Consider the following 259,805-nt stretch of genomic DNA (forward strand, 5'->3'; position numbering starts at 1 on the left):
GTCCATTCACTTTGTTCGTGGACGAAAAGCAGGGATTTATGAATGCAGTACTGACGCAACAACACGGAGATAAACAAAGACCGGTGGCTTATTTTTCTAAAAAACTGGATCCAGTGGCCGCAGCACTTCCTCCGTGTCTTCGTGCTGTGGCTGCAACAACAGAAGCTGTATTAGCAAGCACGGATGTAGTTCTCATGAGCCCCCTAACAGTTAAAGTGCCTCACGCTGTACATTCTATCCTAGTACAAGCCAAAACTTCACATCTCACTACTGCTAGGGCAATACACTATCAGAATGTACTCTGTACTTTGTCAAATGTTACAATTGAAAGATGCTCCACTTTAAATCCAGCCACTCTTCTCCCAATTAACAACGAAGGAGAACCACATAATTGCCATGATGAAATAGCAAAGGTTGTAAAACCTAGAGTAGATCTACAGGAAACACCTATAGAAACTGGAGAAATGATTTTTGTGGATGGATGTTCCTTGCGATTGAAAAATGGAGCACCCTCAACCAGTTACGCAGTGGTCCAAGGGGACCGCCTGCTGGAAGCAAATCGAATTTCATCAAGCTTGAGTGCACAAGCAGCTGAACTCGTAGCACTCACTCGAGCATGTCAGCTGTCTGAAGGGAAGATTGTAACAATTTATACGGATTCCAGGTATGCTTTTGGAGTCTGCCATGATCATGGGGCACTGTGGAAACTAAGGGGATTTAAGACCAGTACTGGCAAACCCATCCAACATCAGAAATTGATCGAATCCCTTTTAGAAGCCATAACCAAACCATCGAAGCTAGCGATTGTTAAATGTCAAGCTCACACAGGAAAACAGGATCCTGTTAGCAAAGGAAATTAATTAGCTGACCACTTTGCTAAAGAGGCTGCATATAATAACACACCAATTTCTTTATTCCAACAGAGAAATGACCAGGACCCTGATAATCAAATTATTTCTTTACAGAGTGCAGCCACGGATATCGAAAGGAGAAAATGGTCCAAAGAAGGGTCCCTCTCTGATGGAGTCTGGACTCATAAACACACTAACAAACCTTTTCTCCCAAAAGCCTCTTTCCCAGGAATGGCAAAAATCGCCCATGGCCTCGATCACGCAGGTAGAGATGCCATGGTTCGAGATGTTGAAAAACATTGGGAAGCTGTAGGTTTCTCTACATATGCAGAGCAATTTTGCAGATGCTGTGCAATATGTCAAAAGTTTCATGTGGGAAAAGGTACCCAGGTAAGTCCCGCCGTTACCCCTAATCCAATGGGTCCGTTTGAACACCTCCAAATGGATTTCATTGAACTAACCCCGTCTAAAGGGTACCGATATTGTCTTGTGATTGTCGATGTGTTCTCCCGATGGGTAGAGGCTTTCCCTTCAAAACACAACGATGCCAAAACAGTAGCTAAAGCACTAATTAAAGAGATTATTCCAAGATGGGGTATCCCTCAAAAGTTACAAACAGATAATGGCACTCATTTTGTGAACTCCGTTATAAATGAATTAACCACCTGGCTCCAAATTAATGTGCACCATTATTGTAAATACCATCCCCAAAGCGGAGGCATCGTAGAACGATGCAATGGCACTTTAAAAGCTAAACTCGCAAAAATTTGTGAACAAACTAATTTATCATGGCCGGATGCACTACCCTTAGCTTTAATGGGACTAAGGGGACGGACACACCGACAACTGGGACTATCGCCGTTTGAGATTCTGACCGGACGTCCCATGCCCATTGGCATGGTTGTAGGAAATGTGAATTTGCATACTGTGGACAATGATCTTCTCTCTAGTCTTGCAGGTCTCCGAACCTCGTTGAAGGAAGTCCACCAGCAGGTTAATCAAGCCTGGAGGACCAGCCCACCTTCTAAGGACTTACCAATTCCCTTGGGCACCTGGATCCTGGTTCGAGATACTCGGAGAAAACACTGGCATCAGCCTAGGTGGAGAGGACCATTCCAAATTCTTCTATCCACACCACATACCGTGAAAGTTGAAGGACTGCCTGCCTGGATCCACGCATCGCATTGCAAGAAATGGCTATCTTAAAAATACTTTTTCTGTTGACTGTTACCCGCACCCTCTCAGGCTACCCAAGGATGGGTGGTGATCTCTATCTAAGTACTTTACCGCCTCTATGGAAAGGGCATATATGCTACATGAGGAGCACATGTCTCGTATAGCTTCTTCCATTTTCTCCTCCCCATCCCCTTTTCCCCCTCCTTCCCCTTCATCAACCATTTCAATTTAATTCTACTGCCCACATCATTTTGTTCAAAAAGGGAGGAGTGTCAAAACATAAAATGATGTAACTGAACAAAATGTATGTGTGTAAGTACAGAAAATAGGACAGAATGATCAAACTTGTTTGTGTTTTGCGTACGTGACAAAAAGCATATATACTTTCTGGAAGTTTTCTTTCAATGATGTGTGTGACAAGAAAATATACCTTTAGGGTAAAGACTTTACCAATTGGAATAATACAAAATGAGTCAGGACGCTATTTTTATTGCTTACGTGGTCAACGATCAGGAGACTAGAAAGGTATAAAAGAGCAAGGATATCTGCGCTCGAGGCAGATGAAGTGCGGTGTCCTAGGACTGTATTTCTCTGTCATTTTACCCTTGTCTGGTATGTATCAATAAAAGGTTTTTACTAATTTTAATTTTCTTCTCTGTCTTCAGTCACAAAAAGTGTCCACAGGCCCTTGAGCAAGGCCTTTAACCTGCTATTGCTGAGCGCTTTGAGTAGTGAGAAAAGTGCTATTTAAATGCAAAGAATTATACATTTTATTTATATAGCATCTTTCCCGTGCTCAAGGTGCTTATGATTATTTTTAATTTAACCATTGACTTTATTTACTCACTCACAGTTGACAGACACGTAATCAATAGATAGTCTGCTTATTTATTTCCAGCTATAGTTTGCATGCACTTCTAGTCTATGATCTTAGTATAGTTACAATGTAGCTATGGTCAAAATGGTGATTTTTATTTTCGGTAGCCATGAGTGGTGTCTGTTGTTATTAATTTTGTGACCTTTTAATTAATATGGCTTCTACTAAGAAAAAATGCAAATCCTCCGACAGCATAAAATCTAAGTATCCTTGATGTGTTGATTGATGGATGCAACAAGAACAAAGCCAAGTGTAGAGTCAGCCATAGTTACTTGTCCGTTGCCAATAAGGGCCCTACTGACTTTGTATGTTATTGGTAACAAGGATTTGCTGTTGAGAGTTGGCTCCCGGAAAAATACAGTGTGTGATTAAGGGTATGCTTAAGTGAATATTTATAAAGCCTTATTTAGTTTTGTAAGCAGTTTTTGAATGTAACTTTGTTTCTTGGTTACTCCCTAGTTGCAGGAGACCCCTTGCAATGCATCCTCCTTTGTTCCCCTCTGCTGCTTTTGGTGGCCTCCTTTGACTACTCAGGTATCAGGAAACCCTAACCAGTATCATAGATGCATTCCAGATGTTTGGGTAATATTTTTGGCTTTTTTAGTTTTCATTAAGAATGTTTTTTACATACTTTATTACTTTTCACACCTCAATAATTTTTTAATGAGTGCTTAGGCATGGGCACCACCATGTTGTTTAAAGTGATACGTGTTGCCAGTCGTGTGAATGTGACATGTGGTGTCATTTAAAGCAACGATCCACCCAAAAATAGTATCTTTTTACGTGTTATATACCCCATGCACTTCGTAGTGGTGGCGGAGAAAAAATTTTCATTTTATGTTTACATGCAAAATATTGATAAAAAGTTTGTGACATAAAAGAAGGCAATAGTGACCAGTGCCATACAACAGCAAACATTGTGCAAAATGTCCATGGATAAAATAAAAAAAACATCTCACGTTACTCATCCATATTACTAACCGAGAATAAACCGGATATGGACGCAGGTACACGGCGATGGGACCATAAAACATACTGCGCAGGCGCCTACAGTGCGCGTCTCATAAACCAGAAGCGAAGTCTTATCCACCGCGAACAAAGGAGTCACGGCCCAAAAACGAAAGAGCTCAACTAACGTGAATGAGAAATGAAGCAACAACGCGCCCATAGCTAACGACTAACGATACAGCCACACAAAAAAGAGGATTCTGCGCTGCACCCCAGAGTCAAACGGAAGAGGCTACAGAGGCCCCACAGGTCCATAAAGATAGTACGGAAGGCGCGGGAAAGTACGAAAGGCGCAGGCGCAGACAATAATCTCTTTCAAATCTATTTCGGGTTACCCAAGACCAGGGGTTGGCGAGCAGGGGGCGGAGCCCCCTAGTTTTGCATAATCCACTTGTCCACTTACCAATTGCATGCTCAAAAACAAAATATTGTTAAATAGTTACTTCTAGAAAAATCAGCCCACACCTAAACAGGAAACTAAAGCCTCATTAGATTGACTTTTTGAATTGAAGATCTGCTTCTCCTCCTCATTCATTGGTCAAGAGTCCTTTGCATGAGTGGATAAAGCAGCTGGGAGCATGTGCTGTCACTGGAGACCTGGCATGGTGGAAGCATCCACTGAACAAGCCAACAGACCTTTCTGGGGTCACTTACCACCAGTCTGGCATAAAGCATCTGATTCCATTCCTCCATCTCTTGCACCCCCGTGTCGATACATTGATGGCAGCTGTTCGGAGAAGAACTGACTAATGATCCTGAGGCTAAGGACTGATTTAACACTAACATTGGTGGACCCCTTGACCATGCTCAAGCAGGCTGCTTTCAGGCTGGGTAGACTAGATTGCCTTGCACCCCTTAAATGTCCCAGTGGATGGAGTTTGTGTCACTCTCACAGAGACCCCTTTAGATGACTTTTTGTAAACTCTAAACGAATCTTCCTTATACTATTTTCCTGACAGTAGGCTACCATCTGGCCACTCTGTCATAAAGCTCAGATTAACAGAGTGTTACAGTGATGGTTGACCCTCTGGACGTTTCTCCACACAGTTTCTCTGGAGTTCAGCCAGGAAGACCATTACATTCATGGTCACCCCTGTTACTAAAGCCCTTTTACCCCCGATTCATCAGAAGAGTTGTGGTTGTTCTAAACTCCTTCTATTTAAGAATTATGGGGGCCACTGCTCTCTTAGGAGCCTTCCTGAAGACATTTTTTGTAGCCTTTCCTAGATCTGATCATCGACACTGCCCTGTCTCTCAGCTCTGTTAGCAGTTCCTTTGACCTCTTGGCTTGGCTTTTGCTCAACTGGCAGACCTGCTGTAGACAGGTGTGTGCCTTTTCCAAATTTGTCCAGTCAATTGAGTTGGCCACAAACATCTCAATGATGATCAATAGAATGCCCGATTCCAAGTCTCAGAGCAAAGGGTCTGAATTCTTATTTCAGTGAGATATTGCAGTCTTTAATAAATTTCCCAAAATTTTTAGAATTATGTTTTCACTTTGTCATTCTGGGATACTGAGTGTTGCTTGATGGGGGAAAAGTGAATTTAAATGATTGCACAAGGCTGCAATAGAACAAAATCTGAACAAAATAAAATACTTAATAATAACAAAAGATAGATAGATAGATAGATAGATAGATAGATGTGAAAGGCACTATATAATAGATAGATAGATATGAAAGGCACTATATGATAGATAGATAGATGTGAAAGGCACTATATAATAGATAGATAGATGTGAAAGGCACTATATAATAGATAGATAGATATGAAAGGCACTATATGATAGATAGATAGATAGATAGATAGATAGATAGATAGATAGATAGATAGATAGATAGATAGATGTTAGGGCCTTTTTGTAACTACTAAGTGGCCCATTTGTAACCTACAGGGAACATTTGCAACTCTAGTCGGGACATTTTGTAACTTTAAGGCACATTTGTACCACAACACAGGGAACATTTGTGACTTGTAGGGCCTTTTTGTAACACAAGTCAGGCTTTTAAGTAACATGCCAAAAAAGGGTAATTTTGTAACACAACTGGCACTTTTGTCACACAAAAAGGTGATTGTTTTTAAAATATTTTTCTGTTTATATTTGTTTTGACCATTAATCTTAACCTTAGTAGGTTCCTGGTTTTAGCACATTGTTTGTTGAAAGGCTATAGTACCATAATACTTCATGCTGGATACACTACAGTTTTAATACACAGACAGATGTGAATTTTTTAAACTATACAGACATATTTAAATTTTATACTGAATCATTAATGTCACTCCTGCATCCTCTCCTTCTTTCCTTTTCTCTTCACTGCCAAGATAAGATGAGGTGGACTGTTAGGCCGAGTTCTAATCCTGATGGATTGTTGTTCAGGTCTTGATGTCTGATACATGAGCTGAGATCTGAGGCTTTCTAATTTTAAAAGTCAGTGTGTTTTGCTGGTAAATTCCATGTTGTATTTGTGTATTTTTGTGATCGAAGGGCACACCTGCAAACATCCTGAAGTCTCACAAAGACAGGGCTGATTTGACAGAATTGGTGTATTTCTGCTTTTTAAAAATGTTGTTGCTTAAATAATTTCAATTTGTTCTAAAGGTAAATTTTGCTTCACCTCTGAGGCTTGCAGGACGATGCAATTTCAAGAAAGAGAAATTTGTCAGGAGGATTAGGTCACTACAAAAAACATTAATAATGATTAACAATATTGTAGTTTTATGTGAAAAGTAGGAAATCATAGGCCTAGTAACTTAATGTGAGTTTTATAAAAAGTAAAAATTAATATAAGGAATCCTAGCAATAACAATTGATTGCTAACAAGGTATGAAGGTTTTCTTATTAACGAACAGTAAAGTGTCAGTGGCCTAACACAATTCTGATTTGTGTCTCGAGTTGTTTCTGCTCCTCTCTAAGGCCCCACCACACGACCAGTGTGACTGCTTTATGTATGTAGCACTCCACTGGGACTAAGACTAAATAGTTTTAAATGCAAAAAAGTGAGTAAGAGAGAAAAAATACAAAAACACAATTCAGGAAAAAATATTTTTATTGAACAGAATATTACAACAACAAATGTCAGTGTAGTTTTTTATTAAACAAAACAATATTTCATTCAAAATGCAATAATGAAATCAGTGAAATAAACATTTTCAAAATAACAGTAACAAACTCTGACCAAATGCCTCTCCTCGAACCGCCACCTTATCGTGGTGGAGGGGTTTGCGTGTCCCAATGATCCTAGGAGCTCTGTTGTCCGGGGCTTTATGCCCCTGGTAGGGCCACCCAAGGCAAACTTGTCCTAGGTGAGGGATGAGACAAAGTGTGGTTCAACAAAACCTCCATGATGAATACAAAATTTGGACAGCGTTTTCCATTGCCCGGACGCGGGTCACCGGGGCTCCCCTCTGGAGCCAGGCCTGGAGGTGGGGCTCGATGGCGAGCGCCTGGTGGCCGGGCTTGCACCCATGGGGCTCGTCCGGGCACAGCCCGAAGAGGCAACGTGGGTCCCCCTTCCCATGGGCTCACCACCTATGGGAGGGGCCAAGGAGGTCGGGTGCAGTGTGAGTTGGGTGTGGCCGAAGGCGGGGACCTTGGCGGTCCGATCCTCGGCTACAGAAGCTGGCTCTTGGGACGTGGAATGTCATCTCTCTGAAGGGGAAGGAGCCTGAGCTTGTGTGCGAGGTTGAGAGGTTCCGGCTAGATATAGTCGGACTCACCTCGACGCACAGCTTGGACTCTGGAACCAATCTCCTTGAGAGGGGCTGGACTCTGTACCACTCTGGAGTTGCCCCCGGTGAGAGGCGCCGAGCGGGTGTTGGCATACTTATTGCCCCCCGACTTGGAGCCTGTACATTGGGGTTTACCCCGGTGGACGAGAGGGTAGCCTCCCTCGGCCTTCGGGTGGGGGGACGGGTCCTAACTGTTGTTTGTGCGTATGCACTGTACAGCAGTTCAGAGTACCCACCCTTTTTGGAGTCCCTGGAGGGGGTGCTGGAGGGCACACCTTCTGGGGACTCCCTCGTACTGCTGGGAGACTTCAATGCTCACGTGGGTAATGACAGTGAGACCTGGAAGGGCGTGATTGGAAGGAATGGCCCCCCCCGATCTGAACCCGAGCGGTGTTTTGTTATTGGACTTCTGTGCCCGTCACTAATTGTCCATAACGAACACCATGTTCAAGCATAGGGGTGTTCATATGTGCACTTTGCACCAGGACACCCTAGGCCTCAGTTCGATGATCGACTTTGTGGTCGTGTCGTCGGACTTGCGGCCACATGTCTTGGACACTCGGGTGAAGAGAGGGGCGGAGCTGTCAACTGATCGCCACCTGGTGGTGAGTTGGCTTCGATGGTGGGGGAGGATGCCGGTCAGGCCTGGTAGGCCCAAACGTGTTGTGAGGGTCTGCTGGGAACGTCTGGCAGAGCCCCCTGTCAGAAGTAGCTTCAACTCCCACCTCCGGCAGAACTTCGACCATGTCCCGAGGGAGGTGGAGGACATTGAGTCCGAATGGGCCATGTTCTGTGCCTCTATTGTTGAGGCGGCTGACCGGAGCTGTGGCCGTAAGGTGGTCGGTGCCTGTCGTGGCGGCAATCCCCGAACCCGTTGGTGGACACTGGCGGTGAGGGATGCTGTCAAGCTGAAGAAGGAGTCCTACCGGTCCCTTTTGTCCTGTGGGACTCTGGAGGCAGCTAATAGGTACCGGCTGGCCAAGCGGAATGCGGCTTCGGTGGTTGCTGAGGCAAAAACTCGGGCATGGGAGGAGTTTGGGGAGGCCATGGAGAACGACTTTCGGACGGCTTCGAGGAGATTCTGGTCCACCGTCCGGCGTCTCAGGAAGGGGAAGCAGTGCAGTGTCAACACTGTATATGGTGGGGATGGTGTGCTGCTGACCTCGACTCGGGACGTTGTGGGTCGGTGGGGGGAGTACTTCGAAGACCTCCTCAATCCCACTAACATGCCTTCCAATGAGGAAGCAGAGCCTGGGGACTCGGAGGTGGGCTCCCCCATCTCTGGGACAGAGGTCACCGAGGTGGTCAAAAAACTCCTTGGTGGCAGGGCCCCGGGGGTGGATGAGATACGCCCGGAGTTCCTCAAGGCTCTGGATGTTGTAGGTCTGTCTTGGTTGACACATCTCTGCAACATCGCATGGACATCAGGGACAGTACCTCTGGATTGGCAGACTGGGGTGGTGGTCCCCCTCTTTAAGAAGGGGGACCGGAGGGTGTGTTCCAACTACAGAGGGATCACACTCCTCAGCCTCCCTGGAAAAGTCTATTCGGGGGTTCTGGAGAGGAGGGTCCGTCGGATAGTCGAGCCTCGGATTCAGGAGGAACAGTGTGGTTTTCGTCCTGGTTGCTGAACAGTGGACCAGCTCTACACCCTTAGCAGAGTCCTGGAGGGTGCATGGGAGTTCGCCCAACCAGTCTACATGTGTTTTGTGGACTTGGAAAAGGCGTTCGACCGTGTCCCTCGGGGAATCCTGTGAGGGGTGCTCCGAGAGTATGGGGTACCGGACCCCGTAATAAGAGCTGTTCGGTCCCTGTACAACCAGTGTCAGAGCTTGGTCCGCATTGCTGGCAGTAAGTCGAACCCGTTTCCAGTGAGAGTTGGACTCTGCCAGGGCTGCCCTTTGTCACCGATTCTGTTCATAACTTTTATGGACAGAATTTCTAGGCGCAGCCAGAGTGTTGAGGGGGTCCGGCTTGGTGGACTCAGGATTGGGTCACTGCTTTTTGCAGATGATGTTGTCCTGTTTGCTTCATCAGGCCGTGATCTTCAGCTCTCTCTGGATCGGTTCGCAGCCGAGTGTGAAGCGGCTGGGATGAGAATCAGCACCTCCAAATCCGAGACCATGGTCCTCAGCCGGAAAAGGGTGGAGTGCCCTCTCAGGGTTGGGAGCAAGATCCTGCCTCAAGTGGAGGAGTTCAAGTATCTCGGGGTCTTGTTCACGAGTGAGGGAAGAATGGAGCGTGAGATCGACAGGCGGATCGGTGTGGCATCCGCAGTAATGCGGGCGCTGCATCGGTCTGTCGTGGTGAAAAAGGAGCTGAGCCGCAAGGCGAAGCTCTCAATTTACCAGTCGATCTATGTTCCTACCCTCACCTATGGTCATGAGCTATGGGTAGTGACGGAAAGAACGAGATCGCGAATACAAGCGGCTGAAATGAGTTTCCTCTGCAGAGTGTTTGAGCTTTCCCTTAAAGATAGGGTGAGAAGCTCAGTCATCCAGGAGGGGCTCAGAGTAGAGCCGCTGCTCCTCCGCATCGAGAGGAGTCAGATGAGGTGGCTTGGGCATCTGATCAGGATGCCTCCTGGACGCCTCCCTGGTGAGGTGTTCCGGGCACGTCCAACCGGGAGGAGGCCCCAGTGTGTGTGTGTGTGCATGGGTGTGTGTGAGAAAGAGAGTGTTCGTGTGTGTGTTCACCCTCTGAAGGACTGGCATAGGCTTCAGCTGTCCCCTGTCCTATATAAGTCGGTTAGGAAGGTGGCTGAAAGGAAAAATTGATTAGTATTGGATTTTGTTATAGCTTTACCTTATGCTTCAAATGCACATATTTCTGCATTTTTAAACAGTGCACTGTTATTAATGAGACCATAGGAAGCAGGTTAAGTAAAAGAATGAAAGGACAAATTTGATTAATTAGTTCACATCACAATACATCTTAATTATATAATACATTACATGCACAAGTTAAATATGTACAAAAAAAAACACTTAAGCAATGTACAGAAAGCACAAAATGTGAATAATCTTACCTTATATATGATGTCAAAGATCAGTGAAGCAGTTTTCGCAGGTCTTCATCCAGTGTGCTTGAAAACTCGCAGCAGCGGTCATTTCATTCACTTCCGGATAGCAAGAGTAACACACCCAGCTTTATTTTATAAGATGCTAACGGAAAAAATCACGTTTGTTTTATATATATATATATATATATATATATATATATATGTATATTATTTATAGGTGAAAAAGCTCCATTTCTCAATGTCCAAGCAAGGCTCTTCATACCTGAAATCCATTTATCTGCATATGAAAACTATCAGTTTATATTTCATATAGCGACTTATATTTTTTATTAAAATAAAATTTAAAAAAATATTCATGCACAGCCATTACGTAAAAACATATTGCTTCTGTAAAACAAAGCAGTAAAAATAAGACATTTAAAATCAATAGGCAAAAATATCCACTCATTACACATATCACGCAATATTCTGAAAAGGATTAAATATTAAAATCATGTACAGTATAGTAGATAGATAGATAGATAGATAGATAGATAGATAGATAGATAGATAGATAGATAGATAGATAGATACTTTATTAATCCCAATGGGAAATTCACAATAGTACAACGGTAACGGAAAAAAATAGAACCATCTAGCGGGTGCTACACCGGGCGCTGAGCGCTTATAAAGACGTCCCAACATGTATTGTCTCTTGCGAGTTTTTGATCAAGTGCCGCTAGAAAAAAAAAATAGAACCATCTAGGGGGCGCTCCACCGGGAAATGAGCGCTCATAAAGCCGTCTCAACATGCATTATCTCTTGCGAGATTTTGCTGAAGTGCCGCTACTTGAATGGATTGTTTTCTGCTCACCACGGACCATCAAAACGATCAGGACGTTCAGAGACATTTATGTACTAATACATAAATGACACCCAGCTGTTAAAAACTGATCAGTTATTCCTAAATATGCTTAATTAAGAATAAAAGACACAAATGCTCCCGAAAGTATTCTTTTGCTTTCTGAGCAGAAAAAAGAAGATAATTATGATTTAAAAAGGAAAGATGGTACATCAAAACGCTCTTTTTCAATTACTAAAGGTTATTAAGTGTCACTATTAATTCAATCGCGATTTATTATAGATTTAAATGTGGAACATTAGTAACTGGGGCAGTTAAAATTAAAAAAAATATTAATAACTTTAAAAATATAAAACCAAATTACACAATACTTTGCACATGTCTTGATACAAGTATTTAACACATTTTTTGAAACAATCAGCGCGATCGGTCATGTGGATCAAGAGTAAAATCAAATCTAAATTCAAACACCTTTTCCACTTCAAGCTGGGTGACAGGTCGACCTGATGGCTTATACTATTCAGGGCATTTTTTGGACGATCATGATCGGCAATTTGGGAGGTTGTTACAGACTTAGATAATGATACAACAACAACAACATTTATTTATATAGCACATTTTCATACAAAAAGTAGCTCAAAGTGCTTTACATAATGAAGAGAAGAAAAATAAAAGACAAAATAAGAAATTAAAATAAGACAACATTAATTAACATAGAAAGGAGTAAGGTCCGATGGCCAGGGTGGACAGAAAAAACAAAAAAAAACTCCAGAAGGCTGGAGAAAAAAATAAAATCTGTAGGGGTTCCAGGCCACGAGACCGCCCAGTCCCCTCTGGGCATTCTACCTAACATAAATGAAATAGTCCTCTTTGTAGTTCGGGCTTTTCACGGAGTCACTTGATGCTGATGGTCATACAGACTTCTGGCTTTTAATCCATCCATCATTGTTGGAACATCATGGTGCTTTGGGTAGATGGTGGTGGGGCACGCCACCACCAACAGGACACCGGAAAAGGAAACAGAAGAGAGAGTAGGGGTTAGTACAGATTTTGAATGAATAGTTATTATAATGAATTAGATATACAGAGTATCAGGATTAAATTAAAGTGAAGTTATGAGAAGGCCATGTTACAGTAATGTGTTTTCAGCAGTTTTTTAAAGTGCTCCACTGTATTAGCCTGGCGAATTCCTACTGGCAGGCTATTCCAGATTTTAGGTGCATAACAGCAGAAGGCCGCCCGCCTCACCACTTCTTTTAAGTTTTGCTCTTGGAATTCTAAGGAGACACTCAGTTGAGGATCTGAGGTTACGATTTGTAATATAAGGTGTCAGACATTCCGATATATAAGCCGGGGCGAGATTATTTAAAGCTTTATAAACCATAAGCAGAATTTTAAAGTCAATTCTGAATGACACAGGTAACCAGTGTAGTGACATCAAAACTGGAGAAATGTGTTCGGATTTTCTTTTCCTGGTAAGGATTCTAGCAGCTGCATTCTGCACTAGTTGCAAACGATTGATGTCTTTTTTGGGTAGTCCTGAGAGGAGTGCGTTACAGTAATCTAGCCGACTGAAAACAAACACATGAACTAATTTCTCTGCATCTCTCGATGATATAAGAGGTCTAACTTTTGCTATGTTTCTTAGGTGAAAAAATGCTGTCCTAGTGATCTGATTAATATGCGATTTAAAATTCAGATTACAATCAACGGTTACCCCTAAGCTTTTTACCTCCGATTTGACTTTTAATCCTAATGCATCCAGTTTATTTCTAATAGCCTCATTGTATCCATTATTGCCAATCACTAAGATTTCGGTTTTCTCTTTATTTAATTTGAGAAAGTTACTATTCATCCATTCTGAGATACAAGTCAGACATTGTGTTAGCGAATCAAGAGATTTGGGGTCATCAGGTGCTATTGATAAATACAGCTGTGTGTCATCAGCATAGCTGTGGTAGCTCACGTTGTGCCCTGAGATAATCTGACCTCATGGAAGCATGTAGATTGAGAAGAGCAGCGGACCCAGGATAGAGCCTTGTGGAACACCATATAGAATATCATGTGTCTTTGAGTTATAATTACCACAACTAGCAAAGAATTTTCTCCCTGCCAGGTAGGATTCAAACCAATTTAAGACACTGCCAGAGAGGCCCACCCATTGACTAAGGCGATTCTTAAGAATATTATGATCAATGGTGTCAAATGCGGCACTTAGATCTAAGAGGATGAGAACAGATAAATGGCCTCTGTCTGCATTTACCCGCAAGTCATTTACTACTTTAACGAGTGCAGTTTCTGTGCTGTGATTTGTTCTAAAACCTGACTGAAATTTATCAAGAATAGCATGTTTATTGAGGTGCTCATTTAACTGTATAATGACTGCCTTCTCTAGAATTTTACTTAAGAAAGGCAGGTTAGAGATGGGTCTATAATTTTCAAGAGCAGAGGGATCGAGATTATTTTTCTTAAGTAGGGGTTTAACTACCGCAGTCTTAAGACAGTCTGGGAAGACCCCCGTATCTAATGATGAATTTACTATGTCAAGAACATTATCACTAAGCACGCCCGATACTTCTTTGAAAAAATTTGTTGGTATTGGGTCAAGGGCACAGGTGGATGGTTTCATTTGAGAAATTATTTTATGTAAATCAGGTAAATCTATCCTAGTGAAAGACTTTAATTTGTTTATTATGGGGTACTGGGGTTTAGGAGGATCCTTAGTGTTGGGGAGATATACTATGTTATTTCTAATATCATTAATTTTTTGATTGAAAAATACAGCGATAGCCTCACAGGTTTTACTGGAAGTACTTAGGAGGCATTCCTTTGAGTTACCTGGGTTTAACAGATGATCAATTGTTGAGAATAAGACTCTGGGATTACTAGCATTGTTATTTATAATCTTAGAGAAATAGCAGCGCCTCTCAAGACGGACTGTGTTATTGTATTCTGTTATTTTAACTTTTAATATTTCATAGTCAATAGTTAGTTTAGTTTTCCTCTATTTACGCTCAGCTCTACGGCATGTTCTCTTTAAATCAGACACTCTTTGGGTCTTCCATGGTATAACAATGCTAGAAGATTTTTTAACTGTCTTTTCAGGTGCAACTAAGTCAACAGCAGCCCTCACTTTAGTATTAAATCTTTCCACCTTACTATTTACATTCTCCTCGCTATTATAGTTGGCACTATAAACGGACTGATTGGTTAGAATGTTTGAAAGTTTTAAAGCTGCTGATGAGTCAAAGAAGCATTTTTTAACAATATGCTTCTCATGAGTGTTTTCTATCATTATTTCTATATTAAAGAGTAGAAGAAAATGGTCTGATAGACCAATGACCTGTTTTATATCAACTTTTAGTCCTTTAGTAATTACTAAGTCTAACGTATGACCTGCTTTATGTGTAGGCTGATTAACGAGCTGTCTCAAATCAAAAGAGTCCAGGAGGTTCATAAATTCTTTTACTTTCTGGTCACATTGATTATCTATATGAAAATTAAAGTCGCCGACTATTAAGAGTGTGTCATAGTTCGTAATTAAGATTGACATCAAGTCAGAGAATTCCTCAAAGAAAGACGCGTTGAATTTTGGAGGTCTATACACGGATAATACTAGAACGTGAGAATGTCCCTGAATAATAATGGCGAGATACTCAAAAGACTTGAATTTACCAAAACTGATATTTTTACATTTTAACCTGCTTGAGTAAATGTTTGCTAGCCCTCCACCTCTCTTTCCTTGGCGATCAGCACGTGTAAAACTGTAATCCGGAGGCGCAGATTCGATTAAAACAGCTGCGCCATCTGAGCTAAACCACGTTTCACTTAGTGCAATAAAATCTATTTTTTTATCACTAATAAGATCGTTGATAAAAAACGTCTTGTTAGTTAAAGCTCTAATATTTAATAGTGCCATATTCAATGTTTCGGAGGAGCAGAGATGAATACTATGTGCGTTATTGATATAGGGAACAGGAATTAAGTTATTTTTATTAGCGCCGCTCTGCGTGTATTTTTTGTTTAATCTATGATATGTTTTTATAGTTTTAATACATTGTTCATCTAAAGTAGTAACTTTAATCAAATTATTGGTGTTTATGCCGTATTGCCTAGATTTTCTATGTGCATTAATGATGTGTCATTAATAAAACGTGTGTCTTCCACGAGATAACTGAAACATTTTTACTTTTATCTTTTTTTCTGACAGAATCAACGGGTAGGGCTACTTTGTACCAGGAGCGAGAAAAACATGCAGTTTAAAAAAAAATAAACAAACTGTTCAAGAAAAAATATGGGAAGATTGACAAGCAGAGATGAATTAATACAAATGGCACAAAATCCATCATAAAACATCATTTTTGTTTTTTTAGGAGCCCAAAAGAGAGATCGGTACAAATGTTTCTGATGAAGCATCTAAAGATAGATAGATATATAGATAGATACTTTATTAATCCCAAGGGGAAATTCCCATACTCTAGCAGCAGCATACTGATAATAACAATATTAAAGAGTGATAAAAATGCAGGTATAACAGACAATGCAGTGGTAGTGCTGCTGCTTTGCAGTAAGGAGACTGTGGAAGATTGTGGGTTCGCTTCCCGGTTCCTCCCTGTGTGGATAGCGCTTTGAGTACTGAGAAAAGAGCTATATGAATGTAATGAATGTAATGAATTATTATTATTTTATTATTACAATAACTTTGTATAGTGTTAACTGTTAACGTTTAAACCCCGGGTGGAATTGAAGAGTCACACAGTGTGGTGGAGGAACGATCTCCTCAGTCTGTCAGTGGAGCAGGACGGTGACAGCAGTCTGTAGCTGAAGCTGCTCCTCTGTCTGGAGATGATCCTGTTTAGTGGATGCAGTGGATTCTCCATGATTGACAGGAGTCTGCTCAGCGCCCGTCGCTCTGCCACAGATGTCAAACTGTCCAGCTCTGTGCCTACAATAGAGCCTGCCTTCCTCACCAGTTTGTCCAGTCGTGAGGCGTCCCTCTTCTTTTTGCTGCCTCCCCAGAACACCACCCCGTAGAAGAGGGCGCTCGCCACAACCATCTGATAGAACATCTGCAGCATCTTATTGCAGATGTTGAAGGATGCCAGTCTTCATAATTCATGTCACAACGTCATCACAAATACTTTAGGCAAGGTTTTTAGATTAATAATCGTAAATGCTAAATGAAGATCTGGTTAACATAGTCTAATGTTAATATAATGTTCTTACCTATAATACAGCTGAACTTTCACATAAAATGCCAGCAGGCAACAGCAAAAAGGCTAAGCTAGAAAGTTCATTGATTTGTTTTTCCTTTCTTGATTACATTCGTTCGGGAGAAGGAGTCCTCGGATAAAGGATGTGTTTGCACGACCAAAGTAGGAGGTAAAAGGAGTTTTCTATGAGACAATCCTTGATGACAGACGAGTGGCACTGATGTCTCCTGTCATGAAGACCTTTGAGAGGCTGGTCCTGGACTATGTGAGTCATCTTGTGGTAGACCAACTGGACCCACCAGAGTTTGCCTTTTGGAGAAATATAGGAGTGGTGGATGCATTCACCTACTGTATCTTCTCCACAAAGCAGGCAGCACTGGGAGGATAATGTTTTTTGATTTCTCCAGCGCCTTTAACACCAACCAGCCATCCCTGTTAAGCGGTAAGCTCAGAGATATGCCGATGGATGAGCCTGCGGTGTCCTGGGTAATCTGTCAGGGAGATTAAGTTAACTGATATGAAATTTGGAGCATTTCACATTTCTTATTTACTTCATCTAAAAGTCAGGGATCACATTTTTGTTTATTAAACTAGGGAGCTTTGCCCTCTGCTCGCTTCAGCCTGCGCTACGCTCTAGCCTCTTTGTGGTTCGGCTGCTCACGTATGGGGATGTACAATTTAAACAGATTTTTATTTTCATAGGAATTGTTACATATGCATCAACGCAACATATAACTGCCTGTGATTGAATTTCGTTTCTTTCTCTCTCTTAAATAAAACGGCTTTTTTAAATGTTTGGCTCTGAGATTTGTTAATTGTCTTTGCAAAAGCTATTCAAACCGGAAACTGTAAACGTTTTAATACGAATGGCATATCAAGATCTCCTTTGGTGTCTAATGTCATCCCCTGAAGATGTACTACATTACCTTTCTTGGATACATCCTTCTTTCTACAGTAATTCGTGCATTGGAAGACCGCATGGTGTTAATGGTTGTAGATATTCTTTGTGATATTATAAGTTGACGTTTTCATCTTCCACCTGGTCACCACCAACTGTTTCAGCAGAGTCTATTGATACGCATTTAACCAATTTGCCGTGTAAGCATTCAACATTTTTGGACACATTTAACAAATTTGATGTCTAACCGGTCAACATTTTCGCGTTAATTCGTTGGACTTCCTTGTTTCTCAGTGCTGGGATTACCCGTGTACTCATTTTTTAGGTTGATAACCCTTTGTGATGAAATTCTTCAATGAGATTTGGACATAATGCATCTTCTTTAATTGGGAACTTAAAGTGAGGAAAACGTTAAAATGTATAAGAGCTGAGAGCGCAGGAAGTGTGTCTGACAAAAGCATTCACACTAATGAGAGTTGAGAGGACCGTGGTCTTGGTTGAAAATGTTTGAGAAGAGGCAAGGCAGAAGTCTCGTCTTGCAGGACTTGAAAAAATCTCTGTTCCAAAACGTCTCGTTGCGTCAAAGGATTTTCTTATATAACAATAAGTTTCATTCAGAAGCAATAGTGATAATAGAATGTAATTCCATGTGTTAGTAAACACCATTAAATCAGCACTTTTTTTATAGCACTTTACAATGGAGCTAAAAACGGAACACAACTTTCACGCACAGCAGATTACAATTGAGGTGATGTGGAAGTGTCATCGACTGATGTGTGTTAATGTCAGAGGGTCTCTCACTAATTGTTGTTCAGTTCTCTTACAAGTAACATTTTTGAAAGAATACTCAATAGAGTCGCATCCAGTAATTAGCAACTGAAAAATATCTGTTAATACAAAATGATGATTAAAATCATTATCAATATTACCCTTTGAAAGGAGAAAAGCCAGTGAAATAAGTTCCCATCTACCTATTAATATTAAAGCACAGTAATTCATTAAAATTATATAAATATAAGTAAGAACTTGGAAAGCAACTGATTTATTGTATAAGGGGAATACGAAAGGTGACAGCAATCTTAACAAGGCTGAAGAATGAGCTGCGAAAAATTAGCCAGCTTCAGCCTTGTGTAATCTTAAAGATTTTAATTCCAGTCTGAAAATATATGGAAGTAAAAGGTAGGAATAAACCGTAAGGCCCACTCAGCCTTTTGTGTGTTATACCAGTAAATAATCAGCACAGAGCAAACTGTAATCCTACTCCGTCCTTGCTATTAGTGACCAGTGTGGTCCGATCATCTGACCGCACATCAACTGCAGTTCCATTTCCAGGGGCGTCTGTAGGATTTGCGGGGATCGGTGAAATCAGTTCTGTTGTAGGGTTTAGAGGCGATGGAATAGAATAGAATAGAATGCCTTTTATTGTCACTATACCCATGTACAATGAGATTAAAAGCAGCAACTCCAGTGCAAACATATACTGTATGTAAAACACAATAAATAAAAAAACAAATGGTGCAAAAAGTTGCAAAAAAACGTTCTGCGACGCTATATACATTTGGAAAGAATAAATAACTATTGGGTTATTGCACATTATTTAAATATTGGAAAGAATAAATAACTATTGCACTATTGGGTTATTGCACATTATTTAAATACTAGGGGGCTTTGCTCGCCAACCCCTGGTCTTGGGTAACCCGAAATAGATTTGAAAGAGATTATTTATCTCCGTCAGTTGTGGTCTTTCGTTTTGAACCCGTGCCTGCTTTGCTTCTGCAGTTTCAGACGCGCGTTGTAGGCCCCTGCGTTCATTGATCTGATCCAGGTGGGCTCGTGTTTGAATTTGGTGTAAAGCGTTCAGCGATTTGTACAATCCCAAGCAGCACATTATTCCTAACTTCACTCCGCAGTAGTGCCACTCACAATATGGCGGTGACGCCTGCGCCTTCACTTCGCAGTAGTGCCACTCACAATATGGCGGTGACGCCTGCGCCTTTCGTACTATCTTTGTGGACCTGTGGGGCCTCCGTAGCCTCTCACGTTTGACTCTGGGGTGCAGTGCCGAATCCTCTTTTTTGTGTGGTTGTGTCGTTAGTGGTAGCTATGGGCGCGTTGTTGCTTCATTTCTCATTCACGTTAGTTGAGCTCTTTCATTCTTGGGCCATGACTCTTTCGTTCGCGGTGGATACGACTTTGCTTAAGGTTTATGAGACGCGCGCCTGCGCAGTACGTCTCATGGTCCCATTGCCGTGTCCCTGCGTCCATATCCGGTTTATTCTCGGTTAGTAATATGGATTGGAAAGAATAAATAACTATTGCACTATTGGGTTATTGAACATTATTTAAATACCAGCAAACCTGCGATTCTCGAAAGAATCGCAAATCCAAGAATGGCAATCACTTCCTGTTCCCTCCGATATTTGGAGGGAAGAAAAATCATGGAGGGTGGGTGCATCCTGGGAAAGTTTTCATTTAATTAAATAAATATCTTTGTACTAAATCGGTTTCTTTTTGGAGCCGTGACTCATCTGGTTCTGGTGTTTCAGAAGCACGTTGTTCATTGTTTTTATCCATGCGGTCTCATTTTTGTTTTTCTATGGCTGTGTCGTTAGCTTGAAGTCGTTTGCTGACGACAGCGGATTCGCGTGCTGAAGTGACCATGGCAGCGGATCCGGGCTTGGAGGGCTACATTACTAAACGAAGGTGGTATATGTGGTGGTGTGCGCGGTCACGTTTGGGTGGCGGTTGTACTGTGTACGGCTTGCTTGTGCCCTCTGGCATCTGTGCATGTATACAACCTGGCATGCACGCTTTACCTCAAGTTTAGTTTACAGGTCGTGTTGTGTTGTTTGGGCACCATCTACTGACTGTGGGAAGCTGCTGGGTTTGACTCGGGGGCACTGAGGCACAGTGCGCATGCGCTTTCGGTGCTTCTGGCATCCGTGCATATACAGTGGTGTGAAAAACTATTTGCCCCCTTCCTGATTTCTTATTCTTTTGCATGTTTGTCACACAAAATGTTTCTGATCATCAAACACATTTAACCATTAGTCAAATATAACACAAGTAAACACAAAATGCAGTTTGTAAATGGTGGTTTTTATTATTTAGGGAGAAAAAAAAATCCAAACCTACATGGCCCTGTGTGAAAAAGGAATTGCCCCCTGAACCTAATAACTGGTTGGGCCACCCTTAGCAGCAATAACTGCAATCAAGCGTTTGCGATAACTTGCAATGAGTCTATTACAGCGCTCTGGAGGAATTTTGGCCCACTCATCTTTGCAAAATTGTTGTAATTCAGCTTTATTTGAGGGTTTTCTAGCATGAACCGCCTTTTTAAGGTCATGCCATAGCATCTCAATTGGATTCAGGTCAGGACTTTGACTAGGCCACTCCAAAGTCTTCATTTTGTTTTTCTTCAGCCATTCAGAGGTGGATTTGCTGGTGTGTTTTGGGTCATTGTCCTGTTGCAGCACCCAAGATCGCTTCAGCTTGAGTTGACGAACAGATGGCCGGACATTCTCCTTCAGGATTTTTTGGTAGACAGTAGAATTCATGGTTCCATCTATCACAGCAAGCCTTCCAGGTCCTGAAGCAGCAAAACAACCCCAGACCATCACACTACCACCACCATATTTTACTGTTGGTATGATGTTCTTTTTCTGAAATGCTGTGTTCCTTTTACGCCAGATGTAACGGGACATTTGCCTTCCAAAAAGTTCAACTTTTGTCTCATCAGTCCACAAGGTATTTTCCCAAAAGTCTTGGCAATCATTGAGATGTTTCTTAGCAAAATTGAGACGAGCCCTAATGTTCTTTTTGCTTAACAGTGGTTTGCGTCTTGGACATCTGCCATGCAGGCCGTTTTTGCCCAGTCTCTTTCTTATGGTGGAGTCGTGAACACTGACCTTAATTGAGGCAAGTGAGGCCTGCAGTTCTTTAGACGTTGTCCTGGGGTCTTTTGTGACCTCTCGGATGAGTCGTCTCTGCGCTCTTGGGTAATTTTGGTCGGCCGGCCACTCCTGGGAAGGTTCACCACTGTTCCATGTTTTTGCCATTTGTGGATAATGGCTCTCACTGTGGTTCGCTGGAGTCCCAAAACTTTAGAAATGGCTTTATAACCTTTACCAGACTGATAGATCTCAATTACTTCTGTTCTCATTTGTTCCTGAATTTCTTTGGATCTTGGCATGATGTCTAGCTTTTGAGGTGCTTTTGGTCTACTTCTCTGTGTCAGGCAGCTCCTATTTAAGTGATTTCTTGATTGAAACAGGTGTGGCAGTAATCAGGCCTGGGGGTGGCTACGGAAATTGAACTCAGGTGTGATACACCACAGTTAGGTTATTTTTTAACAAGGGGGCAATTACTTTTTCACACAGGGCCATGTAGGTTTGGATTTTTTTTCTCCCTAAATAATAAAGACCATCATTTAAAAACTGCATTTTGTGTTTACTTGTGTTATATTTGACTAATGGTTAAATGTGTTTGATGATCAGAAACATTTTGTGTGACAAACATGCAAAAGAATAAGAAATCAGGAAGGGGGCAAATAGTTTTTCACACCACTGTATATAACCTTTGTTTAGTGATATAGATTGGAAAGAATAAATAACTATTGCATTATTGGATTATTGCACATTTTTTAAATATTGCACAATAATGATGATCATGTGCAGTGAGTAGTGGATGTTGGACCCTGAGAGTAATGATATTGTACAGTATACAGATATTGCATAGTTATTATCAATACCATTTAGATATTGGATATTGCACCTTTGATGGATAGAAGGAAGTCCAGGGGTTGGGGGGTTAGACTGTGTAGTCAGTGCACGTGTGAGTTTAGGATGGTTATGGCTTTTGGGAAAAAACTGTTCTTGAGTCTGTTAGTCCTTGTTGTGATGCACCGGTAGCGCCTCCCTGAGGGCAGCAGGTCAAACAGATCAGAGCCAGGGTGGGCGCTGTCCTTGACAATATTTTTTGCTCTGCTGAGGCAGCGGTAGGTGTAAATGTCCATCAAGGAGGGGAGAGGGCAGCAGATGATCATCTGTGCTGCCTTTCCTACTCTCTGAAGCCTCTCCCTGTCTGCCATGGTGCAGCTGCCGTACCACACTGTGATACAATACGTCAGCAGGCTCTCGATGGACGAGCAGTAGAAGGCCAGTAACAGGTTGGAGTCCAGGTTGTGCTTTCTGAGGACGCTGCTAAGCCTTCTTGATGACTGCTGTGATGTTGTCTGTCCAGGAGATGTCAGCGGAGATAAGGACACTGAAAAACCGAAAGGTATGGACCCTCTCCACACACTTGCCGTTGATGTAAAGGGGGGCTAAGTCGGTGCTGTGCCTCCTGAAGTCGACAAAGATCTCCTTGGTTTTCCTGGTGTTCAGAGCCACATTGTTCTTTGAACACCAGGCTGCCAACTTCAGGACCTCCTCTCTGTAAGCTACCTCGTCTCCCTTTGAGATGAGTCTGACCAATGTGGTGTCGTCAGAAAACTTGACGATGAGGTTGGTGTTGTGGGTCGGACTGCAGTCGTGGGTGTGGAGACAGTACAGGAGGGGGCTCAGCACACAGCCTTGTGGGGTACCGGTGTTCAGTGTGCAAATGGAGGAGTGGTGGGGGCCGAGTCTCACAGTCCGGAGTCGGCTGGTAAGAAAGTCTTTTATCCAGACACACATGTGAGAGGGGGGGGGAGGCCAAGAGTGACCAGTTTGGTGATGAGAATGTCAGGAATGATTGTATTGAAAGCTGAGTTGTAATCCACAAAGAACATCCGGACGTAGCTCTGCTGCTGCTCCAGATGGCTCAGCACAGAGTGGAGAGCTACGGCAATGGCGTCTTCTGTGGATCTGTTCGTGCGATATGCGAATTAGTAGGGATCAAAGTCTTGGGGGAGATAGTCCTTGATGTGCTGGAGAACCAGTGTCTCAAAGCACTTCATGATTACCAGAGTGAGGGCCACAGGGCGATAATCATTTAGGCTGGTGATGGGAGACTTCTTCGGCACTGGTATGAGTGTGGCTGATTTTAAGCAGGACAGAATGACTGCCTGGGCTAGGGAGAGGTTGAAGATTTTGGTGAAGATAAGGGTGAGCTGGTGGGCACTCCATCTGGGCCAGCAGCCTTCATGGGGTTCACTACCAGGAGCACCCGTCTGACATCGTGCCCCTTTACAGTGAGTGGAGTGGTGCAGGAACCCTGTGAGGTGGGAGCAGGGCTGGAGCAGGTGAGTGCTGCTGTTGTGATGATTCAAAGCGAGCAAAGAAGCAGTTTAGCTCCTCTGCTAGCGGCGCACCCAGATCTGCTGTTGTTGTCATGGCACTGACAAAAAGACAGGAGGCAGAACTGGAAGTGGCAGAGTTGAAGATGCTACGATTTTTGCTCGGTGTAGTGAGGTTAGTGTGATACTAGAGAGCGCTGTCGCTCCTCAAACCCACTAGATAAATGTTCAAGACACCAGGAAAAAACACCAGGAAATATTTTAATTTCTTTTTTCTTCGATAAATGTGCTTTCAAAGCACCACCACCACAATACACAATAAATCAACAATCAATAATTCAATTGTATTCCTCTTCTCCTCCGAGCAGCTCCGTCACTCTACCTCCCAACTCCAACTCGCTTGCTGGGTCTCCACCAGTCCTTTATATAGTTCTTGACCCGGAAGTGCTCCTGTCCTTGTGATTCATTAGCATTTCTGGGTCAGATGAAGACTTGTATTTTTCTTTAGCCCGGAAGTACTTCTGTTCTTCCGTCCCCGTGACTTGGGAGTACTTCCAGGCTATATGGGAAATAAAAATCCCCTCGTCTCCCTGCAGCATCACATGGTGGCACCCACGGTACCCAGCAGGGTTGTGAAGCCAAACTCCAACTCCCACCAGGCCATCTACATCAGTGGCGTAGAAGTTGAAAGGGTTAACAGCTTCAAGTTCCTCGGAGTAAACATCACCGAGGATCTCTCGTGGACCCTTCACATAGACACTGTGGTCAAGAAAGCTCGCCAGCGGCTCTACATCCTGAGGAGGCTGATGAAGTTTGGCATGAATGCCAACATCACCTCAAGCTTTTACAGGAGTGTGGTTGAGAGTCTGCTGACGGGCTGCATTACCATCTGGTATGGGAGCTGCTCTGCCAGCAGCCGGAAATCACTACAGAGAGTGGTGAAGGCAGCAGAGCTCATCACGGGCAAGAGTCTCCCTGCCATTGAAGACATTTACCTCCATCAGTGCTTGCATAAGATAAGCAGCATCATAAAGGACCACAGCCATCCATCACACCAGCTGTTCTCCTTGTTACCGTCTAGCAGACGATACAGGAGTCTGGCTGCTCGGACTACAAAACTTAAGAACAGTTTTTACCACCAGGCCATTCTACTCCTCAACAGCAACACCTGAACACTTACATACACGTACATTACACTTACATTGCGCTACTCTCACACAAACTGTACCTGCACACACTCTGAATACTGGCTGGAACATGCATCTGCACTTCATGGAATATGCATCTGTACTTATAAAACATTATCTGTGCAATAACTGTCATTTGTACTTGTTGCTCATTCAACTCATATTGCTCTGTAACTTCTTTTAAAACGTACATATTTTATTTTATATGGCTTGTCTATTTTTAACTTGTAATTTTTTTAAATTATTTTTTTAGCTTTATTGGATCTAAGCTGAGTGACTTGTTTTTGTCGTCATACACATTTCATGGTATATTGACCCTGTGTTAACCTATACTGTATATGACAAATAAACCTAAACCTAAACCTTTGGAAGCAGCCGCTTTTGTTAATAAGATCATTGATCTCAAGGAGGACTTTCATTTCTTTTGAGACATTGAGAATCCTCTCTGTGTTTATCATGCTCACACTCAACATCTGCTGACTTTCAACATTCAAAAAGACCATCAAAGTCACAGAATATGCAATAATGCATTGCTAGAGAGAGAGAAGCTGTGAAAACTGCGACTAGAAGAGACAAGTCCCTCAAAGTCTCTTTATGAAGGAAAATATTTATTACAAAAACTAATAAAATGTAACAGAATGCTCAAGAGAACAAAAAAAGTGGGCTACAAGAAGTTGCCTACCAAGACAATACAAGTTAATCAAGTCCCAAATATGAAATCCAAAACCAGAAAATTTCAAAAGGAAACAGCAATACCTACAGTTGAAGTCAGGCGTTTCCATCCAATTTGGGTTGAATTCTTTAAAACTCACTTTCTACGCCCTCCACAGATTTTATCCTAACAAACTATAAATTTTGCCTATCATTTAAGACGTCTACTTTGTGCAGGGCAAAATCATTTTTTCCAACAATGTTCACAGACCTCCGAGTATTTCACTTTTTATTGACGATATCACAATTCCAGTGGGTGTGTACACACACTTTCTTAATATTTGGTGGCATCGCCTTTAATTTGTTTAACTTAAGCCAAACGTTTTGAGTGGCCTTTCCCAACCTGCTTACAATAAGTTACTGGAATTTTTAATTCCTCCAGAACTGGTGTAACTGGGGCAGGTTTGTAGGCCTCATTGCTCCCACAGGCATTTTCAGTCAGATTGAGGTCAGGGCTTTGTGATGGCTACTCCAATAAGTTGAACTTGTTGTCCATTTTGCCACAACTCTGGAGGTCTGCTTGGGGTCCTTGTCCATTTGAAAGACCTATTTACGACTGAGCTTCAACTTCCTTGCTGAGCTCTTGAGATGTTGCTGTAGTTTATCGCCATTATTTGCCTTCATCATGATGCCAACTATTTTCCAAAGTGCTGCAGCCCCCACAACATGATGCTCCCACCCCCATGCTTGACTGTTGTTTTGTGGCTTGCAGGCCTCACCCTTTTTCCACCAAACATAACGATGGTCATTATCGTCAATCAGGGTTTCATCAGACCAGAGGACATTTCTCCAGAAGGTCAGATCTTTATCCCCATGTACCAGTTGCAAACTGCACTCTGGCTTTTTGATGGTGGCTTTGGAGCAGTGGCTTCTTCCTTGCTGAGCAGCCTTTCAGGTGATGTCGATGTCGGACTTGTTTTACTGTGGATGTAGATACTTGTCTACCTGCGTCCTCCAGCATCTTCACAAGGTCCTTTGCTGTTGTTCTGGGATTGATTTGCACTTTTTGTGCCAAAGTCTGTTCTTCTCTCGAAGACACAATGTGTCTCCTTCCTGAGCGGTACAAAGCTGGGTGCTCCCGTGGTGTTTATACTTGTGTATTATTGTTTGTACAGATGAACATGGAACCTTCAGACGTATGGAAATTGTTCCCAAGGATGAACCAGTTTTGTGGAGGTCCTACATTTTTTTTGAGGTATTGGCTAATTTGTTTTGATTTTCCCATTATGTCAAGCAAAGAGGCTGCGAGTTTGATGGTAGGCCTTAACATACATCCACATGTTGACTCCAGTGAGGTTAGTTGGCTATCAGAAGATAATTGTCTCATTGTCTAAATGCTTGGCATAATTTTCTGGAATTTTCCAAACTGTTTAAAGGCCCAGTTAACAAAGTCTCTGTAAACGTGTGACCCACTGGAATTGTGATATGGTCAATAAAAAGTGAAATAATCTGAGCTTTGTGAACATTGGTGGAAAAAATTACTTTTGCCTGGCACAAAGTAGATACCTTAAAGGATTTGCCGAATTTATAGATTGTTAGGATAAAAACTGTGAAGGACTTAGAAAGTGAGTTTGAAAGAATTCAGCTGAAGTGGATGGAAACTTCTGACTTCAGCTGTGCAGATCTCCGGTAGATAAGTCTCAGTGATCCGCTGGTTGCGTCTCTCGCTCTGACGTTCTTCACCTTGAAATGTCAAGCTCTGCGGTGCACACATCTCTTATCGATTCACCTGCTGTGCATTTCTGTACAGTGAATGACGGCTGAATCCCGCTGCCAGCCACCAGTTACATGGTACTCAAATTTCAACTTCTGTCATTGTGAGCAGGAATGACAGAGCTGATATTCTAATGGCCAGATGTGCTGGCCCTACCTGCATGATGTTTTCACAGTTATTAATAAAAGGCCTATTGTGTGACCATTCAGCTTCACAAAAATGAATGAAATGGCTGTGTGGCCTTGGGGGGCCAGGTTAGCCATCACCTCCACCTCACTGTGGGACAATGCAGCAGTCATCTAGGAGCACCAGGGCTCACCATGCAGAAAAATATTCTCACAAAGTTAAGGTCACGTTTATTGTCATGTAGCAGCAATACAGTAAAAGTCTTACTTGCATGTTTCCTCAAGACAGTGGACAAAAATACACTACGAACAAAGAGACAAGCATAAACAAACTGCCATTTTTGCCCATCAAAAGGTTGATGAAGAAGTACAGAGAAGGCCAGAAGTAGTTGCATTGCATCTTTGTGGACCTGGAGAAAGCATATGACAGGTGGTCTCGAGAGGAGCTGTGGTATTGTATGAGGAAGATGGGAGTGGCAGAGACGTACGTAACAGTTGTACAGGATATGTACAAGGGAAGTGTGACCGTGGTGAGATCTGAGGTAGGAGTGACGGAGGTGGGATTACATCAGGGATCGGCTCTGAGCCCTTTCTTATTTTAATGGTGATGGACAGGTGGACAGACGAGATTAGACAGGAGTCCCCGTGGATAATGATGTTTGCTGATGACATTGTGGTCTGTAGCGAGCAGGTCAAGGAGACCCTGGAGAGGTGGAGATATGCTCTAGACTGGAGAGGAATGAAGGTCAGTAGGACCACCAAGACAGAATACATGTGTGTAAATGAGAGGGAGATCAGTGGAATGGTGAGGATGAGGGGAGTAGAGTTGGCGAAGGTGGATAAGTTTAAATACTTGGGATCAACAGTACAGAGTAATGGGGATTGTGGAAGAGAAGTGAAGAAGAGAGTGCAGGCAGGGTGGAGTGGGTGGAGAAGAGTGTCAGGAGTGAAAGGGAAGGTCTATAGGACAGTAGTGAGACCAGCTATGTTATATGGGCTGGAGACGGTGGCACATGAGACAGAGCTGGAGGTGGCAGAGTTAAAGATACTAAGAGTTGCATTGGGTGTGACAAGGATGGACAGGATTAGAAATGAGGACATTAGAAGCAGGTGGGATGGTTTGGAGACAAAGTCAGAGAGAGCGAGATTGCGTTGGTTTGGACATGTGCAGAGGAGAGATGCTGAGTATATTGAGTGAAGGGTGCTAAGGATAGAGCTGCCAGGGATGAGGAACAGAGGAAGGTCTAAGAGAAGGTTTATGGATGTGGTGAGAGAGGACATACAGGTGATGGTGTAAAAGAGCAAAATGCAGAGGACAGGAAGAGATGGAAAAAATGATCCGCTGTGGCAACCTCTAAGAAGAAGAAGAAGAATCTACACTCAATAACTCATAAAGACAAAGTGAGCCCATGTTTTCAGAAATGTTTGCAGATTCACTGAAATCTCTAATTTTTAGACGTCTTCTGACCCTTTACTGTGGCACTCAGATTGTGTTCAGCTCCATCTTGTTTGGTTTAATTATCCTAGAGATGAACTTAATTGGAGTCCACCTGTGGACAACTGAATTAACTGGACATCATTTAGAAAGGTACACGTGGACCTGTGTATAGAAGGTCCACAATTCACACTGCATGTAAGGAGAAAAACCAAGCCATGAAGTCTAAGGAACTCTCCGTGGACCTCTGGGGTCAAATTGTGGTGAGACACAGATCAGGGCAAGGAGATAAAACCATTTCTGGAGCTTTGAGTGTTCCCAGGAGCACACTGACCTCAGTAATTATGGAATAGAAGAAGTTTGAAACCATTAGACTTTTCCTAGAGTTGGCTGTCTGGCCAAACTGAGTAACCGGGCATTGCTCTAACAGAGCGTAAGAAGTCCTCTGCTGAGATGAGAGAACCTGTCAGAAAACTGACCATCTCAGCAGCACACTGAAGCCACTTTTGAGTAAAAGGCATATGACAGTTTAAAGGACTCGGAGAGCATGAAGAAAAGCAGTCTCTGGTCTGATGAGACAAAAAATGACCTCTTTGGGCAGAACTCCAAGCACTGTCTTGTGGCGATATCAATCATTGTGAAATGAAATAAATTTGGAACCACCAGGCCAAACTGAGTAACTGAGCAAGAAGAGCCCTGGTCAGGGAGGTGACCAAAAAAATGGTCGCTCTAATAGAGCTTTAGAAGTCCTCTGCTGAGATTGAGGAACCTGTTGGAAGGGATGGTCATCTTAGCAGCACTCCGTCAATCAGATGGAAGCCACTGCACATACCAGCCTGCCTGACTTCTCCAAAGCATAAGGAGAAAGATTCTCTGGTCTGAAGAGACAAACACTAAACTCACTGGGCACAACTCTGAGCATTACATCTGGCGAAGACCAGCTACTTTTCATCACCTGTCTAATACCATCTCTACAGTGAAGTGTGGTGGTGACAGCATCATACTATGGGGTCTATGGATCAGGGAGACTGGCCAGAATTGACAGTAGGATGAATACAATCACATACTGAGATGTCTTTGAAAAAAACAAAACCTGTTCCAGAGCGCATGCCACCTAAGACTGGGGTGACAGTTCATCTTTCCACATGACAAGAACCTAAAGCATATAGCCAAGACAACTCTGGTGTGGCATCAGGACATGTCTATGAGTGTGAATTTCCCCTTGGGATTAATAAAGTATCATCTATCTATCTATCTATCTATCTATCTATCTATCTATCTATCTATCTATCTATCTATCTATCTATCTATCTATCTATCTATCTATCTATCTATCTATCTATCTATCATGAGTGTCCTTGAGTGCTCCAGCCAAAGCCTGGACTTGAACCTCATAGAACATGTGTGGAGTGACCCGAAGATGGCCATTTATAGACACTTCCCATCAAATCTAACGGAGCTTTAGAGGATCTGCCAGGAAGAATGAGATAAATTGCCCAAATCCAGGTGTGCAAAAATTTACCCAAGAAGACTTGTAGCTGTGATGGCTGCCAAAGGGGCTTCTATAAAATACTGAATTAGGGGTCTGAATACTTCTAGAAATGAGAGTTCAGTTTTTGATTTTTAATAAATTTACAGACCTTTCTGAAAACAAGTTTTCTTTTTGTCATTATGGCTTCTTCTTCTTCTTTTTTCGGCTGCTCCCGTTAGGGGTTGCCACAGCGGATCATCTTCTTCCATATCTTTCTGTCCTCATCATCTTGTTCTGTTACACCCATCACCTGCATGTCCTCTCTCACCACATCCATAAACCTTCTCTTAGGCCTTCCTCTGTTCCTCTTCCCTGGCAGCTCTATCCTTAGCACCCTTTTCCCATTATACCCCTTATCTCTCCTCTGCACATGTCCAAACCAGCGCAATCTCACCTCTCTGACTTTGTCTCCCAGCCGTCCCACCTGAGCTGACTCTCTAATGTCCTCATTTCTAATCCTCGTCACACCCAATGTAAATCTTAGCATCTTTAACTCTGCCACCTCCAGCTCTGTCTCCTGTGCCACCGTCTCCAGCCCATATAACATAGCTGGTCTCACTACTGTCCTGTAGACCTTCCCTTTCACTCTTGCTGATACCCGCCTGCCACAAATTATTGAGTGCAAATTGATGGGCAAAAAAATGGCAAAGTTATCCATTTAAAATGAAATATTCAACATAATTAAGTGTACAGATAGTGAGGGTGTCTGAAGACTGTCTGAATCCACTGCATTAGAAATTATTTTGTGGTGTTATCGTCTCATATTTTTGTTCCATCGTTGTAATGACAGCAATGATGGTTGCTATGAAATGCAGTCCTGGAAGTTATGTCGCTATAAGAACTGGCGCATTGGATGTGTCACTGTCCGAATTTGCGAATATCAAGGAAAAAAACTATCATCGTGGTGCATTAGTTGGACTATGAAGATTTCCCCGTCCTTGACTTTTGCTTTGATTTCTCTTCCTACAATTCTTAGATGTAGACGGGACTGGTCTTTTGTTTCGGCCTTCTGCTCGTGTACATCTTTGTAAACCTGGTGAACTTTTCCACATAAGGCTGACATAAACAGAGGTAATATAGAAGAACAAAATCTGTTATAGTTCAAGACTGATGGCTACAAAATAAAGATATGGGTTGCCAAAGGTCCAAACATATTAACATCTTCAGCATTACAGGACTGTTTTGAGCATACTGACTGGGTAGTGTTCAAAGTGGGCTCAGATCTAGAGGGTGTGAGACCCGGGTCTGAACACCAGCACTTTATCAAACACACATTTATTTTTCCAAAGTCCCGCACAGCACACAGTGCTCCCGCACCAAACACCCCTAACACGGCTCTTTTCCACAATGTCCTTGGATTCTACAAGAATCTACAGATCACGAGTAGGGACTCTAAACATTACAGAGTACAAAGCGAAAACTTATCACGTGATTTCTCGCCAAAGTTGCAGGATCTGGTAAAGCAGAACCTCCGTCAAAACACCGCGCACGCGCGCCGAGTTCAAATTATCGTGGTGGTGAGATACATTCAAAAAAGTGAACCAGCTGAAACCAGGGACGAAATCTTAAACCGCGGACATGTTTCTGAGTGGGGACAGTTGTCCGAAAAAGGGGAATGTCCCCGGAAAATGGGGATGGATGGTCACCTTACTCTAGCTCCCTGCTTGTAGAGAGGCGACCCCTTTTATCTCCACCCGGATGTGCTCCAGGTGCTTGATGATGTTCTTCCGGCAGCACTTCCTGGTGTGGCTGTCCTTGCACTCGGAATCACTCCGGGCATTCCTGGAAGGTCCGTCCTCTACCTTCCCAGATGTGGTGGAAGTGTCGATCTCCCGGGCTCGACAACGCTCAGGGCGTCCCCTGGCGGTGGCCACACGTCCCAGTGGGCTTGAGCCTCCTTGCCCCTTTCCCGTGGTCCCCTCAACATCCAGGGTGATTGCCCCCTCGTGGCCCGGGGGACGTATAGACCACCTCCCGGTCCTTCCATGTGTCCCTGCTGGGTCTGACCCCCAGCCTCCTGTGACAACAACAACAACATTTATTTATATAGCACATTTTCATACAAAAGTGCTTAAGGGATATACATCATTTGTCCTGTCCTATGTGCAGTTCTGTACTGATGCTGTCCTACCCACGAAGACCTTTAGGATGTTTCCAAATCAGAAACCGTAGCTGGACAATACAGTGAGGTCCCTGCTTAAAGCCTGGGACGCTGCATATACAGTAGGTCAGGCGATAGGCTGGAATATAGCAAAGCCCAAAAAGAACTAAATAAAGGAATAAACCTGACAAAATACAGATACAAACAGCGTATCGAGGAGTATTTTGATAACAACGACCCATGGAACATGTGGAGAGGCTTAAAGACCATAACGGATTATAAGCGCAGCGATCAGCAGGTCAGCTATGACCCTACTCTCCCTGACACCTTGAACAGTTTCTTTGCACGTTTTGATGCATCTAGCAGTAGGGAGACTGTACATCTCCCTTGGCTGGAGGAGCAGCATCAGCCTCTAGTCCTGCAGCTACACCAAGTGAGGTCCATCCTGAGGAGGATCAACACCAACAGAGCTGCAGGGCCGGATAAGGTGTCAGGTAAGACACTGAAAATATGTGCTGATCAATTGGCTGGAGCCTTTCTGGACATTTTCAACCTTTCTCTACAACTTGCAATGGTCCCTGTCTGCCTCAAATCCTCCACTATTGTGCCAGTGCCCAAAAAAATCACCAGCCACCTGCCTTAATGATTAACGCCCTGTGGCGCTGACCCCAGTAATAATGAAGTGCTTTGAGAGAATCCTCCTAAAGTACATCAAGGATGCCATTCCTGCTGGATTTGACAACCATCAGTTCGCCTACAGGAGGAACAGATCTACAGAGGATGCCGTCTCAATGGCACTTCACACAGCCCCGACTCATCTGCAGTGCCCTAACACTTATGTTAGGATGCTATTCGTCGATTTTAGTTCCGCGTTTAACACCGTAATCTCGGACAAGCTGGTACAAAAGCTTTATAATCTGGGTCTGTCCACATTGTTGTGTCTCTGGATCAGGGACTTTCTCACCCACAGGCCTCAGATGGTTAGAATTGGAGATCGTACATCAGCCTGACAAACACTGGTTTTGAACACAGGCACGCCACAGGGTTGTGTGCTCAGCCCAGCACTCTTCACGTTATTTACGCACGATTGGTCTGCCATCCATGCCACAAATATGGTTGTGAAGTTTGCGGATGATACGACCGTGGTGGGTCTCATATTAGACATTGATGAAACTCACTACAGAGAGGAGATACAACACCTAGCACTATGGTGCTCAGCCAACAAACTCATCTTGAACACCAGCAAGACCAAAGAAGTCATTGTGGACTAAAGGAGGTCCAGAAGAACAGAACATGCTCCTATATTCATACATGAGGAGGCCGTAATGTGTGTGGACAATATCAAGTTCTTGGGTATCCACATCACATCGGATCTGACCTGGTCTTTGAACACATCTCACCTGGTAAAGAAGGCCCTACAAAGACTCTTTTTCCTCAGGAAGATGAGACGTGCTGGATTCTCCTCTCGGCTGCTCACAAACTTCTACAGATCCGCTACAGAAAGCATTCTCTGTCACAGTATGACAGTGTGGTATGGCAGCTGCACAGCACAGGACAGGAAGGACTTGGCACGGGTGGTGAGAACAGCACAGGGGATCGTGGGAAGTCCTCTCCTAGACCTGGACTCTGTATATGCTGGAAGGGTGCAGAAGAGGGCCAAATGTATAGCTGCGGATCTCACCCATCCGGGAAATGGACTGTTTGTACCACTGCCTTCGGGAAAGCGGTACAGAAACATAAAAACACGCACCAGCAAACTGAAAGACAGCTTTTTCCTCAGAGCTGTGAAGTCCATCTGCCCCTGCTGATACCCACACATACATCTACATCTACCCCTAACCTGCTCCCCTGTAGACATTCACACACACTTTCCCTCGTAATCAAACACAGACACTCGTATTCACATCACTGGTCTCTGTAGACGTACTACCTAGGGAAAAGTCTGGACTTGATAATGTTTTATTGCTGCTGTCTTTTAAACTTATTATGTTTATTTTATTATTTATAGTGTATTGTGTATTTAAGTATTCTGCCTTGAAGCCGAGTCCTACCAAAAAAAATTTCTATATGTGTATTTATAATGACAATAAAGAATTCTATCTATATACAGTGCATCCAGAAAGTATTCCCAGCGCATCACTTTTTCCACATTTTGTTATGTTACAGCCTTATTCCAAAATGGATTAAATTCATTTTTATCCTCAGAATTCTACACACAACACCCCATAATGACAACGTGAAAAAAGTTTACTTGAGGTTTTTGCAAATTTATTAAAAATAAAAAGAACTGAGAAATCCCATGTACATAAGTATTCACAGCCTTTGCCATGAAGCTCCAAATTGAGCTCCGGTGCATCCTGTTTCCCCTGATCATCCTTGAGATGTTTCTGCAGCTTCATTGGAGTCCACCTGTGGTAAATTCAGTTGACTGGACATGATTTGGAAAGGCACACACCTGTCTATAGAAGGTCCCACAGTTGACAGTTCATGTCAGAGCACAAACCAAGCATGAAGTCAAAGGAATTGTCTGTAGACCTCTGAGACAGGATTGTCTCGAGGCACAAATCTGGGGATGGTTACAGAAAAATTTCTGCTGCTTTGAAGGTCCCAATGAGCACAGTGGCCTCCATCATCCATAAGTGGAAGAAGTTCGAAACCACCAGGACTCTTCCTAGAGCTGGCCGGCCATCTAAACTGAGCGATTGGAGGAGAAGGGCCTTAGTCAGGGAGGTGACCAAGAACCTGATGGTCACTCTGTCAGAGCTCCAGAGGTCCTCTGTGGAGAGAGGAGAACCTTCCAGAAGGACAACCATCTCTGCAGCAATCCACCAATCAGGCCTGTATGGTAGAGTGGCCAGACGGAAGCCACTCCTTAGTAAAAGGCACATGGCAGCCCGCCTGGAGTTTGCCAAAAGGCACCTGAAGGACTCTCAGACCATGAGAAAGAAAATTCTCTGGTCTGATGAGACAAAGATTGAACTCTTTGGTGTGAATGCCAGGCGTCACGTTTGGAGGAAACCAGGCACCGCTCATCACCAGGCCAATACCATTCCTACAGTGAAGCATGGTGGTGGCAGCATCATGCTGTGGGGATGTTTGTCAGTGGCAGGGACTGGGAGACTAGTCAGGATAAAGGGAAAGATGACTGCAGCAATGTAAAGAGACATCCTGGATGAAAACCTGCTCCAGAGCGCTCTTGACCTCAGACTGGGGCGACGGTTCATCTTTCAGCAGGACAACGACCCTAAGCACACAGCCAAGATATCAAAGGAGTGGCTTCAGGACAACTCTGTGAATGTCCTTGAGTGGCCCAGCCAGAGCCCAGACTTGAATCTGATTGAACATCTCTGGAGAGATCTTAAAATGGCTGTGCAGCGACGCTTCCCATCCAACCTGATGGAGCTTGAGAGGTGCTGCAAAGAGGAATGGGCCAAACTGGCCAAGGATAGGTGTGCCAAGCTTGTGGCATCATATTCAAAAAGACTTGAGGCTGGAATTGCTGCCAAAGGGGCATCGACAAAGTATTGAGCAAAGGCTGTGAATACTTATGGACATGGGATTTCTCCGTTTTTTTATTTTTAATAAATTTGCAAAAACCTCAAGTAAACTTTTTTCACGTTGTCATTATGGGGTGTTGTGTGTAGAATTCTGAGGATAAAAATGAATTGAATCCATTTTGGAATAAGGCTGTGACATAACAAAATGTGGAAAAAGTGATGTGCTGTGAATACTTTCTGGATGCACTGTATCTTGGGTTCACACTGTCAGCAAGGAAATCAAAAGCAAAGTCCACTTAATGATACTTTCCAGATGCACTGTATTTCATGTTTGGTCTGGTTGGCTTCATTTCATTTGTTAATGTACATTCATTCCTGTATTTCAGGCCTGCAACAGATCCTAAAAAAAAACTTTGAATTAGGGGCAAATTTGCCCCAGTAATTAGGTCAAAAAATGAAATAATGACGTGATTTCAAACAGGTGACTGCAATCAGGATTTGGTATCCACAAAATACCAGGAGCAGAGATGGGCAGAGGAGCTCCAGTTTGTCAACAAATGCGTAAGAAAATGATCGAAGCGATTCAAAACAATGTTCCACTAGGAAAAGTTGGAAGAGATTTGATTATTTCTCCCTCCCTGATTCAAGGAATCTGGGGGATTTTCAGCGCGTAAAGGGCGCCAGCCTAAGCTGAAGAGCCGTGATCTCCAATCCCTCCGACGACAGGCACTGCATCATCAATTGCTGATATCACCACATGGGCCGAGCCTGATGACTTTAGCAAACCTTTGTCAAGCACTGCAATAGGGAGTTCAATTCAAAAATGCCACTTCAAACATTACTGTGCCAAAAAGATACCTCGTGTTATCCACGTCCAGAAATGGTGTTGACTTCTCTGGGCTCAGAGGCATCTGGGATGGCCCTTTACACAGTGGAAGTAAACGTGTATTGTGCTCAGATGAGTCAGTACTCCAGGTCTTGCAACAAATGGACGCTGTGTGCTCCGGACCACACAGATTGTTATCAGCGACAAGTCCAAAAGCCTGCAGGATCTCCCATGGTATGGGGTTGTGTCAGTGCCCTTATACTTCTGTGACTCCAGCATTAATGCAGAAAAGTACATTGAGATTTCAGTGCAACATATGTTGCCTTCAAGATGACATCTTTTCCAGGGATGTCCATGCATTTTTCAACAAGACAATGCAAAGACACATTCTGCACAGGTGACAAAGGCAAGGCTGAGGAAGAAAAGGGTCTGGGTGCTGGATTGGCCTGCTTGCAGTGCCCACCTGTCACCAAAAGAGAATGTGTGGAGAATTTTAAAATGAAAAACAAGACAACGAAGACCCCATACTGTTGTTCACCTTAAGACATGGGTGTCGAACTCCAGGCCTGGAGGGCCGCAGTGGCTACAGGTTTTCATTCTAACCATCTTCTTCATTAGTGACCAGTTTTTGCTGCTAATTAAGTTAATTAAAACTAAGGCAAAAATAAGTTGACTCAGACCACTTTGTTGTTTCTTTTTCTTTAATTAGCAGCCAAACAATAATGAGACACAAAACAAGCCGCCACATGACCAGTTCACCTGTGCCCATCACACAATATGTGTACATACAACTGTGTGCAGATGGCGCAGAACTATAAATACCTGGGAGTGCAGCTGGATGATCAACTGGACTGGACTGCCAATACTGATGCTCTGTGCAAGAGAGGACAGAGCCGACTATACTTCCTTAGAAGACTGGCGTCCTTCAACATCTGCAATAAGATGCTGCAGATGTTCTATCAGACGGTTGTGGCGAGCGCCCTCTTCTATGTGGTAGTGTGCTGGGGAGGCAGCATTAAGAAGAAAGACGCCTCACGCCTGGACAAACTGGTGAGGAAGGCAGGCTGTATTGTAGGCACGGAGCTGGACAGTTTGACATCTGTGGCAGAGCGACGGGCGCTGAGCAGACTCCTATTAATTATGGAGAATCCACTGCATCCACTGAACAGGATCATCTCCAGACAGGGGAGCAGCTTCAGCGACAGACTGCTGTCACCATCCTGCTCCACAGACAGATTGAGGAGATCGTTCCTCCACCACACTATGCGACTCTTCAATTCCACCCAGGGGGGTAAACGTTAACATTATATAAAGTTATTGTCTGTTTTTTACCTGCATTAATATTAATCTTTAATTTAATATTGTTTATTGTATCAGTATGCTGCTGCTGGAGAATGTGAATTTCCCCTTGGGATTAATAAAGTATCTATCTATCTATCTATCTATCTATCTATCTATCTATCTATCTATCTATCTATCTATCTATCTATCTATCTATCCATCCATCCATCCATCCATCCATCCATCCATTTTCCAACCCGCTGAATCCGAACACAGGGTCACGGGGGTCTGCTGGAGCCAATCCCAGCCAACACAGGGCACAAGGCAGGAACCAATCCTGGGCAGGGTGCCAACCCACCACAGGACACACACAAACACACCCACACACCAAGCACACACTAGGGCCAATTTAGAATCGCCAATCCACCTAACCTGCATGTCTTTGGACTGTGGGAGGAAACCCACGCAGACACGGGGAGAACATGCAAACTCCACGCAGGGAGGACCCGGGAAGTGAACCCGGGTCCCCAGGTCTCCCAACTGCGAGGCAGCAGCGCTACCCACTGCGCCACCGTGCCGCCCCCTATCTATCTATCTATCTATCTATCTATCTATCATATAGATCCTTTCATATCTATCTATCTATCTATATAGTGCCTTTCATATCTATCTATCTATCTATCTATCTATCTATCTATCTATCTATCTATATAGTGCCTTTCATATCTATCTATCTATCTATCTATCTATCTATCATATAGATCCTTTCATATCTATCTATCTATCTATATAGTGCCTTTCATATCTATCTATCTATCTATCTATCTATCTATCTATCTATCTATCTATCTATCTATCTATCTATCTATCTATATAGTGCCTTTCATATCTATCTATCTATCTATCTATCTATCTATCTATCTATCTATCTATCTATCTATCTATCTATCTATCATATAGATCCTTTCATATCTATCTATCTATCTATCTATCTATCTATCTATCTATCTATCTATCTATCTATCTATCTATCTATCTATCTATCTATCATATAGTGCCTTTCACTTCTCTATCTATCTATCTATCTATCTATCTATCTATCTATCTATCTATCTATCTATCTATCTATCTATCTATCTATCTGTCTATCTATCTATCTATCTATCATATGGTGCCTTTCACTTCTCTATCTATCTATCTATCTATCTATCTATCTATCTATCTATCTATCTATCTATCTATCTATCTATCTATCTATCTATCTATCATATAGTGCCTTTCACTTCTCTATCTATCTATCTATCTATCTATCTATCTATCTATCTATCTATCTATCTATCTATCTATCTATCTATCTATCTATCATATAGATCCTTTCATATCTATCTATCTATCTAATCTATCTATATAGTGCCTTTCATATCTATCTATCTATCTATCTATCTATCTATCTATCTATCTATCTATCTATCTATCTATCTATCTATCTATCTATCTATCTATCATATAGATCCTTTCATTTCTATCTATCTATCTATCTATCTATCTATCTATCTATCTATCTATCTATCTATCATATAGATCCTTTCATATCTATCTATCTATCTATCTATCTATCTATCTATCTATCTATCTATCTATCTATCTATCTATCATATAGTGCCTTTCACTTCTCTATCTATCTATCTATCTATCTATCTATCTATCTATCTATCTATCTATCTATCTATCTATCTATCTATCTATCTATCTATCATATAGATCCTTTCATATCTATCTATCTATCTAATCTATCTATATAGTGCCTTTCATATCTATCTATCTATCTATCTATCTATCTATCTATCTATCTATCTATCTATCTATCTATCTATCTATCTATCTTTCATATAGTGCCTTTCACTTCTCTATCTATCTATCTATCTATCTATCTATCTATCTATCTATCTATCTATCTATCTATCTATCTATCATATAGATCCTTTCACATCTATCTATCTATCTAATCTATCTATATAGTGCCTTTCATATCTATCTATCTATCTATCTATCTATCTATCTATCTATCTATCTATCTATCTATCTATCTATCTATCATATAGATCCTTTCATTTCTATCTATCTATCTATCTATCTATCTATCTATCTATCTATCTATCTATCTATCTATTATATAGTGCCTTTCATTTCTATCTATCTATCTATCTATCTATCTATCTATCTATCTATCTATCTATCTATCTATCTATCTATCATATAGATCCTTTCATATCTATCTATCTATCTAATCTATCTATATAGTGCCTTTCATATCTATCTATCTATCTATCTATCTATCTATCTATCTATCTATCTATCTATCTATCTATCTATCTATCTATCTATCTATCTATCTATCTATATCTATCCATCTATCTATCATATAGATCCTTTCATTTCTATCTATCTATCTATCTATCTATCTATCTATCTATCTATCTATCTATCTATCTATCTATCTATTATATAGTGCCTTTCATTTCTATCTATCTATCTATCTATCTATCTATCTATCTATCTATCTATCTATCTATCTATCTATCTATCTATCTATCTAACAACAACAACAACATTTATTTCTATAGCACATTTTCATACAAACAATGTAGCTCAAAGCCAGATTTCCGACTCTGGACTAATAATGTGCTGTCTATTCATCTAATAAATTAATTGATTCCTACAAAGAAGGGAAAGGCTATTAAAAGATATCAAAGCACTTCCAGCAAGCCATTTCCACAGTATGAAATGTCATTAAGAAATGTCAATTAAGGAGAACCGTGGAGGTCAAGACAAGAACTGGAAGATCAAGAAAACTGACAGATAGAACAGCAGGAAGGCAAAGCAAAACCCTTTTATGACCGCAAGGGACTTGCTGAGAAAGGAGTGGCAGTGCACTGCTGTACTGGGCAGCGTTACATACACGGACATAGCCATCATGGTAGAGCCATCAGAAGGATACCTCAGCCCAGATCTCATTAGTAAAACAACATGTACACAAGGCCGGGATGTATGATGGACAGTATGCATGGGTTAGGGTAAGGTTCTTTACCTGGATGGGAGGGCCAGCCCTTCAAAGGCACAAGAAATTGGGCATCGCCTTGCCTCAGCAAATAGAAAGGCAGAAGATGCCAGTGGAGCACTGGGCACAGTTACATCCTGGCAGGCTTGGAATGATTAACAATACCCATCCGGGAGGCCACTGTGGTGGAAAGACAGAGGGAGACAACCTGGCCATGCTTCTCCTGACATGCTAGGGGCAAACTTTCCTAGGCATTGCTATCTGTGCAGACACCTGCAAGGCAAACGTATTGTAGTCCCGTAGGACAGCCTTGTCGGGTTCCATGGGTGTCACCAGGGGGTGACCATACTTAATTGTTTTTTATATATATTTTATTTTATTAAATTCAATAAACATTCCATACATGCTAGTCAAGTTTAACAAAACAGGTTTGAAACAAATCGACCCCCACCCATGAGAAAGAGAGCTAGGTAAGCAGAGTATCACTTTAATAATAGTAAAAACTAGGGGGTTTATCCCCAGCACACTTCGCTCGCCAACCCCTAACCCCCTCACCACCCCCGCCCCGCCAAATGCTACGCGTCGTTGTGAAGAGGGGGGCTGAACACACCCCAAGGAGACGTGGTCGCTCCTCTGAAACCCCTCTTAAACGGTGATACAATGAGAATCAAATAACAGTTGTTTTTTATACCTCCTCTTTGCTCGATCAGCTGCTGACTTGCTGCTCCTCCTGTGCTGCGTGATCTGCATTTCGTGCGGCGCTATGAACGTTTTAAAGTCACTGCATTATCTCTCTTCTCCCTCAGACATCCTCAAACACTTGTAATATAGACGCTATATAGCGCCCGACCCGGCACAGACTGAGGCAGAGGCACGTGTAAAACAAAGTTTCTTTATTTTTCTTCAGCCGTGGGGCATGCCTTCCCCATGTCCCACAGGCCCAACACAGTCCCACAAGCACTTAAATATTACCACTACACTCTACACTTCTCTTCTCTTCTTCACCACCACTCCTCCTCAGGCTTAGTCCTCCTCCTCCCGACTCTGGCTCTCTCGACTGATGGTGGCTGGCCCTTTTTATACCCCACCCATAAGCGTTCTAGGTACTTGGCCACCTGGTCCTAATTGGCCTTCTGGGTGGGGCAGAAGATATGACCAGCCAGGCTGCTGACTCCATGCAGCTCCCCCTGGCGGCCATCTGAGCCCCCAACCAGGCTGTGGAGGACTCCATCTTCCATGGAGCCATGCGCCGGGTTGGGGAATCATTGGCTGCCAGGGAGGCTGCCACCAAGCGTCCCGGGGGAGGTATTGAGGTGACCATGGCTGCTCCCCCGGAACAGATGCAGCAGGGGCGTCCCTGCCGGGCATGGGACCCGGCTGTCCTTCACACACTATTCGATCTCTTTTCGCTGTTCCGTTGCTTCACCGAGTAATATTTTCCATTTGTTTGCAATAATGTGAGCTTTACTCTCGTTTTCTAAAGACTTTCAAACTTTCCTACTTCCATTATCTCTAACCTGCTCTGCATGTGTATCATGGGACTTGGTTCCAAAGGTTGTAATTATGATGTGACTTGCCTGTCTCGTGGGACGTGAAAGCGTCTCTCTGTCTCTCAAAGATCTCTCTTCAAAATATCATGTCTCGTCGCAGTCTCGTCCCAAGTTTTTTTTTATAATAGAGAGATATGTAAATAAATAAATAAATAAAAACAGAATAGAAAAAGAGGAGAGAGAATCCATCCATCCATCCTCTTCTGCTTATCCGAGGTCGGGTCGCGGGGGCAGCAGCTTGAGCAGAGATGCCCAGACTTCCCTCTCCCCGACCACTTCTTCTAGCTCTTCCGGGAGAATCCCAAGGCGTTCCCAGGCCAGCCGGGAGACATAGTCCCTCCAGCATGTCCTGGGTCTTCCCTGGGGCCTCCTCCCAGTTAGATGTGCCCGGAACACCTCACCAGGGAGGCGACCAGGAGGCATCCTGATCAGATGCCTGAGCCACCTCATCTGACTCCTCTTGATGCGGAGGAGCAGTGGCTCTACTCTGAGCTTCTCACCCTATCTTTAAGGGAGAGCCCAGACACCCTGCGGAGGAAACTCATTTCAGCTGCTTGTATTCGTGATCTCGTTCTTTTGGTCACTACCCATAGCTCATGACCATAGGTGAGGGTAGCAACATAGATCGACTGGTAAATTGAGAGCTTTGCGGCTCAGCTCCTTTTTCACCACGACAGACCGATGCAGCGCCCGCATTACTGCGGATGCCGCACCGATCCGCCTGTCGATCTCACGCTCCATTCTTCCCTCACTCGTGAACAAGATCCTGAGATACTTGAACTCCTCCACTTGGGGCTTGATCTCACTCCCAACCCTGAGAGGGCACTCCACCCTTTTTCGGCTGAGAGGACCTTATCGTGGTGGAGGGGTTTGCGTGTCCCAATGATCCTAGGAGCTCTGTTGTCCGGGGCTTTATGCCCCTGGTTGGGCCACCCAAGGCAAACTGGTCCTAGGTGAGGGATGAGACAGAGAGCGGTTCAACAAACCTCCAATGATGAATCAAAACTTTGGACGACGTTTTCCTTTGCCCGGACGCAGGTCACCGGGGCCCCCCTCTGGAGCCAGGCCTGGAGGTGGGGCTCGATGGCGAGCACCTGCTGGCCAGGCCTGCACCCATGGGGCTCAGCCGGGCACAGCCCGAAGAGGTAACGTGGGTCCCCCTTCCCATGGCTTCACCACCTATGGGAGGGGCCAAGGAGGTCGGGTGCAGTGTGAGTTGGGTGGTGGCCGAAGGCGGGGACCTTGGCGGTCTGATCCTCGGCTACAGAAACTGGAGAGAGAATCTGCTTCCTCAATTTACTGTAAATGCTTATTCTAAAATGTTATTTATTGTCCATACTTTAAGGGACTTCCAAATGACCTAGAAGTCTTTCCATCGAGTTATGTCCTAGCATGAGAAGTACCTCCTGGGTCCAACATATAAGAAGCCCCTCAACCTCATCCAGGTGAGCTGGAGTTGGGTGGAAGGAGGTGAAAGCTCACCTCGAAAGATGAAGAAAGAGGAGTATTGAATTATAATTATGTTTATTAAAGAAGCCTTTTTTGTAAGGTATTTGTCAAAATAAACCCTTTCATTGTGTTGTGGTGGTTGTGTCTGAGGTTTGGGTGCTGCAACACCCCCTAGCGGTCACAGCTGTCAAATTAGACAAAAATTAGGAACTGAATAATTATTTTAAAAATATTTTAATATACAGTAATCCCTCGCTATATCGCGCTTCGCCTTTTGCGGCTTCAGTCTATCACGGATTTTATATGTAAGCATATTTAAATATATATCGCGGATTTTTTGCTGGTTCATGGATTTCTGAGGACAATGGGTCTTTTAATTTCTGGTACATGCTTCCTCAGTTGGTTTGCCCAGTTGATTTCATACAAGGGACGCTATTGGCAGATGGCTGAGAAGCTACCCAACTTACTTTTCTCTCTCTCTTGCACTGACTTTCTCTGACCCTGATGTAGGGGGGTGTGAGCAGGGGGGCTGTTCGCACACCTAGACGATACGGACGCTCGTCTAAAAATGCTAAAAAATTATCTTCACGTTGCTACCTTCTGTGCAGCTGCTTCGTGAAGCGACATGCTGCACAGTGCTTCGCATACTTAAAAGCCAAACAGCCCTATTGATTTGTTTGCTTTTCTCTCTCTCTCTGACAGTCTCTGCTTCTGACGCGCACTCCTTTGAAGAGGAAGATATGTTTGCATTCTTTTAATTGTGAGACTGAACTGTCATCTCTGTCTTGTCATGGAGCACAGTTTAAACTTTTGAAAAAGAGACAAATGTTTGTTTGCAGTGTTTGAATAACGTTCCTGTCTCTCTACAACCTCCTGTGTTTCTGCGCAAATCTGTGACCCAAGCATGACAATATAAAAATAACCATATAAACATATGGTTTGTACTTCGCAGATTTTCTTATTGCGCGGGTGGCTCTGGAACGCAACCCCTGCGATGGAGGAGGGATTACTGTAAAAATGTAAAATGTAGGTTAAAAGTGTTAAGTGATGCTACATGCATGATTGTATTTAATGTATGTGCACTTCATTATCATTAATATTATGACCTCGGTGTTGCAGGAGATCTTTATGTAATGGAATTAGACTCTTCATGCCGATTGCTGGGGAGTTGTCCTAAAAAATACCATTTGGCTTCTTCGTTGCCTGCTTCTGCCACCCTGCTCAGGTCTTCAATAGCAACATGTGCTCCCAGCTGCTTCGTTCCTTTGTCCGCCACACTTCAGTCATCTGGGTCCAGGGTCACCCTGTATGCCGCACAGAGAGCCAACCCAAAGCCAGGGTGCACATCCAAGGCTCACCGGCGGCCACGCATTCAAACCGTTGGGGTTTAGCAGCTGGGAAACATGGTTGAAGTGCTTTTAAGTGCCAAGTCTGCCGCGCCTTTCTACCCGCTGCTCATGGGGCTGCTTTATAGTTAGCTTCTCCTGTTATTCCTGCCCCCTCTGAGAGTCCACCACCACATGAAGATTGTGTCCCTCTCAGGTCTGGACCCTCTGGTTGCTACAATATTTTTACTTCATGATTAAGATGCTTCTGCAATGCATAAGACTTGGGCATTGATGATCCTTCTGTACATGGGCAGTGACCTGAAAAAAGAAAAATACAGAACCGGGACACTTCACGTGCCTGTAATATACAGTATATACTACTCAAATAAATGAGGGGAACACTTAAATCATACATTGAATCTTGATGAATGAAATATTCAAGTGGAAAATCTTGACTGAGTAAACCTGTGTAATTTGTTGAGAGAAAAATGATGTAACAACGGTCAATGGAAACCAAAATCACCAACCTATTGAGAGCTGATTCAACATCACACCAAAAATTAGAGTCAAAAACTAAAATTCCATTCTGATTCAACTTGTGTGAATTTCATTACAGCAACTCCTAATGTAACTCAGTAGTGGGCATTGCCCCCACATGCATGTATGGACCCCCTACAACTTCTGGGCATGCTGCTGATGAGACAGCGGCTGGTGTCCTGGGGGAATCACCTCTCATACCCAGATCAGGGCATCAGTGACCTCCTGGGCGGTTTGTGGCTACTTGGTGGTGTCAGATGCACCGATACATAATGTCCCTGTGGTTCTCATTTGGATTCAGGTCTGGGGAACGTGAGGGCCTGTCAATGGTATCAATGCCTTTGTCATCCAGGAACTGCCTGGGCATTATCCTGCACAAGGAAGAACCCAAGGCCTACTGCACCAGCATACGTTCTGACAATGGCTCTGAGGATTTCATCCCGATACTTAACAGCAGTCAAGGTACTGTTGCCTAGCATATGGAGGTCTGTGTGACCCTTCAAGGATATGCCTCCCCAGATTATCACTGACCCACTGCCAAACCGGTCATGCTGGATGACGTTGCAGGCTGCATAACGTTCACCACGTTATCTCCAGAGTCTTTCATGTCTGTCATGTTTGCTCAGTGTGAACCTGCTCTCATCTGTGAAGAGAATAGGGTGCCAATGGTGGAGCTGCCAATTGTGTATTCTCTGGTGAATGCCAATCGAGTTGTACTGTGATGGGCTTTAAGCACTATCCCACTACAGAATGTCGGCCCTCATGTCACCATCGTGGAGACTGTTTGTGACAGTTTGGTCAGAAACATGCACACCAGTAGCCAGCTGGAGGTCATTTTGTAGGGCTCTGGCAGTGCTCCTCCTGTTCCTCCTCACACAAAGTGAGTTCTACTGTGGGGTTGATGCCCTTCTATTGCCCTGTCCAGCTCTCCTTGTGTGATGATCTGTGTCCTGGTATCTCCTCCATGCTATTGAGACTTTACTAGGAGACACAGCAAACCTTGCTGCGATGGTACGTATGGATGTGGAGGAGCTGGACTACCAGTGCAACCTGAATTGGCCTCATGCTACTAGTAGTGACAAGGACACTAGAAGAATGCAAAACTAGACAAGAATCAGTCAGGAAGGATATGGAGAGAGTTTGATCATGGGAAAGGTGCCTTATAAATAAAATGTTTTACTGTTATTATTATGAGGGACGTGCAAAAAGTTTCCACACATTAGTATTTTCATTGGAAACGGTGAAGGCGAGAGGAGTAGTAATCGGGCATTAAAAAGTTGGTACAACGCTGGGAAAATTACATCGCAAAGGAAGGTGACCATGCAGAAAAGTGATGTCATTTGTTTTTTAAATTCTTAATAAACAGAGTTAAAAAAAGTGCAGAAACTTTTGGAACGTCCCTCGTATTATTATTATTATTATTATTATTGTCTGTGCCCACCATTCCATTTTTTGGGGGGTTGTCCTGCTATAGGCTCTCCAGTGCACCTGTTGTCACTTTCATTTGCACCCAGCAGGTAATGTTGATTCACAATCGCTTCTGGTTCCTAACTGGACAGACTGATATCCCTGAAGGTTCACTGACTTGGTGTTAGACTGGGATAATTAAGTGTTCCCTTCATTTTGTTTTGAGCAGTGTATTTGAAACCCATGCAAAATCATTCCTGATTAAATAAACACGTTAAAAATGCACTTGTTACTTTAGTCCTCCACACCCCGACCCTTTCTCCACTCTGCTGCGTGCCTTTCTGGTCCTTGAGTGCAAAAGTCAGTGCCCATCTATGTTTATTTTATGTAACCGGCAGCACGGTGAGTCTATTCATGTTTCATAAATGGAGCTACTGAATGTACAACAAGTTGTGTTGTAATGATCTTTAAGTATTCTCTCCTCATTATATTTTTATTATGATCTACTTATATAATACGCTACTGTGGTTATCCGTTTGTTTGCCCAGGACTTTAAATCACCTGTAGCTCGCAAACTGTTTGAACTATTGATCTGCAATTTGGTACATATATACTACATGACCTTTACTATCCACTTTCAGGGTGGGAATTATTATCATTTTATTGTAGAATCAACTCTCGGCAGCGGCCAACAAGGCGGCCGTGCGTTGCATGCGTACGGGCGCCGTTCTCATCCCTCCCACCTTGCCGTCACTTCCCCTACCTCTTCATATCTTAAATCATTCTTGAGGCAGATTGAAGACTTAAGTGCCAGCTTAAGTGAAAAATTAAGGAAAACTTACCAAGGAATTGCAATACAAACACTGACTTAATCAGTTTTAACGCAAAAAGATGCCAATGAAAGAAGAGATGAAGCGGGCCGCTAGGGTGGAGAAAAGAAGAGCTGCTCAGGAAGCAGCAAGCGCATCAACCTCTGAGCAAACGAATACTAAACGTACAGAGAAAGAAAATGAAAACTTTGAAGAGCGCACTTGGCATTTACGACAGGCTGATGCACAGCGAAAGAAAATGGCTCGAGCAACTGATACCAAAGAACAGACGATACAACAAAGACAGGCCAACACTGAGCGAAAGAGAATCGTAAGAGCAAATGAGATGGAGGAAGAGGCTAATCGACGTTGGCAATCAGTGTTCAAACGTGCCAGAATTGCAAAGGCAAATGAGACAGAACAAAACGCCATCCAGCGACGACAAAGAGACGTTGGTCGCGTGAGAATAGCTAGAACGCTCTCAAGTCAAGTGTATTCACTGCACATTATTATGCAGTGCGCTGTTACTGGTAATTATTATAATACACAGCACAAATAAATCACAAAAAGCATAGATTATAGTTTAAAAAAAACAGCTTGTGGAAGGCAGATCAAGTATACTGAGCAGCCTGATTTGATAAGTTTGTAGAGTGAGGCAGCAGTCCAGTGGTCAAAAAATAACAGACAGGATTAAACTTAATGGAATTGTGTCCCCCCCTTAAAGATGCAGCAAAAATATAACACATGTAACATTAATGTTTATTTGCCTTTGTTTTAGAGACTATTTGTTAAACCAGCAGCTTCAAAAAGACGCATGTTGGATTAGGTTAGCTTACTTGACACTGAAAAGGCTCTCTAAAGTGTCAGTTTTAAAGATGTTATAATAGTAAAAATCACGAGTGGTCTCCTCTAGACTTTCTCGTATACTCACATATGGGGATGGATATTTGAGGAGTAAACCGCAGGACAATGATTATATTTTTATATTATGTACATTAAAGAACCATCAACAACAAACCAAATCAAATTAATAATATATTGAACAATTATTATAAAAGTAAAGTTGAATAAATCGGACTCTGTAGCTGCATGAAAGAAAAAAAAAATCGAGTACGTGTTCACGTAAAGTACCACTTCAGCTTAGCAGAAATAGCCCAAAAGTTGATAGAAATCTACGTTTTGTACTGAATAATTGTATGCAAAATTTAGTTGACCTAAGTGAAAGGGTACTCAAGTTATCGTGTTTACACACACTGTCACAAAAAGTACGATGAGACATGAAAAGGTTTGGGGCAGCCACCCTTATATTATATCCTGGCTCATGCGAGTCCAAAACAGAACTGAATTGCTGCCTTAAGATGGCGGCTTTTAAAAACAAGTGGAGGAAGTGATGTCATCAGCCCCGGGACCGGAAATGTCGTCATCGGCAGCGCCAGGACAGAAAGTGATGTCATCGGTATTTCCTGAGAATGGTCTGTAAGGGATTGAGAGATGCAAATAGTGCACCTCGCCACCCTCTGGTCAGACACGGAGTTACTATTATTCAGGCCCTTTAGTTGTCTCCTAATCGCACGTGTGTGACAACACACACACGCAGACATAATTTCAGAAATGGTATTTTCTGACTTGGGGAGGTCTAAAATGTCGAGATTCATTAAAATCTCAACATCGAATTTTTGGATGATTACAATACTTTCCCTATACTTTGTATATGAGAAAGTATAAAGGAAAATCAAAAGTGAAATGGAACTGAATCAGGGACAATATGTATTTTTAGGGCGCTGGAGACATGTTTATAATCTGTTGATATGCTGCATTTGTCATACAGCTGAGCTCGGAAGTCACAATTGCAAAATTTTCAACCTCCATGTGTTTGCGCTTCCCAAGTGGGACAGTAAACATGGATGTCGCCTGTGAAAGCTGGGGTTTCAGCAACAAATGCTAACAAATAGTTCTATAGTCCGGATCAAAGATAAAAAACAAGATGAGAAAGAAAGGCGCAAAAAGTTATGTTGTCATGTCTTAAAATGTTTTTCATGTTCTTGGCCAAGATAAATAGTACTATTTCTGATTGGGAGCTATAATTTCAAAAGTGCACAAAGCAACCATTGAGCACAGTGTAGGAAGAGTAGCGCGTATCAAGCTTACATTGGCTAGTCCATTACTGTTCATTATCTTCTCACTATTCAGTCGTAGAGGAGGAGTGAATGAAGACAAAACTGTGTGCCATTATAAACAATGCTGCACATTCTCTCTCTGACACACCAACACTGAGGACGTTCAGCTAACAAATTATTCAGCAGAAGTGTGTCAAAAAACGCAACTGGGAGTCCTTAATACCAACAACAATATTTCTGTATAGCACCTCACTGGGACTGCCAAGTCAGAGGTTTTCTTATATTTTTTTTAAATATTCTTTCCTTTTTAGCGGTTCTGGGGTGTGTTCAGATCATAGTGTAAGTATATATACATTTATTTATCTACTTATGTATTTATTTATTGAAAGAGCTTCTGTTAAAAGCCAAATTTCCCCCAGAGGACAAAAATAAAGTCCAACCTATCTGCCTAAATAAACCTATAAAGTGTTGCTGTTCTTCCTGTTCATAGTGTACATTGCCATTTTGGATTGATGTCATAATCAAGTTGGATAGATTCGGATTTAAGATTAGGAATTCTGAATTCGGAGACCCCTCTCTTTCCGTTTTCCGAGTCAGATCAGAAATAAGTTCTAAATTTTAGTTGAATTCAGTATAATACACCAGTTACCCAAAAAGCAGAGCAGGGCAGTAGAAAAATCTATCCATTTTATAAATGACAATAGAAACTAACAATTAAAAATTATAAAAATTGATTAAGGAAGTGATGTGCAAACTACATTAACATACCTGGAGTAACACAATGGCAAAATTTGTGTGAGGTATGAAAAACTGGACTGTTCTTTTACAATCGAATGTCAGCGTTTGCCTTCGACTAAGAATCGTTTCATATACACTCAATTTGTATCTGAGTTGAGGTGTTTCTGACAGCTCTATTTTGAGACCAAATGCTGCGGACAGATGAAGGTAAATAAAATTGAACACTTTGGCCACAGCCACAAAAACTTTGGAGATAAAAAATTAACATTTGAAGAAAAGAACACCTTGCCATCTGTTAAGTAGACTTGTGCATCTGTTATGCTTTGGGTTGTGTGGCAGCTAGTGACACAGGAAATAAGTGAGTGTGTACATGGAGGCAAGGATTCCAGAAAGTGTCAACAAATCCTTGAGGAGAATGTCAGAAGGTCAATAAGGAAACTGAAAAACTGATGATTTCTACAAGAAGACAATGACCTAAAACACAGCTGAAAGTCTACAATGACGTTCCTCATGACTTCAACTGGTATCCGTTTTTGGCTTTTTGAAAAGCTGGTAACCCCACCATTCAAACATCTTTAGCACGTGTCCTGCGTTATTCACTGCTACGGCTATTTTGAGTCACAACTACCCTGAAAAAGAAAAAGCGAGTTTAGAAAATCAATTCAAGGAGAAAGCAATTAAGAACAATATTACTAAATGCTATGAAACGGGTAGCAAACATCCCAAGAAAGAAGAGGATGGACAGGCATAGTGGTTTAGGCTTTAGACTTCAAATCCAGATGTTATGGGTTCAAACCCAACTACTGACTATACGCAAGTTACTTCACCTGTCTGCACTCAAAGTGGAAAGACAAAAGTAATGTAACAACCTGAATCTCTAAAGTGTTAATGTAAGTTACCCTGAATAACGGCATCAACCAAATAAGAAAATGAACTGATGAAGCTAATTGTTCGAATCAGTCAACAGATATAAGTGACGATGAATTCAATCGAACTTTGTGAGAACGCTTCAAGAAGGTGAAAAACTATCCTGACTGCGCAAATAAATTTTATCTTAGCGCTTAAATGTAATGATAATTTCTTAGTATAAATGAATACGCACGAAATAACCCCACAGCGCCTCCATTTTGGGTTAGAAAAAGCGAATAATCGGAGATCCCGCCCGATTCGTTAGTTATTCTGTCTCTGAGTGGTGGTTGTAGTTTGTCAATCTACTGTTATCCCGCCTACTAACGGGAGTGGGCTGTGACATACCCCACAGACCAAAGAGGTGAAACGACGAAACCACGCCCACCAGGCAATTCATTGGTAGGTATGCGGCTTCCACACGTCTGCGTCTCCGAGTTCGCTGGCACGTCGGTCCTTTTGTGCTCCACCCATTGGTTGCGTAGTAGTTTACTGTGGAGACCCGGATCTGGCAGAATGTGACAGACTAGATTTGGAGGAGGAGGAGGAGGAGGAGTTTGTGAGGTTTTTAAACGACGTTCGCACAGCAAAAAGGTAAGGCTGAATTATATCTGTTGGGCATCTTGGGGTATAGCCTTGCTTAGTTTACTTTACTGATAATAGTGTTTTTTTTGTAGCGCATGCGGGTTCGAAGGTGGGCTCGGGCTCCTTCAGGCTCGGCTTAGTAGGAAAGTGCGGCGTCTGAATGGAGAGCGGAGAGAGAAGGAGGCCTCTGGAGCGAGACGGATAAGAGCAGGTAAGGAATTTCCATCGTTTCTTTTTATCCCCTTGGCTTTTTTGACGCATCTAATGTAACAAAATAAAAAAACAAACAAAAAACGCACATGGTGTTTTTCTTCTGAGAAAAAGTACAACCTGTAAATAGGAAATAAGTTTAGAAAGAGAGCGCCTTAGAATGGCTGAGGTAACGGTGATGTTACAGGCTACCTCTGCCTCTCCTTGTTTGCAGTTTAATTCATTATCCTTTGAATTGCATTACGGAGGTTTCTCTCATCCTTGGCAGCGTGCTACCCAGGTATGGGGAGCTGTATTTATTTAGTCGGATTGTTGGTTCTGGAAACTGTTGGTATTTGGTGTTTTCAATTCCAGATGTCTTAATAGTTTTTTAGTTCAATTTTCGGAATCCATATTTACTAATATAGGGGTCGATTGAGTCAATCAAAGAGCACGATGCAGCAAACAATCTTTGAGAAACACCAGTGCATTCTTGCCTCCATTCATTGGTGTACTCTAGAGTTGTACTCTTCCGGTTTTTGTTGGAAACCTACATTAACCCGAGGAGATCATGCAGGCTGTATGCAGAAGGCAGTCCAACGCTGAGCTGAATTTGGATTCAGTCTCTGAAACTTATGCAATACCCGTTAGACCCACAGGCATCCCTTGTTATTAGCACCCCTTATTGAAGGGTAGATAGATAGATACTTTATTAATCCCAAGGGGAAATTCACATACTCCAGCAGCAGCATACTGATACGAAAACAATATTAAATTAAAGATTGATAACAATGCAGGTAAAAACAGACAATTACTTTGTATAATGTTAACTTTCCACCCCCCGGGTGGAATTGAAGAGTCGCATAGTGTGGGGGAGGAACGATCTCCTCAGTCTGTCAGTGGAGCAGGATGGTGACAGCAGTCTGTCGCTGAAGCTGCTCCTCTGTCTGGAGATGATCCTGTTTAGTGGATGCAGTGGATTCTCCATAATTGATAGGAGCCTTTTGAGCGCCCGTCGCTCTGCCACGGATGTCAAACTGTCCAGCTCCGTGCCTACAATAGAGCCTGCCTTCCTCACCAGTTTGTCCAGGCGTGAGGCGTCCTTCTTCTTAATGCTGCCTTAATGTAAATTGTTATTGAAGAGTTATTTATTTACAATCATGGTATACGGTAATGTACCACATGCAATGACATTCTAAAATGCTGCATAATTTATGTATTAAAAAAAAAATCTATGGCGTTTTTTGGAGCTAAAAGGTACTGGGGCCTATGATGGTGCCTGCAGCCATGGGCACTACCATCTTTTCCAGGACATCTTGTAGGCTGTTGCCAAGGATGGACAACAAGACGTATAGGTGCAAATGTGCATTTTTCATATTTATATTAAAAAGCAACAACCAGTGTCAAAGTGTGATGCAATAAAATTCTTCGAATAAATAAGTTATCAATAAATCCATAAAACTGTTCAGTGAATATAAAAATGGTCAAATACCAGTAAGATTCCAATCCATATTACTAACCGAGAATGGTAAACCGGATGGCATGGACGCAGGCACACTGCAAAAACCGGATGGCATGGATGCAGGTACACGGCGATGGGACCATGAGACATGCTGCGCAGGCGCGTACAGCGTGTGTCTCATAAACCGCAAGCGAAGTCGTATCCACCGTGAACGAAGGAGTCACGGCCCAAACACGAAAGAGCTCAACTGACGTGAATGAGAAATGAAGCAACAATGCGCCCATAGCTAACGACTAGCGACACAGCCACACAAAAAAGAGGATTCTGCACTGCAGCCCAGATTCAAACGGAAGAGGCTACGGAGGTCCCACAGGTCCACAAAGATAGTACGAAAGGCAAAGGCACCTACACAGCATAGTGAAACCCGACAGTACGGAAGGCGCAGGCGTCACCGCCATATTGTGAGTGGCACTACTGCGGAGTGAAGGCGCAATCGTCACCGCCATATTGTGAGTGGCACTACTGCGGAGTGAAGTTAGGAATAATGTGCTGCTTGGGATTGTACAAACCGCTGAACGCTTTACACCAAATTCAAACACAATACAGCTCAATGATACAGCATGGACAAATACAATGAACATAGGCGCCTACAACACGCATGTGAAACTGCGGAAGCAAAGCAGGCACGGAGGGTTGGCGAGCAAAGCGAGCAGGGGGCGAAGCCCCCTAGTAAACAAATAAAACCAAGAAATAAAATTAGATCCACTATCAGCCTTCACACATATTGTCTCTGTCTGTGTCTATTTCTGTCTCTGGCGAATGCGGTCCTCCTTGGTGCCCTCCGCCACTTAAGTTGGTTACACAAGGAAGCCCTTGGAGCCCTTTATCACCATTTATACATCTCGCTAATCAGGTTTGATCATCCTTGGAGCTTCTCCAGACTGGTTCACTCACCTTCTCTCACGCTGGATTGACCTCTGCCTCTCTTTCTCTTGACCTTTATGTCCTTTTCCTCCTCTTCACTGGATCACCCAGATCTTTTAAACCTCTGTAAGTGTAGGTGCTGTTCTTAAGCAAACCACAGAGCCGATAATGACTGATGGCTGTGCCAATTGCTCTCATGCTCGCTCCCCTACACTCGCAAGTATGAGTTACACTGTTTTATAAAATCCTGCAGCTCGTTTATCACCATAGACTATAACATGCTGTGCCACAGGGTTTCTGTTTGGGGGGGGAATTAAATAAGGCAAAAATGTTTTCAAGTATTGAACTGTGCCTTGTGATCGCACATATGATGCAAAACATTGTACCCCTGTTATTTTAAGAAGAAAAAAACAAAAGGAAAGTGTTTGTGAAATTCAGCCAGCTTAAAAAGAGATCAGCTGAGTACTTCACTTTTTTTGCGAGTCTTTCTCCGCTGTATCCTTTAAGCCCCAGGGGCATGGATTCACGATTCAGAAAGTCGTCATCATCAAGCGCTGTTGTTGACATTGAGTGTTCAGGTTTTGAGTTGCTGTCTGTTTTGTAGACAACTAGACAATAATAACTGAAAACGATGCACATCTTTCACTTTTCTGAAGCTTATTTCTTTATTCCACTAAGATGTTGCCTGCTGCCCCCCCAGTATCAACATGCATGTGTGCACTTTGGTTGTCTAGCAGGAGAAAGCAAGTAATCAAGTGACAAGAACTGAACAGATGTTAGAGACATACCTTTAGTTTTAATTAGGTTGAAGTTTAGTAAGTTTAGTGCAAATGTTTTAGCATAGGCAGAGTTATAGCACAGAGCCTTGCATTGCCAGGGTCTACATGATGTTTGTGTGTACTCCATGTGTGTTTACAGTTTGTTTGATATCCATAAGAGTCGGTGAGTTTATTGGCTCAAAAATACTATCCTTATGTCCGTTATATTTTTAGTAAGACTAATCATACATTAAAAAAATTCTGTTATTAGTTTTTGCGCATTCATCTACATTTAGTACAATCTGCCTTTTTCATTTTTCTGAGTATTTTTCTTTATCGAAGTGCACACAACGTGCCACTGAAAGTGCGACTTGCAGGTAGCGTGACTCTCAAAAATCCATGGCTTTTATTACAAATACAATACAGTGTAATCAGTCAGTCATTTTCCAACCCGCTATATCCTAACACAGGGTCATGGAGGTCTGCTAGAGCCAATCCCAGCCAGCACAGGGCGTAAGGCAGGAACAAATCCCAGGCAGGGCGCCAGCCCACCACAGGGCACGCACACACCAGGGACAATTTAGGATCACCAATGCACCTAACCTGCATGTCTTTGGACTGTGGGAGGAAACCCACGCAGACACGGGGAGAACATGCAAATTCCATGCAGGAAGGACCTGGGAAGTGAACCCTGGTGTCCTTACTGCATGGCAGAAGTGCTACCTCCGTGCCGCTCCTGCAGTGTAATCAGTTCAGATTTATTATTGTTTGTTCAAAGTACAGTGAAACTCTTGTGTGATTTTTCAGCTGAACGCTGCCACTCACTCTTTAGGCATTGTAAAATAACAGCATAGAACGTAAGAGGTGTAAAGTAGCTGCCATTTAAGGGGAAAAAAATTGTACAATTTGAGTGCACATTTGTCTTTTACCAAGCATGGCAGAACATAACAGCTAATGAAACAAAACTGCATAAGCAGAAGTAGGATAATTAGTAGAATATAGGTTGGCAAGCTTGGGTGTCATAACTCCACCCATGGCGGCCGCTGTGAGCAAGAATATCCTTAGCTCGAGAAAATAGGACTTAGAATCTGTGATAAAATTTACTATTTCCAGTTTACTTTTATTGGCACAAGCATACTTCATTGACGAGGAACACGTTTTCTTAAATCAGAACCTTTGCTCCTTCAACGTGGATGTATTTGGGAAGTTTTCAAACTTTATTTATTTTTTTTTAAATAAACATTGGGACTCCACTACCCATTCACTCTGTTAATAAAACTCGAGCTGGCTAGTTTATTTTTTGTTTATTTATAAAGTACCAGTAATGGCGCTCTGCACAATAACATGCAGTGAATCCACTTGACTTGAGCATTCCTAGTTTTCCTCCTCTTTCTCTGTGCATTTAGCATTCGTTTGCTCAGAGGTTGATGCGCTTGCTGCTTCCTGAGCAGCTCTTCTTTTCTTCACCCTAGCGGCCCGCTTCTTGGTCGGCATCTTTTCGCGTTAAAACTGATTTAAGTCAGTGTTTTATGTTGCAATTCCTTAGTACGTTTTCATTAATTTTTTACTTAATCTGGCACTTAAGTCTTCAATCTTCCTCAAGAATGATTTAAGATATGAAGAGGTAGGGGAAGTGATGGTGAAGGTGGTAGGGAGTGAGAATGGCGCCCGTATGCATGCACCACACAGCTGCCCTGCTGCAGAGAGTTGATTCTACAATAAAATAAAAAGAGGAATAACCTTGGAAGTCAATCATCACCCCGAAAGCGGATAGTAGACATCACATAGTATATGTGTACCAAATTTCAGGTCAATAGGTCAAATGGTTTGCGAGCTACAGGTTATTTAAAATCCTGCAGACAAACGGACAGCCACGGTTGTGTATTGGATATAAAGATGCTTCACTTTAGATGGCAGTTTTGTGTGGCAAGTTAATATATACCATGATTGTGAAGAAATAACTTGAGCTTGAAAAAATACTGAACTTTTCCTTTAAATTAAAATTCTAACATTGTCACCTAGTTAATAAAAAGTTAATTTTTTAGAATTGAATTTTTTTTTTTTTTTAATTAACTGTGTTGCCCACATCGAACCATGGGGTTTAGGTTAAATTCCTGACATAGCCTCTGTTTTTGTGACATTTGTACACACTCTGTAAGTCTGCATGGGTTATTTGGTGGTAAAATTTCCTTCCACAAACACATGGAAGATTGTTGATCTGCTGTCACTGCCCTGCTCACTGACAGACTCAGGCGATCGTTCCTCCCCCAAACTATTCGACTCTTCAGTTCCACCCGGGGCGGGGTAAATGTTAACATTATTCAAAGTTCTTGTCCGTTTTTACCTACATTTTTATTACTCTTTTTAATATTTGTTTTTTTGTATCAGTATGCTGCTGCTGGAGTTTGTGAATTTCCCCTTGGGATTAATAAAGTATCTATCTATCTATCTGATCTGATCTATCTGATCTTGTTCAGCCACTGTAATTGCATACTGGGCCATTGCAGTGACTGCAAGTTTACATATAGCAATGTCTGCAGCGGTCCTGTGATGCTAGTGGAAAAAGAAAAAGGCTTTGGCTTCTTTTGACCTTAATGGGAAAAGCAAGTTGAGGTAATGTACTAATTATTGACACCTATTAGGAAAAATGGTTTGGTATTGCAAGGCAGATTTTAGATCTTCCTGTTTAAATACTCGGAGCATTTAGTTTTTGTTTTTATATTTTTTGCATAAATGGAACAGATGTGAGCTTTCATGTGTATCTGAATTTAATTGTGCAGGCTGACCCGCACTGGGTTTTAGGGATTAGGCATGTTAAAGGTGTGCTTTACTTTTACAAGAAGTTGTTTCACTTTTTGTGTTTGGTATGAAATTATCAGAAAACTTTAAAAATTCTCCTTTCCTTGAAGTTCATGTTCAAAGCATTTTTTTTTAAACGAAAAATTAAAATTTTTACATTTTTAATTAAAAATGTTTCATTTTGTACATTTTTTTTTTAACCCTAACCCTCCAGAGTTGTAAGAGCTGTTACTAGTTTGATGCATCCTTCTGAGATGAAGGTGAACTTCATTTTTAGAGTCTAGGATATTTGTTACAGCATAGAGGTAGAGTAGAGGTGTATAAGTTCAGTGAGGTACCCTACTGATTCAAACCAACTATTCCACGTGGTGTTTCCTGCCTCGGGTTCCTGGCAGACTTCTTGAACAAGGCAGACTTTACCCACATCACTAGTGATGCAGCCTTTCTGAAGTATTTATGGTGCTGCCAGGTCTCTCCCACCAAACTGATGACATGACACAAGCAGGTTGAATGTACAGTACACTGTTAGGCATAACCCCTTTTAAAACTTCCTGGTCTGCTTTCAGACAGTATAATACATTGTCTGTAACCACTGCTAAACTGTCATTAAGATTCAGCTAGTTGTTGTGAAGGGACTGAAGTGCTGCCTGTGAAAAGGTGGAAAAGTTGCAGCTCTCCATAAAGATAACATCTGTCAATGGTAATGGTGTAGAACTCACACTATAACATGGCGTAAGCACAAAAGCGGGAATGTGCGTACACACAGAAAAATCCAGATGCAAGAATCTGTGCGTACGCAAACTTTCACGTTCTTCCACTACATAAATCTCGATCAGCGTGAAAAGTAACGCACATGCACGCACCTTCTGTCCCGCCCCAACTCCTCCCAGAATTATGCCTCTTTGAATATGCAAATCGATATAAATAGCCTTCTGTGAAAAGACAATGGGAAAAGCACAGGGGAAAATATAAGAATTTCAGCGAATACCAAGTGGAGACAAAGGAAAAACGTACTATTTGTTGGTTTAAACAGTGATATAATCAACAAAAGAAAGTTGATCGAGTGACATAGTGTCGGAGAAACTCGAAAGCTCAAGTTCACAAAGTCGCACAGTGCCCGAAATAAAAAAGAAGTTGTCACATATCAAAGTCAGCGTGAAAAGGCAACTCGTAGCACACCGTCTGAGTGTCATGTGAAAGCTTATTAGGGTACAGAGAAAAAAATAGGCACACAGTGGGGGGAAAAAAGCACGAAATGTCAACTTTAATCTCGAAATTTCCACTTTAATCACGTAGTTTATTTTGTCATTAAAGTAGAACATCATAAACTTCATCTTAAAATCTAATTTACTGGTTTCTCAAATCCCATCGTAACTAAAGTAGGACGTTAAATGCTTTGTTCTGTGTTTGATCTTCTATGTGCTCTATGTGTGTGAATCACTACGTGCTTCCGTTCTTTCTCTTTCTCCGACAGGACACAGAATCCATTACATTCGTGATATTACAGCTCTCTGAATAGTTAAAATACTGAGATATCTTTTTCATAATGATAGGAATGAAAGCATGTTATTAAACATGGGAACACGGTGGCGCAGTGCTTGTTCATATCTCACACAAGAGACTTGCTGCGCCATGCGCGACCTTCGATGAAATAATTTATCACAGAAGTACTGTCTCTTTCAAACGTACTAACCTCCAATTCCTGTCCTTACTTTTCTTTCTCCAAATACCCAATCGCCACACAATTACCTCTGTAATAGACCTTAAGCCATCTGTAAGCTTAGAACGCCGAAATCAAAACTTTTAAGGAACATTGAAATATCTTCATAGTACATGTTTAATTATTCTATCCGTCTATCCTTCCAGTGTCGCGTCAGCACCAGCAATAATACAGCGCAAGGCAGGAGCTATCCGTGAACTAGCTATTGCTGCGGCACTGTGTCCTCACATGTTTAATTATTAACAATACTGATTATTTAAATAAAGTTAGTTTTATCTGTATACTATAAGCAACATATTTTGCTGCATTTCATCTTAAAAATGATATCGTCATCATACGTAAATACGCGCTTTATAAAGTGGCGCAGGTTGTGCAATATTATAACTGTAGTGCAAGTTTACAGTGAGGTGATTGTACTTATAAGTCCAAACAGTTCTACAAGGAGCACTTGGTAGACTGATTGAGTGCGTTTATAGTTCTTGGGATGAAACTGTTTCTGAACTGCGAGGTCCGTACAGGAAAGGCTTTGATGCGTTTTGCCGTGACTGAGGTAGTGTGTGTTTGAAACTGTATACCAATAATTCTCTTTCCGATCAACTGCTGTAGATGCTGTGATTCCCCACTCAGATACAGTGGTATAAATACTCCGAGTGGTGCAGTGAGAGTAATATGGAAAAAGATGATCCGCTGTGGCAACCCTTAATGGGAGCAGCTGAAAGAAGAAGAAGATGCAGTGAGAGTAACAATGCTAAAGCAGTTATGGTATTTGGAATACTATGGCTATTCCCTGGACCATTATATTGCTACAGGTTAATTACAATCAGATGCATTACACTAATAAACAATATGCAGTTAATTTCCGTGTATTTATAAAGCCACGTCTGGAATGTGGGTCTAAGAAAGAAAGGGTAACCACACAGGAACAGTAGCACTACCGAGCGGAGAAATTGCGTACGCCAGGGTATGAGGTACTGTGGAAATGTGTGTGGCTTTACGCCAAGTTTAGGTTTTATACATCACGATTTGAGCATACTAACATTCGTACGCAACATTTCTGTGCGTACGCACCGTTTATACATGAGGCCCCTGGTCTTCAGTACCTGTAATTGTAATTATGTATATTTATTTCTAATGATTCTTAAACCTTAAACATTTACAGATTGAAAATGTCCATCATTACATCTGTAGCTTCATCTACTACATATCTTAAAATAATTAATTACAAAGCAAAAGCAAACTAATCTGCAAGGCGCTAAATCCGGGAATTAAACAGAAAAAAAGAGAGTGACCCGTTTTTAAGGGCTCGTTGCATCTGAGGGAAAGCCTGCTCTTCTGTCCGGGTTTGTAGGTGCTGACTTTATAACGGAAGAGTCAAATGTGGACCTTACGTGACTCATCACCGAGAGGCAAAACATTTATTAAATCCAGAAACATTATTGTTAATTTTTAAAAGGGTACTATGGTATGCTGACAAAACTTGCAGAAATGTTGTTGTCCAGATTCGTAAAAGTTGTTGTGCCCTCAATTTCGCAGTTAAGGTCATGTTTCTTAGTTTTTTTCAACGTAGTTAAGGTATCTGATACTGCTTGTTTCGAGATTTGTGTCTCGTGCAGCTAGCTAATTTGTGTGCCTTTAACAAGAAAACATGCAGGAAACACGCACACAAACAGAGGCACGACTAAATTTCTACGAAGAATTGCATTTGTTCAAAAAACAACAAACTAGAAAATAGTATCTGAATGATAGAACTATAGATTATTCAACCGTTTTAATTTATTGGGAAGTTTTGTAACAGTCACCCTTTCGGTCTTTAAATTCCACACATTTCCATTTTAAAATCTAAAATCCGTTTTTATGCATTAATTCTGTGATTCTGTCCGTGTTTTCCACATTGCGGAAATCATAGGGCCCTAGATTTCTCATCCTAGTTTTGTGTGTCCATGTAAATACACTGAAAGTTGGTGACGCTGCAGCATTAACAGTACCCTTCACTGGAACCAAAGGGCCTAGGCCAAAACCTGGCATTATCCCTCCTCCACCAAACTTTACAGTCAGGAAGGTAGCCTTCTCCTGGCATCCACCAAACCCAGATTCATCCATCAGACCACCAGATAGTGAAGCGTGATTCACCATTTCAGACATGTTTCCACTGTTCAAGTCCAATGTGTGCTTTACAGTACACCACTCCAGCTAATGCTTAGCATTGCGTATAAATGATCTTGGGCTGCTTGGTCGTGGAAACCCATGTCACTGTCGCACAGTTCTTGTGCTGATGTTGCTTCTCAAGGAAGTTTGGAACTCTGTTTTAGGTGATGTCACAGAAGAGAGGTGATTTATGTGCACTTCAGCAACTGGTGGCCCCAGTCCATGACTTTCTGTGGTCTACCACTTAATGGCTGGCTGTTGTTGCTCCTCCTCGATATTTCCATTTCATGATAATAGCATTTACGGTTGACCAGGGCATATCTGGCACAGCAGACTTGTGATAAAGGTGACGTCCAACAACCGTGTCATATTTAAAACTATTCAGTACAATCCAATATCTGTCAATGGAGATTTCATTGCTGTGTGCTCAGTTTTATGCACCTGTTAACAATGGGTGTGACTGAAACACCTGATTTTCACATAGTTTTGGCCAAACAACTGTGCTATAAAAAAGTAGAATATGATGGCATACTGCTTTTCTTTGAGTGGCTTGTACACACTGGGGTGAGCAATTCAGGGAGTCGGCTCACTTCTGATGAACTGATAATTACGTAACTGAGGAAGTTACAAGGAAGCAAAATACTTGCTAACTACGTCCAGTTCTGTTTTTACAACTCCATAATGCTGCAAAAGAAAGAAAAGATTGTCCCTCAATTTTGTGTATTCTACCTCTGCTTTCTACGGCTTGTGTTTCAGTCCCGTCATTGCTTTGAACAAAATTGGACGGTGTTGCTGCCCTCCAGCTCAAGAGCAATTAGACATAATCTGTAGTAGGCTAATTGATTACTGTTCTGGCTGTTAATTGGTTTAAAAAAAAATTAGCCTTTGGGGTAAGTGGAGAATGTTTGAAGTAATCACTAAATTGTTCAGCTAGAGCAAGTAGATTGTTTAAATAAAAAACATGCCTTACAATATTAAACTATTTGGTGCATTTCAATAATATTATACCTTACTATACTAAAATATCCATTTTGCATAAAAATGTGGTTACATATGAGCCGTAGGCAAAATCTAACAGGTGGGAGAACCAGTCTGCAGTGTGAGCATGCCTTCTTCCAAGCTCAGCACCGTTTCTGTCAGCTTATTGGTAGTTGCAGGCAGATGAGTGCAAAGTGCCCAGTGAAGCTGATATAGCCAGTGGGCCCCAGCAGGTGGACTACGCCTACAATCATCATTTGCAAATTTTTAACTTTCAAGTCCAGATCTTTGGCACACAGAGATGAGGCTTCATGTTCCAGTGCCTTTAATCGAGACAATCCCTTTTGCCTTTACTACAGATTTTAAAAGTTATTTTGCTGTATTAGTTTACAATTGTTCGTTCCAATGATTGAATGCTTGCAAGTAACGGTAGACAGAGGCCATTACCATTCCATTTTCCAGTGCTGAATATGCTGCAAGGATGTTTTTTCCAGCCTTGATGACTGACTTCCACGCTTTTAGGTCACCAGCAGTTATAACTCGATTCCATTGTGGCAACAAGTGAACAGTCCCTTGGAGTTGTGAGTAGAATTTGTCTTTTGCTTTGTTGGCATTACCCTCTGTTGGAACACATGCAGCAATATTATTTTATTGTTCCAGAAAGTGATAGGACTGCACGTCAACTTGATGCTTTAGGACTGGCCTATTCAAATGGTGGTCCGCAGGCCACATGAAGCACAGAAGCAACTTCTGAGGGGCCCAGCCCGTGGTCCTGCCAGAAACTCGGAGAAAAACCGTGCAATTCCTACATGCGTTCCTACAGTGGTGCAGACTATGAGTGCAAGCTCTGCATAGCCTAGCAACATTCAACCTACAATGCAGTGGGTTGTTGTGTGTCTATAAGTGGTGGTAGTAGTCCATGATAGTAGTGATATATATATATATTTACAGTGGGTACGGAAAGTATTCAGACCCCCTTCAATTTTTCACTCTTTGTCATATTGCAGCCATTTGCTAAAATCATTTAAATTAATTTTTTCCCTCATTAATGTACACACAGCACCCCATATTGACAGACAACAAAAAGAATTTTTGAAATTGTTGCAGATTTATTAAAAAAGAAAAACTGAAATATCACATGGTCCTAAGTATTCAGACCCTTTGCTCAGTATTTAGTAGAAGCACCCTTTTGAGCTAATACGGCCATGAGTCTTCTTGGGAAAGATGCAACAAGTTTTCACACCTGGATTTGGGGATCCTCTGCCATTCCTCCTTGCAGATCCTCTCCAGTTCTGTCAGGTTGGACGGTAAACGTTGGTGTACAGCCATTTTTAGGTCTCTCCAGAGATGCTCAATTGGGTTTAAGTCAGGGCTCTGGCTGGGCCATTCAAGAACAGTCACAGAGTTGTTGTGAAGCCACTCCTTCGTTATTTTAGCTGTGTGCTTAGGGTCATTGTCTTGTTGGAAGGTAAAAACTTCGGCCCAGTCTGAGGTCCTTAGCACTCTGGAGAAGGTTTTTGTCCAGGATATCCCTGTACTTGGCCGCATTCATCTTTTCCTCGATTGCAACCAGTCGTCCTGTCCCTGCAGCTGAAAAACACCCCACAGCATGATGCTGCCACCGCCATGCTTCACTGTGGGGACTGTATTGGACAAGTGATGAGCAGTGCCTGGTTGTCTCCACACATACCGCTTAGAATTAAGGCCAAAAAGTTCTATCTTGGTCTCATCAGACCAGAGAATCTTATTTCTCACCATCTCAGAGTCCTTCAGGTGTCTTTTAGCAAACTCCATGCGGGAGTTGGCCTTAATTCTAAGTGGTATGTGTGGAGACAACCAGGCACTACTCATCACTTGTCCAATACAGTCCCCACAGTGAAGCATGGCGGTGGCAGCATCATGCTGTGGGGGTGTTTTTCAGCTGCAGGGACAGGATGACTGGTTGCAATCGAGGGAAAGATGAATGCGGCCAAGTACAGGGATATCCTGGACAAAAACCTTCTCCAGAGTGCTAAGGACCTCAGACTGGGCCGAAGGTTTACCTTCCAACAAGACAATGACCCTAAGCACACAGCTAAAATAACGAAGGAGTGGCTTCACAACAACTCTGTGACTGTTCTTGAATGGCCCAGCTAGAGCCCTGACTTAAACCCAATTGAGCATCTCTGGAGAGACCTAAAAATGGCCGTCCACCAACGTTTACCATCCAACCTGACAGAACTGGAGAGGATCTGCAAGGAGGAATGGCAGAGGATCCCCAAATCCAGGTGTGAAAAACTTGTTGCATCTTTCCCAAGAAGACTCATGGCTGTATTAGCTCAAAAGGGTACTTCTACTAAATACTGAGCAAAGGGTCTGAATACTTAGGACCATGTGATATTTCAGTTTTTCTTTTTTAATAAATCTGCAACAATTTCAAAAATTCTTTTTTTTTTGTCTGTCAATATGGGGTGCTGTGTGTACATTAATGAGGGAAAAAATTAATTTAAATTATTTTAGCAAATGGCTGCAATATGACAAAGAGTGAAAAATTGAAGGGGGTCTGAATACTTTCTGAACCCACTGTGTGTGTATATATATATATATATATAAATATAATTTTTTTTTTGTGACGGTGTGCCTGCTGTGACAGCAGGTCATGTCATTGACTACATATTAAATGATTCTATAATCCATTGTGTGCCGAGTCTAAGCTGTATTCCAGTTTCATCAAGTGAGTGTGAACATGGGTTTTTGCTAACCTGTTACTCCAATATAAACCTAAATAATGATGAGCAGTGTCTCTGCACTTCTCTTCGTACAATTGGTTGGCACTCCACTCAGACCCTTCCATCCTGCGAATTCATGGCTGTTACGAGGACGACCATCGACACTCAAAGCAAAGAACGAATTCGAAAGACTGCATTTGATGAAAACATGCAAACAGTTAAAACTCAATCAGTTTAAGCACTGATTGCTTTGCGGGACTACATAACTCTTTTGTAGAATGTAGAGCTCGTTATTAACCAGTGATTAATATAATTCGATTTTTCTAGAATTCTGTGTTTGTAATTTTCAACTATCAAGTACAATATTATGCAGTACAGTACACCTGTGCAGGTGGCATAATAGTAGTGCTACTCTTTACAATAAGGAGATCATGTGTTCATGTCCTGAAGTTTGCAAAGCGCTTTGGGTAGTAAGCAAAGCACTATATAAATATAAAGAATTATTATTATTATAATACTTGGTTGATTTGTCACATTCAAATTTTAAACATTCTGTTTTCACAAAATAAACAAAATGTGTAGCTCTAGGACTCTTGGTCGCTTTATATCTTCACAGCACCTCAGACTTGATCCAAGCACAGTGTATGCGTACCGCCACCTTTTTGTTTACAAAAAATGCACTGCTGATTGCACATGGTGATTTTAAAATGGACCTGTGTTCAGTAGATGTTGTATTCATGTGTGCTAATTACTGTTATCACTTGTTATGGGTTTGTGCACTGATAGCCTTGATAGTTCTTTGTTTATTCCGCTAAATGTGCATTGTGATGTACCTAGGTTCTATATGACCAAAATATTTATTTTATTTCAAAAGGTAAGCAAATGCTATTGCTGATACTGTGCACTGTTTTCTTTTTATGAAACACCTGTGTTCCTTATTCCTTGCTGCTGCACTCTATACGTTCTGGTATAGAGGTATGTTCTCATACCTTCTGGATGTGCATTTATTTGTTGTCTGCTCTTGTGCACAAGGACCTCTTCCCTGTGACTAAAGACCAAATGAAACTTGCTTTATTTTTATCAAAGTGAGTCGTAGACTATTTGGACATACTGTATCACATTTAGTGACCACACACCTTCCGACTTGCTAGGGTCGTGTAAATGAAGGCTACCATTGAATATCACTGAAAGTCTCCTAATGTGACATGACCTTAACTATTTCAGGAGGATCTGATCGTTGCTATCTGGTACTTCAACTGATACGTCACCTGATCCAGTTAATCCACAGTTCTGATCATTCTCCGAGCAAGATTCTGTAGCAAGTGACTTCACAGAATTTCACAGTTTCACAGAATTGTTTTCACACTGACCAACTTGGGAACCAATTTGAAAATTTTGTGTGGATTTTTTTAGTTGATGCTTGGGACTGAAAATTTTCTGCATTTCATTTTGTTGATTATGTTCCTGGCTAGCAGCGTGTTTCTCATTGAGAAGAAGAAGTTGAACCAAATTGCTGGGATATGCTCCAGCTTCCTTGCAACACTACTTGGTATAAAGCGGATTTGGAAGATGGATGGACCAGCCTGCTTTTTGGTGTTTTTGTTTTTAATCTCCGATTTCATCAAATATCTTTTCTGTTCATATAAAACAAAGGTACCTACTGTATATGTGGCAAAAATGTAATTGACAAGTAACATGAATACACAAGCCCATCAGGCCAGTTTTAAATATTGCCAACTAAGTTCTAGTAGCCCATGTGGACAGGACTCCTCTCAAGGCAGGGCCCAATTTAGGATAGGGAGCCAGGACTACACACAGTTAAGCTGATGTCATATTACACGACCTCTAGTCAGAGGAGATGTCAATCTTGATGACTGCCACCGCACATCTTGCCGCCAGAGGATGTGTGGTTATACAAATAGGCATTGCAGGGTATGTCAAGTTAGAGGACTACATAACGAGATTCCTAACTTAATCCGTTGTGTTAGATACTTTATTAATCCCAAGGGAAAATTCACAATATTATATGTTATGTAAATCATGCAGCATATGACAGACAAGCCTTTCATCTGTTTATTGAATCCAAAACACCGGTGTTCCTTTTTCCTTTTAGCTGCATTGTGCTTCTGGCTGAGCATTCATTGGCTGTCAGCTCTTACACACACACATACACACAGCCTACCCCAACTACAGAAGATGATTTTGTAAGAGTGAGCTGCAGACTGGATAGACCGAGTCACTGGATATTCCATCCTATTTGACTTGTGGTCACAGGAGTGCACTTTGACTGCCTCCAATTCACTAAGATTATGCATATGAAATCTGCAACTGAACATTGAAAACCTCTGTAATGTGACATGGCCTTTAGAAATGAAATATCGAAACCGGTTTTGGGTTCTTTCTGATTGTCAATATATGTTAATTTACATTAAAGAAACTGTTTATCACTTGCCCTAATTGAAGCTGCTTGTATTATAGAGCATATTTGAAGGACAATCCTGGATTATAAATATTGCACAACATGAGTGGTAAATCCATGTGCTCTTCCCACTAGCTTAGGATCAAGGTCATTTCTTTTGTAGGTTTAGAGCTTAATAAAAACTGAGCAATGCTGTGCACATGTGTATCTGGAAAATGCAGACTGCCTTCATAAGTACTCTTAAAATGAGTGGCTGGATGGATCACCAGATTACATTTTTCTTAATTTTAGCATTTGGGTCCTTAATAAAATCTAAAACAAGGCTGGGAAAGCTTTAAGAAAAAAATCAACTGAACAGATTTCTAGGCAAGGGCTTCTGACTTGGTTTGATGGTTACCACCGTCTGTAGGTCTGGAGTACTTCTGTTTTTAAGGCAGCCAAAACCTTTCAAAGGAAGTATTTGTTTTTCTTTTTTATTGCAACTGTGTTTATTTGGGTTTGGTGTAAATGTTATAGTGAAGCCATAAACTAAATAATTACTGAAAAGGTTTATATTATCCTTCCATCTTCCTAACCAGCTTATCCAGGACAGGGTCGCATGGCAGCTGGAGTCCATCCTAGCAATCACAGGGCACAAGGCAAGCGCAATCCCTTTACTTAAAACGTGAATTTCTTGGCTGGACTAAGGCTTTTGCAGTTCAGTGTATGTGTGTTTTTATATATAATAATGTAGTCTGTAAGTTATTAAACAGTAAAACATTAGCATTTCAAGAAGTAAAGATACATTGAGCACTACTGGAGTGGTTTCGGGTAAGCTACAATTTAAAGGTGGTATAACACAACACGTAAGTAGTACTAACAGCAGCTAAAATGTATTTGCATCATCTGTCGGTAGTAGATCCCTTTTAAAAAGGCGCTACATGACCGCTGTGGTATAGAAATTACATTTTCTATGTGATAGTCCAAATTTCTGCCAGACAACCTTGCACTATGTGCCTATGATTTAAGAGAAAAATAATTCTGATAAATGTGGACGCTGCCCTTCCGTGCTTAACGGGCAGAAGATCCAAACAATTCCCATGTCCAACACTTTACATGAAGAGGTCTGTACATCTTATTAGATGTAAACTCTCCATCTTCTTCTCATGCAGGACAATTTACAAACGGAGTCCTGCTTCGATGGTGCCAATTACACTCACTCGCAAAGATTTCCACTCTCCCAGGAGCTGACGGGGCACTTGAAGTGTCGCAAACCGTGCGAGAAGAGAGGACGCAGCCCGACCCGTTGTTTACAACTCTGCGCAGTTAAAAACCAGAAAGACGCAAAGCTGTTTTCCTCCTCTCTTCTACTATAAAGTACTGCCAACTAAGAAAAGGTTACAATGTGGCAGTTTCCGTGACAGTCACGTGGACGAATAAATAAAACTTCTCGGAGTGTTTGTGTTTACTTTTTAATGTAAGTAAAATAACTCTCACAAATAACAATTCGTAAAGACCATATAAAAATGGCGTGTAGAAACGAAGTGATTAGTTCCTGTATTATAATATGTTCTGTGGTCATACGTAATTTCCATATCGCATGGTCATACGTAATTTCTGTTTCATATGTAATTTCCGTATCGCGTGGTCATTCATAATTTCCGTTTCAAACGCGAAAAGAATTTTATATTGTAATATATACACACATACAGTGAATACACTTGACTTGAGCATTTCTAGTTTTCATCCTCTTCCTCTGTACGTTTACCATTTGTTTGCTCAGAGGTTGAAGTGCTTGCTGCTTCCTGAGCAGCTCTTCTTTTCTCCACCCTAGCGGCCCGCTTTTTCTCTTCTCTTGTCGGCATTTTTTCACATATATCTGTATATATCTATATATCTCAGAGAGGTGTATAGATATGTCTCTCTCTCTCTCTCTCTCTCTCTCTCTCTCTCTCTCTCTCTCTCTCTCTGGAAGAAGAAAAAAGAAGACGACAAAGTAGAACGTCATAAAGAGGTTCAAAAACGTTGGCATGATACATATTCAGAGCAGATTAGAGATTATGAAAGTACTAAAATTGAAAGTCTCAAAAAACTGATAGTAAAAATCGCATTAGCGCTAACAAACAGAAATTATTACTCGGTGAAATAACGGAACACCGAAAAGAGATTGAATATATGGACATAAGTGATATGACAGACCTCCTACAAGTTTAATTTCAAAGAAACTACAATTTGGTCAGGTTTATATTTATGATCACGGAGAAGCGATGCAACATAGAATCAAGAGTTAAACAATCAGACGTATTAGAAATTCTACAGCCGATAATGGATACAAATCCATACGTTCCAAAGTTTCACACTTTACACAAAATTTATCTGAAAAACACGGACAAAGAAGTTTTCTTGGATTTCAATATGAATCTGAAAGATCACTCTCATAATAAACAAACAAACATGTGACGAATTCTCACCAATAATAGTTTTCGAAAGACGGTTATATCAGAGAGAGTAGATATTCTGCTTATCCAAAAGCACAGCACAATTTGTTGCAAGCGGCAGATCCATGAAATGACTAGCACATGGGGGTTGTCAAGCGAAGTGTGGGTGTATATATGTGTATGAATATGTGTGTGTAATATAATATGGGATAATTCAGCATGTATATACAGTGAGAAACAATACTAGAAGAGTGAGGTAATTTGGGTTATTTTGTTATAGTCCTATGTGTAATATGACATGCATTGTAGGTGAAAATATGAACCTGTGACTAAAGAATGTTGGCTTTTATTTTAGACAGTGTTCTGCATATAATGAACAGTATTACAAATAATGATACTTGTTTTGTTTAGTCCCCCAAACGTAAGGGGACAAATGAGTCTGAAGTCGTGAAATCCACACACAGACCTCAGGGGAAGTGCCCCCTGATGGCTTCACCAACACCTCTTCCAGCAACAACCCACGCTAGATTCTCCAAGTATTGGTCAGGCCCAGACATGCTTAGGTTGAGTACCTGTTTTGAAATGCAGGTGGTATGGCTCCTAGCAAAATGCAAATAGTTTATAAATAAAGCATATGTAAAATACCAGTGTTAACCAAAGTGCTGTACATTAAAGTTAATAAAGGTAAAAAGAACTATATTTTAAGATGGGATTAAAGTAGACAAAAGACATAAACACCAAAAAAAGTATTAATTGACCCAACTATAATTAAAAGTTGAAGAGAAATTTATGTATTTTCAGCCTGGATTTAAAAATGCTACAGTTGTGGCAATCATGAAATGAGCAGGTAGATTGTTCCAGAGTCTAGGGGCATCTTTCACAAAAGCACACTTGTGTTTAAGTTTTAGTCAAGCACTCGGCACCATTAGCAGTGGCGATCAGAGGGCCTAAGTTGGGCGAGGTGGAATGTAACAATGTAAAAATTGGAAATACAGGGGAGTGCTAATTCATTTAGACACTTAAAAGTAAACAGCACCTTAAGATCAATCCTGTAACGAATTGGAAGTCAATGAGGGGAGACTAATATAGGAGAAATATGGTAGCACTTGTGTGTGTGCACCCGTCAAAAGTCTAGCAGCAGTGTATTTGACCAGTTATAAAAGAAAGATTTGCTGGATAACTCCAATGTGTAACAAGTTACAGCAGTCCAGGCACAAAGAAATTAATGATACACCGTTTAAAGATGAGCAACGGACAAAATGGCTTTATCTTAGCTAGCACTTATAGATGGGTGGGGGATAAAAAGAGCCCTGAACAACAGAATTTATGTGGAAAAGATGGTCCCTAACCACAGCATTTATGTTTATGTAATCTGAGTTCACTATCAAATGTCACCCCTAAGTTCCCAGCACATGATTTGATGTATAGTGCTAGTGAACTAAGATTACAATCTGAGGCACTGTAGAGGTCAGGGAGCCCAAACATCACAATCTTAGTATTCTTTACACTGAAATCAAGAAAATTTAATGACATTCAGGATTTTATGTCTCCACACAGTACTAAAAAGGGCTTAAGGGGTTGACGCCATTTCAGTGGAAAATAGATTTTCATGTCATCAGCATAACAGTGGAAAGAGGTTCCATGTTTTTTTAAACATAGATGCTAAGGGAACATGTACAGCGAAAATAATATGGGACCTAGAATGGACCCTTGTGGGAGTGAGAAGGGAGGAGGAGGTTGGACAGGCCTCAAGGCTTACAGAGAAGTATGAAGAAGGAAAGTTCACATTCTAAGACAGGGGTGGCAAATTCTAGTCCTGGTGTGCTGCAGTGGCTGCAGGTTTTCATTCTAACCATCTTCTTCGTTAGTTTTTGCTGCTAATTAACTTCTTTTGACTTAATTTTAATCAACTTGACTCAGGCCCCTTAGTTGTTTCTTTTTCTTTAATTAGCTGCCAAACAATAATGAGACACAAAACAAGGTACCACATGACCAGCTCACCTGTGCCCATCACACAATAGCTGAAAATAAAAAAGGCGAAGGTCTCAGTAATATTTTGACAATGTTCTTAGAAAAAACAGAAAACAGTTATGTAAATATCTGCTGTGTCAGAATGAGAGCAGCAACAAGCCATAGAATTAAATAAACGAGTTTAATTAACAGCAAGAATTGGCTTCTCATTAAGAAATTGGTTGTAGTGAAATTAGTTGGAGTTTGAAGCCCCAATTTAGCTGGTCAACGGTTGAGTTGTTTCACATTTGATTTCTGTTTGGCTGTCATTTAATGGAGAAAATAGTTAATTCAGAGCACTGAATCCTTAACAACAGGGCTATTAAATTGAAGGAAAAAAAGTTAGCAGTGAAAACTGGTCACCGATTAGGAAAAGGGTTAGAATGAAAACCTGGAGGCACTGCGGCACTCCAGGACTGGTGTTTGCCACCCCTGGTCTAAGATGTGGTTACACACATGTGCGCTATACAGCTTGGAGAGAGAAATATAGGAGTCTTGGGCATAAGGAATCCAACAAGTTGTGACCAACAGCACTAGCTCAGCTCAGTAGAGAGAGGAGATGGACACTGTACACAGTGCCGTTCATTCTATTAACACAAAGGAAGGAGGTTGTCCACCACCTCCTTCGATTTCTTATACCCTAAACCAGGGGTACTCAATCACGGTCCTGGAGGTCCGTAGTGGCTGCAGGTTTTTGCTCCAACCCAGTTGCTTAATAAGAAGCACTTACTGCTCAAGTAACACTTCTGCTTCACTTTAGTTGTCTCGCTCGTTAAGATTTTGAACCCTTATTGCTTATTTTAGTCTTAAACAGCTGTAGTCTTGGTTTTTATTTGCTCCTTATTAGCAGTAACATGCAAATGACAAAAGAGACCAGCATTTCTCCATTTAGCTTGTTACCATTTACACCTCTGTATTTATCGTACACTAATTGGTTTAATTAAATATTTGGAAGGAAAGTGAAGAGAAGAAAGTGAAGGACTAAGAATTACTCATCCATTTTAGCGTTCAGATCATTCGGATGATATCCTTAGAAAGAGGAAGAAAATCCAGGATATGAGAATGACCTGACATAGTAGAGTTAAAGCACTAACGAGCCATGAAATTAAATTATTGGCAAGAATTGCTTTCTAATTAAGCAATCGGGTTAGAACAAAAACCTGCAGCCACTGCAGACCTCCAGGACCGTGATTGAGTACCCCTGCGCCTAAACTGTGTATGCAGAGCCGCCCATGTCTTGCACCAGCAGAACATCACCTTTAAATCTGCCAACTAAGGGCACAATTTTTATACCTCCTCCTGGGTTACCAAAAATGCAGGCTCTTAAACACAAACTGTACATTTAGTTGACAATATTATTTTCTTTAAGGTGCATTTTGTGACTTAATTCAGTCTTCACAGTACAAAAGAGAGTGCACTGTATAGTACAACACACAAACTGTATACTGAAACACATAAACTGAGATTTTATCTCCTACACAATATACTAAAATGTATACACTATCAATTGACAGTCAACAAACTTCATTTTCTTTCTACCATTTTCTCTGGTTGCGCCAAAACATGCAAAGTGTATCACTGTTTTGTCTCATACACGCTATACAAACTATTATTGACTTGACTGTAAGAGACCTGTGACAGCTAAAACATAATTTAGAAGGTTTAGAATTTGTGTGTTGTTCTGCTGTAAACGTCTTGCCGAGCAGTCACTAGACATTAGCATTGCTGCAACTCGCACTGTGGTGTGATGTTGTACTGAAAATCTCATGACACAAATTCTCCTCATAACACAGACACATTTGTTCATTGACATTTTACAGATAGGTTTCATTAAACACAGATTCATATTCTATTGCTTTTTTACATGCAATTTCATTCTCAAAACTACTTAAATCCCATTCCTGGCCTCCTAGTTCAAGGAGATTTGGGGGTGCATGTCAGTATGCTGTGTACATGTTTTAGTAAATATAAGCATTTAATTCATTGCATGGACCACCTAGATTTGCAGCATGTAAACATCATTACTTTTTTGTAATACGTTAAACTTTAACCTCTTTTCATATTTTTTTATGGCCGTGGCTATGGCCATAAAATAAAGCTTGAAGAAACTGACGTAAAACATGAAAAGTAATGCTTGAGTGAATGTTATAAACAGAAAATCGTTACCTAATAATAATTATAGTAATCTATCCATGTATTTTCTAAACCTGCTTTAGCCTGAGCAGGGTAGGGTTGTGGAGAAGATGAAGCCTCTCGGCAAGCATGGGGTACAAGGCAGGCGAGGAAATACTCAATTTCAGTTATTACTACTGATAACCCAGTTCAATTCAAAAGCAGTTTTCCTGTAAAATTGTGTTTGGCATTGATCATCCGCAAAACCCAAAGTCAGTCACAAGGAAAAGGAGGAATTGATGTATGGCAGGAATGTTTTAGTCATGTGCAGTTGTATGTAGCATGTTCAAGACTAAGCAGCTTCAGGGAACTACAGTAATCCCTTACTTATCGCGGGAGATAGGTTCCAAGGCCGACCGCGATAATTGAATTTCCGCGAAGTAGGGACACCATATTTATTTAATTATTTAACGTGTATTTGGACGTTTTTAAACCCTCCCTGTATTGTTTACAACCCACCCTTTACTCTATTATTAACAGGGACCACTGCTAAGCAATATGAAATCGGTAGATAAGTTTACACTTACTGTATAACGAAGTACACGTAGCTATATATGACGTGATGATGGTGATGAATATGCTGCGCAGTAAAAATGATGACGATGAAGGTAATAATCCCCTGAATGCAGTAGCAAGAGCACGTTAATGCTGAACGAGTGAGATGAGACTTCCTGGTTAATGCACCACTCCGTCGCTGAGCCAATCAGCAGCACACAGGAACTTAACTGCGTGCTCTGATTGGGTAGCTTCTCAGCCATCCGCCAATAGCATCTCTTGTATGAAATCAACTGGGCAAACCAACTGAGGAAGCAAATGCCAGAAGTAAAAAGACCCATTGTCCGCAGAAACCCGCGAAGCAGCAAAAAATCCGCGTTATATATTTAGATATGCTTACATATAAAATCCGCGAAGTCGTGAATCCGCGGAAAGTGAACCGCGAAGTAGCGAGGGATTACTGTATAGCAATAATATTAGCCCCATTTCAAAAAAGAAAATCCTACAAATATTGTACTAGGTACATAGTACTTCTGGTACATCTGATTAACTGACAGTGCTAAAACTGAAGGCCATTGTCTTAGGAATTTTTCCACATGAAGCTGGGTAACACAGCTAGTCAGGTCATAAAGACAAAGTAGTTTGAAACTGATTAACAGAAATGTAGCTTGGCATTATCTGTTCAATATCTGATTGGTGAACTAGGTCCAGTTGACATTGGAGGAAAGAAAAACAAACTCAGCCAGCTGCATCCCTGTACAAAATAAAATAAATAGATTGGGTCTGTGGTCAGTTAGAACAGAAAGTCAGACGCAGTCACAGTCCTCGTCAGAGTATGACTAGTGAGCTGCTGGACTAAACATGAGCTCGCTCACATTTTTAATTGGATTAGCGATAGATAAAGAAGAATTTGCCCTCACTGATTAGCAAACAATAGGGAGTAGTAAATAACTTGTTAAACACATTAGCATTACCTTTGGGTCTTTATAATAAACATGAACATTTTGAGAATTGTGTCTTGTAATTTATGATTAGCATTTTATTTTCTTTTATGTTATATGTATAATGTTTTATTAGTTGAAAAAGTGTATTGTAAGGGGATTTTTAAAATTTTTTGGTACTTTAGTGATAAATGAATTGTAAACAGTTAACACCTGTTGCCTGCAGTCTGATTAAAAGAGACCACTTTAATATACAGTGTAAGGCTTTTACATGGCTGGTTATGCAGGCGCTTAGCGTAAAAATGTCAATTTTTTTTAAAGGAGAAAAAAAATGGAATAAGACTTTGTCCCATGGGGAAGTTTTGTTTTACTGAAGTTCTTTAAATAATTTAAATAGATATGAACACATACCAGAATGAACTGAAAAGGAAGACATTTTTAAAAAGTCAAAACTTCTGACTTGTCATTGACAGTCCCAGTCAGGTGCTATACGGGCGTATTGCTGATGGTGTTTCTTGACACACTTTTGCTGAATAATTCGAAGATTAGAGGGCATCCCATCAGTACATTCTTGTAATATGACATGGGTAATCAGTATTGGTACTAAAAACAAACCTGATTGGAGCATCACTAGTTTTATGTTTTAATTTTATTTATGAAGTGTCAGGATTTTGATCCTTTATCTGTTTGACCTTTTGGCTTTAGCTGAGGGTGTGTGTGTTGTGTTTTTTATTATTGGTTGTAAGGCTGGCATTTCCTGATTTGTAAGTTGTTGACATTTCAAGGCCATGCATGTCATTTTTGTGTTGCACACTTTTTATCTGTAAGATGGACTAGTTGGCTTTGTTTGATTTGGAAATATTACTGGCTTGATTCTGTGGAATGGGCTTGTTGGTGGTTCTTGAAATTTATCGGCTTTTAAACTTTAGGTAAAGGTTCGTTTTGAGAAGTACAAATTTTTGTGTTTTTGTTTTGGAGAGCTAATATTGGTGTTAGGCTTTTTAGCATTAGTGTAGTGAATATTGAAACTTTTATTTTGAATTAACCTTCGTGTCTTTGCAGGTTTCCACGCAATATGTCTACACCAGTTTAAAAAAATTCACTTTTTAAAAATGTTGCTGTGCAGGCATGTTGTTTTGTTTGGTTTTATTTTGGACATAAAGGAAGTCTGTGACTAGATCCCATGTTAGGGTCCTTTGACCATGACCAGGAAGACTGAAGTTCTATGTACAATTAATGCACTCTGTCCCAACAGGCGAGCATGCCTGCTACTGTTTTGTGGAAATTTTATACTGAGTTTTAAAATAATAAAAAAAAAAGCTATGCAATACAAAATGTAACAATTATATGAATATTCAATTCAATACATTGTGCTAAGCCTCAAACACCCACAATCCTAGAATTAGTGGTCATGAAAACTATGCCAATGAATCCAGTTTATGATAAGCTACAACACAATAGAAAAACAGTTAACACATCTCAATAAATTAAACTTGAGTTTTTTTTTGTTTTTTTTTTTAAAAAACAAAAGAACAGATTTGCATATTTTAAATTTGGAAGATTAACAAGTACCTAGTCATTTAGGAGAGCCTTGGGACTTTTCCTTTAACACATTGTTTTGACTTGCTTTTATGTTTTCATTGCTGAAACAATAGGAGAACTTTCCCACGACTTTCCCACGGAACTTGTTTCTGTATATACATGAATACATTAGTGTGCATAGTGTTTGTACGGTGCCCAGAGGGCATTACTGCCACTGTATTTTCCCAGTACTGTATGGCATCTCTGACATATTTAAAAAAAAAAAAGACAAACAAGTAAGCCATATAGCAGTAACGTGGAGTAGGCGCGGTTTCATTTCAGCCATAGGTACTGGGACCAGTTAGGTGGATTAGGGTTACTAAATTGCTGTGTGTGTGTGTGTGTGTGTCTCAGGTGTATTCACCCTTTGATGGTCTGGCATTCTGTCCAGATGGTGTTCTTGCCTTGTGCCTGATGATTGCTGGGTGGGTTACACCAGCTGCCCTGTGATCCTCCTCCACATAAGCAGGTTATGAAAATGGAGGGGTGGATGGAGAAAGACTTATCTGGACTAGAACAGGATAGTAGAAAAAGGGCAGGACATTCCCAGTGGGTTCTTACTGGTCATGTTTCCATACAGTTGGGAATTGCAATGTGTTACAGGAAGACATGAAGAGCTAGTGATTGTAGCACTGGCAGGCTGACAACTAAAACTCGACTGTACATGACATCAGACTGCCTTATGGTGGCTCTAGGCTTGCTGTGTTTGTGCAGTGTACCCATTCCTCCATGTAAAAGCAAAGTCTCATTTTTGCAGTTAGTTCAAAGTGCACTGTGCTGAAGTCTTTATTGCAGATTTGAGGACTATTCTGTGCCAGCTTCTTTCAAAAGACCATGTCTCATGTGCGTTCTTTTAGCTTTAAAATAAGGGATTATCTGTGGCTGTAACGTGCTAGCCAAAGCGAGTAGGCCATGACAGTAGGCACTTTAATAATTTCATCCATACCAAAACTGTTTACTAGGGAATTCTGCACATTTAAGTTTAATTTACACTCTTTGAGTAGGGCTACTCTTCAGTCTTGGTAGACACATTTTATTCATTCTCACATCTGTAGCTTGGCTTTCTGTTACCTTTTATCCTATATAATTTTCCTCCATTTACATATCCAAAATTTTGAAAAAATGAAGTTGAGTTTTAAACTGCAGATAAACTGGCAAGTGCACTTTTCTTAAAGTTGACTGACTGGTCCATCTAGCACTGGGTTCTGAAACGCTGGTCCTGGAGGGACAGAGTGGCTGCAGGTTTTCATTCTAACCCATTTCATAATTAGTGACCTGTTTTTGCTGATGATTAACTTCTTTTGAATTAATTGTAATTTGACTTAAGATTTGTTTCTCTGAATTTCTTCATTTCTTTCCTTAAATGGCACCCAAACAGAAATGAAATGTGAAGAGAGTGAGCCAACAGAAGACCACCTAAGTCAGGGTCTCAAACTCCAACCAACTTCACTCCAAGCAGTTGCTTAATTAGGCGCTGATTCTTGTTAATTAAACCAGTTTTTTTTAATTCCACAGCTTTTTGCTGCTCTCATTGTGTAATAGCAGACATTTCTGAAATTGTTGATTTTTCTCCTTTCTAAAAGTGCTATTAAAGAAGGACCTGGAAGTCACAGTGTACTCATTATTGTCTACATTCAGACTGGGTCCATAAAGAAGGCTAACAGGATGTCCAGTTATGTAGCATGTAGCAGAGCAGGTTTTGTGGACCTGAGCAGATCAGCATTCCTGAGACCGTCACCTTTCTTTATGTTCAGATATTGTATGATGGTCACAGTTTTCTGGTCCTGATTTGGTTAATTTTGTATCTCATTATTGTATGGCAGCTAATTAAGGAAAAAGAAACAATTAAGGGATCTGAGTCTTCGAGAGCAAGTCAACTAAAATGAATTCAAAAGAAGTGAATTAACAGCAAAAGCAGGTCACTAATTAAGGGTTAGAATGAAAACCTGCAGCCACTGCGGCCCTCCAGGATTTATCCAGGAGTGATTTATCCACTCCTTTAACTTGTACTGCACATGTCATGCTACATAACTGGACATCCTGTTAGCCTTCTTTATGGACCCAGTCTGAATATAGACAATAATGAGTACACTGTGACTTCCAGGTCCTTCTTATAAGAAGTACTGTACTTTCAAATTGCAAAGTTCCAATTGTGTATTCAGATCTAACATTTTTACTTCTTACATGTAATACTTTATATTTTATTTACATTAAACTTCATCTGCCCAAGCCTGTAGGCTGTCCAGGTCTCTCTGTAAAGTTTCAGCTGATTCTCTTATTATCTGCCCTTCCTCCTAGTTTGATATCATCTGCAAACTTAGCTTTTTTTTTTTTTAATATGCCTTTCCAGATTAGTTATGAATATCAAGAATCTTTATTGCCATTTACACTTTACAGTGCTTTGGAAATCTTCCACAGTTTGTCTGTCAGAGCAGTTGACTAATTCTATGATGCTACATACAAAACCCAACGAGTTGCACCCGCTGTGTTCCACACTAAGTAAATAAACTATAGACCATTACTTCAACTGTAAGCCTATTATACAGAAACTACTCTATATACTTTTTAAACACTACACACAATACATTCCTCAGCTACACAACTTTAAATATAGAATTTAAAATAAACATAGACTTATTTAAACTATAGACAGATTAAATATGATGAGGTAAAAATATTAAGGGCGTGAAAGTTGAAATGGTATGCACTCAGGTTGCCAAGGATGCTGTGGTTGGTATAGGCTTGCAGTATGTTATGCCAGTCTGCATATCCTTGGCAGTCAGGCATACTGTCCTTTTGGTGGTGGTGGTGGTGGGGGGCTATTTTTGAACCTATTCCATTGGGTCTTGATGCTTTCTGGTCTCTGAGCCCTAAGACTGTATTGGGTCGTTTGCCAGGTAAACAGACTGTAGCCTGGGTAATTTAGGTCCTTAAAAATAGCTCAGATCTGTCTCTTGCAGCAATTGATGTCAAGATAATACGCTCAAATGGCTATCGAAATGAGTAGCGGCCCCAACAGTGAATGCTGCGGGACACCATTTTTAACATCCCCTAATTTAGATATGGTTCCTCACACCATCACCCTTTGCTTCCTGTGTTTTATGCAACTTTTGTGCCCATTTACACAATGCCCCTAATTCCCATTTCTTTTAGTTTCTTGCCTAGCCTTTCATGTGGTACCTTTTATGAAGAGCTTTATGTAAGCAAAGACAAATCATATATATGCCCCACTATAGTTGCAATTCATAGAATTCCAGTATGTTAGTCACACATGACCCCAAACCCCCTACCCCCGCCAATCCACCTTTTCTTGACATATGACGGTCATTTCCGTTCATAATTGTTTCTAATGTGAATTCCTCCATGATGCATATTTAATCTTATTGGGCAGATCCAAGTGACCATAAGCCAATCACTCTTTTTATGTAATGGGAAATGTCTTCGCTTCCAATCCTTGGGAATTTCCCTAGCCACAGTAATCTTCTGAAAATGTGTGGTCAAGGGTTAATACATGCAGCGATTAAAATTCTTAAGCAGTTTGGACAAATGTTTTCTGATCCTGATGATTTTGTTTGATTTCAGCCTTTTTAATTCAAGCAGCAATTCTTTACAAATGCGATATTAGCAGGCACTGTGACTGTCTGCAAGTTATAAACTTTCTCACACATGTCAACATTAAAACAAATATACGTTTAAAGCATTTGCTATTGCACTATTTGTATATTTTAATTTGCTGTTAGTATTCATGGTACACTTTACCACCTCCTGGACTGTTCTTTTAGTGCTAAAATACTGAAAGAATGTCTTTGGGTCCTCTCTTCTCAACAATTCTCTCCAACTGCCTTTTAGCTTAGTAGTTAGGGCTGGAGGTATTAGTCTTAAAACATCTTTGTTTTCCTCTTTTAATCTCCTTATTTATTCACAGCAGAGTTTTCCTTAATTTCTTACTGTATTCAAAACTCTACTTAACCTGCTCCATTGCTCCTTCACTGGCCTCCACACTTAAGAGCTTATCCCAATTTATATTATTTAGGCTTTGCCACTTCTGCTCAAAATTTGCCCTAATTAAGTTAAACTTTATGGTTTTCATTTTTGCATTTGTTCAGTACACTACTACTAAATTTGTGTCAATTGTGTTTTTGAAGTTAATATTCATTATTATAACATGTACAATGTGAATAATGTAGTGAAAGGACATACAATGCAATTTTAAGTAGTATGGAGGCGAATGAGATGCTGTCTGTAGTTACAGCTAATTATTGAAGTTCAGATCAATCAAATTCAATGGCTAAGTCTGAATTATTACACAGACATCAGGAATAAATTCTGATGATGCACCCTGCAAACACGAACAAAAGTTGTTTTACAAGACTTCCAAAAGAATGAAGTCATCTGTAATTTGGTATGTTTGATTTCCCAAAAGTAGTTTAAAAAAGAGAGATTGGGAAAGACTTGGAAAATTCAAACTTTAGGGGTTTATGACATTTGGAAATCAAATTTGACATCTGATACCAGCTCAGTCCAGAATCTTTTTTTTCTTGCCAGTGGAATGAGCTGCCCACCTTCATCCAAACTGCTGACTCCCTCAAGGTGTTTAAGAAGTGACTTGAAGACTCTGTTCTTCGCTGAATATCTGTAATTGATTACGGCGCTGACACATTCTTAGTAGCTAAAATGAGATTAAGAGCTCTTGCATTGTTCCATTGTGTTTTAAAGTTCTTCTCGTGTGATGATCAATTTTATAACTTTGTCCTGTAGCACTTGTTTCAAAACAGTCCCACAGATCTTTACTTGATTATGTTTACTTCTATTATAAGTTGCTTTGGATAAAATTGTTTGGCAGCTAATTAAACGATAATTGGCTCATTGGGTCAGCATTGCTACAGGTACAGTAGTACATAGTCCAGTGAAATTCTTACTTGTATATGCTAATCAACATGCAACACATCACCACTCTGTTGCACTATGATTAATAAATGTCACTGTCTTACCTTAAAACTTTCTTGTCTTTTACTGATTAATACTGACAAGTCAAGATCTTGCCTGAAGAAGGGGCCAGAGTTGTCTCGAAACTTGCATATTGTAATCTTTTTTTTAGTTAGCCAATAAAAGGTGTCATTTTACTTGACTTGTCACTACATTCATAATGGCTAACACAGTACAACACCCTATTATTACTGATTAATATAATTAACTGTGCCAACCCTCTATCAGTTGAAATGCTTATTAATACTCTGCTATTCAAATACATTCAACTGTAGATATTCACCCCTCTCAAACCTATAAAAATGTAGGTTACCTCTCTTTCACTCACTCGCTTGCTCATGTCACCGCTGTGAAACATTTTTCCTCCGAGTTATTATCCAGTAGGAGTCTATTCCATACTTTGATGCCTACAGATATCCCCAAAAGAGAAAATGTCACAAAACTGACATTTTCTGACAAGCCTTATTTGAACAGTGTTGCACATAGCAATTTGTAGAAATGAAAATATCCTGAATTATCTTGGTATTCATAAATTCATGCAGCATGAACATAATAATCATTGAATTTTGTTTTCATGAGAATTACTTATGGGTGCTTTGAAATCACTTCAGCGTTTTCTTTGACCAGCACATGACCGACTGGTATGGGGGGGGGGGGTGGGGGGGAACACATATAATGTACTGTTGAACTTGTCTTGATGTCAAGTTATGCAAGACGTCCAGCTTTATGGGACCACCCCCCGTTATTTGCCCCACTAGACCAGGTAAACCCTCTATTTTAGGCCATATGTGGACTATATTATGTGGCAGAAATTACACTCTTAATGATAGAGTAATCCAATAGGTGTCTTCAACAAAAATAATCAGGATTTAAGTTGCATATGCCACATTAGCAGACCCCAGGGGTTCACCCACTAATGGGATACAAGGGGTATAGTTATGCCTTTTCACAAAACTTTGAAAAAATGGGCATCAGTAATATAGACATGTGGTGTGTTTACGCTATTTTGAGGTTGTTGATCACAAATTTGCTAATATTGTTGATAGGTTCTTTACTGGTGGTCCTAGCACTCTCTTAAGAGCCACTCCCAAGTGGTTTAAAAATGACAAATTGTAGACATAAGCATATGGGTATCGCTTTAGAGTTAGACTACTTCAAGATCAGTACTTACAAGTATGATGTCATTTTTGATACTTTAATAGGGCCTAGCCTTCTATGGTCCTCTGTCAGAGGGTGGAAAATGACAAATTTCTACTACAGTCAAGAATATTTAAACTAAGCACACACTTCACACAGCTGTTTTTCGAATGAGTCCATGTTTCCTTTTCTAGCACATGAGCAGTTGACGCCCAGAGGCATGCAGAGGACAGCATAGTCGCAAAGATCTGTAGACCTTCAGTCATTGATGCGAGGGTCCAAGTATCATGGCTTCTGACAAAACTTTCGTCATGTGGGCCCTCATGGTAACGTGGACATGATGAGTATAAATGAACCTTTATTGTGCATACAGGAGGGGGAGGAGGAAGTTTGGAACATGCCCGGAGTACAATGCCTTGCTGCACCCACCACACAACGAACCACTTGGATGGGGACCCAAGTACATCTATGCAATGGGTAACACCTCCACACCACACTTGGAACAGTGTCAGATGTGTGTTTTTTATTTATTTATTTATTTATTAGTGGCTGGAGTGGAGGTTGTTGGAGGACCTGCTTGTAGGGCTGGATGTAGGTTAAGCACACAGGCATTCCTCTTATTGTAATAGTCAAAGCTCTGCTACTCTAATACTTTCAATAGCAGGTATTCACCTCTCTCAAACCAATAAAAGTAGATTTTTTTTCTCACTTGCACATAAGAAAACCCAGCACAAGACATGACTTTTTCCTGTTTGACACTCTTGTTTGCATTGACTTAAACTAATCATGTGGAACTGCACAGCACTCTGGGTAATATTGTTAAAGGAATAGGCTTGCTTATTGTACACCATTCACATCCAAGTCCATACACGGTGACATTACTTTTAAGACGCTCCCATGTCCCTGTTTTTCCTTTTTATGTATAGATACAGTAGACCCCCACGAAGTTGCGGTTCAGGGTTCGTGGACTCAGTCATTCAAGGATTTTTTTCTTAGAACCTAACTATTAATTGTTAGCGGAAAGCGCAAACATCCTCCAATTTTTATGGCTCTTTTCGTGGCAATACTGTGCTGTAGAGAGAACAGGAAGAAACCGTTGAGGGAAACACGGTTTGGGATGGTGGAAGTAGCCAATCTGAGAGCGTTATTCATTTCTCCTTGCTGATGATTGACTGCTGCTTTGTGACGTGTCTCCAGCTGAGTGTCCTCGTGTTTTCCATTTTGTTATTGTTTTGTTATTTTTAAACTCAAAACAATGTCATCGATTCACCCTGCACCTTCTGTGGCTTCTGGAACTGAGCCTAAGCACCAGAAGAAGTTTAAAACACTCCAAGAGAAGGTTGAACTACTGGATTTGCTCTGGAAACTAAAGTTATGCTGCAGTAGCGCGACACTATGGCATTAATGAAAGCTACATATGCTACATAAAGAAGAACGAAGCAGCGATCTGGAGTACCGTATCTGTAAGTTTTTGTGATAATGCCAAAAAGGTAACGGCCGTAAGGAATAAAAATATCGTCAGGATGGAATCTGCCTTGGCACTGTGGATCACCGACTGCAGGAAGAACATCCCCTTGGACGGTAATATCATCCGTGAGAAAGCACAGAAATTGTACCAGCAGTTCGCTACAGGAGACAATGTAGCAACTTCCTATCACAGTGTTCCTGAAACCTATAAAGAAAAGCCAGCATGGAACCCCACCAGAAGAAGACCCGTACAAAGGTATGACTCCTCATGAGGCGCCTGAAGAAGAGGCCACCCAAGGAGTTTTAAATCCTGTGCATTGTACTGCACAGCTACTTCATCATCATCATCATCAATATCATTCATCATTGGTGAGTACCCTTACATGTTACTGTATTTTAATTAAATGAAATTATTATGTATTTACTCTACTTATAACAAAGAAAACGACGGCGCATACCAAAGAAAACGCGCTTGCATGAATTACAGTACGTATAGCGGTAACATCGGTATTTAACATTCTAGCACCTCAGGAGACATAGCAGTACAGTACTGTACAGTAGACGGGTTTACCTTTACCTTCTATTTTTAGGTAATGTATTAAGCTGAGTTTGCAATGAAATTAAAGTGCTTTGGGGGCATACTGTATTTAGGGTTGAAACTATAAAAATAGGCCTTTAAAAGGCATTTTTTAACCACATCCAAAAGTCGTGGTTTTCCACAATTTGCGGGTGCTCTAGGAACATAACCACCGTGAATTTTGGGGGTGTACTGTGTATTTTTTGTTAAATGTTGAAATCAATTTGCACGTTTTCCACAAATTTGTTGGCTGCTGCTAAACATTTTTAATTTTATTTTGTTGTTCTTATTTTTATAATATCCATACTAGAAGAAGAATTTCATTTGGCATAATGGATCAACCAGCTTACTGCTCACTACTAGGGGATTCCCCATCTCCACCTCCCTATTAAAAATGAAATTCAGGCCCTGAATGTAGCACTGAAGGCCTAACTAGAAGTTGTTCGTATTGTTGCAATATTCCAGTGCAAAAAGGAGCTTGTCTTCAAAGCTCACAGTCTGCCAGGAAGTCACATTATAGAAATATCGGGACTTCTCTGCAATACCTGTCAAGTGCCTGGGGATTGTGTGTGTTATGAAATTAACCAAATTAAGGAGGCCCTTGACCTACCAGGGTTTACACCGTACAAATATGTAAATCTAACAAACCACAGCACTGTCAAAGCTACTTCATCCAGTCCAGGGTTGTAGAACCTAGAACCACTATGGAGTTTGAGTGAGTACTCTGGATTTTCTTTCATTTCCCACAGACATGCAGGTCAACATACATTATATTGCCAAAAGTATTGGGTCACCCCTCCAAATCATTAAATCCAGGTGTTCCAATCACTTTCTTGGCCACAGGTGTATCAAATCAAATACCTAGACATGCAGATGGCTTCTAGAAGCATTTGTGTAAAAATGGGTCGCTCTGAGGAGCTTATTGAATTCAGGTGTAGTATCGTGATAGGATGCCACGTGTGCAATAAGTCCATTTGTGAAATTTCCTCGCTACTATACTAAATATTCCACGGTCAGCTGTTAGTGGTATTATAACAAAGTGGAAGCACTTGGGAACAGCAACTCCACCATGAAGTGGTAGGCCATGTCAAATCACAGAGCGGGGACAGCGCATGCTGAGGTGTGCAGAAGTCGCCAACTTTCTGCAGAGTCCATAGCTACAGACCTCCAAAAGCTCATGAACAGTGCAGCGTAGAGAGAGCTTCATGGAATGAATGGGTCTCCATGGCCGAGCAGCTGACATCACCAAGTGCAATGCAAAGCATCAGATGCAGTGGTGTAAAGCCCACTACCACTGGACTCGAGAGCAGTGCAGATGTGTCCTCTGGAGTGATGAATCACACAATCCGATGGACGAGTCTGGCTAGGAGAACGGTACTCACCTGACTGCATTGTGCCAAGTGTGAAGTTTGGTGGAGGGGGGATTATGGTGTAGGATTGGGCTTAGCCCCTTAGTTCCAGTGAAGGGAACTCTTAATGCTTCAGCATACACAGCCATTTTGGACAATTTCATGCTCTCAACTTTTTGGGAACAGTTTGGGGATGGCAACATGACAGCACACAAACCAGTGCATAAAGCAAAGTCTATAAATAGAGGAGCGAGTTTGGTGTGACTGAACAGAGCCCTGACCTCAACCCGATTGAACAGCTTTGGGATGAAGTGGAGCGGAGACAGCGAGCGAGCCAGGGCTTCTCGTCCAACATCAGTGCCTGACCTCACAAATGCTGTCCTGGAAAAATGATCAGAAATTCCCATAAAGACACTCTTACACCTTGTGGAAAGCCTTCCCAGAAGAGTTGAAGCTGTTATAGCTGCAAAGGGAGAGCCAACTCCATATTAAAGCCGATGTATTAAGAATGGGATGCCATTAAAGCTCATGTGTGTGTAAAGACAGGCATCCCAATACTTTTGACAATATACTGTAGTGTACTTCTAAAATCTAAAGTGACCCAGTATGCTTCAATGTGCCTTGCTATGGACTGGCTCCACATGCCTGTATGTTTCCTGCTTCCACAAATCCTGACCTAGGCAAAAAATTTTATTTCTTTAACATTAAAACATTCCTATTTATTTGTGTTTTTTGCAAGTTAAAAAAAACATTTGGTCTCGTGGATAAGACATTGGACAACACAAAAGTGCAGTTTCAACTCCTGGCTCTGACCGTACACTTTGTGTAAAATACATTTTTAAAAATATTTTCTCCCAGGGCTCTTCTTGTTTAGTTTATTGCTGCATTCAGAAAGTCTTCAGACCCATTTACTTTTTCATATTTTGTTCAGTTGCAGCCTTATGCCAAAATCATTTAAACTCATCTTTGTCTCCTCAAGCAACACTCAATACCCCAGAATGACAAAGCAAAAACAAGATTATAGACATTTTTGCACATTTTTTTTTATTCTGGAAAAAAGTAAATGGATCTGATTTCTTTCTAAATATTTAATGTTAAAAAAAAAAAAAATCTTGTGTAAGAGGTTTGAAGTTCTGCTAGCCTTTTCCAGGAGTGAGGCAGCACCTTTGTTTCTGCCCATCAGCCTTTGTTGCGTTTTCCCAAATAGAAGATAAGCTGTCGTGTTGCAAAGGATGATGAGTGGAAAAAAATTTGTCCTGAAGAGATGGCTTCCACATTAAGTATTGGGATGATGATGATGATGAACCAGTCAGTCCATTGATTAACTGGTATTCAGTATAGCGCAGTACTTGGTGGATTTAGAAGACATTCAGAACTGTTCACTTTCTGCATACTTTAGTAGATTTAATTTTCAGTACATTAAATTTGCCACTTTTGCCCATCTAGTTATACTCCGTTCAGTTTACACTATAATGACAAAATGAAAAAACGGTTTTAAGAAGGGTTTGCAAATTTATTAAACTGAAATCTCTTATTTCTGTAAGTATTCTGAGTCTTTGCTGTGGTACTGCACATTGTTCTCAGGTGCCTTTAGAACTTGATTGGAATCCATTTGTGGCCATTTGATTTTAAAAATTAGCCATTGTTTATAAAGGCACACATGTATCTGTGTATACAATACTAGCTGTGATATCTGTCTAAGATGGGTCGAAATCTAAGTAATCAACGTAGACCTCCGCATTAATGTTTACAGTGCAGTGTGTGCATCTAGTCTCACCATTTGGTACAGGATTTGTAAAAATGGTTGTGATGCGCCATCTGTTGGACAGCAAAGACATAGCAACTACACAGACACTTGTCCTGTTATTAACTTGGACATGGTCTTCAATTCACACTACATTTCAAGGCAAAAACCAAGCTCAAAAAGTGCAAGGAACACTTTGGTAGATCTCTGCAATAAAATTACAGTGAGGCATTGATCAGGGCAAGGGGATCAAGGAAGTTTTGAGTTTTCCCAGAGCACAGTGGCATCAAGAATTGTGGTAAAGTTTGCTTACTGGACAAACCAGGTAACTGGGTAGGATGGACTATTGGTCAGGGAGGTGACACAGAACCCAATGGTAATTCTAACAGAGCATCAGAAGTCCTCTGCTACCATTGGACAACCTTTTGGAAAGGGAGATTATCTCCGCAGCACTCCTTTAATCAGGTATTTATGGTAGACTGGCCAGTTGGAAGTTATCCTTGTTGTAAAAGGCATAAGATTATTTAAATGAGTATTGGGGGGGGGGGGGGGTTGGGGCGGGGGATTCTTCCGTCTGTTGAGACAAAAATTGAACTCTGTGGGTAGAACTCCACTCAGTATGTCTGGCAAAGATCAAGGCATTGCTTATCACCTACCTAATAATGTTGCTGCAGAGAAGTATGGTGGTGGTGGCGGCAGCATCATGCTATGGGGGTGCTCCTCAGTGATGGAGAGAAGTCAGAATTGAGGGAAGGAGAAATGTAGCCAAATACAGAGAGGTCCTTCAAGACAAACTGCTCCAGAATGCGTGTGATCTCGGACTGGGACAGCGGTTCACTTTTCAGCACAATTACCTGAAGTACATAGCCAAGACAATGCTGAAGTGTCTTCGTGACCAGTATCTGGCTGTCTTTGAGTGGCCCAGACTTAACCCTCATAGAACATGTATGGAGAGACCTAAAGATGGCAGTTTAAAGAAACTTCCCAGCCAATGTAGTGGAGCTTGAAAGGGTCTGCTATGAAGAAGAGGATAAACTGCCCAAATCCAGGTGTGCAAAGCTTGCAGAGACTTGCCCAAAAAGACTCAGAGGTAGAATTGCTGCCAAAGGGGCTTCTATAAAGTTTTGAATGAAGGGGCCGAATAATTCTATGAATGAAAGATTAGTTTTTGATTTTGATGAATTTGCAGATCTTTCTGAAAACTTGTTTTACCCTTGTCGTCCTGGGTTATTGAGTGTAAATTATTGTGTAAACAAAACTTAATTTTTCCACTTAAAATTAAATCTACAACACAACAAGGAATGCAGGAAGTGAAGGGGTCTGAGTATTTTCTTAATCCATTGTAGCCCCTTTCACAGCAGTAACCAACATAAGGTGCTTTACAAATAATAATTCTTTACATTTATATAGCTCTTTTTTCACTGCTCAAAGCGCTTCAGTGAGTGGGGAGCCACTTAAGCCACTGCTAACATGTAGCATCCATCTAGATGATGTGACAAGCAGCCATTTTTGGACCAGTACTCTCAGCACACATTAGGTGTTAGGTGGTGAAGTGGTGAGAGAGGACCAATTAGAGACCAGTGATGATTAGAGGGCCAGAAGGACTAGGCCATGGTGGGCAATTTAGCTGGGACATCGGAATACATCTTATTCTTTATGAAGAATCTTTTATGACCACAGAGAGTCAGGATCTTGATTTTTATGTCTTATCTGAAGGACTGCCATTTTTACAGCACAGTGTTCCCCATCACTGCACTCGGGAATTGGGATCCACATTCAGATCACAGGATAAGCACCCCCTGCTGATCTCCTTAACACCAGACAAGTAAAAATGAACTTAATCACGAAGTGGACTGTCGTAAAACAGATATGCATTTTTGTTGTGAAATTCCGCACAATGTCTTTAAACGTTAAGGCATTCTTATGAGTTCCATACTCCAATGTAGTAGAAATCCATTCTCAATAACAAAAAAAAAAATACAATAATAAAAGGTGGTAATGGTCCTCGAAAGGCACTGCACAAATCTGCCTTGTGAGGCTTCAGAAGTGTACATGTGGAATCTGTGTGTAGACAGCTTCCCGGCAGGCTGAGGACCGCTTTTTATTTAATAATTCATAATCGTATCAAAGGGGTGGACCCTGGCAGGCGCCTCTCCTCCTCCTGGCAGCCCTGCCCTCCCTTTGTTTATCCTGTAGTGTTACTTGAGGATGCCGGAAGGCTCAGCTTCTAGAAGCAGGTAAGAATGTTGGGCATTCAGTCTGGGTAGAGTTGGGGGATTACCCAGTCCGGTCTAACCAGTCTCTTACAATGCCATGTGGTGTAGCCTTTTGTTATATATTTGAAGGTTCCTGTAAATAGTGTCCGTTCCTGGGCTGAGCTGGCAGTCAGACAGATTGGGGTTCAGCCTTTAAGAGCTCCTGATGGTCCAGACATGTAGGAGTTCCCTTGACTCAATCCCATTGTTGTAACTCATGATCTTTATAGACAACAATAAGATTTTTTTTTTTTTTTATTATTTTATTTATACCAGTTATGGCATGAAGAAAGTGTATCCCAATAGACAAATTAAGTAAGTTATGACAGTGAGATTAATCTGTCCATCCATTTTCCAGCAAGGAATACTGGCAGCATTGGACACATGACAGGAGCCAACCCTGGATGGAGTGCCTGACTGTAACTAAAATATTTGGTAACAGGAAATACGCCTTGATAGCAATTATCCAGGTGATAAATTGACTTGAGTTTGTGACAAAAAAGGGCAGGAGATGGGCAGACCTGGGAGTTCTGATTAAAATGCACAAGGCTTTTGTGGAAAGACTGGCAGCTAGCTGTTGGAGAGAAGTTAATGGGAAGTGCCATAGAACAACAACATTTATTTCTGTAGCACGTTTTCATACAAATGATGTAGCTCAAAGTGCTTTACAGGATGAAAAAAGAAAAAAAATATTTAAAAATATAATTAGGCAATACTAATTAACAAAGAATAAAGTGAGGTCTGATGGCCAGGGAGGTAGGAAAAAACAAAAAACTCAAGAGGGCAGGAGAAATCTGCCGGGGTTGTGAGGCCAAGAGACCGCCCAGCCACCACTAGGCATTCTACCTAACAACATAAATGATCTAAATCAGTCCTCATGGTTTTCACGTGGAAGAATTGGACAATGATAGTTATGTAAACTGCGGTGGGCTGGTGCCCTGCCCAGGGTTTGTTTCCTGCCTTGTGCCCTGTGTTGACTGGAATTGGCTCCCTCAGATCCCTGTGACCCTGTAGTTAGGATATAACGGGTTGGATAATGGATGGATGGATAGTTATGTAGACCTCAGGCCTTCAATCCAGAAGGCCAAAATGGTGCCAGCCCTGCTCCTTTTTGGCCCTAGCTCCTCAGTTTAGTCCATGGGGGGTGGGAAATGTTGGTGTAGGTTTTTGTTCCAGCCTACTCTTGACATTATTATTGAACTCTTATCTTAATTAAGTATGCCATTATGTGCCAGTTTCAGCATTTATTGTGCCAGTCCAGAAATGCTCTTCAGGATTGGTTTACCTTTTGAAGGAATTTAAGTAAGACTTAACCTGGGATCACATCACATCACATTACATGACATCTAGTCAGGGGTGATGCCAAACTTGGTGACTGAAGTTATGTTCATTTACATGATTAGAAATTGCAAGGCATGACAAACCTAGACATCTCAGTGTTGAATTTCCAGTACAGTTTCTCATTTCCAAAGTACCGCCTGATTGCCCCTTTTTCTGATAGCCAATAACCTGCCACTTGATGGAACTGGTGGGGTACAAATGCTTTACAGGGATAGTAGTTTCAGCTGAAATCTATGCCGCCTCTTTTTCTATTCTGTCATATTAAATAAATACCTCACAGAGATGATCCTCTTTTCTTTGTCCAGTCCAAACGCCTGCCTGCCTTATTCCTTGAAGATGCACGTCGTACTTCAGGCTGAGTGCTCGATGGTAGTCGGTTCACACTCACGCAGAGCCACTCGTATGATTTAAGATTGGGCCGAGCTGTAGACTGGTTGGATGGACTGAGTCGCTGGGGGTTTCGGAGCACACAAACTGAAGCCACAGGAGTGACTGACTTGCTAGGATTATGCAAATGAGGTGCAATGTGACAGGGCCTTAAGCTGTACTGAAGATTTGTTTTTTTTTTTTTTTTTATATGTAATTTTTCTTAATGAATTACTTGTGAATGATCACAGAAACAGCAATGGGGTGGCTGCTGTTGTCACTAGCAACTTTATGTACTCTCTCACTATTTTAAAAAGTGTACACTTGTACCTTATGATTAACTGATCTTTTCCTATTCCTATTTTGTACTCCGTCAATACAATATTAATATTTTTTTCCCCATAGATTTTTAATAACGGGTCTGTATTACATTTTCTTCCACTTTTTTGTAGAGCTTGCTGTCTAACCTGTACCCAAATGATGACAACTGAAAATCACTATTTTAGTCGCATTTCTCTCGGAAAAGTCATTAGCTACTTGAAATAAAAATGCTATACAGTAATCCCTCGCTATATCGCGCTTCGCCCTTCGCGGCTTCACTCCATCGCGGATTTTATATGTAAGCATATTTAAATATATATCGCGGATTTTTCGCTGCTTCGCGAGTTTCTGAGGACAATGGGTCTTTTAATTTCTGGTACATGCTTCCTCAGTTGGTTTGCCCAGTTGATTTCATACAAGGGACGCTATTGGCAGATGGCTGAGAAGCTACCCAGCTTACTTTTCTTTCTCTCTCTCTTGCGCTGACTATCTGTGATCCTGACGTAGGGGGTGTGAGCAGGGGGGCTGTTCGCACACCTAGACCATACGGACGCTCGTCTAAAAATGCTGAAAGATTATCTTCACGTTGCTACCTTCTGTGTGCAGCTTTTAAGTATGCTGCACGGTGCTTCGCATACTTAAAAGCTCAAAGGGCACGTATTTTTTTTATCTGTCTCGCTCTGCTCCTGACGGAGGGGGTGTGAGCTGCAGCCTTCAACAGCTTTGTGCCGCGGTGCTTCGCATACTTAAAAGCAAACAGCCCTATTGATTTATTTGCTCCTTTGAAGAGGAAGATATGTTTGCATTCTTTTAATTGTGAGACGGAACTGTCATCTCTGTCTTGTCATGGAGCACAGTTTAAACTTTTGAAAAAGAGACAAATGTTTGTTTGTAGTGTTTGAATAACGTTCCTGTCTCTCTACAACCTCCTGTGTTTCTGCGCAAATCTGTGACCCAAGCATGACAATATAAAAATAACCATGTAAACATATGGTTTCTACTTCGCGGATTTTCTTATTTCGCGGGTGGCTCTGGAACGCAACCCCCGCGATGGAGGAGGGATTACTGTATTTTATTTTTTTAGTGATATTATTTGAAGAACACAACATTTTGATACCATGGCTTTCTGATAGGCATTCAACAATATTGGTCCAGAATGATGTTAATTTGGTGCACACCCAAAACGTGGACCATTGAGGCTGGAGCTCGATTGCAACATTCACAGGTTGAATTTTGGACAATTTTAAATGGAATAAATGCAGTTGATAAAAGATTTTAACTTGAATGATTGAATGCTTTGTGTGTCCTCACAGGTGGCGCAGTGGTAGTGCTACTGCTTTGCAGTAAGGAGACTGTGGAAGATTGTGGGTTCGCTTCCTGATTCCTCCCTGTGTGGATAGCGCTTTGAGTATTGAGAAAAGCGCTATATAAATGTAATGGATTATTGAATTATTATTATATGGAACAAGAGTGTATTCTGTGCATAGCTGCCTTCCACTTATTTTCCAAGAAGGCCTTTCCCCAAAGTACCCTGGGGTCTTTGAAAGGAAGGGACTGTAAAATGTTTTTATATATTGTAGAGATGTTGTCTGAGTATTCCAGACTGATCAGTTTTGCCTGTGGAAAAGTGTGTTGGGATGTGAGGGAAAATTGGGCAGGTTCCTTTTAGCAAAGTTTCTGATTTTAAGTAGTGGAAAAATTGTGTTGATGGGGAAGTTACATTTGAAGCGTAATGTTCATAAGATGCAGACATTATCTCTATACAAATCTCTTAAAGTGCTTTAATGCCAGACATTTTCCAAACCTTAAGTACCGTGCAGGTTTGAGAGGGTTGAAAAAAGGTTCCTGATTCTGAGTGAGTGGTGGACAATTAGATTATCATGTAAAGAAGTACAGCACGGCCTTTCAGAATAAATAGCATGGCAAAAAAACTTGAGCTGAAAGTTTTAATTGTATTTTTGAAATTCCTTTAAAAGGTAGGTAGTATTGACATTCTATAATGACACAGTAAAGGCCTTTTGCAGTAAATAACAGCTGTCCTAATTAAAATAGGAGTCCAATTAATTTCAATTATTGGTTGGAATGAAAACTTGCCCTCTCTGTGGATCTCAATGGACTGAGTTGAGTAGCTAGGCGTTATACCATGATGGTGAGATGCCAGGCCTTAACTGTTCAATGCAAGTGGGCACCACGGTTTGCTAGACGGCTGAGTTTCCTCTGGAGTGTGGTACAAATGACTGCAATTAGGAATTTGGTAAGTAAGAGGAAGAACAGTTCATTGGGGAAAGGATAGAGAGGAGTGGAAGAAGGTGTTCAGAGGACCTTGGGTAAGTATAGAGAAATTCTAAGTAACATAAAGAATAGTCAAGGTCACCATTACCAATGATACCCAAGATGGATGTTCTTTTATTACAAGCAGCTTGAGAGAGCTGTCATGTGCATCGGTCAGTTCAACATGATGTGACCAAGAAATATAACAAGGCAATACTCTTAGGTGAGTTACATTCATTAGCATAACTTTGTGAGGAGCCACATTAGTTTGCACCAGTCAGCATACAGATAAATGATAATCTTTAACAAACCCATCTCCTAATATTATCTAAAGGTTTTGTAATAGTTCAGCAGATGTATCTATTGTATTTATACACCCCTCCCACAGTCTTTGTCCCACTTCCATCTGAAAGATGGTTCTGTAGAATCCATACCAGTCAGAACTGCCCGCATCCCTCAGCTGTGCTCCTAGTAGCTTATGTATATGCTGTGCATTTTTTACACTTGTTACTACTGTTTGTTTATTACTCTATTTCAAGTTATTTTCTATTCACTTACTTGTTGTTTAGAATTACAAATATCATATTTTAATATTCATTTGACTTGACTTTTACTTTGTCCTATATAAGACTGTAAATTATACAGGACAAAATATAAAAGAACTGGGAAATATTCAGGCCTCCAGCCCTCAAATAAAGGTGACTCATATAGAGCAAACTGTACTTTTCCATTCTGGCAAGACTGTGTTGTTTTCCCCATGCAAAAACATCAGTGATGCCATTGGTGATATTACTTTCCAAAGTAGTGCTCATTTGTCGGTGTGCATTTCTCTCTTGTTCTTCCACTCTGTATTCCGTCTTCAGCACCTTCAGTGATGCGCCTGGAGGTCGGCAGATGTTGCTGCTCTTCTTTTTCCTGCTTCCTATTATGGAGTTGATGATCAGTAAACACAGTACTTTATATGTGGTTATGTATTTAGAAGGTGTATTAATTATCTCGGGGTATTGTTTTGCTCCATTTTTGGGCCAAGGTACTCCTTCAGGAGGCAGTACTTTTGCAGGAGAAACTGAAAAATTAAGCAGAGAGCACATAGAACTTCTTCTGATGGTATTCTTCCCCCCAGTATACATTTTAAAATATATATATATATAAACAGGTCTTGTGAGTCAGTACGATGTAATAGGCTAATTCTTGATCTCTTCATTGTTTAGCACCTCTACTAATATTTTTGTTAACTGCATCAACTAGGGTTTGACAATGTGGTAGTACAATTATTCACACAGCTCCTGGTTCATGGGTTCAAATTCTTGGGCTGAGCACTTCCCGTGTTGTGTTTTGCATTTTCTCTCCATGTCTAAGTGTGTTTTCCTTTTATATCCCAAATACAGTATGTGCTTTAGGTGAATTAGTGTGAGGTTATGTGGGTGTGTGGGTAGGCACCAGATTACTGTAACCCTGACTTGGATAAGCAGATTAGATAATGGATGACTGTGCGCTTGAGTTTTCCTATGAATGTCATCCTTTTGTTTTTATTGCATTCTGTTGTGTCCATTCAGATTTGAAGTGTGCAGGTCCCAAAGCTCAGTATCTCTAGAGTGGGCATTGTTTCTTAAGTGGGTTCCTGCATCCACCCACTTGCCCGGCAGAATAGGATAAGCCTGTGGAGATGGTGAGTAGTCTGTCCTCTAAGCAAGCAGTGCTTTCTGAAAGCTGCATAAAGAGATGGGAAGCAGGTTGTCTTACACTTTCTAGCCCTCCTCCCCATCATGTTGTCTGTATTGTTTTCCCCGAATGAGCAGTCGTGTGGATTTTACATGTGAGCCCAGGATGAGTCATCAGAGCTGGCCTTGTTTCCAGGAAGAACTTGCCAGTTGTTTTCCAGATATGATCTCCGCTGCAGAAACTAAAGTGTTCTGCAGCAGCAACAAAGAGCAGATAGATAGGTAGATAGATACTTTATTAATCCCCAAGGGGAAATTCACATACTCCAGCAGCAGCATACTGATAAAAACAATATTAATTAAAGAGTGATAAAAACACAGTGCAAGTAAAAAGGGCAAGGTGGAGAGTGCGAGGCAGGTATAACAGTCATAAAATTGTATAATGTTACCATTTACCCCCCCCCCCCCCCCCCGGGAATTGAACAGTCGCATAGTGTGGGGGAGGAACGATCTCCTCAGTCTGTCAGTGGAGCAGGATGGTGACAGCAGTCTGTCGCTGAAGCTGCTCCTCTGTCTGGAGATGATACTGTTCAGTGGATTCTCCATGATTGACAGGAGCCTGCTCAGCGCCTGTCGCTCAACCACAGATGTCAGACTGTCCAGCTCCGTGCCTACCTTCCTCACCAGTTTGTCCAGGCGTGAGGCGTCCATCTTCTTTATGCTACCTCCCGCGCTCGCCACAACCGTCTGATAGAACATCTGTAGCCATCCTCCAAAAGGCTTCGCCTCACTCACACCTGCCTGCTGCCATTCCTGAGCAAGCTGTGCCCTGGTGGTGCCCACAGCTGAATCAACTTTAGGGGATGGACCTGGCTCTTGCTGGACTTCGGCACCCTGAAGCCTTTATAACAGCAGTGAAAATGTTTTTTTTTTTTGGGATTAAGTTCATTTTCATGGCAAAGAGGGACTTTGCAATTAATTGCAATTCATCTGATCACTCATCAGAACATTCTGGACTCGATGCAAATTGCCATCATAAAAACTGAGGCAGCAAACTTTGTGAAAACCAATATTTGTGTCATTCTCAAAACTTTTGGTCATAATTATACATCCGGATATGATAGCCCTAAATGCACTGCCTTCTGGGTAACACAATCCCATTGTAATGAACATGCTACAGTGCCAAAGGATTATTGTGATTAAGGACCAGGATATGAAAAATGGAGCTAAAAGATGAAGTCAGAAAGGAAGTTAAATGTCAGGGACCAGGAGAGCAAACCAAACTGAGTGACCAAAACTAAATAGATGAAAGCTTTTGACATTCTGGTAAAATTACAAATATGAAGGGTTTACAAGTCTTTTATATTGAAGTATGTCTCTCTTAATCCACCTGTGATCATTCCAAAGTGAGGTTATTTTAGTAGGCCATTTTACAGAGAGAAATAGCCACTTTACTGGTGTGTTGTAAGTGTCATCAAGACAGAAAGAAGTCTTTGTTAAAGTCTTGTTACGTAACAGAATATGAGTAATAGATGCATTTTTGTAGTACCTAATGTGTTACCAAATATTTGAATAGGATGTCTAAAGTTATACAACAGAAAAGGTGTCTATTCAACTGGCATGTCATTTTGTTCATAACGGAAAATGAAAATCTGACATTTCACTAGTACTTGGTTGCACAGCCTTTAGTAAATAAAGACCACCTCAGAGCTTTTCACATAACCATCTAGAAGATTCTTTCACCTTTCCGCTTGTTGTTTCTCTGTGTGTTATTCACTTGAATGTTTATAGGATTTGTTTTTCCCCAATACCAGGTTACCTCTCTTTCCAAAGGTTTTTCCAAAGGCTGGCCAGTCTAACACAATCTGTTGTTTTTTTTTTTTTTTTTTCCCTTTTGAATGTTTTTTGAGTTATTGTGGTACTGGAGGACCCCATGATTTTCAACACACACGTCTTTTTCTGACACTGGGCAAGCAGACAATTGATTTGTTTAAATGAAGGCTGATCGGGGAAACAGCAGCCATCCTCCAGTAAAATATCGTGAAGGTTCCATATATTGTTCTGGAGTTGCTTTGCTACATCTAATACTTGAGGCTTTGAACATATTAAAGGTATACTCCACACAAATATTTTTCTAATACAATGGGTATAGAAAATAATCTCCCCCCCCCCCCCCCCCCCTTCGAAATAATTTCTTTTTTTTTGGCTTTACAGCCTTAAATGAAAACACACAAACCAATATTTTTTCCAGCTTTACTTACTCAATGCAATCCATAATAATAAGTCAGTCATGACTAATGCTTGAGCTACAGCAAACATATGTAAAATATACCCGTGTTGTAATATTTACATGTTTGTTATCCAGTTGTATGCTCAAAAAATGCAAAATGTTTTCCTGTGGGTATTTTTTTTTTTTTTTTTACTAAAAATTCAACATGTATCATAAACAGGACATGCAAATCACATGGTACTGAGTTTTTAAATTGAAGATTTACCTCTTCTCCCTCATTCATTGGTCAGGAGTCCTCTCTTCATTTGAAACACTTCAATACACTTAATTTTTCCAGAAGCATTTATTTAACATTATTTTAGCCAAAAATGTATGCACTTTGCATGTTGTGAGCAATTGACTAGATAGCTGACTTGTGGATTACGTGACATGAGTAACATGAGAAATTTTTTTTTTTTTTTTTAATCCCCCTACTGGACGTTTTTAATATTGATTTGCCATTGTACGGCATAGATCACTATTGGCTTCTATTATATCAAAAACAAAAATATTTGTTTTCTGTGAAAACGTCCTATTGACACTTTTTCTTAGTTATCACTACAAAACACATGGGTTGAATAACATTAAAAAAAGGATTTTTCTGGTTGGATTATTCCTTTAATACTGTATGTTGAAGGCCTCCAGTAATAGAGGTAACAAAGCACCTGCAGCACTATATGGAACCTCCAACATGTTTTATTGGAGGCTGGCTGGTCTTTTCCTTGTCAGCTTCATTTTAACACATCAGTGGCCTGCTTGCCGAAGAGCTCTTTTTTTGGTTTCTCTTGGTAGGTTGGAGCAAAGATCAGTTGTGCCTTTTTTCCTTTTCAAGTCTGTCTGTCTCAATGGTGGGTCCGTCTGTAAGATGTATGGTAGAGCAGATCCCACCAGGTCAGCTTTAACTATCATTTATTTCTATCGAACGTTTTCATACAAGGCATGGATCTGAGTGCTTTACGAGAGGTTAAAGAAAGCATCAGATGCCGAGTACAAACAAAAATAAGCAAAACATTTTTGAGCTCAGTTGAACTAATACAATGTGTCCACATCTTAAAGTAATTAAACACACTGCTTACACTGAAAGCTAATTTTATGTTTATCAAATTTCCTACGTGAAACCCTCCAACTGAAATTATAGTTGTGTTCAGTTTGAAGCTGTCTATCAATATTGCCAAAAAAAAAATTCTGGAAATAAAATCTTTGCAAAACATTGTTGTCCAGTGTTAGTGTGTGTTTCGAGATACATGCAGACCACAGCTGTTTCATTGGGAGAGATTGTAAATGAAAGACTTAAAACACTCAAAGGAGTCAATAATGGTTGACCTTCCAGACTACCCATTGGGGTTTTTGTTTTTTATTTATTTTTGTGTGTGTCATTTACAGCACATGTGTTGTCAGTGCAGGCAAGTCTTTATAGACATAAAATCTTGCAGGTGTTCAGGCAGCTGTCCTTCAAAGTGCAGTCATCCAGATTGAAGTCAGAACCCTGACTTTGTTCTATGTGCTTGAGTGCAGGTATGTGTACAATATATGTGAAGTCCTTTTAAAGTTGAGCAGATCACTTCCCAAGGCCGGGGTGTAAATGCCACTCAACTGTGTCCTTCTGGACTAGGATTTCAGCCCTGTGTGGTTTATTTGTGAAATGAACTAAACTTCAGCTGGCATCTGGTGTGCCACCTTCAGCTTTATTTTGAAGTAACTTCCCAGATGTTCATTCACTTCGGCAATTCAGTGTAGGAGATAAGTGAATGTGTGCAGTAAAGTGAATGGATGTGTCCTTAGCTGCCCTGCCAAAGAGCAGTATGGAGGTTATGAGTGAATTTGTAGATGGTAAACACTGCAGCAGTTATTCGAACATTTGCACCCAGCCCGTTGTGGTTTGAGGTTGGGCTTAGAGGACCATACTCTGTCTATTCAGCTGTTGTAAAGGCTGACTGTGGGCCACAGTTGTCTCCTTAATGTCATTGCACTTGTCTGTCATCAGGCCAACAGCCGCTTGAAGCGGGAGCCTACATGCAGGCTTATGGGCGGGCAGAGCTCAGCAGAGGGCATGGAATGTAAATAATAACACACAGTTAAACTTAGATGTGGAATTTTAGCTTTCTGGGGGTAATTTGGAGGGGTGTGGAGGAAAGTGTAGCCATAGCTGAAAGACTGGCCCTGCCAGATGCCTAATTTATAATCTGTGGGTGTCTTAAGAGAAGCCTGTCATACTGGCACTCATGTCATTCATTTTCTAAGATTCATCTGTGTTGTATTCTGGTTTGTCAATCTGGATGTTAACTTATGGATGGGCTCCTCCATACATGCACTTACCCGTTGCTAAAAACCATTCAGGGTACTCATGGCCAGGAACTACTCCTCATGTAGTATAGTACATTGAACAACTTCACCATGCCTTATAGGCATCTTTCAAGGCATTTTGTTTTTTTTTTCCTACTCTTCTCAATGAATGCGGTGCCCCCTTGTGGATGCTTTAAATTTTTTGTATTCCAAAAGTGAATTTTTTTTTTTTCCCCCAACTTCTCATTTTTTTATGCTACCTGTATTTTTAAGTAACAGATTATGGCTCAGTTAGTAACCTTTTTGTTCTTTGTAGATATATAATTTAATTTATTTAAATGGCAGCTAATAAAGTGTTTTGTTCATCATTATATATCCCTTTTTGTATCTGCTTCAAGGCCATTTGGGTTGACCAGCAGCTGTAAAAGACACTATATCAAATTATGATTGACTGGTCAGTACACGCCCATCAGTGGCCAACACTTAAATTCCTCTCCAGGGTACCAAGTATAGTAACAGGACACATCTTTTATATTTTGTGTATTTAATTTTTTCAGAATGTTGCACCAATTCCGCAATTTTTTTCACTACTGTGAAAATGTTTTTGCCTAATTTCTGCTGTGTTTGTATATTTGTCCCCGTGAGTAGCATCAGATCTTTAGATAAAATGTAATAATACTGTTAAAGGAACCAGGAAAACATAAATATTAAGTAGCAGTTTAGTAATGGTTTTAAGTAAGAAGGTTACCCAACACCTGTATTGTCTGTATTGTAAACAGTAATTGTCCCATTACTTACTCTTACACAAACATCTTCTGAAAGTTCATTGATAATTTGACTGCAATGACTGAGCACAGTATGTCCTGTTGAAACTAAACCTCACCATTAGAATGAAGTTATCACCACAGGGTTTCCAGAAGAACCCAATGTCTCTTTCGAAGGGAATTGCAGAAGAGATGTGGGGGGGAAAAAAGTTGTTAAAACTGGGAAAAGAAGCCAAAGCCATTTCTGTGGTTCTGGGACTCCAGGTCACCATAGCGAGAGCTGCTATGAAGAATATTTAGAACAGGAAAGGCTAGAAGTACATCCAAAGATCAGCAGGCCTCTCCAGCATCAACTAAGGTCAGTAAGGTCAATAAGAAAGAGACTGAGAGGAAAATTAGAGAAACAAACTTGAAACCTCTGCTTTCCAAGAGCAACACCAGTATTTATATTACTTTGGTCAAGAAACACTTGGATGATCCCCAAGATTCTGCAATGACGACAATTTGGTCAAAACTAAAACATTTAAACATATCAGGGCCCATTGTCTCTGGGGTTTGACAGTAGGCCTACAGTGGGGGTGATGATGGGGGGGGGGGGGGTTTGCTGGCTCATTATGATTCATTTTACCATTTTATTCATCACATACACTATTATACATGTACAGTGTGCAGTGAAATGTAAGCATGATTAGCACACTGTATTAGAGAAATAAAATAAATAATATCTAATGTAGATATAGATACATAGAGAATATGATAGGGATATTATGTCAATAAGTGAATACAAAAATATATGTCCTAATTAAGAAGTCTTATGGCACTGACAACATATTTACATCTTTTGAACAATTACGTTCAAAATTCAACCTCCCAGCTACACATTTCTTTTACTATCTTCAAATTAGAAATTTTGTTAAAACAGAAATTGCCCGATTTCCCCCAACTTGCACCCTCCACAATCCTGGAAAAAATACTGCTCAATTTCGAGGAAATAAACACTATTTCCGCAATATATAAAATCTTATTAGAGTCCCTACCTTTCAAAGATCCAAGAGGACATTGGGAAGAAGATCTCTTAATCAATATATCAGAAAAGGAGTGGAAGGTAGCAAAGCAGAGAATTCACTCGAGTTCTATATGCGCAAAGCATAGAATTATTCAACTAAAAATTATATATCAAGCCCATCTGTCTCACTTAAAACTGTCCAAAATGTTTCCAGGGCAGGATCCAACCTGCGAACGCTGCAACCAAGCTCCTGCCTCACTGGGTCACATGTTTTGGGCCTGCACCAAACTAACATCATTTTGGACAAAAATTTTTAAGTGCCTCTCAGACAGCCTTGGTATCACAATCCCTCCTAACCCATTAACAGCTGTGTTCGGTGTTCTTCCAGATGGACTTGAATTGGAGAAGGACAAGTAAACGGTGATTGCATTCACTACACTTTTGGCATGCAGACTTATTTTGTTAAAGTGGAAGAATCCTAATTCTCCTCTTATAAGTTAGTGGGAAAGCGATGTTTTATATTATTTGAAATTGGAAAAAATCAAATTCTCAGTTAGAGGATCTGTACAAAATTTTTTCAAAACCTGGCAGGATTTAATCAATATTATTTTAGAATAAGAGAAACTAGCCAACCCGCGGCGTACCATACGCCGCATAATCAGGCTGGGTTTTTAATGATTTTTAAGCACAGGGAAAAAAATTAACATTTGAAAAATCCGGAGGAGAGGGGAAGGACGCCCATTACGCCCCATCCGTCATGCTAGTCTGCTGATTTCTCGTTCAGTAACCTGTGAGTAGTGATCGGCGGGGTGATGCCTCGTGAAGCATCAACAAGTTTGAAGCAATTGTGTCGGAAATCGTATCGAAGCTTTGAAGCATTTAACACTCACTTCTCTAGTGACACCTCCTGGCCATTTTCATTAACGTTACAGAAACTTATGATACACTTGAATGATGTCTTTTAAAACTCGTATTGCTTTTATTTTTTCGCAGCTACAGACTGACAACGAAGAGAAGGGTTCGTCAGCAGCTTCTAGTGTGTGATGTGTAAAAAATATAAATATAACTTCTTTAACTGCCTTGTAGCGCTGTAGAACTACGGCTGCTTTGCAGTAAGGAGACAGTGGAAGATTGTGGGTTCGCTTCCTGGTTCCTCCCTGTGTGGATAGCAAATTATCCGCGACAAACAAACTGTTTTACACGCTGCAAACCAACCCGTGCCGCTTTTTCAATGTTTTTTAAGCAGAGGGAAAAAAATGAACATTTGCAAAATCCGTAACGCTGCTTTCAGTAAGTACAATGCACACGCGTTTAGTTTGTTGGTGACTTTTTGCCAGCTGTCTTTCCTGGTTTGGGCTGTTTTTGCAGTGTTACCACTTGTGCATATTAAATGTTGAATTCCTTTGAGTAACTAATTAACTAACTAACACCCACCCACTCAGCTTGTGTGAAAAAAATGCGCCCGTTCTTTCATCATTTTGTTGCAGCAATATACATTGTGTTTTCGCTCAGCGCGGAGGTGCGCATTCATCTCGGATTATTACATCCAGCTAATCTGCTACACGACTGCGTTTGAAAAACCGACTTATCCCAGATGAGTTTCACCGGCATTAATGATTAGGAATCTGGTTGGAACAAAACACTGCAGCCACAGGGGTTCAGCAGGACCGAGTTTGGGAAACACCGCTGAACACTCGTGGCTCTTGCCAGCTCACGGCGTATCATATGTCGCATAATTATGTATTGATGGGTGAACACTTTCTGAACGACACAGTTGTCCAAACAGAAGTGAAAGTAAAATCAAGCCTGGTGCATTCTTTAACTGCATTCTCTGTCTTGTAGCGCAGTGGTAGTGTTGCTGCTTTACAGTAAGGAGACTGTGGAAGATTTTTGGTTCGTTTGGGCTGCATTTGCTGTGTTACTGCCTGTGCATATTAAATCTTGAAATCCTTCGAGTAACAAATTAACTAACACCCACCCACACACACACAGTTTGTGTGAAAAAATGCGCCCGTACTTTCATCATTTTGTTGCAGCCTATCAAAGACTTGCTGCCCCCAACTCAAGGTGGCTCAGAGGTCCATGTGTAGCGTACAACTGATGAACTTAAATGACGCCGTTTTTTTCGAGGCGTTGCGTCCCAGTTAGTGGGCGTGGCTCTGCGAGTTGTCGTCGTATCCAATGGTCATAGAGTTGGTGGGCGAGGCTCTTTCCTACTTGTCGGCGGCTTAGTGAATCCACACCTCTTCCTGCATGCTTTCATAGGTGTCTTGTTTTGGTGTGTGTGCTTTCATGGGTGTCTTCCCCTTCTGCCGTCGACTTTGTGAATTATATATATAGATAACTATTACCGCATTTAACTCCCTTCTCCATCTCTTATTTACATATATATTTACTTCTCCCTTTCTTTTGTTTAATGTTGCCTTATTAAAAAGCCTTAAGCAATTTTCCTTTAGCTAAGCTCTCCTTCTCAGGGGTGGGGTTTGATTTATCTTCAAATTTGTTGGGTTATAAATTGATCTGTTTGTATGGAATGATTACAATGAAAATTAATAAAATAAAAATACAATAAGAAGTCTTATGGCACAAGGGTCGAAACTCCTTTTAAGTCTCTCAGTTTTGGCTTAAAGACTACTTAAATCCAAAACTGTCTGCCTGATTTTAGTATGCTGAACAGGCAGTTCATAGGGTGTGAAGGGTCTTTATTTTGATTACCTGATAGATCTGCCATTTTTGAAGGGTCCATGAATTCTGCAGTTCGATTATCTGTCTGTGACCTGAAGCTGAAGTGTAATTGTGTTATGCAGCAGGACTACGAGCAAAAGCAAGCAGACAACTGAATGACTCGGAAGAAGAAAAAAAAAATAACTCAAAATTTTGGAGTGGCCTAGTCAAAAGAGAAAAGAGCAGTTCACGCTCACAAATTTACCATTATGTCTGCTTTAAAGCTGTTTTACAAAGAAGAGTGGGCTAAAATTATTTGAAAGTGGTATGAAAAGCTGATATCAAATTATAGAGGGCATTGAATTGCAGTTTCCTGCAGCTAAATATGCTACAACCAAGAACTGAGACTTTGGGGGCAAAGGCTTTTTCATGTGGGTGATAGGGGTGTTGGATAACTTTTGTTCCTTAAATATAAAGAAAGTAATGATTGAAAAACTGTATTGAGTTTTCACTCGGGTTCCCGTTTTCTAATTTGTTTAAACTCAATAGTTTATTTTTTTCCCTCCTCGTACAATGCTGCATACCACGGAATGACACAGCAAAGCAGGATTTTAGATATTTTTGCAAATGTATTAAAACCAAAAACCAGAAATATCACTTTGACATGTGTATTCAGAGCCTTTTCTCAGTACTTTCTTGTAACCCCTTTGGCTGCGATTCCAGCCTGGAGTCTTCCTGGCTTTGACGTGACAAGATTCACACACCTGGATTTTTCCAGGTCATTCTTCTCTGCAGATCCTCTAAAGCTCTGTCAGGTGGATAGAAATGATTGATGGACAGTTATTTTGTGCTATCTCCAGAGAGATGTACTGTGTGTTCGTTTTCAAGCCTGGGCTCTGGTGAGCCGCTCAAGGTTCTTCCTATAGTTGTCCCTAAACCACTGCTGTGTTGTCTTTTGATTTAGGGTTACTGTCACTTGTAAGGTGAACCTTTGGTGCAGTCTGAGATCCAGTGTGCTCAGTGCAGATTTTCATAAAGGGTATCTTTGCACTTTGCTCTGTTAAGTTTTCCCTTAACCCTTTCTAATCCTTGCTGCTGAAGAGAAAAAAAAAAACCCACGGCATAATGCTGCCACCACCATGCTTTCCCTATTGGAATGGTGTTGCACAGGTGATGAGTGGTGCCTACTTTCATCATATCACAGAATCTTGTTTCTCGCAGTTTGAAAGTCCTTTTAGGTGCCTTTTTGCAAACGTCAAGCAGGCTTTCATATATCCTTTACTGAGGAGAGGCTACTATCTGGCCAGTCTGTCATAAAGCCCAGATCTGCAGAGTGTGGCGGTGAGAATTGTCTTTCTGAATGTTTCTCCCATCTCCACATAGGTTCTCTGCTGCTCTGCCAGAATGACTATTGGGTTCTTGGTCACCTGTCTTACCATGGCCCATCTCCCGTGATGGCTCAGTTTGGCCATGCAACCAGCTCTAGGATAAATAATGGATATTCCATACTTATTCCATTTTTTAGGAAACTTCAGTGCTGCAGCCTTCCCCAGATTTGTGCCTTGATGTATTCTTGTCTCTAAGGTCCTCAGGCAATTTCTTGAACCTCGTGGTTTGGTTTTGGCTCAGTTGTGGGACCTTCGATAAATCAGTCCAATCAATTGAACTGACCACAAGTGGACTCGAAACAGCTCAACAATGATCAATAGAAATGGAGGCACCTTAAACAGATTTCAAGCGTCATAGCAAAGGGTCCTGAACAAGATATTTTACTTTTTTTATTTTTAATAAATGTGCTAAAGTTTCTAAAAACTTTTTCTCGCTTTGTCATTCTGGGGCGTTGAGTATTGATTGGCGAGGGGGGAAAAAAGTAATTAAAAGGATTTTGGCAAATGGCTGCATCATTACAAAATACTTTCAGAATTCCCCATATATCTAGGCATCTTTCTACTATCTTGTGGTGCTTTGGAGCACAAGCAGGTTTAATGAATTATTAAGGTATTGAACTGGTGTACATTGTGGTTTAAAGTTCACTGCCTTTACCCCTAGACAACATGTCTGTCATTGTCAAGGAGGCAAACATTGGGGTTGCTGAAGGTCCATAGGTGTTGGAGTCAGTTTGCACAGCTAAATGAAAGAGTTGCGCATTTCTGGTCTGCAAAAGTTAAAATCAACAAGGGAACATGATCGCCAACAGTGTTAAACTGCTTTAACAAACCGCCATTACAGACTTTGTGCTAAATCTAGTGAGAGTGGCAGATTTAGAGAAGATGGTGGGAGTGAAAGGCCAACTGATTGTTGCAGATGTAAAAGCCACAAGCTTGTTGGGTTGTCTTATGATTACACTTCAGTATGTACAGTGGGGCAAAAAAGTATTCAGTCAGCCACCAATTGTGCAAGTTCTCCCACTTAAAAAGATGAGAGAGGCCTGTAATTTTCATCATAGGTATACCTCAACTATGAGAGACAAAATGAGAAAAAAAATCCAGAAAATCACATTGTCTGATTTTTGAAGAATTTATTTGCAAATTATGGTGGAAAAAAAGTATTTGGTCAATAACAAAAGTTCATCTCTATACTTTGTTATATACCCTTTGTTGGCAATGACAGAGGTCAAACGTTTTCTGTAAGTCTTCACAAGGTTTTCACGCACTGTTGCTGGTATTTTGGCCCATTCCTCCATGCAGATCTCCTCTAGAGCAGTGATGTTTTGGGGCTGTCGCTGGGCAACACGGACTTTCAACTCTCTCCAAAGATTTTCTATGGGGTTGAGATCTGGAGACTGGCTAGGCCACTCCAGGACCTTGAAATGCTTCTTACAGAGCCACTCCTTCGTTACCCGGGCGGTGTGTTTGGGATCATTGTCATGCTGAAAGACCCAGTCACGTTTCATCTTCAATGCTCTTGCTGATGGAAGGAGGTTTTCACTCAAAATGTGACGATACATGGCCCCATTCATTCTTTCCTTTACATGGATCAGTCGTCCTGGTCCCTTTGCAGAAAAACAGCCCCAAAGCATGATGTTTCCACCCTCATGCTTTACAGTAGGTATGGTGTTCTTTGGATGCAACTCAGCATTCTTTCTCCTCCAAACACAACGAGTAGAGTTTCATCTGACCATATGACATTCTCCCAATCCTCTTCTGGATCATCCAGTGCTCTCTAGCAAACTTCACATGGGCCTGCACATGTAGTGGCTTAAGCAGGGGGACACGTCTGGCACTGCAGGATTTGAGTCCCTGGTGGCGTAGTGTGTTACTGATGGTAGCCTTTGTTACTTTGGTCCCAGCTCTCTGCAGGTCATTCACTAGGTCCCCCCATGTGGTTCTGGGATTTTTGCTCACCATTCTTGTGTTCATTTTGACCCCACGGGGTGAGATCTTGCGTGGAGCCCCAGATCAAGGGAGATTATCAGTGGTCTTGTATGTCTTCCATTTTCTAATAATTGCTCCCACAGTTGATTTCTTCACACCAAGCTGCTTACCTATTGCAGATTCAGTCTTCTCAGCCTGGTGCAGGTCTACAATTTTGTTTCTGGTGTCCTTTGACAGCTCTTTGGTCTTGGCCATAGTGGAGTTTGGAGTGTGACTGTTTGAGGTTGTGGACAGGTGTCTTTTATATTGATAACGAGTTCAAACAGGTGCCATTAATACAGGTAACGTGTGGAGGACAGAGGAGCCTCTTACAGAAGAAGTTACAGGTCTGTGAGAGCCAGAAATCTTGCTTGTTTGTAGGTGACCAAATACTTATTTTCCACCATAATTTGCAAATACATTCTTTAAAAATCAGACAATGTGATTTTCTGGATTTTTTTTTCTCATTTTGTCTCTCATAGTTGAGGTATACCTATGATGAAAATTACAGGCTTCTCATCTTTTTAAGTGGGAGAACTTGCACAATTGGTGGCTGACTAAATACTTTTTTGCCCCACTGTATTTAACAGTTCTGGTGACACACTGCCCTCCACCCCTCAGTTTTCCTTGACCTGAGGCCATGGTAGAGTGTTCAGTACTGATGTCTATCAGACTGACAAATCTGTGGGGCATTTTCTGCCTAGTAAAAGTTTTCAGAGTTAATTTGAATGCGAGCAAGGGAAATGAAAGCCATGAGAGCAGTTTACCCTCAAGCTGGCTGGTGGACCTGTGTGAAATTCCTTATGTTTCATGTCACTTTAAGGCTTGTGGAAGGAATGTTGTGACAGTCTTGTGCAGTGGCATAACTAGAATTTGATGGGCCCTAATTAAAAAATAAGTCGGTCAATAAACAGGAGACTCCCCCAATGTGATTTATTAACTGCAGTTAAAGAAATGACCAACATCGAGATACGTCAAGCATAAAAGCTACAAAAATGTCAGTAGTCATAATTAAGCTTTATGTAGTTTTGGAAATAATGGCATTATCTTTTTATTCTGTTGTCAAGTAAGCAAGCATGTTAATAATAAGGCCTTGGAAAGCAATAACCATGGAGTCACCATGAGCCCTTCCCAGCCGTTTGAACCCAGGGGCAACTGCCCTACCCATGCTCCCTGTTAGTTTTGCCATTAACCTTATGATACTATGGCTGTTTTTTGGTGACTTGGCTTTAAAGATGGAGCACCCAGGGGCTGCAGGGCCTTATAGACATTGATCAGTTTGTGACTGGTTTATTCGTGATGACACCACTGGTCTGCAAGGCTACTATAAAATACGGCGGTGATGTCATGAACAGCAGAGCTACTGTTCTCTGATGTGCATCAATACACGGTAATGGAGTGCTGCATTGTTTTTTCCCCTTGTTCGAAACGCTTCCATCCACATTAGCATTTTCAGATTGGGTTGTAGTACTAGGGTGTTGTACCTTGTTAGCCATTATGGATGTAGTGAGAAGTCAAGCAAAATTACCTCTTTTATTGGCTAACTAAAAAGATTGCAATATGCAAGCTTTCGAGGCAGCATTTTTAGTTAGCCAATAAAAGTTGTCATTTTACTTGACTTCTCACTACAGATTGTTTTGTATAAGTTTGTCATCCACTCCGAAGTGCCAAAGACACAAGTGTTTCCTATTGAGTGTGTACAACTTGTCAGCCAAGGGTGTGGTTTGCTTATGGAGCAGATGTGAAGTAAATTGAAATGCTGAAATTGCAAATACGACCGCATACACCTGAAGAAGGCACTAAGCTGGACTACTCTGCATTGAGTTTTTGCCAAGATAATTGTGGTGAGGGGATAAGAAATCTATAAGAGGATTTTTCCTTTCTGTAACATAAACATGGATTTAACCATATCTGTATGTCTCTTGTTAATGACTAATGAAACTCATGGCACAAAAAACATCAGATTTGATACTGGTGCCTAGTCTGTCTCAACTGGCATCAGATCTTTGTGATAGTCTTTGATCATCTGAGAAAATACAGCCACAAACATTTAAACACTAATTAAAGTATGAGCCTTACAACTCCCAGCTATTGACCATGAAAATCTTTTTGCTATAAACTGCGTAAATCAAGGTAGCAGACCTCAAGTTTAGGAATGAATGACTTTGAGGTGAAACTTACACGGACAGAAGACTCTGTTGACACACATGGCGTGACTTGAACTGCACACTGCACGTTTGGTAGCGGCACTTACTACTAGATGGTTAGGTGTTTGCTGAACAGCATGAGGAATGAAAACTATTGAAGATGTGATTTTTCTATGTACCAACCTGTTCTTTCTACACACCGGGACTCTGTGGTAAAGAAGTGTGATGCTCCTGTTTCACCAAAGTGGCAGGAGCACACACCAGCCTCCTTGGCAGCTTTTCAAATTTAGCGTGATCCTCCTCGACGTTGGGTGAAGATCAAGATGCAGCATGACCGTAAACCCATTACTAAACTGGACAGTTTGTTGCACATGTGCATACACACCACTAATTGTATAGAGAACACTGCAGGGCCAATTGGTCCTCCCCTCTGCTGGAAACAGGCAGGCAACAGTCTGTTTAAAGACAATTTCACATACTACAAAAGCAAGTTTTTAATACATCAGTAATTAAATTGAATACGTGATAGAAAATTGGGGGAAAAAATAGATTCCCAGTTAAGGCTGCAAGCTACCCTAAACAGTTTAATAATAAGCTTGTTTGGCACAACATCTGTGCCCAACTGATTCTTTGTTTTTATACAAGATGTATGAGAGCTTTCAAATGAATACTTAGTAGGCAAAGCCATGGAAAATTGAGCCTGGGAGTCCTGCCAAAATAAATATGGTGAAATATTTCAAGTGTTTCAAGGCACAGTAGAATATGCAGAGAAGACAGGAAAGGACAAACCCCACAGTTAAGATAAGATCATAAAGTATGGGCGGCGTACGGCCGGGGTCCATGACCAGCCGGGACGCCCCTTCCTTATATGCTCAGGGGGAGCAGCCATGGACGGTGCAATATCTACCCCCAGATGCTAGATGGCCGCCCCCCAGGGTTGGAGCGGTGCCTCAGTTTCCTGCAGGACTCCATGGGGAATTGGAGTTGGGTGCAGCCCTGTTGGGTCCTGCAGGCACCACACCTGGAAGTGCCGCCAGAACTTGGCAATCAAGCATCTGGAGCACTTCTGGGTGAATTATAAAAGGGGCCAGAGTCTGGTGGAAGAGGACAAAGCTTGGAGGAGGAGGAGTGGTGGTGGTAGTGGAGGAAGAAGAGGAGACTGGAAGAAGAAAGTGTGTGGTGGGTTTGGTGGTGCTTGTACACTTGGGACTGTGTTGTGCCTGTGGGGAGTACGGGGAAGACGTGCCCCACAGGTGACGAAATATAAGTCTTTTTATTTTATACGTGCCTCCGTGTCCATCTGTGCCGGGTCAGGCGCCTATATAGCGCCTTTTTGTTACAAGGGCAAAAGTGAAATCCGAGTCTGAGCATGTGACAATCATACATCAGCATTTTCAACAAACTATATTCTTCCCATCCTCACTGCTACACAAGGTATTTTCAAATTTGTTCTTTTTTTATACAAAAATGTGTGTTTTTATGTTTGAAAACAGTGTTTTGGTGTGGATAAATTGCCAAAACGAATAAAAAAGCAGATATGGTTTCAGATTTATCTGTGTTAATTTGAACTAAGCCTAAGACGTGACCATGGGTGACTGCAGGAAGTCTAAATGAGTCTAGGGGTAGTGACTTTTTTTTCCTTTGTTTAAACCTTGTGTTAAGAATTTGTTGTTTGCCAGCAGTATTTTTTTTTTCCTTTTTAGTTCTTGCAGCGGTTTGCTTCATTCCACTATCCTAAAAGACTACAGATGGAGAAGTGTGGCCTTTGTGTCATTTTTAAACATTCACTGACAACCCCCACTGCTCTGTGACCGAGTGCTGCACTTTCAGTTTTGGTGTACTGGGTCCAGTGTGTTTATAGTCGGGCTTTAGGAGGTTGCTGTTGTGACCATTCACTGAGTTAGTGTTGCTGTCCCCTACAGGCAGAAGCAGGTAATCAAAAACCTGCCCTTTTATTGGCAAAGTTATGCACCTTATGCACAATCTCTGACCTCTTCTGGAAATTCCTCAGTGATGATGTATTAAAGTTTCTACTTGAGACAACTTAATTGTAAGCATGCAGCCAGCATGGGAACACTGATCCAATTACTTATCAAGATCGGATGTTGTTATTGTTCCAGATTCACCCTACCTATATAGATATTTTTAATGGCTTTTTTTTTTTTTTTTTTTAATCTTTCCAAGTGTACGTAAGACAATAAGAAATTCTAAGCGTGCTAATGCATACCAGTACCCCCACCGCAATAAGTGTGTAATACTCACCTAAACTCAGTTAATGGCATAGACTTGTATTTTATTTTAGAATCTGCAAGTACAAATAAAGGCAATAACTATACCACGTGGGTGCTCGAGCAGTCATCGGATACTGTGAAAAGGGCAGGTTGCTCCTGTATTGCAGGACAGGGAAAGGTCAGGTTTATTGTGAATTTCCCCTTGGGATTAATAAAGTATCTATCTCTATCTCTATCAACTCTTTATGCTTGGCAACTCCCTCTAGTGGCACCCATGGTACCTAATAAGGGCTGCCAAACAGAACTACAACTCCCAGATTGCCCTGCGTTTGGGCACATAGGTGAACCAGTAAGGGGACACAACCACCTAGTGCCCCTGTCCTTCCACTTCATTTTCAGGGTCCTTTCAGCCATTTTGGAAAGCCAGTCTATCTTTGCCTTCTATTACTGTGTGTAGGTGTGAATGCTTGTATGTGAAACAAGTAAAGGCGTCTGAATAATATCTCAATACTGTATATAAACAGTGTTTTTTTGTGTTACAATATTTGTTCTTATGATTGGCTGTTCATTAATCTTGTGACTTGTGAATAGAGACTTCATGGTTCTACTGGTGCAAATGCCAGCTGTCAGAAATGTGTGACATGAGAAAAGCGACTCCAGGATGGCTGAGCTCTTTAATAATCCTGTTTGCCTTTCTAAGGAAGTTAGCATTGTGTATGTCGTGGACAAAAGGCAGTTGGGTGCCAGTCACATTCTGTGCCACCTTCAACTGTCTTAGAAATTAGAAATTTCACATCACATTTCGGGCAATTGTATTTATTGACATATTGAATACAGCCTTGAACAGGCGTCGTTCTTCAGAATTTATCTGGGAAGAGATTCATTTGTGCAGCGACACCGAGCTGCTTTGGGACAGATGGGTTTGGAAAATGGAATAATTCACACTGTGCATCTACATCAACACTTGTTAGTGCCTGGTCTGTCTCACTTTGCATTTCATTATTGTGATCCCTACTGGCATCCTACTTTTCCCAAATACAGTAATACAGATTTAAATACGGTATTACGTTAATTGTGATCCTTGCCACCATCTGCTGACCTGGAGAATATGCTGGCTGTGAAATATCTAAACTGATGCAACAATGCACGGCTTTCAGTTGTGAAAGGGCATCCCCATCATAACAGGCTTTGTATCTTTAAAGCACAGTGCTCCAAGGTTAATGATGTAGTGGTGTAAAATGTTTTGAAGTCACGCTTTTGCCGGACAGGGCATGTTGTCAGACAATTAAAAAGGTGTTTCTCCACATACCTTTTTTCTCTTTCTGCATTAGGACTGTCTGCTTCTTTAAAATGGGGGTGTGGGTAGAGTTTGCCATCTTGTAGCTTCTTTTTCATCAAATATAAAGAGCGCAGTTAGTTTCTAATGTAGCTTTTTCAGATTAGGCCGCTTCAGCTCATGGTTCAGTCGTGAGTGAACAGCAAAATATGCCCCACATCCACAAATTGATCAGCATAAAAACCTGGTGTTCAAATCGCTTCTGGTACTTGAAATTTCTGCTCCACTAGATCTACCCTGGTCAACTGTAAGTGCTATTATGAAGTGGAAGCATTGAGGAACAACAGCTCGCCCATGAAGTGGTAGACCACGCAATGTCACAGAGAGGGGCTGCTGAGTGGTGAAGTGCATAAAATCACTTATCTGTGGCTTTACTCAAAATTGATTTCCAAAATGCCACTGGAAGCATCAAGAACTGTGCATCAGGAGCTTCATGAAATGAGTTTCCATGGCAGAGCAGCTGCTCACGTGCGCACAAGTATCACTGTGTGCGCAATGCTAAGCATTAGGTGGAGTGGTGCAAATCATACTGCCATTGGACCCCAGTGGACATGTGTTCTTTGGAGTGATGAAGCACACTTCCCTATCTGGCAGTCTCCTGGGATGAATTTGGATTTTCTGGCTGCCAGGGGAACAGTAACTTCTGGATTGCATAGTGTCTGCTTTAATGTCTGGTGGAGGAGGGATAATGGCAGAGTTTGGGCTTGGTTCCAGTGAAGGGTACTGCTAATGCTACAACATACAAAGACATTTTTGGTAGTTGTGCTTTCCAGTTAGAGCAAGGCCCTTTTCTGTTCCAGCATGACTGTACCCCTGTGATCCCTAAACAAATGGAGGTACTCAGATTGGCCTGCATAGGAGCACTGATCTCCATCCCATTCAAGTCTTCTCATCCACCATCTGTACTTTATCTCACTAATGCTTTCAAATGCTTTTCTGGCTGAATTGGGTGCAAAGTTTTAAAAACCAAATCCAAGACCTTGAAAAATGAAGAGTGGAGGCTGTTGTAGGGTGGCAAACTCCATATTAATGCCCATGGGATATCTAACAAGCTCATAGAGGTGTAATGGTTAGAAACTTTTGTCCATATAGTGTAAAGATTATTTCACATTAAAATTCTGAGTAGATTACATAACATAATTAATGCTGATAATTCATCCTGAATACTCCATATGTAGTAATGCCTCAGCTTAGATAGTAACACTCGGAGACTGCCTGCTGTGAGCATCACTTGAGGCTGTTTGGTGTAGTCCTGCCTCTTTGCTGCTGATTGGTGGGAATGCTTGAAGGAGAGAAAACAATGCCTGGTGTTAATTGCTTTCCCCCCTCCCTCCCAACTCAAGTATTTATTTTTTATCAAGTGCTTTTTTCTGAATTGGTGCTCCCACCTTCATTTTCACAGGGGCAGATTTATAGCTTATTGCCTTGTTACTCTGGGAATGCAGTAATGACTGTGGCCAACCAGCAGGCCTATATATAGCCTGGTTGCTAAGCGCATGGAGCCACCACGCTGGAAATGAATATTTCATAAATGCGCGTTATGAAGGGAGCTGAGAAGGCCTCTGTGCCCCCATGCTTTAGCTGGCCAGCTTCTGTGACATTTAGGAGAAGAGACAAAAACTGTGTGCAGCCATACCCTCCACCCGTCTTCTGGCTTTCTGCGTTTGACTGGTGATGGAGCTCTTGGAAACGTTCAGTGTATGGTACTGACTGGGATGTTGGCAGACATGGCCGTTTCTGATAATGGCATTTAAGTGGGAGTCCACAGATGGACCTAGGAATTCTGTGGGTGTGCATGTGAACTGGAGACTAAAGGTTGTGTAAGATAAGGTCACTTTATGGGCTGGACGTTTTACTGTACTCGCTTGTGAGCTGTCTTCTGTGAGCAGTGGGTGATGTGAATGTCTGCTTCTGGAACAGAAATTTAGGGAGAATCTGGTTGATGTTAACAGTTCTAGCATACTTAACTAATTTACACACAGACACTACTTTGTGCCCCATTGCATTATTTACAATGAATGTGGGCGCACACTGAGGTCATGAGTGAAGTGTGTGATCCCAGATGCTTATTATTGTAACCACTGCCCCCTCATCCCATGGTCAGACAGCACATCTTTTCATGTGTGTATGCTGGGACATTACTTCCTATTCCCTAGACGTGGTGGAGGTCTGCTGCGGCAGAGGCAGAGAGGTGAGCGGCTTAGACTGGCGCCACACAGCCCTGTCCTTTCCCTCTCATCTAGGGCATGGCGGCACCGCCTCTCTTTGCTAATTGCTTGATGCGCCTTGTCTTTTTGAAGCCACACGCACTAATTGGCCGTGCTGCCAGCTGCTCTCCGTTGTCTGATGTGGCTCAGAGCATTACGCAGCTCCTGCCTGGCTTCACTTTGGTTTTTACATTATTTATTTATTGGCTGATTGAGATGACACAAGCGGCAGTGAAGGAGAAGAAAATTAAAAAGCAGCGAATGATCATAGAACAGTCATATTTGTTGGAATTAGTGTTGTGCAGTTTATTATTATAATTATTATTATTATTAACCCTTCTATTTACTGAACCTCTTTGATCCAATTTTGGTGTTCTCATATAATCAGCACTTTTCTCAGTAGAGTTCAGTAGCAGATCAGCACACATCAAATTTAATCCAAGGAGACGCATTAGAAGAATGATAAACTAATTGGACTGCAGACATCATTTATGCAATAAACTATGTAGTAATAAGATACAAAATCAATATGCATCACATACTCTGGACGGAAGAGGCAGAGAAATGCATTCCCTTGGTAGATGTTGATTTAAAGCCCAGCCATTTATCCCCAGCTTGACTCCAGAATGTTGTCAGAAGCAGCCATCTCTCCAGGGCCCTGCAGTCACAAGGTAGATGGTGTAGATAAATAAAAGGGGACTGTGATTAATTCAGAGAAGAGTCACATCTGTATGCTGCAAATTATATAATGACACACCCCTTAATTATTAAAAAATAGACCCAATTCAAAATTTAGGTAGTGCTCTTTGTCCCAAGAGGAAAATTTAGCATTTTACAGAAATTCAAGAAATACTATAGCAAACAACCACCACCCTCGCAAAGAATTACACAGAAAGAAGAAAATTTCTGCCTTGGCTGAAATTAAGAGAATAGGCACCATAAAGACATATTGTTGTTGGTATGAAGGAGCTTCAGTCGTGTTTTTGAGACGCACATCTTTAAATATTTAATTGGCTGCTGTGTCAAGAGAGTAGATGTGCAGCATTGTTCATTATAGCCATAAGTTTTGTATTTATTCTGTCCTCCACTACTGTGTCAAATAACCGAGGCCTGTCTTTTTAATCCCATGTTGATTTAGTGGGCCTCTCTTGAAGTGTTACCAGCCCAACACACCACACTGGCCATCACTGACTACTAGAACATGTAGAGGATGTCACTGCCCACATTAAAGGAGCGCTGTTTTCTAAGGAAAAAGTCTGATGTGCCCTTTCTTCTGTTGTTCCTCTAGTCTGGCATTGATGTGGACCAAGTACTCATAGCAATGCACCACATCCACTACTTCTATAATGAGCAGGCATAGTCTCTTTGGTTCTACACAAAGTCAATAACCATTTCTTTGAGAGCTGTCTGCAATTCAGCATCAACAAAATTAATGTGTTCTTCCTGATTCCAATCCCCGTCTTGTATCTACTACCTCAGTACACCCCATTTGTACAGAATAATCAGTGAATTTGCGCACGTGACATAGCCAGATGTTACATTTCTACCTTGAAGTGTACTGAGTGAATCTTGTGGTGTGCCAGTGTTGCTCACACGTTGTCTTTGAGCCTCATAAACAGGTCTGCCAGACGGACGGTCCATTAACCAGGACACCAAAGGCTTGTCCATCTGCATATCTCTGAATTTAACCCTTAACAGGGAAAGCTGGATATTATTGAAGGCACTGGAGAAATAATAAAAAAAATAATTACAGGATTTCCATCTTTGCCTAGCTTTTTGGATCAGACAAATAATTGCATCTTCCATTCTATTCTTTGTCTGATTGGCAAACTGCAGTAGGTTCAAGTGGACTTGCACAAGAGGACACCATCCAGGACCAGCCTCTTGAAAGTCTTCATGATGAGGGCCTTGGGTCTGTAGTAATTGTTTTATGATAATCAAACAATATTTACTGGTGGCACAAGAGATCAGAATTTTTCTATATTCACTATACAGAAACGTGCCGTGCGGATATGACTGTTCTGTCCAGCTTTTCAGAGCTTTTCAGTTAAAAGTTTTTGTTGGTGCTGGAAACTGTTTGCGATGGTCCTCTACAACTTGTAGGAGGTACTGTTTCTGTTCTTCTTGGTTTGTGATGGCCAAATTGAATGACTGAATCAGTGCCACCCCTCTCTCCAGTGCATCATTGACTACTTTCAGGTGTTTGGCATTGCACTGAGCTGAAATATATGCTTCATTACTGTCCCATGAATCAGGATCGTCCTCGAGGAAGTCCTGTGAAATCTCCATCCTGGACTGTTTTCTTCTCAACAGTATGCAAATGAAAAAATTAACTTCTAACTTGTCTGTTAGAAGGTAGCTTACAGCCAGTAATGGTCTCAGAGAGTCCTCCTATTAGCCATACACCGTGTTGTGATTGCCTTGACTTTTTATCTACAACTGATGTCATCTTGCATAAATCCTTCACCTATACCTGTTATGCAAATATAACAGTGTTGAGTAATTAGGACTCAGTAAGTTTATAATTTTGGTACAGCTTTGTAGCAATCTAAAGATGCAGATAGAAATATGAAATAATCCCATCCGGCTTATAGGACTACGCTGTGTAAACAACCTAACAACACTGTAACATTTTCTTCTTCTTGTCTCATACTTCCTCTATTATCACTCGCAAGGAGTATTGTATGCCTGTTACTGATAAAATACTAGAATCACACAAGTTATTAACCTTTAACTTTGGGAACTGTGAAGGAAATCTGTCTCTATGAGCATATAAAAATACCCGGTTTTTTCATTTATTGCATTATTTTACATTTCTTACACAAGTGTCACAGCAACAAAAGTAAACACTAGGCATAGAAAAACAAACTAGGCATAGATAAAACAATACAAATTTATTTTAAAAACTCAGTTATGCTGAATATTCCAAGTACAACACCTGTCAATAACCAGCATAATAGCTACGTGAAAAGGGGATTTCACAATAAATACTGATGACTTCAGAAGCATTTTGCCACCAGTGAATGTTGATATATTCATATCATTTTTATGAAAATGAACATTTTTGCACGGTAAGACTTCACAAAATAGATACGTCACTTTTTCGCATATTGTTCGTTGGCACCCTAGTCGGTAGCCATTAGATGAAGTGGCACCTGCCTTACAATGTAGGAGGATGCTTTCCACAGCAGCAGCACTTTCTGGAGCTTTGGTGACCAACTGAACAGCTAGCAGAGGTCACCACAAAGTTTGTAGGCATAGGCTGGAGCCTCGGTACTCAAGGGCTGACTAAATCGAGCGCTGTGGCTTATCCTGTGTGTAGCCTTGTCAGTTGTCTTCTCACCATGTTGTCCTCTTTCCTCAAAATGGAATAGGCTCTATTCAGCAGAAAGATGACTGCATGGTCCACTGCTGTGTGGCCCAAGTAGGGAAGCAGCAGAGGGTCCATAGTTGTTCTGACCAGGGCTTGCAAATGAGTCAGTATTAGCTTAAAAATGAATGTTTTTGTAAGTAATAAATGGTGTCTTACATATATATAAGTCCTTCACCCAGTGTGATATAACAATACTAATTAGGCCACAAAAGAAAAATATACTGTACGCAGCAGAGTGGTAATTGTTGGGCTACATAATAGGCACATCAGTAAATGGAGTTTGTGCTGGATCAGTGAGTACAAATGGCCATACTTGGCAACCGAGGCAAAATCCATGGAATTAGACATGTCTGTTTTGATAAATGTGATTTTGACTTTCAGCAAAGCACCAGTGTTTAACAGGTTTCTTGCTTATCATCACACTATTATACGGTTTAGAAAATGTAAGGACTAACCTTGAACTCAAAATATGTCTTCATGGTGTCAATGTATATATTCAGAATTGGCTTGTTGGGGTTCTTTGTCAATACCTTGGCTGGCAAGTCACACACCTTTGATTAAGCCCAACTTGCGTAAATTGCCTTGCTTTGTGTCCCAAGTCAGTTTGTTCTGATATAGCCCCTACTCCTTCTCCCTTTGTCAGTTTTCTTTTGCTTTCATAAAACTGTTGTGCTCCCTCGGAATATGTCGCAATGTGTCTAAACAGTGCAGTGTGGTGTGATGCATTGTTAATCCCCTCTAGAGAGGGGAGTCTCTGTTTGAAGGCGTCATTCATAACCAGAGGAGCAGAGCAGTGGAAACATCGTCCCACACATTTGGCTCCTTGTCCTGCTCAGAGTCGGTTGTCCTCCCCAGTTGAAGCTCTCTGGCAGAGGGAAGCGGTTTTTCCTCAATGATCAGAATGTATTGCGTAGCATTAATTTTCCCCACATTTCGAGTCTCTTTATCCCACAACATGACACTGCCACCCAGCGTATTTTACTCTGGGAGCAGTGTCGCCTAACTGACGTGCTATATTAGATTTAAACTACACATGCCAGTTAGGAGACCTTTTTCCACATTTTTTGCAGTATCTTCCAAGTGGTCTGCCAAGTTTTTCAGCCAGGGCTTTTATTTTGCCACTCTTCCATAAAGGCTGTTTTGGGCCATCCCTTGGAGATTGTTGAGGTATGCAAATCCTCTCCAGTCACAGCCACTGACTAGAGTGACATTTGTTGTTACGCTAGCTTCTCCGGCAAATGTCATTGTTGAGGGCGGCCTGCCCTGGCACTGTGGCCATAGTGTTTTTTTTTTTTTTTTTCATTTCTGTATGACAGACTGCACTGAGCGGTGAGGTCTGTTCAGTGCTTTGACCCCCTCTCCAGATCTGTGCTGCTTTATCATTCTTTCCCAGACTTGTTTTAAATTCTGTTTTGCTTTCATTTTGGTTTGTTTGTGGAAATTGTTGAGCCTAGTGTGGAAACTCAGTGACAGATGGAGCAGGTGTGAACACATTGTAAATGGATATTTGTAAACCTGCTAGTCCAGGTACGCTTTCTGGTATCTCCACTTTATGTATGGGGTGGAGGGTTACCTGCAACTTTCTACAGCAGTATTCATTTCTAGACTTTTTTAGAGTTTTGTTGTACACCAGCACATAACTCTTCTACCACAATAATAAACTTAGTTGGTATCTTGGAAGGGAATATTTTATCTTCTTCTTTGTTTTCTTTATCTTTTCCATTTCTATGTGGGGGTGATGTGCTTGATCAGCCTTCTCCCAACAGCTCAGTCCTGCACCTCCTTGCCAGTTGAGCCCCTTTTCCTTCAGATCTTATTTTATCCATCCACCTCCACTTTGGCCTACCTCACTATCACTCTTTTGCCCACATATTAATTGTGTCCATACCACTTCAGCCTCCTATCCTGTGCTTACTTGGGTATCTCTTCCACTTTTTTGCACCTCTGATTGTCTTATTTTATTCGGTCTTTTTTTTTTTTTTTGGTAACTCCACATGTCCATCTCAATATTCTCGTTTTTGCCACAGTCAGCTTCTTTTTCTGAACTCCCTTTATGGCCTATGTCATTCATACATCATTGCTGGTCGAAACATTACCTTTAATCTTCACCTTTATTCTTCGATCACTCAATACTCCTGAGACCTTCTTCCAATTGCTCCATCCACACTGCGCACTGTGGGTTATATCAGCATCTGGTGTTACATCTCGGGCCACCACTGATCCTAGATATTTAGACTTATACACTCTTTTCAATAGCTCTCCATGCAGGCTAACTACTGAATCTTGATATCATTAAACCTAATATTTTGTTGTCTTTTTATATTTATCTTCAATCCCTTATCTTCCAAAGCCCTTCTCTATACTTTCAACTTCCTCTCCATTTTCTCTTCTCTGGTGCTACACAACTCAATGTCATCAGCAAAAAGCCTCTACCAGGGGATTGGCTTTTTGTTTGGTTTATGGTTGTGTCGAGTAGTGGGATAAAAATGGTAAAGACTTAAAAAAGATCCTGGGTGCAGACCTACTTGAACTGGGGCTTTGTCTGTTACCATAACCCTGCTGCTAACCCAAGTTCTCACTCCCTCATACATATCCAAGACAATCCTCACATACTTCTCTGGTCCTTCTTTCTCTCTCATGTAACTCCAGACCTCTTGATGTGGCACTCCATCATAAGCCTTCTCCAAATCAATAACCGCCATATGCAAACCTTTGTTTTTCTCGATGCTTCTCTATGAGCTGTCTCAATGCAAAGACTACATCAGTTGTTCCTCAGATGATTTTTAAAGGATTATATCATGCTGATATTTGGTCTTTTTCCAATGTACACAAACATTTTATCAAAAATTAATTAAAAATATCGCATTAATATTCTCAAATTTAGTTTTCAGACCTAATTTAGGTCCCCACCAATTTAGTTTCTCTGTCAAAAATATCATCCATTTTGATTTCAGAGTTATTCTGAGGTGCAGCATGTGCTTTACATGGTCATATCCCTTTAATTTACTATAGTCTGTGATCTGTGAATATAGCAGCATTAAAAGTTGTCACTCTTGGACCATTAACAATGTCCTCATGTTAGTAAAGATGAGGTTTAGACCTGAAAAGGCATCTTCACCCTCGGTGCAGCATGTGCTTTACATGGTCATATCCCTTTAATTTACTATAGTCAGTGATCTGTGAATATAGCAGCATTAAAAGTTGTCACTCTTGGACCATTAACAGTGTCCTCATGTTAGTAAAGATGAGGTTTAGACCTGAAAAGGCATCTTCACCCTCATCAGTAATTGGATTTAGTAGTAAGCAGCATTTTCACAACCTCTAGTGTGCCTGTTTAAGAGATTCCTTTCTGTGACTGCATAAGGCAAGGTCTGTTTTTAATGGAGTACAAAACCCTTATGGCCATTTCCTATGGCTGAACACATGAAAATTTGTGAGAGGAGCAATGTTAGGAACATTCAGGCCATCACATGTGATCAGCAAGCTGCTGAATATTTCAGGTTATTTTCTCAGCTGTAGCAAGCCCTGTCCGTTGAAAAGAGTTAATTGCTGTATCAGTGGACATTTGTGTTTCCAAGTTGTACATTTCAAGAAATAACTCTGTAATGCATCCGCTTTTGTTAGATATTGCAGGCTGACTAGTAAACAGTCTGCTACTGTGCTTTCTTGCCATTTCAGTCCTAAAGTTAGCTTAGAGCATCCAAAACCACATATAAAAAGAGGTCCTTTTGTTTTTAGGCTATGTACTGTATACAGCACACAGTAAATCCTTTGACATAGTTGTGATGCTGTCCATTACCTTACGGTCAGTGCTACTTTGCAGAATATCCTCCGTATTTAATACATATAAAAAGTACAGTATGCGTTAATTACTTTATATTGTGTTAAATGACGAGAGGATGCAATTAAGTTTTGGCATTTTTACCATCACTGCCCCAGTTGATTTACAGCTAACACTATTGTTTTTCTTGCCTGCTTTATAGACCTGTTTCGCATGCATGCACCTTGACCAGACACACCAAATGTAGGGAGAGTATTATATGCTTGTGAGTGTGTCACGTATATGATGAAGAGATGAACTTCAAATATTTTTGCATGTCTTCTTGCACTTTGATGACCTGTTGCTTCATATTCAGCCCTTCCTTTGACATTCTAGAACCCACATAACCAACTTCTCTGCAGAATTTACCATTTGGGGCACATATCGCTGCACCTGCATCAAGGAAAAAAAATTCATAGCAGTAAAAACAGTGCATGTTACTGTTTCTGACAACATTGCTGTGCTGCTCTTGCTGCAAGCACAAGCATGTCAGGTACAGGGTGAGCCAAAAAGAAGTACTACATTTCAAACATTTATTCCACAAAAACGCTGCAAGTTTAAATAAATTTCATTACGACACAAAAAAGGGTATACAAAATGGATTTTTTTCACTGTGTTTTAAAAATGATCTCTTCAAGGTGGTAGCCATCATTAGCGATACACTCTTCAAGACGATTTCTGAACGCTCACATTGCTCATTTGGCCATTTAAGGGGGAATAATGATGATTTCGTGGCAAATGCTTTAAGGTTTTGAGGTCGGTGTATGTATACCTTTGACTTGAGGCAGCCCCCCCAAGAAGAAATCGCACGGAGTGAGATCAGGCAAACGTGAAGGCCACCTGACATCGCCACACAGGGAGATCGACTTTCCCAGAAACATCTCCCGCAAAACTTGCATGAATCTCCGCACCATATGAGCTGTTGCTCCTTCCACTTGAAACCAGGTATCCACCACATCCATTTCTTCCAGTTGGGGCCGCAAAAAGTTCTCTAGCGTTTCAATGTAATGTTCAGAGGTGACAGTGACCATTGCTCCCCCCTCCTCAAAAAAGTAAGGGCCTACAATGCCAAATTTTGCAACGGCGCACCAAGCTATAACACGCTCACTGTGCAGGGGTCTTTGAAGATCATGAGGGTTGGTTTCCACCCAGTAGCGAATGTTTTCTTTATTTATGCAACCATTCAATGGAAACATGCCTCATCGTTGTACATAACGATGGCATGTTGATGAACGGTTTGCAGAATGTTGGCGCACACAACACTCTACAGCTCTTCCAGTCTCTCTCGGTGAGTTCCCGCACTCCCATCATTTTGTATGGATGGAAATGAAGGTCCTCATGCAAAATCAAAGACGTGATGGAAATGCCAAAGGCAGAAGCACGCTGAGCGTCTAGGAGACTGCAAAATTGATGCCCTTACAGCTTGGTTGTTCTCAGATGTTCGTACAGTCAGAGGATGACCTGGAGATTTTCTGTTCAATGTTGTACCTGTCTGTCTAAATTTAGCCACCCACTGAAGTTTTGTTTTCCAATTTGGGATGTCACCATTAGGATGAATGCTGAAGTGCATTCAGAAGGCGCTTTGAGTAGTGAAGATGGATTTATTGTTTTTGAAGAACACTTTGACAGCGAAAGTATGGTGCTCACTGGACCAAGGGATGCTGCAGAATGAAAACTATAAGGGATCGCCTGTCAAAGGACCCCCACCCACCCGAACCCACTTGGCTGCCTCTACCTCACGCAATGACTTTGAGAAATGTGGTACTCCATTTTGGTTCATCCTGTATAAGCCGGGCTTTAGATAAGAGTTACAGAAGTCCGCCATGCTATATGCAGCTATCCTTAAAAGTGACACCGAAGTTAAGATTATAGATGAAGAACTGGGTCTTTTGTTTTTGTCAAATTGTTTGTGATTAAGAGAATATTTCATGGGCCAAAGAGCCAAAACAACTGGTTAGCCTGCCGTGCTTTGCGAGTTTGTAATTTGGTTGTATGGAATTAAAGGTTTGTCCACCCATGTGGAGAATCGATGAACAAACAGGTGGGCCAGCAGGTGCAGGCCATCATCAAATTGGGGCACTTAATCGCTCAGGTAATGCACGACACTAAGCAGAGTTATTCTTAGACTTGCAAAGGGGAGGAAGCCTTTTGAAATATCACAATTGCGGGGTTTCCTTTTCATCAAATTGTTGAAAGGGTTACAGTTTGTTCCTTTTGATTGATAGAAGTGTTACCAATCTGAAGGAAATTGCAAGATTACAGCATCAGACATAAAATGGCACAAATATACATATAACAAAAATCATAATAGTCTCAATGTATGTTAAGAAGGTGCAAATACATATAACAAGAATTATCTAAATCTTGTTCAACAAAGTAGATATGTAAATGTAAAGTGATTAGAATTGAACTTATCCGTTACAATTTCACAACATAGGATGGCAGTCACTGATTTAGCACGACATTTACTGTTATGTAGATCAGATGGAAAAATTACTTTAGTATATTGTAAGTCTAGAATCTGACATAATAAAATAGCTTTGGGAGGCTGAATACTTTTTCAATGCTCTGTATATTGCACATTTTACAGAAATTCATTTTTATGGTGTTTCATTTAACGTTGTACTTGTATTCTTCGGCGGTTAGATGTTTAAGGCTTTAACCTTTTGTGTAATTTCTTTTTTGGCAGAAACCACTTTTTAGCTTTAACTGTGTGTACTCGAGCACTCGCTCTGTACAACATACTACAAATGCCCACAGTACACCAAATACAGTACCTATAAAAAATACTGATGACCTTAGAAGTTTCCCATTTTATTATTACAGTTTGTAATATTGAATCACAGTAGATCTATTTTAGCATTTCAACAGAAAGAGATGCCTTAATGTCAGAGTGAAAACAGATCTCTGCAAAATGTTCTAAATGAATTGCAAATACCAAATAAATAATTATTAATCTCATTAATATTTGCCCCCTTTAATATGATGCACTTAATCATCAGTAGTACAGTCAATTAGTTTTAGTAGTGCCATCATTAATTCAATTGAGATCACCTGCCTGGGGCTTCAGTTGACTGTATCTGTCAGTATGGTAGCCTAATTTACTCAATAAAGACAAAGCGAACACAGCAAGCAACTTGATAAAAAGCACAAGTCAGGAGATGAAGACAAGAAAATATCCAAGTCACCCTTTTAAATCAATTATGAAGAAATGGAAAGGGGTATGGCACAGCTGGAAATCTGTTGGAGCTGGCAGTCCACAAAACTGAAGAAGATGAGTGACTGAGGCATCCAGGAGAACTCTGAAGGAGTCACAAGCTACAGCGGCTCTGATTGCAAGGACTGTGCAGACAACAGCTGTACCCAGGTGCTTCAACAGTCACAGCATTATGGGAGAGTGGTGAAAAGAAAAAAAAATGCACAGGTCATCTCGGCTCAACTGGATGAAGCTCATATGGTATATTGAGACCAAAATCAAGCTTTTTGTCCTTCAGGCTAAATGCTGTGTTACACTGCACTTTATTAAAAATGCAACCTCCTCCCTGTAAAGCATCTCGGTGGCAGCATCAGGCTGTGGAGATGCTTCTCTGCCACATGTCTTCAAAAACTTTTGAGGGTAAAACAAAAGCAGAAAAATATGGGGATATCCAGGGGGAATATCTGATGCAGTCTGTAAGAAACCTGCACCTTGGAAGATTGGTTTTCCAACAAGAAAATGACCCAAAGCTTAAAGGCGCCACTAGAAAACAACAATTTTGATGTGGCAGAGTCCGATTTGAGCTCTCAATCCAGTGGAGAATGTGTAGCTGGATTTGCAAGAGGCGATTCACAAATGTTCACCATGACACCTGACAGAACGTGAACAGGTTTAAAGAAGACAAGGAAAATGGCAGAGCTGATAGAGACCGACCTCAGACTTGAGGCTGTCATGTCTTCTGTCTACTAAAACTGACTTCTGAAAAGAGTGAAGAATACTCAATGTGATTTAATTATTTTGTGTTTTATAATTTTTATTAATTTAGGCCACTTTACAGATACTTGTTTTAACTTTGATTTTTTTCTGCTGACATTCAGTTTTGTATAACAATACTTTTTATAGGCACTGCACCTTAAAACCAGCAGTCTTGTTATGGCTGCCAGTGCAAACGCCAAGATTTATGACCATAACTGCCAGCTGTCAATGTGCATTTTAATATACCATGGAGAGACTAACCCACAGGATTACTTACCTTTTAGAATTCAAAAAGCACCACTTCTCCCTTACTAAGACAGATGTTGGGCTCTTTTCAATACATTGCCATGCTGTTAACAGTTTAGTGTAAGTTCAGATGCATTTGGTACTTGCTGGTGTTCTGTTTAAAAATAAAAAGAACAACATTTGGCCAAGCAGACATGCATGTTTTCCAAAGTGACACTGTAGAAATTTAATGTATAAAGTAACAACAGTGTGTTTGAAAGACCTCAATACTTGGTTAGAATTGTCACTTGACATTTGTTTTGTAATCTCGGGCGTTGATGGAAATTGCCAAATGAAATGAATTACAGCGTCGTGATGTGTGCCGACCAAGCTGACACACATTCAAGGACTGATGCTTTGTATTTTCAGCGTGTGCTTAGCAACAGTACATGAGAGTCGTGAGAGTGCTGGCGACCTCTGCTCAGCTACTGAGGCGTGTAGATGTGTGCTTTATCTCAACTTACAATAAAGACCTACACATAACACAAAATTGTACATGCTGGCCCACGTAGGCATCCATCACACAACAAGGCTTTTGCAGTGATTTTCAGTTGCAGCCTTCAATTACATAATAGCAAATAAGGTGCTGTCATAGTGGATGCCTGTGACCAGCGATTGTGTAGTGTGATATCTCCAATGATTCATCACGACAAAATCACACCTGCTTTGTATTCTTGTTAGTCATAGAGTTGGGTGTGTGTGTGCATGTACAGTACATGCATGTATGTGAACACCAGTCAGTGCTCAGTCAGAAACTCCAATTTAGGCAATTCAACCTTAAGGAAAGATGGAGAGCTGGTGTTTTGGACAACACCAACAGAGGAGAGGCTTGTCTGTCTGATGTCTCATATTTGTTGTACCATAATAGAATGAGTAAAGGAAGCAGTCGGGCTGCAATTGAGGATGTTTGCACATAGAACATCCCAATTTTTCTAGTTTTAATTGAAATTTGAGCTGTTCAGTTCCAGTGAATAACCTGAGATAGGTATTCACCTAACAACCTGTTTCAGTAAAAACTGGAAAAATGGGTGTGTTTTGGATTGCGCCGTACTCTGTACATATGCCAGTACCGACTCTCTTAAACCTAAAACGCATAAAAGCTGCATACAAGCAAGTATATGTCTGTACACACACAGAATAAATATCTTGGCCCTCTAGTACTTCTGTTTTAGACACTTGTTAACTGTGCTGTAGGACACACATGGTGGCCACCTTGAACCCTGCAAGATAAATTTGATATGCACATTCTGTACCAATGCAGATCTCTCTGTAATACACAGTCCTTCTCCCTCACACACGTACTGTATATCACAAAGCATTGTTGCATTAACTAAGCCTGGCTTTCAGGAGTGTACATAATAGATCTTCATAACCACAAAGGTCTTAACTGTAACTTCTATTTCATTTTCCACACCAGTTCATGCTCTGTGGTCACTTGTAAGCCAATCCATTAAGCCTGTCCTGTGTCTTTGTGCTGCTGGACTCAATGAAAACTTCATCCCCCATAATGTTGGCTGCTAGTCAGTTTCTGTCTTGGACATAATGCAGTGGTTATCACAATCCTTGGGAGTAAAACTGTCTACTCCTACTGTTGAGTGCCACAAAGCAAAGTTGCAAGTGGAATAATGATAGCAGAGTACCATTCTTTTTTTTTTTCTTTTTTTTTTTTTCTTTTTTTTTTTTATATATAATTCATTTTAATCATTCCATACAAATAGATCAGTTTTTACAAAAAATAGGATTGAAAACAGACCCCCCCACCCCTGAGAAAAAGAGCATGGCCAAAAAGCTTGTTGTACCTTAAAGCTTGTAAACATACCTAAATTGAGTTTAATAGGTCAGTAGAGATGAATGGAGAAGAGAAAAAAAATGCGGAGAGAATTGCTTCCTCTGTGCTTTAAGAGCTTATTCTAAAATATTATTGATTTGATCCTGCAAGGTTTTGAAAAAGTTATATACAGATCCTCTAACTGAGAATTTGATTTTTTTCCAATTTCAAATAATATAAAACATTGGTTTCCCACTGACTTAAAAGAGGAGAATTAGGATTCTTCCAGTTTAGCAAAATAAGTCTGCGTTCCAAAAGTGTAGTGAATGCAATCAGTTTTTGTCCTTCTCCACTTTGAACCCATCTGGAAGAACACCAAGCACAGCTGTTAATGGGTTAGGAGGAATTGTGACACCAAGGCTGTCTGATAGGCACTATCACTACCAAAATTTTGGTCCAAAATGGTGTTAATTTGGTGCAGGCCCAAAACATATGACCCAGTGAGGCTAGGACTTGATTGCAGCGTTTACAGGTTGGATCTTGCCCTGGAAACATTTTGGACAGTTTTAAGTGAGACAGATGTGCTTGATATATAATTTTGAATTGAATAATTGTATGCTTTGTGCATATGGAGGTCGAATGAATTCTCTGTATTGCTATTTTCTACTCCTTTTCTGATATATTGATTAAGAAATCTTTTTCCCATTGTCCTCTTGGATCTTTGAAAGGGAGGGACTGTAAAATAATTTTATATGTTGCAGAGATAGTGTTTAAGTCCTCGAAATTGACCAATATTTTTTCCGGAATGGAGGAGGGTGCAAGATGAGGAAAATCGGGCAGGTTCTGTTTAATAAAGTTCCTAATTTGAAGATAGTGAAAGAAATGCGTAGCTGGAAAGTTAAATTTGGAATGTAATTGTTCATAGGATGCAAAGATGTTGTGCATATAAAGATCTCTAAGCAATTTAATCCCAAATCTTTTCCAGAAATTAAAAACTGCATATGTTTGCGAGGGTTGAAAGAGGTGGTTCTCTTGCAGGGGTGCCACAGATAAAAGATTATCCATCTTAAAATGCTTTCTTTCTACATTTGTTCCATGTCCTGAGTGAGTGAAGCACAATTTGGTTATTAGTATATTGGTGATAACTTGCATTTATTGGGGCACAAAGCAGGGAATATAAAGAAGTACTGCAGGATTTTACTTCTATTGTGGACCAAGCCTGTGTATGTTCATCTATTTGTGTCCAGGTTTTCATAGCTTGTATGTTTGCTGCCCAGTAATAAAACGGAAAGTTGGGTAGAGCAGACTATCATTCTAGCTAGTGGTGTCTGAGAAGGTCTATTTTAAGAATGAGCCTTTCTGTCTATAGAGTTGACCCTCTTATAACATCATGTATCTCCTGTGTGTTTTTATGTTGACCCCCAGACCATTTTGTTGATTACTAGCATGCTGTCCTTCATTGTTGGTCAACAGCCTCTTGACCTGCTGATCAAATTTGATGCTAGAAACGTTGTCACTGGTGGGCAGCCTGAATTTGGAGTGACCTGTTCCTCAGCCATTCAACACAATTAGAGAGAGCCTGGAATGACAAGGTGCTCTGCCCTCAAGTTCATAGTAGGTCACACAACCTACTAAAAGTGGTAAATGTCACCACCCATGCACAAGTGTTGCCTGGTTGGTGAGGGTTGGCCCTTCCATAGCGGACATTCTGTACACATCTAGCATCTTTCAGATGTGTCTCATACTGTTCACTGGGGGTCCATTATCTCTAGATGTTGTCCATAATGCTGGTTGACAACATGTTTTGTCCCAATGATTGTGGTGTCTGTTCTAAGCATACTTTTTAATGATAAATCCAAATGTGAAATCAGATTTATTTTTTCAATCAGACTTAGTTTTCTTGTGACACCACCTTCATATTTGTATTGTGTAATGTCTCCATGGAGTAAAAATATGAAAACATTAACAGTTGAATTTGTTTTTCTCTTTATCATATTAAAAAATTCTTAATTCAGTTATGGAGGCTCTTGGTCATGAACACAACATGAATGAGTACCACTTGTTCATTGAACAAATCTGCTTGAAAGCTGTCCTTTCCAATAACAGAAATAAATTCCTTTCTGTGCCAAAAATAACATGCTACTAAATGTGAAAAAGTCATATGAGAACATGACATTAACTGAATGTTTTCTAAAGGTGTCGGCAACATAAGTAGAATATATCTTTAGATCTAAAAGTGATTGGTCTTTTGCTTGATTACAGAAAATTCTGTTTTATGTGAACAGCAAGTACAAGAAAAACTCCCATGTTCAGAAATAGTGGCCAAAGGAAGAAAAATGTGGTGAACAGTCCACTTGTTGACCCAGAGAAAGTTTACCTTACTCCTCGGCGCATTATGAAAAGCTTTTGTTAAAGGGTTTAGGAACTTGGGGAAATACATTTACATGGATCAGTGGTACTGAGATTAAATAAGGCACGTTTGTAAGTCCTCGGATTAGAGATACCTGAAGAAGAGTTAAATGAAGTTGAGAAAGCAGCTTAGCAGAGTTTCAGAAGCGTGTGCTCAAACTTTTTGGGGAATCGCCGGACTGGGAACTATCCTGAAACAGTGAGGGATCAAGCAATGGGGTGCGATATGGCATTTAAAAATCATTTATCACAAGCTATTTCATCAGAACATTTCCAACATGGAGAAGTATTACTAAGGCAAGTAGAGTCCCAGTGTTCTGGCTGACTACTGCTAGATTCGTAAGAGAGATGATCCTTAGGTGAAGTACTGCAGGATAAGGTATAATTTTGTTTGTTTTAGAAGGACCATTCAATGGCTACTCGTTTGATATTTAGTTCAGATCTAACAATTCCAACCAGAATGCTGCTCTGACCTGAGCTGCACCCCAATGCAAAATAAACAGACCATAGACAGTCACTTTATTTAGAGGAATGAAACTTTTTTAATTTTTTTTTTTTGTGTTCTCTATTAAGATTGCAGTGTGCAGTGAATCGTACCGTTGATGATCTGTGTGTTAAGCACTACAGTGTTAGATGAAGAAGGTTCAGTGATCCATTGCAGAAGTTGATTGCAACATAGAGCAGATCTGGTACATTACTTTAGGAGTGATAAATAAACCCTGAGTGGGACGGTGTACTTCAGAATTCAGAGTGCTTTTGAGCTCCGACGGGCAGCCTGGTGACTTTGTGATCCACTGTCAAAAAACATTTTGGGATACTGCAGCATTCAAAGTATCTTATAATTATTCCATTCTTATTATTTGCTTTTATTGGAGTGTTTTTAATATTGAAAGTTTCATCACAATAGTATTTCAGCATAGTGAGAAATCCAGTCCTTACTCGGGGAAATCTGTCAAGCACTGGTTCCGTAGGACAGAGTGGCACTGCAGAGAAAGAAAGGTTGAGCATAGGTGACTGCTGACTGTGACCCAGAGAGACTCCAGAGGAAGTGCAGACTGATGCTATTAGAGATTTTGAGCTGGTAAAATGTGTCCTAATACTATAAAATACACAAAGTAATTAACAGAGAAGGGCATGCTTCAGTATAAAGCTGGAATAATCCACACATGAGTGTGTTAGTTGGCGCTTTAAGTTGCCACGTGAAAGCTGGTGTCCGCATGGCTAGGGTAGCAATTCACTTGAATGTCCAGACAAAAAGAAAAAAAAAAATGAGTTGCACAAAAATCAAGTTGGCAGTGCTATTGAATAACTGAAAGAGTGCAGCAGCCTGGGCTAGAAGTATAAACAGATTACGCTGATAGTACAGCTTCAATGCTGTAGCTCCGGAAGTTTCAAATTCAGTTGAATACAAATCTGAAGTAAAATCCAAATTTCACAGTAAAAGAAAGTGAGACGCTGTGAAAAAGTGTAAAGGCTTATACAGTGAAGGGCACCAGTTCTTGAGGTCCTGCATGTTTTGACACATCTGTCATTAAATGAGCACCTTTTAAAATCGGATTCCTGGTTCGTTTATCATTCTGAAGGCTGACAAATTTACTTTCTTGGAGTAAAGTGGGCTTCAAATCCTTCTTTTCACATCCATAGATGTTTGTTGGACTCCCTGGTTCAGATCTGGTCATCTTACATACACACACAAAAGCGAGATAACGCGTGTAATCCGGCTGAGGCAGAAGCCTGGTTTTCTTAGAAAATGTTTATGTGTGCAAGTCCACTTGTGTTCCAATGTCATTTTAAAAAAAAAAAACTGCACAAAAAAGAGCAAATCTAATAACAAGCATGAAGTCTGCATCTCCAAAGGAATATGGGGAACGTTATTTTCAAATATAACTTAGTTACATTACTCATTGCTTTTAAAAAAAAAAAAAAAAAAAAAAAAAAAAAAAAAAGAAGGTACTGAATATGGTATATTGTTACTTATTATTATCTTATATATAAATGTCTACATGTGGAAGTGTGTGTGTCTGTCCGGCCTGGTAGTGAGAGATTGAGTTAGGGTAAAGGTTCCACCTCAGAGGAAACAGAAAATTTGCTTAGCCTCTAATACCAGAAGCGGGGCCAGCACGTCAGCAAAACGAAACCTCAGAAGAAAGAAAGTCGCTTAGCCACTAACATCGGCAAAACAGTATCCCTTTTTCTTTTCCTCCTGCCACTAATGCACAAGCGATGCGAGCACGTCGGTAAAATGAATCCTACTAGGAGAGAGATGCCCAGAGTAGTCAAGAGTAGTTCCTTTCAATTACCTGACATCTCTGCATTTCATTTTTTTTTCTGATGATTTCAATAGTTTCTAGGACTCTGGGCTTTTTACAGCACGGACTTACACAGCTAGTATAAAATATAATGCATTACAAGCAATGTGCGTGTTTTTTTTTTTTTTTGTATGAAAATCTACACGTTTGACTGAACCTTAATTAAAACTGACCACAAACACTGCCACATTTAACAATTTTCTGTTTTATAGGTACATTTAATCCTTTATATGCTGTTAAGTCAGTAATGAACATCCCAGACCTGAGGCTCCGAAGATTACCCTATTTCAACATATCAATAGTGAATAGCTGGATTAAAACTAAATAGACAGTTTATTGTTGATATGTTTCTGTTACCAGATTGCATGCAGCACACTATTTTCTGCTTGGCTGTTCTATTTAGCCCTGTAAAGGAGCAGCATACAGATACATTTGCTTCTTGCCTTCCACCCACTGCTTCTGGGATGGTAATAACGCAGCTATTTTTACTTCATTATGTCACTTGTTTCTTTAAAAAGTAATCAGACAACATAACGTGTTACTTTTAATGTGTTACCCCCCAACACTGCTTCCGAGATTGTGCTGTCGAGCTTAGCACTGTATGTTTAGCTTATCAACTTAATTTAACGATTTCTGAAGTGTTGAGAGAGATTGTTTCAACCAGTAGAAGGAATAATGCGATCACTCAAATATTTGCCTCTGCAAATGTATCTTGTGAACACTTTTGCCATTTTCTACCCTTGGCCGCAGGATCCGTGCGTGAAGATAACACATGCACCTGATAACAGAATGCAGGAGACATGCACAGACTACGAAAGCCTTAAGTGTAACCCTAGTTAAGGGTTTACATGGCCAGATAACTGGGTTACTCAGAGATATTTATGTGCATTAACCCATGTTTCCTTAGAGACCAATATCCTAGTTTCACTGACTAGAATAAGGGTGCATGTGGCATTTTTGAAACCGGGTTTCACTGAATTATTAAAGCATATGTTTAGGAAATTTGGGAAGTACACAAAAGCTGTTTATGTTTGAATTGTGGTTGCTTAAACTATTTTAGCATCCTGATGGGAGAACTCCACACATGTGAAATAAAGCTGTCAATAGAACTCAAAAAGTATGACAAGTGAGATAAGACCATTTAGTCCACGGGCCACTCGGTTAGTGAGTAGTTAAATTATCTTGGTATCTCATCCACATGCTTTTGAAAAGTTGTTGTCATATTCTGCTTCAGCTCCTTGACTCGGTTTGTTCCGGTCTCCCACAACATTTTAATGTGAAGAAGTGCTTCCATTTTAAATGCACTTCCTCTTAGTCTAGAGATGGATGCATTTAATAGTTTTGAAGACCTCAGTTAATCCTTGCGGCATCTTCTGCACTTAAAACTTAGAGGTTTAAACCCATGAGTCGGATACACTTTTTATTCAGGGATGCACTCGGTTAAAGACGTTTTATTCCATGAGTCAGACACACCCGTTATTCAGGGATGCACTAAGTTGCTCTTCTCTGCCTGGCTTCTAGAGCTGTTATCTCTCTCTGTCCTTATTAGAGCTGTAATTTCTCTGTTGTTAATGTTGATTCCTTTCCTTACCAGAAGAGGGTGCCATAGGCTGCTCTTTTCTCTAGATCACAAGTACAGTGCTAGCTGGGCATTATGGGAGACTGCAGGTGTGTCTCGAGAATAGTGGGCACCATGCTATGTCTGATTTGAGAGACAGAGTGGGTGAGGGCACTGTTTTCTCACATATTCCATTGTGATTGTGCAACCAACTTACTTGTTTCATTTCAACTATAGATAGGAAGTGGACAAAAGTAAAAATGTGTGTATATATATATATATATATATATATATATATATATATATATATATATATATATATATATATATATATATATATATATATATATATATAAATATATATATAAATATAAATATAGTGCCATGGGTACAGTTATTGGGCAGTTTGGGCTGTATATACAAAAGCGTTTCTAGAGTACTCTTTTGATATAAAATGCTGCTACAAGGAAGAGAGCGTATGCCTCAGACCCTGTCATTGTTTAAGTGGATTGGCCAACTATGCGCTTTGTGGTGTTACCAGCCAATTTACACGTCAGACCTTTCATAGTACATCCTCTCAGTCTTTGGTAGTGAGCACAGTCCACAGCTATAACAGCATTTTAGAGTCTCTTTCACAATGTGCTTTTTTCAGGAGACTTGCCTTTTTTTACATTTTTAATACTAATAAAATCTTTATAAATCCACATGATAACAGAAATAGTTTGCCTAAAATGTAAAATATTCCAATTATCAAGCTCCTCCTTAGTTTTTCATTATTTTTAGGTAAGGAGGTAGAGTTGTTCTTTTCACCAATCATGTTGTCAGTGTATCAATATTGTGTGCTGATTAGCACATGCAAGTTAGATATGACAAGAAAGCTACTCAAGCATCCATTCCAACCCTGCTGGCTCTCCCTCAGACGTCTTGCCCCACCCAGCTTTCCTCACTAACAACCCTTCTCCTCCTCATTGTTTATCTGTAATTTATGCTGCATGCATTTACAACAGATGCGTTCAGATTTTTTTTTAGGTAGGGGAGACAGACATTTTGAGAATAGGTAGAGCTCCTCACCAATTATGGCACCAGAGTGTGACGATGTGCTGTGTATTGATCATCAAAAATTCCATGGTACTCTGTACACAGAACAGTAAACTTCTAATGGGAGATGATTCTGCCTTTTCATAGGGACTTTTTAAAGCAGTCTTTATATTGAACCACTGAAAAACTGTCTTCCAAGAAGTCCTTAAGTTTATAAAGCAGCTTGAGCATATTATGTCGTGATGTTGACCTTATACGTTTTATTGAATAAAAAATGGAAAGCACAGTTGTCAGTGCTGCTTCCTCACAGTTCCAGAGTCCAGGGTTCAAATCTAGCTGTCTTTTTAGCATTTGTATTTCCTCCCCCATGACTGTATATAATCCACATACCCTCCATCACAAGATGCAATCATTGGGTTAATTGGCATTTCCAAAATCGGCTCAGCTCTGTAACAGACTGGCAGCTGAACCAGGGTTTAATAAACTGACTGATTTTATAGAGTGCTGCTTAACCCTGACTGGGAGAAAAGATGGAAGCACCTGTCATAAGTAATGCTTTCTCATTAATTTGTATTGTACAACTGCATAAACCTTGATTTTCATTTTCATACAAAGTACATCCCACAAAGGCTGCATAACAAGTAAATGAATTACAAAGAGAATAGTTAAACAGATACATACACTATACAAATAAAAAAAAGGTAATGTGCTAGTCCCTATGAATAGATTAAATTACTATTAACATGTTTTTCTAGGTCTGTGATGGTTATAACAGTAAGTCCAATGCTGCAGTCAATGGTCCTGGAAGGAGAGAAAAATAAAAACTCCATCCGGAGAGATGCTGGGGAAAATAAACCTGCAGGGGTTTAAAGGCCAGGCAACCAGCTAGACTCCCCTTGGCATTCTACCAAACATAACTGATAAAGTAATTCAGTAGTATTATGAACATTGAGTTATATGAAAAGCTGTATCATGTCTCCTTCCATGAATCCTTATTTTTTTTCATGTCTAGCTTCTATATTGCCCGCCAGTAAGGAGAAAAAAAATATTACATATTATCTTTCATGATAGGTAATGTCTTATGATGGAGTGTATGGTGTCCTGTAGTGGGAGGCATTATTTGCCAATGGCAGGGGGGTTGTGTGTGTGTGTGTGTGTGTGTGTGTGTGTGTGTGTGTGTGTGTGTGTATGGGTTATTAGGTTAGGGTCCCCTCTTACAGATGTGGTACAGTAAATAGATAGTAGGTAAAAATCCAATACACGATTTGAAAAATGTGTCTTTGCAATCGGAGAAGTGCTCAAAGTACAAATTACTGCAAGTTAACTTAAAAATGTAAACATGTTGATTACACAGTCTAAAATACCCTTATGATTTCTTATCAATGAAGGAAAAAAAAATCTTTTAAGAAATGTTATTTTCAATTATTACCTAAACTGGCAAGTCACATGATCACCAACACCCACATCTCTCTATTATAATAAAAAAAAAATCCTGGGACAACATTTATTTATATAGCACATTTTCATACAAATAATGTAGCTCAAAGTGCTTTACATGATGTAGAAAGAGGAAAAAAAAAAAGACGAAATAAGAATTAAAATAAACATAGAATAAAAGACAAAACATTTTTAGCCTGTGACAAGACATGACTTTTTCAGAGAGATACTTTCAAGTCCCGCAAGACGAGACTTTGTGCCACGAGATTTTACCATGCCCCAGGTCGGAAATAAAAGACAAAGAGTAGATGACAAAGTAGAACTTCGTAAAGAATTCAGAAACGTTGGTACAATACACATGCAGACCAGGTTAGAGAATGGAAGTACGAAAATTCGAAAGTCTCAAAACAATGATAGTAAAGATTGCATTAGCGCAATAAACAAGCAGAAATTATTACTCAATGAAATAACAGAACAGCGAAAAGAGATTGAATATATTGTTCAGATTTAAACTTTAAGTTGGAGACTTGTAGATCGTCTTATTCGTTTTGCCATCAGGGAAAGTAGTTTTTATTCCCAATGAGGAGGCGTATGTTGGCTGGTGTGTAGCTCAGGCCAGAGGGGTTGGCGAGCAAAGTGATATTATTATTAAAATAATATTGCCAAGTAACCAGTCACTCCACAAAGGGGACGTAATATGCTAATTACCTTGGTGTCTTAAGGAGAAAAGGCTGCTCCTGTGTTGTCGGGTGTGCTGTTGGTGTACCTGAATATCAAAGACATTTGTGCCTGAAGCCACTTAAATCTTTGGCACTTAAAGCATTGCTTTGTGAAGTCTTTATCTTTCTATGACATCAGGTAAATAGGTGGAATTTGCTAAAACTCTGCAATAGCTTTACAAAGTGGGGGGGGGTGGGGGCAAACTAGAGGAGCCCATTCCATCAATCAAGTCAGTTTGTATAGCCCATAGCTAAAATGTCCAAAAGAGCTAGCTATTCATTTTTGCCAACACAGATTACCCAAAACTGCTCAAACATTCTTGGCAATACACCCAAAAAATAAATAGCCCTCTGTCCAGTCATGTTTTCTCCCCAAATAGAAAATATTAAAAAAAAAAAAAAAAATCACCAGATTTGGCAACACTGGTGTTTAGCATTCTTTTATTATTACTATCGATGAAATTCATTTTTTTTTTTTTTTTTTGTAAACCTAAATGAACCAACCTTTTGTGACATCCAACCAAATTATGTCAATTGTACTTGAAACTAGGTTGCACTGTATACCACGACTGGGCAAGTACTGGGAGGGAAAAAAAAAACCATTTTAAAACAGTATCTTGCCAGCATTTTGGGATTTTTAGTATCAGAAGTAAACCCTGCACTGTCCTTTCATTCCTCAAACAACCCTCCCTCAAATGACAATTGCTATTGCATTTGTAGAAAAACATCTGTTTCATAGACTTGACAAAACAAAACTATATGCATTCGACATGATCAGGACTTTACAGGGGTATTATTGCTTTATTGCGATTAGGACTTCACCAGGGACACTCAAAACCCTTTATTGCTCCCACGTGATGGGGACTTTCTTCATGGCTATCAAGAAGGAAGAGGACCATAGTGCAATTCAATGGTTTCGCACCCCGGGGTAGGCCTAAGTAAGATGGAGAGTTTTCTGTTGTTTGCTGTTACCATTTTGGTACCAGTACTAAGGTATGAAATCTGGTATTGATACCAAAAGTCTACATTTTTTAGTACCGATCCAACACTACTGGAAACACATAAGGCCTACAAATCATGTTCATTTTTGGTTGAATCAAGTGAAAGAAGCCACATAAGAACAGATTTTAATGGTGATATACAATAGAATACATTTCTGTGATGCTGTTAATAAAGCAATCAAATCCTTTTGTATTGTTTCTGTGTCGTCCTAATGTGACACCCAAGAAATTTCAGTCAGTTTGTACTAGAAATTAAAATGTAAAGTCCTTAAACATACTTATTTTGTATAAAGTCCGTTTAAGTTAGCCAAGTAATAGTGACATACCCTGAAAGTTGTTTTGAGTGTGTTAATTAAGTCAGCACAGCATAAAGGAGACCAGGGTTCACATCCTGGATCCTCCATGCTCAGATATTTCAGGTTCTCCCTGTGTCTGTGGGAGTTTCCTCCCACAGTCCAAAGAAAGACATGCAGGTTAGATTGATTTGATGATGAGAAATTGAACCACGCACCGTGTGTGTGTGTGTGTGTGTGTGTGTGTGTGTGTGTGTGTGTGTGTGTGTGTGTGTGTGTGTGTGTTTGTGTTTCTCTTCATCCTGTCTTGCGCCCAATGCTTGCTGGGATAGGCACCAGCCCACCTCCAACCCTGCTCAAAGATTAAGCGGGATTAGAAATTGGTATGGCATGGCACTATTGAAATGGGGTAAGAATGGCAGGAATATAGTTGCTTTGGGGGTAACGGGAAGTGATCGTGTTCTTGCCCCAAGATTAACACGGAAGGCATGTTGGATTTAAGGACTGCAGTTGCTCAGATCTCGCAGTTCTCGGTCGCCTCAATGAATTGCAGTCTGTGACTAAATCCCAAGTTGCATAATTAGAGTAGCACAAGTTGAGGATTATTTTTGCAGCCAGTTGACATGAAGAACACAGGAGCACCACATGAAAGTAAGCAAATACCATAGACTCTGTTGCAGTGTGCCCCCTTTGGAAATTTAGATCGATAGATACTTTATTAATCCCCAAGGGGAAATTCACAAACTCCAGCAGCAGCATACTGATAAAAACAATATTAAATTTAAAGAGTGATAAAAATGCAGGTATAACAGACAGTAACTTTGTATAATGTTAACGTTTACTCCCCCGGGTGGAATTGAAGAGTCTCATAGTGTGGGGGAGGAATGATCCCCTCAGTCTGTCAGTGGAGCAGGACGGTGACAGCAGTCTGTCCCTGAAGCTGCTCCTCTGTCTGGAGATGATAATGTTCAGTGGATGCAGTGGATTCTCCATGATTGACAGGAGCCTGCTCGGTACCCGTTGCTCCACCACAGATGTCAAACTGTCCAGCTCCATGCCTACAATAGAGCACAATACAATTTATAGCTATTCACTACCTTTTATTTAATTTGTTTCAAGAATGGATGCCACAGTGCCTTCACCCCAAGGGCCTCCCATTCTGTAGAATGGGAGCGTACTGATTTTTGGGCCACCACTCACTAACGATCAATGGTAGGAAGCATGCTGAAGCAGTGACAATGCTTTTTAACAATGACAACAACTTTTATATAGCACATTTTCATTAAAGTAAGTATGTCAGAGTGCTCTGCAACAGTGTTTCTTAAACTATGGGTTGCAACATTTGTGGATTACAATTCTGGAAAGCTTTGGTTCACCGCTTGCAAAGTTAAAACAGACCCCTCAAAGGATGATTGATGGTGATTCTCCAGAGGTGACCAATTGAGATGACGATCAGTGACGATTCGCCAGAGAGGAATGTGATAATGATTGGCCGCTGTTCAGATCATGAAGACACACAGCAGGCAAAATTGGATTGTGAGAGAAAACAGTTTAACTGTCACTGCTCTACAGTATATTCAGTTATCTTTAGAACATTAGAACAATTTTAATGAGAACGAGCCATTTGGCCCAGCAAAGCTCACTAATCTTATTCACCTAATTTCTAAAAAATAATATCCAGTCAAGGTTTGAAGGCCCCTGATGTCCTGCTCTCTAACACTTTACTTGGTCACTTATTCCATATGTCTCTGGTTATTTTTGTCAAGAAACCTTCCAAACATTTGTGCCGAATTTACCCTTAAGAAGTTTCCAACTTTGCCCTTGTGTTTCAGTTGAACTCATTTTAAAATAACAGCTGGGATCAACTGCCCTAATTCCTTTCATAATTTTAAACACTTCAATCAGGTCACCTCATATCCTGTTTTTTTCCTTAAACTAAAAAAGTTCAGCTCTTCCAAGTCTTTTCTCTTTGCTCATACCTTGCAGTCCTTGTTACCAGCAAAATATCTTTTGCTCTCAATTAATTGATTTTATATAGTGCCTTTACACAAACAGTTAATTAGTTTTATGTATAGCATCTTCCACAGCAATAGGCAAGTATTCTAAAGAATGGCTGAAGGGCCTGTTTCAGTTACTGGTCTTCTAGTTGTTGTGTTTTAAAATGTTGCTTCACAAGTGCATTTAACACCATGCAGCCTTAATTGCTGGGGGAAAAGCTTTGGTCAATGCAGTGTCCTGGATAGTGGACTACCTAACTGGTATTTCACAGTTTGTGCGGCTCAGTGGCTGCATGTTGGACACCTTCATGAGTAGTGCAGGATGTCCACATGGAACTATACTGCCACCATTCCTGTTTACCCTGTAAGACCTTAGACTTTTACATACAATACTGAATCATGTCAATTGCTGAAATTTTCCAGTCATACATTACTTCATCAGCAGTGGGCAGGAGAATGAATTCCGGTTATTAGTGAAGGATTTTAAGTGGTATAAACTAAACCACCTGTTCCTTAACATTAATAAGACAATCTGTCAGTCCAGCTAAACCAAGCTGGCATTGATCCCACCATGTCACAAACAGATTTTTCTTTTTGTCGTCGCCTCATCTCTATTTTTTACTTTTTAAAAATTTTTAAGCAACATTTTGCTTGAGTGTATAAAAAGCAGTTAAAATGGATTGTTTCCATGTAACATTTTTACACACCTGTCACATTTATCTGATAAACGTTGACTCACATGGCCCCCCAGCGTGGTAATTCTCCGAAACATGAATGTGTTGACTGCGGGGAGTGAGGGGGCTTCACACCATCACTTGTTTGCATTTCCAGATGACTTGTCTCCCGGCTGAACTTTGTCTGTGTTCGCTCTTATTTGTTCTAAAAGCTTCAGAAATGATGATGAAACATCACCTGGCTCAGCAAGTTGACACCGGAGTGGGCGTTAGAGCAAGTGTGAGAGAGAGAGAGAGCAGGTGGGCAGCGAGGGAGCTTTCACTGCCAGTGAATCTGTCAGAAAGCTCAGTTTAGAAGAACCTCATCAGTTAATATTGATGGTTCAGATTAGAGGATTGTGCATTGTGAAAGGCATTCTATAAAGAGGCACAAGCTGTTTATTGGATATCACATTGTTATTAAATGCTGCCCTATTGTGCCATGGTGGCTTAAGGAGTTGAAGTTATGTACAAATGATCTCTGTTCAGCTCTCATCCCATAGTGGTCTGTTCAGTGTGTCTCCCAGTAGTAGATAATGTTAAACTCTGTTCTGAGATTTTTCAGGTAAGGAAGACAGAAGTAGTTGTACTCATTAGTCATGGTGACTGAGAGTGGTGACATGTGGCTTTTTCATTAGCATATGCAACTTAGAATTTCACTTAACCCTGTAAATCTGTTTAAACCTTCCAGTCAGCTGCCCACTCAAGCATCTAGTCCTGCCCTACAGGCTGCCAATCAAACATCTTGCCCAGTCCATCCTTCTTCATTACTGATAACTGTTCTCCTCCTCATAATTTAATTTTTGCATGCCTGAATTTAAAACAAATATGTTCTAATGTTCAGGTAAGGGAGACAGAAGTTTCAAGGGCTAATTTTAGTCACTAATAATCATGGCACTGGTGTGTGCCGATGTGTTGCATCTTAATTAGATATGTCCAGGTAAGACTCTTAAAAACTTACAAATTGCTTTCCAAGGTGCTATACAAAGGAGAGTCATCTGTCATGTAGGTTTTGCATGTGGCAAGTAGTTGCCATTCCCAAGCACTTTCCAAAACAGTTCAAGCTAGTAAATGGCTGAAGCGCAAATGAATGGCACTCTGTGCTAATCCTATTGCTGTCGCCAAATGTTTTCTTTACAAACCACAGATGATCTAAACGGTTCTTTAAAGGAAGTGTCTTGTTACATGCCTTAGTAAAAGCACTTCTGCATCATTTTATGGACCACTGTGGTGCTCACCTAATCTGTCTTTTGTTTCATTTTGCAGGGTCTTTTCTGCTGCCAGTGATACGCAATGGGCTATGACGTCAACAGGTTCCAGGGTGAAGTGGATGAAGATCTCCTGTGCCCTATTTGCAGTGGGGTTTTAGAAGAGCCGGTACAAGTAAGTAGTCCACTTTGGTTATACCAGGCAGGGAAATGGTGGCTGACTTGTTTAATCTCTTTCCAGTGACCGAGAATCTTACATGTTGGCTTAGTAAAGTAAAATTATCAGCAACAAAGTGGTGTCTAGGAAATCTTGAGCAATGGCTGTTTTTACCCAAACACTTTGGCTATTTATTGTTGGTCTAACGCCTTTTTGAAAGTACCCCTATTCACTTGTTGTTTTTTTTTTTTTTTTTTTGTATTTCCCACAAGTAGTGCTCTAGCATGTCAAGCAGGGGATGTACAGTATTACTTCATAAACACTTAAGGGGCACACTGAACATTGAAGTCTGCCTGCTTACTTGTCACTCTTGATTAGGTGCTACTCTTTTGCTTCTGTGAAAGCCAAACATTCAGATATCCGTACATCACAAGAGAAATGATGATGAAGCAGAAAGTAAAGGGATGCTGGGAGAATAGGAATTTCAAACCGGTGCCAACACTGAGTGTATGTGTGGGAGGTCAGTCACCAAAAGAGACAGCAACTTATAGAAAGTAGCTGCAAAGCCACTGCAGAGCCAGAGAAGAGAGCAGGCTGGCTGCACTGGAGGGAGGGTAGAGTGTGCAGGGTGATAAGATTGGCTGTTCTCGGCTGTTCTCTTATTAACGGGAGTTGGCAACCGGCACTGTCGGGTGAGTTTTGAGAAGATACAGGGGGCCAGAAGCATCGTCTCGTCTGCCTGGGCATGCAAGGTAGGGAGGGCCTCTAGATTTCTTCTGTGCAATAGAAAGAGGAGCTGCGGGAGGTGCCTTCGTGCCCCTGAACAGCGCACACACACAGCATGCCTGGGCTTTTCGCCATATTTGGTTTGCTGCTGCTCTTTCTGTGTGTGCAGTGAACTAGCGGTGGTTTTTGGTGAGAAGTGCTCTGGACACACAAGATGCATTTCCCTATTTAGCCATCTGTCATGTGTGGATATCGGAACAGTGCATGTCTGCTAGGTTTAGTGGGCTGGCAGGGCGTTTTCCTTTTCTCTGTTATTATCAGTCTTTGTCTGGACTGATGCCCAGGTGCTGCAGATGTAAAATCCCATGTATCTCAGGCTGGATTTTCTGTTCTATACTTTGAAACAGTTAATTTTTTTCTTTTATGATGGTTGTCTGCTGGAGTTGATGTGCATGCCTACACATAGTAGCCTTTGGCCCATTCTTATATAGCACCTTTCACAAGAAAAGGCAGTACAGTAATGTTCCACCTGCTGTCCAAACACCTGCTCATGCTGTCAGCTTTTAAAGTAAGCATTGAAGTACCCAGCAGTGGCGCCCTCTTCAGAGATGCTCTGCAGCCATTTTCAGCACACATTATCTCTGTACTGGAAAGAACTAAAGAGCTGGTTCAGTAAGTGGATGGCAATGTGTGATGTAAAACTGTGTTTTTTTTGTTTTTTTTTTGTAAAGGAGGTGGACCTTCTTTGTGTATTGGTGCTCGTTCCCACCCCCCAACCCACAGCCCCCCCCACCCCTCCAGACAACCTCATTTTTAAAATACTCTGCACACGCTGTGACATAGTACAGCACACACATAACCACTTGCTTGACAGACTGCACTCTATCCACCACCCTTTAGTTCTAACATGCACCATAAGAAAATGAAAGAAATGATGGAAGAGTTTTACTCAGTTAATTGTTATTAAATTTAGTAGAGTGCAGACATGGATGTCCTTAAAGAGTGGCTCATTCTTTAAATGTTTTGGCATCCAAGGCTGGCATGGCAAGGGGCTTGTGGGGTTTGCAGTGAGGGGTGGGGAGGTATGACTGTTTCATTGAGAAACCTGTCAGCATTTTTAGTTGTGCTTTTAAATTTGAGCCATAGGTTGTGCCACTCAGACCCTCCTTTGAAATATTTCCCATTCAGTTTAGTTTGTTCTTCATGGGGTAAAGTCATTCAATGTTCACACAAATTAAAACATGTAATTCCACGAAAAGCACAGCCTTACAACAGTAATTCAAATGAAACAAAAGAAGAAAACAGAAGTCAGCCTTATTGGTTAAATTTAACAAAAAAAAAAAAAAAAGTCTGCACAAACGCTCTGGTGTTTGGAGAAGAAGCAAAATTAGCTACATTTTTTTCCAATTGGGCAAATTTATCACTCGTAGGCTTTTGTTTCCAGTGAGATGGAGCCTGAAGTTTATAATTAACCCCTGTTTACATGACAGAGTTGCTGATTGAAGACATGGACAAAAGACTGACCACGTCAAGCATCGGAAATGCAGAGTGAGAAGAAAAATGGTTCAAACATGGAAACCATCTGCTTGCAAAGCCCTTTGTGCACTTAGATTCACTAGTACCATCTCACATATTATATTTGTCCATCCTCACCATCACATCCTCATGGTTGCACTATTGCTTAGCCATCCATATTTGTTTTCGAAATTTTTTACTGGAATGTGATCGGCTCAAGTGTGTCGGCAGTCCCAGCTCCAGCTTCCAAGGTAAATGGGGTGCAGCATTAATCATTCAAGACAAACTTTCTCAGTCATTAGGAAGCTCAGTTCACCTACAGAACAAAAAATACAACTCGATATAAAAATAAAATCGCCAGTAGTTCAGTTTTGCCCATAACAGATTCATGAACGTTGAAGAAAGCTTCCTTTATCATTTTTTTTTTCTTCTGTTTTTATTTCTGCTTGTAACTTTTCAGTAGTAGAGAGTGCGTGAAATGAATGGACGAGGGCTTCGCACTGCACGGAGGTCTCACTCCTTGTGTGATGTGAATTACTGGCTAGTGTGGCTATTTGCCTCTTGAAAAAGTACAAATATTTTATGGGCTCAAGTTGAGTAGGCAAAGTGTCCTTTGAAATATGGTAGTCAATGCAGTTTGCAAACCTCTTACCCTCTTTGCTTGTCTGCTCATATGCTATGCCTCAAAACAGCAAAGTTTTATAGGACTTTGCTTAGCATTGAACTGTTTTGACCAGGGATGTAGAAGAGCACATTACTGGCTCTGCACATGCCACTTTGGTCATGTTTTAACTGTAGATGTTATATTGCTTGAACTGTCATCCTGGGGAAATTCAACCATTTCGAAAACAGCAGCACTCACCCTACCTGTTGTAAACGCTTCCTCTTCCGATCTTTGCTTCATTTTTTTAATCATGCTTAACACCTCCAGGGTACATGAGCACAGTTGACATAGACACACTTACAGCACTGTAGATTGTGTGGATTTTATTTAATGTTTAGAAGAAGTTATGGGAAATTTAAGTAAAAGCGTTTAACGTCACGATCTTGAATTTTGCATATTTGATTTTTATTAAACAGCAAATCAAATCATAAATTTGGTAAATTGGTGTGCCACATAATACTGCAGCTTTTAAACAGACCATAGCCAAAAAAGCACTGCATAAAAAAATTGCTTACATTATGCATTAGTCAACATGCGTGTTCAAACCTGGGGGCATCGTATGCAAAGCAGGAGCAAGTCCATCATGGGGCCTCCTCATACATACAGCTGCACTCAAGAGACAATTTAGGTGTGTCAGACTGATTGGAATCCGTAATGTAAATACAAGTAATTGCAGTAGTTAGTGTTGCTGGCTCACAAACAGTTCGGTTACCATTTGTGTTGACTTGGCATAATTGGGGTTTGTGGGTGTAACTCTAGGTCCTCTGTGAATTTTTTTCTCACATTCATGTGTGATGTTAATTTGTGATTTGAATTTGACCCAGATACAATGCTGAGGTTTTGCCAGAGTGGACGCTGTAAAAAGGACTTTGTTCTTTCCTGTTGCTGAAGGAACAGACTCTCACCTTCTGTAACCTAGAATTGGATTATTTTGGTTACATATTATATTACGTATGTGTGTGTATGCTTGTGTGTGTACACACAGGAGGCATGGCAGCGCAATTATGTTCAAATCCTGCACTTCGTTGTTGATCTTTTTGGAGTCTGCACATTCTTCTTGTGTCTCCATTTGCTTTGCATCCACATTCCTAAAGAGCTGCAACTTTGGTGGACTTGTGACTCAAAATTGGCCATGTGTGGGTGTTTGTATGAATGAACCCAATGATGGAGCAGTGCACTGACCAAGACTGTATGGTACCTTGTGCCCAGTACTGCAGGGATAAACTCTGGATCCCTATAGCCCAGCAAATAAATTTATATATAGGGTAAAGGTGAGAGGGCAAATATTTATTTATATTTTGACCCTTCTGTCATTTCTGGCTGTCCCATGTGTCATCTCCACTAACTCTCTTCTCAATATGCCTGCTCTCATGTGTCGAGAATTTGTTCCTTTTGTGTCTGATTAAATTCTGTAATTGCTGTAACTCCTTGCTGGGTTGGTGCCATGAATGCTGCTTCTCTGTATTTTCTGGTTTACTGTGCTTTCATAAATAAATGTTTTATCCCCCATTAATAAACTGGATGGCTTGTTGAATAATTTAATCCATGGACCGCACAAAGCATCCACAGTAGGGGGGTGGCCAGGAGGACCTGGGGTTCACAGACATCACTGTAGTTCTCCATATTATTACAGGACAACGCACCAGTGGCATTATTCAATAATATTGTAAAAATAATTTTAAGTTTGTCTGATTGCCTGTCTAATCATATAATAGGCTATCAGACTGAATGTCACTATTCAAATGTAAATTAGCAGTTGTTTGTTTTCCTTGTAGTAATTTAGCATTATGTTGGTTGAGATTCTATGCAGTATTGCTGTATTTTACAGATTTTATTGCACATCACATCCAGAATACACCAATTTGTATTTTTGAATGGTTGGTTTGTATTGGCATTCCTAAAACGGAGAGTCACTTCCTGGCATAAATCTCTACAACCCAGCTGCTCTGCTTTTAGATTTACAGTTGTAGTAATAAAATATTTTTCAATGATTGTTCTTGTATCCTGCAAGTCATCCTTGAACCTCACAACCCTGATTTGTTGCTTTTTTCATGTTAGAGCAATTAAGCCTTCATCTCGGCAAACAGAAGCTGCCATCATTTTCTCATTAAAGACAATGAAAAATAATTGAGACATTTCTAATTTTTCCTTTTGTCATCATAACAAATCTCCTTTTCAAAGAGCTTTTTTAAATATGAGCATTGCTTCTTTTAGTTATCTGTGCCAAACCAGCCTTGTAATGGCTCCTGACTTGACACACAATGCCTGAAACAATGAAGCGCAACAGAAGAAAATTTTCAGGTCACCTGTGTTAGATTTTTTTATAAGGGAGAGAAAGAAAATCAGTTTATTTTAGTGCCATCCTATAAGTTACTCCTGGGATCAATTCCCCCGTCCTGCAGGACTGGACTGACGTCTCATGATGCAATGTATAAAGTTGAATCTTACACATTTGGTTTTGTTTATTTTTTTAATCTGACCATGGTATTTGTTCTTGTGCTTTACTTTAATATTTTGTTCTTTATTGTCTAACTTAGCTTGATAAACACCTGTAAAATGCGTCTGAGTATTTATTGTGAAACTACTATGTTGAAAAAGGGTACTTCCTAAATATCCACAAGTATATACAGTGTATAAGTTCTCCCACGGATAACTCGGAACTTGATTTTACCATATAATTTCTGGTATGTTATAATGTCGGTGGTATAAGTCGAATGAGGAAAACTCTCGCTATTGGTCCAAGACATTATGATATGCCAACGCTCCCTTGAGAGAGTAACCATGGAGCACACTTTTTATCTATGTATTATGTCTACATGACCACACGGTAATACCTGAACTATTCCGAAGCGGCGTTTGCACTGTTTTGTGTTTTTTTGTATCTCACACCCTCATACTCCTTTATCGTAAGAGCATCCCTTATCTATGATCAGAAGAAAATATGAAACTGGTTTTAAATAAAACATCGTTGAAGTAGCGAAAGAAATTGGTACTGTGCTGCTGCTACAAAATTCAATGCATCTAAAAAAACTAATGCGAGATTGGAGGAGGCAAGAAGTGTCGCATTTTTGAATGGGCATATAAATTGGGGTCTGATTTTTATGATCAATTTTTGGGTTTCAAGACCCAACTTATACACGAGTATATATGTTAAACATAATGAGACGAAAATGCTTAAAGTCATTACAATGCAACATTTAGTACATTCAGTTTAATTTTTAAACCAATTAAAGTGATCTTTAGGAGGAAAAAGAAACGTAGCTTGGGGGATTTGGGGTGTAGTGGTTTGAAGGATCGATGATTGTGTTCAACCTGTTTAAGCATTCACAAGTGATTTTTGTCCAAGTTTCTGATGTGTGTTATAGGTAAAGAAGCAGTAGTGTCCCCAGCTCCACTTTTTTGATTACATCACCATTCCTTCGCAGTGAATCCTGTTCTTGTAAATGGCTTTGCTTTCAAGTGTTGCCTTCTTTTGACAGCTACAGTTTCCAAGTGCATCTTTTAAAAATACAGTGTGAGTCGTAACCACTTCATGCTTTAAAAACGCAAAAATTAAGTATAAAAAAATTAAAAATGGCACATATGGTAGTTAACATGTATGTAGTACCCTGAATTGTTAACTTGCAAATGAATGTATTTGAATATACGCATTTTTTAATTGAGTATTCAAATCTACATTTTTGTCTATAGCTTAGATACAGATATATATAGCTAGATACAGATACAGTGCATCCGGAAAGCATTCACAGCGCATCACTTTTTCCACATTTTATGTTACAGCCTTATTCCAAAATGGATTAAGTTCATTTTTTCCTCACAATTCTACATACAACACCCCATAATGACAACGTGAAAAAAGTTTACTTGAGATTTTTGCAAATTTATTTTAACATAAAAAAAACTGAGAAAGCATATGTACATAAGTATTCACAGCCTTTGCTCAATACTTTGTTGATGCACCTTTGGCAGCAATTACAGGCTCAAGTCTTTTTGAATATGATCCCACAAACTTGACACACCTATCCTTGGCCAGTTTTGCCCATTCCTCTTTGCAGCACCTCTCAAGCTCCATCAGGTTGGATGGGAAGCGTCGGTGCACAGCCATTTTAAGATCTCTCCAGAGATGTTCAATCTGATTCAAGTCTGGGCTCTGGCTGGGCCACTCAAGGACATTCACAGAGTTGTCCTGAAGCCACTCCTTTGATATCTTGGCTGTGTGCTTAGGGTCGTTGTCCTGCTGAAAGATGAACCGTCGCCCCAGTCTGAGGTCAAGAGCTCTCTTGAGCAGGTTTTCATCCAGGATGTCTCTGTACATTGCTGCAGCCATCTTTCCCTTTATCCTGACTAGTCTCCCAGTCCCTGCCACTGAAAAACATCCCCACAGCATGATGCTGCCACCACCATGCTTCACTGTAGGGATGGTATTGCCCTGGTGATGAGCGGTGCCTGGTTTCCTCCAAACGTGACGCCTGGCATTCACACCAAAGAGTTCAATCTTTGTCTCATCAGACCAGAGAATTTTCTTTCTCATGGTCTGAGAGTCCTTCAGGTGCCTTTTGGCAAACTCCAGGCGAGCTGCCATGTCCCTTTTACTAAGGAGTAGCTTCCGTCTGGCCACTCTACCATATAGGCCTGATTGGTGGATTGCTGCAGAGATGGTTGTCCTTCTGGAAGGTTCTCCTCTCTCCACAGAGGACTTCTGGAGCTCTGACAGAGTGACCATTGGGTTCTTGGTCACCTCCCTGACTAAGGCCCTTCTCCCCCGATCGCTCAGTTTAGATGGCCGGCCAGCTCTAGGAAGAGTCCTGGTGGTTTCGAACTTCTTCCACTTACGGATGATGGAGGCCACTGTGCTCATTGGGACCTTCAAAGCAGCAGACATTTTTCTGTAACCTTCCCCAGATTTGTGCCACAAGACAATCCTGTCTTGGAGGTCTACAGACAATTCCTTTGACTTCATGCTTGGTTTGTGCTCTGACATGAGCTGTCAACTGTGGGACCTTAAATAGACAGGTGTGTGCCTTTTCAAATCATGTCCAATCAACTGAATTTATCACAGGTGGACTCCAATGAAGCTGCAGAAACATCTCAAGGATGATCAGGGGAAACAGGATGCACCTGACCTCAATTTTGAGCTTCATGGCAAAGGCTGTAAATACTTATGTACATATGCTTTCTCAATTTTTTTATTTTAAAATAAATTTGCAAAAATCTCAAGTAAACTTTTTTCACATTGTCATTATGGGGTGTTGTGTGTAGAATTGTGAGGAAAAAATGAACTTAATCCATTTTGGAATAAGGCTGTAACATAACAAAATGTTGAAAAAGTGATGCGCTGGGAATACTTTCTGGATGCACTGTACCTTTCTAAGCGATACCTAGTGAATTCAGATTGCCACAGGTGGACACATCACAAGAGGATGCACATGACCATACTTTGGAATGCCACGTCAAAGGATCTGAATACTTAAATTGAATGAAAGATTTCATTTTTTGTTTATTAATATATTTACAACCCTGTCTGAAAACATGTTCACTTGTTATTTGGCATTATTGCATGGAGTCTGATGAGCAAAAATGGCAAAGTTATCCATTTAAAATTATGTTGTAGATTTAAAGTGTGCAGAAAGTGAAGAGGTCCAAATACTCTGACTCCTCCACTGTGGATTTTATGTATGTGTGTGTGTGTGTGTATATGTATATATATATATATATATATATATATATATATAATATATATATATATATATATATAATATATATGTGTGTGTATATATGTGTGTGTATATATATATATGTGTGTGTATATACAGTGGTGTGAAAAACTATTTGCCCCCTTCCTGATTTCTTATTCTTTTGCATGTTGTCACACAAAATGTTTCTGATCATCAAACACATTTAACCATTAGTCAAATATAACACAATTAAACACAAAATGCAGTTTGTAAATGGTGGTTTTTATTATTTAGGGAGAAAAAAAAATCCAAACCTACATGGCCCTGTGTGAAAAAGTAATTGCCCCCTGAACCTAATAACTGGTTGGGCCACCCTTAGCAGCAATAACTGCAATCAAGCGTTTGCGATAACTTGCAATGAGTCTTTTACAGCACTCTGGAGGAATTTTGGCCCACTCATCTTTGCAAAATTGTTGTAATTCAGCTTTATTTGAGGGTTTTCTAGCATGAACCGCCATTTTAAGGTCATGCCATAGCATCTCAATTGGATTCAGGTCAGGACTTTGACTAGGCAACTCCAAAGTCTTCATTTTGTTTTTCTTCAGCCATTCAGAGGTGGATTTGCTGGTGTGTTTTGGGTCATTGTCCTGTTGCAGCACCCAAGATCGCTTCAGCTTGAGTTGATGAACAGATGGCCGGACATTCTCCTTCAGGATTTTTTGGTAGACAGTAGAATTCATGGTTCCATCTATCACAGCAAGCCTTCCAGGTCCTGAAGCAGCAAAACAACCCCAGACCATCACACTACCACCACCATATTTTACTGTTGGTATGATGTTCTTTTTCTGAAATGCTGTGTTCCTTTTACGCCAGATGTAACGGGACATTTGCCTTCCAAAAAGTTCAACTTTTGACTCATCAGTCCACAAGGTATTTTCCCAAAAGTCTTGGCAATCATTGAGATGTTTCTTAGCAAAATTGAGACGAGCCCTAATGTTCTTTTTGCTTAACAGTGGTTTGCGTCTTGGAAATCTGCCATGCAGGCCGTTTTTGCCCAGTCTCTTTCTTATGGTGGAGTCGTGAACACTGACCTTAATTGAGGCAAGTGAGGCCTGCAGTTCTTTAGATGTTGTCCTGGGGTCTTTTGTGACCTCTCGGATGAGTCGTCTCTGCGCTCTTGGGGTAATTTTGGTCGGCCGGCCACTCCTGGGAAGGTTCACCACTGTTCCATGTTTTTGCCATTTGTGGATAATGGCTCTCACTGTGGTTCGCTGGAGTCCCAAAGCTTTAGAAATGGCTTTATAACCTTTACCAGACTGATAGATCTCAATTACTTCTGTTCTCATTTGTTCCTGAATTTCTTTGGATCTTGGCATGATGTCTAGCTTTTGAGGTGCTTTTGGTCTACTTCTCTGTGTCAGGCAGCTCCTATTTAAGTGATTTCTTGATTGAAACAGGTGTGGCAGTAATCAGGCCTGGGGGTGGCTACGGAAATTGAACTCAGGTGTGATACACCACAGTTAGGTTATTTTTTAACAAGGGGGCAATTACTTTTTCACACAGGGCCATGTAGGTTTGGATTTTTTTTCTCCCTAAATAATAAAAACCATCATTTAAAAACTGCATTTTGTGTTTACTTGTGTTATATTTGACTAATGGTTAAATGTGTTTGATGATCAGAAACATTTTGTGTGACAAACATGCAAAAGAATAAGAAATCAGGAAGGGGGCAAATAGTTTTTCACACCACTGTATGTGTGTGTATATATATATATATATGTGTGTGTATATATAATAATGTGTGTGTGTGTCTATACATTTTAGTAGCTAGTAATCCACAAAGGGAGAACATTTGTATTATATACACATGCACACACAGTTGGGGGGGGGGTCGGTGTTGTCTTGTTTTTGACAAGATGATGCTACAGTTGGTATGTATAAGCATAGTAAGTTATTCTGTCATAAAAAAAAAATTAAATAACCAAGCTTTTACCATATGAGCAGAGACAGTGTTTTGTGGTGCCATATAAAGGAGTGCTTATGCTTTTAACTGCTTGCCTTTTTAAAGAATCTGAGTTTGTGTGTGGCTGGATTTATCAGCAGGGAATTTGGTTGACAGGGACTTCCCTGAAAGTGGAACTCCAGGTGTGATTTTTCACTTTGTTTACTTAAGTATATAAATGAAAAAGGAGGCTATACGGAGGAAGTTTTTCTGGTTTCGAATTAATCAAGGCAGATCTTTTTTTTTTTTTTTTTTTTAACACTTCAATCTTTTTTACACTAAAATTAACTTGCTGATAATGACATACAAACCGGGCCTTCTGGCAATGTGTATGTTTTTTCAAACACTTTATCAGTGAAACTGAAAGGAAAGAACAGTTGCAGCTTTCTGGGTGAGCTCATTTTAATTTTGGTATAGTGCTTTTCATTGATCTTTTTTCTCCATTCTTTTTACAATAATTGGAATTGGTTGCACCAGGTCAGACTGGTTCATTTTCCCAATTTGAAGGAGCTATGTTAACACAGAAGTGTGGACTTTGCCAGACATGCAACTCAAGCTGCCATTCCTTGCAAATTTAAATTTTCCTTTTAGGACTTCAGATGCTGTGAGACAGTTTTTTGCCATTTTTTTTTTTCCTGTTAATTTGGATAATGTTCAAGCAGTCTTGAAAGTGGAAGTAAGTGAATTTCAGTGCAATAGCAAACTTATTTTTAAGTTTACTAAAGTTTCTTTGCTTCGCTCTACAGATTGTACATGACTCAGGGTTTCTTCCCTAGGCTTTGCAAGCCTTCTGTGCTCATGGCATCATTATTTGGTAGCACATACAGTTGCCAGCAAGTCTTATCACAAATGAAAATTAGCAAAAGCAAGTATAGAAGCGAACCAACAGATACAAATCTTTGCAATAAATGAACTGTTGTAACAACCAGATTCTTAGTTGATATTAGCAGTTTGAGCAGCAGCAAGCAGTTCCATGTTCATGACCAGAAGAGTGTCCCAGTGAGATCACTTTACTTTAAACTTACTGTCAAACTGGTGCTTTGGCATTGCTTTTAGTAAACCGTTTTATTTTTAAAACATCTCTGAGAGCAATTTTAAAAAAAAAATGGAATGTTTGTCAGTAACACGTGCTGCATTGCCTGGGTTCAGAGGCACACCTAGACTTAATATAGTCCACTGTATGAGTCATTATTTACAAAAGAGTTTGCCCACCCCTGTTTAGACTAATATAATAATCAAAGGTACAGATGAACTGGAGAGTTCAGTTAAAGATGAGAATGAGAGTGTAGATCATAATAGAATGACATGCTTTTGAGTCCCTTCTTAACAGGTGACCTCTAGAGAAGTACTTCCCTTTTCACCTCTGCAGACTCTCTGCATACCACCTTAAAGTCATCTTCTTACTAGTACCAACAACTGGCATCTAGTGCATAGACTTTTCACAATAACAAAAATCATTACTTATTAATATATATTTTTAATATATTTGTTTCTGATTTTAACTTATTGTGTTGTCCTGCTTCATACTAATTTCCAACTTTAATGTAATGAGTGCGCTTGCTCTTTGTAGCACAGTTTCTGCAGGTTTGGTAAAATGCATGGCTGTTTTAATCTTAAGCTGTTCTCCATAGAAAGTCTCTGTCTGTACTTGGATTTTAGTACATTGAGTGCAGAAAAGTCGCTCTCATGGAGGTATGTGATTAGAAAATGCAACAGGAACTTCACAGCCACATATGAAAGCTCTGGATATTCAGTATGAAAAATGCAACCAAATGTCAGCTAGCAGTTTGTGTTGCTGTTCACTTTTCAAATCTCTGTTCACAGCAATCTCTCTTGCTGACTTGGGGAGGGGAGATGAGGAGTGGGGGTGCTTGTGCAACAGCTGATATAATTGTAAACCAATATTCAATTGCAGGAAGGTACACATGAAACTTCTCATCCAGATGTGTGAGATGGTCATTGATGTCTTGTTTGTTGCACTCTACCAGGCCAAGTTGGTTGGCAAAGACAAATTCGTTCTGGGAAGGAAAAACCTGGGTATTATTGTCCATCATAGATTGAGGAAAATGCAAGCTTTTTTTTTTTTTTTTTAATCATCGCCCAAATTCTCTCATGCACATTAAATATATTAGGCAGATATTTACATTATTTAAATGAGAGAAAAAATGTCAGTAAGGTAGTCTAACCACAAGATCCAATTGGTGTCATGAAAGTACGCTGGAAGGTGAAATGGATGAGAATAAAGGAACCTCATTTTGTAACTCAAAAAGCAAAAAAAAATTATTTGAACACTTTACCTCATGAAGACCAACGTACTTAGGTGTGAAGTAGCACAGCTGAAAATGTACTTGGATTCAGTGGACTTGCTTTAATGACATTTAACAATCTTACCAGCATTGTCCAAAACCCCTTTTAGACTGGTTAGCCTGGCCTTTGTAGCGAAAGCTTCCCTGTGTTTGCTAAAGTGGGTCCAAGTTGCATCAGGGGCAACTGCCTGAATACGGATTGCTACCCATTGATTTGGCACCGTCCACAGACCACAAACACTGGTAGTTGTAGGTAATTGTCACTGGGTACTGATAAAAGTGTAGCCCAGCTTGGTGAATTTGTCATCATTTTTATGCCACCTCGCCAGACTGTTTTTTCACTTGGTCACTTGTTTCTTCATTGTTGTTGCTGTGGAATGTCGACAAAAGCCGATTGGAAGCTCTCCTCTGTCCCATAAGAAACGATCGTTTCTGGTGCTGCTTTGGGTGTGTTGCAGGTAGCTGTGCTAGAAGATTTAGTCTTATTCAACTTTAACCACATGTTAATTCAGTTTCAGAATTAAGCTGCCTAGTTTTAGAGAAGATGTAACACAATTTGTCTGCCAGATGCAAATAATAAGCAATTGTGCTCTTTTCCCTCATTGGAACATTTGAATGAGACAATGGTTTTCAGCAATTGTAAATTAAGTTACATACTATATATACACTAGGGGGCATATGCACAGTGCAGATCAACAGAGAAAATGGATGTTCTGTTGTAAAATTCACCATTAAATTTACAATTGTTCCCATACCCCTTGGAGAGTCTTTATGTATCCATGGGAGGACACGTACCACACTTGGAGAACCACTGATCCAGAGCAAAGCACCACCTGTCTTGCACATATAGTTTCTTTCATTGTAAACACCAGCGCAATGTGGGAAATGAGTTTTCTGTAATGCATTTTATATCCGTTTCATCCCAGGTCTAAGCACAGTGTCCTAATTGGACAGTCTTAGCCTTGAGCGGAGGAAGTTTGGTTAGGACCTAATTCAGATTGTGAAAACTATTCAGAGGCATTGATAAAGTGGGTTCAATCGAATTCTTTTAGCTAAATGCTGAATTGGGTACTCGAGGACACTCATGGAAAGTAAGGGGAAGTGTATTTAAGACTGAAGACAGGAAGTACATTTTCATACAAAGAGTTGTGGGAACAAGCTATAGAAGCATGTAGTGGAGCAGGAAAACTCTTTAAACAATTTTTTAAAAACCATCTGGATGAGATATTGGGACAGCTTAGCTATTAGCTTACCAAATGAGCGACAAATTAACTGAATGGTCTCCTCTTGTTTTGTCAAACTTCTTTTGTTCTTATAGCAAGTACAAAATAGAGGGTGGGTTCTCATCATAGTAATAATGTGTCAGCATCTTTGCAATTGGCAGATTTATGAGCGACTTTATTTACAGTGCATCCGGAAAGTATTCACAGCGCATCACTTTTTCCACATTTTGTTATGTTACAGCCTTATTCCAAAATGGATTAAATTCATTTTTTTCCTCAGAATTCTACACACAACACCCCATAATGACAACGTGAAAAAAGTTTACTTGAGGTTTTTGCAAATTTATTAAAAATAAAAATACTGAGAAATTCCATGTACATAAGTATTCACAGCCTTTGCTCAATACTTTGTCGATGCACCTTTGGCAGCAATTACAGCCTCAAGTCTTTTTGAATATGATGCCACAAGCTTGGCACACCTATCCTTGGCCAGTTTCGCCCATTCCTCTTTGCAGCACCTCTCAAGCTCCATCAGGTTGGATGGGAAGCGTCGGTGCACAGCCATTTTAAGATCTCTCCAGAGATCTGGCTGGGCCACTCAAGGACATTCACAGAGTCGTCCTGAAGCCACTCCTTTGATATCTTGACTGTGTGCTTAGGGTCGTTGTCCTGCTGAAAGATGAACCGTCGCCCCAGTCTGAGGTCAAGAGCGCTCTGGAGCAGGTTTTCATCCAGGATGTCTCTGTACATTGCTGCAGTCATCTTTCCCTTCATCCTGACTAGTCTCCCAGTTCCTGCCACTGAAAAACATCCCCACAGCATGATGCTGCCACCACCATGCTTCAATGTAGGGATGGTGCCAGGTTTCCTCCAAACGTGACGCCTGGCATTCACACCAAAGAGTTCAATCTTTGTCTCATCAGACCAGACAATTTTCTTTCTCATGGTCTGAGAGTCCTTCAGGTGCCTTTTGGCAAACTCCAGGCGGGCTGCCATGTACCTTTTACTAAGGAGTGGCATCCATCTGGCCACTCTACCATACAGGCCTGATTGGTGGATTGCTGCAGAGATGGTTGTCCTTCTGGAAGGTTCTCCTCTCTCCACAGAGGACCTCTAGAGCTCTGACAGAGTGACCATCGGGTTCTTGGTCACCTCCGTGACTAAGGCCCTTCTCCCCCGATCGCTCAGTTTAGATGGCCAGCCAGCTCTAGAAAGAGTCCTGGTGGTTTCGAACTTCTTCCACTTGCGGATGATGGAGGCCACTGTGCTCATTGGGACCTTCAAAGCAGCAGAAATTTTTCTGTAACCTTCCCCAGATTTGTGCCTTGAGAAAATCCTGTCTCGGAGGTCTACAGACAATTCCTTTGACTTCATGCTTGGTTTGTGCTCTGACATGAACTGTCAACTGTGGGACCTTATATAGACAGGTATGTGCCTTCCCAAATCATGTCCAATCAACTGAATTTACCACAGGTGGACTCCAATTAAGCTGCAGAAACATCTCAAGGATGATCAGGGGAAACAGGATGCACCTGAGCTCAATTTTGAGCTTCATGACAAAGGCTGTGAATGCTTATGTACATGTGCTTTCTCAATTTTTTTATTTTTAATAAATTTGCAAAAATCTCAAGTAAATGTTTTTCACGTTGTCATTATGGGGTGTTGTGTGTAGAATTCTGAGGAAAAAAATGAATTTAATCCATTTTGGAATAAGGCTGTGAATACTTTCCGGATGCACTGTACATAGGTGTGACACCAGTGTATGGTGCAAGTGATCTCCTCATTTCAAAATCTTTCTAGAATGAGTTAGTTGTTGCCATTGACTTCTGCGTTCCTCCCTTAACATCCAAGGCCAGGGTGAAACTGGTCTTTTTTCTTGGGTCTGTTGCCTTCTTGTCTTCTGACGATTTTTTTTCTCTAACTTCTCAGGCTCCACACTGTGAACATGCATTCTGCAATGCCTGCATCACCCAGTGGTTCTCTCAGCAGCAGATCTGCCCAGTGGACCGAACAGTGGTCACTCTTGCGCACCTGCGGCCTGTACCAAGAATTATGCGCAACATGCTCTCCAAGCTCCAGATAACCTGTGACAACTCTGTGTTTGGCTGCAGTGCCATCCTGCGGCTTGACCAACTGCAGTCTCACCTCAAAGACTGTGAACACAATCCCAAGAGGCCAGTCATGTGTGAAGAGGGCTGTGGGTATGTATAAATGGGTCAGGTGCCCAGTTTTGGATCGGGTGGTCTTATGTTTAGTTTCCTGAGTCGGCACAGCTTGCAAAGCTGTTCCTGCTGTTAGGGTTTAGCTAGAACGAATGAGTTGTGTTATAGACTTGGACACACCTGTACTACTAAGCACTGGGCAGCATTAGTTATCCAGTGATGTTGATCAGCTGCAGCGGTTTCTGTTTCTTCCCACTTGAAGATGTTTTTATGTCTGCTGTAAATATCATACACCGGGTCTTAAGTGGCCTGCCTTTATTTATTTAGTTTTTTTTTCTGTTTTTGTGGGTGATATTCATCACATTGTGGTTTTAGAATGCAAATGGTATGGCAAATGCAGAGTTTGTCCGACTAAATTATCCTACACTCTGGCGTAATGCCCTGCTGTTGCTTCCTGTTTGTGGTGTTTGGAAATGAAAAATGAAGTCAATTGTTTTTTTGTTTTTTTTAATAATCAAGACTGCTTGGCATTTTGCAATATCCCTGGAGTCCTTAATTGTTACCGACATTAACATCCATCTACTCCCTTACAGGCTTGAGATGCCAAAGGATGAGCTACCAAACCACAAATGCATTAAGCACTTGCGCATAGTAGTGCAGCAGCAGCAGACCAAGATAGCCGAGCTGGAGAAGACGGCAGCTGAGCATAAGCACCAGCTGGCTGAGCAGGTATGGTGTGTGAGTGTATTTGGGGATGGGGTACTTACTTTTTTTTAAGGCACTGTATTTGCCCCTTCCTAATCTGCTGTTTTTATATATTTTTCACAATAAATGACTTAAGATCTTTAGAGTAAATTTGAAAATAGATAAAATGAACCAGAATGACCATATAGCACCACTTCTAAATTGCTACTTAATATGTTCAAGTTATAAAGTTATCCAGCAACTGTATTGCCCATTTGAAATTGTAAATTTCCCCTAACCAAAGTACATTGATAATTTAGACTCTACTGAACACAGCCATCCCTGTTAATCTAAACCTCACAGTGACTGTGATGTTGTCGCCACAAGGTGTCTAAAAGAACACTGGGCCTCAATCAAAGAAAATTCCTGAAGAGAAAAAAGATTCTTTAAACTTACTAATTAGGGAAGAGTTATGAAGCCATTTTTAAGGTTGTGGTACTCTTAATGCACCACAGTGAGAGCCATTATCTAAAAATGGAGAACATTCGAACAGGAAAGACCAGCCTGCCAAAATGACCCCAAGGGAAATTGCAACGACTTATTTAAAAAGTCACAGAAAATCCTATTCCCAGAAGAATATCCAAAGAATTTAAGGCTACTCAGGCCTCGGCTAAGGTTAGTGTTTGTCTCCAGACTGAGGAAAAATGTGATTGATTGGGAGAGTAGTAAAGTGAAAACATCTGCTATCCAAGAGCAACATAAGTGCTCACCTCACATTTACAAAGAAAACACCTGGATGATCTCCAGGCTTTTTGGAATAATGTTATGTGGAGAGATGAGTCTAAATTAGATCTCTTTGGATGACACGGGTCTCTCTATTCAGTTAAACAGTAAGAATAACAGACCTACAATAAAACATAGGGATGCTAGTGTGATGGTTGGCAGATTCTTTAAAAGTCTTGACATTATTGAAGGAATCATTAATTTTGCACTTTACCAAAAGTTCTTAAGAAGAATGTCCTGCCATCTGTTTGTGACCTGAAGCTGAAAGGCAATGACCCAAAACACAAAAGCAGGTCTATAAACAGAATGGCTTAGAAAGAAGTTTTACAATGGCCTATTCAGATTCCTGTATTGAACAAACTAGAGATGCTGTGGCAGGACCTGAAATGAGCAGTTCACACTCGCAAATCTACCAAGCAGATCTGCAAGGAAGAGTGGGTGAAAATTCCTCAAAAGCCATGTGAAAGACCAATATCAAACTATAGAAAGCATTTAGTTATGATTACTGCTGCTAAAGGTGCTGCAACCAAATATTGAGACTATGCGGGAAATTGCTTTTTCATGTGGGTGATAGGACTGTTGAATTATTAAAGTCCTGATTTAAAAACTGTTGTGTTCACTCAGGTTCAAATTTAATCAAATTTTGTATTTCACATACTGTATAATTTGTTTGTAGTGAAATGCTTAGTGGCTCAACTCCAATGATTGCCTTTAAAAATAATGTAAAGGGACAATAACAATAAATTACTTCATAAATATCAAATATCATTGACAGAATTTTAAATATGTGATCAATAATAACAAAATAAATAACTTAGTTGTGAGTTACCAATAGGGCATTGTGTAGATTTGGACACTTTCCTTATTTGTGATGCGTATTGACTCTGGAAAAAGCTTTTCCTCAGTCTCTCTGAAGTGGACTTTAGGTGGCAGTACTATTGACCTGACCACTATGTACTTACAAAGTACAGCAAAGAGGCCGTTATTGGGATTGCTGGTATTACTGGTATCTATCTTTGCCCTGGTCTGACATCATTTGGTGTAGATGTCCTTGAAATTGGAAAGTGAATACTCAGTGAGCGGTACACTCGCTTGTAGAGCCTTGCAGCCCTGTCCCATGTGGTGTCCAAACCAGACATTAATACTTCCTGTCGGGATACTTTCAGTGCTGGATGTGTACATGTTCTTTAGTAATTACGAGGGCAGCCTAAAATCCATGAAATCTCTGAGATGGTAAAGCTATCATCCTGCCCTTTTTCACCAAGTGTTGGTTTAATGTGGACACCAAGGTATCATAATTTGTCCACCCTCTCCACGTCAGTGTTAATACTTTTGGTAGTGCCTTGCTATGTGGTTGCGAGACATGGATGCTATCCAGTGACCTGAGATGAAGACTAGACTCCTTTGGTACTGTGTCACTTTGGAGAATCCTTGTGTACCACTGGTTTGACTTTGTGTCGAATGAGCAGTTGTTCATGGAGTCCTGAATGAGAAACATTGCTTGCATTGCGAGGGAACGTCGGTTACAACACTACGACCATGTGGTGCGATTCCCCCGAGGGTGATCCGGCTCACAGGATCCTCATTGTTGAGGACCTGAGCAGCTGAACCAGGTCAAGGGGATGCCCACTGGACCATGAGTCTGCCAGGGGGGGTTGCCAACCAGTATCGAAGGCTGTTTCGTCGTGTGGTGGGTGCGGCAGTGCGCTTTACCAGTGCATGCTCCCCAACCTGATCTGAGTGCCTCTGCTGTTTTCTCCCATGTCCACAATTGGCTTCTTTTTCTTTCTGACATTCAGGCGTAGACTATTTTCCTGACACCAGTATGACAGACTCCACACTTCATCCAGGTTAGGCTGTTCATTGTTTTTTTTTAGATATCATGACAACCACAGCTGTGTCATCAGCAAACTTGACAATGATTTTAGAGTCCTGTGCAGCCTTACAGTCATGTGTGGAGGAAGCACAGCCCTGTGGAGAGCGTGTGTTGAGCATGAGAGATGATGAAGAGTGGTCACCCACTCAAACCACTTTGGGTCTGCCCAGCTACACAATGAAGTGCTCAGACACGGGTCTTGAACTTTATGATGAGCGTAGAGGGGATTATTGTGTCAAATGGAGAATTGCATTCACATAGAATTTCCTCTCTTGTTGTCAAGGTGAGTCTGTATTGTATGATGGTATCCTCTGTGGATCTACTGGAGCATTATGCAAACTGTAACGGATCCAGTTTTTTTTTTTTTTTTTTTGGCAGAAAAGAGCATATGTTATTTATTTATTTATTTATGTTTGTGTAGACTTTTGTACTAGTCTTGTACTGTGTTAGCCATTATGTATGTAGTGAGAAGTCAAGCAAAATGACACCTTTTATAGCAGGGGTGGCGAACTCCAGGCCTTGAGTGCCGCAGTGGCTGCAGGTTTTCATTCTTACCATCTTCTTCATTAGTGACCAGTGTTTGCTGATGATTACTTCTTTTAATTAACTTGACTCAGGCCCCATAGTTGTTTCGTTTTTCTTTAATGAGCAGCCAAACAATAATGAGAGACAAAACAAACCACCACATGACCAGCTCCCCTGTGCCCATCACACAATATCTGAAATTAAAGAGAGGTGATGGTCTTGGTTGATCTCTCAGGTCACCAAAACATTTTGACGGTGCTCTTAGAAAGAACAGAAAAACAGTTTTCGAAATGTGTGCTATGGCAGAATGAGAGCAGCAACAAGCCATGGAATTAAAAAAAAAAAAAAAAAAAAGGGTGTAATTAACAGCAAGAATTGGCTTCTCATTAAGAAAGTGATTGGAGTGAAATTGGTTGGAGTTTGAAGCCCCAGATTAGCTGGTTATCTGTTAGCTTGTTTCACATCTCATTTCTGCTTGGCAGTCATTTAATGAAGAAAAGAATCAATTCAGAGGGCTGAACTCTTCTAACAGGGCTATTAAAGTGATGGGGGGAAAAAAGTTAATTAGCAGTGAAAACTGCTCACTGATTAGGAAAAGGGTTAGAATGAAAACCTGTAGCCACTGCGGCACTCCAGACCAGGAGTTCGCCGTCCCTGTTTTATTGGCTAACTAAAAAGATTACAATATGCAAGCTTTTGAGGCATCTTGCCTGAAAAAGGGGTCCTAAGTTGCCTTGAAAGCTTGCATATTGTAATCATTTTAGTTAGCCAATAAAAGGTGGCATTTTACTTGACCTCTGTGTAGCCTTTCGAAACAATCCATTGCTTATAGCATTAGTGCTCATTCTCTAATATGTTTCACCTGTAGGTCTGAGGCCATTCATTGTGTAAAACTTGTAAAAACAGGATACAAGGAAAGGGCAAATACTTTTTCACAGCACTGCGGTGCCAGGATGCAGGGTCTTCTAAAAACTACACTTCATTTCTTTTCTAGAAACGTGATATTCAACTATTGAAAGCTTACATGCGAGCAATTCGAAGCGCCAACCCCAACCTACAGAACCTTGAGGAGACCATTGAGTATAATGAGATTTTAGAGTAAGTTGGTGTTTTTGTGCCTCTCACCTGATTTTTGTGTGCGCTGGTCAGCCATGGTCACCTTCTTCAATTTTATTTTTTTTTATTTATTTTTTTACCAGATGGGTGAACTCCTTGCAGCCTGCAAGAGTGACTCGCTGGGGTGGAATGATCTCAACACCAGATGCTGTACTGCAGGCAGTGATTAAGCGTTCTCTCATCGACAGTGGCTGCCCCTTGTCTATCGTCAATGACTTGATTGAAAATGCCCATGAGCGCAACTGGCCCCAGGGCCTGGCCACCCTGGAGACACGGCAGATGAATCGGCGCTACTATGAAAATTATGTTGCTAAGCGTATCCCCGGCAAGCAGGCAGTAGTGGTGATGGCATGTGAGAATCAGCACATGGGAGAGGACATGATACTCGAACCTGGACTTGTTATGATATTTGCACATGGAGTGGAGGAGATCCTATAATCCACGGGAGCTGGAGGGTGAGGGTTTTCGGGTTGTTCAGCACAGCTGATTGGAGGAAGAGGAGCAGCGTTCAGTCATGTTATGTGTGAATGGCTTTACCCAAAAAAGAAACGAAAGGCACTATGGCACATGGCAGGCAAATAAGTTGCCCCTTCTCTCCTTAACGCCCCATCTCATGTGTCTGAGCTCGTTTCCATTTCCCAGGAGAAGCTTTAAGAATCTTCAGGGTGGCTGCACTGAAATTAACCAACTGAATGCTGTGTGCTTGGTATGCATAACCTCTCTGCTCCTGGCATAGGCCCCTGCCATCCATTGGACCACTTGGCTGTCTCACTGGGTTCTCTTAAGGACACCCACCCGAGTGTCAAAATTTTCTGGCTTATTATTAGAGCAAGAAGATTTGTGAATGTTCCAGAAGTCTGCATTTCATGTACCTGCACCTTGGTGCAGGGCTGAGAGCTCACATCACAGCTGTGTCAACTATTCAGAGAGATGAGTTAGGGGCCTATAGTCAGATATCAGATTTAAAGCCCAGCCCATGCCAACACTCTTGGCTGGCACTCTGTGTTGCCATCCTGTCCAGTTGGGCTTGCCATTTCTAGGATAAGGGCATATGAGGTTTGAAAACTGGGGAGTGCAATCTGTCATATTAAAGTGGAGGCATTCCTCCACATCATCCCAGAAAATCTAGAAGGACCATTCCTGTGTGAATATTACCCACTCTTCCACTCCAGCTTGGGTTCCACAACATGATGATTAATGTAAGACGATATATACTACATCCCAGGAGGTTCCAGTTCAAAGAAGGGGACAACATAGAGTAAACTGTGGAGTCCCGAGGAAGAACTTTGCAAATAAGTGTACCTCACAGAAGAACCCGTACCCACCCATGTCTCTGGTATTCCATCTTCTAACCCTCCTTGTGATGATGGGCCTGTCCCTTAGTAGCTGCTGTGTTTTCTGTTTTGTTTTTTTTTTTTTTTGTTTTTTAAGCGGTCCCCACTTTCTCGCCTACCATGCTCTTGTTTCTGTTCCTTTCTGCTCTCTCACTTGACCTTTTCTTTTACTTCCCTTCTCTATAAGTATCTTTGCCACAATTTTTGGGTTTCTCTTTCCATTCATCCCTTTGTGAGTGTTGGCTCCACCCCTTTCCACTTGTTTTACTGCTGGCGCCACCCCTTTCCATTTGTTTTTTTCTTGGTCCTTACATTCTTTGGCTGTCAGCCAGTTGACGGTTGCCAGGATTTTTTTTGTGTGTTTTTGTTTTTGTGGTTGGTTATTTTTTGTATTTTATATATATATATATATATATATATAAAAATACATACCCGTTTGTCGGCACCACTAAAGGGTCCAGGATATATTTTTTCCACTACCCCCCACCACGTTCCCACGTATGGACTTGTTTCTGTGACAAGTGGGCACCTTATGTTCCACATGTTGTTCTTGTGTGTCCTCTCAACATTTTTTTTTTTGACCTCCCGAAGGACTTTTAAGACATTCTGATTTCAAAAGTAGTGGGGATTATGATTGAAGTACCACCTTCATCCATGGGATGCAGCAAGACTGACCATTTTGAGCCCCAGCTTTCCACACCCCACTACCAGTGGGCAGTTAACCCCCCCCCCCCAAGTGCTTGTGCATCTTGTGTTAATCCTGCCATGACATGCTTCAAGCTGTACATCCTTGTCTTCTCACTGACCGATTGTCCCTGATGTATGATAACCTGATTTATTAAAATGAAAAAATAAAAAATAAAAAGAAAGCTGAAACAGTGTCCTTCAGTTGTGTTTGCTTTGTTTGGGTGGGCACCGGTGCCCAGGTTGGCTGCACTGCTGTTTTTCCAGTTTGTTGGTAGCTTCTCCTGTGGTCTTGAGGTGAGACTCTCTTGCTCTTACAGTGAGGACCTCTATTGCGTCAGCTGCTGTGGCTTACACCCCAGCTTCTTGGTTTTGTAAGCCATGTTGGCCGAGTGTTTGTTTTATACAGTAGTCAAAATCACCTTATCTGAGCTTTGGCTGTGACATGCGTTTGTTTCTCTTCTGTGGTTACATATCATCATCTCTGTGGTTGACCAAGTGACCACGAGCAGCCTCAGAAAATAATGAAGATTTGGCTTCTGACTTCCTTGAATTTGTGTAGCTAGCAGCTGCCTTTTTGTTTCTGGCTTGGAAAGCTCTTTCCTTCCTGCTGCCTAATATTTTTAGCTTGGAAAGGAGGGCTGGCCATCAGTTTGTTACCACAGAAGGGCAACATGCCCATTCCATAATTTGGTTCTCCTGTTGGGACCCTCTGACCCTGACATGAGTCTCCATGTACCCCAACAAGTTGACTTGTTCCTAATACTGGTGACCCACCCAACCTCTGACTTGTTCACACGTCCATTCTCTCTGCACCAGATTGCATTTGAGCCGTCCTTTTGAATTTGTGTCACGCCGCTCAACAACATCCTGGCACTTGTGCTCTCGTTTCTGAAGGCGAGTGACAGCATGTCTGCAGCCGGAGACACAAAAGCTGCCGCGCAAGCACCTGAACCCGCCTCCGCTGCCTTGTTTTGGTTTCCTGTGTGGGCAGGGGGAGCCTGGAGCAGGAATGGGTGCAGCAAGCCCAAGTGTGTGTATGTGTGTGTGTGTGTGTGTGTGTGTGTGTGTGTGTGTGTGTGTGTGTGTGTGTATGTGTGTGTTTGTGTGTCTGTCTGTGTCTCTAGAGAATGCTCTGCTGGTGGTCTCATTTACGGTTAATGGGTATGGTGGCACTAAAGTGGCTTTTTGAACTTGGGTCTGTCTCTGTAACCATAGTGCATGCCGTGGTGGGCATCTCCTTTGTTAGCTTTTGACTAGAATGACGGGTGTGACCTTTGACCTTTTGTTCAATCCACTGATAAACCTCCATATGTGCTGCTTTTGTGCCATCACATGTCACACAAACCACCTGTGCCATTTGGCCACCCACTCAGACTTCTCCAGGCATTAGTGATTACCAGTGCTGACCTGTGGATGATGTGTCTTTTGATTTGGGGTGCTGTGGGGGTGAAGGTGCAGGCCTGCTCACCGCACCTTGTGGTTTGACTTACCATTTGTTTCTTGCTTCTTTTTTTTTTTTTTTTTTTTTTTTTTCCCCTTCTGTGAAGCGGATGTGCGTCGCAATTTCCACCATAAGGCATGCCCTGCACGTCTCGTGCCTTGGCGGTTTTGTGCAGCTCTTGCTGAGCTCACAATTCACTGAAGAGCAATGATGGCAGGTGGGATCTGCATGGGGGCTGACCTGGAGAAAGAGCAGCCTGGCTGGGCCTTACCCTGATCATCCAGCCTGGGCTTTTGGTACTTCATCCTGAGTGTGATGGCCACAGGCTAAATATCTTGATGGCCTGTTGCCAAAAGAACAGGAAAGTCCAAGATGAAGCTGCGAGTGGCTTGAACCTGTGTATGGGGAGGGAGGGGGTGGGCGGGTGCTGCTGGTCAAGTCTTGAGAGGGTCAATTCCAGTAACCGTGAATGGCCTGATCAAGACTGGAATGCTTGGAAGCAGTAGGTTAGGTTAGGTTAGGTTTCTTTATTTAGTCATGTTTACACAGGAAAACATGAAATGCCCATTCCATAACATGAAATACCCATTCCCACTAGCCAGGGTCATTTTTCTTTTAGTCAAGTGAGGAGGTGCTACTGACGGTGGCAGCACCCAGGTGAAATTCTTATACTGCTGGATCAGTTGAGTGGCAGAAAGACATAGGATAGGCACTATATAATCGATGGATGAATAGATGAAAAGGCACTATGTAATATAGAGAGTGTAATGAGGCTGAAATGAAGAGAACCCACTGAGATAGATAGATAGATGTGAAAGGCACTATATAATAGATAGATACTTTATTAATCCCAAGGGGAAATTCACATACTCCAGCAGCAGCATACTGATAAAAAACAATATTAAAGAGTGATAAAATGCAGGTATAACAGACAACTGTATAATAACGTTTACCCCCCAGAGTGGAATTGAAGAGTCGCATAGTGTGGGGTGTGGGGGAGGAATGATCTCCTCAGTCGGTCAGTGGAGCAGGACGGTGACAGCAGTCTGTTGCAGAAGCTGCTCCTGATAAGGGCCTCACAGTCCTAAACCCGACTGGTCACTAGTGATTGGGTCAGTTCTCCTTTAGCTGGCCAAGATGGTTGGACTTTGCACTGCACATCCAGCAGGTCCGAGACAGGCCATGTATGTGAGAGGGGCATTGCCCAAGTCAGTGTTTTTTTTTTTTTTTTTTAAGCTGGTGCCAGCTCGATGGATTGAAGTGAAGGGCACTATATGCTCGATAGATGGATGTGTTCATCAGTACCAAGTGGGCACATGCAACTGACAGAGGCACCCCCAATTTAATTTCTTGTCTATGTCAGGTAGTTGGTTGTGAAAGGCACTATATATTTGACTGCTATGAAAGGGAATGTATAATTGACAGGCAGGCAGATGGATAAATGGGAAAGGCACTAACTAGGGGGTAGTGTAGCATGACTGAAATGGGAAGAGCTTGCTGCAAAACGAAGGAAGATGGTCTAAGGCAGGGGTCGCCAACTCCGGTCCTGGAGGACCACCGTGGCTGCAGGTTTTCATTCTAACCCTTTTTTTTAATGAGTGTGTTGTTTGTGCTAATTCACTTCTTTTGAATTCATTTCAATTGATCTACTCTTGAAGACTCGATCCCCTTAATTGTTTCATCCATTTTCCAACCCGCTGAATCCGAACACAGGGTCACGGGGGGTCTGCTGGAGCCAATCCCAGCCAACACAGGGAACAAGGCAGGATCCAATCCTGGGCAGGGCGCCAACCCACCACAGGACACTCACACACACACACACACACCCAGCACACACAATAGGGACATTTTTTAGAATCCACCTAACCTGCATGTCTTTGGACTGTGGGCGGAAACCCACACAGATACGGGGAGAACGCGGGAAGTGAACCCGGGTCTCCTTACTGCGAGGCAGCAGAGCTACCATTGCGCCACCATGCCGCCCTTAATTGTTTCTTTTTTACTTAATTGGCAGCCAAACAATAATGAGATGGAAAACGAGCCAAAACAACTGGTGTCCATCACACAATATCTGAAAATAAAGAAAGGTGAAGGTCTCAGGAATGTCGGTCTGCTCAGGTCCCCAAAACATTTCACCAGAGCTCTTAGAAAAGAGAAAATCAACAGAATCGGTGCCTAATTAAGCAGCTGGTTGGAGTGAAATTGGTTGGCGTTTGAGGCCCCGAGTTGGTCTTCTGTTGGCTCCCTCGCTTCACATTTCTCTTTGGGTGCCATTTAAGGAAAGGAATGAAGCAATTCAGAGGAACAAATCTATAAAGGAGAAGCCAATTAAAATGATTTCACAAAAAGTTAATTAGCACAAATGGGACACTCAGAAAAGGGTTAGAATGAAAACCTGCAGCCACGGTGGTCCTCCATGACAGGAGTTGGTAACCCCTGGTCTTAGGCACTATAAAGAATGGAAAAGCACCATATAATTTGACAGCTTGACCGTATTCCTTTCTGAGGCACCATATAATGGATAGTAGAACTTCACCAAAGTGGAGAGAGCTTTCTGCAAAAAGACAAACTGCTCACTTTCAGAGTTCCAATTGATCACAAGAGAGGGGGTCAGGACTCCGTACTTCACATACAGCAGCCCAGAGTGGGGGGGGTACACAACCGTGAGGGGTATTGCCCAACTAAATTCCCCACCCATGCCTGATACAGGGGCATCTCAATAAATTAGAATATCATTAAAGTTCATTTATTTCAGTAATTCAATTCAAAAAGTGAAACTCCTATATAATATAGATTCATTACACACAAAGTGATATATTTCAAGTGTTTTATTTCTTTTCATTTTGCCGATTATGGCTTACAGGTAATGAAAACCCAAAAGAAAATTTGAATATTGTGACAAAGTTCCATATTGTAGATTCCTGATGTCCCACTCCACTCACCTGCAAAGGGTTCCTGAGCCTTGAAATGGTCTCTCAGTCTGCTTCAGTAGGCCACACAATCAGACTGCTGACTTGACGGTTGTCCAGAAGACAGTCACTGAGACCCTCACTCCACAAAGAGGGGACGTCACAAAAGGTCACTGCTGAAGAAGCTGGCTGTTCACAGAGTGATGTATCCAAGCAGATTAGTGGAAAGTGGAATGGAAGGAAAAAATGTGACACAAGCAACAGGGCTAAGCACAGCCTTGAGAGGATTGTGAAGAATTTGGGGGGGGGGGGGTTGACAAGGAGTGGACTGTGGCTGGAGTCAGTGCTTCAAGAGTCACCACACACTGACGTGTGTATCTGGGACATGGGCTACAACTATAACAGCATTCCTGGTGTCAACCAGAGACAACGTCAGAAGTGTCTTACCTGGGCTAAGAAAACGGACTGGACTGTTAACAGCTCAGTGGTCCAGAGTCCTCTCTTCAGATCCATTTGGAAATCAGAGTTGGACCCAGAGTCTGGAGGAAGAGTGGAGAGGCACAGAATCCAAGTTGCTTGAGGTCCAGTGTGAAGTTTCCACAGTCGTTGAAGATTTGGGGAGCCATGTCACCTGCTGGTGTTGCTCCGCTGCGTTTTATTTATCAAGTCCAAAGTCAGCGCAGCCAGCCGTCTACCAGGACATTTTTAGAGCACTTCATGGGCACCTGTGCTGACGAGCTTTATGGAAATGCGGATTTCGTTTACCAGCAGGACTTGGCACCTGCCCACCCTGCCAAAAGTACCAACACCTGGTTTAATGACCATTGGCCAGCAAACTCGCCTGACCTAAACCCCACAGAGAATCTGTCAAGAGGAAGATGAGAGACAGCAGAGCCAACAATGCAGACGAGCTGAAGGCCACAATCAAAGCATCCTGGGCTTCCATAACACCTCAGCAGTGCCATACGCTGATCGCCTCCATGCCAGTCATTCATGCCAAAGGAGCCTCGACCAAGTATTGAGTGCCTACATGGACAGACTCTTCAGTAGGCTAACATTTCTGGATTAAAAATATATATATATTTTTTTTTATTGGTCTTATGTAATATTCAAATTTTCAGAGATACTGAATGTTGAGTTTTCTTTACCTGTAAGCCATAATCAGCAAAATCAAAAGAAATAAGCGCTTGAAATATATCACTGTGCATAATGAATCTACAGAATAAAGGAGTTTCACTTTTTGAATTGAATTATTGAAATAACTTGATGATATTCAAATTTATTGAGATGCACCTGTAGATGGGTGTGAAAGGCACTGTTGTTTCGGACTGATAGATATGAAATGCACTACATTCATAATAATTTTTTTTTAATAATTTTTTTGCATTTATATAGCGCTTTTCTCACTTGCAACTGCAGGTTAAGGGCCCAACAGAGCAGAGTTCCTATTGGCATTTTACGGGATTCAAACCGGCAACCTTCCGATTGCCAGTGCAGATCCCTAGCCTCAGAGCCACCACTCCGCCTAGTGACATTATCTGTACATTAGTGACGACAAATGGTTAAAGGTGCTATATAGTAGATGGATATACAATTAGATATGAAAGGTGCTATATTAGTGAAAGGTTGATGGTCAAAGGCACTGGTGCAACAAGGTTGAAATAATAAGAAACTCCACTGCAAAAAGCTGATGCCCTTGCTGGGTCCCAGCTACTCACTAATGGTGTGGTGGATGGCTTGTGGGGGGGGCTTGCAGTTCTTCCCCTTTGGCTCAACTGGCAGAGATGGCTGTACTTTCCACTCTGTATCCCCCCCCCCCCCCAATTTAACTCAAACTTCTTGCCAGCGACTGTGCTGCCTTGACACGAGAGTGAATCAATGTGATGACAATGACCAAACTTGTGAAGCGACAGAGATATGCCCACTGAGATGAGTCAACCTCGACACATGAGGATGAAGGTGGTCTGCGGGGGTTACACCCCTTTAAAGGGTCATCTTGATCAAGGAGATCATAAAAACTTTGGTTAATGCTGGTGGAGAAAGATGGCTGCCCTGACCCCATACTTGTCTTCAGTAGAGAGGCTGGACCTGTGGTTGACTTAAGCCCATCATTAAATAGACATGCTGTATAACATCAGAGCCCAGGATGAACTTGTCCCACTGGGGCAAAATGACAATGCAATGACCTGGAGAAGAGCTAAGAAAGATCAAATGTGAAAGTGACACGGGTGAACCCCAATGTGCAGCTGATCCTGATAATGTCACAAATAGAAATGGGCATCCAGCATGGACTGACCTTGACAGATGACCTACCAGTCATGGCCACCATGGCTGAAGCCTGATAGAATAAGATGACTTCCACAGTTGAACTAATTACCATGACTCGTTACTCCGCGAACTTTTTCTTATTGGGTTAATTTCTGCAGGAAATGGGGTAGTACCCCTTAAATTATGGGATTAGGGCAACCAAAACCAGTCTGACATTTGCAGTTAGGTTACTGCATTTGTTTCTAGTAGTGGCTGACCTTACTAAATGGGTGGATGGAGACCAATTTGGACTTCATCTGATGCCTTACAGCACCCACACACCCACCCAAAGCCAGGGTTAGCTAACCCCTTTAAAAACTTCAGTCAAGGCTGGGCTAACAGTGAGAAGAAGCTGAGGTGGGCAAACCTGACGAGTGGCATGGAGAACCTGGGTCAACCACAATGAAGGCTCACCTTGATTTTGGAATCCCCTGCTCCATGGTGGACAACGCCAATAACAGGTTTGATGCGGAGAACTAAAGCCTATTGTGGGTTGTTTGATAAAGAATGTGGTGGAGAGCGACTAGGAGTGGGCTGACCCTGATAACAAATTTAATGGTCATTGGCCCGTGAAGCTAAGGTGACCAAAGACCACAGAAGAGATCATCAGAGAGGGACCCCCCCCCCCAAAACCGTGATGTACAGTACATGGACGTACTTGAGGGTACACAGCTCTGGTGCCAACCAGAATCCAAATATGGAAGGAGCTAATCTGAAGGAGACCAAGTCTAGGGTGGGCTAATCCTCATGAGGATAGATAGATAGATAGATAGATACTTTATTAATCCCAAGGGGAAATTCCCATACTCCAGCAGCAGCATACTGATACAAAAAACAATATTAAATTAAAGAGTGATAACAATGCAGGTATACAGACAGACAATATCTTTGTATAATGTTAATGTTTACCCCCCCGGGTGGAATTGAAGAGTCGCATAGTGTGGGGGAGGAGTGATCTCCTCAGTGTGTCAGTGGAGCAGGACGGTGACAGCAGTCTGTCGCTGAAGCTGCTCCTCTGTCTGGAGATGACACTGTTTAGTGGATGCAGTGGATTCTCCATGATTGACAGGAGTCTGCTCAGTGCCCGTCGCTCTGCCACAGATGTCAAACTGTCCAGCTCCATGCCTACAATAGAGCCTGCCTTCCTCACCAGTTTGTCCAGGTGTGAGGTGTCCCTCTTCTTAATGCTGCCTTCCCAGCACACCACGACGTAGAAGAGGGCGCTCTCCACAACTGTCTCATAGAACATCTGTAGCATCTTATTGCAGATGTTGAAGGACGCCAGCCTTCTATGGAAGTATAGTCAGCTCTGTCCTCTCCTGCACAGAGCATTAGTATTGGCAGTCCAGTCCAATTTATCATCCAGCTGCACTCCCAGGTGTTTATAGGTCTGCACCCTCTGCACACAGTCACCTCTGATGATCACGGGGTCCATGAGGGGTCTGGGCCTCCTAAAATCCACCACCAGCTCCTTGGTTTTGCTGGTGTTCAGGTGTAGGTGGTTTGAGTCGCACCATTTAACAAAGTCCTTGATGAGGTCCCTATACTCCTCCTCCTGCCCACTCCTGATGCAGCCCACGATAGCAGTGTCATCAGTGAACATTGGCAGCGTAACTGAAAGCGAAGTGAGTGGTGCCAAGGTGGGCTAGCCCTGAAAGAGATAATGGCCTACAAATTGAAGGACTTGATATACTGAAGCCAAGCTCAGGGTTTACCTATTTAAATAGTAGCCAGACTGAGGTGGGGGAACATGATGGGCAGACACAAAACCTTGGTGGGTCAACCCTCGTGAAGTACATGGCAAAATGTGGCATAACCCATGGCCAACAAACACTGCAAGAGAATATTTGTGATCCTGAATTAGGTCAAAGTAGGCTAACCCTGATGGAGTCGCACAAAGCCCTCCAGGTGAGCCAAGGGTGGGCTTAACCCTGTTGTAGAATGTGATATATAAAGGCTGGGGCTGCGCTTTAACTAATTAAAGAGCTGCTAGATGGAGGTGAACTCAAGAGTGGGCTAACCCTGATAGAAAACAAAGCACACAAAGAGAGAGACCTCAAGGGAGCATTCACTGACTGGATAATGCTGAGGTTGGCTAACTGATTAGAGAACATGACAAGTAAATGCTATGCCCATGATAGACTGACCCTCCTGCCCTCCCCGAAAACATGGCATACTGAGGCTGAGCCCAGGGAAGACTAACCCGGAAAGAATATATAATTGATCTTCAGTGATGCCAATTGTAGTAGAGGGCATTACAGACCGTGACAAAACCCATCGTCAAGCACATGGCAAAAGGAGATAGACCCCAAGAACAACTAACCCCGGCAGAGAATATTACTGATACTGAATGAGGTCAAGGCTGGCACACCCTGACAAAGTTCAGCTAGACTGAGTTGAAACCAAGGTGGTTGGCTAATCCCGATAGAAAATGAAATACACAAAGACAGACATCTAACCCTGAGTGGCAGAATTTTACTGACAATAGATAACGGTAGAGGAGGGAGGACTAACCCTAAAAGGCAAAAATATTGATATTGAACAATGCCAAGGGATGCTGATCCTGATAACGATCCTCACCAGCAGAAACCAAACCCATGGTTGGTTAACCTTCATGAGAAATGTGGCACATGGAGGCTGAGCCCAAGAACATTAAGCCTAAAAGAGAATACTGAAACACAATGAGTGATGCCAAGGTAGGCTAACCCTGACAGGACTCCAGAGTCTAGACCAAGCTGAAGCCAATAATCGGAAAATCTCGACAGAAACCGAGGTACACACAGAGGGACTTCCAACCCTGAGAGGCAAAATGTTGCTGAAGTTCATAAGCCCTGCTTAGGAAAAATGACAAATGGAAACCCAGGATGAGCTAATATGACCGTGAAGAACATTGCCGAGGCCATGGAGGACTAATCCTGAAGGAGAATGTTATTAATATTAAATGACGCCAAGGAGAATGACCCTGACAGAAACACATGATAAGCAGAAATGAACCCTCATGAGAAATGTGGAGCATGGAGACTGAGCCCAGGAACAGTACCCCTAAAAAGGAATAATGAGGTATAGTGAGTGATGTGGCCAATGTAGGCTAACCCTGACAGACCCAGCTAGATCATGCTGAAGTTAAGCGTTGGTCAACCCATTAAAACAAAGAGAGACCTCCAACCCTGAGACACAGAATTTGACTGCCTATGGACTGGGTGGGCTTAACCCTCGTGAAGAACAGAGGACAAGGACACCGAGCCCTGAAAAAGAATATTGAGATTAAGATAGACTAGCCCTGAGATGGGGCCCAGGGTGGGCTAACTCAATTGTAGGAGAAGCTACACTGAGGGGAAGTCAAGAGTGGGCTAACCCTGATAGAAAACAAGGTACAGAAAGAAAGAAAGAACCTTAAGGGGCAGAATTGTAGTACCTGTGGATCATGCTGTGGCAGGCAGAGGCAGCCCCCATGGTGGGCGAATCCCTGACAAAAGGAGACCAAGCATAAGGACAACTAACCCTGGGAGAGAATGTGACTGACACTCTGCGATCAAAGTGTCAAAGAGATAGAGGCCAAGGTGGGCTAGAGGAAGACTAACCCTGCAAGAGTACCCGACAGCATGGAGAGTCACCCTTGGTGCAGAGGCGGACAGACCAGTACCGAGTGCTATCATTCCAGTGCACACCCCAGCCCTAAGCTCTTTGTGACGTATTAAAGCAGGGCGGTGGTCCTCTCGCCTCGGCTGCCTGAGGTTTTTTTTTTTTTTTTTTGCATGCCCACCACTCGGTGTCCTGTTGTTCGTCTCACACGTCACAAGGGCTTTGTTGTGTCCGTGTGGCTCATCCCCGCCTCCAGGACAGATCTTTCCGCGCGGTCACCTGCACGTGCTCTTCGTGCTCCTCCTCCTCCTCTTCCTCCGAGGGATTCCCTTCCCCCGCCCCTTTTCTGTGGTCTTCCCTGTGTGGAGCTCCCCGGGACTCCGGTCGAGCGCTTCTCGCAGCGGGGTGTGGTGGTCTCGGGGGGGCGGCCCGCTGATGTCAGGCTCGGAAGGCTGGGTCGGGGCGGAGATCGGCGTCGCGCTCTCTCAACTTGGGAAGTTTCAGTTCCTGCCTTCAGTTGGCTGAGCAGCGCGCCTGACAGCGGGTTGTAGAGAAGTTCGCAGTGCCTCGAGGTAAATGTCCGCTCGTTTTATGTAACAGTGGACCATGGCGGACGATCGGGGGAGCCGGCTGAGTCTCTCGGGCCGTCGTCCGGCTGTGTGTCCAGCGTACCAAGGCAGTCGGTGGCCGCCGTGGGTAGGGGTTGAGGGGGGACGGGACAGTTGTGCGCGATCGACGCACTGGGGGGCGCTGCCGAGACTGTTGCTCCCGACTCTTTTCGCGTCTATCTGCCGCCGAGTGCCGGGGGGCTGCAGCTCACCGCGGCCGTCCGTTTCATTTGTTAGATTTCGGTGCGGCCGCTGTTGGCTGCGCGTGCAGGTGGACGGTGCGGGTGCGCGCTTTGCGGGTCCGTGTGCTAAGTCCGCGAGCGACGAGTGGGCGTTACGAGCAGCCGCGTGTCACGTCCTGGATTTGCAGAGTGGGTGTTACGCGTGTATGCGGTAAGATCCTGCTTCGACATGTATATAGCGCCTTTAATGGCAAGTGTCTGACCGTGTGTGTGACAGGGACCACCTCTGTGGAGTGCACTTCGAATGTTCGCAGGGGTAGTGGTGCCCATTATTGATCGAGAGTGCTAATATCTTCTGCCATATGTCTTGATCGGTGTTAGAATGCCTATATAGTGTCTTTGGGGGCCACTACAGCATATCCATATTTTGGTTATCATTTGAAATATGCCTATATAGCGCACGTCTGCGTCACTTTGATGGCGTTTCTGTCGGTTGACACTCGGCTGGCCCGCCGGTATTCGGACTTTTTTGTTTCGTCGTTGAGCGGTGCTCCGAGTTATTTGCATAATGAACGGCCGCTGAGAGGTGCTTGATCGCTTGGTCGGGATACACATCGCTGACTGGGGTCTTCAATCCCAGATTTAGACGCCCCCCGCCCCCCATCCTTTTAAACTTTAATAAAATGCAAATTAAAAGATCGAAATGATGAGAGCAGAGGCCCACGTCGTCCCATTTTTTTTAGCCGAGTCTCCTGACGATTTTAAGTGTCGTAAGCCCGAGCAAAGAACCTATGACGGGGATACCAGAAGTTTATTTCACCCCCCAAATACACACACTCACTTCTTCGCTTCATCCTGTCGTTGTTTAGTGCCTTGTCGTTGTTGTCACATTAGTCACTCAGTGACATGCTGCGTTGGCACTCTAGACATCCCCCCCTCCCCCCCTCTTTTTTTGTAAATCTCTGTTTGATTAAGTTCGGTGGAAAAGAGTCGATAGTAGAGAGTGACCGATTACTTAATAAAAGAGGGGCTGCAGTTGACTCGTGCCACCTGTCTGGGCAATGGGATGGGATGGCAGAAAACAACCGCGGGCGCAGGCGCGGCGCTGCAAATCAAGGCAGGCAGTCAGGCAGGGATGGGACGAAACGAGGCGAGGAGAGCAGCGAGAGGAGCGGAGAGATTGTGTACGAGCGGCTTCAAATAACAGGAAGCGGATTTCATCGATGGCGCTGGAGTTCGGCATGGGCCCGAGCTTGACATGGCACGGGAGAGGCGACGGTGCGCGGGCGGCTTGAGCAATCGGCTTCAGATTGTGTTCAGATCTATGCGGTAATTTATCAGAGCTGGTATCTGAGTCGGGACCCACCACCGTGTGCAAAGATCAAAGCGCCACTGACAATCTAACCGCGCACAGCGAGGTGATCACGACAAGGATCTGCTGAAATCCAAAGTGGCTTTCAACATTTATACATTAGAACAACTGTGACGACAGCGGGCCATTCAGCGCAACGAGCTCGTCCGCCCTACTAGCCGAGATGCAAAGGTCCACGGTGTCCTGCGCTCCACTACTTGGTCATTTATTACACCTGTCTATTAGAACATTTGAAGCATTAGACACGGTGAGGGGTTTGACAGGCCAAACGAGGACCCTGAATGTCAGCGTCGTCGTCATCCGTTCGCCCGCCTTTTTATCCCGTTTGGCATTGCTGGGCGCAGGAGTCTGGAAGGTGGGAACTAACCGTGGACTGATGATCGCAGGGCAGACTCGTGCAACCACCCCCAACCCCCGGGGGGTCGATTTATAATCAAAGTGGCGTGGCGGAGGTGAGATGTGCAAGAGAGAGAACGAGTGTGAAGACCACCTTTTGATTGTGAGGAAGAAAATAATAATAATGCAAGTCTATGTCAACTTGTGGCCAGATGTCACGAAAACTACAAATTATAATTATAATAATAATCCAGCCATCCATTTTCTAAACCCATTTTATCCAGCTGTCACAGGGAAGGTGGAGCCCATCCCAGCAAGGCAGGAACAATCCATGGACGGGGCACCAGTCCATCTTAGGCTGAACACTCAGACACGCAAGTCCACCTAACAGTCCTGTCTTTGGGCTGTGGGGGGAAACTCAGGCAAACTCGGGGGGGGGAGGGGGGGGAGCATGCAAACGCCACACAGGAACCGCTGGTCTCCTTATTCTGACGACTGCGCCACTGTGCCATCCTACCTTCCTCCTCCTTCTTCTTCTTCTTACTATTATTATTATTATTATTAATAATATAACCCATTTTTCAAAGCCACCCAGGAGGCATCAACGCTACCCCTGTACCATCTTCCACCCTACTGTCTTCTCCTATTTCTTCTTCTAATTATTATTATTATTATTAGAATAACCCATTTTCCAAAGTCAGTCCAACTGGGAGGCAGCAGCGCTACCACTGCGCCATCGTGACACCCGCTAATAATAAAAATTCTGATGATAATAAAGTAAATCTCAGTCACCTGGTGGACAGATATACCATTAAATAATAAGAACTGTAAAAATAATAATAATCCATCCATCCATTTTCCAACCCACTGAATCCGAACACAGGGTCACGGGGGTCTGCTGGAGCCAATCCCAGCCAACACAGGGCACAAGGCAGGAACCAATCCTGGGCAGGGTGCCAACCCACCGCAGAATAATAATAATGCTGACCATTAAAGTCACCAGGTGGACAGAGATCATAATAATAACAATGAGCATTCTGTCAAGGTGTCGTTCCTGCCTCGCACCCAATGCTTGCTAGGTTAGTCTCCAGCTTCCCCACTGCCCTCCTCATGATAAGCGGGTTTAGAAAATGGATGGATGGCTGAATGGCTTATTATTGTCTCCGTTATTGCCCACAACCCACTCAGACTGGCATGATTGTTATTTTTCTCGCTGTGCCAGTCCGCAAGGTGGCTGTTTTTTTGTTCCCCTGTCACTCGAGTCCTACCCAAGGGAACAGGAATCTCCGATTCATGTCTGCAGCTTATTCGCTCTTCCCAAGCGCGTTGCCTTTTCAATCTCACTCATGGTATAGGATTTCCTCTCGTCCATCCAGGGTTTCATTTACAGCTGGTACTACTGAGGCTGTCGTCTCCCACCGTTTTTCACTTCTATCTTGATGTCTTGGTATTCCATGATCTTGTCCAATTCCTTCTGTGGTATCCCGGCTATCCATTTATTTTCCTGTTTTCCACAGTCGCGGAGATGCTGGAGCCTATCACAGCAAACATTGGGCACAGCCCAGGAACAATACCTGGCCGGGACTCCAGCACATCAGAGGGTGGACACACAGACACACACATCACGGGATAACAGCATCACCAGTCTACCAAAGCCGCTAGTTTTTGGAATGTGGGAGGAAAGCCACGTGTACATGGGAAGAACATGCAGGGAGAACCGGGGACGTGAGCAACGGTGCCCTTTCAACTACTGCGCCACCGTGCGGCCGTTTTTCTTCTTCTTCACATCAGAACACAATCGATTTTTCCACACGCGGTCCATTACAGCGTCACGGCGAGTCGACATCGGGAATATTTGGTTCAGAAGGTGCGCAGCCGCAGTACCTCGGAGCTGAACCATACCCAGAGCCCCCGCCCCATCTAGTCCTCCTCTTCTTCTTCCTCCTCCTCCTCCTCACTGGAGCTCAGACGCAGCGGCACTGGCCAAGGTGCTGCCCAATCAGTGATGGCGATGCACTCCGAGGGTCGGGCGTAGCTCACTTAATGCTCAGTTTCTCTTTCCTAAGGCATTTATCGGTTTGTAGTGATGGGAAGTTCGGATCATTTTACCGACTCGGACCTTTGAGTCTCGTTCAGCAAAATGAACGAATCTTTGTTCGAGTCATTTCGTTCATTTTAGCAAAATATAATTAACATGTGGGCGGCACGGTGGCGCAGTGGGTAGCGCTGCTGCCTCGCAGTTGGGAGATCTGGGGACCTGGGTTCGATTCCCGGGTCCTCCCTGCGTGGAGTTTGCATGTTCTCCCCGTGTTTGCGTGGGTTTCCTCCGGGCACTCCGGTTTCCTCCCACATTCCAAAGACATGCAGGTTAGGTGGATTGGCGATTCTAAATTGGCCCTAGTGTGTGCTTGGTGTGTGGGTGTGTTTGTGTGTGTCCTGCGGTGGGTTGGCACCCTGCCCAGGATTGTTTCCTGCCTTGTGCCCTGTGTTGGCTGGGATTGGCTCCAGCAGACCCCCGTGACCCTGTGTTCGGATTCAGCGGGTTGGAAAATGGATGGATAATTAACATGTTACCTGTTACCTCCCTGACCCTAACACATCTACTGCTTACACAAATGTTGATCACACTACAAACAAGACAAAACTATAATGCTATAAGAAACATCCATCCATCCAATTTCCAACCCGCTGAATCCGAACACAGGGTCACGGGGGTCTGCTGGAGCCAATCCCAGCGAACACAGGGCACAAGGCAGGAAACAATCCTGGGCAGGGTGCCAACCCACCGCAGGACGCTATAAGAAACAGAAAATATTAATTCATTGTTTACCTGGGTCTTTAGTCTATGATTCGCTACTACTGAGCCGGTAAGTGGTCACGTGACAAAAGAACGAACGACTCGAAAGACTCGAGGAATGAACTAATCAAATTCTCTTTCCGGCTCAGACTGAGTTGGTTAAGCTTATGGGGCTGTCACGTGATGAACGAACGACTCGAAACACCCGAAGACTCAAAAAAACTATAGAAAGTTACGCAAATGCGCATGCGCGACTGAACGAATCACTCCCACGAGACGACTCGTTCTTCCCGAATCACATTAAAGAACGAATCGTTCAAGAACGACCCATCGCCGACGGTTTGGTGAAAAGCTAATCGATGCAGCTCGAACCCCCGACCCCAAATAAAACACAAAAAGGATATCCCAGCACGTACGCCTTCGCACCTTTAGGGAAAAAAAATGAGTAGATAGATAGATAGATAGATAGATAGATAGATAGTAAGAGTCGCAATGGACTGAAGGTCTAACTTGGAGCTCCGGACTCTCGTGGTAAGCGGCCCTCCGCATCCAGCAGCAGCAGTGGATGCAAAGTGGGAGCCAACCCTGGACAGGGTGCCCGGCCATCACCCCCTCGAGCTGGGCCGATGATCTCCAGAATTACTGTAATTTATTTCTAGTGGACTGACAGGAAGCGGGTTAGGAAGATGGGTGGGTGGGCTTATTTCTGCTTACTTTAACTACAATTCTGATGAGTCCTCATCCCTCACGTTCTGCGCTGGAGTTTTTTTTTGAAAGACTTTAGAGAGCGCAGTCCGCAGCCGTTGAGCTGTTCGCGGACAGCCGCAAAATCGGGAAAGAAGAAGAGCGTCGAGCTCAAAATGAACGGAACACTCGTCAAACGTGCCTAATCCAATAACAATCCTCCTCATCATCATCACCATAGCAATAATAAATAAATGCCGCCAGTGACACTGTGACCCTCACCAAGTCACTTCACCCGCCTGTGCTCCAATTGGAAAAACAAAAGAGAAGAAACCGATTGTATGTCTAATATTGTAAGTCGCCTTGGATAAAAGCGTCAGCTAAATAAGTTCATAATAATTCATATACTGCGGTGGGCTGGCGCCCTGCCCGGGGTTTGTTTCCTGCCTTGCGCCCTGTGTTGGCTGGGATTGGCTCCAGCAGACCCCCGTAACCCTGTAGTTAGGATATAGCGGGTTGGATAATGGATGGATGGATGGATAATTAATATAGCGCCTTTCCCATTCTCAAAGCGCTTAACACAATGTACCAAAATGCAAAAAATAAAGGACACAAACTTACTGCCACGGGGTGGCGCTGGAACTCGCCAAGACCATCGTGGGGGGCACTCACTCACTGACGCCCACCCCCTTATGCGCCAATTAACCCAAACAGGAGAGAGAGAAACACCTACACAAGCACTGGGAGATTTCACACACACACAACGGGAAGACGGTGCTGCAGCTCCTACGGAGTCTCTCGTTAATTCGAATTAGCGTCCGGTAAACGGGAGCGAACCGCTGCTCTTTATCACGTTTATTGTGCCAGTCCACCAGGCGGCTGGCATCTTTTTAACCTCGTCACTCGAGTCTAAGTCACCTGATAAAAATATGTGTTATAATAATGACAAAATAAGAATTGTATTGTTGTTATTATTATTATTATTATTATACATCCTGATATATCCTAAGGGTCTGCTGGGGCCAACCCTAGCCAACACTGGGCGCAAAGCAGGAAACAAACCCCGGGCAGGGCGCCAGCCCACCACAGTGCTATTATTATTATTATTATTATTATCTTGGTAATCGTCCACCACATGACTGTTATTATTATTACTAGCTGTGCCACCCCCTCTAAGGCAGCTTGAACTGTAAATAACGTAGACCTCAGCATTGAAATTTGCAGTGCACCATCTATTGGAATGTATTTTGTAATGCTTTTAGTAATAAAATTCATTGCATTTGTCATTCCAACGATCTTAGGTGGGTAGCACAGATAGTCCACCTTAATAAAAGGATAGTGTTTGTGTATCTTTTTGCCTGTCCGGTTGCCATGCCCCTGTCATTCCAACAGATGGTGCATCACAAACATTTGTGGTAATAAAATGCATTGCATTTTTTTCATGCAACCCACAAATGTTTGTGATGCACCATCTGTTGGAATGACAGGGGCATGGCAACCGGACAGGCAAAAAGATACATAAAAACTTATCCTTTTATTATGGTGGACTATCTGTGCTACCCACCTAAGATGGGTTTAAATCTAAGAAATCAATATGGGCCTCAGCATTAATGTCTGCAGCGCACCATCTATTGGAATGCATTTTGTAATGTGTAATAAAATTAATTGTATTTGTGACAAATGCAATGGGTATGTCTCTGTTATATGTCATTTGGTATGGGATTCATTAAAGCAGTGTTAATGTTTGTGATCCGCCATCTGTTGGAATGACAAATGCAATGCAAATGTCTCTGTTATATACCATTTGTTATGGGATTCATAAAAATAGTGTTAATGTTTGTGATGCGCCATCTGTTGAAATAACTGAGAGATGTGAACACATCGATACACAGACATCCATCCATCCATTTTCCAACCCGCTGAATCCGAACACAGGGTCACAGGGGTCTGCTGGAGCCAATCCCAGCCAACACAGGGCACAAGGCAGGAACCAATCCTGGGCAGGGTGCCAACCCACCGCAGTACACAGACATTTGTCCTTTTATTATTAATATGGATTATTATCATCATGAATGTTATGGCTCATTTTGCAAACTCGGCCCTACTGGGTGGCAGCAGTACTATCAGTGTGCCACCGTGACACCCCAGCAACAACAATGAAATAATAATAATAATCATTAATATTGCAGGTCTAAGTCAACTGGCAGACTGGGTGGGGGGGGCATGCAATGATACAGCAGGCTTCCACATCCACCACACGACAAACCACCCCAGGTGGACAGAGATTATAATATTTATTAATAAGAAGTGTGATTATTATTACTATTATTATGTTCTCGGTAATCGCCCACCAAATGATTCCTGCTTTGTGCCCAATGCTTGGTAGGGTAGGCTCCAGCTTCCCCACAACTCTCCTCATGATAAGCAGGTTTGGAAAATGGATGGAGGGACAGACGGACAATTATCGTGGTAATCATCCCTCAGGTGACTCAGCCTGGCATCATTGTTATTTTCTCATTGTGCCAATCCACCAGCTGGCTGGTATTTTTTGAACCCCTGTCACTTGAGTCCTACCCAAGGGAACAGGAATCTCAGATTCACGTCTGTAGGTTCCGCACTCTTCCCAAGTGCCTCGTCTTCTCTGTCTGACTTGGTGGGATTTCCTCTCATCCAGGTGCTTCTCATGGTCGCTGAGGTTTTCACTGGGGCTTTGACTGCAGCTGGCACAACCAAGGCTGTTTTCTGCCATGGTTTCCCACGCTCCTGGTATTCCGCGGTCTTCTCTAATTCCCACAATAGACATTAACAACTAAATTGGAATCTCCATCCTATTCAGTGTGAGTTGGTTGACCTTTCCTGGCACAGACACATCACACCCATTCCCGAATGGCACTCCTGTTTTCTGAATGCCCCTACCATGCCAAGTTGTTTTGGGGTCTGCCCTCGTAAATCTCCTTCTTCTCGAACTTTCCTCTCTACTTTCATTCTCGTGTCTTCTCAGTGCAGTCGCTTCCCCTCGGGTGCCATGGCTGCCAAGTTGCCAAGCTCCCTCGAGTCTTTATTATTTCTGCCAGCCTTCTTGCTGTCCATCTTGCACCCTAACCCATCTTGGAATTGGTGGCTGGTGGTCAGATTTTATTTTCTGGCGGCTGCTCCACAACAAGGCAGGCAGGCAGGGGCGCGCGGGTGAGCCGACGGTGGGATTTCCCTTTTTATCTCTAGTTGTAATTATTCATTTCCTGCATTTGTTTAATATGATAAGATTTGATAACAAAAAAAGGAAATCCGTGCGATGTGGTCGCGTTGCATCGGTGCGTGTAAACGACAAAAGGAAAGGAGCCGAGAAGGGCCACGCGTTTAGTGACAAGGCCATCTGGAGGAGCTCGAGGTGGGCTCTTCGTCACCTCCTCGTGTCATCTTAAAGCGGGGTGGCGCAGTGGCTAGCTGATTATCAAGTCGTCTTTGTCGAACTTTTAAAGTCAGACTTCACGCCCAGAGGTAGTGGGTTCAAATCCCGCTTACTTACACGGTGTGACCAGCAAGTGTGATTAGCAAGACACTTCACCTGCCCGTTGGACAAACAAAATGAACAATGCTGTAAGACACCTTGGATAAAGAGAAAGGCGTCATACTACTAATAATAGACGTTCCGCTAAATAAATACCGACGAAACCAAAGGAGATCGGCAGGCGTCCCGTCCAGGGTTGCTGCCCCGAGAACTAACACGGGGCTCAGATATTAAAAATGAATGATGAAAAGCTGCCCTGCTAACAGATCATTTTCATGATATATAGCGCCTTTCTCTTAGTGACACCATCCCTTACTGCGCCATCGGAATAAACGGCTACTGTTAAGCTCGAAGGGTGCGCTGTTGCTATGACGCCAGTCGTCAAAGAGACCCACGGGCTGAAGTGCAGACAATGGCTGATTGTCACTTACTAATTTGACTGAAACTTTTATTCAAGGCGATTGATTGGTTACATTTCTTTGCTAATTGGGGCACAAGCCGGTGAAGTGACTTGCTCAGGGTCACACAGTGTTAGTAGCGGGATCTGAACCCACGGTCTCAAGGTCTGAAGATCACACTTCCAGTTCCAGTGAGCGACGCCCCCACGGGTATGAAACAAATGTTTGCCTTTTGTTTTGCACAGTTGCCCCCCAAAGGGCACGTAAAGTGATGACGACTTGAATTCGAGTTAAAAGTTTGTCGCTCTCAGGCCCCGCCCTGGCCGGCCCCGCCCTCGTTCTGTATACGGATGCCAAGCCCCGCCCTCTTCAAACCGCTCTTTTTCCTAACTGCTGGCCGTCTGACTTCTAAATCTTGGGTTTTTATAAAGGTGAGCTTCAACGCGAAAGGCGCTATATGAGATTTTTTTTTATTTTGCAGTGGTTGCCCCTCCTTGTTACACAGATATCTGTTAGACGAGGGGCTCAGAGGACTTGGAGTCTGAGTCACCACTCTGCGGTATTATAGCGCCTTTGACACTCGGTCTCACGATATTTGAGAAGGTGCGCTGCAGGACGCTCCGATTTCGGTTCATCTTAACTTTGGTAAAATGTGTCCTTTATATTTTAGTTGTAAACTTCTGACGGCGCTGTGAAGGGCGCTATATACAATCGAATGGACGTGTCTGCCGCTCAGCTCGACTAAACGATAATATAATAATAATAATTTTCTCAGTACTCAAAGCGCTAATATAGCGCCATGCTGAGTTTTGTTCGTTGCCGTTTCTTTGATTTTTATTTTTAGCCGCCCGCAGAAGCCCTCTGTTTCGGTTTCGCGTCACCTCGGGGCACCGCCACGTCTGATGGGAAATGTCATCTGGTCCTTCTGGATGTTCAACTTCTTTTCCCGCACGGCTTCATTTTTGCTATTTTTATTTTATGTCAATCTGGAAAGAATTTGTGAAACGTTTCTTGCCCGAGGCACACACTTGACCCCGGTGGCTAAGCGGGTTGGCTGCCTGGAGCGTTTCAGTCTCCGCCGTCACACTGGCAAGGTGGTAACCCCCGGCTGGCACGGTGCCCACCCCTGGTCGGAGTCCACGTCTAAAGTTCCCATCTTTTTCTTTTATTAGTAAATTATTGAAACAGAATGCTGCGTTTGAGTCTTTGGCACAAACCAGGGGGCATATCTCTAATCCACGTTCCGGCATGCCAGTCTTAGTTGGGTGGTACCCGAGGCCCTCGTGCTTCTTCAGCTGCTGATGCCCAGCATTGTTAAGGGCAGTACTTCGCTAAAGGGTATCAAGTCAGAGGTGCCAGTACGCGTGGGTAGGTGGGCAGTGCCACCCCCGACACCACTTGTCTTCTTTACTTGGTTGGGATGCTTGGTGTTCGCTGGACCGGGTCACGTAAAGCTCGCCTCCTACTGGCACCACCTGCTCATTTATGTGTTGCGTGATGCCAGCTGACCACCCGCGTTCCTGTGGTTTCAGATAAGGCCATTCGGGTGGGGTGGCAAGTCGAGGCCCGCCGCGGTTGCCATGAGGCCGTGGCCGCCGTTGACGTCTGCGCGCTGCGCCTGATGAATGGCCTGCTGCGGGTCACTCGGCTCGCCGGTCAGCTCAGCACCTTTCCCTGCTGACTCAGCCGGCCGCTCACCCCTCCGTTCTCTCCGCTCTCTCCGCTCCAGTGACTTGCTGTGCGGCGGCCGGCCGAGGAGCTCCAGGCGGACAGACGAGCAGCATGACCTCCGCTGAGCCCGAGAGCAAAGACTTTGGGATCCTGAGTCCCACGAACTTCATCCAACTGCAGCAGTACATCGACTGTGAGTGACCCGGGGGGGCTTGGGGGGGGGGGGGGGCAGTGAGGAATAAAGACGTGAAGGGGGGGGGGGGACAGATAGAAAAAAGGAGTGAAAAAAAACAAGGCGAATTAGAAAATGGAGGAATAGAAAGTGGGGGGGTGTGAAGAGAACTGTAGGGGGGGGCACAAAGAGAAGGGCAAACAGACGAGTGGGCAGTGGGGGAGTTCAGAAATGGGGGCTGAAAACTGAGGGGTACAAACAATGAAGAAAATGGGGGTCCGCTGGTTAAAGTACTCAGTGGGTGTAAATAGAAATGGGGGGGGGGGGGTTTGAATAGACAAGGGGATTAGAAAATGAGTTTGATGGGATTCAGAAAAGGGGGGGGCAGAATTAGGAGTTAGAGAATGGGGGGGGTGAGGAGCGAGACGCAGACTGACAAGGGGGTTTAGAGGGGCCTGGTGGGGGAGGCAAGACATTAATGAAGTGGGGGGGGGCAGATAGACCGGGGTAATTAGATGAACAATGACGGGAAGAAAAGGGGATCATTAAAATGGGCGCTATGACTGGGGGGGGGGCAGGTAGAGATGGGGGATCAAAATGGCAGATACAGAAGCACGGTGGGGGGGGGGGGAAGAATGAAAGCAGATTGGCATGCAGAAAGAAAATGGGGGCTCAGGTGATGGCGGGGTTAAAGACCCCATAGAGAATGGAAATGGGGGGGGTGTTGAACAGTCAGGTAGGCAAAGGGGGGGCAATTAGAAATGGGGGCAGACAATGAAAGGAAGACAGGCACAGGGGTACGTAGAGGTGGGGGTCCTAACTAGGCGGTGGGGGGATTGGAAATGAGAGCAGATTGGCATGGGGTGGCATTAGGGGGTCAAGTGATGATGAAGCTGAAGAACTCAGGGTTTAGAGAATGGGGGGGGGCTTGAACAATAAATGGGGATTCAAAAATGGGGGGCAGGAGGAGCTGGGGGGGCAGATAAGCATAGAGGGTTAAAAAAGAAAACACAGACAAGGAAAGAAAAGGAGAAAAGAAATGGGAGGGAGACTGGCAAGGGGCTTAGAGAGTCGGGGGGGGCAGGTTAGAGATGGGGGGGCAGAGAGACCTGAGAGTGAAGAAATGGGGGCGAGCGATGAGAGGAAGATAAACAAGGGGATGAAGAAAAAGGGAAGCTAAAGGTGTGTGATGGAGACTGGGGGGGGGGCTCAAAGAAGGTGGGCATAGAGGCAGATTGGCATGGGCACTAGGAAATGACGGGGTAAAGAACAGAAATGAAGGGTTAGAAAAAGGGGGTCCGACAATCTGGGCAGAGAGACAAGGAAATTAGAAAATGATGGGATTTTAAAAAAAAATGGTGGCAGACGGAGGGGGGGGGCAGTTGGTGTTCTGTGGCTGAAGAACTGGGGGCAGAAAGACGAGGTGGGGGGGATAGAAATGAGTTGTGGAATGAGAGGCAGATAGGCATGGAAGTTAGAGAATGGGGGGGCAAAGAGAGAGGGGTGGAGGGGCAGATTGAGATTGGGGGGGTTTGAAAATGGGGGGCTGAAGAGTGAGAGGGGCAAGTTAAAGATGGGTGGTTCAGGCATACAGGTAGGGGGGGGGCGTTGAAAACAATGAGGGCAGAAAATGGGGGGGCATGTAGATCAGTGGAAAGCTAAGCCTGGGAATTAGAGTTGGGAGTTTAGGTTGTGGAGTTGGGTGGGCAGAGAGACAGGGGGGTTTGGGAATTAGTGAATGGGGGGGGGGCAGATAGACATGGGGTGGAAGAATGAGGGCAAATAATCATGAGAATGGGGTCAAGTGGAGATGCTGGGGGCAGGTTGGCAGATGCCCTGGAGACTAAGGGGTGATGGATTCAGCAGAAAAAAAAAGGGTGGACAGGCGTGGGTTCAAGTGGGGCTGGGGGGGGCACAGAGATTACAAGAACAGCCCTATGTGACCTATGAGGTCCTGCCCAGGTTCCCCTCATGTTATCTTCAGCCACCCCCACACCTGCCCCCGTCCCCAATGATGTCCTCCTCTTCCTCCTCCTCCTCTTCCTCCTTCTCACGCCCCCCCGTGTTTTTCTTTTTAGACTCCAGTCAGAAGGTGAAGGACGTCCTGAAGGATTTCGACGAGAGCGGCACCTTATCCACCTACCGGAGAGGAGAGGTGAGGTTCAAATCCAGTTTACGAGGCTGTGGACCGCCACGCTGGGTCGAGGGTCGTCATCTGGGTCTCCGCCTCCTTGGTGCATCACTCACCTCCGTCTGACCGTATCCCGTGTCCCTACCGCCTGCTGGCACTTTGAGGGCAGGTGGGCTGTACCAGCGTACACAACACGTCTGTCCCTCCATCTGCTTGTCCTTCGCATACACTGAGCGACCGAGTAGTTCTGCCTGGTGGCAGCGGTCCAGTTGGTGTGAAGAACTGCAATGGAAGACCAGTGTGGCCACATATAGAGATGGTGAGGTGTATTCATAGGTGCCACTAGTGGGCGCTGTAGCCGCTCCTCTACAAAAAGGACCACACATGGTCTCGATGACATCAGGACACTTGGTGCCATGCACACTTGTAGGTTGTGGTGCAATTGAGGGAATTTGAGTGTGTGGTCAGTGGTCTGCTGGAAGGAATGGTCTGGAAGGCACAGAGGAACAGTAGCACAGGGGGACTCTAAAGAGTTTATGGTGCCTTACATTGATTTGCTGGGTAATGTTTTAGATCCTGGGCCACTGAGTTGTAAAAATGAAGCTCCATTTAGAGGATCTTGTGATTGCTGGGCTCTGTGAACCTTAAAAAAGGCTTTATCTAAAAAAGCTTCACCTCCCAATTCTCATGAAGCCTTGAAACAGAAAGAGAAGGCAGCAGACTGATTTGGAAAACATCATGAGATGAAGGTCTATGGCCACCTGGGCCAAAGTCAAACCAGCAGATAATGCCAACCAAAATGTCTAAACAAAACCTGGAGCTACACAGAGTCTTGAGCATTCAGTGCCACACACAATGCCAATATGCAATGCATATGTCTCTGTTATGTGCCATTTGGTATGGAATTTGCAAAAGCAATGTAATTGCCGTGATGCGCCATCTGTTGGAATGACAAATGCAATGCATTTTATTGCTACATGATGTGCTCTTTGTTGGAATGGCAAATGCAATGATTATCTATCCATCCATTATCCAACCAGCTATATCCTAACTACAGGGTCACGGAGGTCTGCTGGAGCCAATCCCAGCCAACACAGGGCGCAAGGCAGGAAACAAACCCCGGGCAGGGCGCCAGCCCACCACATGTAATAAATATGACTCCCTTATATGGCATTTGCTGTAGGATTCATAAAAGCAGGGCTAATGTTTGCAATACGCTATCTGTTGGAATTACAAATGCAATGCATTTTATTACTACAAATATTTGTGCTGCACCGTCTGTTGGAATGGCAAATGTAATGTTTATGACTCTTTGATATGCCATTTGCTGTAGGATTCATAAAAGCATGGTTAATGTTTGTGATGCGCCGTCTGTGGGAATGACAAATGCAATACATTTTACGATGCACCATCTGTTGGAATGAAAAATTCAATGCATTTTATTGCTACAAGTGTTTGAGATGCGCCATCTGTTGGAATGAGAAATGTAATGTGTATGATGTGCATACTCTGTTTTACAGTTCATCTTTTTGTGGATGTAGCTGCCATTTCTTAAGTTCACATTGACTGCAGCAATACTGTTGTAAATGAGGCTAACTGACGTATAGCAGTGCATCATTCATTTTTACCACTGGCCCTATGATGTCTTTGTATGCCAAAGTGATCGCCTGCTTTTACTGAAAGGTTACGTTTATTTTTAATGTGTGTGACGCATTTTCCGCGCACACAACACACATTTATATGTTTAATTGGGTCTTTTCCCTTTCTGTTAGCCCAGGTTAATGACAGAATCTTTGATCTTTGCTGTTTTAATCTCCGCCCCTACTTTGAGCTCCGCCTTCATGATGCACTGGATTGGTACAGAAATTTGACACTCAGTGAGTCGTCTAATTGTTCCCACCCACTTTTAAGCCCAATTCAGTCTTGTTTTGCCTCCAGATGTACGTATTAAACATTTTAGCTTTGTGAATCTACTTTGTGATTGGTGAAAGTTGATCAGCAGGAGGGCCGAGACCCCTAATTAGTTAATTGCCAACATTAAGCTTGGTGGTCCAGTTTCGGTGCCACTGACCCCGTCTCATGCTCGTCTTTTCCTGTCAGGTTTTGCTGGTTTCTGACCCTTCTGATCCCCAGTTTTGTGTGTGCTGTCTCAGATTGTTTGCGTAGTATGCCAAGGCATTTTTTTGAGTTGTGGTCTTTTGTTTGCTTCTTTATATTTTGACTACCTTGTAATTTGAATTTATTTTTGTATTAGCTCTGCTACCGGTGTAGGATAGGTTGAAATGCAAGCAATCAATGTAGACTTCAGCATATTCAGCCATAACATTTGCAGAACACCATCTGTAGTGCATGTAATAATAAAATGTACAGTATTGCATTTATCATTCCAACAGATGGTGCGTCACAAACATATGTCATAATAAAAGGCAATATTACAATTGTTTGTGACGCACCATCTGTTTGAAAAACAATTATAGTATGCATTTTATTATGACACATGTTTGTGACGCACCATCTGTTGGAATGACAAATACAATGCATATGTCTCTGTTATATGCCATTTGGTATGGGATCATAAAAACTGTGTTAATGTTTGTGATGCGCCTTCTGTCGAAATGACAAATGCAATGCATTTTATTAGTGATATGCCACACATCGTGAGTGTTCAGCCTGAGACCAAAGAGACATCTCTAATATTAGTAGGCAGATCATTAAACGGTTTCAGGGTCCTGTAACTCAAAGCTTGATCTCCCACAGTTATTCAATTAATCTTATTCATCTTAAGTAGGCCGCCATCTGGAGATCACAATGTGTGCTCTGGTTTGTAACTAATGAGAAGTTCAGATAAGTAAGGCAGGGCTTCGGCCATTTAAGGCTTGATATGTGAAAAGGAGGATTTTGAAATCTTCCCTAAACGTAACTGGCAGCCAATGTAAGGACTCTAGCGCAGGGGTTATGTGTTCAGACTTTCTTGTTCTTGTAATGATTTTTCTAGCGGCATTTTGAATTAACTGAAAGCTGCATAACGGAGAATTTGAACAGCTAGTGAACACCGCATTGCAGCAGTCAGTCCTACTTGAAACAGATGCAGGAATGAATTTTTCAATATCCTTTATATTTAGAAAACATTTTTATTCTCCATCATCTTTAAATTGAAAAATCAGGTTTTAGGCCATTTTGTAATGTGCTTTAAATCGATGCTTGTCAACTACCAGACCAAGTGTAAAAGTAAAACATAAATAAACAGTTGTTTTAGCGGCCGCAGCTCACACACCTCTCCCCCCACACCCCATACTATACGTTAAGCATTTTTAGACTAAGCCCCAACCCCCCCCCCCCTTTGATTGTGTGTTGCTATTTCTGTTTATTCAACGTTTTTCATTTTGAAAATCTTGCCTGGGGGTCACCATTGACTACATGCGGACAAAACTGGGACCTGAGGCTATAAAGGTTGACAAGCACCATGAATGACATGCTAGTGAGGACGATAAGGCCTAAAGTGTGCACTCCGTCAGGAAAACTAATGGGGATTCCAGCCCGGTTCAAAAGTGACACAATGTTGTGGTGGCCTCATCATTTCCCCCAATAAACAACATTTCTATTGTCCTGTGAGGCAAGTCGTTCTCATCTGTCCGCTCCTTTGACTCACTGACGCAATTAATTAAGGAGAGCATCGGAGAAACGATAGATAGATAGATAGATAGATAGATAGATAGATAGATAGATAGATAGATAGATAGATAGATAGATAGATAGGAGTGAAAGGCACTATATAATAGATACAAAGATAGATAGATACAAGTGAAAGGCACTATATAATAAATAGATATGAAAGATACTATATAATAGATAGATAGATACATAGATAGATAGGAGTGAAAGGCACTATATAATAGATAGATAACTAGATATATAGATATGAAAGGCACTATATAATAGATAGATAGATATGAAAGGCACTATATAATAGATAGATAACTAGATATATAGATATGAAAGGCACTATATAATAGATAGATAGATACATAGATAGATAGATATGAGTGAAAGGCACTATATAATAAATAGATATGAAAGGCACTATATAATAGATAGATAGGAGTGAAAGGCACTATATAATAGATAGATAACTAGATATATAGATATGAAAGGCACTATATAATAGATAGATAGATATGAAAGGCACTATATAATAAATAGATATGAAAGGCACTATATAATAGATAGATAGATACATAGATAGATAGGAGTGAAAGGCACTATATAATAAATAGATATGAAAGGCACTATATAATAGATAGATAGGAGTGAAAGGCACTATATAATAGATAGATAACTAGATATATAGATATGAAAGGCACTATATAATAGATAGATAGATATGAAAGGCACTATATAATAAATAGATATGAAAGGCACTATATAATAGATAGATAGATACATAGATAGATAGGAGTGAAAGGCACTATATAATAGATATATATGAAAGGCACTATATAATAGATAGATAGATATATAGATATGAAAGGCACTATATAATAGATAGATAGATAGATAGATAGATAGATAGATAGATAGATAGATAGATAGATAGATAGGAGTGAAAGGCACTATATAATAGATAGATACATAGATTGATAGGAGTGAAAGGCACTATATAATAGATATATATGAAAGGCACTATATAATAGATAGATAGATATATAGATATGAAAGGCACTATATAATAGATAGATAGATAGATAGATAGATAGATAGATAGATAGATAGATAGATAGATACTTTATTAATCCCAAGGGGAAATTCACAAAATTTAGCCTGAAAGTAGGGTCGAGGTGGGTGTCGTCTGCACACGAGTGACTGTTAGGTTTATACTTCACGTGACCCGACACGTGCTCCAGCGGACGCTCCTGCTACGTAAGCGTTGTACTGTTTATACTTGCGCGCGTACTTTACGTAAATCTGGAAGAATCCAGCAGGTGGCAGTGCGAGATATCATCACGGGGAGAACTGGTTCGGCTTCGCTGTGTTGTGAATTGCCTGAAACACCCATTAAATTCCGATGACACCTTACCGCAATATCTCTAAAAAGGATATTTAATGATTAAATCCATCAATCCAGGATGTGTCCATTCCAGCTAGCATTTGGCACGAGGAACAAACAATCTCAACACGGGGCATCAGCTCATCGCAAGGTGAGTACAAGCACACACATACACTGGCGTCATTTTAGTGTCACCAAATCTGTATATCTTTGGTAGGAGCACACTGTGGAAATCCAGCAAGAAAATACGTAAACTCCAGGCAGGGAATACCAGCGTCGTGACTCCCTGCGAGACACCACTCCACCACCGTGTCACCCCCATGTGTGTAATTATTAAGAGTATTCATTATTTATATATGGTGGCGCAGTGGGTAGTGCTGCTGCCTCTCAGTTAGTAGACCTGTGGTTCGCTTCCCGGGTCCTCCCTGCGTGGAGTATGCATGTTCTCCCCGTGTCTGCGTGGGTTTCCTCCCACAGTCCAAAGACATGCAGGTGAGGTGCATCGGCGATTCTGAATTGAGCTTGGTGTGTGTGTGTGTGTGCCCTGCGGTGGGCTGCCGCCCTGCCTGTTTGTTTCCTGCCTTGCGCTTTGTGTTGGCTGCGATTGGCTCTAGCAGACCCCCGTGACCCTGTAGTTAGCATATAGCGGGTTGAATAATGGATGGATTATTTATATGAAATTAACGACTTATCTGTAAAATGTAGCATACATACTTTAATGCATTTCATCATGAAAGTGATATCAAGTATAAATCTAAAGATTCTAAATGTGCAGAGAGCTGGAATATCAGAAATGTAACGTGTTGTGTGTGGTGATCTATTGCTGTTTGCCGCTGCTGTCAGGTCAGAAAAAAAGACGCCACATAAGACGGTATGTGAGACTTTTAAAATGTATCGCGTCATTACGATCGGGAATATGCGACGCTTGAATATAAAAGCACCACGAATGCATCTGTATGTCGGCATTTTGCTTCAGCACATCGAACCATTCATCAAACATCGCAGCGCGCACATCCGCATAACGGCTTTCTGTCACAGGAGACTCTGACGTCACGTTCCGACTTTTATCACACTGCGCCCCCCGACTTTTTTCTCGTGGCAGCCGTGGTGCGGGCGCGTGCGCGTTCTGAGCGCGACGTATAAACGAGCACTAAGTGTGACGTTTTCTAACGGGAGATCCCAGTGGAAGTGTGCACACAGTGTATGACACCGGTGATCCCAGTGCTAAGCTCTGTGGGACACCATATTTAACTTCTGTGGATGATGATGATGATGATGATGGAGTCCTGTCAGCACATTTCTGTACGCAATTATTGACAATTTGATAAATCAACTAAACCAGGGAAGCGCAGTGCCCGGGAGCCCAACGTCATAAAATAAAATCGAGTGGTCAATGGTGTCAAACGCCAACACCATTACAGTGGACTTTCCGTTTACCGCACGGGTTGTCGTGCTTAATGACCGCACTGATAGAAAATGAAAAGTCTGACATAAGAGATAGGCAGACATGAAAGACGCTATATAATTGATGGACGTCCATGGGGGTGCCGATCAACACCCAACATACCAGCCACTCCTCAGCGCCAAGACCTGCCTGATCTTGAAAGTTCTGCCTTCCTTATCTGGACGATAACAGTATTGATCACAGCACACTTTAACAGTAATGGCCACAGCATAAAGGATCTGAGGGTCACTGTGCTTATGGGTAATTTCGAGACCTAACAGGAGCGGAGAGAACGGGAATACGAACTTATGCTTAAATTCCATCCATCCATCCATTGTCCAACCCGCTGAATCCGAACACAGGGTCACGGGGGTCTGCCGGAGCCAATCCCAGCCAACACAGGGCACAAGGCAGGAACCAATCCTGGGCAGGGTGCCAACCCACCGCAGATGCTTAAATTCAATACTCTTATAAAATGGTCTGAATAGAGACAAGAGTTTAATAATAACCACCCCTGCTCGCCTACCCCCGGCGTTTTGAACCCGTGCCCGCTGGGTAGCCACGTGTGAGGATGACGCACGTTTAATACTGAGAGCTTGCCCGTGTCACTCCGGGGCTCTCCACTGTTAATTAATTATATCCAGGCAAGCGCGTGTTTGTATCTCGGTAACTCGAGGTGTGTCGTGTTGAACCCGTGCCTGCTTGGCTTATGCAGTTTGAGACGCGCGTTGTAGGAGTTCACGTTCATTAGATCTACACAGTAGTGCCACTCACAATATGGCGGCAAAGCCTGCGCATTCCGTATTATGTCGGTTCTTACCATGCTGTGTAGGAGCATTTGCCTTTTGTAATTTACTGGGCTTTGTGACGCCCGATGTAGGCGCCTGAACCTTCAGGGTCCGTATCCACTGTGTGGTGTGGACGTTAAACTGTCGATGGTTCTGCCTTTATATTGTATATGTCGGTGTGCTGATAGGGTTACCACTTTTAATACAAAAAAATAAGGGACGCATACTGCAGCGGGTGCCACATCCCAGCGCCAACACTTTGCAGACTCTACTTAAAAGACCCGCCCTCCTCACTGGACAGTTAAAAAGACCAATCAAACTAACGATGACATCAAGTATTACCCAATCAAAAGTAGGAAAGGAGGCATCTTCATAAAATGCGTGTGGGATGATTTGCATGAGACGCTGCTTTAAAAAAAAATGATAAAAAAAATACGGGATAAATCCCGTCCCGTATTGATTCAAAACGGGACGCGCAATTTCATTCTCAAATACGGGACGATTCCGTATTTTAAAGGACGGGTGGCAACCCTAGGTGTGCATGTGTTTAGTGGCTAGGTTTTTTTGTAGCTGTTGCATTCCAGGTTTCATCATCTGTAACCCGCTCTCCATGTGTTTGTCCCCGTTCTTTAATCCCTTTATGAAGTTTTACTTTGCTTTCTATTCTGTGTTTTATTTTTGACTTCGCTTTATCCTGCTTGCGGCATGTCAGACCGTTCGTAGTGTCTGTCGTTCTTATGACGTTTTAGTTTGTTTCCTACTTTGACGGTTCGTAGTCTGTCCCGTTTTGCTCTGGTGCGTGGGGGGCTTTGTGTGTTGTCTGCGCACGTGGGTAGTCTCTCCCGTTTTACTCGGGGGGGTGGTGTGTGTGCGTTGTTTCTTTAATCCCTTTATGAAGTTTTACTTTGTTTCCTACTTTGTGTTTTATTTCTGACCTCGCTTTATCCTGCTTGCGGCATATAGGGGCGCGTGGACTGATTTCTTATTTCTGTTAGTGGAGGAGAGCTTTGTGTGGCGGTCGTGCGTCTGAATCCTCTGTTTTGTGTGCCATGCTTTTGCGCTTGCGTCTGAATCCTTTTTTTCTTTAGCGTCCTCATGGCGCCTGCGCAGTACGTCTTTTGCGTCCACGGGCAGGCAGGTCCCTGCGTCCATATCCGTTTTACCATTCTCGGTTAGTAATATGGATAATAATAATAATTCATTACATTTATATGACCAGATATGTGGACTAACAGACTGACTGACCAGCTGACCACATCACAGGCCTCTCTTACAGACAATGCACTTCACAAAAATACCTTACAGGACTTTCTCTAGTGATGGTGATCTCACCTCTACATTTTATTAGTTCATTGTTCTCTTCTTTCAGGGTTAATTCACCTAACGTGTATTCATTTTGCTAAAAAGGTTACAATTTGGGCGGCACGGTGGCGCAGTGGGTAGCGCTGCTGCCTCACAGTTGGGAGACCTGGGGACCTGGGTTCGATTCCCGGGTCCTCCCTGCGTGGAGTTTGCATGTTCTCCCCGTGTCTGCGTGGGTTTCCTCCCACAGACATGCAGGTGAGGTGGATTGGCGATTCTAAATTGGCCCTGGTGTGTGCTTGGTGTGTTTGTGTGTGTCCTGTGGTGGGTTGGCACCCTGCCCGGGATTGGTTCCCTGCCTTGTGCCCTGTGTTGGCTGGGATTGGCTCCAGCGGACCCCCGTGACCCTGTGTTCGGATTCAGCGGGTTGGAAAATGGATGGATGGAGGTTACAATTTGCCCGATGAAGGGGCCTTAGCTGCCTTGAAAGCTTGCATTTGTAATCTATTTATTTAGCCAATAAAAGCGGTCATTTCACCCGACTTTCTCCGTTATCTGGAAGAGCTCAGAGGGGCCGTGGGTAAGGCTGGTGTACGTTGGGGTCAGAGATGTTCATGAGGGTCTTATTGTCCCGTGAACTCCTGACTTGCGATTTGCAGCGCCGTCATTACCGCGTAGACCTACCTGACCTCAGAGCGTCGCTGTCATAAATAATTGCAGCACAGGTGACAGGTAAGTTACGGTGACGAGAAGAGTCATTAGCCGTGAAGGTGGCTGGGCAGGGCGGCCCGCCTGAGTGGCAGCCAGTAGGGTGGGACTGAATGTTTGAGTGGCAGCTGACTGGACGGGTTTCAAAGAGGCTCATCGGTGTCACGTGAGCAGACCCCCCGGTGATCTCGTGTGCTTGTCAGCACATTCGGAGCGAGTTGAACTGCCTGACCTAGAAATGTCCGACTTCCTTACCTGAATATTTCTGCTCTTCCTGTAATCGCTTCCCTCTCGAAGAACTCAGATGGTTTTTCAAATAATAAAAACAAAAAGAGACGTTACAGTGCTGTCTGTGTCACTGTGTGCTGCGGTGACACGAATGCCGTCCCGTTTTCTCACTCCTGGTTCCCCTTTTTCTCATCACCACAACCGTGACCATGCGTGTTTGGTCTTTTTATTTCATTTCTAAATTATAGAGTTTAAGATGTCCTTATTGTTCCACATGCACTGCTGGGCTCCACAACTCTCACCACCCGGGCACAGACAAGCCTGGTAATGAAAAACGACGCTGGACCCAACTTAAGAAGCCAACCTGAGACGACCCCCTAAAACAGGAATGAATGGTTTAACAGGTGGAGGGAGGCCACTGACATTGTCCCCTCCTCATCTGTTTTGTCACTCGTTTTGCATTTGGCTGCGGTCAGTGTCACAACTGGTAGCATGAGGCCATACCTGGACCCTACAGAGGTGGCACAGGTGGTCCAACTTCTCCAGGATGGCAGGCACTTCAATACGTGGCATTGCCAGAAGGTCTGCTGTGTCTCCCAGCGCAGTCTCAAAGGGCATGGAGGAGATTCCAGGAGACGGGCAGTTACTCGAGGAGAGCTGGACAGGGCCCATCGTAGAAGGTCCTTAACCCATCAGCAGGACCCACCGCTGTCTGCTCCTTTGGGTGTGGAGGGACAGGATGGGCACTGCCAGAGCCTACAAAATGACCTCCAGCAGGCAGGCAGGCAGGCCACTGGTGTGAATGTCTCTGAGCAAACAATCAGAAACAGACTTCATGAGGGTGGTCTGAGGGCGCAACATCATCTAGTGGGCACCGTGGAGCTCGATTGGCATTTGCCATAGAATACCAGAATTGGCAGGTCCCAATGGCGGGTGCTCTGTGCTTTTCACAGATGAGAGCAGGTTCATGAGCACATGTGACAGACGTGAAAGGGTCAGAAGAAGTCGTGGAGAACGTTATGCTGCCTGGAACATCGTTCAGCAGGACCGGTTTGGTGGTGGGTCAGTGATGGTATATCTGGGGAGGCATATCCATGGAGGGACACACACACCTCTATAGGTGAGACAGCGGCGGGTACCGTGACTGCCATTAGGTATCGGGATGAAATCCATGGACCCATTGTCAGACCCTACACTGGTGCAGTGGCTCCTGGGTTCCTCCTGGCGCACGACAATGCCCGGCCTCATGTGGCGAGAGGATAAAGGAATTGATATCATTGACTGCACCCCCTCGGCTCACTCGCCTGACCCCAATCCAATAGAACACCTCTGGGTGGGACATTATGTTTCAGTGCATCTGACGCCTCAGCCTGTCCAGGAGCTCAGTGATGCCCTGGTCCAGATCTGGGAGGAGATCCCTCAGGACACCATCTGTCGTCTCATTAGGACGTTGTCAGTGGCATACAAACTACTGAGTACGATTTGGAGTTGCTGCAATGACATTTCAGCCAAATGGACTCGCCTGCTGTCCTGCCCCATCATTTTTTCCCCCCTTTGATTTTTGGGGTGTCCCCCTGTAGATTCATCATTTTCATTTCCATCCTTTTGTTCCTCACACATCACCATATCAGTCCATAGCAGTAGAGAGAGCCAGCATTGAGATCAGATGGGTTTTCAAAGTGGTCCTTTCATTTTTTTCAGCACTTTATATACATATGGATAAAAAATGTCAGTAATCCAAACAGCGATCATAAGAACGGTCATTGATCTGAAAAACAGAAGGCCAGAAAAAGACATTCCATACTTTCAGTGCACATACAGAGTTCTGCTGCCGTCTCCTCCACACCATCTTCTGAAGTGCTGCTTGGATGGCTGCTGACAGACACATTTCTATGCAGTGTAACTAGTGATATGTTCACTAAAATGGCCCTTTTTTTTCCTAAAGTTGCTTCTGTTTCTCCCTAAGGGCTCCTTTACACTTCACACTCATGGCCGCCACGCTTTCATTTGACGCCGAGTCCTCTGAGCAGGTCCGCAGTATTTACAAAAACTTGTGATCGAGTCGGGACGTGACGTCAGAGTCTCTGTTTACTATCAACATGTGACAGATAGATAGATAGATGTGAAAGGCACTATATGATAGATCGATAGATAGATAGGAAAGGCACTATATGATAGATAGATAGATAGATGTGAAAGGCACTATATGATAGATAGATAGATATGAAAGGCACTATATGATAGATAGATAGATAGATGTGAAAGGCACTATATGATAGATAGATAGATATGAAAGGCACTATATGATAGGTAGATAGATAGACATAAAAGGCACTATATGATAGATAGATAAATAGATAGATATGAAAGGCACTATATGATAGATAGATAGACATGAAAGGCACTATATGATGATAGATAGATATGAAAGGCACTATATGATAGATAGATAGGTAGATAGACATGAAAGGCACTATATGATAGATCGATAGATAGTTAGATATGAAAGGCACTATATGATAGATCGATAGATAGATATGAAAGGCACTATATGATAGATCGATAGATATGAAAGGCACTATATAATAGATAGATAGATAGACATGAAAGGCACTATATGATAGATAGATAGATAGATCTGAAAGGCACTATATGATAGGTAGATAGATAGACATAAAAGGCACTATATGGTCTGGAGGAGGCGTAAGCCCTCCTTCGGTTCTCTATGGGCGTCCCAGCTGGGTGCCACCCCCAGCCGCGTGCCACACTATTTACAGTGTACCACACGACCCAGTGGTTCATCACCAAGCACCCTCAGTCCAGGCCTTTCACAAGGCCTCTCTTCACCACCTCCATTCCTCTCCTCCGAGCGATGTCCACTTCCACCCTACTCCAGCTGATGAATGGAGGTTGGCGGCCAGGTGCCCCCATGATGAACTTCCGCCGGCACTTCCTGGTGTGGCAGAAGTGCCAGCTGAGCACCCGGAAGCACTCCGGGTGTCCCTGGTTTTCCTTCCACCAGCACCTCTGGGTGTGGCGGAAGTGCTGACGTCCAGGGGTTCATAGGCATCTGGGCGACCCCCTGGCGGTGACCACGGGCCCCTGTAGGGTTGAGCTTCCATGCTCTGTTCCCGTGGTCCCCATACCAACCAGGGCGGCTGCCCTCTCCTGGTCTGGAGGAGGTTGTAGTCCCTTTTCCAGTCCTTTCAGGTGTCTCGGCTGGGCACAGCCCCCAGCTGTTCGTCACAACTGTTAATAATTACACATGTGGGGGCGACACCGTAGCGCAGGGAGTCGCGTCCTTTGTGTTCCCTGCCTGGAGTTTGCATGTTTTCCTGCTGGGTTTCCGCCGTGTGCTGCGGTTTCCTTCCAAAGACTTGAAGGTTTGGAGATTTGCTGACGCTAAAATGACGCCAGCATATGTGTTTACCTCGCACCCAATGCTTGCTGGAATGGGCGCATCCCCAGATTGATGGATTTAATCATTAAATATCCATCCTTTTCAGAGATATCATGGCAAGGTGTCCTCAGGCAATTCACAACACGGAGAAGGCAAAACCTGTTCTCGCCGTGATGATATCTCACACTGCCACCTGGTGGAATCTTCCAGATTTAAGTAAAGTATGCGTGCGAGTATGAACAGTACGACACTTGTGTAGCAGTAGCGTCCGCTGGAGCTCACGTCACGTCGCGTGAAGTATAAACCCAGCCTAAGGCCGTCTGCTCTTCCACGGCCTCAGCTCCCCACTGTCTGACTGGACACTCGTGCCACCGTCTTCTCCATGCACGTCTCATTTGGGGTCCAACACCACCTCTGCTCACTTTCCTAAACTCCATATGCTGATCCAAGTCAGGATCCTTCTGGAGGCCTGCTGGCTGACACACACCCAGGCTGAGGAGGTGATGAGGTAAGGGACATCTGGGCATCTTTGTCATCTGCAGGTCAGTGTCCACGTCACGATTTAGTGTACCCTCCCTATAGTGTGCCCTCAACATATGAGACACCGCTCACGGACACACACTTTTTGTGAGGACCGCTCATAGCCAGCACCCATCCTGACACTCGCCGTGTACTTTCCATCCTCATCTTCTTTTAAACACGTGTGCTTGTGGGTTGCATGATGTAGATGCCTTGTTGCACCCGCGTCTCACTCCCCGCTTCCCACTTGACTCTCCTGCTTTTCTTCTCACACAGTGGATTGATGAAGATGGCTTCAAGGCCTTCATGAAGACCTACTTGGACGTCCGGGATGTCCCAGGTGGCCTCTGCCATCAGCTCTTCATGTCTTTTCAGACCTCCTCAGAGACGGACAGCGCTTCTGATGGTGAGTTGGCGAGCAAGGGGGCAGTCGATGGGGTCTGGGCACTTTAGAAATCTGTGATGTGGAGCGCAGGCGACATGGGAGGGCGGGTGGGGTTTGTGACAAAGTCGATGATGTGAGAGTCAAGGGTGACTGCTCCACAAGGTGGGCCGTCTTAACAGCATTATAGGCCCCTGGGCAAAGCAGGGCACTGGGACCCCTACCTGCACAACCACTCAGCAAGTCACAACATACATAGATTAGCATGGGACCCCTATGCTCGTGGGGGCAACTGCCCAGCGTGCCCATGCGTTAAGACGGCCCTGTCCACACCGGAGGAGAAGTGGAGGTGGCCATGTGGGCGTCTGATTGGTGCTCTGAGTACTCGCTGCCACCTGCTGACGTGGACGCTCTGTTTGACCCGCAGGTCCCAGACGGGTGTGCCTGAAGGACGTGTCCTGCTACCTGTCCCTGCTGGAGGGTGGCCGGCCCCGGGACAAGCTGGAGTGTGAGTGACCCTCTTCATTCGTCTTGGGGGGGAATCTCCTGTGAAGGAGTGGGACAGCATTTGGGGAGCAGTGGAAGGAGGGGTGGGGGGCTTAAGTCAAAGCCACTGCAGAGCCCCCCATCATTAAAAGATATTTTTCACTCATTTCAATTCAAAATTAGTTCAGTTTAGTATCAGTGTAGCGAATATTTAATTTAAAAATGAAAGAGACCCCCCCCATAACTCTTGTCAAAACCTTCTGATGCCACCCCTGGTCGGGTACAAAGATTCAGGAGATTATGGGACACTCAGACTGGCACAGAGCTCTGACCCTACCAGCATATGGGGTTAAGGTGGGCAGAGCGGTGCCACCTTGAGGACTTGCCACCTTCTCTCTGTCTCTTGCAGTCACCTTCAAGCTGTATGACAAAGATGGCAACGGCCTCCTGGACAGCTCCGTGAGTCACCTGTTTCTTCTCATAAAGGCATGTAAGGCGCTATAGTCGGTTTCCTGTGCCAGTCTTTGACCGCCACCTCTATCTCCTCAGGAAGTGGAGCGGATCATCGCGCAGATGATGCACGTTGCCGACTACCTCGGCTGGGACGTCACGGAGCTCAAACCGGTACGTCTTGGGTGGTGTGGCCACCGTCCTGGAGCACTGGCCATGTGCCCCTGCTGCCTGTTCCGCCGTCACAAGGACCTGACACCCACCCAGCGCTCCAACGGGTGGCTGTTGGTGGGGCGAGTGGGATGACATCTGCTGTCTCTAACCCGCAGATCCTCAAAGACATGATGAAGGAGATTGACTATGATGGCAACGGCACGGTGTCCCTGGACGAGTGGATTCGTGGAGGAATGACCAGCATCCCTCTGCTGGTGCTGCTTGGCTTAGAGGGGGTGAGTGCCCGACGGGTCATTTTATATAGCGCCATGCACGATGTCGTTAAGCAAACTGGAGAAAAAGAAATCGGGGTCCACCAGACATAGGCAAGTGAGAAGTCTTTAATGTCCTTGACATGGCTGGCCATTCATTTTTACTTGTCGCTTTTCATCATCTTATGATTCAGTGCCGTTGTTGTGAATGACTTTGTGTTTTCTTGAAACTTTATGGGAGTGATAACAAGATGAGGAGTGGGAGTGAGAGGATTAGAGAGAAGAGCAGGGAGGGAGTGACGGGGATAAACAGAAGAGCCGAGGGGGAGTGTGGCTATTACTGAGAACAGCAGTGAGGGAGGGTGGGAACTACAGAGAAGAGCAGGAGGTGGGAGTATGCAAGAGAAAAGCACAGTGGGGGTGAGAGTACGAGAGAGAAGAGCACAGAGGGAGTGGGAATACTAGAGAGAAGAGCAGAGTGGGAGTGAGGGGGTTACAGAGATGAGACAGTGTGAGTGGGAGGGAGTATTCAAGGAAAGAGCAGAGTGGGAGTTTGAGTGCTAGGGAGAACAGCAGGGAGGGAGTTGAGAGTTTTGCACAGAACACCAGAGTGGGAATGAGGAGAGAAAAGCAGGGAGGGGGATGATTACAGAGAAGAGCACAGTAGGAGTGGGAGCACAAGGGAGAAGAGCAGTGGTAGTGGGAAGATTATGGAGAAGAGCAGAGTGGGAGTGAGGAGATTTGAGAGAAGAGCTGGGAGGTTGTGTGAGGACAGCAAGTGAGACAGACAGGGGGCGACAGCAATCGAGGGAAGAGCAGGGAGGACAGGGTGACATGCAGCCAATCACAGCATCAGAGCAGGTTTTATGCCCCGCCCCTCTCTCCCCAGGCCGTCAAAGACGACGGGCAGCATTTATGGCGTATGAAGCACTTTAACCGACCGGCGTACTGCAACGTGTGCCAGAGTCTGCTGGTGGGCCTGAGGAAGCAGGGTCTCTGCTGTATCTGTGAGTGTGGGGCTGGGGGGGTGGGGGGGGATTGGGGGGTGGTGTCAATGGAGCAGGGTGGAGGTATCCTGACACTCTGATGTGTTTGCAGGCTGCAAGTTCACCATCCATGAGCGCTGTGCCTCCAAAGCTGTGGCACAGTGCATTGCCACCTATGCCAAATCCAAGAAGGACACCAATGTAAGTGGCCTCCACTAGTGGGAAGGGGGGCAGCAGAAACTCAGCATGGGTGAAGTGAGTGGCACTTACCATCGCTGTGTCACCATTCTTAGATTCAGAACCACGTCTGGCTGGATGGGTACTGTGAGGCCAGTAAGTGCGGGCACTGCCAAAAGAAGATCAAGAGCTACCAGGGGCTGACGGGCAAGCGCTGTGTCTGGTGCCACATCAAGGTAATTTTACCGTCCACTACACCAAACCAGCAGTGCGGCCAAAAAGAGACAGAGAGCAGCACAGCCTGGGGTTAACACCCCAATGCAGCCGCAGTGAGCACAAAGACACGTGGGCACATGCCAGGGAACACACATGGGGAAAACACACACGAGGCAAACTCAAAACCAATCTGAAAGTGCACACACACAGCCGTAAATTATCACAAAAGTATTACACACAACACCAAACCCACCATCACACTACTGGACAAAATCACAAGCTGCCCACGTCACTCTGACACACACTTGTCATCCATGCACAGAGCCCACCTGCTGCCAGCCACATGTTTACACTGTCTCTCGCACACACACTCACACACACTCACACACACACAGCCTGCCTACTGTCCATGTGACACTGACAAATCCCGCCCACTATCACTTTGGCACACCCAGACAAACACAGTGGCACAAACACTCACGTGTACAGCTGGCCTACTGTCAACCATATTTTCACAGGGCCCACCCACTGTCACTCATACAGACCCTGCCCACTGCCAATCTGACACAGGCAGAGCCCCCACCCAGCCCACTTTTTCATACGTCCTGTCTACTGTCATTCTGATACACAATCACAGTTAGTCTGATATACACATCCACAATGCCCACCCACTGTAAATCTCTCATGCTCATACAGTCCAGTCCACTGTCACCAGTTACATGCACTCAAAGGTCCATCCACTGTCAATCATACACACAGAGCCCGCCCACTGTCACTGACTCGTATGCACATTCAGATCTGACAGCTGTCAATCATTAACACAGGGCCCGCCTGTGTTGCTCATTCACATGCACACCCAGTTCTGCTCACTGTCAATCATTCACACAGTATCCGCCCACTGTCCCTCAGTGATATGCACATTCAGATATGACAGCTGTCAATCATTAACACAGGGCCCGCCCACTCACTCAAACACACACAAATCTGTCCAGTGTTAATCATTCACACAGAGCCCGCCCACTGTCACTGACTCGTATGCACATTCAGATCTGACATCTGTCAATCATTAAAACAGGGCCCGCCTCTGTTGCTCATTTACATGCACACCCTGTTCTGTCCAGTGTCAATCATTCACACAGAGCCCGCCCACTGTCACTTACTCGAATGCACATTCAGATCTGGCAGCTGTCAATCATTAACACAGGGCCCGCCTGTGTTGTTCATTCACATGCACACCCAGTTCTGCTCACTGTCAATCATTCACACAGTATCCGCCGACTGTCCCTCAGTGATATGCACATTCAGATATGACAGCTGTCAATCATTAACACAGGGCCCGCCCACTGTCACTCAAACACACACCCAGATCTGTCCAGTGTTAATCATTCTCACAGAGCCCGCCCACAGTCCCTGACTCGTATGCACATTCGGATCTGACATCTGTCAATCATTAACACAGGGCCCGCCTCTGTTGCTCATTTACATGTACACCCTGTTCTGTCCAGTGTCAATCATTCACACAGAGCCCGCCCACTGTCCCTCAGTCATATGCACATTCAGATCTGACAGCTGTCAATCATTAGCACAGGGCCCGCCCACTGTCACTCAAACACACACCCAGATCTGTCCAGTGTTAATCATTCTCACAGAGCCCGCCCACTGTCCCTGACTCGTATGCACATTCGGATCTGACATCTGTCAATCATTAACACAGGGCCTGCCTCTGTTGCTCATTTACATGCACACCCTGTTCTGTCCAGTGTTAATCATTAACACAGGGCCCGCCCACTCACTCAAACACACCCAGATCTGTCCAGTGTCAATCATTCACACAAAGCCCGCCCACTGTCGCTCAGTCGTATGCACATTCGGATCTGACAACTGTCAATCATTAACACAGGGCCTGCCTCTGTTCCTCATTCACATGCATGTAAAGGTCCATCCACTGTCAATCATTAACACAGGGCCCGCCCACTCACTCAAACACACACAAATCTGTCCAGTGTTAATCATTCACACAGAGCCCGCCCACTGTCACTGACTCGTATGCACATTCAGATCTGACATCTGTCAATCATTAAAACAGGGCCCGCCTCTGTTGCTCATTTACATGCACACCCTGTTCTGTCCAGTGTCAATCATTCACACAGAGCCCGCCCACTGTCACTTACTCGAATGCACATTCAGATCTGACAGCTGTCAATCATTAACACAGGGCCCGCCTGTGTTGCTCATTCACATGCACACCCAGTTCTGCTCACTGTCAATCATTCACACAGTATCCGCCCACTGTCCCTCAGTGATATGCACATTCAGATATGACAGCTGTCAATCATTAACACAGGGCCCGCCCACTGTCACTCAAACACACACCCAGATCTGTCCAGTGTTAATCATTCTCACAGAGCCCGCCCACAGTCCCTGACTCGTATGCACATTCGGATCTGACATCTGTCAATCATTAACACAGGGCCCGCCTCTGTTGCTCATTTACATGCACACCCTGTTCTGTCCAGTGTCAATCATTCACACAGAGCCCGCCCACTGTCCCTCAGTCATATGCACATTCAGATCTGACAGCTGTCAATCATTAGCACAGGGCCCGCCCACTGTCACTCAAACACACACCCAGATCTGTCCAGTGTTAATCATTCTCACAGAGCCCGCCCACTGTCCCTGACTCGTATGCACATTCGGATCTGACATCTGTCAATCATTAACACAGGGCCTGCCTCTGTTGCTCATTTACATGCACACCCTGTTCTGTCCAGTGTTAATCATTAACACAGGGCCCGCCCACTCACTCAAACACACCCAGATCTGTCCAGTGTCAATCATTCACACAAAGCCCGCCCACTGTCGCTCAGTCGTATGCACATTCGGATCTGACAACTGTCAATCATTAACACAGGGCCTGCCTCTGTTCCTCATTCACATGCATGTAAAGGTCCATCCACTGTCAATCATTCACACAGAGCCCGCCCACTGTCACTCAGTCGTATGCACATTCAGATCTGACAACTGTCAATCATTAGCACAGGGCCCGCCCACTGTCTCTCTTTCACATGCACATTACTGATGCGATTGGCCATCCCAAGAGTGCTTTTGTCTCCCTCTGCTGGCCACACATCCACACCCAACATGATGTTCTTCTTCTTTTTCAGCTCCACGATGACTGTGTTTCTCAGGTGCCTGTGGAGTGCAAGTTAGGAGTCTTCAGGGATCATATTTTGCCACCCTGTGCCATCTACCCAATCATCCTAGTAAGCAATTAGCCCACTCAATGGTTGGTTGGTGGGGGGGGGGGGGGGGGGTTGCTGCAGGAGGTTGCAGCTTTTCTTTCAACCTGCACCGTTTATATGCCCATCAGGAGAGGAGGAACAGCAGCTCGCAGCCAGATGAGACATTGCAGGTTTTCACCACGGCGGACGGGCAGATCCTGCGGGTATGGAGGAGTGTGACCATTTCTATCTGAAGGAGGCAGCACTGGTCTGCTGGACTTGATTTTCTTCTCATTTATATTTCTTGACAGATCACACCAGTGGCCAACACACACCCCCTGCTAGTGTTTGTGAATCCCAAGAGTGGCGGCAAACAAGGGAAGAGGTGAGAAGCCAGGCGTGATGCCCTTCAGTGGACAAAATGACCCCAGCTGGGCACACTTACCTGGTCCTGCATCCTTCATCTCTGGCTCTTCATGGAGTGACCTGTGACTTTTCTCCTTGCATCCCCAGGGTGCTTCGGAAGTTCCAGTACCTCCTGAACCCCAGACAAGTGTACAACCTCTCGGAGGGAGGCCCAGGACCCGGGTAAGAGCACCACTTCATCTTGGCTGACCAGTTGGGGGACGGAGGGTGGGCGTACTTACTGAAATCCTACTGAAAGGCAAGGTACAGTCCACTGTGGAATGACCACTCAGTGTCCGCTTTATAAAGTGAGGTCAGCATCCTCATGGGGCGAATGGACAGTCCACTCTGGAGTGACCTTTATGCATCACTGTGGCTTTATAAAGAATATCCCATGTTTGTAATGGCCGGTTATGCTCATTGTGTAATGGGGGTCAAAGTAGATATTTGGGGGGTTTACCACTCAAGAGTGACCAAATGGCATCTCTGTATCTTATTCATGACACGCTGCCACCTTCAAGGCTTGATGGTCAGTGCGTCCCAAGGATGACCGCTTGCTGTCCCTGCTTTGTTTCAGGTTGAGTTTCTTCCGAGAGCTGCAGGAGTTTCGAGTTCTGGTGTGTGGGGGGGACGGGACCGTCGGCTGGATCCTAGATGCCATTGGTGAGTGTTAATGAGGGCCAGTCAAGATGGACGACACCCTAGGGCCCCACAGCCCACTTCACACTGTCTCCTGCTGTCACCTTACAGACAAAGCCAACCTGCCAGTGAGACCTCCGGTTGCGGTGCTGCCACTCGGAACGGGGAACGACTTGGCCCGCTGCTTGCGGTGGGGTGGAGGTGAGACCCTTAAATCGCAGTACCCGTGGACACCATCTCTACGTGGGGTCTGCAGGTGACCACTGGTGACACGCTGCTCATGTCCATCCACAGGCTATGATGGCGAGGGCCTGGACCGCATCCTCACAGACATCGAGAAAGGCTGCACGGTGCTGATGGACCGCTGGAGTGTGCAAGTCCTGCCCGACAATCCCGAGGAGGAGGGAGACCCTGTCCCATACGAGATCATCAATAACTACTTCTCCATCGGTGTGGTGAGCGGGGGCGGGGGAGGTGGTGTGGTCTGTGGACGGTGGTCCACACAACGTCCAACCTAACTGCAGCTCTCCTCGTTCCCAGGATGCCTCCATTGCCCACCGTTTTCACCAGATGCGTGAGAAGTTTCCCGAAAAGTTCAACAGCAGGTGAGGTGGGAAGGGAAATGAAGGATTTGACATGTTATGGTGGGGGGCAAATGATAGACCTTTAGATGTCTCATAAACGGAGGGCACAGGGGACTAATATATCGGGGTCTCATATGAGAGGATGCTTATTGCTTAATGGGGGAGGTCAAAGTAGATATTTGGGGGGTTTACCATATCTAATGAGAGGGAGGTCCTCTGCATCAGACATGGAGGGTCTTTGTCATCTTCACCAAGTGGAGCTCAAAGTGGACAACTCACTCACTCACTCACTCACAAGGACAGGGGGTCCTCCAGAACTAATTTGGTTTGGTCAAAGTGGTCCCTTTTTAACTAGTATATGGATATAAGGGTCCTCTGTGGCTAATGGTGGTCTTTATCAAGCATGGGTCTGATTAACTAATAAATGAGACCCTCCATATCCAGGGCAAATGAGAGGGTCAGGGGGGTCACTCGTAACCTTGTATGTGAGGGCTCTCTGCGGCTAACTGCTGGAGGTCTTCTGTATCTTCACCAAGTGGGGGTTGAAGTGGACACTCATTGGCGAAGATATGGGGGTCTGCCATAACTGATTTTGTGCTGGGCCCTTTTTAACTAGTATTCAGGGTCCTGAAACACGTATTCTCTTATTCATGGGGTCCTCTGTGTCTAATGGGGTCTTCATCAAGCAGGGGTTGAATTGCACCCTTATTAACTATTGTTTAGAGTCCTTCATATCTCAGGCAAATTGGGGTAGAGGGGGGGCGTCAAAGGGACACTCGTGTTCTTGTAGATGGGGGTCCTTTATGTCTAATAGGTTTCCAGCAGGTGTCAAGATGGATCCCAAATAATTAGTATATAGGGGTCCTCCATATTTAATGCAGCAAAGAGTCAAAGCTGCACTAATTCTCTTATTTATATGGGGTCCTCTGTGTCTAGTGAGGGAGATCTTCTACGTCAGATATGGGGGGGCAATCTTAGTGAAGATGACAAAGTAGAAATCCAAGTGGACCTTTAATTCACAAGGAAGTGGGGGTCTGTTATAGCTGATTTTTGAGGGCTGCATCTTCGGTGAGTGGGTTCAAAGTAGACCCTCGTTCACTGCTCTTCAGGGTTCATCTGTAGCTAATGTGGAGGGGTGGTGTATAGGGGTCTTCAGAACGTGGGGTCTTTTTAACTAGTATATTGGGGTTGTCCCTATCTAAGTTGAGAATGATATGTGGATAGTAGTTTTGAAGTATATGGGGTCCTCTGTATCTAATGGTGGTCTTTATTAAGCAGAAGTCAAAATGGACCCTTATTAATTAGTACAAGGGATCCTCCATAACTAAGGCAAACTCAAATAGACACTTAATTCCATTCTCCCTATGTCCTGTACGTTGGCATGGGCATCCAGCTGGCATCCCCGGAGCCTCCCGAAACAAGCAGAGGACACCCTAATAACTCCAAGCTGGTTGCCATTGTATATGGTGGTCCTCTGTGTCCAATTGCGGGGGTCTTCAACCGGCAGGAGTCAAAGTGAACCCTTGTTAACACGTATTTGTGGTCTTCCATATCTAATGTGAAGGTGGCACGCTGGCACATTGGGAGCTCTGCTGCCTCAAAACAAGGCTCCCATAGTTCACGTCCTGTGGAGTTTGTATGTTCTCCCCAAGTCCGTATGGGTTTCCTCAGATTGCTCCACTGTGTATGTGTGTGTGTTTAGGGTGGTCTGGCACCCCGTCCAGGTGTTGTTCCTGCCTTGTGCCCAATAATTCCTGGGACAGGCTCCCACTCAGGATATAGCAGGTTTGGAAGATGAATGGTTGAGACATATCTACTGCGAGTTGGGGTCAAAGCAACACGTCTTCTGTTATATATGGGGTTCTGTGTGTCTAATGGGGGGGCCACTATTTTGTACGGGGTCCTTAATATGTAATGCAGGTGAGAGTGTATGGTGCCCCCTTGTGTCTAATGGAGGTCTCCTGCCATCAGGAGTCAAAGCAACAGCCATTCTCCAGCATATGGCTACACCTCCAAGGTAGAGGGGGGCAGCCCAACACTGCAGGGTTTTGGGGGGGACTGACCATGTGACCAATGTCTCACACCTCTGACCCCTCGCCACAGGGTGAAGAACAAGCTGTGGTATTTTGAGTTTGCCACATCAGAGACCATCTCTGCCTCCTGCAAGAAGCTGAAGGAGTGCATTACCATTGAGGTGAGCAGCGCACGGCTCATATAGCGCCTTGCACCAGCGGCCAGCGTGCTTGGGTGGGTGAGTGTCTCTGAAGTCGGAGGAAACTCATTAAAACTTCTCTCTCTGTGCCCACTTAGTGCCATGGGAAAACCCTCGATCTGACCAGCCTCTCCCTCGAGGGCATCGCCGTGCTCAACATTCCCAGCATGCACGGCGGCTCCAACCTATGGGGCGAATCGAAAAAGTTGGAGCACAGAGGCTCACAGCAGGAGCTGCCTGAAGTCATCATTGACGCTGACGTTCTCCGAAAAAGTGGTCAAGGTGAGCCCACCCGTCTTCACTTGATGCTCACTGGTGCCCTCCTGTGGCAAGAGGGTAGCTAAACATACAAAAAAAAATACAAAGTAAAAAATGCCAAGTGTCCACTTCATCGAGGTCCACCGCCCTCATGTCACGTTAGCCCCTCCAATTCATCAGTTCACGGACTCGGGGAGGACCTGAAAGGGTCACCAGCATGTGAGTCGAGGTGTCCCTCATTCACCGTCGCCTCACTGATGTTTGTTCAAAAAATGCTTTAGTTGCCTCCCATTTTTATGCAATCGTTTTGTTCACCCCACTGAATTAAAGCTGAAAGTCTGCACTTCAACTGCATCGGAGTTGTTTCATTTAAAATTCATTGCGGTAATGTACAGAAACAAAATTAGAAAAAAGTTGTCTCTGTCCAAATATTTATGGACCTAACTGTAGCACAAAAGTGCCCCGCTGACACGGGGGTGGGAGCGTGGAAAGTGGGTGGAGTCTAAAGAGATGCAGCTGATAGGTCGCTTAAAACTGTCCTGACTGCTGCTAAACTCTTTTTTGGAAACCTGTGGGACATCGAGGTGCAAAGCCCCGGTCACTGACCCATGTTGAGAACTTGTGATGATGCGGGTCCGCTCCACGCTCCCAACATCCTTACGGGAGCCTTGAACCCGACACCGTCGGTAATGTCACCAAGATGAGTTGACATATGAGGACAATTCTCAAGTGAAGCCAGGGGATATTTCCAAAAAGTGCCAATGTGCTTTTATTAAAACAAAAAGTTTTTATACCGAAAAGTGCAGTGCATCTGGTGTCAAGAAATAATCCATAAAAACAAGTGTTCAGTGGGGATTAAAACAATAAATAAATCCTTTAATTTCCGAGGTTAGAAATGCAGTCTCACTCTTCACGATGTTCTTGCTCACCTCCTTCTCTCTTTCTTCCCGGCTCACCCATAACTCCCGCAACCGGCGGAGACCCCCACAGTCACGAGCTCCTTTCCACTGTCCTCCGTCTTTGACTTCCTTATGGACGTCACTACCAGACCGCCTGAGGTCGGCTCTCCTCCTTTCATCCTTTGCGCTCATGTAGTCGCTCCTCAGATCCCTCGGGAGGACACCTGCCTTGCTCACCCCACTCCAATAGAACATTCAGTGGGGCGAACGAGCCCCTAGAGTGTTAACAAGAAATGTTCCTTCGCGGGGGTCCCAGCTCGTGCTGTCTCCACCTTACAGGTGGCCAGATTGTAGCCGCTAAGATGGCTCTTTCATGTCCTTTAACCTCCTTTTTCCTTCCTCGATCCATCTATCTCTGATTTCACGATCCATCTGTATCCCCTTTCCTGCTGCCGACCCGTATATATACACACACCCCCGTGCCTCCGTGGAAGCCAATGAAGCAATTGAGAACGATCGCACCCACACGTGCAGGTGCGACTCGCTCCGACTACTTCATTAGCTTCCCGAGGTCGTGCAATTGCGCCCATGGAGAACGACACGGCTATACGGATAAGCCGTGGACCCTCTATACCACATACCTCCCCTCTTAAAGCCCCAGTTGCATGCCATCACTAACCCAGTGCAACTGGCAACCCAGGTCCACGGCTCGGCCACCCTACCACTGCACTAAAACCGATAAATAAAAGCACTAAAAACAATCCCATAATACAACCAACCCAAGCCCCCTTCGTAAAACCAGGACATTAAAAGAATAAGAACCTTTTTCAAAGACAGTAAAGCCAGGAATAAATAAAGGTCCATAAAAAAGCTCAGTCCTTTAAAAACGTCCACCTCTGGCTTGGGTCCGTGGGTTCTTTAAATTCCAATCAGGCATCAATCCCGCTGGCTCATTGTCTCCTGTTCTTCAGTCCCCACTGCCAGCTCATCCCACCGCTGCCACCAAAATGTGATGATGCAGGTCCGCTCCACGCTCCCAACGTCCTTACGGGAGCCTTCAACCCGACACTGTTGGTAATGTCTCCGAGACCCGACACTGTTGGTAATGTCACCGAGATGAGCTTCATTTGAGATTTGTCAGCTCATCTCGGTGACATTACCGACGGTGTCGGGTTCAAGGCTCCTGTAAGGACGTTGGGAGCGTGGAGCGGACCTGCATCGTCACAGAACTTGAAAACGAAAATGCAAAGTGAAAAATGAAAACTCAGTGACCAGCAGGTGGCGCCAGTGCTTAGTTGCGTTTTGCTTTTCAGTTCTGCAGCTTCATTGCGGTTCAGGCTGAAAATGAAATTGCAAATGGGGGCATTTCGTTGTCATTTTAACGTTGGCAGCATTTTTGTGTGCAGACTTTGAAAATGTCATTGTGAAAGAGAGATTGCATTTCTTTTGATGGGCGGCACGGTGGCTGCCATGCAGTTAGGAGGCCTGTGGTTTGCTTTCCCAGGTCCTCCCTGCGTGGAGTTTGCTTGTTCTCCCCGTGTCTGCGTGGGTTTCCTCCCACAGTCCAAAGACATGCAGGTTAGGTGCATTGGCGATCCTACATTGTCCCTAGTATGTGCTTGGTGTGTGTGTGTGTGGGTGTGTGTGCCCTGCGGTGGGCTGGCGCCCTGCCCAGGGTTTGTTTCCTGCCTTGTGCCCTGTGCTGGCTGGGATTGGTTCCAGCACACCCCTGTGACCCTGTAGTTAGGATATAGCGGGTTGGATAATGGATGGATAATATAATATAAAAGCAATTTTAACTAATCATTAAATTAGATCCAAAATAAAGAGAAATCCTGGGTTCACTTCCCAGGTCCTCCATGTGTAGAGTCTGCATGTTCTCCCCGTGTCTGTGTGAGTTTCCTCCCACAGTCCAAAGACATGCAGGTGAGGTGCATTGGCAATCCAAAATTGTCCCTGGTGTGTGCTTGGTGTGTGTGTGTCCTGCGGTGGGCTGGCGCCCTGCCTGTGGTTTGTTTCCTGCCTTGTGCCCTGTGTTGGCTGGGATTGGCTCCAGCAGACCCCCGTGACCCTGTAGTTAGGATATAGCGGGTTGGATAATGGATGGATGGATTTCCTCCCATATAGCTCTGGCCATTGTGCGTGCATAAGATAGTTTGACTGAACCGGCAAATGGCAGGTGGCCTAAGCAAAGTGGACCCTCGGTGTAGAAGGAGGAGGAGACCCCACCATCTGTGGTTGTGACCCCTCAGAGTCAGGAGGTCTCATTTTCATTGACCTGCTTATCTTTCAGATATGAGTGACAAGCGGCTGGAGGTGGTCGGGCTGGAAGGGGCCATAGAGATGGGCCAGATCTACACGGGCCTGAAGAGCAAAGGCAGGCGGCTGGCCAAGAGCTCCGAGATCATCATCAGGTCTGACTGGCGGCGGTTTTTGCTTTTTTTGGGTTTTTTTCTTCCCATTTTGGGCCCCAGGCCTCCTAACTCACCGGAACTTTCTGTCAATGCAGGACCAAGAAGCCCCTGCCCATGCAGATTGACGGGGAGCCGTGGATGCAGCCGCCATGTACGGTACGTGTTCAGCCACCCTGTACTCCTCCCTCGCCAGGCTATTGTTCATATGTAGTGACACACGATCATGTGTGTGTGTGTGTGTGTGTGCATAAAGCTATCCGTCATATTGTATGTCAAAGGCCACCTGAAATGTGGGCAGATGGCTTTGTGACAAGGCACGGGGGGCTGTTTGTGAAATGTTTTATAGGAAACAACGTGTTATGCTATGAAAGGCGCTATATAAATTCAGGTCACCTCTTTGAATCCTGCACCTGGTCACCGTTGCCATGGAGCTGCACACTGTCCCTGTGTCTGTGTGTTTGGATTATCTGGGAATTCTACAAAGACCCCTTTGTAGGTCAGGGGTGTGCAGGAGGGTCTGCCGGGCCTGTCCAGGGTGGGTTCCAGGCCTGGCACTCAATGCTGCCTGGATAGACACCAGTCATGAACTGGATTTCAGAAAATGCTGTCTTGGCTGGCAGGCGGGCAGTGAATCATAGCGTCTAAGGACCACAAGGCTACAGGGTCCACCTCAGATCACACCTGTGACCCGCTGTGTGACTCTGAGCAAACCAGTTCACCTGTCTGGCCCCCATTGTAAATGCATGGAAGCAGCTGTGCAATGCAGCGTAAAGTGCCGTGGTATGGGGGCACAAAGAAATGCACTGGCAATCGGAAGGTTGCCAGTTCGAATCCCGTAAAATGCCAATAGGGACTCTGCTCTGTTGGGCCCTTAACCTGCAATTGCTGAGTGCTTTGAGTAGTGAGATAAGCGCTATATAAATGCAAAGAATTATTATTATTATTAAAGAAAGGCAGTCTGTTCCAGTACTTGTGGCACTGCTGTATGCGTACTCTCAAAGGGGGGCTATGTCTCATCCAGTTTGTTATGAAAAGTCCAGCCGGCGATTGTCGAACCTGCGTAACCCAAATCAGACGAGTGGGGAGCTGCCAGCCGCCCCAGCAGCTTTGGGCACAGGGCTGAGATCAGCAGTGGACAGGTGCCAGGCCATGCCAGTTTCACTAACGCTGTGTGGTGGCATGAAAAACACACACAGAGGACACCTGAACTCCGCCCTGACAGTGACATGGCCAGTAGACCACCTGTGCTGCCTCCTCTATGAAAGGCATTATATAAAATGCAGATATCCTGCTTTGGACAGCCACTTGTCACCGTTTTGGCCATAAAAGTGCCCTGTGCAGACCAACAAGAGTCTTACTAAGAAAGACACTATATGTACATTTTAACGCTCTTTGTGACAGACACCACACCATAAACACCGACTGCTTTGTTGCGGAGTACGTTGTGAAAGGCGCTATAAACAATAAAGACGCAATGCTGACTGCTGGTCCTCATCATGAAAAGACGATAAAAGAACAGGACTCCGTTGGACTCTTAGCACCATCTAGTGGTCAGTGAACTGTAAAGCGCTGCAGCGCAAAATTCAGGACCTTTGTTTCCATTCGTCAGTTGTGGTCACATGACGCACAGTTCCGCCCTCCAGTTTGACGGCACTGCATTAGAGAAGGCTGCTTATGCACATCCGGTCTGCGCCTTCTGTGCTTCTGATTTCGCTTTCAGGCGCAGCGTCTTCTGGCAGTGGAAACTGAAGATATATATTTTTTTTTCAGATCGTTAGTGCATTTGCATACTAATTTAATATTCTGCCATATCATTTTCTCAATGGATGGATGGAGGGATATTTTTCTGTTTTGAACATTTGCAATTGTGTGTGTGTCGTTCTGTTCGTGCTTTCCGTCTTTGGTTTCTGCTGCAATGTGTGAGTTAAGCTGATGTCACCTCATGCGAGTCCCGTGTGTCAGACTTGCTGGCCTCATCGCTGGACTGTGTCAATTTACACTTGCCGGGATTGTCACACTTCATTGTTACCTCTTTTTTCTGACAGCCAATAGCGTGCTGCCGCACGGAGCCACATGTCACCAGTATGGTGTGTCCAGCCACAATCTGGGGCCCTTTTTCTTTACTTCCATTCTATCCTGGTGCGTAAAACACAAGACATCGGACAGATGAACTTCTCTTCTGTGTGTGTGGGGGGGTCCAAAGCCCCTGAACCCCCCTCCCCCCAACCCTTATTACTTGCCACTGCATTGTATGTATTGGACTTCTGGCTGAGTGCTCATTGGTTGTTAGCCCTCATGTATTCAGAGGCGCCCACCAATGACTAAAGACGAAATCAAAGTCGGGGCGAGTCGTTGTCTAAGTGGAGTGTGTCGCTGGGGGTGTCAGACTACGTGACCGGCCATCACAAAAACACACCACTAGCTGCCCCCGGAGATGAAGAATCCTTTTTGCGCTCCTTTCGTTAATCATTCGCTTTGTTTTCTATGCCGGTGTTATGTGTCTTTGTGTTTTGTGGGCGGGGCAACCTGCCTATCACCGTCAGGGACTGCCCTCAGCTCCGTGAAGGCGGGGTCAACCCACAATTCCTTGCAGTGGTGCAGTGAGTTCCCTCTTGACTTAGTGCTGTGATTTTCGGTGCTTTGTGATTACTTGAATGTTTTAACCTTTGCCTTGGATTTTGTACTGGAACTTCGCTTTGGATTGCCTTCCCTTTTTCGTCTTTTGTTCCCCACTGTTATTACAGAGCATTTTTAGTCAGTCATTCTCCAATCCGCTATGTCCTAACACAGGGTCACGGGGGTCTGCTGGAGCCAATCCCAGCCGGCACAGGGTGCAAGGCAGGAACAAATCCCGGGCAGGGCGCCAACCCACCGCAGGGCACACACTGGGGACAATTTAGGATCGCCAATGCACCTAACCTGCAACTGGAGCACCCGGAGGAAACCCACCAGACATGGCGAGAACATGCAAACTCCACCCAGGGAGAACCCGGGAAGCAAACTCAGGTTTCCTTACTGCGAGGCAGCAGCGCTACCCACTGTGCCGCCCACAGAGCATTTTTGTATTAGTAAATCTTTTATTTTATAAACGATTTGTGGTGGCTCTGAGGCGAGGAATCTGCTCCAGCAATGGGAAGGTTGCCGGTTTGAATCTCGTAAAACAGCAGAAGTGACTCTGGTCTGTTGGGCCCCTGAGCGAGGGCTTTAACCTGCAACTCCTCCATCTTGGTATGACGGTAATCTGCAAGCAGGTCCTCTGACTTACAGGGAAAACTTGGAGGTTGGTGGCACTCCAGCCACCATAAAAAAAAAAAACCTCACAGTATTCCAGTGTGGTGCTGAGGTGTCACCCGCTGCACTCGGGTCCCAATCCAGGCGGTTTGTCGTGTAGTGGGTGTGATAAGGTGTTATAAACAGCAGATACTCCCAACCTCTCTCATTGTTTGCCCTTACTAGCTGGGGTTTAATGGTGATATCCCCCTCTAGTGGGTATTTTTGGAAGTTTTGGGGACTTAACCTGCTTTGGAACTCTTGGGCATATTCGCTAGCTAAACAGAGTTAAGGACCACGCGCCGAAGCTGGCGAGTGAGCGAGTGAGGAAGGCCCCGCCCCTCGGCCCGCTGCGTCTTTCCTGGATTCGTGCAAATTAATCGTTACTCTGATACATAGCTAAGTGAGAGAAAGTCGCAAAATCAACCGGAATGTTCAAGCAGATTGTAGAAAAAAACCCGATCCTATTCCGTTAAGTAGTTCTCTTGTGAAAGGCGGACATACAGACCGATATTGGATTGTATATATTATATACAGTATTAGTAAACCTTCAAAATAATGTGCAGTTAAAGTCTCCACAGCATTTCTGGAGCTTAGCAGAGCCAGATAACGATAAGAATCTTCACCAAGCTGAAATGTGAAAATGTCTACTTTGTTTGGGTCTCCATACCTCTGTGAGTCTGACATGAATGTCATGAAGTCAAAGTTCAGAACAAGACTAACAGACGGACATTGAAATGACTCCATCAGAGTGAACCTCAGTGGCTCCACTCCACCAGACACCTCAGTGCCAGTCACCTGACTAACTAAACAACACGTCACATGTGACATGTGACAAAATGACAAGTGAATAAGTCAGATCTGTGGATTTGGAATTGCATTGTTTTGTTTTGACAGCATTCGTGTTTTAATTCAATGGTGTGAGATACACTAGGAAATGCATACAGACTTACACTGTAGGTGAACTCAATATTTTTCGTGATGTTTTAATGCAAAACGTGAGTTGTGGACACCAACATTTTGTAAATGTTCAGGCAAAACAAGCTTATTCAGTGTGTTTGAGTTGAAATAAACTATGAGAATAGACGTTAGAAAACATGAAGAGCTCTCGGCCATTTTCATTTTGTAAAAGTAGCTCTCGGGAAAAAAGGTTGGAGACCCCTGATCTAGACTGTGAGAGAAAATTAACAGAGACACGCCGAGAACATGAAAACTGCTAACTGGGAAGACCTGAGAGGAGATCCCTGGGCTCCTTGGTGTGTCGCAGCCGCGCAATAAGAATAAGAATAATAATAGATAGATAGATAGATACTTTATTAATCCCAAGGGGAAATTCATATACTCCAGCAGCACCTTACTGATACAAAAAACAATATTAAATTAAAGATTGATAATAATGCAGGTAAAAACAGACGATCAGCTCATCAACATGGCACTGAAATTGCTGCTGGCTTCGGTGTTGTCAGCATTTGGATAAAATAAGTGAGCAAACTGCAGAGAAAAGGATAAAACGCTAGAGGAAACTTTTTTAAATATTCTGGAATGTTCCAGAAAGAGACGGAAGAAAGGACAACTCAGTAAACCACGACAACAATTAAAGGTTACAATGAAGCACTGATTGTCAAGCTGCTGACAAAATAAAACACCTCAGCCTCAGGGTGTAGGAAATGAGTGGGGGATCAGAGTTTATTGGCCCACCCAGGAACACCACATAAATGTAGGAAATTGTGGAGTATGATAAGGGAAGAAGAAATGATTGATTGATGTTAATCAATTAGTTAATTAGTTATCAGTGTTGATGTCAGCAATGCCAGTAACCCACCTTAATAAAAGGATACGTGTCTGTTTATCTGTGTGTCCATTTGGATGCTACAGTATGTTTGTCATTCCAACAGATGGCGCATCACAAACATTAAACACTGCTTTTCCACAACACATTGCGGCTCACAGTACTGCAGGTCAGCGACGTTTTCCCCAACATCACGTATCGCCCACAACATCGGTCACAAAACGAAAGGGTTGGGGCACCCGAAGGCAAACCCCGTATAACTGAATTAAAAAAAAAAACGCATTGTACACACGACATTGCAAAAATACGTCTTTCACACGGGAGTCTTCACAGAGACTGGTCAAAGATGGCAACGCCTTCACTTTTGAGTACTTGTGGGAGGAACAGGCAGGTGGCGGTGGACAGACAGCAGAAGTGACGTCGTTGGTGTTAAAGCCATCGATCTTCCTGTCTGCAGAGGAGGAAGAAAAAGAACGTTAGTACACAGCGCCATCCTGTGGAATGGCGGGGAATTACCATTACTAGAACTGTTAAGCCATCCCCGATGCGCACACGCATGACAGCAGTTACTCGGTTGTTAAAATTAGGATTGTGGGAGGGCTACGTGACTCAGGGGGCCATTTCCTGATTGACATTGTGGGTGTTTTGTGACCTGTGTCATTGCAGACTGCAGTTAGATCCATCTCCTTTTTGGAATCCCATATCAAATGGTATATAACAAAGACATATGCATTGCATTTGTCATTCCAACAGATGGGACATCACAAACATTTACACATTGCATTTTATTACTACATGCAATGCAAATTACATCCCAATAGATGGTGAAATGCAAACGTTAACGCTGAGGTCTATGCCGATTGCCTAGATTTCAACCCATCTTAGATGGGTAGCACTGGTAGTCCACCAAAATAAAAGGATAAGTATCTCTGTATCTGTGTGTATATCTGGTTTCTGTGTCTCTGCCATTCCAACAGATGGCATGTGACAAACATCTATGGTAATAAAATTAATTGCATTTTCCATTCCAACAGACGGCACATCATAAACATGAACATTACTTTTATGAAATACCATACCAAATGACATATAATAGATGTACAGATTGCATTTGTCATTCCAACAGATGGTGCATCACAAGCATTTGTAGTATTGCATTTTATTACTACAAATGCTTGTGAAGAGCCATCTGTTGGAATGACAAGTGCCATGCATTTTATTACTGCATGCAATACAAAATACATCCCAATAGATGGTGCACTCCAAAAGTTAATGCTGAGGTCTACGTTGACTACTTAGAATTCAAAGCATCTTAGATGGGTAGCACTGGTAGTCCACCAAAATAAAAGGATAAGTATCTCTGTATCTGTGTGTATATCTGGTTTCTGTGTCTCTGCCATTCCAACAGATGGCATGTGACAAACATCTATGGTAATAAAATTAATTGCATTTTCCATTCCAACAGATGGCACATCAAAAACATGAACATTGCTTTTATGAAATACCATACCAAATGGCATATAATGGATTTACAGATTGCATTTGTCATTCCAACAGGTGGTGCATCACAAGTATTTGTAGTACTGTATTGCATTTTATTACCACAAATGCTTGTGAAAAGCCATCGGTTGGAATGAGAAGTGTCATGCATTTTATTACTACATGCAATCCAAAATACATCCCAATAGATGGTGCACTGCAAATGTTAACGCTGAAGTCTATGCTGATTGCCTAGATTTCAATCCATCTTAGATGGGTAGCACAGGCAGTCCACCTTAATTAAAGGATAAGTATCTCTGTATCTGTGCGTCCATCTGGTGTCTATGTCTCTGTCATTCCAACAGATGGCACATCACAAACATATGGCAATAAAATTCATTGTATTTTAATATTCCAACAGATGGCACACCATAAACATGAACACTGCTTTTATGAATCCCGTACCAAATGGCATATAATGGATTTACAGATTGCATTTGTCATTCCAACAGATGGTGCATCATACATATTTACACATTGCATTTTATTACTACACGCAATACAAATTACATCCCAGTAGATGGAGCACTGCAAACATTAACGCTGAGGTCTATGCTGATTGCCTAGATTTCAACCCATCTTAGATGGGTAGCACTGGTAGTCCACCATAATAAATGGATAAGTATCTCTGTATCTGTGTGTATATCTGGTTTCTGTGTCTCTGCCATTCCAACAGATGGCATGTGACAAACATCTATGGTAATAAAATTAATTGCATTTTCCATTCCAACAGATGGCACATCATAAACATGAACATTGCTTTTATGAAATACCATACCAAATGGCATATAATGGATTTACAGATTGCATTTGTCATTCCAACAGATGGTGCATCACAAGCATTTGTAGTATTGCATTTTATTACCACAAATGCTTGTGAAGAGCCATCGGTTGGAATGACAAGTGCCATGCATTTTATTACTACATGCAATACAAAATACATCCCAATAGATGGTGCACTGCAAACATTAACGCTGAAGTCTATTTTGATTTGAACTCATCTCAGATGGGTAGCACAGCTAATTAAATTATTTGGTTAGGCTCCGACTTTATTTTCCTTACCTTTCTCTGTTGATAGACGTATATCAAGCAAACAGAAGCCCACCGTTTTAAGAAACAGAAAAATAGAATTTACTAGTTGTGTGACAGTCTCCAAGAATTATCATGAGAGACGTAAAAGACCCGGGGATGAGAAACGTAAGGCAAAACTGTTGTCGAGGACAGGCAAGGTCAAAACCAGAACATCGTAAAGTTACGTAAGCAAGTGAAGAATGCACAGGGGCAAAGCAAAAATCAAAGTCAAAAACAGAAAACAGAACCAAGCGCCAGGCCTGCTCGTGGTAAAGCTAATGGACACTTAAGGTTTTTCTTGGTTGATTATGCAGCTGAGGGATAACTTACACCAGGACCACCGTCGTTTTTGAACCTTCACCTATTAAATGTGATGGTCCGTGCCATATGACCAGTGTCCCGTGTCAAGTCAGTGATATAAAGAGAATTAAAATGAAAACATAACGAACATGTTCAGATACGCCATGCCAGTCAGGTGTTTGTCAGTCATTTCCTAATATTCGTTGACACCACAGTACTGCCACCTCCAGCCTGCACAGTTAAAACCAGAATTCTGTTTGCTTGCAGTAAATTTTGATCCTGCCACCTGAATGATGCCAAAGGAACTCGGGTTTGTCTGTCCAAGCAGCTTTTTTTTTCCCCACTTGTCAACAGTCTGTGCCCACTGTAGATGTTCTTTCACACTTTTGAGTGATGTGTCCTGAGAGGACATCCTGCAAACCAAAGTTGAATTTGGATGGCATTTGCCCAGTGTTGAGCCTTCTGGGTGATGCCTCATATTCTCTTCTGGCCTTTCTGATCCACAGGCTGTTGTCTATCACTGGAAGTTCTTTACTTTTTTTTTTTTGTACCTTTCTTTGAAACGGTTGAATGTGAAAAGTCATTTGGGCGATTCTAGAAGTGACACACCTAGTGCCAACTATCATATCCCAGTTACAAGCAATGCTAACAGTGCTGGTGTGCCCGATTTGTGCCACACACAGCAATCAGGCGACTGAAGGGACAATTTGTGTGAAGGTGGGGGGGGGTGTACCTAACAAACTGGCCACTGGGCATATTTAAAATACCAATTAGGTAGCCACGAATGTGTTTGTTGTTAAATGTGTTTTTAAAGTTTTCTTTGAAAGGTGCTATATGAAACAACAATACTTATGCTCTTCATTTTTTTTCCTTTCCTGCAGATCCACATCACTCACAAGAACCAGGCCTGCATGCTGATGGCCCCTCCGCCTCGCTCATCAAGTTTTTTCAACCTGAAGTAGTCACAGTATGGGGCCCCCCCCCCCCCACTCCCCCCTAAAACCCCCCAACTCTTCTGGAAATCAGAGGCCAGTACACCATTTGGTACTCTGGAGGAATACAGGGGTCCCGTCTGGCTCGGACGGAGCTTGCATGTCCAGCATGGAGTGAGACGTACTATGAGGAGAGCCTGGGAAGTGGGTGGCATGGGACACTGTGACATGCCAGGCTGTGCCTTTTTGGCTGCCATTCTTGTACATAATAATATTTAAAGAACGGGAATAATATTTTTTTAGCTTGTGGTGAATGAATACAAAAAGAGGGCGATGTGCGTCTATTGATTTGCTTGCTTGTTGTGTATGATCCTTCTGGGCCTTTGTGCCCATATAGTGTCCCTCTCTGGAATCGGTGGCTCCTGTGATTATTCAACAAGAGGCAAGCAATGTTTATTTTATGTAGCGTCTTTCAATGCTTCACCTGGATCTAAAAGCCAGGCATCCGAGGAGTAAGTCGCTAGTGGGCATCACAGAGAGGAAAGGGCCATCTGATGATAAGTTGCCATGGCAACAACCGGACACCACAGGTCTCAGCAGCCTGCCACTAAACTACATGAAGAAGAGAGCAATGCCCAGCTTACCCGCTGCATCTAGCACAGGGCACACACTACAGCCCACATGTATCAACCAAAGAAGCTCAGCAGTTAGCTCTGATCCTGCCAACTACTCCAATTGTACCCAGCATGTGAATGATGAGTTCTTTTTGAAGAGAAGCCACAATTATGACCAAAACGCATATCAATCTCCAGTAAGCGTGATACGGTACAAAGGATAGGAGGGATTTACCCTTTTTTAAAATGTGGTTTTCAACCTCCAATAATAGTATACGGTATAAATATAAATGTTTGGTTGTCTGGTAAGCAAATCCACACTGTTAACCCTCTCTCTGCCAAATCTTGCACAGATTCCCCTTTGCACAGGTGAAGACCATACATTCTGAACAAAGGTCCCCTGTGACCGCAGCAGGGTTTTATTAGGGAAATGTTGAGTGTCTGCCCGTTTTCGTTATATGGAATTTTCTTTACCTCCCCACCCCGGGAGGATGTTTCTAATATTTACAATTCATTTTGATTATTAGTTTTGAGGGCAGCACGGTGGCGCAGTGGGTAGCACTGCTGCCTCGCAGTTAGGAGACCCGGGTTCGCTTCCCTGGTCCTCCCTATGTGGAGTTTGCATGTTCTCCCCGTGTCTGCGTGGGTTTCCTCCCACAGTCCAAAGACATGCAGGTGAGGTGCATTGGCGATCCTAACTTGTCCCTAATGTGTGTGATTGGTGCGTGTGTGTGCCCTGCCCGGGATTTGTTCCTGCCTTGCACCCTGTGCTGGCTGGGATTGGCTCCAGCAGACCCCCGTGACCCCTGTAGTTAGGATATAGCCGGTTGGATAATGGATGGATGGATATTAGTTTTGAGACTTGGATTCATTTCGACTCTTGTCAATTTACTTTACCGCTGTTCTGCGACGCCATTTTGGAAGTATCACGTGACCACAGTCGCCCACTTCGGTGACATCACTGGCCTCCCGGCAGCAGTCGAATGACTCAGGATCCAGCAGTTTATAAAAGCTTTCCTTACGTCATCGGTTAGAAGGCCTAGCGTCGGGTTCCTTCTTCTGCTTTTGATGTTCACGTTTGCTTTGCCTCTTGAACGGCTTGGTTTGATTTTTCTTGATTTCGACCTTAGCTCAGCCCTCTGTTTTTGTAATCCTCTCCTGGTTATTTTCTCCCACCTCTCAGTAATTATGGGGTACGTACCTTAACATACTGAGAGAGATCCAGAATCATTTCATCTTTGCCATATTAATAATCGGAAAGGCAGCGACGTCCCCAAATGTGATCATGTGATACTCACCAGAATGCATAAAAAGGAGCGGCATTCAAAATGGCGTCACAAAACGATGGTAACAGAAGTCCATCCAAAGCTGTAGCCCACTTCTGAGCTGCTTGTTTGATGCTGGTAATGGAGGGATACACAGAGGCTTCAGTACGGCTGCAATTCTAGAAGAAGACCCTTACTGTAACCCCAGCTGGATACTCGCACCACACTTATAACAAAAATAGTAAGAACGGCCAGGAAGAGGCAGCTTGGAGACTGGCGGTGTGGACGGAAGTGGGTGGCATCAGAGGATGACGGTGCCCTCACGGGGCCTCCTAGTGGAGCAAATGACCTGGATGCATGGCCTGAAACACACTAAAAACAGCCAATGGTGCACATCACTGGGATGGTGGAGAAGAACCCCCAGGTACCCGAGGAACAGCCCATTCCGACGCAGCGAGGACATGCAAACTCCACACAAGCTGGTCCCGCTCATCTCCCAGAATTGCTGCTCCCCTTCTCTCAGCTCTCGATTCCCACAAACCCGTCATCTCCAAGGCCAGGTCCCCATGTTAGAAGAAGCTTGGAGCAGAGCTGATCAAGATGCATGTCAACTGTCAGGACCGCAGGGATGTCTGCAGCCCTGTGCTCATCCAGTCCGTCCCCTGTCGAGACAAGCAAAAGAGCAGCGGATGAAGAGGGGCATTGTGGGAGACAGCGGCTGGGGGTCAAGGCAGCCAATCCAACCTCTAGCACAAGCCAGGTCTCCTTGTGTTCTTCAGGGGAGTGCAAGTGACCACCTAATGGGATGACAAAAAAAAAACCCAAAAACAAAAAAGGTAGCAGGCTCGTGTGCCCATCATGGGTCTCTAAATGGATACACGGAGTTTGGGCCGTCTTGTATTTCTTCAGGCAGGGTCACCTGCCCCCTTCATGTCCTTTCATGATGTCTAAGCGGGCTGATGAGAAAAGATTAGAAAGCTGCAGCTCCAGCTGAATTGAGATGGCACCCTGTCCAGCATGCGGTCATAGGGTCAAGCCCTACAACCAAGACATTACCTGAACTGTCCGTCGAGGGCATCTACAGATGGCACTCATGACAGGAGATGAAATTACACACAAAACGCTTTAAAGACTTGGGGTGTGCCAATCCATTAGTGAGTCTGTGTGAAGATCAGGCTCCCTCAGTACAATGCGATTATTATTACTGGCATGTCTCCTCAAACTAGTCAGCCCTAAAACAATACCAACAAAAAAACAAAACAAAAATATACAGCTTGCAAATATTATATATGCACACACACACACACGGATATACCAGCTGTGCTACCCATCCCAGACCTGTGGAAATCCACAACATAGACCTCAGAGTTAGCAATAAGTAGGTCTCTGTTATATGCCATTTGGTATGACTTTTATGAAAGCACTGCTAATGTTTATGATGTGCCATCTGTTGGAATGACAAATGCAATGCCTTGTTTTACTACAAAACCTTGTGATGTGCCATCTGTTGGAATGACAAATATAATATAATACCCAAGTCTCTGCTATATGCCATTTGGTAATGGATTTGTAAAAGCAGCGTTAATGTTTGTGATGCGCCCTCTGTTGGAATGACAAAAGCAATGCATTTTGCTACTACAAAAGTTTGTGATGCACCATTTGTTGGATTGACAGAAACATGGCAACCAGACAGAACTTTTGTTAAGGTGGACTAGCTGTGCAAATTAGCATTTGCAGCGTCTCTTATATGCCATTTAGTATGGCATTCATAAAAGCAGTGCTAATGTCTGTGATGCTCCACCTGTTGAAATGACAAATGACATGCTTTTTGTCACTACAAAAGTTTGTGATGTGCCATCTACTGGAATGACAAATGCAAAGCATGCCTCTCTGTTATATGTCATTTAGTAATGGATTTGTAAAAGAATTGTTAAATGTTTGTGATGCACCATCTGTTGGAATGACAAAAGCAACGCATTTTGCTACAAGAAAAGTCTGTGATGTGCCGTTTGTTGGAATGACAGAGACATAGCAATGGGATAGACACAGACACTTATCCTTTTGTTAAGGTGGACTAACTGTGCTACCCGTGTAAAATGGGTTATAATCTAAGCATTCACAGTAGACCTTAGCGTTAATGTTTACAGTACACCATGCCCTGCATACGTCTCTCTTATATGCCATCTGGCATGGGATTTGTAATAACATTGTTAATGCATGTTGTGTACCATCTGTCGGAATGACAGAGACACATCAACCAAAGGGATGCACACACACTTATTCCTTTATTAAGGTGGATTTATATACAATCATATTGAGTACATCTTCTAATATATAAAGCTGAGTTGATGTATGTATGTATGTATGTATGTTTGTTTGTCCGCCATACAAATCCGCACCGGGCGTCCGATCGCCACCAAACTGGGCATGGGGCTCCTTTGTGACCAGGAGGAGGTCATGGGGTATGTTTGGTTGGGAAAAATGTTCGTGGTGAAGCGCAGGGCACCTTTTTCACCGACAGTTCGGCACACATCCCCGTACTTATCATCGACAAGATGGCCGCACGTTGCAACAGACGTTAACGGCGGCGCCATCTAGCGGCACGTTTGGTCCCTGTGCATCCCTCTTTACCAATGTTTCTTTAAATTGCCAACAGATTGCGGAAGTGTCCAAGTATCAGAAGGCTGACTGCTTTCATCGCGTGAAAGGGAACTGCCGTGTGGATGTAAAACGTGAACGACTTTCCGTATCTGTGGTGCTATTTGCTCGCATTCCGACTCACAGTACGATTTCAGTCTTGGTCTTTCTGACTGAATGGTACTATTTGTTCACTTTCAGACGTTTTTAGAATAACGTACATTCATCTCATTCGAGTGCTTATTCCGTATGTATTACCATGTACCACATTATAATTGTCCTGCTTTTCGCCAATATACCCATGCCAACGAAAACAACACGTACCATTAGCAACTCCACTTCCGATGCCACAAAAAAGTCTAAATAAACATTGTGCAAAACATCAAAACGTTTTCAGACCAACAATTCCGCTGATTCCGAATGATTTACACTTTGATTTCAAACGGCTACACTTTCCTGTTCGTTTCGGTTTTGCTATGTGAATTAATAAAGCTCAAGGGCAATCACTCCAAGTTAAAGGCATCGTTTTGGAAAATCCATGCTTTTCACACAGACAACTCTACGTGCCATGTTCTACAGTGGGCAATCCTCCGAATTTGTTCATTTTCACACCACAAGAAAAAAAAAAACAAATATAGTGTATCCAAACGCTCTGGAATGATTACAATAAAATGTCAATCAGAAAACTGTTTGTTCTATTTCTATGTTCTGTTTCTTTCATTTGGGAATTTCACCAGTTATAGATTCCCGGGCAACACCGGGTACTCCTGCTAGTACTCTATATTTGTAAGTATACTGTACATACAGTTGGGTCCATAAATATTTGGACAAAGACAACTTTTTTCTCATTTTGGTTCTGTACATTACCACAATGAATTTTAAATGAAACAACTCCGATGCAGTTGAAGTGCAGACTTTCAGCTTTAATTCAGTGGGGTGAACAAAACAATTGGATAAAAAGGTGAGGCAACTAAAGCATTTTATGAACACAATCCCTTCATTTTAGGGGCTCAAAAGTAATTGGACAATTAAAATAACTGGAAATCAAATGTTCATTTCTAATATTTGGTTGAAAACCCTTTGCTGGCAATGACAGCCTGAAGTCTTGAACTCCTGGACATCACCAGATGTTGGGTTTCCTCCTTTTTAATGCTCTGCCAGGCCTTTACTGCAATGACTTTCAGTTGCTGTTTGTTTGTGGGCCTTTCTGTCTGAAGTTTAGTCTTCAACAAGTGAAATGTCTGCTCAGTTGGGTTAAGATCAGGTGACTGACTTGGCCATTCAAGAATTTTCCACTTCTTTGCTTTAATAAACTCCTGGGTTGCTTTGGCTGTATGTTTTGGGTCATTGTCCATCTGTGTCATGAATCAATTTGACTGCATTGAGCTGGATTTGAGCAGACAGTATGTCTCTGAACACCTCAGAATTCATTCGTCTGCTTCTGTCCTCTGTCACATCATCAATAAACACGAGTGTCCCAGTGCCACTGGCAGCCATCACACTGCCTCCCTCCACCGTGTTTTACAGATGATGTGGTATGCTTTGGATAATGAGCTGTTCCACACCTTCTCCATACTTTTTTCTTGCCATCATTCTGGTAGAGGTTGATCTTGGTCTCATCTGTCCAAAGAATGTTTTTCTAGAACTGTGCTGGCTTTTTTAGATGTTCTTTAGCAAAGTCCAATCTCGCCTTTCTATTCTTGAGGCTTATGAGTGGCTTGCACCTTGCAGTGCACCCTCTGTATTTACTATCATGCAGTCTTCTCTTTATGGTAGACTTGGATATCGATACGCCGACCCCCTGGAGAGTGTTGTTCACTTGGTTGGCTGTTGTGAAGGGGTTTCTGTTCACCATGGAAATGATTCTGCGATCATCCACCACTGTTGTCTTCCGTGGACGTCCAGGTCTTTTTGCGTTGCTGAGTTCACCAGTGCTTGCTTTCTTTCTCAGGATGGACCAAACTGTAGATTTTGCCACTCGTAATATTGGAGCAATTTCTCAGATGGGTTTTTTCTGTTTTCGCAGCTTAAGGATGTCTTCTGTCACCTGCATGGAGAGCTCCTTTAACCGCATGTTGTCTGTTCACAGCAAAATCTTCCACATGCAAGCAGCACACCTCAAATCAACTCCAGGCCTTTTATCTGCTTAATTGATAATGACATAATGACGGACTTGCACACACCTGCCCATGAAATAGCCAAAGAGTCAATTGTCCAATTACTTTTGAGTCCCTAAAATGAAGGGATTGTGTTCATAAAATGCTTTAGTTGCCTCACATTTTTATGCAATCGTTTTGTTCTCCCCACTGAATTAAAGCTGTAAGTCTGCACTTCAACTGCATCGGAGTTGTTTCATTTAAAATTCATTGTGGTAATGTACAGAACCAAAATGAGAAAAAAGTTGTGTGTGTCCAAATATTTATGGACCTAACTGTATCTATCTATCTATTTAGTGATGCAGGTCACGATTGCTTGCCAATTCCAGAAGATCACTTGAAATTGGAAAAGGCTTTGCAGTCCACACTTTCATCTACTCCTTGCGGGCCGGGAGCATCGGCTGTAATAGGGCTCGCCGCTTGACCTACGGTAAACAAAAGCAGAAATGATATTTCTGAACTAAAGGTAATGATCGTTGAGCTCAAGCAAGAGATGAAGAAATAAATAAATGGTATGCTCAAGACAAGCGAGAAGCTGCGGCGGAAGCTGCGGGAGGATAATAAAGACTTGGAGAAACGCGCATATAATCTCTTTGAGGGGGTCTGTATCAAAGGAGTGACACTTCATAGGAGTGACATAACAAAGGAATGACATAAATAGCGTATTAAAGGAGTGACATTTTACTGGAGTGACATAACGATGGTGTGACAAATTAAGATTAAAATTTTATTAAATAATTTGTTATCTTGCTTCAACAAAGAGCTGGAACACAACTGAAAGTACGCTTGCCAAAAAAATCTTTGTCGCCTCACCTACCACTTGGATGGTAGGTTGGATGGTTGTCACTCCTTTGAAATTTGTATCTGAGGTTTCACTCCTTTGTTATGTCACTCCTTTGAATTGCTCCCCTTTGGGTCGGACTTTAAAGGTATGCTGGAAAAAATTGAGGAGCACATTGAAGAAAATCCGTCTAAACTGAGAGCACTTGCCGATCAGCTGGAAGACATTAAGCAGACATTCATGACTCGAATTGAAACAGCCAAACATTTAGCATCCATCGCTGATGGAAAAGCAACAGCTGCAAATTCCAAATGCAAAAAACCTGGAGACAGACTTGCTGCTCTGGAAGATGGATGCAAAAGGAATAATATTAGAATCGAATGTCTACCTGAAAATTGTGAAAGTCCAAACCCAGTGAAATTCGCAGCTGAACTATTCTCCAAAATAACTGGAGAGGACTTTAAATCAGACACCGAGATAGCAGCAGCTTACTGCATACGGGGATCCAACACCTCTAAACCTAGGACTTTTGTTGTGCGCTTTGAGAAATTGCAATCTAAATTAAATGTAATGTCACTTCTCAGACAGAAACAAGAGGTTATATTTGAAAATGACCTCATTCGTATTTTCCATGACTTCTCACCCTCAACGGCTGCTAAACGTGCCTCTTTTTATAATACTATATTTACTCGTGTACCACGCACCCTCGTGTAAGACGCACCCCCTAATTTTTACAAAGAAAATCATGAATAAAATTTGCCCCGTGTACGACGTGTGTTGTGATTGTATAGGAAGAGTTTAGGGCACGTTTTCTGCAAAATTTCTGCAAGTGAGTGAGTGAGCGAGACAGAGAGAGAAAGAGAGCGAGTGAAAGAGAAAGAGAGAGTGAGCGAGAAAGAAAGAGAGAGTGAGCGAGAGAGAAAAAGAGTGAGTGAGCGAAAGAGAGAAAGAGAGTGAGTGAGCGAGAGAGAGAGAGAAAGAGAGCGAGTGAGAGAGAAAGAGAGAGTGAGCGAGAGAGAGAGAAAAAGAGTGAGTGAGCGAAAGAGAGAAAGAGAGCGAGAGAGAGAGAAAGAAAGAGAGTGAGCGAGCGAGAGAGAGAAAGAGAGTGCACGCGAGTGAGTGAGTGAGCGAGAGAGAGCGAGCAAGAGAGAGAGAGAGAGTGAGTGAGCGCGAGCGAGCGAAAGAGAAAGAGCAAGCGAGTGAGCCCAAGCAGAAGAAGTAAACATTACAGAAAAAAATTTCCTCATGTATGACGCGCACCTGATTTTCTAATGCTAATTTTCTGGAAAAAATGTGCACATGGTACACAGGTTAATACGGTATTTAACGGTGCTTATGGAAAGACGATATGAGATACAGCCTCTTGTATCCTGCCAAACTGAAAGTGGATATTCAAGGCAAACATTACATCTTTACCACTATGGAGGAAGCAGATAAAGAGTTAAGAAAGCTGATTCCGACACTTTCCTGAAATACGATCGCGAGTCGCACCCTGTCATGGCATCATAAAGAAGATATCACCGGCTGTCTGATCTGCTTGCAATGACACTGGTACCATAATTATACATCATTCTTCATGCACCCAATGTGAATGATAGGGATTTCATCCAAAATGTATTTGCATCTATTCCCAATGTGAATACTCATAAAATTATAATGGCTGGGGGACTTTAATTGTGTTTTAAATCCAGACCTAGATAGGTCTCCTGCCACAGGGGTGATGACATCTAAAACTGCAAAGACAATCAGACACTTTGTAACTGACCACAACTTATCAGACCCCTGGAGATCTCTAAACCCAAACTCAAGAGCATATTCCTTCTACTCACCAGTGCATCATTGCTACTCAAGAACTGATTATTTCTTTCTAGATAACCATTTCTTGCCTACGATTAAAAACAGATCAACTGAGGATGCCATCTGTGTGGCTCTACATGCTGCCCTATCGCACCTGGAAAAGCCCAACACCTATGTTATGATGCTCTTCATTGACTACAGCTCTGCATTTAATACCATCATACCTAACCAGCTGATCCAAAAACTCTATGCACTAGGACTTGCTCCGTCCATATGCAACTGGTTACTGGATTTTCTCACCAACCGCCCCCAGTCTGTCAGGATGGGCAAACACACATCCTCCACCCTTAACCTGAGCACTGGTGTGTAGTAAGTCCCCTTCTCTATGCACTCTTCACCCATGACTGTCAACCCATCCACCAATCAAACATTACTGTTAAATTTGCGGATGATACGACTGTCATTAGGATTGTAACAGACAACAATGAAGCTGCATATAGGGAAGAGGTTCAGAATCTGACAGCATGGTGCAACACCAACAACCTGGGCTTAAATACCAAAAAAACCAAAGTAGTTATTCCGGACTTTAGGACCACTAAAAAGACCTAATCACAGTCCGAGAACAATCAATGAGATGCTGTGGAGAGAGTTTCCAGCATTAAGTTTCTAGGAGTCACCATCTCAGAGGACCTGTCCTGGGCTGACAACAACTTGGCTATAAAAGGCAAAGCACACCAACGCCTCTATTTTCTCAGGAAGCTAAGGAGAGCTGACCTCCCCCAGAAGCTGCTGGTTAATTTCTATAGATGCACTATAGAGAGCATCTTAACTAACTGCATGAATGCCTGCAGGTGCAACAGCTGCACCAAGGCTGCTAAAGAAGCCCTGCAGCGGGTTGTAAAAACAGCAGAGGCCATTATTAGGACTGAACTGCCATCACTCAGACTCTCGTATAAGACTCGCTGTGTGAGAAGGGCCAAAAACATTCTCAAGGACAAAACTGGAAATTCTTTGTTTGAGCTCCTCCCGTCAGGCAGACGCTTTAGGTCAATCCGTGGACGCACAAACAGACTAAAAAATAGCTTTTTCCCATCTGCCATAAACTTTCTGAATTCTGAATCTCCTCAGTCTGAGATCATTTTTAATCGAACATGTGCAATAAGCTATATTGGTAATGTGCAATATACTAATGTAATACAATATATAATATGTAATGTACTATTCATTAACAGGTGCGATAACAATTTATGCTGCTGTACTTTGAGCAATAATAATTTGCTCTGGTTACTTGATCACTTAACACTGTATACAACATATTTGGAATTACTTGACTTTTCTTTAAATGCACCTTGGGGCTTCCACAATAAGTAATTTCGTTGTGTTACACAATGAGAATAAAGTACTTGAACTTGAACTTGAAGCAAGAAGTTCGCAATGCAATCCCAGCAATCACCAACACAAATGGAGACAAAATCATTGACCATAAAAATATAATGCACACATTTAGAGACTACTATAAATCCTTATATTCTACTGAGTTTATAGAAGACAAGACACAATCTAATAATAATAATTCATTACATTTATATAGCACTTTTCTCAGTACTCAAAGCACTATCCACATAGGGAGGAACTGGGAAGCAAACCTACAATCTTCCACAGTCTTCATACTGCAAAGCAGTAGCACTACCACTGCGCCACCTGTGAGGGTTATAATCTAATGCATTTCTGGATGCATTACAGATACCACAAATAGATACTCTTAGTGCAGAGGAATTGGATAAGCCGTTGGCACTATCAGAATTACTGGATGCTATAAAGTCACTTCAGAGTTGGAGAGCAGCAAGCCCCGATGGCTAACCTTCCAAATTTTATAAGAAGTTCTCCACTCAGCTAGCTCCCCTTTTTTTAGCAACATTTACAGAAGCTAGAGACAATAAAATTCTACCTCAAACTTTTTGCCAAGCATTAATCACCGTCTTTCCTAAACAGAATAAGGATGTATTACAATGTGGATCATACAGACCAATTTCACTTCTGAATAATGATGTTAAGATACTCTCCATAGTCCTAGCTAGAAGGATGGACAAAGTGCTGCCTTCGGTAATATTACAAGATCAAACTGGATTTATTAAAGGTTGCCACTTAGCATCCACTCTTCTTTGCAGGTGAATGTAATAAATTCACCTGCAAAGTCAAACATCCCAGACATATTATTATCCTTGGATGCAGAAAAAGCATTTGATATGATTGAATGGAACTACCTTTTCACTACATTGGAGAAATTTGAGTTTGGCCTGAACATTTGTGCATGGATCAAACTACTGTATACCAATTCAGAAGCTTCAGTTTGTATTAACAACATTTGTTAAGACTACTTTAAACTAGAACGTGGTACCACACAAGGATGCCCCCTGTCACCACTGCTTTTCACAATCACCATTGAACCACTGGCAGTTCACTGTCGAAATGCTTATCAGATAAAGGGGATTATCAGAGAAGGACTTGAACAGAAAATTTCTCTATATGCAGATGATATGGTACTGTATATATCAGACCCACAAAATACTGTGCCTGCAGTCTTAACAGCACTTACAGAATTTCAAAAGATCTCTGGTCTCAGAATTAATTTGAATAAAAGTGTACTCTTTCCAGTGAATTCTCAAGCATACAATATTAGATTGGACATCTTCCCTTTAATCATCACAGATCAGTTTAAATACCTAGGGGTAAATATCACAAGTATACATAAAGCTCTTTATCAACAAAATTTCGCCATCTTTATGGAAAAAATTAAGCAAGACTTGCATAGATGGTCAACCCTTCATCTCACTTTAGCTGGAAGAATTAACGTCATTAAGATGAATATCCTTCCTAAGCTTCTCTTTTTATTTCAAAACATTCCAATATACATCAATATATCATTTTTTAAGAAATTTGATTCAACCATAACCTCATTTATTTGTAATTCAAAACATCCACGTATCCAAAGAGCGACCCTACAAAGACTTAAGGCAGAAGGTGGCATGGCTATACCTAACTTTCAGCTTTAGTACTGGGCAGCAAACATACAAACTATATAAAAACCTGGACATGGACACAAATTGATGAACATACACAGGCTTGGTCCGCAATAGAAATAAAATCCTGCAGTACTTTACATTCTTTGCTTTGTGCCCCAATAAGTACAAGTTATCGCCAATATACTAACAACCCAATTGTGCTTCACTCACTCAGAATAAGGAACCAATGTAGGAAGCATCTTAAGACAGAGAATCTTTTATCTGTGGCACCTCTGCACGAGTACCACCTTTTTCAACCCTCGCAAACATATGCAGTTTTTAATGTCTGGAAAACATTTGGGATTAAATCACTTGGAGATCTGTACATAGACAACACTTTGCAACCTACGAACAATTACACCCCAAATTTTACTTTCCAGAAACACATTTCTTTCACAACCTTCAAATAACAAACTGTTAAACAGAACCTGCCCAATTTTCCTCACCTCCCACCTCCCTCTATACTGGGAAAAATATTGCTCAGTCTCGAGGACTCAGACAGCATTTCTGCAATATATAAAACCATTTTACAGTCCCTCCATTTCAAAGACCCAAGAGGACAATGGGAAAGGATCTCTCACTCAACATATCAGAAAAGGAGTGGAAGGTAGCCATGCACAGAATTCACTCGAGCTCCATATGCACAAAGCATACAATTATCCATCCATCCATCCATTGTCTCCCGCTTATCCGAGGTCGGGTCGCGGGGGGCAGCAGCTTGAGCAGAGATGCCCAGACTTCCCTCTCCCCGGCCACTTCTTCTAGCTCTTCCGGGAGAATCCCAAGGCGTTCCCAGGCCAGTCGAGAGACATAGTCCCTCCAGCGTGTCCTGGGTCTTCCCCGGGGCCTCCTCCCGGTTGGACGTGCCTGGAACACCTCACCAGGGAGGCGTCCAGGAGGCATCCTGATCAGATGCCCAAGCCACCTCATCTGACTCCTCTCGATGCGGAGGAGCAGCGGCTCTACTCTGAGCCCCTCCTGGATGACTGAGCTTCTCACCCTATCTTTAAGGGAAAGCCCAGACACCCTGCGGAGGAAACTCATTTCAGCCGCTTGTATTCGCGATCTCGTTCTTTCGGTCACTACCCATAGCTCATGACCATAGGTGAGGGTAGGAACATAGATCGACTGGTAAATTGAGAGCTTCGCCTTGCAGCTCAGCTCCTTTTTCACCACGACAGACCGATGCAGAGCCCGCATTACTGCGGATGCCGCACCGATCCGCCTGTCGATCTCACGCTCCATTCTTCCCTCACTCGTGAACAAGACCCCGAGATACTTGAACTCCTCCACTTGGGGCAGGATCTCGCTACCAACCCTGAGAGGGCACTCCACCCTTTTCCGGTTGAGGACCATGGTCTCGGATTTGGAGGTGCTGATTCTCATCCCAGCCGCTTCACACTCGGCTGCGAACCGATCCAGAGAGAGCTGAAGATCACGGCCTGATGAACCAAACAGGACAACATCATCTGCAAAAAGCAGTGCCCCAATCCTGAGCCCACCAAACCGGACCCCCTCAACACCCTGGCTGCGCCTAGAAATTCTGTCCATAAAAGTTATGAACAGAATCGGTGACAAAGGGCAGCCCTGGCGGAGTCCAACTCTCACTGGAAACGGGTTCGACTTACTGCCGGCAATGCGGACCAAGCTCAGGGACCGAACAGCCCTTACCAGGGGGGCCGGTACCCCATACTCTCGGAGTACCCCCCCACAGGATTCCCCGAGGGACCCGGTCGAATGCCTTTTCTAAGTCCACAAAACACATGTAGACTGGTTGGGCAAACTCCCATGCACCCTCCAGGACCCTGCTAAGGGTATGGAGCTGGTCCACTGTTCCGCGACCAGGACGAAAACCACACTGTTCCTCCTGAATCCGAGGCTCGACTATCCGACGGACCCTCCTCTCCAGGACCCCTGAATAGACTTTTCCAGGGAGGCTGAGGAGTGTGATCCCTCTGTAGTTGGAACACACCCTCCGATCCCCCTTCTTAAAGAGGGGGACCACCACCCCGGTCTGCCAATCCAGAGGCACTGTCCCTGATGTCCATGCGATGTTGCAGAGGCGTGTCAGCCAAGACAGTCCTACAACATCCAGAGCCTTGAGGAACTCCGGGCGTATCTCATCCACCCCCGGGGCCCTGCCACCAAGGAGTTTTTTGACCACCTCGGTGACCTCAGTCCCAGAGATGGGGGAGCCCACCTCTGAGTCCCCAGGCTCTGCTTCCTCATTGGAAGGTATGTTAATGGGATTGAGGAGGTCTTCAAAGTATTCCCCCCACCGACCCACAACGTCCCGAGTCGAGGTCAGCAGCACACCATCCCCACCATATACAGTGTTGACACTGCACTGCTTCCCCTTCCTGAGACGCCGGATGGTGGACCAGAATCTCCTCGAAGCCGTCCGAAAGTCATTCTCCATGGCCTCCCCAAACTCCTCCCACGCCCGAGTTTTTGCCTCAGCAACCACCAAAGCCGCATTCCGCTTGGCCTGCCGGTACCTATCAGCTGCCTCCGGGGTCCCACAGGACAAAAGGGTCCTGTAGGACTCCTTCTTCAGCTTGACGGCATCCTTCACCGCCGGTGTCCACCAACGGGTCGGGGATTGCCGCCACGACAGGCACCGACCACCTTACGGCCACAGCTCCGGTCAGCTGCCTCAACAATAGAGGCACGGAACATGGCCCATTCGGACTCAATGTCCCCCACCTCCCTCGGGATGTGGTCGAAGTTCTGCCGGAGGTGGGAGTTGAAGCTACTTCTGACACGGGGCTCTGCCAGACGTTCCCAGCAGACCCTCACAACACGTTTGGGCCTACCAGGCCTGACCGGCATCCTCCCCCACCATCGAAGCCAACTCACCACCAGGTGGTGATCAGTTGACAGCTCCGCCCCTCTCTTCACCCGAGTGTCCAAGACATATGGCCGCAAGTCCGACGACACGACCACAAAGTCGATCATCGAACTGAGACCTAGGGTGTCCTGGTGCCAAGTGCACATATGAACACCCCTATGCTTGAACATGGTGTTCGTTATGGACAATCCGTGACAAGCACAGAAGTCCAATAACAAAACACCGCTCGGGTTCAGATCAGGGGGGCCATTCCTCCCAATCACGCCCTTCCAGGTCTCACTGTCATTGCCCACGTGAGCATTGAAGTCTCCCAGCAGAACGAGGGAGTCCCCAGAAGGTATCCCCTCCTTTAACCGTCACCTTATCGTGGTGGAGGGGTTTGCGTGTCCCAATGATCCTAGGAGCTCTGTTGTCCAGGGCCTTATGCCCCTGGTAGGGCCACCCAAGGCAAACTGGTCCTAGGTGAGGGATGAGACAAAGAGCGGTTAAACAAACCTCCTATGAAGAAAAACCATTTTGGACGGCGTTTTCCCTTGCCCGGACGCGGGTCACCGGGGCCCCACTCTGGAGCCAGGCCTGGAGGTGGGGCTCGATGGCGAGCGCCTGGTGGCCGGGCCTGCACCCATGGGGCTCGGCCGGGCACAGCCCGAAGAGGCAACGTGGGTCCCCCTTCCCATGGGCTCACCACCTATGGGAGGGGCCAAGGAGGTCGGGTGCAGTGTGAGTTGGGTGGTGGCCGAAGGCGGGGACCTTGGTGGTCCGATCCTCGGCTACAGAAACTGGCTCTTGGGACGTGGAATGTCACCTCTCTGAAGGGGAAGGAGCCTGAGCTAGTGCGCGAAGTTGAGAGGTTCCGGCTAGATATAGTCGGGCTCACCTCAACGCACAGCTTGGACTCTGGAACCAATCTCCTTGAGAGGGGCTGGACTCTCTACCACTCTGGAGTTGCCCCCGGTGAGAGGCGCCGAGCAGGTGTGGGTATACTTATTGCCCCCCAACTTGGAGCCTGTACATTGGGGTTTACCCCGGTGGACGAGAGGGTAGCCTCCCTTCGCCTTCGGGTGGGGGGACGGGTCCTAACTGTTGTTTGTGCGTATGCACCGAACAGCAGTTCGGAGTACCCACCCTTTTTGGAGTCCCTGGAGGGGGTGCTAGAGCATACAATTATTCAACTCAAAATTATATATTGAGCACATCTGTCTTCTTTAAAATTGTCCAAAATTTTTCCAGGGCAAGATCCAACCTGCGAACGCTGCAATCAAGTTCCAGCCTCACTGGGCCACATGTTTTGGGCCTGCGCCAAATTAACATCATTTTGGACCAAGATCTTTAAATGCCTGTCAGACAGCCTAGGTGTCACAATCTCTCCTAATCCACTAACAGCTGTGTGTGGTGGGCTCACGGAGGGGCTTAAAGTGGAGAAAGACAAACAAACTGTCATTGCCTTCACTACACTATTGGCACGCAGACTTATCTCGCTCAACTGGAAGAATCTCCTCTTTGAAGTCAGTGGGCAACTGATGTTTTGTATTATTTGAAATTGGAAAAAATCAAATTCTCACTTGGAGGATCTGTGCAGAATTTTTTCAAAACCTCGCGGGTGACTTAGAATGAACATTTTTTTTTTTTTTGTCCAAGTGCCCCATGATGACTTCATAGAGCTGTAGCAGCCACACGCACAGAACTTTAACGCATGCTTACTGCAATGCCGGACATACACAGCACGGTTTTTAGACATTTTGCACTGCTTGATAGAGTCACCAGTCGTCGTAGGTGTGTGAGCGTATTTATTCTGCCCAGAGTACACCTGCACAGGATGGCCAGTATCACCCATTCCAAAAAAAAATGATGGACACCGGCTTCGACAAATATTAATAAAAGAAATGGAGGTGCGTTTGTTTCTATTGCCATTCTGTGCCCGCATTTTACAAAAAACTGGCCATGTGCATATTATGGTCTGTCTGTTTGCAGAGAGAAGGGGAGCCTTGTAATCTATGGAATTTACCCTTGTGTGTGTTTATTTCGGGTTCTACCAGTAAAGGATTCCAAAGATGCTGTTTTTGTCATTGGCCACTGAGTTCTATGTGCCTTGCTATATAAAATTTAGTTTTTTGAAATCAAAATTGTGAAATGAGCATGACAGCGGCAGTACCCAGTGTGCAATTTACTAAGATCGATGCACAATGAAATTTTATAGCAAGTTCAGAACAGTGGCTGTCACGGGGTCACAAGCACACGAGATTGAAAAAAAATATATAAAACTGGCATTTTAGCTGCTGAGATGTGTTGAAACCACCTCATGTCCGAACGCACCCCAGCCCCGTCCAATGAAGCTCCAGTGGGCGCTCCTGCTACGCAACTGTTTTACTGTTCATACTTGCGCGTGCACTTTTTACGTAAATCTGGAAGATTCCACCAGGTGGCAGTGCGAGATATCATCACGGTGAGAACAGGTTCGGCTTCACTGTGCTGTGAATTGCCTGAAACACCCATTAAATTCCGAGGATACCTTGACACAATATCTCTGAAAAGGATGAATGTTTAATAATTAAATCCATCAATCCAGGGATGCACCCATTCCAGCTAGCACTGTGGGCATGAGGCAGAAACAATCCCTGGACGGGGTATCTGCTCATCACAAGGTGAATACAAGCACTTGCATACACTGACGTCATTTTAGCATCACCAAATCCCCAAACCTGCATGTCTTTGGAAGGAAATCGGAGCTCACTGAGAAAACCCGCCAGGAAAACATGAAAACTTCTGGCAGGGAACACAAAGAATACGACTCACTGCAAGATAGCAGCACTACCACTCTGCCACCATGTCACCCCCATGTGTGTAATTATTAACAGTATTCATTATTTAAGCAAAATTAACGATTTATCTTTAAAATGTAGCATACATACTTTAATGCATTTCATCATGAAAGTGATATCAAGTATAAATGTAAGGATTCTAAATGTGCAGAGACTTGGAATATCATAACTGTAATGTGTTCTGTGTGGTGATCTATTGCTGCTTGCTGCTGCTGTCAGGTCAGGAGGAAGCCCCAGAAGCACATAGTGTTTAACAACTGGGTCAGTTTTAAGATGACGTGTATGATGTGTGTGTGTGTGTTTATATACAGTGAGGAACAGAAGTATTTGAACACCCTGCGATTTTGCAACTTCTCCCACTTAGAAATCATGGCGGGGTCTGAAATTCCCATTGTAGGTTCATTCCCACTGTGAGAGACAGAATGTAAAAAAAAAATTCAGGAAATCCCATTGTATGATTTGTACAGAATTTATTTGTATTGCACTGCTGCACATAAATATTTGAACACCTGAGAAAATCACTGTTAATATTTGGTACAGAAGCCTTTGTTTGCAATTAACGTTTCCCGTAGTTCTTGACCAGGTTTGCACACACACTGCAACAGGGATTTTGGCCCACTCCTCCACACAGATCTCCTTTATATCTATCAGGTTCCGGGGCTGGCGCTGAGCAACACGGAGTTTCAGCTCCCTCCAAAGATTTTCGATTGGATTTAGGTCTGGAGACTGGCTAGGCCACTCCAGAACCTTGATATGCTTCTTACGGAGCCACTCCTTGGTTATCCTGGCTGTGTGCTTCAGGTCATTGTCATGTTGGAAGACCCAGCCACGACCCATCTTCAGTGCTCTGACTGAGGGAAGGAGGTTGTTGCTCAAAATCTCACAATACCTGGCCCCATTCATCCTCTCCTTAATACAGTGCAGTCGTCCTGTCCCCTTTGCAGAAAAGCACCCCCAAAGCATGATGTTTCCACCCCCATGCTTCACAGTAGGGATGGTGTTCTTGGGATGCAACTCCTCCTCCTTTTTCCTCCAAACACGGCGAGTGAAGTTTAGACCAAAAAGTTCTATTTTCGTGTCATCTAACCACATGACTTTCTCCCATGCCTCCTCTGGATCATCCAGATGGTCATTGGCAAACTTCAGACGGGCCTGGACATGGGATGACTTGAGCAGGGGAACCTTCCATGCAATGCGTGATTTGAAACCATGACGGCATAGTGTTCTACCGACAGTGACCTTTGAAACTGTGGTCCCAACTCTCTTCATGTCATTGACCAGCTCCTCCCGTGTAGTTCTGGGCTGATTCCTCACCTTTCTTATCATCTGTGATACCCCACGAGGCGAAATCTTGCATGGAGCCCCAGTCCGAGGGAGACAGACAGTCGTCTTTACCCTCTTCCATTTTCTGACAATTGCTCCAACAGTTGATCTGTTTTCACCAAGCTGCTTGGCAATTGCCCCGTAGACCTTTCTGAGCCTTGTGGAGGTCCACAATTTTGTCTCTGGTGTCTTTTGACAGCTCTGTGGTCTTGCCCATGGTAGTAGTTGGAGTCTGACTGACTGTGGGGTGGACAGGTGTCTTTAAAGAGCTCAGACAGGTGCTACTAATTAAGACTACTAAGTGGAGTAGAGGTGGACTTCTTAAAGGCAGAGTAACAGGTCTTTGAGAGCCAGAATTCTTGCTGATTGCCAGGTGTTCAAATACTTATGTACAGCAGTGCAATACAAATAAATTCTGTACAAATCATACAATGGGATTTCCTGAATTTTTTTTTTCCATTCTGTCTCTCACAGTGGGAATGCACCTACAATGGGAATCTCAGACCCCTCCATGATTTCTAAGTGGGAGAACTTGCAAAGTCCCAGTGTGTTCAAATACTTATGTTCCTCACTGTATGTCTGTGTGTGTGTGTGATGTGTATAAGTATGTATGTGTATATGTATATATATATCGATTATAAAAAAAAATCCTGGGAGAGAAAGAGATTAGGGAGACAAGACGTGCTTTTCACGTGAAGATCACGGAAGACACTTAAAAGACCCACGAGACGAAAGATATTGGCCACGGAGCGTCTAGTGGGGACCTTAAACATGAGACTTTGTGCCAAGAGATTGACCCAGGACCATCTTGCTGAGACGTAGAACATGAGATTCTTGCAAGACACACCCTACTTACAACCAAATAAGACCATGGGCAGCAAAACACTCAGTCGTGTCAAGGCTTTGAGCACACACAGATCTAGGGCTCTCAGCGCATATAAAGCGTATAAGGATAATACGTTATAGATGAAATGTCAACGACTAAGCGAAGAAGAAAGAGCAGCGCGGAGAAAAGAGACTCAATAGCGTTGGAGAGAAAAAAATACAAAAAAGAAAAAGAATAATCGAGGTGCAAATTCAGAAAATAAGGAAAGTAATAATCAGCCCGGAACAAGTGGAATTGAAAAAAAAAGCACGTCCAATCAGGCTCAGAATTAAAAGACAAAGTATAACTTCATAAAGACGTTCAAAAATGTTGGCGCTATACACATGCAGAGCAGGTTAGAGATTACAAAAGCAGTGGAATTCGAAAGGCTCAAAAAAAAAAAAAACGATGGTGTGATACACGTGCAGAGAAAGGTAAAGAATATGAAAGCAGCGAAATTCGAAAGTATTGTAGCGTCCCTTCCAGGTTGAAGCCTTTTTTTTTTTTTGGAGTGACTGTTCGATTGAGGGAGGGCAGAGTACAGCATGGAAGACTGACAGCAGGTTATGGATTGATGCGGTAATCCCCGGGACAGGAGGAGGGAGTTGGAGAAGGTGCTAGAAGGTTGTGTTTGGGGTTACAAAGTCGGCGTTCTTTTTCTTGATTGTTCAAGTAAAACTTTTGTGAGACTTTACAACATCTGTCTATTTTTTTTTACTTCTCTTTTCGAGCCGGACACAGAGGCGTGACCACGTTGGGCTGGGGTGGGCACTGCCCCCCCCACCCCCAGAGACAAGCCGTGCCCCCCCTGCGAAATGCTCTGTCTGTCCAATGAAAACTCTGGAGAAGAATAACATTTGATTTTCAAAACTGAGTTGCTTTCCAATCGGCCCGTTTGAATTTGTGGCGTATCCGTCAGTGTCTCCTCCACTAGACAGGCACCTTGAGGCTCACAGTTCACTTCGTCGCACATTTTGCAGCACGTTTTGAACCTGTTGACCGCATTCTTTAATTAAAACAGCGTATACGTTCCATTCTTCTTTTATTTTCTGGTTGGTAACACCAAAGGCTATGCATAGGTGGCTTATTTAAAAGCAGACATCTTCAACATCTGTCCCTCCGCAAGCTGCTGGCTCCACGGTTGAGCCCAGCACCGCTGCTACCAACACGGAGCACAGCGCACCCACGTCGGGAACTGAAACTCCAAAAGATGTAGATAAGCCTACACAATCCTCCAGCTCTACGCCCGTGTCAGGTACTCCAAACCTCTGCCTTCAACAAAATATACAGTCCGGTCTGCCTGACTTAAATATGGATAGCCCATCCCAGCCCGTTTTAATTAATTATCCCAAGCGCGCATTCGGAAAGACACTCAGATGTTTTAGTGCAAGCTGGTATCAGTCTCGACCATGGCTTGAATATTCTGTTGTCCGTGATGGCAGCTTTTGCTTTGCCTGCCACATATTTAATGTTTCCAATTCGGACCGCGAGGACATATTCACCAAACACGGCTACACTAATTGGAAAAAAGCTCTAGATAAAGATGGTGGCGGCTTCCACAAACACGCGTCTAGTATCCCGCACGTCAGAGCCATGTCTGCATCACAGCACTCATCACTGGTGTGTCTTCAGCTGCATGTGAAAGCTCTTTTTCTACTTTGAACCGCATTCTCACTCCACTCTGCCGAACAATACTGCATTCAAGGAAGAGAAATTTAGTAATTCTGGCATATGAGAAAAACATCACAGAAAATCTAGACATGAATGAATTTATTTCAGAATTTGCCAAGAGTAACCGCAGACTGGTCCTGTAGATAATATCCAGGTTAAACACTGGAAACTGATGTCCTATAGCCTCCTATGACTACAATAAGCCACGTTTCTGTTCTTGCTCTCATATGTTGTATACATTTGACTTTACTGATATTTATCTTGTAGATGTAGTTCTATATTTGTTCACAAAAAATAATAATACAAGTTCCATTGCCTCTGTTAATTTTATTGAACAACTAGACAAAGAGCCCGTTTAGACAATGTAAGATGAAATGGGCACGAGTGGAATAGTATAATATATAGCACCACAAACCTGATATAGGTGTATTGAATGAATGCGTAATTAGTCCTTGACCTGTAGTCGAAATCGCCTTTCAGGCCTCTAGAGCTTCAATCGAAGTCGCCTTTCTCTTTGAATTTTCGAGACCGTAAATCCGCCGCTTGCCGCGATGTCGGTCTCGTAAGGTTTTTCGGGCAGCTGTGCAGAAGGCGACTGCGCATTCCGCACCACAAACCTGATATAGGTGTATTGAATGAATGTGTAATTAGGCCTCGAGCTGTAGTCGAAATCGCCTTTCAGGCCTCTAGAGCTTTAATCGAAGTCGCCTTTCTCTTTGAATTTTTGCGGCCGTAAATCCGTCGCCTCCCGCAATGTTGGGGTTGGATGTCGGTCAAAGTCGCCTTTCTCTTTGAATTTTCACGGCCGTAGTCGCCTTTCTCTTTGAATTTTTGCAGCCGTAAATCCGCCACCTGCTGCAATGTCGGTCTCGTAAGGTTTTTCGGGCAGCTGCGCAGAAGGCGACTGCGCATTTGGCTTCGGACGGACGTGAGTGAGTGAGTGAGGAGACTGGCGAATTATGTATTAAGATAGGTTATGATTTATGCCACAATTTTTGCTTTTATATGTTATATAAAACTATGTTGTTATTATTATCTAACCCCCCTACAAAAATGGGGATGGATGGATGGATGGATGGATATTTTTTGCCCCCCCAGTCAAGCCAAATGCCCACCCACACATGATGTTCTGGTCACACCTCTGGCCGGACACGGAGGTCACTACAGAATCAAATGAAGATAGTAAAGATCGCATTAGCACAAACAAAAGGAAATTATTACTCAAAAAAAGGGAAAATAATCATCACGGACAAGGTGTAATTAAAAAAAATTGCAGGACAAAGCGAGGTCAGAAATAGAAGACAAAGAGTAGAAAACAAAGTAAAATGTCATAAAGTGGTTAAAAAACAAGGGGGCCAAACACATGGAGAGCAGGTTAAAGATAATGAAAACTGGAATTCAAAAGACTCAAAAAAAGCGTAGGCGCGAAATACATGCAGAGCAAGATACAGAATATGAAAGCAGAAAAAAATGAAAGTGTCAAAAGAAAGTAAACATCGCATTACTGCAAACAAAGAAATTATTACTCTGAGAAATAACGAAAAGGCAAATAGAGATCGAATATATGGACATAGGTGAAATGTCTTAAGTATGTAAATATTGTAAGGCGCTGAAGTTTAAGTCAGAGAATTTCAAAAATGTGTTTTACCTCACATGCATTTATTGTTTACTTCGCAAAAAAAATTATTAACTGCTGATGATGTCGATCGCTTTGTCTGTGCTGAAATTCCAAACAGAGAAACCTGTCCTGAATTATGGTACTGTGATGGATTGCCGGCTTCCTATTCCGGCCCTCACCCCCAGGCCGCCAGGAGGAGCTCTCCCAACAGCATGGACAGGCCCCGAATTCCAGCAGGGCCTCATGGACTATGTAGTTTTTATACACAGCCCTGCTGGTTACCTTGGGGACCACTGGGAGTCGCTGTCGGGAGGCCCGTGGACTCATAAATGCCCTATAACCCGGAAGTGTGTCATAATCCCGGGACAGGAAGAAACGACGTGCTTCAGGGGTGAAGATAAGGACTGTTTACCCTGACCCGGAAGGAATAAGGAATTGTGGACTGTTGGGCAGGAACACCTCTGGGTCAGGGTGTAAAAAGGACTCTGGGAAAGCCCAGTACGCTGAGCTGAGCTGGGAGGTAGGGTGGCGAAGTGTCTGGGAGTGGAGGATTTGTGTTTGATTAGTAGTTATATGAGTAGTGTGGAGTGGAGGGTGCTTGGTGCACTGTACTATAACAAAATAGTGGTACCTGAGGGTTCAAGAGGTGGATCGAGACCTCTACTGCTACAGTACAAAGTCATTAAACACGTCTCACTGACCTCATTTAAAAAGATTCAGCACATTGGGACTCGAAAGATTCCAAATATTGTTTTTGCATAAGTTCTGAAATAAAAGTGAAACTAATGAAATAGCAAGAATTCAAAGAAAAAAAAATCTGAAAAGTGTGTATCCGGAAAACCAAACACGGGGGTTGGCGAGCGAAGCGAGCAGGGGGTGAAGCCCCTACTGTGTATATATATATATATATATATATATATATATATATATATATATATATATATATATAAAATGGTATCCAGAAGGTTGCTGGTTTGAATCCCCGTCACTGCCAAAAGAGGTCCTACTCTGCTGGGCCCTTGAGCAAGACCCTTAACCTTCAATTGCCCCTGGCTGACCCTGCGTTCTGAACCCAAGGGGTATGCGAAAACGAACAATTTCCTAATACAAGAAATTGTATAAGGCGAAATAAAGAACAAAAAAAAAAATGCCAGTGCGGGCAACATTTAGAGTATATAAAAAAAAAACAAACAAAAGCGCTGGACTTTGGGACACTTTATCACAAGGTAAACGCATATATACCATGTCTGAGAAGAAAATAACTTTGACTTGGAAAATGTCCAACGTATCCTTTATTGTCAGCCAAACTTAGGAGCTCATTAGGGAAGTAGAAGGCCATGGCCATTGGACAGGATTGCTGTTGAGAGGCTGAGCAGCCGATCATCACTGATGAACTGAAGTGGGCACAACACACCACCCCTCTGATCAGTAGGGTTCACCAGCACCTTCATCTGCTTCTTCAGCCATCCGATGAAAGCTCGCATTTCTCCATGTGTTCTCACAACCACTTGGAGGGATGAACAATGGAATCCATCCTCACCAGCCTGGTATGGCTCCTACTCTGCTCAAGATGGGTATAGCCCCATAGTGTGGGCTGAACGTGGCACAGCCACGTGGCTGAATGTGGCACAGCCTATGACTGCTTTACTGTGATCTGTGAGTGTGGTTTTCATTTAATGTTCGCAGACATACAGACTTGCATTTCAGCAGTACGCTGTGTAAGATTTGCTAAGTCGGGCCAAGCAGACAGTCTTTGCAGGCAGCTGTGACCATCTCTAAGAAGACACCTTAAAGAAGGTCAGTCATTAGAGCAGTCAGACTCCCTCAGTTTAGACAAAGACACCGCTCAGAAGAACATAAAGTGAAAGTGCTAAACTTGTAGAAGTGCCTCGTCCTGATAATGAGCCTCCCTGAGACCCAAGCCTGGCAGGTACTTCCATCAAGTGTGTGCCAAAGAGAAATGCCATGGAAGATGGACATGCAATTCCCAAAGAGCCCACTGAGGGACCGTAAGATATTTGAACCGTTTCATGGAGTCTCTCTCTCTCTAGATGTGCACAGAAGAGCTCATCCACGTGAAGCTCCGCACATTCAGGCCCGGCCAACACTTGGATGGGAGATCAACCAGGAAAAAGCTGGGGTTGGTGTTGGTGAGTGCAGCAGTTGGGCGCTCACCTGGTGGTCTGAATGTGGATGCCAAAGGCCCAGTGCAGTGAAGGGAACACTGTACTGTAAAAATGACACCATCCTTCAAACAAGACATGAAACCAAAGTCCTGACTCTCTGTGGTCACTAAAGAGCAGGGTCTGTCCTGAGGTCCTGGCTAAATTGACCACCACAACCAAGTCATTGTCACTCCCCTAATCACCCCCTTGTCTGTGATTGGCTGTCTGTTTCACCACCTAATGGCTCATGTGTGGTGAGAGTACTGGTGCAAAAATGGCGGCCGTCACATCGTTCAGGTGGATGCTGTACATTGGTGGTTGTTGAAGTGGCTCCCTGCTCAATATGTAAAGCACTATATAATTGTAAAAAATTATTATAATTATTAGAGTTGATATTCTATGCTGTAATAAAGTACATATTAGGAGCGAAAGTGGTAATTTTTTTAAAGAAAGTTCAGTCTCTCCTTTCTGTTGTCCCACCTTTCTCTTCCCTTCCTATCTCTACTGTGGTTACTGGGAGGGGAGATGCACAGGTTCAGGTATCGGCTGCGTTTGTAAATGAACACATTCACGGTGAGCATGTGCCCAAAACCTGGGGCACCTCCAGAAGGCAAACGGGACATTTAAGGAGCTCCGCCGTCCTGCACAGCCCCTTTTCCCACACCAGTTAATAAATTGCCAATCATAAGAACTCCGATATTGTGACATACAGTGCAATAAACATTTGGACAGAGACAACTCTTTTCTCATTTTGGTTCTGTACATTACCACAATGAATTTTAAATGAATCAATTCCGATGCAGTTGAAGTGCAGACTTTCAGCTTTAATTCAGTGGGGTGAACAAAACGATTGCATAAAAATGGGAGGCAACTAAAGCATTTTTTGAACACAATCCCTTCATTTCAGGGGCTCAAAAGTAATCGGACAATTGACTCAAAGGCTATTTCATGGGCAGGTGTGTGCAAGTCCGTTGTTATGTCCTTATCAATTAAACAGATAAATGGCCTGGAGTTGATTTGAGGTGTGCTGCTTGCATGTGGAAGATTTTGCTGTGAACAGACAACATGCGGTCAAAGGAGCTCTCCATGCAGGTGAAAGAAGCCATCCTTAAGCTGAGAAAACAGAAAAAATCCATCTGAGAAATTGCTACAATATTACGAGTGGCAAAATCTACAGTTTGGTACAACCTGAGAAAGAAAGCAAGCACTGGTGAACTCAGCAACACAAAAAGACCTGGACGTCCACGGAAGACAACAGTGGTGGATGATCACAGAATCATTTCCATGGTGAAGAGAAACCCCTTCACAACAGCCAACCAAGTGAACAACACTCTCCAGGGGGTCGGCGTATCGATATCCAAGTCTACTATAAAGAGAAGACTGCATGAAAGTAAATACAGAGGGTGCACTGCAAGGTGCAAGCCACTCATAAGCCTCAAGAATAGAAAGGTGAGATTGGACTTGCTAAAGAACATCTAAAAAAGCCAGCACAGTTCTGGAAAAACATTCTTTGGACAGATGAGACCAAGATCAACCTCTACCAGAATGATGGCAAGAAAAAAGTATGGAGAAGGCGTGGAACAGCTCATTATCCAAAGCATAGCACATCATCTGTAAAACACGGTGGAGGGAGGCAGTGTGATGGCTGCCAGTGGCACTGGGACACTCGTGTTTATTGATGATGTGACACAGGACAGAAGCAGCCGAATGAATTCTGAGGTGTTCAGAGACATACTGTCTGCTCAAATCAGGCTAAATACAGCAGTCAAAGTGATTCATGATACAGATGGACAATGACCCAAAACATATAGCCAAAGCAACCCAGGAGTTTATTAAAGCAAAGAAGTGGAAAATTCTTGAATGGCCAAGTCAGTCACCTGATCTTAACCCAACTGAGCAGACATTTCACTTGTTGAAGACTAAACTTCAGACAGAAAGGCCCACAAACAAACAGCAACTGAAAGCCGCTGCAGTAAAGGCCTGGCAGAGCATTAAAAAGGAGGAAACCCAACATCTGGTGATGTCCAGGAGTTCAAGACTTCAGGCTGTCATTGCCAGCAAAGGGTTTTCAACCAAGTATTAGAAATGAACATTTGATTTCCAGTTATTTCATTTGTCCAATTACTTTTGAGCCCCTGAAATGAAGGGATTGTGTTCACAAAATGCTTTAGTTGCCTCACCTTTTTATCCAATCGTTTTGTTCACCCCACTGAATTTAAGCTGAAAGTCTGCACTTCAACTGCATCGGAGTTGTTTCATTTAAAATTCATTGTGGTGATGTACAGAACCAAAATGAGAAAAGAGTTGTCTCTGTGCAAATATTTATGGACCTAACTGTAGATAGATAGATACTTTATTAATCCCAAGGGGAAATTCCCATACTCCAGCAGCAGCATACTGATACAAAAACAATATTAAATTAAAGAGTGATAACAATGCAGGTATACAGACAGACAATAACTTTATATAATGTTAACGTTTACCCCCCCCCAGGTGGAATTGAAGAGTCGCATAGTGTGGGGGAGGAACGATCTCTTCAGTCTGTCAGTGGAGCAGGACGGTGACAGCAGTCTGTCGCTGAAGCTGCTCCTCTGTCTGGAGATGATACTGTTCAGTGGATTCTCCATAATTGATAGGAGCCTGCTCAGCGCCCATCGCTCTGCCACAGATGTCAGACTGTCCAGCTCCGTGCCTACAATAGAGCCTGCCTTCCTCACCTGTTTGTCCAGGCATGAGGTGTCCCTCTTCTTTATGCTGCCTCCCCAGCATACCACAGTGTAGAAGAGGGCGCTCATCACAACCGTCTGATAGAACATCTACAGCATCTTATTACAGATGTTGAAGGATGCCAGCCTTCTAAGGAAGTATAACCTGCTCTGTCCTCTCTTGCACAGATCATCAGTATTGCCAGTCCAGTCTAATTTATCATCCAGCTGCACTCCCAGGTATTTATAGGTCTGCACCCTCTGCACACAGTCACCTCTGATGATCACGGGATCCGTGAGGGGCCTGGTCCTCCTAAAATCCACCACCAGCTCTTTGGTTTTGCTGGTGTTCAGGTGTAGGTGGTTTGAGTTGCACCATTTAACAAAGTCCTTGATGAGGTCCCTATACTCCTCCTCCTGCCCACTCCTGATGCAGCCCACGATAGCAGTGTTGTCAGCGAACTTTTGCACGTGGCAGGACTCCGAGTTGTATTGGACGTCCGATGTATATAGGCTGAACAGGATCGGAGAAAGTACAGTCCCCTGTGGCGCTCCTGTGCTGCTGACCACAATGTCAGACCTGCAGTTCCCGAGACGCACATACTGAGGTCTGTCTGTAAGAAAGTCCATGATCCATGCCACCAGGTATGAATCTACTCCCATCTCTGTCAGCTTGTCCCTAAGGAGCAGAGGCTGGATGGTGTTGAAGGCGCTAGAGAAGTCCAGACACTTGCACATTTGCCCCCATTTTCGCTCTCAACTGGAGACGATGCAGCGGACTGTGGTTCCGAGAAGTCTAGGGTTTCACTGGTCTGTTCCAGGTCAGTCTCTGAAAGGCCGTACCTTGAATTTGGACTTGCCTGTCTAGGCTTGGATGTAGCTTTAGGTTTCTTTAGGAGCCCCTTTCTTACCGCCCATGTTTATATATGCTTACATATACTGTAAAAGAACCTCCTTGGGTTGGGTAAATACAGGATACCTTGGGATTATAAGAAATAATAGAAAAAATAACACTGCTGCTAACGGAGCTCCGCTTCAGACGTCCATCTATTTATTTGTATTTATTTACTTATTTCCCCCCAAAAAATTTGTTTCAAACCTAGTTATGTAAAACTTGACTTGCTTGTATGATATGTTATTTGATTTTAATAAATTCAATAAAATGTTTAAAAACTGCGGTGGGTTGGCACCCTGCTCGGGATTGTTTCCTGCCTTGTGCCCTGTGTTGGCTGGGATTGGCTCCAGCAGACCCCCGTAACCCTGTGTTCGGATTCAGCGGATTGGTAAATGGATGGATGGATGGAAGGAAAATGTTTAAAAAAAAAAAAATTGTGAAAATGAGGGTGGCTTCACGCCATTTACCCCTTTATTGTGCCCATTAAACATTGCAGTAAATCCTATTCATTGCATATAGGAATGTGCCAACTTTGTCCAGATCCAGGTGTCCAAATTGGTTCTGGCAAAACTCAAATGCACCTCAACAGCAGCATCTGCCATCACTCAGAACTGTGAAAATTAAGCCCCCATTGGAATTTAACCCTTTACAGTGCCAATCAATTATCACAGTTATCTCCTCTTAATTACATATGACAGTAAGCCAACTTTGCCAGTCAGTTTTACCCAGGTGCCCACATTGGGCCCGGCAAAACCCAAGTGTTATTTATCAGTGGCATCTGTCATTCTGTTCACGTTGCACAAGTAATTGGTTTGCATAAGATATGTGAATTAGTAGTGGGCTGAAAGCGAATAACCAGCCAACTTCAGTCTTGTCGGTAACACAAGGCTAGCAAGCCAAGGA

General features: G+C 42.9%; 2 protein-coding genes across 5 annotated transcripts; both read left to right on the top strand.

Annotated features, from left to right (window-relative positions):
• The first annotated feature begins 47,703 nt into the window (after nucleotides 1-47,703).
• Nucleotides 47,704-232,823, top strand: dgkaa (diacylglycerol kinase, alpha a). 4 transcript variants are annotated; one of them, XM_028798604.2, is made up of 24 exons: nucleotides 180,136-180,303; nucleotides 191,346-191,480; nucleotides 193,538-193,614; nucleotides 207,300-207,429; nucleotides 207,833-207,913; nucleotides 208,301-208,350; nucleotides 208,441-208,515; nucleotides 208,671-208,790; nucleotides 209,656-209,773; nucleotides 209,865-209,953; nucleotides 210,046-210,165; nucleotides 213,310-213,408; nucleotides 213,516-213,590; nucleotides 213,678-213,751; nucleotides 213,880-213,954; nucleotides 214,349-214,434; nucleotides 214,522-214,611; nucleotides 214,705-214,865; nucleotides 214,951-215,015; nucleotides 217,098-217,188; nucleotides 217,305-217,488; nucleotides 220,657-220,777; nucleotides 220,873-220,933; nucleotides 229,628-232,823. In XM_028798604.2, the coding sequence occupies exons 2-24, from the start codon at nucleotides 191,399-191,401 to the stop codon at nucleotides 229,706-229,708; spliced, it is 2,205 nt and encodes a 734-aa protein (XP_028654437.2). In that variant the 5' UTR covers nucleotides 180,136-180,303; nucleotides 191,346-191,398; the 3' UTR covers nucleotides 229,709-232,823. The 4 variants fall into 4 exon arrangements, with proteins under 4 accessions (XP_051781006.1, XP_051781007.1, XP_028654437.2 ...); XM_051925045.1 differs by lacking the exon at nucleotides 180,136-180,303 and adding an exon at nucleotides 181,568-181,799; XM_051925046.1 differs by lacking the exons at nucleotides 180,136-180,303; nucleotides 191,346-191,480; nucleotides 193,538-193,614; nucleotides 207,300-207,429 and adding an exon at nucleotides 47,704-47,707 and having other exon boundaries at nucleotides 207,832-207,913.
• On the top strand, nucleotides 52,605-169,672 carry rnf41 (ring finger protein 41). The gene is made up of 7 exons (XM_028798608.2): nucleotides 52,605-52,733; nucleotides 52,817-52,935; nucleotides 146,116-146,232; nucleotides 162,255-162,526; nucleotides 163,081-163,216; nucleotides 167,350-167,453; nucleotides 167,555-169,672. Exons 3-7 carry the CDS (start codon nucleotides 146,143-146,145, stop codon nucleotides 167,907-167,909), a joined length of 957 nt encoding a protein of 318 aa, XP_028654441.1. The 5' UTR covers nucleotides 52,605-52,733; nucleotides 52,817-52,935; nucleotides 146,116-146,142; the 3' UTR covers nucleotides 167,910-169,672.
• Nucleotides 232,824-259,805: the final 26,982 nt, after the last annotated feature.

This window comes from Erpetoichthys calabaricus, chromosome 3 (assembly GCF_900747795.2).
Source record: "Erpetoichthys calabaricus chromosome 3, fErpCal1.3, whole genome shotgun sequence".
Classification (NCBI taxonomy): domain Eukaryota; kingdom Metazoa; phylum Chordata; class Cladistia; order Polypteriformes; family Polypteridae; genus Erpetoichthys; species Erpetoichthys calabaricus.

Excerpts from the sequence above, each read along its gene's own strand:
- rnf41 (XM_028798608.2), top strand. The coding sequence starts at position 146,143 with ATGGGCTATGACGTCAACAGGTTCCAGGGTGAAGTGGATGAAGATCTC. Across the intron at positions 146,233-162,254 it reads TTTTAGAAGAGCCGGTACAA|GCTCCACACTGTGAACATGC; the intron begins GTAAGTAGTCCA and ends CTAACTTCTCAG. Across the intron at positions 167,454-167,554 it reads GAGTATAATGAGATTTTAGA|ATGGGTGAACTCCTTGCAGC; the intron begins GTAAGTTGGTGT and ends TTTTTTTACCAG.
- dgkaa (XM_051925045.1), top strand. The coding sequence starts at position 181,583 with ATGGGATGGGATGGCAGAAAACAACCGCGGGCGCAGGCGCGGCGCTGC. Across the intron at positions 207,430-207,832 it reads GACGGACAGCGCTTCTGATG|GTCCCAGACGGGTGTGCCTG; the intron begins GTGAGTTGGCGA and ends TTTGACCCGCAG. Across the intron at positions 207,914-208,300 it reads GCCCCGGGACAAGCTGGAGT|TCACCTTCAAGCTGTATGAC; the intron begins GTGAGTGACCCT and ends TGTCTCTTGCAG.